A 279,463-nucleotide genomic window follows, 5' to 3' on the forward strand; every position below is an offset into this window, starting at 1 on the left:
GCTCCCAGAGTTTCTGCAATGACTGACTTCAGAGAACAATAGAGCATAAGTGCAGTCAGGCTGCAGGACCAAACATAGCATGATATTTGCCTCGTTGCTTATGAAATATCAGCGTGTGCTTGCAATGGAATGTGCTTGAATACTGGAAACATTATTCACAGAAATATATCTTCACTGCAGCTCCCTCATTGATGAGGACCTAATTAGCATCTGAATGACCAGGGCTGATGCTGCCCAATGGCTTCAAAATGCTATTGCAATTTTAATAAATTTGCAATTTAACCTTAAAGCTTCATTTCCGTTTCAAGAGGGATTAAAAGATAAAATAGCCTCTCATCTCCTCTTTCAAATCATCTCTTCTGCTCAGAATTGTCACTATCTTCAAAAGAGTGGTTTGTGGCTTTGAGATGAATATGCAGTGCTCTGTATTCCTGAATCAACATGCAGAATAAAGAGCATACTGATGCTTCAGTCAGTTACGGCTGAATGTTAAATGTAATTTCTTTCATTACTTTGGAGAACAATATTAATTAATTTAATTGATTAAATGTTGTTTAATATTATACAAAATTATAGAAATGCTGTTAATGCTTGATTATAGAAGGTCTGAAATATGTGAATATAGAAATGCTGTTGTTTGACAGGTATAGCCAACTGGGATCAGGACATTCTCCATACTGGGCAATGGAAGGTCACAAATAGCTATAGGAGGGACAAACACACTGGGAGTTTTGTGCACAAAATAAACAACCAATAAAGTATGGAGAACGTACTGATCCCACCCTGTTACATTATGAAATATATAGCTGTACTATCTACGTAACTATATACTGTCAAACAACACAGCATTGACAATTATGTGTAATATCAAAACAAATAGCCCAGTCCACTAAAGATGTCCTAAAACTAAAGAACCTTGTTATCACAGAACACATCTTTTCCTTGGCAAAAGTCTCAAAAGGAGTCAAATCAAATCAAATAGGCTTAACTTTGTTATCTTAGATCCAGTGTAGGGTTAGGAGGATTGTGGGCTGTAATGGCTTCTGGCCAAATATGTCAGTGTATTCGAAGCCCACATATTTCATTATATTGTCATGTAACTTTTCAGAGAGGTCATGTTAAAATCAAGGTCAGGGTTTTTTTTCCCCTTCAACAACAGACTGATGCTTGTAAGGCTGACTTACAACTGCAGCACCGTGCACTTGTCGGCTTCGCTAATTAGAAAATATACTGCAGGCAGGAGTTCGTTTTTGAGCAGAAGACATCAGCTAAGGCAGAAGGTCTAAATGTACAGTGTAAGTGTATTTATACCTTAACCTAATTGATGTAACATTGACGTTAAGGTAAAGTTCATGTTCCCGTACACATAACACAGACAGCCCTGTGACAGTCATCAGTTCTAAAACAAGATTGCCAACAGGGACTTTCACACTCGGTCAAAATGTCTAGAGAAACAGTCTATGATGATAGAACTGTATTCACTTAGCAGATTTTGTAAGCTTTATGAGGACAATTGAAAATGTTAGCACAAGATGATTAAACATGTTGACACACGGTGTCGAAGTTTAGTCTATAACAGACTGCGAGAGGCGAGGATCGTTCTCAAGGTCTTTATTTGATGAAAACAGGGAAAAACAGGCAAAACAGTAGCGTGTTGTTCGTCTTGCAGCTGAGATCCAACTCTCCACAAGATTTAGCTGTGTTTTATATAGCTGTTGCTTGGGTCTGATAAAATGGCCTGACGTTAGCTATGACGTCCGCTTTAAGATTGTTTTGACTAGTCCGGAGATAATCAGAAAATACACAGAAAGTTCATTGTGACCCATATGCAGTAAGATTGTCGTGGCGCATGCATGATAAATAGGACACAGACATGACAATAGTGTCCAGGGTGTACCCCGCCTAAGGCCCAAAGTCACTGGGATAGGCTCCAGTCACCCGCGACCCCGAAAGGGAACAAGCGGTAGAAAATGGATGGATGGACATGACAATAATTGATCATTATCCACAACGGTAAATGATGGAACTAAATCTTTGAGAAGGAAGACAACGTTACAAGACATAAGAAGTTTGGAGACCATCCATATCTTTAACCCCGGTGGAATACGGGGGAGAAACGACAAAGAGGACCAGGCTTCCAGTTCACACACTGGACAGCCCACCACTCTGAGCGCTCTGCCGGTCTCCCACGTCCACCTTCCTTTTATTAAGGACCATACGATAGTTACACATTAACCAGCTTCCCCTAAGTGGAAAAGGTCACTGGTACAGGTCAGCTGGCCCACACTTTTAATACATTCAGCACTTTACACTGTTGACATAGACAGTTGGTAGTGAAGCTAACAAGTTAGTTAGTTGTCGTTGCGAAGGTATTTCCATCTGTTTTGGTCTTTCATGAGAAACTGCTCCGGCTGCAAACAGCTCACACACTTAGAACCACTTCTTAGACTTTTAAGCAAACTAAATATTCAAGCATAATATACATGATACATTAGTAAGATAAAATACATAAATCCAACAGTAAACTTCATTTTCTAACCCGCACAGTCAATTTTTTCATTGTAAAAAATTACCATAGCGCCTATTACTCTGTTGGTGGGGTTGGTGTAAAGTAGAAGGAAGGAAAATGCAAAAAATGACATATCTGTCAAAATGACATTTCTGTCAACAAAGATTTGCATCATAGCCTGCGACACACATTTGAGCGTGGCGCACATGGGCGGAGCAGTGCCGGGCTGGTGGCTGTTGTAAACAAATTGGACCGAAAGAAAGCTGATGAGAACAGAGGATTCAAGGAAGAATGGACTGAATCATTGCTTTCATTGCCAATATGGAAGGGTTTCCTGCATGTTTGCTTTGTAATGAGAAGTTGTCAAACAAAAAAAGTTATTTGGAAAATCATTTCCAGGGAAGGCATGCTTAATTTGCAGCCGACCATCCAGTTGAGAGTGAGATTTCAGCACTTCTGGAAACATTAGAGATTTGAAAGATAGATTTGCAGTGGATTGCATCTCCAAACTCCGCTGCTAGTTTTGTTGCAACCCGAGAGATAATAAAGCGTGGAAAACTGTTCACAAATGGTGAGAACAAGAAGGATTCTCCACAAAGACAGGGCCATTAAAATGGCAGGCAACATCACCAATTGGCAAATCAAGGACGTTAATTCAGCTCAGCCTACTCAATTGCCTGTGATGAGTTGTGTGATCTAATCGATATCGAACAGGCAGCGCTGTTATGCAGGTATGTGAACTTTGATGGGCCGCAAGAAGAAATAATCAAATATATAATTGCAGGCTGCGTTCAATTCCACTGTTGCCCAGATATGGGGGGAAAGAGAAGAGGTTTGAGGAGGAATGCGTTTTTTTTATTTTTCCTCAAAATAAAAATGACCCCAAAAATCAGATTTTTTAATTGTATTTCTATATTTTCATGTATGCAACAAAACATAATGCATTAACATTGTAATGGAAGTTAAACTTAAGCACCAAACTCCTTAGCACCTTCTACGACTCTGTTGTATCATCAGCCCTCCTGTGTGGCCTGATGGAGCAGCAGCATCACAGAGAGGGAGAGGAAGAAGCTGGACAAAGTCATCAAGAAGTCCAGCTCCGTCCTGGGCTGTGCTCTGGACTCAGTGCAGGAGGTGGGAGACAGAAGTTGCTTGACCAGCCAGTCCCTCCTACATTCTGTTCAAATGTAGAAGGGTCTGGATTCGGACGACTGGGGGCGTCAAAAAAACTCTCCAAGCATGAACCGGTCCAACCACCGCCGTTAATTTGTGTCACGTGTCTCTCAAATGCGGAAGACTTTGTGTCACGTGTCTCTCAAATGCGGAAGACATCTCTGAAATATTTCCGGAACGATTAGAACAAAATATATAACTTAATTTACCTCAGATTTTCAGAGTTTAGCACGTCACTTGTTGACTCAGCAGAAGTCGGAAACGTTTCTCAGTCTGTGTTATTTTTATTTTTTCCTCATAAGCCTCCATGCTTGTTTAGACACGAACGGACAATGCGTTTGTCTGATTGGTTAATCCGCCTGTCAATCACTTCCTTTGGAAATTGAAGCGACTGGGTTGGATTCCAGACCAAAACGTCTTTGTAAATTGTGTTCAAAGTGTGTGGTCTTGGCTGGTCAGGCAAGGACAGAAGGGTCCTGGCTAAACTCACATCTATGCTGGACCATGAGTGCCACCCCCTGCAGGACACTCTGTCCGCTCTGGAGAGCAGCTTCAGTGAGAGACTGATCCACCCTCGCAGTGTGAAGGAGAGATTCGCAGATCTTTCCTTCTGCTGCTGTCATACTCTACAATGAACACTTCATACTCATGTGCAATACTGTGACATAATGTCAATCATCCTGGTGCAATATGTTCTGTCCATATAACAGCTGTAAATAAGAGTGTTATTTTTATTAAGAGTTTTTTTTAGTTATATATGTTTTTTATTACTATATTTCTGTGTGGAATTTCCTCATTGATGGACAAATAAAGGTGATCTTATCTTAAATATCGCATAGCAGAGTTGTCAAGTGGTGCGTCAATCTCTCCAGGGAAACTAAACATTTAATCAAGAATGCCCATTATGTATTTGTAACCTCGTCATTTTGATAGCAGGCTAAAATTGCTAATATACACTTACAGCCAGTGTTCCCTTCATATAAGGCTCATATAAGGCTCATATAAGGCATCTCATTTTTTGCTGCTCCAGACAGATTTTTTTTAATTTATTTTTTTGGTCCCATATCTCTCTTTGAACATTTTGGATTGCCGACCCCTGATCTAGATGCATGCCATAACAACGGATCCACTATATTATCCCGATAGTACAATAGCTCCACGATACAGTAACCACAGTAACCACAGTAACCCCAGTGACGCCTCGTGAGTGTGGGCGTGGCTTTGACGGCGCAACTTGCGATCATCAAAGTCGCGCCCACTCGTCCACATGAGCTCATACTGTGAAGCGGCATGCGGCCAGAACGTGCGGGACGGATTGATTTGGTTTTCCTCTTACAACACGGCTGCATTTGAGCAAAAGTAAGTAACTCTATGCTATGGGTTGTGCTATGAAATCTCCGCACGTCCGAGACACCACGTTTTGACACTTTGGCTCTGGCGCAAGCAAAAAGAAACTTGCGCTAAAGTTTGCAGCCGCTCTTCTTCTAGTGGGGTAAAGGTTGGAAATGGCGTTGTCCGGGTGACGGTTTGGCTGCTCGCGCTGAAGATCTGGTCCCAGCCCGTAGTGAGAAATACCAGAGCGCTTGCAGCTCATTAAACGTAACAAAGGGACAGTGTGCAGTAGAGGTGTGGCCCCGCAACTTCTAACGGACAATGATTTTTATATGTTTTGGATGTCCCAAATTTTTAAATAAACAAAGCTTAATCAAATATCGTTTTTACCTCTAATTGTACTGTTGGCGCAACTACCAAAACATTGCATGTAACATTAGCTACAAGTTTACGTTGTCTTGTAGTTGGCTGAATATTTCAATCAGAAAGCCGAATGAGCCTAAAATAACACTAATATAATTAATCTACAGCTCCTCTCTGTGATCTCGCTCTAATATAGCGGCACCCGTGTGGATGATGACAACATTTGAAGTGTCCAATGAGAGCGCAGAGGACAAAAGTCCCAGCTAAACCGAAAACACCAATTCCAAATGTGCGCTGGTCTTGCGTGTCCCACATGTGCCCAGTGCTAGTGCCGCCTCTGCAGCTCAGTGAGGGGATTCTGGGGGTTCTGAGTCAACTTTGAGGCATGCGTTGACCTTGATGCTAATTAGAAAACTATACTGCAGACAGGAGTTCATTCTTGAGATGTATATGAAATCACAACCGATGAAGAGACGTTCAGATGAGGCAGAAGTCCAAAAGCGTGCAGTACTCTTCAAGCGTATTTATACTGGGGATGTCAACGTTGCTGGTAATTTTTCGCTGTCTCTGCCTCACTGTCTCTGCCTCGCTGTCTCTGCCTCACTGTCTCTGCCTCGCTGTCTCTGCCTCACTGTCTCTGCCTCGCTGTCTCTGCCTCACTGTCTCTGCCTCACTGTCTCTGCCTCGCTGTCTCTCTGCCACTGTCTAAATATATTTGTTTTACAAATGTATGGAAAACAGTTATGCAATGCGCATGTATGTATGTGTGTATGTGTATGTGTATGTGTATATATATATATGTATATATATATATATATATATATATGTGTGTATATATATATATATATATGGACCATATGGTGTGTATATATATATATATATATATATATATATATATATATATATATATATATATATATATATATATGTGTGTATGGACCATATGGTCCATATATATATATATATATATATGTATATATATATATATATATATGTATATATATATATATATATATATATATATATATATATATATATATATATATATATATATATATATGTGTATGGACCATATGGTCCATATATATATATATATGTATATATATATATATATATATATGTGTATGGACCATATGGTCCATATATATATATATATATATGTATGGACCATATGGTCCATATATATATATATATGTATGGACCATATGGTCCATATATATATATATGTGTATGGACCATATGGTCCATATATATATATATATGTATGGACCATATGGTCCATATATATATATATATATATATGTATGGACCATATGGTCCATATATATATATATGTATGGACCATATGGTAATTGTTCTTTATTCATTCTTGCCTTTCTCTGACGCTGGTTGACACGGAATAGAAACAATACAAATTAATTTAACCATCAGTTAAAGGTTGAATGGACAATTTTTTTTGGCCCAAATCTGAGTCATTTCCTTGTGGCGTGGACTGCCGATTTGTCCTGCCACGTATCAATCATAAAACGCACCTACCGCTCACCTGCAGCCGCGTGCGGCTCGTCCCCACGAGTAGCACCGTTCCGCGTGTCTAAGCGCATCTATGATCTATCATAATATAGTTCCCTCAGTGTGGGACAAAATGAAGACGGAGAAAGACAGTTCGAGCTGACTCAGAAGAAGACGGAAATCTACGGGAGACGAGTGATGCGATGCGATCCGTCGCGCTAATAAACAAACGCACGTGTGTGTTGTATCAGTCCACACGTGGGAGTGCGCATGCGCACTTCCACCTGCGTTCTCAAATCGCCGAAAAATCGTCCATTGCGCCTTTAAGACATAAAATATTGAAACATAAATGCAGTAGTACGAGTCAGCTCTGTGCTGAAAGCATTCGAGTGTGCTCTTTCATTTTTGTTTCCTTTTTTTTTCTCTGTCTTTTTTGATATAGCGTAAGACACATACTTTGAAGACTTACAACTACAGAACACATACAACTACAGTATGTGGCGGTAAATGCACCTTTTCAGTTTGTTGCCAACCGTCATTTAAAGTAACACAACAACAACAACAACACCACGCACCAGTAGAAAGCAGTCTGTGTGTTACTGTTGTGGACCTGCAGTGGTAAAAGTGAACCACAGTGTAACAGAAGTAACGCAAGTGCATCTTCTCCTGCTTTATAGCAGTGACGCGCCAATTCTGCACTGTCCCAGAGGATGTGGGGGCGTGTGGATACTTTTTTTTTCTGGGAAAATCTTCCAAGGAAGCTTTACTTTAAAGGTCCCATAACATGCAAAATCGACTTTTCAGAGCTTTTAACCTTCTTACATTGCTATCTGTGCTTCATAGATGTACCCAGAGTGTTTTTTTGATTGATTCCCGCAGTGTTTAGCTATATTACAGACTATCTCCTTTCCTCGAATCTCCAAACTGACGGGCGGTGGCTACAAGACCGCATCATACCCACAGGCACGCGTCATCATCATTTTATTCTTCACAAATCTGTTTGTTGTTGTCCTGAGCCAAAGAAAAGTGACTTTCTCAAAGTTTCAAGCCCCTCCCCCGAGCATTACCATGGAGATCATCTCACTAATAAATTATATAATGCTTAAAAGAGCTACAATGAGGGGCCAATAAGCATACATTTATATTATTTAATCAATTTGTGGTAATTTCATTTTTAAATTAATATGCTGTATTAACCTGTTCACCAATCCATAGAAAAACAATATCCACTTGTATTTTTCCTGAAGTTATCCGATTTCGAGATATTGTCAAGTAAACAAAGTTTTCTTCTGTGAAAATATTCACAATGAACGCTCGGCGCATTTCTCCGTCCACAACAAATTGTTTGACTCGATCTTTTCTTCAGACTGTTAGCTACAGAATCAGACCATCCACAAATTTTTCTGTCCACGGGTTTGTTTTTTACAGCCTCCGCAAAAAAAACGATATAGCGCATGCTAAAGATGACGTAGAACACTTTGATATTATTCTAGCCTATGCTCATAGCTTTCGAACAATGGGTGGGATTTAGGGCTTCTTCACACAGAATCGTCTTTATTCAGATGCGTAAAGCCAGTCAAGAGCCAGATTTTTCGGCAGGAGGCGACTAGATTTTGCACATCACGTTTTTTGATTTTGTTAGCCTTTTGGACTCACATTTAGTTGGATATATGTATTATTATACCAACAAAAAATGTAATATTATTATTTTATTTGTTTTCACCTTCATATGGGAAATTCATGGGTAAACTCAAATTAACACATTTTCAAATACATTGTTTTTAGCATAGGTATTAGTGGTCTACAAAACATCAAAATGTATGTTTTATGATCATAGAGGAGCTAAAATTGTAATAAAACAGTTTGGCACAGTTGGCACATATTTGGATCACTTGTTCCGAATATACAAAAAGGTCAACGGCACCAAAATGCTTGTTCCCAGAGATCTGAAACTTTACACAGTTGTTGGCAAGAAGATAAACAGACTGTGCAGTGAACAGCATAAGCACACAATGAAGTATGTTGTGCTTAGGACCTTTACAAATTCACAATATTCAGGCGAGACTAAAAAAGGATGCATTTTGTATGTTTGGGCTTCTGTAGTGTAAGTTCTGAAGCCCTGACAGTGTTCATCTGCAGAAACTAGAAGGCCTAAGCTTTCTAATGATGCGTCACACTCTCATGTGGAACGTAAGATCCTCTTTTAATAAGCAATGCCATTTTGGTATATCCAACCATTGTGTACAGGGCGAAATAGGTGGATTGTAACAGGTTAAAGGCGTAATGGACAATTTTGTGGCCCAAATCTGAGTCTCATTTCCTCGTGGCGTGGACGGCTGATTAGTCCTGTTTGATACTGACAAAAAAATAATACTAAATTATACCATAATTTAGATCTATAGGTAGATCTTCGGGCTTTGTCAAATATAAAAGTAGCTCGTGAGCCAAAAATGTTTGGGCACCCCTGGTCTACGTCAACAGTTTAAAGTGCTGAAATGTATTAAAAGTGTGGGTCAGCCTACTTGTACGTGACCTGTACCATAACCCTTTCCTTTTAGCTTGGCTATTAAGGTCCTTAATAAAAGGAGGGAGCGAACAGAGAAACTCAGAGCATTCAGAGCGGTGAGCCAAGCGGTGCATATTGTGACTGAGGCTTCCTTCTCTATCTGCTCTCCTCCGGAGAAAATATTTAATCTCTCTTGTCTTCCTTCTCTCTCTTTATGAAAGTTGGGAAAGTTTGTGCAGATTCAGATCCATCAGGACTAAACATGTTCAAACCATCTTTGGTACCAGAACAGTATTTAAAGGCGTAATGGATGTTTTTTTGGCACCAAATCTGAGTCTCATTTCCTTGTGGCGTGGACAGCCGATTAGTCCTGCCACGTATCAATCATAGGATGTGATGCACCTACCGCTCACCTGCAGCCTCGTCGGCTCGTCCCCAGGAGAGCAGCACGTTTGCGTGTGTCTAAGCGCATGGATCATAATATAGTTCCCTCAGTGTGCGGGACAAAATTAAGACCGAGTAATACAGTTCGAGCTGACTCAGAAGAGACGGAAATCTACAGAGACGAGAGATGTGATCCGCCGCGCTAACAAACAAACGCACGAGTAGCCGCGAGGCTTTTCTCTGCTTCCGCACAGGGATGAGTGCGCATGCGCACTTCCGCCTGAGTTCTCAAATCGGCGAAAAATCGTCCATTACGCCTTTAACAGATTTTGTAAGCTTTATATGGACAACAGAAAATGCTAGCACAAATTGATTTTAAATATATTGAAACATGGCTTGTTCAGAGGTGGGAATAGTAGCCAAAGATTTTACTCAAGAGTAAAGTTACTTAAAATAATATTACCAGTACTAAAGGTAAAAAGTAGTGATCCAAGAAATGACTCAAATAAGTTATAAGTATTTGGGGAAACGATTACTCAAGTAAGAGTAACTGCGAATGCAATTTTAAGGACAAAACATAAAATAATGCACCACATCTGGTATTTCTAAATGATAAACACAAATATGATAAACAAAATCATGTCTGAAGGCCGTGCAAGACACACAAATGTTCAACTCATTATATATTTTCACAAACTCGGTGTGGAGAAGAACCAAAACTTTAGACAAGTGATAATACTGTTACTTCAATAAGGATTAAATCTAGTATGATATAGTATAGTATTAAAACCATAGTATAGTATTAAAACTTACTCCAAAATGTACAATTTCTGGAAAAGGTTTCTAGGGTAAATGTAACTCATTACTGCCCACCTCTGAGCCTGTCCATAGACTGAGAATGAGATCAAATATGTGTCTTGGCTCCAGGCGGATTAAAGCTAGTGTCTATTTGATTACCTTGGAAGTAAAACCTTTTCAAACTATTAAATTACATTATTAGAAAAACACAATGTTGCTGCTTCTTATCATTCTTCTATCATTCCTATTCTTATAATTTCCTACACCTTGAGTTCACTCACCAGTTTAATTATAATAAACCAATAAGTGGAACTATGAAAATGTGACAATTGTGACGTATACATGTTGATGTTTCTTTAATTGGGCCTATAGCTTGCTGAAACATCTGTGTGTAAAAAGTGCATGTGAGCAGTGATAATAGACTCTGATGATCTCCTCTTCTCTCATCTTTCAGGAAGTTGTATTGGAGGTAACAAAATGCAAGGAGCTACATGGGCTAATGGACAATGTCGACAATCAACACATCCTTCTCATCTAAGCCACAACACGAGCAGTAATCATGGGAGCAACACAGCGGCTTATTTTTTACCATCCTCAAACGATGGAGTGGGAGCAATGGTTGGCCACTTTTCCATGCAAGGCGTTGGGACAAAGCAGATGTCGACACAAAGACGGAACATTTTGACTGCAAACAATCAAATATCGGCAAGCGGTCACCAAGGTTATCCAAACGCCACACAGAATGCAACTTTCACTGCCACCCCGACCGCCAACATGAACGCAGCATTTAAGCAGCATGTAATGTATGCACAGAACACGTCAGCCCCACTATTGTCATCAATGCTCCTTAGTAATGTTAAATATTATGAACCACAGGTCATGCATCAAAATCTTAATTCACGGACTGAAAATGTTACGGCACATATGAAAAATCCTACCTCTGCATCAACGACGCAGGCAGTGTACAACATGCAACAGCAGACTCCTCTCCAGAGCTGCATGTACAGTCAGCCTTCCGCGCAAACAGCCGGCGGTCCTCAGACTTTGCCGTCTTATTCGCAGGCCGTTTCTGTCAAAAGATTATGTCTTGCTTCTTCGCATGTACCCGGCGCACAAATTGTTCAAGAGTACACGGCTATTCCTGTCACGCAATTCGCTACCTCTTTTGTCAACAACTCTACAACCAAACAGAGTGACCAAGCTAACTACGGTGTGCCTCAGAAAAATGCATTTAAAGTGTTGCGTGGATGTAACGGTGCTTTTTTTCTTCAGAATAATGCCACTAGTCTGGGCAATTCACTCACTGCTGTCCCTGTTCAAACGCATTGTCATTTCAATCAAAATCAGGAGCATGTGCAGCAACTTGCGGTCTCACGCAACGGAGCCGTGCAGACGACGCAGCCCGTTATACTTACCACAAATTGCAATGCATCTCCAATGGGGTTACCTTCTCCGACAGAAAACAAAAGTGAACGGTTCCAGTTAAAAAAAAGACTCGCTCCTCCACAGACAATTGCAACAACAAATGACTTCCCAAACACACCATTAGGCAACCTTGAGTCCATGTTTTTAAAAAAAATCAACGGTGTTCCGAGTGTGAATCTGAATGCTCCACTGTATCGAGCGTCTCAAATCAACAGGGGTGAAGCATTTGAACAGATCGAGACCGTCGTTTTGGCCGGCCAAGCGACCAATGGCGCAACGCTCATGTCACCAGGTCGTGCTCAGCGTGCGGTAGCTGTCGTTTTGCCGCTGTCGCAAGAAAACGCACCGGACGACCATCCGTCCCCTACAAGCAAACCATCTCCAAACGCTTCATCGAGTCCAAGTTTTTGCTCTAGTGACCAAACAAAGAATTTCCAAACTTCGGGTTTAAAAGAGAAGTCGCCGAAACTGACAAGCGATTGTGATGTTTCTTCAGAAAAGGCCAACGTCCAAAACCCCTCACTAAATCTGAAACGAATGTTAAGTACGGATGACCCTCCACCACCTAGACTCTCCAATCTCCCCTTAACTTTCGCTCAACTGGTTAAAGGACCCATCACACAAACCCCGCACATTTCTGGAAGGCAAAAGAATTCGGTGAATAGGAAGACTCCGACAGAGACGAAACCATGTCAAGAACCACTCTCCTCTGTTCCAACCACTGAATGGACACTAGAGAAGTTGCATTTAGAAATTAAACTTAGGGAGGCTTCTTTGAATGAGAAATCTGAAAATACAATTGAACCTGTTGACCAACAACAAGCAGTAAAGGAATTGATCAGACGATTTTGGAATGGTGGCTTGAAAAACATTCTAATTGCTGCAAGATCTGGTGGTTTCTTTCATCAAACTGAGGAGTTTAAGGAAGTGTGTAGAACGCTCACTGAAGACACTGTCATTTTATCACAACGAAAAAGCCAAAACGATCTTAACGCCAAATACCATGTACTACAACAAGATGAAGTTTATAAGGAGGAAATCCCCTATATATCGTCATGGTTAAACACTAACAGCCAGCTTGATGACATTGATAAGGAGTTTGGCCTGCCTTTTTTCTTTAAATGCAGTCAGGAGTACGGTGAACATGCAGACACCCAAGGAGGAGTACAGGACAATTCTGAAGCGGGGCTCAAGTCTGTCAACTCGGAAGAAGCTGTAACCCAAAGCGACAAGTTGGACCAGGGCATCAAATCTGTGGACAGTAAGAGCAACAATATCGATGTAGAAATCCAAAATGAATCAAAGCTTTCAGAAACGGATTCCCCAAAAGACGGTGACGAAAACCAGTGTGACTCGAATGTGGAGTCGAGTGACCCGAATGTGGAGTCGAGTGACCCAAGTTACTCATTTCAAATTGAGGTTTTATCTCCTGCAAAAGCTAAAGTTATCTTTGAACAACTGGACCCACAAATGGCGTGCCCTTCCAAATTAGAAGCAACTGAACCAAATGCCCAAAATGATGCCAAGAGGCCAACATGCAGTGCAACAACTTTAGAAACAGTTTGTTGTATTGAAAAATGGAAGGAGAAAGTTTTTGGTTTGGCTTCAGAGGGAACATGCAAGTGCAAAGTGATAAATGACGACGAAGAACCACAGTTACACAGTGCTGATGACAATAGTTGGACTATGGATTTTTTTGACTTGACAAATGATGACAGTCCTACTGTTCCTCCCAAAGCAACAGGGGACATGCAAGAAGGCAGGAGTCCTGACAACAAGTCTGCCATTTTAGTTTTAAGTGAAAGTGAAGATGAAGACCAAGTCTCGAAAGACGATCAAACGTCCCAGTCTAAAGATAATGAACAAAACTTTGCTAAATCTGCAGAAGAGCCCCATGTAGTAAGCTCAGACAAAAATGCATTAGACACTTTGATGCTCTTATTTCATATAAGTGAAAATGCTGTTAGTGAAACTACTTGTACAAAGGAGCAGAAAATGAAGGAACAGAATGAAGACTGTAGAATGAAGATGGAAAAACCTGCAATCTTACAACACAGTCCTAGTGATGATTTAAATAAACTTGGCAAAAAAGCTGACGAGGACATTCCGGATTTGTCATCATCACATCCCTCCAAAAAACTCAAACCTTCGTCTCATTTAAGATCACAGACTATTTTTGAGAGCTTCTCAAAATGCAGAAAAACTGCTTCCATCTCAAGTGTCGAATTGACACTATTTGGCTCAAGGCAAGAAAAATGTGCTTCTCAGAACACCCGGCGAAGCCACAGTTGGTATGACAAGTCTTTGCAGCCTCCTGAAAGGATTTATGTTAACATGAACCCTTCAACAAATGACCAAGAGAAAGAGCCATTGAGCAAAGTGTCTGTGAAAAGACGGATACATGAAAACTGGATGAAAAGCTTCCCACTTGCCACCATTAAGATTAGGAAAAAAAATAAGAATTTTGCCATAGTTGGTAAATTCACCTCCCCTTCTAAAATTAAGCTCAAAGGTTCAAAAAGAAAAGCCAAAGATTCTGATGATGGTCTTCATCGTAAAAGGAGAAGGACGCGTGGTGTAGAAAAATCTGTGGATTTAATCAAGAAACTGGATATTGAAGTAAAGCCTCTAGAAGAGAATATTTTGAAATTTAATGTGTTGCCCAGTACTTTCAGCTTTGAGGACGAGCCCCAGAACGTAGACTCAATGACTGATTCTACTGCAGGTACAGCTGAACTTCCAAATTTGAGAACATTTATTTTACAGAGCAATAATTAAAGCATGCATGCATTTTTTTTTTTTATCAGCAGATGAGAAAACCAGTCCTGGTAAAGCGGCGGTAAAGACACTAGTTTTAAAGACACAAGGTGAGACGGGTGACAAATTAACCAACTGTGGTGTGAGCAAACAAAACTAAGTAATTCTGCTTCACAGGAGCCTGGCGTCACGAGTCCAGGGATAAGTCTCCTGTGCAAAGCACGGCATCAAGCACAGAGTCACTTGGTCTGTTTCAGGAGTTTCAGAAGAAGCACAAAATGAGACGAAGGTCTTCAGATCAGTGACATCATCTTAAGACATTTTTGTGGGGGGCTGTAACTTGACATTGTGCTTAAACCGTCATTAAGGTATATTTGTCCATGTTTAAAGTTTTGGTGTATTTATGTACATTCCAAACATTTGTAGTTGAATTTCCAACTTTTTACAGCTTTAAATGTTTGATATTCAAACCTGTTACCTAATTTTGCATGGCTTTTTTTGTATACATTTTTATTTTTCTAAATAAATACCTGACATGCAACGATGTATAATTTTCTAACATTTTGATTGAAACATACACCCACAATTGGGAATAACCACCCTGCAAATTTCAGAAACGATAATCTAAACTTATTTCCTTGGGAGTACAACACCGGTTTTCAAGTAACAAACTGAAACATTATTTTGGCTGCGTGTGGGCTGTAGATTTAGAGCTCGGCATCAACTTTGACAAATTATCTATTGCATTCTTGTCTTATCAACAAAAACTCCTGCTGGGTCACATCATAAACTCCCGTTTTCAATGTGGAATAATTTGAAATGTGCCTTGAACACTTCAGATCCGTGTAAAGAGAAACTTGTTAATAAGTATCCCTAATATCTGTTTTACATGGAAAAACATTATTCGACCACTTGAATTAAAGAACTTCAGTATATTGCTGTACATGATAACTGGAGCTTGTGGGAAAGCATCTGTTGGACAGTTTCTGCAAGATGGCCCCCTACTGGACAGAGGCCATTAAAAGTATTCAGCGTGTTCTTTGGGAAACATGGCAGCTGGACTGAGGAAGAGAGACCTTGACACTCCCAGCAGCCAGCAAGAAGCAAGAAAGCGATAACATGAAATTGTTTATCAGAAGAACCTACTATGCCGAAATGGACTTCATATTGTTCTTGACTTATAAGGGACCATGAACAAATACATTGTACTTAAAAGAGCTGCACCAGAGTTAGCATGTGCTAAATTTCCCTTAAATGTCTCAGATTAATGCCTTCATATTTTTTATGTTTAGTCAGTCTCATTAATGCAGTGTTCCCTTTATTACAAAATTATCTGTACATGCAAATGTGTGATGAAACACTCTAAAAAACACAAGGGCAATACAAGAATTGAAGCCTAGACTTTGGAAGTTTAATACAGGTGAAATGTATTTATTATGGCAAGCAGAATTATAAACCCTCTGCAGTATTGTCCTTTCAAGTCCAAGATAACACAGGCCATAGATTGAGCTATCTGTATAGTATTGTCAACAGACACCGAGCTGGAGGCCTTGTCCTTGTGCGGCTGTACAATCGTATGTGATACAATTATTTACTTTAAAATCTAGGTCTGTAGCGCCAAACACTGCTGTAGCTTAACCCGTAGTTCTCTTCTCTCACTGACTGTGGAAGTTCATACTGGGCCACTTGATGCAGATGTTGATGAATGGCGTTCGCCTCAAACGCAGCTCTCCCTGGGTCCCCGATAAGCACCGCAGTTTTGTGAGTTCTGATGCAGAGATCCAACCACGCGTGAAGAGTTGTGGCCAGAGTCTCGTCATAAAACATGTCTCCCAGGAGAATCAGGTCAAAGGGCTCGGGCTCGGAACTGATCATGTTGTCGGCCACACAGACAGGAGGCTCCAGGTTGTTCAGTTCCGAGTTCATAATGGTCACGAGTCCTGCAACTTAAGACAATAGAACGGTAAACAATAAAACAGATGTCCATAACGACTAATGGAGTAAAACTTTGGAACAAGCTCAGTGCAGAAGTCAGGCAATGTCCAAACATGATACAATTCAAAAGAAAATAAAGTAATTCTCAAAAGGTATGAAGAATGTGAAAATTGCTAGTATAACCTTGTAAAGAACGTTACATAGGTGAGACGAAACAGCCTCTACACAAGAGGCTTTATCAGCACAGAAGAAATACAAGTTCAGGACCACAGAGCGCCGTGCATCTCCACCTTGAAGCCTCTAATCACTCGTTTGAAGACGGTGATGTGAAGGTTTTAAGCAGGGAGAAAAGATGGTTTGAAAGAGGAGTTAAGGAAGCTATTTTTGTTAAAAAAGTAAGACCTTCTTTAAACAGAAATGGAGGGCTAAGGTTTAATCTTCCTGTTATTTATAATGGGTTACTGAACCCCTGGAAAGGTAGAGGACATTCAGATGCTAATCAGGTACTCAGGGTGGTTGAGCCAGGGTCTCACAAAGACAAAGAGGTTTCTAATAGCCCATTAAAATTCTGAATAGGTTAGCTCGGTAGTTACAAGGGGGGAGTTTCTGTTGAAACAAACAACTCTTTCTACTTCAGGAAGGCTCCTCCCAATGGGCGGGTCTTACCACAGAACAGTATTAATATCGGAGTTCTCGACCTAAATTCTGTTATTGACAATGACTCTTGGATGAGAGTCGAAACGTCTATTTTTTCAAACTGAGTCCAGATGACTACAACTGAAGCTTTTTCTACTATAGTATAACCTTTATTACATCATTATTATAACTCATAACGAACGGGGGTAGGTTCATATAGGTTTTACATCTTCCTACTCCCTTTCGAACATGTGAGATGTATTTTAACTTAATTTCTATATGTATGACTAATTTTAAGTCTACGTGTTTGAAACAAATAAATACATTAGGGAAGCACAATAAATCACAATCTAATCAAAATCACTATTCAAGTTTTCAAATTGTTGCAATTATTTTGACAACAGAATCTCTTGCAAAGAGCAAAATATATCTTTTTATAGAAAAATCTACAAACATGTTCTGAAATCCATGGAATCTTTTAATGTTTTCGTCTTCATTCGACACGACAGTGCAGCACGAAATAGGGATGAAACTGGGGAATGACATGCAACAAATTGTCAATTGAGTTGGATTGGATGTTATCTCCTAGAGTTGATGTGCACAAAAGACTGTCAAAGTTGTGCTGCCAATACAAATATTTGTTAAGTCATCCGTTTTAGAGCGTTGCTTTATAAATATTAACTTGATGTTGCTGCGTTATTGTGACAACTCATAAAACCTCTCTTAGAAAAATGCATTTAATTTTCTTTGTATCCTCTTTTGAGACTTTGGTCCAAAACCTGATTATTCTACACATGAGTGAAGTGATTTACCAGTGTCAATATCGTTGGCAGTGACGTGTTTAGCGCCACACTTCTTGGCAACAATCGCTGAAGCTCCACATCCACTTCCCAGGTCCAACACAGCTTTGCCTCTGCATACCTCTGGATTATCCATCAAGTATCTGAAGAACAAGCAGAACACCATTAGCCTTTAAACAACAGAACACATTTGTGAAATATTTACGACTTACCTCGAAATAGCCTGACCCCCGGGCCAATAAATTGCCCAGTAAGGGTCATTAAAAGGCCACAATTCAGGCCTTTCGTTCCAGAATTTACATTTTGGAGTGAAAAGCCTCAGGCGGATCTCAGGGGTCAATGACTGGTCACCCACAACTTCCGTGTTTTCTAAAATAAATCTTCGGACATCAGAGTGACAACCACGTAATGTAATACTACCTTTTGTTGTTTTACAGGCACGTAAAAACAAACAGAAACTAGAGAGGTGCATGTCATTGTTTACTTATGTCAAAACGCAGTGCACAACGAGCCAAACAAAACGCAAACTGGCATCACAAAACTAGCCTCTGTGAGATTTGTTTACCAGAAAATATCTCTCCAATGATTTGTCTACTTAATCCAGAACAGATACGAGGGATTTTCGACAATATAATCCACATTCCCGAGGTAAAAAGCGTGCATGTATCTAAACTTTTATGGGTAAACTTCAAACCCGGAAACTTTTAAGCGTCGGACAATTTCCGGCACTTAAACGAGCCCCTCGATCATTATATGTGGTTCCTAGTTCCCACTGAAAATAAACTGTAATTAATAATAATGTAGGTTTATGTTGCCATTTTATGTTTTGGTAACAGCTTCTATTTTATTTTAATAAATTATTCAATTAACAATAACCAAAAACTAGTCATAGCTCAACCTGACAAGACTCAAATAATATGTAATCAACATTAAAAAGCCTGCCCCTGGCAAATACTCCATTTGATAATTCAAAACACTGATCTGAATCTACATTTAGTCAACCTGACAATCAACCCTGATGTATTTGTATTCTCTGAAACATGGCTAACCTCCAAAATCTCAAATGCTGACATTTCTTGGACAATTAAAATAGATTTTGTTGTGATAGACCCAGTAAAGGAGGTGGAGTAGCAACATTTTAAAGTCTTGTTTTACCGCATCTGTAAGCAACAAAGTCTCTAAATCAAAGAGTTTTGAATTTATAGCCCTTGAGGTGAGATTAGGGAAAAATAATACTGGACAAATTACAGCTGTATTTCTTATTGTCCCCCATCTGTAGGTGAGCATGAGAATATTCATTGGTTGCCCAAAATGTCTGACAATCTAAAAATCTATTGTAATGAGTTAAACCTCACATAACTTATTACTGCTCCCACGCGACTTGACCCTAAAGACCCACTTAAAGCAACATTGGACATTATCTCGAGCAACAAACATCTGAACTACCAAAGTACAAAATTAATTAACTCAAAATCAAGGGCCTTTTAATGAACAAACATATCTGTATCTGTATTAGAGTGACTTTGGTTTTACTACTTATATTACAGAGCTCAACACAGTGTTGACCTTTTTGATGAAAGCATTTAATGATATCACTGATAAACATGTCCCTCTTCAAAGGGTCAGGGTTAAAAATAAAAATAATCCCTGTTTTTTTACAGACATTGCAGCATTATCTCGAGAGCGGAACAAAGCCTGAGGAGTAGCCAAGGCAACCAAATCAGCAGCAGATTGGCAGCAGTTTTGTCATAAGCACAATAACTATGTTTCTACTCTACTACTCTATCAATAATTTCACTGAAATACAGGGTAATTCTGCCAAATTCTGGCAAAATTCTGCTCCCTCTTTACCAAATGATATTATTTTAAAATTCACTTAGTCCGACAACGAAAACAAAATATTTGCGATTCGTTTAACTAGCACTGTTAACATCATTGATGATACTGCTTCATTTATTGCTGTTACTCCGATACACAAGAATAGAGCAGAATCTCAAGTATTTTTCCTTAAACCCTTTACACAGTATGAATTATTAAATATTTTGCTCTCTATAGATAAAAAAAAAACACCCTTGAACCTAGGTTGCTATTGTTATCTGATCCAGTATAAATTTAACTCTCACAATTACACTGAAAGAATTCCATTACTATGGAAAACTGATTTTGTTCTCCCCTTGCATAAAGGATTCAGACATTTTTTTGCTGAAAAATAATTTGAATATTTCTGTCCAATCTCAAAACTCTTGGAGAAGCTAATAAGTAACCAGGTGTATACTCTCTTAACCAATTTGATTAAAACAATTATTAGATTGTATCGATTTATTGAAAGGACCTGTTTTGATTAGAAACGTAATGTTCTGCACCATTCCTCCTCCTCTCTCTTCATCATATCGGCCTAATTTTATAAAGCTACAAGTCATTTTCACAATAGATAAAGAATGAGCGTACCCTTTCTTGTGAGTTCATTGTGTTTTTCTCATGTGATATGCGTGTCAGTCCATGAGAGACACAGGAGCATTCACAAAGTTTTATTCAGTGCCACACTTCAAACAAACGCAAAATATGTCCGTTCACCATGACGCTGAGTGACCTGAGTTCGTCAGGCTGTTCTCGGGATTGAGGAGTGTTCTGGTCAAGCCCCCAGCGCCCAACATGGCGGTACATTCAATTCGGTGGCAGCTGCTGATTCCAGGGTTTCTTCACCCCTCAGCTTCAGCCACCTGCTCTCGCCAATGATCCAGGTGAAGATTTCAGCCGTTTAAACAAGCCTAGTTTGAACATTAACAAGGCCACACAGTTACACAGGTAAACAACAAGAAGAGCCATAAAACAGTTAAATGAACATGCAGAACAACGTTATGCAGTAAATTAATCTTGTGGATAAAGTCTGCAGCCAGATAATACTTTAATAAAACACCAGTCTTTCATGTTGAGTTTTAAGAGAGAGAAAATGTCTCCAGAAAGTTCATTTTAATCCCATTTACAAGAAGCCTCTCCTTGTCCCAAATACAAGGTTTGTGGACCTCTAAAAAAGGGGGTGGTGCTATAATAACAAATAGCGTAATAGCCGACATTCCTGTCACCATGGCAATGCTCACAGGTTATCTGCAGGTCGCTACATAGTTTTGAATCCCACAGGTCTCATGAAATCGGGAGCTTCTCTCATTTAGGTCTTCCCCTGTATAAATCAAATAAATTAAAATTCAATTTAGGCGGTCTACAATAAAAGTCCTATTTAGACTAGGAATCTTTGAAACTCAGACACATATCTATCTACGCTCTATCTTTGTAACTAAATAAGAAGATGTGGACAATAAAACAAGGTTTAATTAAAACAAAAGTAAGTAATTAGTTGTACATTTTTGTGTGTCATATTCTTGTGCTTGCTTGAGTTTCTTAATATGATGCAACAATGTCACAGTGACTGTCACAGAATTGGCTTTAGCAGCTACTGTGGGCCTAATTTAAGAAGTGGGTAAATGGGCATTCTTTTCAGGTGTTTGTCTTTTCAGAATAAGATAAAGCCTTAAGTGGTAGCCTAGAGGTCTATATTAGATGATATCTCTCAGCCTATTGAGTAAGACCCTAATTTTTACTTGGTTCAACAGACTCCTTGGCACTTGATTGGAGATTAAAGGCTACTCGTGCAGCTTTTCTTTTGTGTGAATAATAGCCCTGCAGTCTCTGTCTTTGTCCTCATTACCGTACAGTCTATAGTAAAGATGCACTCCTATGCAGCTCTGTAATGTGCTATATTGAACCAAGGTCTGTATAACATCTCCATAGGTATTATATGCCGAGTCCACCTGTGCAATTAAATAAAAACAAACAACAACAAACATACTAATTGCTGATTTTTTAAATTTTCTGTATTTGTTTTTTTTACTGAAAGCTGGTGGCATAACGTGTCATTCAAACAGTGGACTGTCCTGCAATGAAAAAGACAAGGGGCACCATAACATCGGAGACACTTTCCAATAAGAATGATCAAACACATGTGCAGTTTTTGTCGTCTATCAAACCCAAATACTGAACACAGATGCACAAGGAAAAGGCCAGACATTTGCAAATTTTACTGATAAGCTGCACACACTGTATGTAGAAATTAATACTAATGCATACACTTGTAATTATGTTATAGTTCAATGGCTTGTTACTGTTCTGATTCCACATATTTCCCCTGTGGTGTCCCATGTTTGAACTTTGTGCTTTTATACCCATAAGCCACATCCTACAACATAAAACCCTTTGTCCTTTCATGTTCTTCATACGTCTTGGTCCCGGTTGAATATACTGCAAACTGTGTGTTAATATATGTGGACTGTTGACATTGCTCTAAATACATATAGCAATGGTAATTTCTATATGTATTTAGGACAATGTCAACAGAACTGAAATCTACATTGTATGAGCAGAATAATGCCAACAGCTGTAGCATGAAATGAGAAGAGAGAAGGCAAATAATCGAGCCTGGGAATTGAACCAAAACCACACACGTGCATCACCTTAAACCACTGCACCACCGACGAGCATCAATTACATCATTTCAAACCCTTACATCACTCGAGAAGACAAGTCTCCTTCAATCTAATGAGATCCATATGACGAGATGGTGTGAGTGAAACATTGTTATTACTTGTTATAATCTTCTATATTTTTATTTGTATTTCACTTTACATTAAGATCAATCGCATGTCTGGTTCGACCATTGTACAAATACTTTAAGATGTCTATGTGTGTCAAGAAGAGGAACAAGGTCTTATTTTGAGTCCGTCTGTGACCCCTATGACCGTCTACAAATAATTTTTTCGCACTCTCACTTCTCATTTGCAACTGGACCTTGAATTGTTATCGTTTCCTCCCCGTCAGCAACAGGAAGGAACAAGAGCCAAGTGTCAAAATGTTACGGCAGTTACTCTTTGGCCTGACAAACACAACTCTCTCTGAGCAGACTTGTGCTGTCCTGGCAAGGATCGTTGATTAGCACCTTTATACTTTTATGCATTCATAAGAATTTGCAAAAAGACCCTTCATTGTCATCCTTTATTATTTTTTCAACCACAATGGAATGATGAAAACAAAAGAATATCAGTGGTTAATTTTTTTTTTTCAAGTACAGACTCAGGTTAAGGTTAAGGTCCAGTTTGGGAAACACTGGAAAAGGTGAATTAAAAGGAAATGCAGAGAATAAAATATGATTCTTCTTAACCTCTAAAAAACGAGAGAAATTATGCAAAATTTTCAGGAGGGACTGACACACATTTGCACAATGATAAATAATTGCTTTTGCTCCTATGTCAGCATGTTTTGTATTTTTAAAGTACTGTTTTGTCCCTTTAAAGCCTTCTCTGCTTGATTCATGCTGATGGCAGCATTTATGCACTTTACAAACCAAATTAATCCAGGCTTCACCGGAGATAATTGACGACACAAATCGCTTCCAAACAGTGAATGGGCAGACAGTTCTCACCCAGACGCTTAAATGAAGGCATCTGCAATATAATGAGTTTACTTAAGGCCCTTTCACACGTAACTTCATGCCATGTGGAAGAGTGCAGCTTTAGTGAGATAAAAAAAAAGAATTCTTTGATTTTGTGAAATACTATTCTGCCCACTAACCACACCGCATTTCTTTTGTACAGAATTTGAAAATAAGTAATGTCTCTCAACAGGTTCCCTGAACATATTTTACATTTAAACTGCCATCTGCTTTAGCTGGAGTCTCGGGGGAAGGAGCATGTGGTGAAGCTATTTTCAAAAACACACACGATAATGGAAAAACATGCAGTGGACAAAGGCGACTGTTCCGAGCCAGATCTACTGCAGATACAAGGAATGCAGACAAACATGAACCTTTCAGTGTTGAAAAATTAGAATAATAGACCTGCTCTTCTCCAGAGATTTCCATACCTGAATGTGTTGCAGCGGAACAGAACGTGAAAATGTGGGTGTCGGTCCCACTTGTGCACCACATTCAGGCCAGGCTCATCTCAAACACACACGTCTCTGTTTTCAGAACGGTTTAGCGCCTGCAGAAGCGGCCTGGGTTTACTGTAACATTGTTTCTATTGAGGGTGACTTGTGAGTTGGTGCAATGGGGAGTATTTTTCCGCCGTTCAAGGTTAGCGCAGAACCTTACTTTGTATTCTTTTCCTTTTTGAATTGTTATGCGGGTGTTTGAAGCTTGAGGAGTTAGTGAGTTGTTGCAATGCCATTTGTAGATTTCTCCTGAGGCAAATCACAGTTTCTTATTCTGAGACGCAAAGTTTATTTTGGGAGCAAACCTGCCCTATTGGGTCTCTATACTTACATATTATAGTAAAGCTTGGTTTAGATTGTAGACAAATATCCTGCTTTATAGTTGCTCTACAATATTTTTTTACATGCATACTTTCTTGATGTGCTCAACATCAAAACAGCTGTTAATTAAAGTCATCCTTCTTAAAGACTGAGGAATAAAGCAATACGAGACACTTGAATCTGAAGTTCTCGTGACCTTTGACATCATCTTGCTGGGCCTCATAATTTACGTTTGCGTGAGTAAATATTTGGAAGGTAGTTGAAGGTAAATCTGTCTGAGAGGCTAAAACAATGAGGTTAAACGAAAAAAGGAAGTTTGGATTAATCCTAACCCTTTATCTATGCATGCATTTACCTCTCATGTCTATGTTTTATTCAGAAAATGGTGAAACGAACATCACCATTTTCTAATTATTCACGATTATTGACACCACGGCCAAACAGTAATTTTCTTTCATTCATGTTTCTAATATATGACTATTGATTAAAAAAAAACACTATGGCTTGTTGTTTTTGATTATGCACAGAAAAGTTCAATTATTGCTTATTTTCTAACACTTAAAATTATGTTGTAAGTGTTATTGATAAACCAGATAATCTTGACGTTTATCTCAAAAGTAGACAAGTAAATTGTACCATGTAAATGGTTAACATTATTGCAATTGGATGATTTTTACAGCTCAGTGATTCTCTCTAATATACATTTTAACCAGGGTCAAAACATCCTGCACTCCCATTTATATTTCCGCTGATGATTCAAGGTCAGTCAGGCTTTTTGGTCTTTGTTTATTCTGCTGCGGATAATTAGCTTTGAGCTGTGCATGATAAAACATGATAAAATAGGATGTGGTCTATTTTCAAAACAGCAAACTGCAAATCGAACACTGGAAATGTCATGACCTCACAATTAACTTTACTTTGTTAACTCTGACCATGGCTCAAGTCACTAAACTGTAAATGGTTAGAAAAACAATATACTAAGATTTGTATTCTACAGATTGAGGGGTTTGTTGGCCATGTGTTCAGTAAAGTCTTATGAATTCAACCACATGATTTAGTTGGTTGGACATCACTGTCAATTTGTAGAAAACAACATTGGTACATATTATTTAAAGCCATTCTGTTGAAAACGAAGTACCTCAGTCATTAATTACCCGCTTCCCTCCTCATCCCAACTACTCGCAGCCTCAGACATAGAGCTTGGAAAATAAGCCTTGGATTAATTTACAAAAAGACCTTGAATTGAAGACTGTTGTGTTTTTTTTTTATTATTTATATACTTTTCTTATGTTCCTGTGACTTTTAATAGTTTCTTTTTTTCTTTTTTTTTTACAAGCAACATATGGTTGCTTGTAAAAAAAGAGATAAGGTGAGGAGCTCGGTCACACGGGGGGAGCTCGGAGTAGAGCCGCTGCTCCTCCACGTCGAGAGGAGCCAGCTGAGGTGGCTCGGGCATCTGTTTCGGATGCCTCCTGGGCGCCTCCCTCGGGAGGTGTTTCAGGCATGTCCCACCGGGAAGAGGCCCCGGGGAAGACCCAGGACACGCTGGAGAGACTATGTCTCTCGGCTGGCCTGGGAACGCCTCGGGATCCCCCCGGAGGAGTTAGAGGAAGTGTCTGGGGAGAAGGAAGTCTGGGAGTCCCTGCTCAGACTGCTGCCCCCGCGACCCGGCCCCGGATAAAGCGGCAGAAGATGGATGGATGGATGGAACATATGGTGCATCTGCTGTATGTGGCACTTTCTCCATTTGTCCTCCTTCTGGCAGCCATTAACAATACGCTTTGTAAGTATAAGCCCCAGTCAAATCTATTCACTTGTCTGTTTTCTGATTTATATTTCCCATTACATGTGTGGTGCCTCTCCAGAGGTGGTGTTTCGAAGGTGCGTTGGGTAGACAAAAGACAACGCGCTTGACACTGCTTCGTGATTTAGAAAATGGTTTTAATCATGAATAAGCAGCAGTCAAATACAGATGTCGACAAATCTGGGTCCCCTCTTAGCCGAATTGAGAAAGGACCCCGTTCCTCCGAATCGAGGCGCTTTTATACCTTTCCAAGACAAAGAAAAAACCCCTGGTGATCCTGGGCCCCCCATGAGTCCAGCTGTATGCAATTTTAAGGCTATCGTCTTACACTCAGGAGAGGTCAGAAAATTAACCTACACATTCTTCATCGCCCCGTCACTCAACCAAATTTCCTGTTTTTCTACCAGGAAGCCTCTCCTGTTTATCCTACACATTCCTATGCAGTTTTCAGATACTTCATATTCCTCCCTTTAATTAAGCAATTAATTAACTAACACGACCAGGCGAGCACGAGAGCGAAAAACCCCCACTATTTCTGTCTTACTTTTTTCTAGTCGGGAAAAATTCTCTCGCGGCACCAACCGTCAGTTGTTCTTAAACGGCTGGCTACCACCCATTTTGGTTCTCCTCGGTCATGTCTTTCTGATGACCTAAACAGCCTCACTCGTTTGAGAATGTTAACAATAAATTTAGAAATAAATTTTGCTTTCAATTATTTAGGTTATAATCCAATTGAATCTATCTTTAATTGTTACTGTGTGAGGATATTCATGTCACCGCACATTCTAAACATCAACACTGGATTATCAACAAAACATCAACCCCTGAATATCACTTATTTCAGCATTTCACAAATTTAAACTATTTATTTAAACCTCTGAAAATTCTCCCTTCATTTTTCACCACTCCTCAGCGAGGACATGTTGTCTTCAAAGGTGTTTGTTGTGATGTCCAGCTCAAGCGTTCTCCGCTGATATTCTCCATGTCCACTCCAGTTATTGTCCATGTCCATTGTCCCTTTTAACAGCATTTCAGCCGCGTCCTGGGAACAAAAATAACTGACCAGTATCTTGCTTCTTGCAACTTTTCATGTAAAAACATTCTCTAAACAGTTTTTATTTTTTATGTGCACAGAATATATATATAAATGTGATAATATAATGTCTTTAACAAATTGAATAAGTCAAACAATCATGAAATGTATAAAGACAAAAACAATAGAACATAAATGTAAAAATGTATGTAAGGTAATGTACTGTAATGTACTCCTCCCTTAAACCACAACACTCCCCCTATTTGAGTGATAGGCTAACCATCATTCATGATCATGTGCATGCATCCCCTTTAAGGAACCATCACCATGAACGATAACTCCTTTTGAGTTAATCTAATTTACTATTAACTAATTCTAAACCCCATTTCCATTTTAGCTGTTGATGTAATAGTCAATGTTCTTGCTGTTATAACAGACAACTTCATCTTTGCTGTTGTCCTAGTTAATGTTGATGTCAACGTTGACTTTCACTCACAGAGTCATCTTGTACTTAATCATTAATGTAATCATTGATGCAACCATTTCTAAACAGCACCAATCTATAATTTTGTCTTCCCCTTTAATTTTCTACTGCCCAATTTATTCTAATCTAAAGATTTCTCCCATTATTGTAGACAATAAACCTTCTCTGATCCTTCCGTATTAATTTGATCATCTCTCCCCAATTATTTCCTTTCAGTATAGAGATTTATTTCTGTTCCAATGTCACCACTATTTTCCCCACAGTTACTTCAATTTTAGTAACCTTCTCTCTTGTTTTCCCCTTTCAGACTGATTTGTCTGCAACGTCTGTAGATAATTTCTCTAATACTACTCTCATATATTTAACCTCTGCTTGCATCTGTTCTCTAATAGCTCTAAACTATGGTTCTTACCACTAGTGCAAACGCAGCGTTGACATAATATGTCAATGTGGACCCATCACCACTCATGTGGTTTCATTTGCAATCGTGAAACTCCCTTGAACGTTATCAATGTCAGTGGAAGCTCTCTCCCAGTTCAAACCTCTATTTTGCTAGATGATTTTCCCCAAAACACCATTTCTAATTTATTTCCTAAATTAATCTACTCTTCTATGTAGTTTAATCCAATTAAATCCCCTTAAATCCAATCGGATCTAAATTTATTCAGTTAAAATTCCCTTCAGTTTTTATTATTCACAAATTCTGTCTTTCTCCAGAAAGATTCTGTTTGACAGGCTCCACCTCCTTATGATTGTCTACACAAAACTTCACTACACACAAACTTGGCAACAGATTATGCATCTCTTCTGTTCAAGTTTTGAAAGTAGTTCAAAGTAAATATTGTCTCTGGTTGGTGTCTAATTGTCTCTTAACCTCCTCCCTTGCACCATGCGCTAAGCCATGTGCTTCATGGATAATTAGAACCAACAGTCTAAAAATCAAATCTTTAAGATTTTTAAATCAAAATCATCTTTAAATGTAATGTTTTCTTTCAAATTCACCTCCTGTGTGACTTAAATAACTTCTCCTCACTGCATTTTCTTCGGCTGTTCTGTTTACTTTGTGAGACTTTTAGCTCCTAATTTACGTAGTACATTTAGCTATTGCTATTTATCTATTATTTATTATTATATAATCCAATTCTTCTTGCAGTATGGTAACTTCTGAGATTTTTTCTTTTTCCCCAATAGTTTATGTAACACTTGATAGAGTCTTTATGGCACATTTCCTTATTCCATGAATAATTATCATGTCATCCATGTCTTGAATGATTGTCCTTTTCAGATTCTTGTTCAATTTCAGCCAATTTCTTCAGGAATTTTCTTCAAAAATGTTAGACTCTGTTTTAGTCCCATGGGAAGTTTTTCATCAATTGTAATCTTCATGAATCCTTGATCTTCCTCTCGGATCTTCAGGGCATCTGTTAAACCCCAGACCCCAGGCCCCTGTAAGGGTTTACCGGGCCTCTCTGTCGTATGGCTGGGCCGTTGAATCTTCCTACGAACCCGCTTCTGAAACCTCCTCTGCATTCTCCTCTGAAGCTTCCTCTTTCTTTCCTGCATTCACGAGCGTAATGACCAAGCTGTCCGCAATTGTAACATTCTGCTGAAGATCTCTTCGGGTTTCCTTTATTGAAATTACCTCTGTTGTAGTTTTCTCTGCCTCTATCTCCCCAGGTTTGTTGCTGGTTAAAGGCTGGTTTGGTGAAGACAGTCTGTGGTCCCCATGACCCTGTCTGTGGTCCCCATGACCCTGTCTGTGGTCCCCATGACCCTGTCTGTGGTCCCCATGACCCTGTCTGTGGTGGCAGATTCTGAACCTGGTTTGGTTGTGTTTGAGGCAATGGCTGGTTCACTTGAGGATGATTTTGTATCACCATCGCTTGTCTCTTTTCTTTCTTCTTAGTGTCAACCAAATGCACTTGATCTAGCTTTTCCATCACCTCTTGGTCTTGTACCTTTTTCCGATATAGCTCCACGTGATGAGCTATGTGGTCTGAATAAACACTATTTGTCATGCTTCCAAGGCCAACCACTTTTTCCAATTTCCTTCTTACTGGTATCGGCAAGCCTTTTTGAATTTTAGCTCGCAAAATTGATTTCTCCATTTGATTCAACTCTGGATTGTTGCCAGTGACATTTCTCCACACTTGATGAGCTCTTGATACGTATGCTCTTGGATTCTCCTCCAGTCCAAGCGGTTGGAGAATGATATTGTCTGGATGAACGTTTGTTGGAAACATCTCACACATCGCTCTCCACATTGCTCCTTTACAAGCAACGAACAGCTCTGCGTCGTACACTGCTGTATTCGCATATTGGTTCAGTCCTGCTTTTGTCAAGACTTCTTGCATCCCTGCCATGCCAAGAATAGTTGCTAGTAGTCTCTTCATATCTCCCATTGCAGCTTGTGTCCCCACTAGCATCTCCTCTAGTTTAGCTATCCAGGGGTGTGCCCCATCTTGGAGTATGGGCAACTTTTCCATCAAATCCGACATATCAACATTTTGCCATGGTTTGTATTCCAAACGTTGTCCTTTTATTATTATCGGACACATCTTCTGGCTTTTGCCCCTTGACAGTGCCCTGTTGTGCAGTTCATAATGCGAAGGCTCTGAGACCGCTGATGCTTTTGGTCTGTTCTCCGCCTTTCTCCAGGATGTTGAATCAGAATCATCACTCTGATCTTCAGTCTCTTCATTTGAATCCGTTCCATCTTCTGACTCTTCATCACTGTCTTCTGTTTCAGTGTCATTGTTCTCCTTTTGTACCTTGTATGTCACCTTTAATGATTTCTTTCCTTTCTTTTCCGCTGCAGCCAAAACTCTCTTCACAGCTGGATCGTATCCATTCACTGCTCCTTCTTCTTCATCACATTTGTCATCCTTGGTGAACAGTCTTCTGAGTTTTTGTTCAGAAGTTTTCAAACTTGACTTCTTCTTCTTCTTTTCGGTTTTCGGATACATCGTTACCATTGTTGTGGCTTTACCAGTCTCTATGACTTGCTCATTGTCATCTTCGATTTTGTATCTTCCATCTTGAGTCATCACTGGAAGCTGTGGATATTCTTTTGCAATATCCTTTAATTTCTCGTAAGGTGGAGGCATCTTCACTGTTGCCTGCATATATGAGGATGATCTATTGATCTCTTCCATCACCTTGCCCACTTTTGGCTTATCCTTCTCTATTTCCATCTTTATTTTCTCCCATTTCTCTTTGTTTTCGAGCCACTTGATCCCTTCGTTTTCGAACAACTGCATCACTTCCAATTCAATTCTTCTCTTCTCTTTGCGTTTCCGTCCAATTCTTCCTCTCTTTTGGTTGGCTTTGTATGTTTCGATCAACACCTGTAGTATTTTAATTACGTCCTTCACAAGATGATTGTTTATCTGCACCAAATCCACTGTAGTAATCAGTCTCCGTGTCGCCATTATTATATTTTCTTTCTTTATTTCTTTATTTAAATTACTTCTGTAGAAACTGTAGTTCTTCTCTAAAGCTACAAAACTATTCAATGTTCGGTAAATCTCCTCCAGGACTGTTTACCAATTTCAGATCAGGTGAAAGAAAATGTTTGCCAAATGCCAATCCAAATCAAAGTTATTTTTATCTAACTAAAGAGTAAAAATAAACAAAATCAAAATTATACCTTAATCCAATTAAATTTAAGATATGAGAAAATCAAAGTTATATTTTATTCAATTGAAGTAAAATTTAAGCAAAAATCTCAGGATACGCAGTGGACCAACTAAATTTAAAATTCTCAATTGTAGAAATATGTCTTATCGTATGGAAAACACCAACAATCAGTTATTGCCAAGTTTTTGCATAACAGAAGTATGTGATTATAAATGTGTAATTACACAGTGTTTTTTTATGCAAGAATTTGTGAATAGAAACACTGGCCTTTTTCCAAGGTCTTCTCCAGTCTCCAGTTGACTGCTTTGTTTCGCCAAGTCCTGTCTCACTCCAATCTCGTATGTTGCCCCAATAACAGAAAAAGAAAAACAGTGATTAATGTTCACGTTAATCCTTTGCCAATTCAGGTTATTTCCAACAATTATCATAACACCATTTTCATCACAAATAATTGTCTTTATTTATCGCATCCTTCACTTATCGTTTATTTATTAATTAATTCACCTTTTCTCTATATATCTATTTTCTAGTTAATTATTGTCCTATTATTTTCAATTTCGCCAAAGGAACTCCTCCCTTTTATTATTAGTTCTATAATAGCTGAGTTCAGCCTGTAATAAACAAAACGGTCGAGATTACCTCTAAATTCCGATTTCTCTAACAGATCTGCTTCTTCTCTCTCTCTTTTCATGCTACTTTTTCGCACCCTGCTCTGCCTCACACACACGTAGGAGGAGCCAATAGCTCCGCCCCCCAATAGCGTTAACCTGCTCAGTCTTTCTTCCTGTCCTCTGTCTGGGCACTTCGGCCGTGCCTTCACTCTTTCTCTGTCTTTCTTCACACCCTGTAGGAGGAGCTAAACTCCACCCCCAACTCTCTAAAACTTTCTCAAACCCAACCAAGTCGTCCCCATGGGAACATCTCTTAATGGACTCCACAAAACTGGAAAAAAAACTTCGGCCACTGACTCAAAAATGACCAACAAAAACGACTCAACACTCCGGATCAACACACACACAAAGACAAACAAAATCTGCTAGCCATACACACTTAACAAATAATGCATTTCTCCTCTCAACTGTTAAACTTCAACGTTTCCTCAAACTTGAAAAAACTATATCTGTTTTCTGTCATCTGAAAACACCTTTTTAACGAACTCCGCAAACAACAAAAAATACCCAAAAACAAACAAAACCCCATGTATCTTTGAGTACCTGCCTCAACGATAACCAACAAAAACCGACACACGCAAACTCCACATAAAGACAGACAAACAAACGACAAAACTCGAGCAACTCAGAAACCTATTCGCAAATCCCCTCTAAAGGGATGAAAATGCATGCTTTAATCTCAACTTTAAACTCAAACAGTAACGTTACGACTCAACCCAAAGACCCATTCCAATAGGTCAACTTCTCATTAACTTCTTTTTCTCATCTCAGCAAATAGCAAAGCATATTTTCTCCTCTCTCTCTCTCTCTCTCCTCTCCTGCTCACGCACAATTGTGAAAACCCCCTTGAACGCAGTTTTCAGATACTTCACATGCATTCTGCTCGAGTGTGCCTGTTTGATTAGGGCTCTGATTATCATTGGGCTGCATTCATACCATCACACATACACTCATTCATCACCTCCATTCAAACATAGATCTTGTACTTCTGTCCCATGAATCAGTGTGTCTCACAATATGGTCCAAGTTAAAGACACTGCTGTGCTTGTGGTTCATTTTGTAGAATTAAAGCCTCATTCATATTGTCAAAAGATTTAAGTCCTGGACCAATCTCCCCTATATTCTCTCAACAATCATGCACCTGGACAAACACACAAACAAGACTGCACAAAGAGCTCTGCCGTCTCGTTACCATCTCCAAAGTGCTTCTCTCCACTTTTTTTTTTTATTCAGTATGTGAATTACATGCAGGAGTGATAGATGGACACTACAAGGTGGAGTATTCACCGCTCTTTGACTTTAAACAAAAAAAAAAAAAATGACATCCCCGAAGTTCTATTCAGAACGCTTGATAAATGTTGACAGCACTTAAGCCGCTTTAATGGATAATAAAAGCTATGCAGACGTCCCTGTATGACTTTGGTATTTCTTAATATTGGCAGAAAATTCTCATTTGCTTTATTTTGTCTTGTCCCATAGAGACAAAAAAACTGTCCTAAAGTTACAGCAACATACAGCAAACAACAATTTTTAACTCATCAACATTTTAACTGATCAAATATACAAATATTTTTTCAGATCTAAATTAAAGTCTGAGACCAGATCTGAATTGTCAGTGAGACTCTCTTTACTCAGATACTAAATTAATAAATTCCCTCTGTACATTTTTTGTTTCTACTGTTGTTGTGGAAGACAGAGAAATAAGGCAGAATAGAACCAAGTGGATCTTTATTTTAGCTGTGCAGAACCAAAAATGCTTTCCCTAACAGTCTTCTCTCCCTCCCTGGTCTAACTGAATGACTTGAACAAAGGCGAGTCCAGCTTAAAAAGGCACAACAGTTAGAACATGATGTCAGAATGTAATGATTGGTAGAGGCCTGTGTTTCATCCTTGGGCCGTGGGTTATCAGGCCGCTCACCCAAGGATGTCCACAAGAGCCCCACCACAAAGGACCCCCCTAATCCTCCACATACATGGATAGCATCTTTATGGTGGGGGCCTCCATCCTTCACCTTAGAAAGTGTCAACTGACCAAGGCGCAGGACAAAGGTTACTAAGCTGATCACGTTGAAACAATCAATCATCTTATGTAGCACATGTACTTTATCATCACAACAACTAAATTAACTGACATTTTTCCATTACACTGTCAACATTAAAACAGTGCAGAGCCAAGAAAGAGATCATTGGTTTGTTTCCTGAGCAGAACCAACATCACATGGTCTTTCTGGGTGGAGTATGCATGTCCTCTCCATGTTGCTGTAGGTTCTCTCTGTGTACTCCAGCTTCCTCCCACCATGCAAAGACACGCATGTGTTAGGTCAATCGGCAACTGTAAATTGCGTGAATGAATGTGAGAGTGAATCATCGTCTGTGTGGCTCCCTCTCTGTGTGTTAACCCTGTGACGAGCTGCCCCCTGTCCAGGGTGTACCCCGCCTAAAGCCCAAAGTCACTGAGATAGGCTCCAGTCACCCACGACCCCTAACAGGAACAAGTGGTAGAAAATGAATGAACGTCAACAAAATGAAACAAGAAATGTACTTGGCTCTTACATTTATGTAACCTATTCACTTGCAGTGTCTCATCTGAGTCATGTTCTGTGTGGTTATTTTAAGGTAATGCAGTGAAATACTGTAATTTACACTTGAAATAAAGGCTTGGTGTTTTATTGCCTTATGAAACAGCTGAAATGATGAAAGCTTTTGATTTGGACCAATTTGAACTCCTAACATAACATGTTTTCCTCATGTTGGTGTTACTTACACAAGGTCCCTCAAAGCATCAAGGACAGTCTTTTTGAAGATGAAAATGGGTCAAAATAACGGCATGAATAACACAAAAGGCCTCCAAGGTCAATGAGGGAAGGATTGTGTGGGATTTTAATATGTTAGTGTTAAAGTAGTTATTCTATGTTCAAGTCATCATTGTTAAACATGTGATTATGTGAAGGTGTCTGTCAGTCTCAGTCATGAGGTGTTTCAGTTGAGCCTAAGAGCAAAATAGATTGTTCAGCTGTTTGATATTTGATATGTAATACCAATAAATTATGTTGAAAGTGACTGAGCTGGGGAACATAGTGCAAAAGGATTTGTATTTCAACAGATGTAACCGATAGTGACGGAACTGTGGTCAGATCTAGTTGTACCACCCTGTCTAAATTCTTGAAACTAGATGTTAGTTCCCTTGTAACCCTCTATATGTATGTAAAGCCAGGAACAAAGTTCCCAATATGTTATACTCACAATAGCTCTGTAGAGTTGGGCCGCCTACCCAAGGAAATGTTTGGAGTCCACGTACCAACACAAGTGACAGGATATAATTCCAGTACTTGCATAACACACACTCTCTTGGTAACTTGCCCATATGTGGATTGAACATATACTCACAAATCCTTTGTACCTGGAAAAAAATATGTAGTTGACAGATTGTACTGGTTATGAGTTCATAGTGTTTACCTCCAGTTGCTTGCTAACTGGGGTGGGGTGTGTGTCCCTTTAAGTGACCGACCATACTTTTGTCACTTAAAAAGATTCGTGATGCACAAGCAAATTATTATTATTATTATTATTATTATTATTATTATTATTATTATTATTATAGTGGGGTTTTATGGCAGTTGGCAAACATTTAATACGTACATTACTGCCACCATCTGGAACTTGTATCACTTCTTTTGCTTGGTATTCACAGTGATTTAAATGTACTTTTGCTTCCCCTTCATCAACTATTCTAAACAAATCCCTTCCGTACAATCCTCTCCAATTCCTCCCCGGTCATATTCCCTACACCTAAAAATCTTTTTTTGCACTATCCAATATCACCTTGAACCGTTCAGATGCATCTTGCAGCTCCACAGGAATGTCCACAATCACAACCATTATAAAAGCTAGGAAACTCTGCTTCTCAATCATTAGAAATTGGGAATCAATGTCCTCCTCCGATGTCCTCCAGAGAAAGGCAGACATTAGGGGCCCATGTCTTCACTCACACACTGTCCACTCTCACACTCAGATCCTCCACAGCTTCCACACTTTCACGCTCCCTTCCACACTGCAGCTACATGTCCATACTCCTGGCAGGAGAAGCACCTCAGGGGGCCTCTGGTGAAAGGTCTCACCCTGTAACAAACGTAATCTAGGAATACCTTTTTCTGGCAAATCCCCCTGAGCACAATGATGTACTCTCTTCTGATTTTCCTGCCACAAACAGAATCAGTCTCTGAGCACCACAAACCCCAGGAACAAACAGAAAATCCTCCTCATCAATATTCACTGGCAGACCACTAATTACACCTTTATTCTTTGGTTTTCCTGAAATCAAGACACACAAAAAGTTACCGAAAACATACATTTTCATAGCTTTATCTCGTTGTTTCTTAGAAACACAATCGATAACCACCATGCCACTTCTGGTAATTCGAACAGCTCTGACCCTGCCAAGCTTTTCCTCAACAAACCTTAAATATACCATCGTATATAGTCACGGCAACCATGCCAAATGTAAACATGACTGAGCTAACCCTACCAAACATGTCTAAAAGCTATTTTAAGCAAAATGATTGGAAATGCACTAACTACTGCCATGTATTCCGAAGAATACTGTGCATTGCTGACTGAAAGGAAAATGGACAACGACCAACCTAAAAGTTTAGTTGAAGACCATTTTAATTAAGACGACATAGAGTGTATATTGATGAAGGTGTTACAAATATGAAAGGTTTACAGAAAACTGCAAAGAGTGGTGATGAATTCTGGGAAAAGAGACATTCATCAATGTTAAACACAAGGGAAATGTTAAGTCTCACAGAGACTGGAGGAAGTTCTCTGAGCTGGAGAAGTTCATTGGAAGCTCGGCTGGTGCAAGTAAAACTAGATCTTATGTCTGACTGTTCTTGTGTTTTGATGTATTCAGGTTCCAGCGCTAAGTGGGCTTTTCCCCCCACAGTTAGCATAAGTCAAGTTGGAAGTGCACAACTGTTACAGTGTTTGTTTCCATGGTGTAAATCACAGCTTGAGAAGAAAAAAATATTTGAAAGTAAAGGCTACTACTGTTATTATTTCAATTAACTATAATTTCACATATATTATGTTCTACATTCAGTTTCCTGATTTTTATATAATTCTCAATGGTGAAAGGAGTACATTCAAAAACTTCACTCAAGTGCAAGTCTAAAAATCTATTCAAAAAAGAGTGATGAACAAAAAAATATCACGTGTGTTGCGTTCACATCACATGACTGTAGGATATCTATATTTCAAAATAAGTTGCGTTCACCTTCCAGAATGTCAGGATGCTACAGCCTCAGATGGAGGCAAGAGACACTTTCCCTTATTGATTGTTTGGTGCTTTGCCATGAAATATCTAAAAGGTGTTAATTCAAAGCTACATGTGTAAATGAGCTTAATTACTTACCACCCCTGCTACTTCTTTCATGTGCCCCCCTACCAGGCCCAAGAAGCTCCCCTCATCCTGACCCCGTTAGACAAGCCACACATAACAAAAGAATGTAACTCTTGGAACAATAGCACAACACAACAGGCAGATAACATGTCTCTCTTATCAACGTGCTGTTGTTTTGTCTCCCTGGTCCCTGGATTACACAGACCATAGAGGTCATGATGCTGTGAGACCCAGCAGGCGCCCTTTGGACTACAAGTGATCTTTTGTGGGGACAGCTTCAGGTAACAACTTTAGGGCACCACACAAAAACAAGTGAGCTGTGGATTCCTGCAAGGTAGTTGTTAACTTGGGCCTTTATTGTAATCAATTTATACAAATAATTACCATATGTGCTAATGGCAGCAAAAATGTCAATGTATGCAGATGCTTCCACAATATACATGTCTGCAAGAACGGCTGAAGATTAATATACAAAACTAGATGTTCAGTTAAAAGCATTTGTCCAGTGGATACATACAAACAAACAAGTTAGTGTTAAATATTAAAACTAACAGTATTGTATTTGGTTCAAGATATTAAAGCTGACAGTAGGTGGCACTGCTGTCGAGCAGGTTGAAGAAACAAAACTTGTGAATAACTTTAGATAATACATGATCATAGCCCAACCACATAAGCACCATCATCAATAGAATGGGTAAGAATACACTGACTATCGGCTCTGTGCACAACATCATTTGGGCTGTTTAAGTTGTTATACTTTAGCGTGTTGTGGATTTTCTATTGAAAGAATAAAAAACAAGAACTTGAGCAGAGTTATCTTTAGTCCTATCATAATGCTTTATTTAGTTTACAAGAGCGCACAAGTAAAAATAAATCTGTCCCTCGCAGAGTCCCATCTGTCCCTAACTGAAGCCAAAGCAAGAAACACACATTTTATACTAAAGCAGAATGCTATGTCTACAGTCATGTTAACACCAGTAAATGGGGACGAGGCCTTGATAGATTAGGTTCATATCAGATTAGTTGTTCTTTGTCCTTTCTAAACAACGCAACTCGGCTCACCCCACCGCGGTCACTGTAGATTGAAGAAGGTTCTAAAGTCTATGGAGCCTCTTAACTTTGGGATCCAACAAAACATTATTCAGGCATAAGCGGAGGAAGTGGTCATTTTGTTGGATTTATATATTGTATCTTACTAATGTATCATGTATATTATGCTTGAACATTTAGTTTGTTTAAAAGTCTAAGAAGTAATTCTAAGTGTGTGAGCTGTTTGCAGACGGAGCAGTTTCTCATGAAAGATGAAAATAGATTGTTGGGAGATTCTCCTTTGTCTCCAGAAGAGGCCTCGCTTGACCTTTTATCACCCAGTCTCTTGCTCTCCTCTCTTCCCGATTCTTTTGGTTCCTGTGGTGGCTGTTCTCAAATGAAGACTAAACTCAGATATTTTTCTGTATTTAATAAAGTTCAATAAATCAGGTAGTTTACAAGATGCAATCAAGGGAGAGATGGAATTGCGTCTGTGCTCTACCTCCGCAATCTCACCTCTGCCCTTTACATTACAAAAGTCACCTCTTATCCTTGGCCGAGCCCCCCAAGGGCCGGGTGTTCCCCCCTATGTGGATCAATCAGTCTATGTGAGTGTAATCCGACACTCGCCAGACCTATCTGTTTTACAACCATTTGTTTAAAGCCCTAAATGTCGGGTGTCCGCGTGCGTGTGTGTGTGTGTGTGTGTGTGTGTGGTGCAATACAAATACATCAAACAATATAATTATCTCAACAAGATGTAAACACCTTACTCGCTTCGCAACGACAGGACTAACTAACTTGTTAACTTCACTACCAACCGTCTATGTCAACAGTGTAAAGTGCTGAAATGTATTAAAAGTGTGGGCCAACTGACCTGTACCAGTGACCTTTTCCACTTAGGGGAAGCTGGTTAATGTGTAACTAGGGTATGGTCCTTAATAAAAGGAAGGTTGGACGGAGAAGACCGGCAGAGCGCTCAGAGCAAGTTGGGCTGTCCAGTCCACTGTGGACTGGAGGCTTGTTCCTCTCTGTCGTTTCTCCCCCGTATTCCACCGGGGTTAAAGATATGAATGGTCTAAATGTTCTTATTTCTTGTAACGTTGTCTTTCTTCTCTCTCTGAGTAAAATATTTAGTTCTATCACATTTACAAACATGCAGTTTTAAAGAGACAGGAGAGCTCCCTAAATGCAAATCAAACAAACAGGGCTTTGTTGAAACTGAAACATGAGAGCTGCATATTTCAAAAATAAAAAAGACAATTCTATTTTCGTATTGTCTTTTATTATTTTGAAATCTGTATTTCAGTTTCAACAAAGCCCCATTTGTTGAAAATTGCCTTTATTTAAGGTGTACACAAACAATACCTTTACTAAAGATATTAGGCCAATAAAATGCATAATTTAAATACATAAGTTCAATGTTCTTTTTTTCTTTTCTTTTTTTGAAGCGCTCATGGTCTTAAAAATCTTAAATTTCACACTAGAATTTGTGCAAGAACCTGCCTAAGAAAACCGCCACAACTCGCTCTTCACTGTTAGATAATTTTTAGTGAATACTTCATAGAAATGAATTAGACATGGACTACTCACACTAACCTTGAGCTAACCAACTGAGGCTCAGTGCACAGAGCCAATTTGAAGCAGTACAAGTATTCCTGCACCAAAAACAGTCAGGAGATTTCAAATTATACAAAATAGAGCTGCTTGTTCTGTGTTGAGATGTAACTACAAGAATTGCAAAATGTATTAACTGTTAAGATGGTTGTTTGTTAGAAAAAAAAAGGATTATTCAACAGCTGTGTTTATTAGAAATATAATTCATGCAAAATGACCAAACGTCCCAATTGTCCCTCAGCCAAAACAGACATTTCTTAAATGGTGAATTTACACAGCAACAGCCGAACAAACATGCAGAAAACAAATGCTTTGTATCGAGCCATGCAACTGTGGAATTATTCATTACCTAAAGAGGTTATTGAAGTAACAAATACAGTAATTTCTAAATGGTAATAAAACAATATTTTATTTAAGTTTTTTTTTTTTTTTTAAACCTTTATTTAACCAGGAGAGTCTCTTTGAGATTACAAACTTCCATGAAATACTGCATGCATTTGATGTATGAAAGTATGTTTATGTAAACCTCCTCATAACCCACATCTGGTTTAAGTCCCAGTTTAAGTCTTAAATAAACTCCAGTGTTCAGCCGAGCTTGACTTTAAGGTGAGTTATACCTCATCTGTCATGTCCTTGTACCTTAGGGGACCTCTTTACGGAAGATATTTTCTGTTTTTAGTTTTCTCACTCTTCTGCAAATTATATGTTCTTTACTTGGAGCCCATTTTGTTGTTTGTATAGAAATATATCAGGATTGTTCCCTTTGTCTGTATTCACTGCAAAGCCTCGACATGAAGTGGAGCATCCTGATCGATCAGTAAACACTTTCCCCATCTGCCTGGGTCCTGGTCTGTACAACACGCCACTTCATTTCAATGTAGGTTAGGTCAATGTTAATTGATACTTTGCTTTTTGACTATTCTTTATACCAAATAAGATGTTACACTCAGTTACATATATCTGCTTATTTTAAATAGTTTTTCAAGTAAAATATGATATTCTGCATTATTGATATGTAAATCATGTATGTTGTGGAGCACTGTAAGAATAGATGCATAGTGCACCTACATGTGGATCCAAAGAAACTGTTTCCCCTGAAACTAACCTCCTTTGTTCCCTTAACAGCCCTGTTATGGGCCATACAAATCCTATTGTTAACTACTCTTTCAAACCATCTCTTCTCCTGCTTTGAATCTTCACCTCACTATTGTTGTCATTAATAAACTTTTACTATTGTGATGCATTAATTAACCTTTCATATTGATATAACTTTACACGCACACTGCAAATATATATATGAACACTCTTGCTTCTTCCTGTGCCATGTCTGTTCATTGTCTTCTCTTACACTGCCTGTTGCACCTGTCATAGAGGATTAACTATAAAGTACACTTTTGTTTTTCTGTACCATTTTCTCCAAGGTCGTCTGCCTGTTTGGAAGAACAACACCTGTGGTCCTTCTGATAAAGCCTCTTGTGCATGTTTTGTCTCATATGTAACACTCCTCACTGCATTGGACAGAATACTTGCTCTGTTTTTGAGTGGGAAGAACCAGTTTTTATCTCAAGTTTTAATTTAGATTATATTCTTGACACAGTAGGATAAATATCCATCTGAGATCTCACACTATTGAGAATGACTTTTGGATGAAAGTTTAAACATTTCCAGTGTCCAGATGACTACAACTGAAACTTTTTCTATGATACACTTTAATTTTCCATAACAAAGCATGAACAAATGCTTATAACGAACGTATTGTTTATTATAACTACTTGATTACAGTTACGTTTATGGTTAGGAATTAAGAGTATTAGAGGCTAAATACTTTCTTCAGATATTATATAGTGTTACCCAATTAACAAGTGAACAAAGACATAATTCATAGTAAAGAAATTCATAAATAAAAGTCAATAAGAAAACTGAAGCTCTTTTTTATCTTGTCTCTGTATCTTCTGTGACGACTTTATGCTAAAATCATGCAGTCTTTTGAATTCTTTGAAACTATAGTAGACACCTAGGGCAGGAAGTCAGTTTGCCAACAGTTTCTCATCAAGGTGTGAATGTGATTATTAGCATTTGAGAAGAAAGGGCTTTATGATTGTAGCTGTAACTGGAGACGGTGCGACTGCTCAAGATAGAGGCTAAATTCAACATCTTTACCATTGTGAGTAGTGAAAGTATATGCAACAACAACAATAGGGCCAAGATTTTTAAATATATTTTTGTCTGATTAAAAAAAAATACAAAAATGATTTCAATATTAGTTTCTGAGCATTAACAACACAGACCATCTGCAGAAATATTGTAAAACGTCTTCCTGTACGACGCTCTAAAACACATGCTTTTACTTGAAAAGACCTGAGCTAATCAGTGACAAAAAGAAATAACAGAATTAAAATGTGGTTGTTTGCACATCCCTGATTGTGAGATAGCGCCACAGCCTCGGGGGAGGATTTTATATTTGTTTGTTTGTTTACTTGCGATAATGAGATAAACACAACTTAAGGTGCCCAAATAGAGGCTGGAGTTACATCAAAAACATGTATTTTACTGCAATCGTCATTTTGGAGATACGCAAAATTATACCAAGGACATAATCTAAAATAAAAACAAGTACTGTATTTTCTGGACTATAAGTCGCCCCGGTGTATAAGTCGCACCGGCCAAAAAATGCATAATAGAGAAGAAAAAAAACTATATAAGTTGCACTAGAGTATGAAATGCGGTTGCAAGTGTGAAAATAACAAATAATATCACATATAAGTCGCTCCAGAGTATAAGTTTAAACATAAGTATAAGTCGCACCACGGCCAAAACTATGAAAAAAGGTGCGACTTATGGTCCGGAAAATAAAAAGAGTAAAAATATATATCTAAAATTCCAGTGTCATTTTCCAAACAAGGGTAAAATGAGGTGAAACTACAACCCTTTTGTGTTTACTTTTACGATCCATTCACGTTTTGTGCACCAATGAATCTCAACGTAGACATTTACACATTTCTAATGGATTATCACAATATCGTACAATATCGTCATCGGTACAATCCATAAGATATCGATCGATACATCATTTTTTTTGTCCGTATCACCCACTCCAAATCACATGGTCTTATTAAAGCCCTCACGTCACATGACATTCAGATGGGCTGTTATAGGATCATTGATCGTGCGATGATTAATATTATTGCAGAGAAGTTTGTCTTGAACTGCTGCCATCTGCTTTAATGGACGAGTCTCATGCATTTTAAATCACGCTGATGGATTCGCAGCTGTCAGGCCGGTGATGTGTGGATTAGACGCTCTTATCCTGTACATTTCCTCAGTAGATCGCGCGTCGGGCCGTTTTTCTGACAGCGCGGCCCGTCGATAATGAGCGATTGCAGCGTTGCCCTCCTCGAATCGATGCCGGTTCTTTCACATTTCCCACAGACTGCGTGTGTAACTCTTTGGTGTTGCACATTAGACGGCTGTTAAATATGGCTGTCATGGCCGAGAGATGACGGTTGTGCTTTTGCATTTGCTTTCCTTCTTGGAGACTGACAGTGCGTGGAGGCGCCCCAGGGAAGAAATGCTGGATATCGTTTGTCAAAAAAAACTTTCTGTTTTGCCTTTTGCATCTTTTCATAAATATTATAAATCAATCATTTCCAAAGATTTTCGAGTACTGTTTTGATCATTAGTGCTTATTATGGCGGATTATTTGTCTGTATTTCTTTTTCTTTAAATGCAGGTGATTTTTTAAACCTTGAACCTAGAAATTGCTTGAACAGTCTGATTTTTTCGATGCTGAATTTTGCAGTAAACATGTCCAGTATGTTTAAAATGAAAAATATACCTTTTAAATATTCAGCACATATATTTTAAAGTCCACAAGTTCAACTATCTCAATTCGGAGTGTAAAATAATGCATGCAAACTCCACTGCACAGTCTGGGGAACACGTGACCTTCTTTATATTGAGGCCAGAATTCTTTCCACTGATTGTTTATTAGGTTGGATTGATTCACTTAAATTTACGATACACTTTTTTCATGTAATAAAGTCAAATCTGTCTAAAGCTATAGATGTATATTGTAAAAGCATCTATTTGGGTGAAAATGAGACAATTCTCTCTCTGCTTGTAATTGTGAGTTTTATTCTCCACAAAGCAGAAAATGTGCTGTTTGGTTGCTAATGTTTGGTAGCTTTGCCGTGACAGCAAAACTCGCTCTGGGCTCAGAAACTCATAAAAAGCACTCTCATTGCGGTGAATGGTTAGGATGCTCAGAAGGTGTTAAAGTAAGTGAGGGTTTTTTCACTGCGAATTTCACTCTGGATCTAGACTGTTGAATTTTAGCACCTGAAAACAATGACGTTGAATATTTAAGGTACATTTTTAAATATTTACACTGAGAAAAACACTGAAATTCAAACAACTTGAAACATGTTTTCAGGGTGACAAATGCATTTAAAATTCAATCTCTGATCTTCCTTACTAATTAGCATCAGATAAGCTTGGTGTGAAAGTGTGTGATGGTGGCAGCACTCAGAATATGTATTCAAGTGAAAGTGTCTGAAACCCCATCTGAGCCTATGTCTAGACACAGGGATGGGTAGAAATGTAAAGTCAGGAGGATGGCAGTGTGTTGTTGGTCAAGCCTCTCTCTTGGATGCTTTGACTTAAAGCTTAAGGTGAAAGGATGTTCCTGCTCATGAAACCTTTTTAGTTTCCAAAGCTCTGTTTTCTCAAGATTCTTTTAAAAATAAGTCAACCCCCGATATCATGGTCCCAATCTTAACTATGATCTCACTATCAGCCAAGCCTCACAGCACTGTGTCTAACCCTGTAAGTGAACAAAGGGCCCAAAAACTTTATCTTATAATAATGGACTGACCTTTAAACCTAAAACATGGCTAAACTATAAATGTGGGAAATTTGCTGACACTAGTTAAGGAAACTCTTTTGTTGTTGTGCAAATAACACACACAGTCAACAACTATGGGTTTGATGTAAAGGGTTAAAATCCAGTAAGTAGCGTTAGTTCCCAGTAGACACGAGCCTCAATCATTTTAATCACATTTCCACAAAAGCCGGAGCCGGGCCCCAAGCGTCTGGATACCAAATATTACATTGAGAAATGAGTCACACGCACTTTGGATTTGAGGCACTACTGTTTTGTTTCTCCCATTACAGCTCCATAAACATGATTTGTCCCAATAAACCAATGCCCCTCCATCTTTTCCAAATACATTATGGGACTCCTCTTCTTAAGCATTGCAGGGGAAAATGGCCCCAAGGCGGCCCTCATCGACTCAAGTGATCTAAGAAACTGCATCTGCAACTCAGAGTGTTCCTGAGACATTAATTTCCTTTGTCTCTCTCTCTGGAATGACTCATGTTAAGACTGGGCTCAGCTGGACTGCATCCAGTATGGTCTATTATAGCAGCTGAAGTAGCAATTAATATAAAGAGAAGTAATTTAGCAGCATCTCTATTGTACGATATTGGTTAGTTGGAAAAGAATTGGGTACTTTTCAAACACTTAAGCACAGTTAATGCCTTTTGTATTGAAATAGGCCATATAAATGTTTTTGCTTTCTCAAGATATGCAAAAAAGAACATTTACTTGAATTAATAAAGCTTCAAAGATAAATGAATGACTTTATTTGTGTCAATGTTACCAACCCCATACATTGAGTTATGCATAATAAGGACATATTTGTTTGGCATATACATTTAAGGGAAAATGACAGTATGTTTATGTAAACCTCCTCATAAGCCACATCTGGTTTAAGTCCCAGTTTAAGTCTTAAATAAACTCCAGTGTTCAGCCGAGCTTGACTTTAAAGTGAGTTATACCTCATCTGTCCTGTCCTTGTACCTAAGGGGGGCCTCTTTACGGAAGATGTTTTCTGTTCTTATTCTTCTGCGAAATATATATTCTTTACTTGGAACTATGTACGCTCATTTTGTACTAGTTTGGATAGAAGTATATCAGGATTGTTCCCTTTGTCTGTATTCACTGCAAAGCATCGACATGAAGCGGAGCATCCTGATCACTCAGTAAACACTGTTCATCATCTGCTTTGGTCCTGGTCTGTACAACATGCCACATAATTTCAGAAAATAAGTGAAAAAGTAACAGTCTTGCAATCTAGTGCTTTGGTTAGAGAAACAAGATTATAAATGTTGGCTTATCAATGGTTTTCTATCAATCTTCTCTCTTTCTCCAATCCCTATGGCAGACATCTGTAACTTAGGGTGACAACTCCCATGGATTTTTGGGCATTAGACATTTGATGAAGTAATACAATTTTTTAAAAAAATTGTATTTCAGAATGAAATTGTTAGAATTCCTGTTGATGTATATATGCATATCCTATGAGACTGTCAAGTGGTATGTTAAAAGATAATCAATGTATTAGTCAGTGCCTGCTATATTTGAATCACATATTTACTAAACTATATTTCACTTGTTGGGTAAATTCATTTGTGCTATTAAATGTGTTGTGGCTCTTTCCAGATTCAAATATTCCTGGCAACCATTGGCTCTTTCTAGTCAAAAGGTTGCAGACTCCAGCTATCAGCCTAAAGCCTGCCCTCTTGTGGTTTGAGTGAGTTTTAATCCACTCCTGGCGTCACCGTTGTCAAAGGAATCTTCAAAGCCTTTGCTACTCATTAGTCTCCATCTTTAGGGACTTTTACAAGGCCATATAAGTCGTACGTATGGGGAGATATTGAGGTGAGAGTGATTGGGAGGACTCAACGGGCGCTTTCGTCAATTGTGGCCAAGCTTGATGGATCGTGTGATCGATAAAGTGCATCAACAGGGATTAAGTACTCCTGTGAGGGAGCTTCTCTGGTCAGAGTGCGCCTCATTTAACAGCTAATTAGATGCTTTCTATTGAGCATATGGTCCTGGAGCAGCATCTGTTTCAGCACAACACTGTTATTTCTGATATTGCACACACTCGTCAGACAGAATATATGTAATTTTAGAATATCGTGAATGTGACAAGGTTTCATTTTGACCCTTGATAACAGATTTATTGTTGTTTTTAGTCATAGAAAAGAACTCAGAGTTCATACATTTGAAGAAGGCATATGCTTTTTTTTTTTTTTTTTTTTCCAACACCATCAGCCGCTGCTCCTGAGGGACAAACTGGAGACGGCTGGTGTGGAGTATGACTTGGCAGAGTGGATCCTGGACTACCTCACAGACCGACCCCAGTTTGTGAGATCCCGGACCTGCAGTGTGGGGGCGCCCCAGCGCACCGTCCTCGCGCCCTTTCTCTTCACCCTCTACACTGCAGACTTCAGACATGACACGGACAGCTGTGTCCTGCAGAAGTTCTTTGATGCCACTCTGCCATCATCGGACTCATCACGGACGACGATGACGCGGAGTACAGAGGACTGGCGCAGGACTTTGTGGACTGGTGTCAGCGGAACCACCTCCTCATCAATACGGGGAAGACAAAGGAAATGGTGGTGGATTTCCGCAGACGCCACTCCACTGCCCCCTCACCAGTGAACATCCAGGGAAGGGACATTGAGAGAGTGGACTCATACAAGTACCTGGGTGTTCATCTGAACCACAAACTGGACTCATTACACAGACAGAGTTGGCTCTACCTCCTGAGGAGTCAGTCAGGTCTTTTGGAGTGACAGGGCCACTCCTGAAGACCTTCTACGACTCTGTGCTGGCATCAGCCCTCCTGTATGGTGTGGCCTGCTGGAGCAGCAGCATCACAGAGAGGGAGAGGAAGAGGCTGGACAAAGTCATCAAGAAGTCCAGCTCCGTCCTGGGCTGTGCTCTGGACTCGGTGCAGGAGGTGGGGGACAGGAGGGTCCTGGCTAAATTCACATCTATGCTTGACCATGAGTGTCACCCCCTGCAGGACACTCTGTCCGCTCTGGAGAGCAGCTTCAGTGAGAGACTGATCCACCCTCGCTGTGTGAAGGAAAGGTTTCGCAGGTCTTTCCTTCCTGCTGCTGTCAGACTACAATAAACACTGTTAGCCCTGAACATGTGCAATACTGACTTAACCATGTGCAATACCGTCATATTCACGTGCAATTACTGTCATACTCACATGCAATAAAGTCACATTCATGTGCATATAACTGATGAAAATAGAGTCTTTATTTTACCATTATTATTAGTATTATCTTGTCTTACGCTAGCTGTTTTTATTTCATTTTATCTTTATTTTTCCTCTCCATTCCTTATTAGGAAATGAGAGGTTTTGTTTATAAGAGTTTTGTTTATAAGAATTTTGTTTATAAGAGTTCTTCTATTAATAGTGTTTTTTAAACTTCCTCTAAGTTATCTGTCCTTTTCCTCTGTATCTACCTGCGTTGCAACAATGAAATTGTTGCAACGATAAGATATTCCTTTATTGTGGACAATAAAGGAATATCTTATCTTTTGAGCCTCAGTTGCAGGACAATACAGGATTACTCAACTTTGCATCAAACATGTATCTAACAAGAATTAATCAATCAAAACACAACTTTAAGTAAACTAATGATGAAGTAATAGCATTGTAACAAGGCGAAGAGCTAATTGCTAGAGCGTTTGGACGTTTGCTGCTTGTAGCATAGAATCCTTCATGTTTATTTCTTGTAATTTGAATTCGGTCCTTTCTTCAATGCCTCGGTGACTTGTCAGAAACGGCCCAGGAACCAATCAGATCCACTTCTAGTTTCAGATAGATGGAGAAATCCCACCAGGAAGCTAAGACTGCTAACATCAATGCCACCACTCCACTTGTTTACTTCCCTTCTACTATTACGTGAATTAATCAAGTATTGCAATTATTATACCTACCATTGCACACACTTCAACTGAATACATGGCTGTGTTTCTGAATATAATGATAAATGAGACCTATCTTGCAAGTTCATTCCCCTTTAATAGCATGTTTTCCTTTGATCAATAGGAGCAAATTGCCTGCAGGGCGACCGTTCTCTTGAGTATTTGAAATCATCCAGTTGAGTTTATAAACATTTTCTTTTGGAAACAAGAACACATTATTTAGTAGCGCTGGAGTAGGGCATCAATTGTCCATCTACTACTTGATCAATCCCACCGACATGCCACAGGCGACTTCCTCACTATTAGATCTGGAGACAAATGGAGGCCTCCGCACACTCATCACTGTTCATTACTTGTTGGTGAGAGACTGTGCTGGGCCATAATCACGGCTCCTATTGTTATTACAATCACAGACTCCCAGCTAAAATCAAGACGTACAAATAAAGCGGCTGCTGATGGCACTGACACGATTAGGTGTGGGCGATATTGACAAACATTTATTGGATTTTTTTGGAGTTTCCTGACAATAATAGTCAGACAATGACGTCAATCCATTAGAAATGTGTAAAACTTGTTTAAGGTTTAATGATCAAACATAATTATTTTGTAGCATTTTGTAGTATTTTTATAAGTCATATATGTTATAAAGTCAATATACAAAAATGCCTAACTCAGTTTTGATCCCAAGAAAAAGGCTTGAAACTGCATTCAATACCAAGTGCCATACCTAATTTCCCCACAATACAACAGCATGACAACATTAATCTCAAAGAGATTCAGCTAAGAATCTATTTTCCACCTGTGGTCCTTGGGCAGGTTTAACAGAAAAGAAAATGTCAAATATCAAAATCAAACACTCTCGTTTAAACATCAGCAGGTCTTCTGCAGTGGTGTGAAAGAGTGTTTGCCCCTTCCTGATTTATATTATCTTTTTTTAGTGCAAGTTTCAAACTTAAATGTTTCAGATCATCAAACAGATTTGAATATTATTCAAAGACAACCCAATAAAACACAAAATGCAGTTTTAAATGAAGGTTTTTGAAACTAAGGGAAAACAAAATCCAAACCTTCAAAATACAGTATAAATAAACAACCAATAGAAATTCTACTGAAATTAAAATATTCCATAATTCAATTTGTTCATCATCATTAGTAGTAGGGCTACTTCCTATAATACAATTGTACATTTAATAAATCATCAGTAGCCAATTCTCCTAAAATACAACAAGCATTTAAATAATGATCCAATGAATTAATACATACATACACAATCATATAAAAAGACTAACGATACCAAATCCATCATTAACATGAAGTACTAAAATACACACACTTAAGTTCCTTAACCTCTAAAGGTCTAAGATCAATTATAATCATCTTGTCTAAATATATTCACAGAGCGTCACTAAATTAATTAACAATCTTCACAATTTCATTAGGGAAGACACAGTTCATCTACATCTTCAACTACTTCATCACTCAGAGAGTTTTCATCACATCAGAAGAGCTTGATGTTGACAAGCCTCTGCTCAAAAGCCATTGTCTGAGGTCATGGGAGAAAGTGAGGAAGTTTGAGCACATTTTTAGCTTGTCCCATCACAGTGTGTCATCACGGTGTGTCATCACGGTGTGTCATCACGGTGTGTCATCACAGTGTGTCATCACGGTGGAACGGTCTAATCAGAATTTACAGATGAACGTGATGTTCTGGTCATCTGCTCGGATCGTAGCTGAAAAAAGCCTCGCTGCATTGTGAAGATTCTTATAAAGCAGAAGCATTTCAGAATACAGAATCATATTTTCAAAGTTGTGTCTTTTCAATATATTGCAAAGATGAATAATGTCTCAGTCTCTTTTCTGTCACTAGAAAAAGTAATGGCCTGAAGAAAAGCCTTAGCGTATTTAACAATTTCCGAATATATCTAAAGTTTAGAATGATAGATTTGCTAACTTTGTTTAGATATTTAATAACTTTATCAAAGGTCAGCATTGAGTCCAAATACAAAACTAAATATTTGACTTCTTCTTCAACATTAATAGCTTGTCCTTGAACACTAAGTTGCCACAGATTTGCTTCCTGTTAAAATACATTGTTACAGTTTTAGAAGTAAAAGTGAGGCATGAATCTTACAGCCATTTGGCAATATTATCAAGTGTCAAAGCTAGCTTATCAGCCTCCTCTGTCACAGGTATATATTGACCGTATCATCAGCATTCATCTGTATTTCCACGTTTGCACAAGCAGCTGGTAAGTCACTGATATATAGGCAGAACAACAGTGGCCCAAAATTGAGCCCTGTGGGATTCCTCATTACTGGATTTGCATAACGATAATCTATTGCTAAATTGGACACACTGTGATCAATCAGCAGGATAGGACTGCATCCATTTGAACATTTTCAGACGGATTAAATTGTGTAAGCTTTCATCCGATCCGTCTCTCATCCTGAATGATTTGCCCTTTTTGCATTATCATTATAGTGATGTATATTTTTATCTCGTATTCAGTCCTCCCATTGTTAATGTGGCCACAGAATGCGCACCTCACCCCAAGTCGAGGTTCAGGTCCCTCCATAACCAAGTCCTCTGATTGTATTTATGAAATTCAATTAGGCTGACACAGACAGATGGACTCGCTGTCATTGGAGACGTGTGTCATTTGTTACCATCAGCCGACATGTCAACCCCGAGGTAGTGACAGGGCCGACCTAACAAAAGAAAGAGAAGGAAAAGAGAGGGAGAGATAAAGGAGGAGAGAGTGCAGTGGCCAAGATTAACAAGGGGCGTCTCCACAATGGCACAGGGAATCAGAGTAGTGCACACAGACCACCAAACGCCAGAGCAAATCCTTTACTCAATTAGCAAAATAGAAACACTGGCACAATCCAATTTGGCTCATTGAATCAAACCCAATGATTTACATTTGGTGATTACAACTCGCTACTCAATTTACGAACATGTTGATGATGTATTTGTGTATCTCGACAGCCAAAGCAAGTTCTATCATTGTTCTGGTTGAATGCATCAGTGACCTTTGCCAAAAAGTTTGTAAAGTGCTAATAAATTAATCATTAGCCTTATATTTGTTCATTAAATTTAGAAAGCTAAATTGGACTGTAAGTGTACTATTGCTTTGCCTGGAATATTGACAGTATTGCATTAAACTTGCACCATGAGGTTGACATATTGCCTCAAAAAAAAAAAAAAAATCCTTATTTGAATGACCCCCGCTCATTTTGTACATATTTAAATCTTGTTTATGTGTGGCCATACTGTAAATACTATGGTTGTTATATTTTTTTCCTTATGAGTTATTTAAAAAAAAAAGATTGTCTGCCTCTGTAGCCAAGCAATTTCCTTTGCAAATCAATAAATAATGGCGGTGCTATTTAAATGCATAGTGTTCATAACAAATATAATTACATAAGATGATCTACAATTGCAGTGTCCAGCCACATTGTCCAAAATCAATCATGGACAATGCGGCACAGTGGCTGAGACTCAAGACGGGTCGAGTCTAAGTCGCCGTCTCTTCATCTTTTTAACATGCTGCAATTGAATGTCGGAATACTATTCCAATAAATGTGAAATCTATTCAAATGACCACATGAGGAAACAGATACTGTACTGACCCTTTAATCCAGATCAAAACTCTTTGCACTGCCCTCTGTTGGTGAATTATGGATGAGTTTGGAAATTAAAGCTCTTTGGGAATCCATTTGGGAAGTGCTACAGTGGAGTGCACCTTAATCTGAATGTGAGCAGTCTGTGGTTGCCTTTGTGGAAATAACTTGAGATAAAAGGATAAAAGCAAGCGCTTCAATCCCAAGTACAGACAAACAAAACATGTTTTATGGTACAGATGACAGAAGGAGCACATAGTACAGAGGAGGAGCACATAGTACAGAGGAGGAGCACATAGTACAGAGGAGGAACACAGAGTACAGAGGAGGAGCACATAGTACAGAGGAGGAGCACATAGTACAGAGGAGGAGCACATAGTACAGAGGAGGAACACAGAGTACAGAGGAGGAGCACATAGTACAGAGGAGGAACACAGAGTACAGAGGAGGAGCACATAGTACAGAGGAGGAGCACATAGTACAGAGGAGGAGCACATAGTACAGAGGAGGAGCACATAGTACAGAGGAGGAGCACATAGTACAGAGGAGGAACACAGAGTACAGAGAAGGAGCACATAGTACAGTCTGTAGTCTACAGTCTGTAGTGTCTACAGTCTGTAGTGTACAGACAGTTCTGTGAGCCGGCCATGGTCCCTGCCACACTGAAACACAAACTAAACCAGAACCACAGCACTACAGTACTATATTAACATTTACATCAGGTCTGGAACTTGTGCTTTCTCCCCAGATTTAACGATGGGCGTAATTGGTAGGCGGATTGACCAATCAGAGAAAAACATGGTGTCACATCATGATGGAAAATGAAGAATATATATAACAGAGAGAGCGAATGGTCTGAAGAGTCTTTTGTAGAAAACAAGGGAAGCACTGAGCTCTGTTCTGAGGTAAAATAGCTATATTTTGTTCAGAATGATACAAGCATATTCAAAAGAAGTGCTACTGAGTTCTGTGATTGCAACCTCTCTAAATTGGACGGTTGTCTGATGCTCTGTATGGTCTGGTCCCAGACTTTACTGCATTCGAACTGAAAGTTGGAGGGATAACTGCTATTGCTGCGGCCTCTAACTCTGCCACTACAGGGAGTTCTTACTCACAACACAGTAAAATTGGGACTCAGCTGGAACAAGGACTAAACCAGAACTGCAGAACAAGTGGGACGGCACCATAAATATAGTACATCACTGTCATATTATTTTGGTTGAAACTACAGATAAAACTTCATTACTGTTAAAATAAGTAGAACTTTAAGTTGCCATTGAACTATTGCCTCAATACATAGCTTTGCTTTTTCTGTAAAACAGGAGTATTCATCCAAACATATATCTGTGTTATTCACAGAAAACGTCTAACTTTATAGAAAATGTGATTTCTTTTAAGTGAATTTAAAACATTTAACATTTTAAACTGTGTCCTGTGAACACCCCTTACAGGCTGTAATCACATGCACTGCCCCTGAGCGTGTGCCCTGTGGTACTCTAATACTACTACTATTACTGCAGCCTATGTATCTCACCAGTCCCCCTGCGCTTAAGGCTTTGCAGGAGAAGAATAAATCCTGTAGCCATCTGACTCCCACTGCTTTATGAAATACTGAGCTCCGGACTCAAAGCAACAGCCACAGACAGACCAAATGTGAAACAATAAATACAGTGGTGAACGAATCAGAAGTAGATCTACTCCACTGAAGTAAAGGTACAGATGCTGTAATAGTCAACACTGGGTTTTATCTTTGAACATCTGAAATATGAATACATTAACACATGAACTCAAGTGTTGATGAATGTAGTGTATATTATAGTTAGCAGATATTTATTCATTTAAAGGTGACAAACAGGCGATGCCACCAGCCTAAGTTACAGGTCTGATCTGTGGAGAGGCAACCCAGCTCACAAGAATCAAGGCATTATGTTGAAATAAAATCAATCATCATTAAAAAACCCTGTAAATGTAAAAATGCAAGATAGATGTTTATGTTCATGACAAAAAGCATGGTGATAAGCAGGTGTTGGATCTTCCCCTAGAGTGGTTTCACTAAAGGTCCGTATGGTCCTCCTTATGCTACTGTCTCCTCGTTGTCATAGAGATCGCGAGGGGACAGACCCTCCTTGTTTGTTTGTTCAGCAGACACATTGGTCCAAACTAAATAGAGTAACCTTGACCCACACAGTTCATCTTTCAGACAGTGTATTATATTTAATGTTTTGTAACTACAGCAGGTCTGAGATTGTACATGTCGTTATAAAAAATAAACGTCTATTTAACTTCAATAGCAGGTGAACTAAGACAACATTTGTAACCGTTTCTGTCTTTTTCTTTAATTATGAAAATACTGTCAAGCGGACGAGGCACATTTGTCAGACGACTCAAACTGGGGAATGACAACAACCTTTTCGCATTCAAAAGACATAATATTTTGATGTGTGTTGCTTAATTGCCATGGCGATGGAGGACCACGAATGGAAGTTAGCGTATCCTGTGAAAGGGGTCATTCTTGTCCAGAGCAAACAGCCAAGTCCAGAATTAATTGTCTTTCTTTGGAGGTAATATATTATCATTAAAATATTCTCTGTTTCATTCAAGTACTGCATCTGCTTAGTTATAAAGGTTTCCACAAGAGACATCAACATTGAATATTTAAAACAGGATTGTGATGCAAATGCACGAATGCAGATATGGACAATGCGAGGCCACATTTTGTGCCATTGCAGAATTAGTATTATGCAAATACGGCTCACGTAGCATTTCAAATTAGAAAAGGGGCATGTTTTAAAATGGTCAACTCATGCATTTTAAGTAGTTTAATGGAACTTTGCGGACACAAAAAAATAGAACCCCGATTTTTGACAGTTATTTTCTTTATTCACCTCTCCTTATTCCGTAATATACTGTATGTTGATTAAGCTTAATGGAAATGAGGAATGGTAAGAAACTTTTAACAATAGTTCACATGCAAATGAAGTATGGTTGGTAGTTTAGAATGAAATTTAAGGAAACTCCAGTGAACACGGTCGTCCTTGTAGTGAGGTTTGCTACAGTCTGGCACTTAACAAAACTGTGTGGACGGCATATTTGATCTTGGAATGAATAGCATGGTGGTTTTTTCTATTATTTTTTTTTATTTACATTGGGTCATGGAACTGGCTGATTTATTCAAAATGCAGAGTGTTAGCATACATTAGTCTAACAAGGACACTGGCTGTTTATCATAGGGCACTGCAGATGCTGTGGTTGTGGTTGTTACTCTGCATTTGAACAGGCAGGCTTTGATCATACAACAATGACATGTTTGATTCTGTCACACTGAGCCACAATAAGGAGCTTTTTCAGCGGCTGATTGTCTGTTCTGTCCAAAAGAGTGCGACGGGAGCTTCAGGAGCCTTGATACGTCAATTTTAAGATTAAAGTTGCTGCATTGTGTTTTGAGTGTTACAATGTCGGGATATAATATATATTCTCTGTGCACATCACATTTAGAGGGAGTCAGTTCATTGGAGTTGGCTGGGTGCTGGACAATTATGATAATACAATGGTAAAATAAAACTTTTAATTTTCTGATGGAGGATCTGCTGTTTTTGAGTCGTTACAGAACACAAACTGTAATGTACGGCCCATAGTTTTTATAATTTGCCGACTAGAATACAATAACTGGTCAGATCTGTAGAAACGTATTCCCACTCACAGTAAGATGTTTTTAAGATACATTTTTATTAATCTTCCTTTATTCCTTAATTTAATAAATGCAATATTTATACATATTTAAAATGCGGAACATTCCAGGCAAAACAACAGCATCTCCAAGGACACATGCCGGTGACAAAAAACTCACCAGAAAAGCTACATAATGCCAACATTAATACTGTAATAACCTACCAGTTATTTTTGCATTGTAATTATATCACAGTCGTTTTTAATTTCATTCCATTCATCATGCCGAGTTTTTAAGAAAACTGTGGCATAAATGAGTGGGAAAAATGCAGAGGACGTTTTCCTCATCCTGTTGGTGACTCAGAATAGTTAATAACATAACTTCTCATTTCATATGGATGCACAACACTTCCCTCTTCTCCAAAACTGTTTATGAAAGTAAGATTGAATACGTTTCAAATGAAATGCGGTGCACTACATTATTGAGCAGAGTGTTGTCGTCCATAATCTCATCAAAACTCTGGTGACTGCTTCATAGAAAAATACTTTGCATTTCAGTCGCACTATGGATTCGGAATACTAATATGCCTCATTACCCTCTGCTCTTATTACCTTATTACCTACAGCACTGTATTTTTTACTGTCCCCAAGTGGCCTCGGTTACGGCAGCTTCCCACCTGATAGAGCAATAAAGGACAAAATTAATTGAGCATTTTGCAAGTATGAAAGTGTATAATTTAGTGCCCGCTGACAGTCGGGAGACATCTCTGACCGCAGTAACACATATCTAAGTGTTATATGCTGTCCACTATATACCTCGATGTTTGAAAGCAGTGTTGCAGACTTAAGTGTGTGTGATTCTGCTGACACGGTGGGTTTGACGGGGCCGCTTCACTTTTAGCTTGAGGAGGTCTAACACTGAGCGCTCTTCCTCAGCTGGCCTTTTGATGTCTGCCATGAAAGCCCCTTATTAGGATCAGTAGGGAGCACAATAAATAATCCGACAGGAGCGAAAGATACAGGACAGTGAGGAAAAGTATTGCAAAGAAAGAGATGGCCCAGGGGTTTTTGATCATTCTTTCTTGTACGAGTACAACTTTTTCAAATCCTTAAAATGTTGGTGTATATGCATACTCAAATTCTCAAGACAATTTTGTTTGTAAGTGCATTTCATTCTTATATTCTTTCATCTTTCCCATTTATCATAACATCACAGTAGTATTAACAGTAGAGGCGGCAATAGAAGTAGTAACATGATCAGTGGCATTAGCACCAGTTGCAGGGTTGGTAATAGTAGTGCCACTTACCATTATAATAACTATACCTTAATCAGCATTAATAATACATGAACAAATATTGAATTAATAAAGAACACATTGTAATGAATGATTCAAGCTTAGTAACAATAATCGCGTTGTCAAATAGGTAGTTCATGGATGTTTATTTGTCTTTGATTTGTTATGTTTCTTATTTTAATAGGCATAATAAAAGTGTAGTTAACTGGGCAGCAGCAACAGCAGCAACAGCAGCAACAACACTATCTTTTGCTGTGGCTCCTTCCTGGACAACAGAGATCACACAGGCAGGACTAGTAGTAGTCGTAGTATATATACTGAAAGCATTAGCCTGGTATTAGTGTTGCCTAAAGTAGCCATTGACTTAACAGCAGATTAGTAGTACAAGTATAGCACCAGTAAAACGTAACAGAACGGTAATAAATACATTGTTATTGCTGTAATGATGATGATGATTATTATTAATATTAATGTAAGAACACAGACAGCAAACATAAGGTCCATAAATACAGTTTTCATTTAAGTGGTTTGAGTAATGACGCTTGGACCTATAGGAGTATCATCAACAATATCCTTTTGATGTCTACCATGAAAGCTCCTTAAGGATCAGAGAAAAGCACAATAAATGTCCGACCAACAAGGGACAAAACATTGAGTGCGTAGTTTGAGAAGACAACTAGAAAGATTTTTATAAGTGGAAAGTTGAAAGATACGGCGGAAAAGATGCCGATGAATGCCGCGGTGCATTCGGGGGCCTGTGCAGAGTGTGGGGAAATAACTGTATTTGAATAATAGCGGTGACACGAGCTGATGTTTGCTCTGGGCCTATGCGGCTATTCCAATAAAGACACAGCGGCTTCATTCCATCTTAAATGTATCTTAATCTTTCAGTAAATGACGGTCCTCGGCTCGGAGTAAGGGAAGTAAAAAATGCTAACTGTTCTCATTGTCGCTGTCGGGAGTCAGAATGTCAATAGGAATAAGTAATGCAATGCACAAAAATCTCCCATATGTCAAAGTACTTCATTTTGGAAAAGATTACAAGCTGTCAGCCAATGCTGCTGCGATATACAGTGAACTGCCTGCAGTAGCACTTAAAGTGAAGAGGATTTGTATGGCTGTTGTACGCCCTGTCAGAGGAGATTTCCATAAGCACCCGTGTGTACTATAGGAAGAGGCCTTATTTGCTGGTGACATTTTCCCAGTCAACAACAGCTTGTCACAAGCTATTTTAACTGCATTGTCAATATGATGTGCTTCCAAGCGTCACACCAGACCTGACCTTTTCTTTAAAATCAATGCTTCTCTAGAAGAGGTGGCAATTTGTGCTCCGTCAGAAAGAAACAGTTGTATGTAGGCCTATATGAAAAAGCACAGTATCTTTTATAATATGTATAACTGAAAAACCTTGATGTTGTTAAAAAAAAAAGTACTGTATCATGTTGATTTCAAAAGATGAAACATTTCAAGTGATATTTAAATTTGTTGGGTAGAATTTATGCTGTAATTAAGGTCAATGATTAAAAAACAAAACAAACAAACAAACAAACACGTAGACCAGACCTATCAGGGCCGTTATGTCGCCAGGTATGGCCCTGTGCCCAGTCCTGGAGCCAGAATGTCGAGAGTTCCTCCTTTGGGTTTTCCCAGAGAGTTTCATAGGGGTCGGGTGTACAGACTGTGTTGTGGTTTAAGGCAGGAGCTCAGAGTAGAGCCGCTCCTCCATCACCAGTCAGCCAGTCTTGGACTCCTTCCTGGGGATGTGTTTTGGGCTTGTCCCACAGGGGACGAGAGCGATTCATAGGCGTTTCTCTTTTGCAGGAATTTATTGCAATGAGTTGATCATAATTGTGCAAAAATGTCCGACGTTGGAACAACAAGGTTTACAAAGTTATTTTACAAAAGATTTTACAAAAATGACAAAATAATCCTGTTCTATGTTTGTAACATTAGCACCACATTGTTTGCATTAGCACAAGATGGTGGAGCGCAAGTTCACAAGCACAGAAAAATATGTTCTCAAAATAAATAAAAAGTTGCTTTAGCTTCATTAAATCATGCTTGATTAACTGCAAACCGTCTAAACAATGGAACATTTGGAGAAAGAATGACGAGAGTGACTTATAACGTAGTTGTTTCTCTTTGCAGGAGTTTAATGCATTCATTCATCCATTTTCTACCGCTTGTTCCCTTTCAGGGGTGACTGGAGTCTATCCCAGTGACTTTGGGCTTTAGGCGGGGTACACCCTGGACAGGGGCCTGCTGCAGGGTGAACAAGATTAATGAAATAAGGAGAAACAGCACAGAAAACCCCTAGTGGTGGGTGAAAGGCATTACAATGACACAATTTACCTCACACAAAATGACATTACTATTAGTGTAACATGACAAATAACGTCTTTAGCAAACTTTTAAATATGTTGATATTTGTTTGGCTACTGTAAATTTGCTGCAAACCTTTTACCTGTTTTTCATAATTGTCTTGTCATAACTGTCATAACTCACTTGATGAATCACATCACTGTATAAAGGCACATAGAATGGTTTTAGGGGTGAAGGAATTAATAAGCATTTAATATGTAATGCATCAATATACCTATCATTGTTATTGCAGACTGGACACACACACACACACACACACACACACTGCACATTCTTTGCTCTGTCTGGTTGTGTCTGTCTCTGCTCCCCCAACTTCTCTGTTTGGGTCAAGGGTCGCATCTCACGACCATATTAGGATGTCCTGGAAGGTACAGCCTGGTACAGCCTGGTACCAAGAGGTGCCAGAAAAGATCCACCTTCTTATGAATATTCATATTCTTTGTCCTGTGTGTGAGAAGCCCCCAGATGAGGAGCACAGATGTCTGATGGGAACTTGAGGGGCATGACATGCGTTTTAATCTGTCAATTTTGTAATCGTAGAGAATAAATACTAACGACCAGAATCTTGTCTTGTTATTCTCAGTAATTAGAATCAACAGGGGCATATATAACCCATCACAGAGGCACCCCCCCAAAAACATATCTAATTTTGGGTGGTCAAATATTTCTGGGCATGTAATACATCCACTTTTGCCAATTAAAAAACAAAACCATGACCTAAAATGCCCTTCCACCCCCTCCATTCGTATTCTTAATTTCAACATATTTGTCTCAAGCTCCGCAAATTAAGTCTTAGTTGATCCCATTGCATTCACAATCCTCATAACCTGCGCACCCAATTATGTTGCCTTCAGTGTTGCATTTATGGTCCTAATTTCAAGCTGTAACGTCAGATTAGCCGTATTGAGCAATGCATCGGCCTCGTCCTGCTCTTCTCATCACGACCTGGGAATGCTTAAGGTCGGCGATTACTCCGAGAAGGCCTGGATTTACGCAATGAAACGATTCCACTGACACCAGCACAAACACGAGCTCACCAGGTCAAAAATGGGCTGATGGGAACGCGAAAGGATCTGCCGCGCACAGTCAAAAAATGCACACCGAGCACTAAAGTTATGGAGTTGACTGTCTCTTGTATTTTGAATGATAAGCTGCAAGAATAGTTAACGTCAGGTGAAATCTTGAAAGGAGTTTGGCGGCAGTACATCACTGCTGCTGTGGCAACTCACTGAATAATGTCATTCAAGTACAGCTATAGAATCCCGGACCCTGATGTATTTCACTAAATGTAATGAAACCTTTGGCAGTTTGAATAAATATTAGATTGTCATTGTCAGCAGAAGATGATACACTTCAGAAATATGTTTATATATTTGTGTATGTCCGCAAGTAAGTCTGTAAGTAAAATGTTTGTAAAAAAGTATAATGCCTGTTAACTGGTCGTGTCTATGGAGATAGATATATTTAATGCCACACTGTGGAACATTCTAGGCAAAGCAACAACAACAACAAAACATTTCAATAGAGACAAGCTGGCAGACCCTCCATCAGAAAAGAGCACCAGAGTTCATAGACAAGGGAACCAACTACGTGTCAGGTTTGTGGCAAGGCAAGCCCACTTACAGTAAGAAATGTCAACAACCAAAAACAAGCAAACAATCTTTTTTTGCTAAATGTAACATTCTGGGGCTTTAAATTGATATGTTATTTTAGCACTTTTCGCTTATTTATTTAGTTTTTATTTGGTCGGGACAGAAATAAAGTAAAACAATAGAACAAAGTTGGCTTTTCTCAAAAGTGAATGTTTAATTCTGTTGTACAATCAGAATTAATCTCTCCCTCTGTGGATTTGTCGGTCACTCTGGTGCAGAACAAACTGGTGCCCCCAAAAGGACTGACGGTCATCTATTTGATTACAGGTCCAGCAGATGGTCACATGACCTACTTCAATAGGAACATGAACATTTCTTACAAGCAGGAAGGAAAATGGCACAGGTACAGTAACAAAGGAGGCAAAGGCCATAGGAAAAAGGTCAGTTGGAAACATGTCGGTGTAATCCCTCATTCGTCCAGGCGTGTTCCATAGTAGAAAAAGCTTCAGTTGTAGTCATCTGGACTCAGTTTGAAAAATAGACGTTTCGACTCTCATCCAAGAGTCATTGTCAATAAAAGAATTTAGGTCGAGAACTCCGATATTAATACTATTCTGTGGTAAGACCCGCCCATTGGGAGGAGCCTTCCTGAAGTAGAAAGAGTTGTTTGTTTCAACAGAAACTCCCCCCTTGTATCTACCGAGCTAGCCTATTCAGAATCTTAATGGGCTATTAGAAACCTCTTTGTCTTTGTGAGACCCTGGCTCAACCACCCTGAGTACCTGATTAGATTGAACCCCTGGAAAGGTAGAGGACATTCAGATGCTAATCAGGTACTCAGGGTGGTTGAGCCAGGGTCTCACAAAGACAAAGAGGTTTCTAATAGCCCATTAAGATTATGAATAGGCTCGGTAGATACAAGGGGGGAGTTTCTGTTGAAACAAACAACTCTTTCTACTTCAGGAAGGCTCCTCCCAATGGGCGGGTCTTACCACAGAACAGTATTAATATCGGAGTTCTCGATCTAAATTCTTTTATTGACAATGACTCTTGGATGAGAGTCGAAACGTCTATTTTTCAAACTGAGTCCAGATGACTACAACTGAAGCTTTTTCTACTACGACAGTTGGAAACATTTGCATCAAGTCAGTTCACATCTATTCAAATTTCAAGCTAAAAGCACTTTCAAATTAGGTTTAATTATATTTATTTTAGTACTTAATTGTGATATCCGACCCAATTTCACTAAATCATATTATTTTCAATTGTAAGAAAGATTCAACACTAATAATAGCTGTGATATTGTAATAGATGTAACATTACATCCAAAAATTATCTCGTAACTCCCAGCTCAAACTTCACAACCCCTGGGACGTCCCGACTGCCACTTTGGGAACCACTATGTTAATGAACATAAATGATAAACATGCTGCAGACACTTTGGATTGTTGCCATGGTCTCATTTACATCTGTTCTCCTGCATTCACTCTCCTTCATACACCAGCACACATGGACACTGGAGGCAAGACGAGTGAAGTGTCTTGCCCAAGGCCACAACGAGTGTGCACTAGCGCCCCCCTGTGGCATCTGTCATTCCAGTGGTCTCCCACCCGGATACATCCCTGCTCAGCCATCTGGATCTGATATAATGAATTTCCACTAAACTGAAAGCCCCCCCAAACAATCAGTGCTGCTGTGCATGAATCACTGTTTTCTCAACTAAAATTCCACATCTTTACCCATTAGTAACTGCCGCTGTGCAGTTCAAACTCTTTTTGGTAAAACTGTTATTTCCACAGACTTGACTAAACCATGAACATTTCCTGTTTTTTGCTTTTGAGTGCTTCTGTTCCTCACTGAGAACTCTGTTGTGTTTGTATTACATGCAGCTCTGTGATTACTATATCTATAGTATCTGTTTTTATTAGGGATGAGCAGAGTTGGGAAGTAATGGCATGTGTATGCATATTCAGAATACTAATTCTGTAGTTACTTTTTCATTTGGGTATATTCAGAATACAGTTATTTTCCTAAAACCAAAGGGATGGTGTTATACTATCACAAGATAGTCTTCACACTTCCTGCTATTAGAGTGTGTGCAATTTTTCCTTCTCTAATATGTGATAACTGCATAACAAATCGGATGTTGTTTTATTCCTTTGTTTCATTTTACACCATATTATAATCCAATTCTATGTGTGAGTGTACAGGGAATGCAGACATTCTTTTATTCTTAAAAAATGAGTGAGCTCTTCCATTTACAGACTTATAACAAGCAAAACTGTTCATCAAAGGCCATATTTCTGAATCTTTCATCGTGTCCATTTTGTTTGACCTGTATGCAAATCACATAAATGCAGCTGTATTTTGGAACAAAGTAATTTGTTGTTGTATAAATCCCAATTCCAACCACAGCTGACAGTATGAATGTGGACAGTGGATTTAAGTGTAATTATGTTAATGATTGTAAAGCACTGGTTAAAGATTACCCACCATAACAGTGCTCTTATTTTACATGATTTCATCCCATAGAGTATGTGTAAGTGTGTTTTTATTTATTTGTTGATTTTAAGTATAGTCTTTGGTAAAATGTGTTTCTTTTTTGGGGGGGCTTATTTTTTTTGTCGAAATTAACTTTATACAGCAAAATGGAAACTGAAAGTAATTTCTACTGCCGCACAACAATTACTTTCCAGACAAAACGGACTCAGAAACAATTAAGAACCGAAAGGTAAGGAGTTCCACGGTGTGTGTTCCTGCAGTGTTCCTGTTGTTTACCTGTTGTTATTGTCCACTACTGTTTACTTGTTTTTTCTTTTTTAGGAGTCAGATACAATCACAATATATATTTATTGAGTTTTAGACCTCTATATTAGACTTATACTTGACTGATCTATATTTATATTAGACTGTAGCAGCTCTTTCCATATTTTACTCGTGTTTTCTTTTGCTCCTACAGGATAAGTGTCATTACTCATCACAAGTAATCAGTGCTATGTATGTTCAGAGTATTCTTCCCATCACTGTTGATAAGAGTCAATCACCTGTGCTAAGAAGAGCTTCTGTATTGAGTGAAGAAAAAAGTGTGTAATTAGCTGATGGCTGACTCAGGCCACTGGCAGCTTTGTGTGGCAGAGCTGGGATGGAAAACCCGATGAAGCTCGTCTCCCTGGGTGTCATAAAGGCTGCTTTATGGCTGGTGTGTGTAGCGTGCGCAGATTAAGTTCAAAGAAAGACAACCCTCTTTTCTCCATGCATCTCAAATCTGGTTTCTTTTCGCTCTCCTGTGGATCAATTCTCCTGAATCCCCGCAGTCAGCAGCGATAGGGCAACTCTTAGAAACATGTGGAGGACATGGAGGTCTAAAAATACATTATTAAAAGGACAATTTCACCTCGAATTTTAAGGTCCACACAGAACAGCATGACCGTTCCATTCAAATTACTCTTTATTCACACTTGGAAATGGTATTTTAAAGCTTGACACACAGGAACTCAGTAGGTCACAGTGGTTGCCTGCACAGAATTTAACATTTGAAAGGCAAAAGAGAACCCCAGTGTCTTTTATGCATTGATCAAGGTTTAAATGTCTTATAATATGACCCTTTCAGGCTTCTTGAAATAAATCTAGAGCTTAAGTTATAGTATTACACATTGTTAAAAAACATAAGGTCATGGCTTTGTCTTTGGGCAGAAAATGCAAGGACAATCACGCATGACCCTTTAGGGTGTCTAATTTGGTTCCCGAAGGGGTACTGACATTTATTAGGACAAAGGAGTGTCTATTATGATTGAAGTATGCAATAAAAAGACTGTAAGTTGTGGCTAAACAAGTCTATTCTCCTAAAAAAACACAATAATGACATAATAAAATAGTAAATCTCTTTGCAGACAGACTTTTTAAATGCAAAACATAATAAGATTTGGCCCTTGCTCTGTATCACTTTTGGCCCATCGACAGAAACGTAATAGCACAAGAACTAAAGAAATTCTTGGCCGACTAAAGACATACTCTGTGCATTGATTAGTCGCCTGACGTGTTATGCCAGCAAATCTTACCATGTATACGTCCCAAAAGTGCAAGAACACAAAATCGTAGGAGTTCACAGAATTACTTAAATCCTCTTACTTACATTTTAATTCTCCAGGAAAGAATTCAGCACATTTTGAGGATTCAAGACAAACACCACCTTTTACCAACAGAGAATTTTCAAATGATGAAATCGGCCACAAACCTGCTGTGTCTAATCTCCCACAACTCTGGACTTAAAAGCACTTGTGAAACATGTGGTCATTTCTATTTTCTTTCCAGTTCCAACCTCTGTCACAAATGAAACGTTTGTATGCTTGAATCAGTGTGCTAGCAGAGAGAAGGGCTAAAGAGGCAGGAATTTGGCCCAGCGACAGACTAAATACCGTAAGATTACAAAATAAAAGAAAAATGTTTTTGAACAATTTCACACAAGCAATTATGTTCCCTCTCAGGATTCCAGTGAATTTCAACACAGCCTGATGAGTGCAGGAAAAGTTCAGCACTGCGGCGGATAATGCTGTGATCATTATTTATGAATAATTTATTTTATCAAATTAAAAAAGTTAAGTTGCACTGACAAAATGCCCACACATTCAAGACTTCATAACGTCGCGTGACTTGTATTGGAGAACGTACCTGTATATATACAATATCGAACAAAAAGTAAGAGGAATTGTATTGCAGAATGAAAACAACACCAATGGCTTCAAAATTCAAAATAAATGATGTGACACTTCCACCATCTCTTTCTTTGTTCTTTCTCAAGCCTCAAGCAGCATATTATTGCAAACACAAAAAAGCACAGCAAAGGTAACTTTTCAACCTGATTTATCAACTGCAACAACAACAACAAAAAGGAGCATAAATGCCAAATTGTGCAAGTTATCCAGTTCATGTCCAAGTCAATAGGCCTGTCACAATTATATCGACTTTATCGTTCAATAAATAATAGTTGTAACAATATTTTTGTGGTTAGATATTCATCATGTGTAGATTTTCTTAGCGTAAGTATTGATTTTTGAGTAGGATAATATTTTAGTTTGAAGCACTTAAGGGTTTTATTTGGCTTTGGATTTGTTTGTTTTGTTAGATTGAATATGTTTTTATGGTATTATACATTCAGAGAAGGATTTAAGGGATTATCCTGCTTTAGAGTTATTGTGTCAGTGTCATTTCAACATGACTGTTTTGTGATATTTTTAACGTAGAAATATGTTGTACCTCAAAATATGTAATCGTGACAGGCCTACGTATCAAATGAATAAATAAATAAATAACTAGATGAATAAATAATCAGCTCATAGTATTGGGTGGAAGGTCCTTAGCTCTACCAGGCTTTGGGACAGGTTGCGGAGCTGTGCGGCTGAGTGCACAGGTTTGTATCCCAGCAGGGACAGTGTGTGGTTACAAAGATTCTGTACGGTCCTCACTATGTCGAAGCTCAGACGTAGCCTCCAGCTCTCGGCCGTGGCCCTCGAGTGCCGGCTGGTGGAGTACTTGTAGTTCCAGTCTGACGGGGAGCCAGTGTTATTGTTGGTGTTTTTGCTAATCCAGGTCAGAACTCTTTCATCCACGTCCAAGCCCACAAAGCGGTAAATGTCCTCCGTCTTGTCTTTGGGGTTGACAGCCAGGTCCTCGTAGCGCACCAGGAGGTAGCGTCCCCGGAGCCACTGGGGTCTCTGCTGCGCTGTTATCAGAGAAGCGGATATGTCTTTGCAAGTGCTGGTGATCTGGGTCAAGTCCACGTAGCGGGGCTGCCGTCCAGTGGCGTTCCATATTTTCCAGGCTCTGAACTGGTCGGAGAAAGCTGTCATACGTGAGGCGAGGATGGCTCTGGGGTCCCGCACCAGGTGGATGATTCTCAAGTCCAAGCGAGGATCTTTGGTCAGGGTGCGTAAGTCGCCCACCTCTGGCACCCTCACAGTCTTTATGGCTATATGTCCTTTTGACAAACACGACACGGACGCTGAAGTAAAGTTGAGCGCGCCACACTTTTTGGGGCACCAGATTTCATCAGGACCCTCCGACACTACGTCCGGGTTTTCGGGGCACACGGGCGGAGAGCACAGGGCGTGACTGGAGCTTCTGCGGAACAGGGAGCTGGTCATGTGTTCCTGGGGCTCTGGGTGGATGTAGTTCTCCATGAAGTGAAGGTCACACGAGTAAAGATTGAGGAGGAGGTCGCGGTACGCCCCCAGGAGAGCTCTGCGGTCAAGCATGCGTCTCACCCGGCTGCTGGAGTTGGTGAAGGCCTGCTGGACGTGGTAGAGGGGCTCAAAGATGTAAAAGACCTCGGGGTGCTGGTTGAGGAGCTGCCCCGTAAAAGAGGAGCCGCTGCGCGTGGTGGCGAACAGCAGGATGTGTCGACGGGGCAGGTCACCGGACGACCAGCCGTCACACAACAGTCTGGAGTCTACGGAGAGAGAGTTATATCGGTTCAATCCATTTTCAAAGACGTTTTTAAAAGCAAAATCAACCTCTTAAATGAATATTTTTCCACAGGTCTAGTCCACAATTATCTTACTCTTAACATCATAGCCATCAAAACAAAGACATTTTATTTTAGAATACTCGCCTAAATAATTGGCAAAGGTTCAGCTCCACATTTGATACATTCATAACAGCACAAAAGAAAAGAAAATTGTTAGCTATGACAGGGGAAGAAATGAGTTGTTCAGCCATGGCATACAAATATAACTTTGAAAGCTTTGACCTTGTTTTTTAAGGCATGTTTTCAAGACATTTTCTTCCAACGTTTAAAAAGATATTCAAGTGGTATAAAACTTAGAGATATCACAACATAAAAATCAATGAGGCTTATGCAGTTGGAAACTTATTTTTAGATGAACTAAACTAATTTTACAAGTCGGTGTAATCCCTCATTTGTCCAGGAGTGTTCCAAAAAACAGTTGTATCAGCTGGAACATTTCGACTCTCATCCAAGAGTCTTTCTCAATCTGCGAATCGAGTCTGGGAGTTCAGGTTGTATATCCTACTCCAACAAAAACTCCCTTTATCAGGAGGTCCCGCCCGGTGGGAAGGGCTTAGAGTAGGATATAAAATCTGAGTTCCCAAACTTGATTCGCAAATTAAGAATGACTCCTGGATGAGAGTCAAAGATGATACAACTGAATCTTTTCTACAATAAACTAGTTTTAGTAAGTTTTTGTCATAGCATTGAACTTGCAAAAAGTAAACTAGCAAAGAGAGCCAATAAGGCGTTAATAATTTAGAGGGTAAACATGCATGAGTAAGTTGCTTGTCTGCCGGTGATTACCGAGGGGGTTTATGAAATGGCGGAACTCTAAATATAGCCGAAATAGCTAACGTGTAATTAGCGCTGATGAGGGGCTGATTGCAAAGGGGATGTAACTTTTGTACACAAGCGCGCCATGCCAGCAAGTTGCAGCTGTGCCACGCGGACAGAATTAATAGGGATAAATTGGAGCATAATTGTAAAACAGATCAGAGATATTTAATTTCTATATCCTCCTGCATCTTTTGGGGAATTCCCTGAGAAAGTGAAGTGCAGTGCTTTTGGTGAGCTTTCTTTTCAATGTGATGCCACAGTCTGCACCAGAGATTCTCAAGTCCTGGAATAGACCAAACTCTGCACATAATATTCCATAATTAATTATAATACTGGAGCTGAATTTCGCGCTGTGTGTCATCTCATTAAAAGTGTATATTCAGTTTCAGTACGAGTCAAACACCAGACTAAGTGCTGGCAGGCGATGTGGGACAGTCCTTAGAACTGGCTGTTACCTCGGTGGTGTCTGCCCTGGCAGCTGTATGCCCCGGGACAGGGCACAGACAGGGAGTCCCTCAGGGTGCGGATGGCTGTGTACTGCACCCCCAGAGAGGCGCACACCAGCAGCAGCACGGTTTTCCACGAGCACTCCATCTCTCCACGTCCTCTGGCTCTACATCCTTCACGCTGGGCCATCAGGGGAACACACAGACACAGATATAAAAAGTCAGATTTCATTATACTGTAATTGACAGAGTCTCGTGCATGTGCGTTGTTTTGAATGCTGCAGGCGTTTTTTCTGCTTGACATAGAGCAGCTGTTCCTAGGGAAATTACCAGACTTGCTTTAGGGCACGTCAACATTAGGTAAATACATAAAGCATTGTAAAACGAGTCATTACTTCTGCCCCTTTCCAAGCTGTGTCCTTCACATTGTGCAAATGCATATGGGATTTTCAGGAAAGGTGTTTCTAAAATGGGGCCAAAATGACAGCGCTCTTATTTAAGCAGATTATATGCTGTAAATAAACACTTTCAAGGTTTCAGAGGGGATCAGCAGGATAAAAAAATATTCAAATATAGGCTCAAAAGGTCATAAACGGTGAATGTAGCAGTGTCCCTATTGGCTGTCGTGCCAGTATCCAGCGTTGCATAATTGCATTTCCTTTTTCGCGTTCCCTCTCTTCTTCTGGGTAATTAAGCCTCAAAGCTCAAAAAGAGAGCTACACAGCCTGATAAATATAGCTGTCTTAGTGCAGACAAGTTGTGAAAAAATTCTCCTCTGCTCTTTTTTGCCACTGGGCATGAAAAAGCAAAGGTAGACGTCATTTTCAAAATGGATTTAGGAAAAGGCACTGCCATCCATTTGCACATAAGCACCCAAGTGATCATGGGTAATCAAAGCAGATCCTGGAGCACAGCTGTCTATCCATCACTCAAGGTGTATACACTGCCTCGAGGTAATAACAGTGTGAAAATACAAATAGGCATATTATCTGTCTTTACATGGACTTGTCTGTGTCACCTCGTCGACTTCATTAATGATGTTTATGAGCCTGGCAGTCTCATATCCTCAGGACCATGGCACACTGAGCTCACATGGGCTTTTGATGTTCCATTAATCACAAACAGCACCAAACTAAAGACATTTACTCTGCGGGTGAGAAGAACAGACGCACAGACGCTGATTTCATGAGCCATTCTGTTTGAATACGACCAAAAAACACTAATCACTGAATCACCTCCTCTAGTAAATGCCAAAAATAAGAGCAGGGGCAGAGTGCTGCTCGTGGCACCTGACAAACAGTAGTAGATCATGTTTTTTTTTTAATGCAGCAGTTTGATGGATGTGATCTCTGTTCCACAGGATTATGCCAATTAAAAAATACAATGGAATTAATTATTTTGCCAATGATTAGACCTGGATTTGATCGGAATTCATTTAATTGCCCAGCACTAAAGGCTTACAACCAGAAACTTGTCATGTAGAATCTCAGCAAATTCAGCATTGCATCTTCTGGATAAGAGTCGAAACATATCAAACTTCACTTCACCTCTTCAACCGATATTACAAGTGCAGTAATGAATTAATTAATGCAACAGTATATTAAAAATGCATGTATAAACTAGCAATACAACAATATGGTGGCATGTAGGAACACATGAAAAACTCCTAGTCAGGCCAATGAGTCATTCCTTATTTGAAGGGTTTTGTGAGGACTTTTCCCCATGCAAAAGATACATGTTTTGATTTGAATTTCTCTTGCTTTTACAAAGGTGGACCGTTGCCATGCCAAATTCTTCAAATCCGGAGGGAATCTTTGTGTCTGGAACCACTGACTAGGACACGTTTCTTAAAGAATTTAATTTTGGCTGTAGAACGAATGGATACAAGTTACCTTTAGACCTGGCATTTAAATGATAGCAGAATAATGTGATTTTATATGCTCATCTTGAAAATATTGAAGATTGATGGTATAAATGTATAAAGACAGTTATAATAACATCAAGGATATGTAGTTAGTCAGCTCAAGGTAGAAATCTACTGTTCTGTATTTATAAAGCGTTCTTGCTGGACATCATGGCATTGCACCACTTATGCACGCAGTCTATACGGTCTCCTTTATTTTCTGTGACACTTATTCATCATCACATGTGTTTCCTTGGGGCAATTGTGTAAAGCTCACAGCTCTGAGCTCAATTAAGCCTTTTATGGTGCTAAATTACAATAGTCTTTTCTATTTTTTGGGCCACGTCTTAATTTTATGTGGGGTGATTATATGTTAATTTGTATGCGCAACAGTCTGCAAAACACATAATAGCGTACATACTATTTTCCCAATTGGATAAGCAGATTTGATTATATAAAGTCAAAAACAGAAACCGTGACAGCCAATGGGCAATCTGCAGTTGATTGATAAGACGCACATGGATTCACACTTTCCCAGTTACCAAATCAACTGAAATAATGAATAGTTGCTAAAGGTCAAGGTACCCAAACACCAACTTTTCTGACACGGTCGCCATAGGGTTTGTAATTCAATTCCTGGACTAATAGTGACCCTATAGTGGAGGGTGACTAGCCACGACCACAGCAGGCGGCCATCCTCAATAATGATCACTCTTATATAATAGCAGCACTGAGAGGATACACGCTGCAGGCAAGTTATACCGGTATGTCATTCAGTGAACAGTCACCCACATGGCAGCCAGTATTGATTTGTTATTCAGCTCATACTTTTCAGCAGGGTCAAATAACATAGCCTTTCTCAGGGGACCAATAGAAAATGAGGTAGAAAACCTTTTAAGGTGTGTAAATACTTCACAATTCAATCTCGGTGCTAATCCCAGCCCGTATAAATGGTAAAATATATACTAAATGTAAATCACTTTTCAGCGCTCACTTCAGCTCAATGAATGCTTCTATGGGATTGTCAAAAAAATCAATATCCTAATCAATATGAAAATGAATAATGAAATTGGATACACATTTTGAACATGTTTTGATACAGGGAAAAAATTACGTATCAGCCAAATCTGGACCAAAAACTATCATTTTGAAGCATCTTTACACATCATGTCCATATTTAGAAATACAATGTATCATTAGATCATTATCTTTCTCTACAGACTGATAGATAATAAGAATTTAAAATGCTTTTTATGTGTTGATGCTGAACATTGATTTTATTTTTCTACAAAGTAAAAAAAAATTAACAAGTTAATTAGAATATAAATCGTGTAGTTTTAGCAGTTATGGTATCTAGCTTTTTCATTGCTATCGACATTTTTGTATCGTGACAACTTTAAATAATGCTGGTTTCTGATTCCAATAATATTAACATAATCACAATCAATCAGTAAACAGTAAAATATAGGATATACATTACAAAAATATTCTGTTCACATGGTTCAATACACTTTATCCTCAGGTTCATTAATATGTGCTAATTTGGCAAATTGTATTTGTAACCTTTCTAACAAATCCAATAATAATAATAATGTGATGAATTTCTTGTGTGGAACTGTGGAAACAACACTTATGAATAGACCTTTTGAAGCATTGTCAAAATCTTTGCATACGCTGTGAATAACAAAAAACATCAGCTAGAATGAGACAAAATCTCTGACTCAAAGTAAAAGGAAATGAACGTCTGTGCAGTCAGAAAACAGAACATGCTTCAGTGAGTGCTTATAATGAGAATCTATGGTCATGCTTCTTAGTACCTCTGACATTTGGTCACCAGTGCTACTCTTTTCCCCCTCTGCAGAAAACCTCCACAGCTGACTGACCAAGACACTTCCTCCATTCCACTGTGACACATTTTGTTTTTCTTTCTAGTCATGCTCCTCAGATCTGCTCCTCCTGCTGCTGCTGCTGCTGCTGCTTCTGCCCTCTGAGAACCAAAACAGATGCTCTAACGTATTAAACTAATTTGATTCACACGTTCTGGGCGGTTTAAAAACTAGCGGCATATTATCTCACCAGGAATGATGTGTTGTCAAGAACAGCTGGTAAAACGCAGGCAATCTGCACTTTATAACAATATAAGTGCTTATTGGGGATAAAGGCTGTGGGGAAGGGATCAACGAAGATTACGTTGTGCGGTGGATGCTCTTTTGGCAGGTCTGGGCAGTAAAAGTGGCTTTTTGGTGCAGTGATAACACTGGTGGAGATAATGGCATACGTCTGAGTGGAAGGTCCAAGATGTGGGAAAGGCTCTGCTGGAAATGAAGGTTACAAATGAGGTTATAGATTGTATTGTAGTCAAGAAGTGAACTGCCCCGGGCTACTATGAACAAGACATGACGAATCCAAGGCTCAAACAGCTTCAATAGATGCTGTTTTTAAACCCCACCACTAATATTAACTGTGGTGTCCAGATAAGAGGCGGGCAACGTAAGACGGCCCCTATCGAAATGTAGATAAAATTGTGACTGTTGTTTTGAAGATATGCTAAATTTAAATATCGAGAATATAAAATGCAACAAAAAAAGCAGATCAAAAGTGACATTTCTGCATTTTACAAATATTTCACAATGATAATTAAACCTCAAACTAATGTGTCTAAAGATGTGTTTCAATACTTTTCTGTTGACATTATATTGTCTGGTATTGTTATTGGGAAACTATACAAAAATATCAAGATAGAGGTGTAATTTGTTTGGTTAATGACAATAGTGATTAATCAGGTATTCACAGTATCAGCTGCAACTAATGATCATTTTGCTAAACAATTAGTCCAGCGATTATTCTTTCGATCAATTAATGTGTTGTTTAGAATGCAAAAGTCACATGATGAAAAGAGTTTTACTAAATTTGTAGTAGTAATAGTTACCTTTGTCTATTTGGAGTTTGAATTGTATTTATTCATTTTGTATTCTATTTAGATAAGATAAGATAAGATAAGATATTCCTTTATTGTCCCACATGGGGAAATTTCATTGGTGCAACGCAGGTAGATACAGAGGTAGATACAGAAGAACAGATCACTTATAGGAAGTCTGAAAAACACTTTCAGTAGAAGATCTCCTATAAATAAATAAAAACTCCCATAGACAAATAAATAAATAAATACATAAATACCATTGCATGTGATCACGACAGTAATTGCACATGAAAATGTGTCACGACAGCACATAGGTTGCACATGAATTGCACATGAATTCCAACAGCAATTGCACATATGACAGAATTGCACATGGTTAGGTCAGTATTGCGAGTGTTCAGTACTAACAGTTTTTGTTATAAAGTCTGACAGCAGCAGGAAGGAAAGACCTACGGAACCTTTCCTTCGCACATCGAGGGTGGATCAGTCTCTCACTGAAGCTGCTCTCCAGAGCGGAGAGAGTGTCCTGCAGGGGGTGACACTCATGGTCCAGCATAGATGTGAATCTAGCCAGGACCCTCCTGTCCCCCACCTCCTGCACCGAGTCCAGAGCACAGCCCAGGACGGAGCTGGACTTCTTGATGACTCTGTCCAGCTTCTTCCTCTCCCTCTCTGTGATGCTGCTGCTCCAGCAGGCCACACCGTACAGGAGGGCTGATGCCACCACAGAGTCGTAGAAGGTCTTCAGGAGTGGCCCTGTCACTCCAAAAGACCTGAGTCTCCTCAGGAGGTAGAGCCGACTCTGGCTCTTCCTGTACAGTGCGTCCGTGTTATGAGTCCAGTCCAGTTTGTGGTTCAGATGAACACCCAGGTACTTGTATGAGTCCACTCTCTCAATGTCCCGTCCCTGGATGTTCACTGGTGAGGGGGCAGTGGGGTGGCGTCTGCGGAAATCCACCACCATCTCCTTGGTCTTCCCCGCGTTGATGAGGAGGTGGTTCCGCTGACACCAGTCCACAAAGTCCTGCGCCAGTCCTCTGTACTCCGCGTCATCGTCGTCCGTGATGAGTCCAATGATGGCAGAGTCGTCAGAGAACTTCTGCAGGACACAGCTGTCCGTGTCATGTCTGAAGTCTGCAGTGTAAAGGGTGAAGAGAAAGGGCGCGAGGACAGTGCCCTGGGGCGCCCCCACACTGCAGGTCCGAGTGTCAGACACACAGTTCCGGGCTCTCACAAACTGGGGTCGGTCTGTGAGGTAGTCCAGGATCCACTCTGCCAGGTCATACTCCACACCAGCCGTCTCCAGCTTGTCCCTCAGGAGCAGCGGCTGGATGGTGTTGAAGGCGCTGGAAAGATCGAAGAACAGAATCCTCACAGAGCTGCCAGGCTTTTCCAGGTGAGAGAGAGAGCGGTGCAGCAGGGAGATGACGGCGTCCTCCACTCCGATGCCAGACCGATATGCAAACTGCAGCGGGTCCATGGCTGAGCTCACGGTGGAGCGGAGGTGGTCCAGGACTAGCCGCTCCAGTGTCTTCATCAGGTGGGACGTGAGAGCCACTGGCCTGAAGCTGTTGAGGTCTTTGGGGCGCGGTGTCTTAGGCACAGGTACCAGACAGGAGGTCTTCCAGACCTGTGGTACCACCCTCAGCTTCAGGCTCATGTTGAAGACATGCTCCACAACTCCACACAGTTCATCTGCGCAGGACTTAAGGAGCCTGGGGCTGATGCCATCAGGTCCTGCTGCCTTCCTCACTTTAATCCTCTTCAGCTCACTCCTCACCTGTGCTGCTGTGACAGTCAGTGGTTGGCAGGGGGACTGTGTCCTGGGGGGATGGGTGAGTCCAGGCGAAGTGGGGAGCCGATGGTCCGGGGCAGATAAGCGAAGAGGAACAGATGCAGGGCATTGTCCAGCTGTGGAAGAGGGAGCATGCAGCTGTGCAGGGGGAGGGGCGGGTGACCGATCAAACCTCAAGAAGTGAGCATTTAAATCATTCACCCACTGTAGATCCCCCTCTGTCTGGGCAGGGGGGATTTTGAAGCCCGAGATGGTTTTCAGGCTCCTCCACACTCCCTGAATGTTCTTTTGCTGCAGCTGCTCCTCCATCCTCCTCTTGTAGCCGGCCTCAGCCTGCCTGATCTTCCTCCTCAGCTCCTTCTGCACAGTCCTCAGCTCCTCCTTGTTCCCTGACCTGAAGGCTCTCTTCTTCTCCTTCAGCAGAGCCTTCAGTTCACGGTTAATCCATGGCTTGTTGTTTGGAAAACACCGCACCGTCCGGGTGCGTTATTAAGTTATTTAAACTTAACTTTTCTGTTTAAACACGCATTTAAATCTAAAGTGGTTCAGAAGACACGAAAAACTTCTCCTATAAGATTTTCATAAAACATTCCTTCATATGGCTCTTAAGTAGATACAAGCTCCCTTTAGACCTGGCATTTAAATTGCAGCATATCTTACTTGAATTCACGGTGTGCATTGACAAAAGCACTCAGAGCATCATATATTGAATTAATACCTACCCAACAAATCCTCTTACATTGGCCTTTATGTCAAACCACTTGTGGAATTGTGCTTGATTAACATAGGGTTCGTCCTTGAGGCTCGACAGAGTCTTTAGCTTATTGCTATGAGTGCAGTGATTATTCTCATACAAAAAAAAAAATGTTTTTCCCTTTATCTATGATCTATGATATTATTTGTCATGTTGTAATGTTTTCTCAACAAATCATACCTCTTTTTCTCTCACCACTTGTCGTCATCAGGCGGTAATCCTGAAGTTCTCTTCTGTTTAAGCCCATTCTAATTAATTTGGCCTTATATTTTCTTCTCTACTGAGCCAAATTTAGTCATTATCAGCTATTTTACCAAATTTTGCCCCGCCTTCTTTTGCCTCGTTTCGTTATGGATCGCACTTCCGGTTGAACGGGAACTCCGTTTACTTAAGTGAAGAATGAGGGAAAAGTATCGCCGCTAAAATATGCTATAAAGAAAAATTATTTGTGTAAAATGTTCATGTGACCAACAAGTCAACAATGCTCCGATTCCCTGGGCGGCATAAAAATGGGTTTTTAGTCTGTGTAGAACTTATTTTCTCTCAAGGTTGGCAGCTCTGTTTTAACTGGAAGGAGGATTACTGTGGATGGCGGCGCCCACACTTCTGGAATAAGGTGAATTTTAAGGAATTGGTTTGATACTTGATACTGATTTCAATACCATAACATTGACCACAAGTTTGAAGTTTTAAAATCATCATTCTAAAATCCTCATTCTTTTATAATCTTAACGTGATTTTTTTGGTATGAATACTTCAAATGAGGGTCTAGTTTCAATATTGATTTGTAATGTTTCATACAACCCCAGCTACTATTTTTACCTGATTCAAACTGCTTCACTCCTCTGCATCAGCAGAAATTGTGCCTTTTATCAGGATGTTATAGCCTACAGATACAAAAAAAAAAAATCTTACACAATTTATGCTATGGGAAAGGAGTTAAAAAAAAGCATCAATGAGCAACATCTGACATTTTGTAATCTCGCAAGAGAAATAGAGCAAAAGCAATAAACTGATCTTTTGATATTGATCATTCAAAGAAAAGCAGAAGCTTCTGATACATTTGACTTCGACTGCGTTTAGCTTGAGCTTGAGTGAAGCTGAAGTGCAACAGCTTTTTTGTCCGGTGTTCGGCTTGAGAGAAATAAGGGATTATCCAGTGTAGACTTCTACTAGGTTCACTATGTGCCTATTCTACACTTCCTGTTTGTTTCCATGGAGATATCATTGCTTTGCCAGGAATGTGACCCATTATGGCATTAAACATGTATCTCTATTTAAAAGGTTGAGCCAAGAAGGCATGTTTTTCAAGGTATTTTAAGAAATAAAAACATCTGTAACTGAATAAATGCAAGATAGATCATTTTAATCAAACCCAGTGAAAAGTAATGACATCCCCATGGAGACAAGTAGCATGTATTCCCCTAGAAATGTTACATAATCCAGCTTTAAAGCTGCATTAAAGGGGACATGTTATACAAAATAAACCAATGCACTATAACCTAGATTATAACTGTGTTTTCTCATCATTAGTTTACTCAAAGTTGTATTTTGATTGATTCATGCATGTTTCAGTTAATCCTGTATTGTCCTTTGTCTGAGGCTCAATTGTTCAGAAAATTCCTGTTTTCACCTACCCACTATCCCTGCTCACATCCCTGTTCTTATTTGTGTTTATTTAACAGATGAAGATTCCGAAGGACACAGGTTTGTAAAACGTAATGTAACCACTCTTCAACAACAAAAACATGTCAATGACAATCTGCTTTCTTATTAAATCTGCAGTTTTAAACAGATTTCAATAGACCCATTTCTATTATTGCCGTCTAAGATTAATATTGTGGTTTACAATGGACAAAATGTGAAATGGTAATCTATTTACTGTTAGTTCAATACTAAGCACATTAAAAAAAAGAACAACACGTCTGAGTTAAATGAAAGCTTGCGCACATGTAAAATCAAGTTAGTCTAGAGTCTTTAGGAGGATTGACTGTAGGCCTACTGTTTGCAAATATATTCAGTAAAGACACATAAAATCTATTGCATATTTTAACATTCATCCTTTTTCTTTTTTGAGAGGCTAAACACACCGGCAGATGCAGAAACAGACGCTATGGGCAGAGCAGATCCTGACCCCGGGCTCACTGAAGGAGGGAGCATGAATCTTGTCCTACACGAATCCCTCCAGCACTAATGTTCATATACATTAATTATACAGAACCTTATACCATACCTTTAAAAATGGCACGCCTAATGAGCATATCATTTACATCACATTTGCATTAGGAAAGACAGACGCTGGTACAGTCTGCATAATATTATGAACTGAAAAAAAAAAAAAAAAAAAAAAAGAGCATTCAATTTCAGTCAGTCAATGTTGTAAAAATAGTGGATGTTAATTGTAAAAAGTTTAGCAGAGGAAACGGAATTTAAAAAAAAGAAAAAGTCAACAGATAAAACGAGGAACAAGTGCTTTTAGATGTGAAGTTTTACCCTAACTTCCAGACACAACGATCAGCATTTGCACAGCTCACATCCAACTTAAAATGTCACCGCAATTATCTTCGTTGGCTGCAAAAAATACATACAAATAAACAAAAGAAAGCTAAAAAAAAAAAGAGAAGCTCCTCACATCTCCCGCGCGTCCCATCTCCCCCAGCATCCACTCAACCATCACTCAGCAGCACGGAACCGTCAAAGTCACGGATTTGACAAAAGGAAAACAAAAACGTCCCCTACCATCAGACATCCCGATCAGACGTGCACCGCGTCGCCCCGTCAGCCCGCCTTTGGTGAAGTGCATGCGTGTGTGCGTTTTGCAGCGGATGAGAGAGAAAGAGAGCGCAAGAGAAGGAGAGAAAGAGAAAGGGAGAGGGAGCTTTTCCTGCCGCCGGTGACAGGAGCCGGAGTGGATTCAAAGCAGATGCGCCTGGGCTGAAGAGCAGAGAGCGAGTGGAGAGGAGGCAGGCTTTTGCAAGGAGAGAAAGGGAGAGAAGAAGGGAGAAAGAGAGCCACACTGCCTGCAGATTGGTTGGGAGTTTGCTCCTTCGCGTACCGATGCTGTAGGCTGCGTTGGTTTTGCGTGTTTATGTGGCTTATTAGTGGAAGCCTGTGTGAGCTTAAAGGAGACACACATATTATATATTTTCCCAGCGCTTTAGTATTGAATTCTAACATAAGCAGATCTCGTTTTACATGTTGTTCATTGTAAACCGCAATATTGGTGTAATAGAAACTATTTATTGACTTCCTGTTCAAAACTGCAGAGCTGCTACGCCGGCCTCTTCATATTTCACCTGAACACGCAACGGATTTTCACTTGTATGTGTTTTTTTTTCTTTTTTTTTTCCGGCAAATTGTCCAAGTGACATTTTAAAACTCTCCATGTGTCACTCTGAGTCTGAGATTTTTTCAAATAATCAAGATTACGTACAGGGATGTGGAAGGGGACAGGGGGTAGGTGAAAATAGACTTTTCTGAGCATTTGCAGTACTTTTCAGAATTAATCAAATATTTAGGACCGAATCAAAATACAGTTTTATGTAAACTTCTGATGAGGAAACGCGGGTTTGACAAGCAAAAAAGCTCATTAAAATTGACAAAGAGAGAACAAAGTAAAGCACTAGTTGTATATAAATGTATTTGTCTTTGCAGATTAATTGTATACTTTTGTAATGTCTGATTATTTTCAAGTGTTTTCACATTTTAAGGTGACTTTTTTGACATCTGGCAAAAGTACTACCAATGCAAATTAGCTCATATCAGGCACATTTACATTGTTTGATGTTGATTAATGTCCAATATCCCTTTTCAAATAAAAACAAATAAATGAATAAAACAGTGACTGAGGTGTTAGGCCAGGGGTGGGCAAACTACGGCCCGCGGGCCGGATCCGGCCCGCAGGGCCTTTCAATCCGGCCCGCCAAGCTTGTACAAGCTCTCAGGCATCTGTCTGCACTTGTATCCTTGATACATATGACGTGAAATGAATTAAATAATAGATTCAATAGCCTATATTTTACAGAAAAGTTATATTTTATTTGATATTTAATTTTTGGGATTTTTTTTTTCCACATCAATGATGGCGGGCCGGCCCTCCGCTACTGGCCTGGATTCGAATATGGCCCTCAGAGGAAACTAATTGCCCACCCCTGCATTAGGCTAATACAAGAAGACTTCTGGGTAGAAGTGTGGTGCGACGATGGAGGTGTAGGCGTGGTCCTGCTCACGAACCTTAGTTAATATTTTAATGTGCCACTAAACACACTGTGAATGAGTAATAAAGCTCTTAATGTGACTATCTAGACCCACAATGCAGTAAATAAATGATATCTGTCCCAGTGGTGCTTCCATGTATGCAGATATCCACAGAAGTGGAGCAGTACAGTAGTAAAAAAATGAGGAAAACTCCAAGTCAAAGAGCGGCGCCCTTGCACCAGTTTGTCTGCATAGGGCCAATGGATCTGGTGTGCATAGATTTATTTTCAATGGAACCTGACACAAAGGGAATAAGCAACAGTGGTAACTGATCATTTTACAAGGAATGCACGAGCATTTCCCACCAAAAACTCTCTCACTGTCACAAAGATCCTTGTGGAGAAGTATTTCTTTCATTATGGCTTGCCCGCACGTATTCACTCAGATCAAGGCAGAGATTTCGAATACAGATTTGTTAAAGAGCTTCTGAAGATTCTGGGAATACGCAAATCTTTTACAACCCCATATCAGCCCCAGAGTGACCCGCAGCCTGAAAGGTTAATTGCGCACTACTGTCAATGCTAGGTACACTGAGTGACTCCACAGACTCCACTGGTTACTCCCTTTACTTAATGTTTGGTAGTGAAGCTGAGCTCCTGTTGATTTGTGCGTTGGCACTAATCCTGATTACAATAGAGAAACACAACACTTAGCCTATGTCACAAAGCTAAAGAATGACCTTCACAGTGCAGCTGAAGTGTAAAACAAGACTCACCTGAAAAACAAGAAGAGGCAATCATTCGATTATGTACAATTACAGTGGGTGGCGATAATGTAACACTTGGATACCAACCGCCATAAAACACCAAAGAAGAAGAAGAACAAGAAAGCCTCTGACAAGATATTGGGATATCAGAATCTTGAACTGGGAAACAGAGTTGAAACCCCAAAATGGAATTGGCAAAGTTAAGACACTTCAGGGACAATCGGATACCAATTGGATACCCTGATAGAATCCCCAAGATGACGAGGAGGAAGTGGAAAGATGCCGCGTACCCGAAACAACGTGCAAAGACAATTGGGACCAACAGCCAGCACTAACAGAGTGATCTGTCATCTGAGTCTTCAGATTTTGAGTATGTTCAACCTCAAAGATCCTACAGAACTTACCGTGAACAAATCCAAAGACAAATAAATGAAACAAATTGTGACACGCCTGGACAAACAGGAAAAGACAACTCTGTTCAAGAAGAATATCAGCCGGATACTGTCCTTGAGTCAGATTCAGAGCTTGAACTTGCCAATTGCTCAATTGATGGTCGAAGATGTATGACAAAAGTCCTAGCAACACAACACTGAAGACGAACGGTTAAACCTGTCGTCCGACTCACGTATGATCAACCAGGCAGCTCTAAAGATCAATATTACACAGAGTTGTTACAATACATATTGGTAAAAGTGAACCACACTCTGATAAATGTAGTCTGATGGGGGCATCAAACGTTTAGAAATGTAGCTGCAGTAATATAGGTTAATAATATAAGTTATACTTACAGTATAACCTGCTAATGACTGTGAGTGTTTATTTTAATCAATCATCATCAATAATTTATATCCATCCATTTATCTTTTTCCGCTTATCCGGGGCCAGGGCCAGCAGGGACTCCCAGACTTCCTTCTCCCCAGACACGTTCCCAGGCCAGCTAAGAGACATAGTCCTTGCTGCGTGTCCTGGGTCTTCCACGGGGCCTCTTCCTGGTGGGACATGCCCGAAACACCTCCCCAGGAAGGCGCCCAGGAGGCATTCGGAACAGATGCCCGAGCCAGCTCAGCTGGCTCCTCTCGACGTGGAGGAGCAACGGTTCTACTCCGAGTTCCTAACCCTATCTCTAAGGGAGCGACTGGCCACCCAGCGGAGGAAACTCATTTCGACCGCTTTTATCCGCGATCTTGTCCGGTCATTACAGAAAAGCTCATGACCATAGGTCAGGTAATTATTTTATAATTGCTTTATAAATACACATTTTAATTACACTGGCAAACTGTTTCATAGTCTTATTCCACGTAATTAAGCAAACAAGCGTTTCCTATTGTCCACAAGCTCATTGATTTAGAGTTCATTTTGTTTCTCAGATTATAAGCCCCTTCTCTCCCAACAAACCTTTTGAATATTTTCAGGTACAGATTTATTATTGGCCTTAAATACTGGCAGTGTGTAGTGTGTGTAAGGCCCATCACATCCAAACAGCCAATGCTCCGTTCTCATGATGCAAGTGATAAAAAATAAATACAACCAAAACAATTTGAATCAAGTGCACCGTATTTTCATACTCTCAGAGATTCAGATCAACCAACTAGCCATGAAACGAACATGCAAACAAACACCAGTGAGCGACGGCACTGACACATTTACATACATATTGAAACATCTATGCACTGACAGACCTTATAATTGTATAGTAATGGAAACACAAGACACCTCGCACGAGCAGTGAGCTGTGGTGGGTTTGAAATGTAATATGAAGGTATATGCTTTATTACAGGTTTTATTGTGTCCATCCAGGCATCAACAATTATATCACAGCGCATCACCAGAACCATACCAAGCCTGGCGTCAGTGAGCGTGCGCGGCTGTCATCTCTCCACAGGGATCTGCTCAAAAAGAGATAGAGGAACAACAATGGCACAGGCACGTAAGCCTTCCATCAGATCACAATGAGACCACCACCCCTATTTTCTCCTCTGTGCTCCCAGGAAGACTGCCATCATCATATCCGTATGGGGTCCACCATCTTGGACGAATGGGGAGCCATATCATAGCGCCCCATGGGGTTACCGCAGGGTCAGATTTAGCCACTGACAGCTCCATTACTCCTGTGAATGGGGCCAATTCTGTTGGTCTCTCAGATTTATCTCAAAGACTGTAGCACAATCCTACGTGTTTTAAATGGTCTTTCAAGGTTTACAGAGAAACAAGGCAGCACTAGTCATGCTTTTAATGGTTCATGTTTCTTAATAATGGCAGAATTTGACAGTTTGGTTGTTTGACGAAAAAGAAACCATGTATTTTTGCACACATTTTATACATTTTAGTATTGCAATAAGCGGTTTCAAAGAAGCAGAATTCTACAAATTGCCTTGAAATGACAAATAAAGCTTTGCTGTCAGGTGTTCATCTGTTAACTTTGCAAGGCTAAAAATTAAAAGTAGCAAAATGTCTCTTTCAGCCGGTTGGTGTGCTATTTGACATTATCTGAAATATTTGATTCTCCAAAATTGTGTGTGTTCTGAAGGAACAGTATCCTGAGACTTCCAGTCATTAACTACCCGACCAAATTGTTCACACAATTTGACAGTTTGGGATGTTTTTACAGTATGTTATATTGCTGCCGCAGTGCATCTTGCAGTTTGCATGAGACTTTATTCTGCCTTACATCTGCATTTACACTTTTCCATTAAGACAAGGCCAGCTTCTACATTGAAACCTCAAGTGGCTGCTTATATAACCGCAGATACCCACTTTTATTTAGCCCTGCAGCCACTTGCTTAGAAGGCAGCCAGAACTTTCAGCTGAAAGGGAGTTGAAACAGGAGCATACCTACAACATTACCCATGTCTTCAGATGTATTTCCAAAACTCCAAAAGTCATCTTACTTTGCAACTACACAAAGGATGACAAACTGCCAAACACACCCACTACATGCGACCGGAGTGGCCTGTCCTTGGCGGCTCCCAGCACTGACCCTTTGCTTCTCCAGCCTACAGCATTGATTCCAGCCTCAGAGCTGCCACACGCCCCCACACCTCCTTGACGAGATCTAAAACCGGCAACATGAAAAAGTAGAAAATCAGAAAAACTCAATTCTCCACGGACCTGTTTAGCAGTACACATTCACTCCTCTCTTACACGGCCACAAATCCAGCATTAGAGATTCAAGGGGCTTTCATTTTTCTTTCTATAACTATACCAAGCCTTTTAACAAATGGCTTATCCATTTGCTGTCTTTTCGTTCTCCTATCTCTGTGATCTGCTGCATATCTGATCTCAACATGACAGTGGTCTTTCATCATAGACTGAATCCGCGCAGCTCAAATGTCTCCAGTGTTGGGGTAACCTCGTCTCCTCAGTTTACCCACTGTCTTTTCTATATCTGTAACTTCCACACCTTCCTGGTTCCTTTATAGACGCGATCCATCAGTCAGATTACCTGTCAGTCAGCTCGGCACATGGAGAAAGCGGCATAAAAAAAAGTGATCTAAAGTAGAGTTTAGCCTGTGGAGGAAAAGCTACACTTCATCTGATTTGAGGGAGCTCTTTATTCCGTCCCTCCCTCGCTGTAAGTGCAATAAGCGGCTGGAAAAGAAATCTCATTTCACCCACTTGTATGCCAACAGAGAGAGTTAAATTTAATTCAGCACCAAAAGCCCACATTCTCTCTTTCTCACTTGTACTGCAACATTTAAGAGATTCCCTCAAAGATATTACAGCCTGGAGAGAACTTACACTGGGCAGACAGACATACAATTATTTAGTTAATGAAATCATGAAATGTTGATAATGTCTCTGATAGAAATTATATTTCTAACTTTTAACTTGAATTATTTCTTGAGTCTTGTGTGCCACCCAAAACCCCACCCACAATCTAAAAGCCTCTTTATCTTTTGATGGAACTTTGAATATTTCTCAGCAAATGCTCATTGTAAATGTTTTATACCATAAAGATCCAGAACCTTTTTCATTACTATTGTGAGGTAAAAGGCACAAGACCACACCGAACACAACCAATTAGTTTAAATAAATTAATTCCACTGTTGGAAGATTATGTAGTTCAGTTGGTAATGAAATTTGAAAACGCTAAAACCCAGTGGTTGGCGGATTGACTTTCATCACACACACAGCTATTGTGTGGTTGGTAAATGGTCTCTACTTACTACTACGTGCACATGGGCATGCACACATCCGTCAGTGATGACAGTGTAGATGTGCCTGTGTCCTCAAGATGGCATTGGTCTATAAAGCGTTACACAACATGCCTTTTAAGCCAACTATGACTACCACATATTTGCAATGTTTTCCAATTTCCTCCAGCACTTTTCAAGTTCCTGACCTACTTTTTTCAGAGGTCACGAGTGAATCCAACTGTCCTGACCCCAATCAGGCTTAGTGTCTCAGCGCACTTGATTTCTTGCCATCCTAAAAGCCCGCAGATCTTGTGACCTGGCACGACCTTGCTGTTTCAGCCCGGGTGCTCAGTCATGCATTCGACAAGATGGCTATCCGCATTTGTCTACAGGAGAGACATATCCCACCCTTATATGTAGGCGTCACACTGTGAAAGGGGCCTTCACAAACCCAAGGCGTTCAGCTAACATTTACCCAGCCGTGATGCTTCTGGCTGGCTCGCCAATTTTAAGACTTCATTTAATAAATTTAGGCAGGACTGGCTGAGAGACCGGGTGCTTGGATGCTTGCAGAATGAGAGAAATCCTCTGAGTGACACATGGGATGAAGAGAAGGAAAAGAATGTGGGTCGCAGAAAACCAGAAGGGAGGGGGAATCGAAAAGTTTACCATCTGTGCATCAAAGGTGTGACTGTGTGATTGTTTCTGAACAGCTTGCTTGAATATAAATGTTCTTATTTCCATCCCCTTGTCTGGGGAAATTTGGCTTCTTTTTTTTTTAATTTTTGGCACTTTAATCTAACAGAATGGGCGCCAGCGAACAAGTTGTCGATGCTATTGTACTGCTGAACCCAGCAATCTGCTCCTGAGCAAAGCATGGTAATTATGTCCCAGAATTATGCGAGTAGCTTGACAGTATTTAGCTAAATTAAAAACGTTTACGTCTTTAAAGTAGCCTCTTGGCACCCATCAAATCTGTGCTGAAGGAATCCATCGCTTCTCAAGAGTTCAATCAACAAGGCTTTAGCGGTTGGCAGAGCTTCTCTTCATAAGCGGTTTCTTCTTGATGCCTGAGAGCTCTAGTTTTAGCTGTTGCTATCTTGTAAACATCAAGGACTGAGCACATTAAAACAGTAATCACTTGTCTCGTCTTCTCTCTGCTTTTGAACAGTTGCATCTCGCTGGGGAGCCGGGGCTTTACCATCTGACACTGTGTTGCCGTGTGTTGCCGCATCTTCCGCCTCACGCCCACTAACTTCCAGGTTATAGACTTCAAATCAAATCTACTGAAAGCCTTTGGAGACTTCCATGGGGGAAAGTCTGTTTTATTGAGAACGCTTTGATTGGCCTTGGTCTCACTTGGATTGGCCTATACTCCAAATAACAGACATAAATTCCTATGTGGCTCTAATCCAGCCAGACACTTCCTCATGTCTGGGTTCTGCCGGCATAAAGTTAGGACAGAAAAAGAGCTTCATCTTTCTTCTGTAGCTAACATACTTTTTCATTTTTTTTAAAGCTCCAGTTCTACAGTTTTCCCCCCTTTTAGTACGTGGTGTGAAAATGAACCATCATCAGGGCTCTCAGAGGCATAATTGGTGCCATTAGCGTGAAGCATTGCTCTGTCTATGGTATGGGAACAACAGAGAAAGGACAAACAGAGCTCTCTCCTTCTCACTCTTTTACCTCGCTCTTTCTCCCACCAACTGTTGCACACACACAGGGCTCACAGCCGTCACATTTGTGCGAGTAATGGGCCTAGTAAATTACAGGAGGCACAGGAACCAGGGAGCACCACAGGGCGACAATGGAAAGGATTCTGAACAAACTCCACATGAAATACTAAAAGGTGCACTGAGCTGGAGCACAGAGGCTGTGATGTAATCTGTAAGATGCAGGAGCATTTTATCTTAGAGATAATGAGCGGTCCCAGTACCTTGCAACTCTTTTTTGGGGGGGTTTACAATAACAACTTATCTAAAGAGACGGTATTAACGCTTGAACTCCAGAGCTTTACTTTGCTGTTATGTACACATGTTTCCTACTTACTACTGTTATGCAGATGAATGAATGATTTACACTGACCACTGTGGACTTCAGTTGAACAGTCCCATAGTAATGGCCCGGTGAGAGCCCCTTGAGGGTGTAACTTTAGGTTTGTCTAAACACAATTTCCTGGATGATTTCATTGATTATTTTACATTTTAGCCCTGTCTGTTCTCTCAAGCACAGCATGCAGCACACACCGTGACAGTGACAGCTGCACACACAGAGCTTTATGCTTTGTGCACACTGTACATCTATACACAGATGGCGACAGTGGCACGATGCTCTTCAGTCTTCACTGTAACAAGCGCTGAGCCTGCTGCAGCTCGCTGAGCCATGTTCAGTCCTCCCCACACTGCAGGGCCTCCCGGGGCCTTTCTGTGTGACCGAGCCCTCCTTAATTACACCTGAGAGCTCCCGGCAGCTGCTCCTCTTCCACCTCCATGTCTGCAACAATCAGGGTGGTGGGCCGCGAGTGAGAGCCAACATGCTCATGCTTGATACCTGCTTTCCTCTGCACACTCCTAACATGCAACATGTGACATTCACATAACATTCTGTTCACACGTTTCCCTCTGCTCTGCCTACAGAGTTTTCACAGCTTGTGTGGAGAGCACTTGATGTTATTTTTAAAAACAAATGCAAACTTTGTGGGTGCTCACACCCACAGACCGCTAAAACCAACTTGACTTTGGATGGAAGCGTTTCATCTTGTCCTTTTCAAAAAAGAGAAGCCATTGTTTTTGATGGACGGCAATGCCTACACTTTCCATTAGTTATAAAAGAGAAAATGCTGCTCCAAACAAGCAAACAATCTTATGTTTTTCACTCCAATAAATTGCAGCTGGCCTCTGCTGTGCCTTCAGGATCTGATATTGGACCAGCTTTAAATTAGGTACAAAGACGGAATAAAATTTTGTGTGTTTTATACACGCCAGCTGAGCAAATATATCAACAAGCCATATTTCTGTTTTGGATGTATTGGCAGCGCTGTGAAACATAAATATTTATCAGGACTCCAAAAGGTTAAGAGTGTGGGAGTACTAGAATCTGGCAGCTAAAAATATTGTTGAAGCATAACTTCTTCAGGTGCGTTTTGCGTTTTGCAGGATGGAAATCTCAGAGATGTGAGAGGCAAACAGACAAGGAGATCTGCTCAATGGCCAGTGTGCCGGCTCTAAACGTTTGCAATATAAAGTGGATAGAGTAATGAAAGAATGAAAGCCCTACTGCTCTCTAAGCAAATTATGTATTCTGATAAAAAAAAAAAAAGTGCGGCTTTTCAGCAAAAATCCTTTCAGGGAGGTAATGCAGTTTATGTCTCCTGGAAGTATTTATTCATTGTAGTATTCCAGTCCTAGATAAAAGTCAGTCCGGCTGACTTTAGGAGAATTTAAAGACCATAAAACTAACACTGTACAAATCGTTTCTTTTTATGGGACTGCCTGATAGAAGAAGGAAAGTCAAGGGTTATAAAATAAATATTATATCCTGGGACACCCTTGAAGACAATATTAAATATTAAGGGACACAGTAAAAACATGCTTGCAAAGTTTACAATTACACAAGTTTAGCATTTTAAACATGAAATCAAAAGCATTTTATTAAGTTTGTGAAATGCTTGTTCATTGATTAATTTTACTGTGATATGTTTTTCATATATTCATACCTCTATAATACGATACACCCGCTTGTATGTTTTTCTGTAAGGACTGCAAATCAATATATATATATATATATAGCCACAACTATTTATAGCTTTGATCATTTTCAGCATGGGGTCTACACTGCTGTGCTATGCGTTACAAAGCTAATTATTCATACATAGAGTAGTACAGAGCAATCTAAAATAAGACTGAAGATTTACTTCTTAGCGGTACATTTGACATTTGAGGTGAAAACAACTTCAAACCTGGTCGAATGAAAACAAATGAAAACAGCGCAGAGATTTAGTATTTCACAAATCTGGTTTGGTCAGAGATTGAATATGTTGTGCAAACAGCAGGTGTCACACGTCAGGCGTGTGAGCTTATGAAGATCAAATATGATCAAAGTAGTTCCAGCTCTACCACCTGCCCTCAGTCCTGTCAGAGCTACGTTAATGCCAAAAGCACTGACAGCACTGAAACAATACTGTGCACTGTCAGAACGCTGGCCTGTTGGTGTGGCCCAACCAGAATCTGCAATGATGCAACAAGGAAACATTTCACTTGTGACTTGATTTTCACGTATTCCATAGGAACTTTCTACTGCTTTTGTTTTTCTGCTTTTACTTTGGACATTTTAGAGGTCAGACCTGACACCTCAAGTATGTCAGCAGGTTTCTTTTCTTTTGCCATTTTTAGTAGGATTACACCATAAGCCATAGGGTCTTGTCCACAATGTTACACCTGTTAAACTGTCATTTTCAGCTTTTATGAGAAGATATAAGGCAGTTTCATCACCAAAATCACACTTTGTGTTGCGTTAAAGGTGCATAATATTGAACTTTTCTGGTGGCGGCTGGCTTCCCCCATATATGGGGATGTATTTCTTTGAAGAAACAGTTCCAAAGTATCTATCTCCTTGGAATCAGCAATAATGGTACTAGGTCAAGTTACAGGTCTGATCTGTAGCTTCTCACACAAAGAATGATTTTTTTTTAAAAAGCTATTAAATACCTAAATACCTAATTAAAGTCATGCTTGTAATTTAAATAAAATCTTAATTCCATCCTGTGAAATAATCCAGGCAAAGCAATAATCTCCATAGATGATTTGAAACTACTTTTTTTTTTTTTTTTTTTTTAGCAATTTATTCACTAGCAAGGACCACGCCACAACAATGAAATACGAAAGAATGTTTATTGATAAGTCATGATGGGTCGATGAGAGATCGATGAGAGAGAGATCGATATGAGAGAGATCGATATGAGAGAGATCGATATGAGAGAGATCGATATGAGGGAGGTCGATATGAGAGAGCTCGACATGAGAGAGCTCGATGAGAGAGCTCGATGAGAGAGCTCGATGAGATGAGAGAGAGATCGATGAGATGAGAGAGAGATCGATGAGATGAGAGAGAGATTGATGAGATGAGAGAGAGATCGATGAGATGAGAGAGAGATCGATATGAGAGAGATCGATATGAGGGAGGTCGATATGAGAGAGCTCGACATGAGAGAGCTCGATGAGAGAGCTCGATGAGAGAGCTCGATGAGATGAGAGAGAGATCGATGAGATGAGAGAGAGCTCGATGAGATGAGAGAGAGATCGATGAGATGAGAGAGAGATCGATGAGATGAGAGAGAGATTGATGAGATGAGAGAGAGATCGATGAGATGAGAGAGAGATCGATGAGATGAGAGAGATCGATGAGATGGCTGGGTAGAGACTCAGGATGGGGGCTCTGTCTCGGGTAATCAGCCCAGCCGATTCAGAACCCCCCCTCCATGGATGGTTATGTGTTAAGGTGACGATGATAGAGACATGGGGTGGGAGGGTGGGGTCGAGAGAGCAGAGACAACAAGAGATGCTGGGATTGGCCTTTGCATATATAGGCCTTCTGGGTAATAAGAGGCGTGGTTGAAGAGTGGAGGTGTGGTTGCTGGGGAGGTAAGAGGTTGAGGCGTGGTCCTGCTCCCGAATCTAAGTTAGCGATTACATCTCCAACTACACTTATTTTTAGCTTTATTAAATTAAGTGTTTCTAAAAGTTTCTTGAAAAAAAAAAAAAACTGGTATTTTGCAATACAAATGCATGCATTGAATGCAAGGTAGATACCGTACATTTAAAGCCATACTGTGGAACATTCAACAACACAAGCTGGTGCTGATCCTCCACCAGAAAAGTTTGATTAAAAGTTAAAGTTAAAATTTTGTTTGGAAAAAAAAACATGCTCTATAGTATTCACCGCAGACCGGTTAATTTGCTTTGGTTATCTTGGGCTTAGAGGAGTCTGTATATTTCCCCAGAGGTGCAGCAGTGAGATGAGGATCTGATGTTAGTGACTTTGAGTGTCACCTTACCTGCCTCCTCTGCTCTTATCGTTTCATATCATCTCATATCACTCTGTTTGCTAATTGATTTATTCAAACTTTTGTATGTGTAAGTATTTAAATGTGACAAAACTGAATATGTTTCATTGTCGAGTTGTTTGGTTTGTATATTAATATACAAACCACATATTTACCATTTTATCAGTTCAAGACACTATTTTGGCTGACGGATTTTTTTTTTAAATTTTGTTGACAAAAGAGGTTGCGAGAGTCAGTCATCTGCCCTGATGTGCAGAGTTTTGAATTATGGCATGATGAGGGCAATGTTCACCTTAAGCTTGGAAATGTTAACACTAGGTTTCTCACATCTCACGTGTTATCTTAACCACCGAGTGACACACAGCTTTGAAGAATGTTTACCTAGGAAAGTATACATTTCAAGAAGACACACATTTAACCCTTCTCCAAGTATAAAGAAATAGTTTATTCTGTCACGTAGCCACATTTATCAATTCATAAGTCAGTTATAGCTAGTTCAGTTTCATCAGTTAGTCACATGTAACTACATGTTCCAGTGCAACATGCAAAATGCCTTGAAAGGAAAAAACAAGCAGCTCCACAGCTCCGGGCAATTGCGTCCATGGAAAGGTACAAATGACAATAGCCTGATTAATAGCCCAAACCAATGTCAGCAGGAGTCTTTCAACACACTCATTTAACATGCAGGTTCCTCTCCCTTTTTTCTCACAGCCATACCCCAACATTCGACTTCCACCTGACAAACTACTTTATTAATATAGTAAAGGTATCAAAGAACAAAAGAATCATCATCAATTTAAATACTATCCCTTCATTACATCTAGCCATTTAGGTTGAACCTTTTTTAAGCTCTGGTGACCCGTTGTGAGGTTTTGGAGTCACCTGTAAGTGTCCTAAACATATGTATGCTATGTCGGTGTAATCCCTCATTCGTCCAGGCGTGTTCCATAGTAGAAAAAGCTTCAGTTGTAGTCATCTGGACTCAGTTTGAAAAAATAGACGTTTCGACTCTCATCCAAGAGTCATTGTCAATAAAAGAATTTAGGTCGAGAACTCCGATATTAATGCTGTTCTGTGGTAAGACCCGCCCATTGGGAGGAGCCTTCCTGAAGTAGAAAGAGTTGTTTGTTTCAACAGAAACTCCCCCTTGTATCTACCGAGCTAGCCTATTCAGAATCTTAATGGGCTATTAGAAACCTCTTTGTCTTTGTGAGACCCTGGCTCAACCACCCTGAGTACCTGATTAGCATCTGAATGTCCTTTACCTTTCCAGGGGTTCAGAATCCCATTATAAATAACAGGAAGATGAAACCTAAGCCCTCCATTTCTGTTTAAAGAAGGTCTTTCTTTTTTAACAAAAATAGCTTCCTTGACTCCTCTTTCAAACCATCTTTTCTCCCTGCTTAAAACCTTCACCTCACCGTCTTCAAACGAGTGATTAGAGGCTTCAAGATGGAGATGCACGGCACTCTGAGGTCCTGAACTTGTATTTCTTCTGTGCTGATAAAGCCTCTTGTGTAGAGGCTGTTTCGTCTCACCTATGTAACGTTCTTTACAACTTTCTTCACTGCATTGGATCGAATAAACTACATTGCTCTGTTTTTGAGTCGGCAACTTGTCCTTTGGGTGAACCAGTTTTTGTCTTAAAGTGTTTCCTGGTTTAAAATAAACAGGGACTTCGTGTTGGAGAATTTACAACACGAAGTCCCTGTTTATTTTAAACCAGGAAACACTTTAAGACAAAAACTGGTTCACCCAAAGGACAAGTTGCCGACTCAAAAACAGAGCAATGTAGTTTATTCGATCCAATGCAGTGAAGAAAGTTGTACAGCCTCTACACAAGAGGCTCTATCAGCACAGAAGAAATACTAGTTCAGGACCTCAGAGTGCCGTGCATCTCCATCTTGCCAGGGTCTCACAAAGACAAAGAGGTTTCTAATAGCCCATTAAGATTCTGAATAGGCTAGCTCGGTAGATACAAGGGGGAGTTTCTGTTGAAACAAACAACTCTTTCTACTTCAGGAAGGCTCCGCCCAATGGGCGGGTCTTACCACAGAACAGCATTAATATCGGAGTTCTCGACCTAAATTCTGTTATTGACAATGACTCTTGGATGAGAGTCGAAACGTCTATTTTTTCAAACTGAGTCCAGATGACTACAACTGAAGCTTTTTCTACTATGTATGCTATATGTCATTTACTGCATTAGTGTTACCACAGCCACAGTGTAAACATGCTCAGTCATGGTGTGGCAAGATATACTAACTACGGTGACAAGGGGCAGTAAAATTTCCGATTAAGGTATAACATATTATTCATTATGAGTCCATTGTGCCTTATGCTATTTGGCAGTACACAAAGAGTCTGTCACATGCAGAAGTCTGGTTGCATGCACAATCCTCTGTTTGTTCATGTACAATAAATTGTACCCTTGAATCAATACATACACAGGCAGAGACTCACCAGCAGACATAATCACGTCGTATAGAGTATCTCATTCTGTGTGTCGCAGACATAAATGGGCCGGTCGATACTGAGGTTCTCCTCGAGTATCTCTGTGCCCGTTTGCCCCAGCTCCTATTGATCCAATATGTGGTTTTATGTGCGAAGTTCAGTACAGTGCCTGCGCTGAATTTGGATTGAAGGAGAAGTTCCTGTAAAGACATGAGACACTTAAACATGTCAAGTGTGGAGTACAGGGTCTCGCTGGTTCCATATGATAGAAAATTGCCCAAGTTGGCGAGTGAATGTCGAATAAACCGTTTTCCACTGATGTGAAGTTATGTTACCTGGGTGTGACTTGTCAAGCAATCTGTCACAGTACAGTTGGCTTACACTTTTGCTTCAGTCACGGCCACAGTGCACTTGAGCATGTTATCGCCTCCACCAGAGTTATTGATTCATAGACTTAGGAATAGGCTGTTTACCTTTGAAGTCAGAAAGGTGCAATAGCTGTAGATTGCTCATCACCACGCTGTAGCATAAATCCATCTGTTTTGACTCAATTAATGCTACATTTTTTGTGAAGTACCACTTAAGTTTTAGGGATTTTTTAAAGCTCTGATGTCATTGCAAGTTGAGGGAAAATGTAACTCTAATGGCCAGAAGATGTCAATAAATACAAATAAATATTCACTTATTCTACTTCGCCATGGTAAAAAGAGCTTATTTGTTTTCTGTTTTCTGTTATCTAGCTTATCTTAGGTATTTTGTCTGTTATGTACTCAACCAGTGAAACTCAACTGCTGACTGATAAGTGGATCAACTGGTTTTAAGTGATGTACAACAACAATAAAGACACAAGAGCTGAGACACCTTGTTAACGCCCTAGTTGTGCAGCAGGGATTTGTAAATGCATTAAGTAAATAATGGCATGAAATGGATCGATAACAATGATACAGCCACAAAAATGCATATAAACATAATGGTAATGCAAATGTAGTTTTTGCAAGATTTGTTTGTATGCAATAAAACATTAGCAAGAGTTAGTGATGGAATGAAATGAGTCCACAGAGCAAACAGAATGTAAAAAATATTTGTATTTGGCAGTACAACAGAGCTATGCTGCATATACATCTACAAAAATGCATAATAAAATATAATCTCTATTCATCTCTTATATTCCATAACAGAAAAGTACAGTGCTGAATGATAATTAAGAAGACAGTAAAAATCCATATCATTGCACCATAAACATATGCCAAGGCCTTGGTATTTAGTGCATAAGCAAAGATACAGATACTTGTTTAGCTCTTGTCAGTTTCTCGTTCTTTCCTCCTTTTTCAACATTCACACATTGCATAGTGTTTACATTTACATTTCAGCGCACATCACTAAAATATTTGAGAATGTTATGCATCAGTAAATTTGATATTTAATTCCAGAGCCAGGTAGTCAACATTCAAATCGACGACACATAGTTTGCATTCTTTACAATCAGGGACCACATGGAGGACATCTCATAGCACCTTGGTAACTATTGCGGTTGCATTGTTAGTTTCAACTCCCCGTAGGATGCTATCATTTTGTACTCATCTATCCTTTACCAAAACAAACATTGTAAGTACACTTATTACCATCAGCATGACCCCTGCTCTTGTCCCTGCTTGCCCATTTGATCTTGGTTTGGGTTGGCGCGGTCTATGCGTAGGTGGTGTTGTGCTAACGATTGTCTTTTTATTCACACTCAGATATGTTTCCTGTTTAAAAACGCACTTGTTCTCACTACCCCAATCTAAACTCATTTCGCCATCATCCTCCACGCCTTCCTCCTCCTCCTCCTCACTAAAGTCATCTTCATAGTCGCCCTCAAACTCAGCGCCCTTTAGCACCACACACCAGTACGACCCTTCGTCCGCCCTCTTCACGTCTAATATTTTTAGCTTAGCATTGTTGTCCATTACGTTTATTCTCCCTCTCAGCTCCTCTGGGATGGGAACACTGTCGTCCCCCGAGTCGTACACAAGCTCCTCCAGGCCTGATTTCTGTCTGCGATACCACTGGACAATGTACAGATCCACCTCTGCAACGTCGCACTGTAATGTTACTTCCTGGTTTTCAAAAGTGAATGTTTCCGAACCTGTCTTTTTAGGGCAATACAACAAGGAATACTGCATCTCATACATGGGGGAGATGCAGGAGTAGTCGCCATAGTGTTCCTCGGATGCGGAATGGATGACAAGAGAGAAGTGTATGGACTCTTCCCCGGTGGATATGTACATGTGATCGCTTCGTTCATCCACGTTGTCCACCTTTCCAAGAGGAGTATCCCAGTACTGGTTATCTCCATCTGCTTCACAATACAACACCACTTTGTCGCCATGTGTGGCAAAAATGTCCTTGTTGTCAAGGCTTTCAGGCATGTACAGGCTTTGGAAGCTGAGGCACTGTACGTCTTTGTGTACAACGCAGTAAAAATGTTGGTTGTTACTCAACATGGTTTCATCCAGCACAAGTGTAGCGCCATTGTTTTTAACTTCTAAAATGCCATCCACGGGAACGAGTGAAATGTTACTGTCCAGCAATTGTACAATCCTGTATGATGGGTAAACGTCATGGTACCATTGTACAGTGACGCTGTCTTCTCCAATAGCAGTGCTGTTACATGTAATTTCTATTCCCCCTCCTTCTGAATCAGCAGTGATTTCCTCAGATTTTGCTTCAGAATCACACACAACGAGCTGCTGCATGTGCTGACTCTCTCGGGTGTTGTTCTTCCAGCACTCCCTTCGGTAAATCCCAGAGTCTTGATAGATAAGGTTCTTGATCTGCATGCCGAGGATGTGCTGGTGGTTGCTGGAGTCAATACGACCCTGGAAGTCTGAGGGAGGTGTAACTGGTGGACTTACATCTGAGGAGTTGCAAATCAGCTGGTCCCCATCTCGAAGAACTCGGTAAACAACAATATAATCCATGCTGAGGCAGTAGCCCAGCTCCACCACACTGCCTACCGGTCTGAAGATTGGCTCGGGCTCCTCGCCGCTGGCCTGCTGGAGGAGGAGGAGGACAAGTAGGGTGAGCCAGAGGCCGATCATGTTGCCTGCGTCGCGTGTAACTGCTGAGCTCGGGGCCAAACTGTTGAGTTTTACTGTGTCACGTTCCACCTCCAGCAAAACTCTTGGTTTCCTCCTCTTTCTCTTTCTTTCACCCTGCGCTTTGAGTGACAGATGCTGCAATATAAGCTCTATTAAATATGCTTGGCTTATGTACGTATACAATAAGCACAAAGCTGTTAAAGAAAATAATCTTGTCTTTTATAAACATTAACAGACATTGAGCAAGAGTCATTCATTACCTGTAGGTGTGGCCACAGTTCCATTCTCATATTTCAGCGAATGTGTGAGGAAAGTTATGGGCACTTTAAGAAAGACAATCAAAGAATACAGGTTTAAGCACCATCACAACTTTCTGAATAGAGTCAAATTTTGATACTTGATACTTTCGGACATCATTTGCTTTAGTAATGCTTTAGTTGAAATAACAGAATTTAGAATTTGGCTTAGTGTTTTGTCTGTCTCATCATATCAACTTATATAAATCATAATTCAGATATAATAACGCACATTTTGGAAAACTTACTTGAGTAATTACACGGGCCACTAGTTGTTATCTTAATTGAGTATAGTATTTGTCTGTTCTACCCCCCACTGGATTTAATTTGCTCATAGGTTGCCGTGTATTACAGCTATTCAAACTTGATCAACAACCTTATGATTCATGATAAAACATGTGTTCCACAGTTGAGAGACAGTGACCACTATAACATTGGCTGCATGGGGGAAATCCCTTCTTCTTTTTTTGAATTGGACTTTCCACAGAATGACACAGAATGCCAGCAGTGTACTTTCGTTATGTGGGTAAGAACGGTGCTTTCACAGGACAACAATAGCTCTTTGTACTGGTTAGGGAAACAATGACCAAAATTCATGGGTATTGCATTATGAGCTGCACTCGTTTGGACTTCATTGCATAAAGGCTGACACATTAAACCAAACTGATCCTATCTCTTCAAGTCTGAGCTGGTGAGACATGCTAAACCCTTCATACGTGACAGAATGACACAACAACAAAACAAGTCTACTGGAACAAGTCATTCATCATTTCGGTCCAAATAGTCTGTTTTAGTTTTGCTCCAGTTCCTTTTAGCTCGTGTTTTAACGACTGGCATTGAATTCACCAAACCAACCCAAAAAACAACAAACTTTTTAGAGACAAAACAGCATGAGTGGCAAGAAATGCTCAAGCTGCCAACACACTGTTTTCAGCAGACTGATTTCAAGTAACTAAAGCAGACTCAGATGAAGTAGAATGGGCTTTGAAAAAAAAAAATACAAAATTGAAAGTTAAATATTATATATATTTTGAATGAGAAAAAGTCCTCACAATGTTTTCTATAACTGGAAGCTGAACCCATGAAGAGAAAGGGAATACTGACTGCTAAATACACTGGTGTGAAGTTAATTAAGGCAGAGCTTAATTTGATCTCCATTCCCACACATTCTGTTTTGTGGATTTATGGGGGTAATAGATTAGTGTATAAGGTTTTACAGCTTGATTAATTACAGGCGCTTTAAGTTGTCAAAAGTACCTGTGCTACCTGGTGGTCAAGGGGTTAAGGCGTCAGCAAATATGCCAGGCTTCATGTGCTTCATGTGAGTTAAAATTGTGGCTTTGACAATTTGCTGCATGTCCTCCCTTCTCATCCCCATATCATACTAAAACACTCTAATAAAGCCATCGGGCGAAAAAGTCAAAAAACAACAGACTTGCCACCCTAGTTACACATTAAACTTTGAACACTGGATAAAAAACGCTCATTATTATAGTATTCTATTACAATGGTATTAACATATTGCATTTGAGACGTGCACATGGTCTACTGCTGGTATATAAAATATAATGAGGCAGTATCGTGTGTGTAGTGGCGGGGAACAGCTTGCAGTGCTGGTGATCAAGCATCATGATTAAGCACCAACTGTGAGAAAACTCTCCTTGTGTTGAGCCTAATTCAGCCCAGCACTGATTGCACTCATCAGGGTCCGTATGCTGCGGGGTCTGGAACCTCCCCAGCTGCTGTGAAGAAGAGACCCAATTCTGCCAATGTTTTTACTTTAAAATTATTATTATTATCAATAAAACACAGCTCATAGCACATATCCCATATTTCTAAGATATATCAAACAAGGCTGACGTCATCATAATCTTTCCCAAACAGTGTGTATTTGGAATTACTAAGGCACAAGTTAATAGCGTTTGAAAATAAATGCATTTTGAAGGATAATAACACACTTGAAGGAGCACTTTGTAACATTTGTTCAACACAAAATGTGGTGATCATGATATAGTATTGTTCTGGACCAGAGTACTATTTTTGCCAGGATGACGTTCTCACCACAAGCCTGAAAGTCCAGGTCAAGTGGTGTCCAGCAACCAATTTGCCCTGGAACCATATTACACACTTCTCCAGTGTCTCCATGTCCAGTCTGGTTAGTCCCTCCATCATGCCTCGAGCAAAACTCCAACAGTATTGTGCAATAAGTTTTGTTTATTTCCTTGACACATTCCTCCTTCTTTTTTCCTTGTAAGCAGCCATATTTGTTTTTATACAGACTGGCAATAATTGGCTTTTCCACCTGGGATGTGATTGCCCCTGTGAACTCGGGTAGAGGAAACCGGTGACCATACTGATATCGATGTATAAAAAACACAAGAGAGATATCATTCTGGACTCTCCAAGTCAATGACATGGAAATGTATGCTCCGGATCAATTGCACCCATACCACATGAGGTCCTTCTGAAGTCATTCCACCTCCATATGAACTGTACAAGCAGCCTGTGTGGTGGCAGGAGAATCCGTTTCAAAGGAAATTAGAACAGTGGCCCCTCATGGTGATGTTGAAAAAGGCACAAAAAGGGGTGGCAGTAGCTCTCTCTCTCTCTCTCTCTCTCTCTCTCTCTCTCTCTCTCTCTCTCTCTCTCTCTCTCTCTCTCTCTCTCTCTCTCTCTCTCTCTCTCTCTCTCTCTCTCTCTCTCTCTTTCTCTCGCTCCTTTTATTATTATTATTTTAACAGTATAGTATAAAACGCATACTTTGAAAACGTACAACTACAATAGGTGCAACCTTTTCAGTTGACTGCCACCTGCCATTAAAAGTAACAACAAAATCAGAATCAGAAAAGGTTTATTGCCATTGTCAATGAACAGAATTCACAAACATAGAAACTTGCTTTGGCGATTCGGTGCAACATAAGACAATGAACAAAGATAAAACGACCTATATAAGTCAAAAAGTAAAACAATTAAAGTCTGCTATAGGATAAGAATAAAAATAGGCTAAAAAAATAAAAAATAGGCTCACTATGTTGGTATTTTTTCTGTCACTTGATTTGAAGGTTCGAATGCCACTATCAACATAAAATCCTTGTTGGTGAGATCCACTGGCCCACGTGTTGGGGGGTAACCGGGGGTAACTCGGAGTGTTTGGGAACATCGCTGTAATGACAGTGATCGTTGCAGTCTCCTTTATTCACTCAAGATGGCGCTATGTACACGAGATGACACACGTCAGTCGGAGAAGAAGACCGTTTCATAACAAATCTTCCCTGACCGTGTTTGAAGGTAACTGTAGCTTACACCTCTCACTAGAATTATGCCTTGTGCGTGAAATCATTATATTTTAAACACCACTGCGGCACTTAATAGGTTTCGCTAGCTGTCAGTGCCTGCATAGCGTATTTCGCCAATTAAAATTGAGATGTTTCAGAAAGGCTAGCATGCTAACAGCTAACACTGCCCTCGGCATTTTACATAAGATTGGGCTTTTATTTTGAAATAAGGATGCGAGTGGCGCAACATCTGTACACATTGAATTCGTTGGAAGCATTTATTTGACAATTAACACCAGCAATTATTTGTTTATAAATGGCATATTGGCATCATATTACGACTTTCAATGAATGACATGATCTGAGCAAGAACAGAGCGTAAGAGAGCGTAAGCAGCAGCTGCACTGTCTGGAGACTGCTTCCTGAAGAAACAGTATTACACGATTTGAAAATTGGTTTAATGCACTGTAATTTTTTCTCTTTTTTTCTTCGACCTGTAAAACATTTCATTTAGCTTTTTAAATTTAGCATTGGGTAGTAGAAGCCTACTCAGTCACATTTACTTAAGTAGCTTTTTGGAGTACATAATTTTACTTGTATTATACATTCACAGACTAACAGTACTTTTACTTGAGTAAAGGTGTCTTTTTTAGTAGGTCTATTTGTGACAAAAGCTTAATGTTAACAATATCAAATGATTTTAACACATTTTTTTTTGCCTAGCATCTGGTTTAAAAACAACAACACAATTTAGTTTTCCTAATTGATGTAGTCAATTCTTTGAAAATACCAAACTTAAGGCATTATCTAATGTTTTGCCTTCCCAATTATATTAATTTCAAATGAAAAATCTGATGTTGCGTCTTGCCAGTTACTCTTATAACTAGAAGCCGTGCAATGGCCTAAACACAGTGGTACGAGTCAGCACCTTGAGCAGAACTTTCCCCAAATACTTTCTTACTCTTACTTGAGTATTCTCTTGGCCCACTACTTTTTGCTTTAATTTTAACAAAATTATTTTGTTAAAGTGTTACTTTTACTTCAGTACAATGAATGGTGGCTCTGCCCTGCTCTGTTTAAAATATTATCATAAATTAACAAAATGTAGCCAGAACGAGGCTGCAGGTGAGCAGTAGGTGCATCCTATGATTGATACGTGGCAGGACTAATTGGCAGTCCACGCCACGAGGAAATAAGACTCAGATTTGGTGCCAAAAAATCGTCCATTCAACCTTTAAGAAAATAAGTGCACTTTATAATCTACTGTGACCGTTCATGCTAGAACCAATAGTAACTAGTTTTATTTACAGTAGAATATATTACCCATTCTTGTCCCTTGCTTATCAGTCTCTCTTCTTCAGGTATTCACTTCCTTGTTGCATAAATGTTGCGCTTGGTCGCAACTTCCTTGTGTCTCCGGTGCCTGCGCGTCCCAGTCCTGCCTCTTCACGTCAGGCAATGTAGCACAGCGAGACCGGCCGAGAACCAGCAGACCGTGGACACGTTCTATGATCTGTCAGTGGACATCCAAAAGGTCAGAAAACTTAAGGCCTGGGTTCTGCATCAGCATCCAGCATATGCTAAAGAGGTAGCTCACCTCCTGCGGGACATGGGGGCTTCGGGTCCTGTCATCGCCAACGTTTTAGTGGTGCACCCTGAGGCGGTCCTCTGCAACCCGGAGGAGATGGCAACTCAGCGAGAACTCTGGACGTCTGTGTGTTCGAACAAGAAGGACCTAGTCAACATTATCGAGAAGTTCCCTGCTTCGTTCTTCACATCAGCCAGCCACCACGAGAACCAGCGGAACAACATTTCTTACTTTCATAGCTTGAATCTCACCAAACGAATCATTACTAAACTCATGGCCAGTGCTCCACAGAGCTTCAGCCGCCCAGTGGAGCAAAACCAGGCGATGGTGAGCACTTTGCAGCAGTCCTACATAGAACTGGGCGGAGAGAAAGCCAATATGAAGATCTGGTTACAGAAACTGCTCAGCCAAAACCCATTTGTCCTGATAAAATCTCCTGAAGTGCTACGGCAGAACTTACTCTTCCTCAAAGACAGAGGTTTCACCACAGCAGAGCTCCTCCACCTGCTCTCTAAACTCCGAGGCTTTGTCATTGAACTCAACCCGGACAGCATGAATCAAACTCTGCTCTACTCCCAGGAAATGATGGGCTGTTCCGAGGGCCTGCTCCGGGAAATAGTCCTGAAATGCCCTGCCCTTTTGTACTACCCCAAACACATCCTGGCTGACCGCTTCGAAGGCCTGCTGAGTGCTGGGATCACTATGTCCCAGATCATGGACACGCCCACCGTCCTTGAGCTGACCACACAGATCGTCAACTATCGCCTACAGAAACTGAGGGCAGATGGTTATGAGGCAAGGACAGGATCTTTGGAGGTTCTCAATGGCACAAAAAAGGACTTTGAGCAGAGCTATGGCAAACTAAAGCTACGTGTACAGAGACCGCTTTTTAACCCCGTTGCCCCTTTGAAAATATCTGATTGAAAATACTGTTATCCGGGGCTATTTATTGTAATTTATTATGCATTAACTTCTGCACACATTGGCAGTGTGCATTCGGTTTGATCCTAAAATCAAACTGCCAATCCCTTCATTTAGCAGGCAGCCCATTTCACTGTCTGCCCTTTAATCTTAATAAACAAAAACAAAATCTTGCAACTTGTAATGTTTTTTTTAATTATTACTGTATTGTTTTTGTGAGTGGCATTAATCATATTCTTACTGCATCCATATACCTCTAATGTTTGTTTATGTCATTTTACTGCACCTTTTAACAGTCATTGCTGTAATATAAAATTCACAGATTTCTTAGTTGAATACAAATAGACTTTTACTCCGTATTTGCAAGTTACCTTGGCTAAGTGGGCACATAAAAGTAAAATATGAGGTGCAGACTAGTCTATCAAGAGCATTAAGCCTCATGACTGTGGACTAATAGGATTTTACAACCTTTTTATTAACAGCCTTGTAAGTGTCTCATTTTCACACTGTTCCTGGCAGCATAAACGCTCCCCTCAGGGATGGGCCTAACAGCGCCTCATTTTTACTGTTACTTTACAGAGTGAAACACTTGGTTATGAGCAATTCACTGCTGAAACGTACCTTCATTATCATTTCAAATGAATTCTAATGCACTCACACAATGACATAAAAGGGGGAGACAAAAACAAGTACCTTCTCTTTGATTTAGTTGTGGCTTGTTTTAACATATTCTGCAGTCTGCGTCTGACTTATGCAAAATTGATTTTCCATTATGTTTGAGCTCTTCCATTATTAAGCTCTTCAAGTCAGGCTTCATTATAGGAAAATAAGTAAAAGGACTTTAGGGTCGGTGCTCTTATTTTACTAGACAAAAAAGGGGAAAAGCTAAATCAATATGCAATCATACTGCACATTGTCTGAGAGGACATTACGAGATGTTCTTGCATCTCATTTGATGTACTAACGCTGACAGAAACCCTGGAAGCTGCAAGTGAGTGGCTTTTAATGGCCAAAACTTCCTCTGCTAATGAAGCTCTGACTTTATGCCTCAAGGTGTCATCCTCGCTCCTAATGCGACAACAGGGGTCAGTGCAAAGACACAGGCAGAAGTTGAGCATCCTGCGGGATCTTCATGTGCACTAACAACTTCTCCATCCCATCTGCCTCGGTCCGCATCCCCCGGCCTCGTCGTCATGGAGATGGCCACTGGGCAGATGATGCGAAAGTGAGTGCGTCTTGGTAATGAATTGGCGCCACACAGAAGGATGCTTGACTAGACATCATTTTCCAAACCACAACACAATATTCCCCTAAAGGGTTACTGCAGGAACTCAAGCACAACATGGTATAGGTTAGTTATCTTATTAAATTCATCACGCAAGGTTACGAGGTCCTTTTTCCTCACTGGTGCTTAGTAATAAATAAGAAGAGTTAATCAGGATGTAGTGAGGCAGACAAGACCTCGAGTGGATTGTACAAGTCACCTCTATTTTTCTTGTCATCTGCGGACTGCCCTGTCATCTTGCCTTGAATTAGACTCGCGAGCTGCAGAGGTTAATAACGGGTGGTGTAAATTGTCTTGTTTCATTTCACACGGTTGATATTCACATACTCTGTGTGTAATTGAAGCAATGGAATCGAGTTAAATTATGACCCCAAAGTGCTACCGTCAAGCATGGTACAACACTGCTTCTGTTTTGAGAGTTCAGCTGTATTGTACTGTAGGTATTTTTGGCCAGCATATTATTGTTCCACTATGCGTAATATGTACCTTCTTTTTGGGGTAGTTTTGCACATATTTAGAGTTGGGAAATATATTGCTATTTAGATTGTAAATATTGTTTGAAGATATGCAAAATGTTAATAATAGCCTATAGCTTAATGGTAAAATAATTCTAGTAGTGTTTTAAACTTTCAAAAAATATTGTAAATCGTTTGTAATTCATTTTACAGGCATGTCTTGTTTGTCTGATAATTAACTAATACGTTTGAAGACACGTTTAAACACATTTCAGCTGGATTAACATAGTCTGCTCTGAATGCTGTTATTGGGACACTGAGATATTCATTTTAATCAGAATTGCCCACTTCTACACTATTATATGTACAAATATTACAAATACAATATGTGTACTTCACAATGGAGGACCACAATGTTTGGAAGGAATTGTTTTGGAAGAAGGTGAACCGTTGTTTATAACACCATGTCAAAATGCTCATTATTCGCAGGGAGTGGCTGAATATTGGAGGAACTGTGGTTTCCAGGAGGCACATCATTATCAGGTGTTCTGGGACTGTCCTGTTGCACAAAAATACTGGTCAGAAATAAACAAAGCATTGCAGACTCTTTTTGACACCGCCATCCCACTCAATTTCTGAACTATGTATTTGGGCCTCAAAACCCCTGCCATGGACAATAAAAATTGATATATTTGGAATATACTGCCCCAACAATTAAAGGCTGGACCGACACTATGAAGGGACAGAGCGAAAAATGAAAAAAATAATCATATATGGACAAATTTGACAGAAAATTGATTAAATGGGACTTATTTTGGACCTTTCCCTTTCTTTTCCATTGGATGCTTTACTCTCCTAAATTCATATTAAAAATGTTAACCCATTAGTCTTTTTTTAAAATAATGCATTTGATTTTGAAAAATTATATATTTATTTGAATGTGCATGAGCAGTGTAACTACCACAACCATCTATGCCAGTTAGCCCACACGTGGGCCTAACATTTACTATGGGGATATGTTTGAACCATATTCCAACAGTAAAACAAGAGAAAGATACATAAAGTGAAGTAACAAAAAACAAATAAACCTCCATAAATAGTCCATACAACATTACCAAAAAAATCTTGTTTTCAAAACTAGCAGAAGAGCAAAGCGGTTGAAGCATATCAGAGACAATCTCTTCCACTGAAAGCTGAAGACTCACAACTGTATCTTGACGGATGATCTGAGTAAGCTGTAAAACATATTCCACACGAATGCTTCCCATGACATTTTCCTGTGTTTAATGGTATTTAAGAATAGGTTCAGATGGCTGGAGCCTTATGTTGGGTCTACAGCCCCTTGAATAATAGACCTAATGTTTACGGGTTTGCATGATCTTATTATTGACCTTTACTTGCAGGTGGAGAATATCTTAGATGTTTGTAACCTCTGCTGTCCTACATTTTAATGTAACTGGCAAGAATTTAAGCTACAATGGGTTTGGCTCCATCTAGTGGGAAAATGACATAATGCAGCTACAAAAAGAAAGTTATCTCTTCACAGAAACTACATATTTTACATTTAATGAACACAGTACAGTACAAGTTATTTCTTTGCTAAATGACTTCCTGCTCATTCATCTTCACAACAGCTTTATTACAACACAAGTTTTCACAGTGTAAGTTACAGTACATCATCATAATAATATCACACGGCATTGTGCGTTCACCATCTGTGTGCTTGGCCCTGACACAGACCTGGTGCAGTACCAGACACGGGCGGGCTCTGTCGTGGGCTGTTGACTGATTCATAGTGAAACATATTTTCACTGCAGCTGTGATGAGCCGTGGTGGACGAGGTGACACAGACTAGTAACAAACATAATCAGACATCAGAAGTACCATATAAGTGGAGATGTAGAGAAAATGTTAGGGCAATATTAAGATTTGGAATAAATATATAATCTTAAATTAAATTAACAAAGTTAGATAAGAACGTCGAGCTTTATACCATTTAGGATTTAGATTTACCCCTGACATTCAACCATGGTTCTTTATACATCAGTCCTTTTCTTGAAAACTTCAAATTTGAACTGTATTCCATTTTCTTCTTGAATTTCAGACGGGATACCAGGGAACCTTGTTTTGAAAGTATGATAATATATATGTAGTTATTACAGTTTTAAAGTAGAAAAGTAATCATAAAACAGTGTGGTTGATTCTTACTTGTCTTGGAGTTGAAATTTGTTTTTGTCAAACTCTGGGAAGAAAACATCACAGTCGAACGTGGCCATGACATTAGTCAGGTAGATGAGGTCACACCAGGGGTGCATCAAACCCGCCTGAGAAGACAACGGAGTGCTTTTGTATGCGCTCAATCCACAGTAATATACAGCACTTCTATATATCTATCTATGTATCTATATATGTTCTGCTTTGTCAGAACGTTCGTCTTTCCTCTAGAAACTAGATTTAAAGTCAGCTGAGGATGGCTGCTGCTCTTATGACCTGATAAGGTCAAAGAAAGATTATACTCAATTATTCTCCATTGTTTGAAGCCTCTACTTTCTTTCGGCTGAATATAGACCATGTCTAATTCATCTGCTCTTTAATACAGATAAGGATTACTGGAAGGTAATTCATCATCATCAGCATCATTTGCCAAAATAAGTTAAATTGGTTGTTCTACAATTCTAGAATCTGCCGTTGACACACCCATAGATGTGTAGCATTTTTTTTTCTGTATTTTCATATTAGAATAATAATAATTGAAAACTATGATCAGCATTATTTTTTTATCCAACACAAAAACATCAAGTGGAATTTAGCCCTTGAGCTACAACCTGGTCCTATGCCCCTCTCCTGTTCAGGTTAATGTACTGTGTACATTGTCCCTGTCTCAAAGATGAGGCTCATGTTGAAATCACGTGATTATTTGTATATAATACTGGCCGTGGCTACAGAGCCGCGGCGCGGTCAAATAGCCCAGTGGTTTCAGGAGCCGCGGCACGGCCATTTAGCCTCATGGCTAACCCTAACCCTAACACTGACCCTAACCTTTACCCTAACCTTTACCCTAACCTTAACCCTAACCCTGACCCTGACCCTGACCCTAACCTTAACCCTAACCCTAACACTGACCCTAACCTTAACTCTAACCCTAACCTTAACCCTGACTCTGACCCTAACCCTAACACTGACCCTAACCTTAACTCTAACCCTAACCTTAACTCTAACCCTGACCCTGACCCTAACCCTAACACTGACCCTAACCTTAACCCTAACCCTAACACTGACCCTAACACTGACCCTAACACTGACCCTAACCTTAACCTTAACCTTAACCCTAACCCTAAACCTTTCAGGAGCTGCGGCTCTGTAGACACTCCCTATAATATTATAGAATGAACTGACATGATTGTACTCAGAACTTGTTATTTCTTTTGTCAGTTGACGTGTCATTGTAAATGACTCATCACTGATTCCCAACAGGTTCGACATGTATGTGTGATACTGGATCCTATTGATGAGTGCACATGGAACATACTTTTATTTGGTTCTATTTCATTTCATAAACACATTAAGAAGTTTTCTTTGCCTGTCCAAGATCTTCTCAATTTGTTTTCTGCTTTTGACAGTATCTTCAATCAAACAGTCAGGAGCAGTGGATAAGTGCAGTGTCTTGGCCCCTTGCCCAGACCCTGGTCAGGACCTTACTGTAGGATAAGCCCACTGTGCATCCGTCTCACTGTCAATATGTATGAATATGTCTGTGTTTTTCCAATGTATATTAAATAAAATGTGTCTTTCCCTCTGCCCCAGGTCACCCTTGGTCTCAATGTCAAAGTGTTTTTACCGGGTTAAATAAAGGTTAATAAATAAATAAAGATGGTTCCAAACAATGAGGTTACACAAATTGTATATAGATGTGTGCCAAATCAACAGTATCAACAGATACTGTGATAGACCTTCTACAGAAGGAGAAACCTAGAGTTTGTACCTCATAAACCCGAGTGCCTCCAACATCCCAGATGGTCTCTACGATGTCACTGAGCGGTGGCTGTGAGGCCAAGAGCACCGCGCTCTCAAAGTCCTTACACAGAAAGTGGGCATGCTTTGGAACTGTTCTGTACAGGTACAGAACATATGAAATCAGTTATTTAATTAAGATAACAGCAGAGCAAATGTCAAACATGGCACTGTTACTTACTCCAGTGTGTTACTCAAAACCACATGGAGAGTATTGGCCAGAGGGAATATTTCCTCTGGGTTGGAATACCAACATAGTTTCCCCCAAATCAACATGTTAATTTTTCCTGCAAGAGATGAATGAAGAAACATTTTTACAGAAATCTAACATTTCTTTACTTCAACCTTCAAAATTCTGGTGGCCGACCTGGTTTAGCCACAGCAGTGACGTTGTTGAGGAAGTACTGGAATTCAGACCTGCAAACAGACCAGGTTCACATTAAAGGGAATTGCTCATTTCTACTTCTATTAAACAACCTGTTCTGTTGATTATACTATTAGACAATACTCTTTATGTATCTCTTTTCCTGCCTTTGATGTCCTACATTTACACGGTCAGAGAAAACTAGAGTAGTCAGACAACCTAATAATTAGATCTGATTTTGGCTTGAGAAATCTGTGCATCAAAAACACTTGGCGACATGTGTCAGTTAATTAGTGGATATTTAGAATAACTTATAATTTGAAGACAAAGTACAATGAATTTTAACACTTTTCCGCTTTCATTTTTGTCTTTGTCACATTAGTTTACATATTTATTTATTTTTTTAACATCTTCCATCCACACCTTTTCAAACACACTGTTTTCTTTTATTCTTCTCTTATATTCTGCATCGTTTTAGATTGCTGTTTCACAACTGTTATTTTATTATGTGTTCTGTCATGTCTGAAATAAAGGTAATTGATAAATCAATGTTTAGTAATGTTTTTCAACCTCACATACTAGTTGAAAATGAACACTACCAACACAAACAGTGGCAAATCAGAAATGTAGCAAACTGATTATTATCTGTTTTGGGGTGGAATTTGACATTTTATCAAGGCAATACTTAGAGTCACACTGTTTGAAACATTTTACTATCTATTTATCCATCTATCCATCTATCCATCTATCCATCTATCCATCTATCCATCCATCTATCTATCTATCTATCTATCTAGTACAAGGGTGGGCAATTATTTTCCTCCGAGGGCCATATTCGAATCCAGGCAAGTAGCGGAGGGCCGGCCCGCGATCATTGGTGTTCATTTTTTTTTTTTTTTTAAATATATAGGCTATTGAACCTATGATTTAATTCATTACACGTCATCTCTATTAAGGATACAAGGGCAGACAAATGCCTAAGGGCATTATTACTTGCCATGTTTGGCGGGCCGGATTATTAAGACGAACGGGCCATATGTGGCCCGCGGGCCGTAGTTTTCCCACCCCTGAAGATATGTTACATAGTTTGTAATTGTGCTTCCAGGTTCATAAGTTTATCATTATTCACAACTTCACCTCGGAATTCTCACCAATTCCTTGGCAAAGTTTCTAAACAAGAGCTCTATTGTCTCACACACACACACACACACACACACACACACACACCAGCCGTCAGTCACGTGTCTCTCTGACTCACGGTAGACGCCAGGGGAGACTCCCGTCCTTCCCGATGCCCAGACCTTGACACGCAGCTGCGATCAGACGCAGTGGTTTCCTCTGCGCTCTTCCCGTCTCCATCTTCAGAGCAGGTCGATGTCAGCCACAGGATTTGCCTCCGCGTCCGCCGCAGACTCGGTTTTTAAAACTTTGGGCTCAACTGACCCCGCCCACGAAACAACAGCGGTCATTGATTGGTCACGCGTAAAACGCCACATTTCAGGAACGCGCGAACGTGTCTGGATCTATAATATAATAGATCTATGCGCGGTCTGCTGACAAGGCCTCTCGAGGACAGCGATTTTACGCATTTTAGTTTCACTTTATTTTTACACTGGTTGTGAAAGCGCAGTAGATCTCTTTGGTTTAATAATTGCTGAGAAAACATTGGGTTTTACAACATTATGCACAACTTTTAGGCAAATTCATAGGCTTGCTGGGAAACTCTTAAAGCAACCTGGACCAAAGTTACACATTAACCTTTTCTGGTGGTGTTCAGGTTAGTCCCGTAAAATCCTCCACAGTGTCATGGATCATGTCAAATTTAAAACACAGCATGAGTTTTGATCTCACGTGTTCAGTTCAATGGCTTGAACTAAAGGGTTTGAATCAAGGGTCCCGATTGTTAAACGGCCAGAAAATCAACATAGTCTAAATTTTTTTTATACTTTAAAAACTCAAAACTGTATGAATATGTAAACGTTATATGATGCTTAATGTTTGTATTACAGAACAACATGCCGTATACCAGAAACATTCAAATAAAATAGTGAATAGTTTTTTTGGACAGCAGTGTTTTTCACCCCCTTCCTGCTGGACCCCCTGCAGTTCACCAACAGGTCTGTAGATGCAATTAACCTGGCCCTCCACTTCATCTTGCAGCATCTGGACTCACCAGAAACCTACGCCAGTATTCAGTTTGTGGACTTCAGCTCTGCATTCAACACCATCCTCCCTGCTCTGCTCCAGGAGAAGCTATCCCAGCTCAGCGTGCCTGACTCCACCTGCAGGTGATCACTGACTTCCTGTCAGATCGGAGGCAGTGTGTGCAGCTGGGGAAGAATGTCTCAGACTCTCAGACTATCAGCACAGGAGCTCCACTTGGCTGTGTGCTTTCCCTTCTGTTCTTCTCCCTGTACTCAAACTGCTGCGCCTTCAGCCATGACTCCATAAAAATAATGCGTTAAGTACTTCTCCAGGACTCTGGGACGAGTAGGTTTGATCACAGATGACCCTTCTCACCCTGGTCATGGTTTATTTGAGCTACTCCCCTCAGGCAGGAGGCTACAGTCCATCCGGACCAAAACCTCCCGCCATGAGAACAGCTTATTTTCCCATTGGACTTATGATCCCCCTATTCTAACCCTAACCCCATAGTCTATTTTCCTTTTGTCATTACATTTTAAATGTGATGCATGCCTTAACGTTGCTAGTATTGAAACTAGTATTGGTCTCTTTCAGACTAGTATTGTTAAGACCAGAAGTCCAAATGTTATGTTTGGAGTTTGGAGGGTTGTCACAACTTTCAAAGTTCTCAATGTTTCAAAGTTTTCAAGATTTACAAAGTTTCAGTTATTTTACTGTTTTCAAAGTTTAAACCATAAAGTTGTCTCAGTCAAAAGCAGCACCCTCACTCAGCCCCTCTCTTTTCTCCCATTGGTGAGTGCGAGTATCAAGGCAACGCAGTGTGAAAGAGCGCGAGGTTTAGCTCTCAGACAAAGTCCTTACCAGGGTCCAGGTCTGGACCAGGTCTTAACATAGTCCAGACCTAGGATAAAATATAGACCTAGTCTGAACCAGGTCCAAACAGAGTCCAGACCAGTTAGTCCAGAACCAGGTCTGAACCAGGTCCAGACAAGGTCCAAACAGAGTCCAGACCAGTTAGTCCAGAACCAGGTCTGAACCAACCAGGTCCAGACAAGGTCCAGAGTCCAGACCAGTTAGTCCAGAACCAGGTCTGAACCAACCAGGTCCAGACAAGGTCCAGAGTCCAGACCAGTTAGTCCAGAACCAGGTCTGAACCAGGTCCAGACAATGTCCAAACAGAGTCCTGACCAGTTAGTCCAGAACCAGGTCTGAACCAACCAGGTCCAGACAAGGTCCAGAGTCCAGACCAGTTAGTCCAGAACCAGGTCTGAACCAGGTCCAGACAATGTCCAAACAGAGTCCTGACCAGTTAGTCCAGAACCAGGTCTGAACCAACCAGGTCCAGACAAGGTCCAGAGTCCAGACCAGTTAGTCCAGAACCAGGTCTGAACCAGGTCCAGACAATGTCCAAACAGAGTCCTGACCAGGGACTGAGTACAAACCAGGTCCAAACAGAGTCCAGATCAATTTAAAAGCCCAGGCCAGATCTGAACCAGGTTTACTGCAAACTATTGCAGTAATACAGTAGAAGTACATAGACTACTACCATCACAATAAAATCACTGTAAAACAACAAATTTGGATTTTACACAATAAAACCACTTTCAAACAATGTTTTTCTGTTTTTATTTTATTTTACCTATTATTTTGTAGACTTTGCACAAAATATGTTTCCAAACATTACACAGTCACTGGCTTCTGCCATTGCAAAGTTTCTATTTATTGTTGTATGTTGCACCTTTATGTCTAAGCAAGTTCCTATTTTTTTTTACTTTTGTTCATTGACCATGGTAATAAAAGCTTTTCTGATTCTAATAGTGCCGTACTCTTTCCATTTCTGAATAATGGATTGATGATCTATGTTTCACTCTGAATTGAGTTCTAGATTTTGTGAATTCAACAAAAATCTCGATAATTCATCTTGCTGGCAAGGTTAGGATTGAACAATGCTCCGTGAGACGTTCAAAGGTTGAGAAATATTTTTATAACCTAACCCTGCTTTATCCCTGACCTGTCTGGTGTGTTCCTTGGACTTCCTGATGCTGTTATACTCTTAACAAACTTCTGTGGCCACAGAACAGATGTATTTCTACTGATATTAGATTACACACATGGGCTTTATTGAATCATTAGGTCAGCATCAATCTATCAGCAATCATCAGGAAACGTCTGACAGCAATTGGTTGCACTGAGGGAAAAGTGGCTGAATACTTTTGCTGCACTTTTAAATTTTATATAAAAAATATGGAAATCATGTATTTTTTTCCACAGAAATGTCAGCCGCTTTGTGATGCTTTCACAAAAAAATGGCTAATACAATTTATTTCCAAAATGTAGAAATGCAAACCACTGTATGTGCATATCATATTTATTAGTCATTTATTGCCATTCAAGCACATCAATCATGGTCCTTTTTGTAAAAAAAAATAATTTAAAACCACAAGACAAAATGGCGCTGTTGAAAATATTTACAGGTGTCCCATGACAAAATGTACAAAAGTTTTTAAATGAAACAAATATTTACAAAAAGGTACATTATTATTATTATCCTCAACATTGTCACCTCTCAATAGGCCCACATTACACAACTCGTGACGACTGTGCGATTCCTGTTCATGCCTTTGTCTATAGGCAGCAAGTAAATTGTAAGTACATTGCTGTGACATTGTCTATTCCATGGCTGTGATGTGTTAGAAGTGCAAACCATATTTTATATATGAAGTCTGTGCTTGTTTTACAGAATATAATAAGGATTTCAATGACACAGCGGTTGGGTAAGTAGTAGATGAAAGTTCATGGTCTATCTTAGATGAACATGTAGGTAAATGTATATACTATTTTGAGTTAATACAATATGGCAAATATCCAATGTAGCCACTCTCACTTCTGGAGTCACATATAATAGTCAATAGTGATTATACAAAATAAATACTTTTTTGGAATGGAATCACACATATGCAATTTTGTGATCAGTATTACCGATAGATTTAAAGATTTACTGGACAGATATGTTATGCTTGTCCTGTGTGACCTGGGACTGGTTTATTATCAATTATTCAATGAAATACACTTACTTTTAGGAACCATTACATTTCTGTGCAAGTTTGATTACACATGTGTGTGAACATATTGTATATGTTTCTTTTAGATCAGTCAGAGCTTCTCTCTCTTATTGCTAACTCAGATTGCATGTGGAGAAACTGCAGTGCAGAGGCCGCAACAATTAGAAATAATTAAAAGTAATGAGCGTAGATAAGAGCGCTGTGGTGCTCCGGATTAAAAGTCGGAAGTCTTTCTTCACCAGTTCAACAGTTGTGTTTGCTCCGCAGGCCGTCTGAGAGGCGCTAGCTGTAACGGTCGGTAAATGATTTGGACTGGACCTCTTTGTTATTGCTCAAGTAATGAATGGCTTTGCATTCAAAGTCCTTGTGATAGTTCTTTGTTCTAAAGATGCAGTTTGCTTTGCCTCCAGGACTTGGCGCTTCCTTCATACTGGGAGTCTTCATGGCGTCGTTTCTGTGTTGATTGTGTTCTTTCTGCATTGCGACACATAAATATTTTCACTTACAAATTGGCAAAAGCTTTTATTAAACTATACTTAAATGTCTATATTTTTGGCCGATATCTCATTAACATTGGTTGCAGATACACTACCTGTCCTGGCTGGTCCCCCCTGCGCTGAAGTATCAGAACCCGCTGGGACTTGACTACTTCCGGTCGTGAAATTGTTGAAATTTACAGGAACTGTTGCCAACAGGCCTGTAAAATAATCCAAACAGAATAGAGCATACCTCAATAATACAGATTGTAGGAATGGGACTGAGAACCATGATAAAGATTTGATAATGGGCATACCCAGTCCTCTGTAGCAAGAAAGCTGCTGATAAATTTGCTTCATTCGCTCTATGTTGATGCGGCTGGCTTCTGCATGGTTCACCATCGGTTTTGGATAATGGAGTCCAATAATACACTTGGCGGCCTTTTGTACATCTTCTGGAGCGTTCCAAGGATCATAGATGTACTTGGCGGGATAAGCTTGCAGAATGGGCAAGTAGCGCCTGCAAAAGCAAAAAAAAAGGTAAAAACAGGCAATACATTAGCTATGTCAGTAAATAAAGATTGCTGAGGACTAACCTTATGTAGTCTCCATTGGGATCTGTGCGACGGCCAAATCCTACAGGACAATAGCAGTGAAAGAACTGCTGGAAAAAAGAGCTGCACGAAAGCCACATCCAGCTGCCAGCGTTGACACTCCAGTCTGCATCGAGGAGCAACTCTTCGAAAACCTGGTCAATACGCACAGGCGGACACAGTTAATGGACTTTTGTATATCACGAGACTAAAACACTGTTGCGATATGTAAAATGCTCCATATTACCTTCAGGCCCTCTTCCCAGCGGATCCAAAGGTCTCCCCTGGTCAAGAAGCAGGCCACAGCGTGCCGAGCCAAGTGGTGGATCCAGCCCTCCTGCCTTAGCTGGGTCATAATGGCGTCAATCCAGGGGAAACCTGTCCTTCCCTCGGCCCACTTGGCTAAAGCCTCTGGATTTCTGTCCCATGGTATTTGGACACACACAGGGTTGCCATCCATCTTGTCAAAGCAAGGATTGTTGGTTGCAGTTGTGTAGAAAAACTCCCTCCATAATAACTGGCCGTATAACGAAAGTGGCGGCGAGCTATTCTTTTTGACCTATGACATCACACAATTACATTATAATATTACATCACATCATGAAAAAAAATGTCAAAAATATCTCACTGTCAAGTATTACCTTTTTATAAAGGTCTGTGAGTTTGAAGTAAAAGAGGCGACAGGACAGACAACCAAAGCGCAGGTAAGGGCTGAGACCCGTGGGACTGGCCAGTAAAGAGTTTGCGTTCATACGTGGACGCTCAAAGTTTGCTACCCAGGCCTACAGATGAAAAGAATATTAGAACAACAACGGGTTTTGAATCGCTCACAACAGAACACTGCGTACCTTTCTCTCCAAATGCCGCTCCAGCCGCATGAGTGCTTCCGTCTCTCCACCCGGCCACACTGCTCTCGCCAGCCCCTCGGTCTCAAAGCCTGAAAACGCACAAACACACAAACGTTCTCATTTTATGCACACAATAGGACCTTAGTTTTGTTAATGAGGCAATTCATTTTGATCAAGTTTACCAAGTTCCTCGAGCGTTGGCACCCCGTACTTGTCGTCGTGGTCGTCGCCGATGGGTCTGACACAGGTTCTGATCACCTCGGCAGTGATCGTCTCTGCTGGCAGCTCCACAGCCTCCATGTGGTTGATGAGGGCCTGGAAGCGCTTGTAAGTTAGCGGGGGCTGACCACCATTCAGCTCTATGATCCTAAAAATGAAGGGAAATTTTACTTAATGAAAACATCTATTGTAAAGGTCAATTTGACACATTTATGTTGTATGGTAAGGTTTTGCTTTTATTTTGGTAACTTCCTGTGTAACCGGAAGTGGTTTGTGAAACGGAAGTCTACTTGACACTCAGAAAAGACGCAGTAAAGTAAATTGACAAGTAAATTGAACAACGAAAAACAGACAAACACGGACAAAACACGGACAAACTCAAGGATCTAGCTACAGTCGACAGGGGAACAAGGTCTGTAGTTAAAACGACTGTATTATTGAGAGATTTGAAATGTTTAATTGACGAATATGTTGGGAAATATTGTACTAATGTAATGAGCTAGAAATACGGTGATTTACGGCCAAAATGTAATTGTTTTTTTTATTTTGTTCTGTCTAGCTCTTACGTTGGTTGAATGACAAAGAAAAGGAACCATTAAAAGACATTCAACCATCAGTTCTGGCCTTCTCAATTCAACTGGACGCTACACATCTATTGTAAAAAGGTTATAACTGTAATAACTACAGCGAAAAAAGCAAATGAATATCAGTAAAAAGGTACTCACTTGTCCAAATTGTAGAGTGTGTGAGAGATCCGCACCATGAGCTCCACTCCTGCCTCACTGGCAAGCTTCTGGATGGCAGCATCACGTTCTTTGCCAAATGGTTCGGAGTCATATTCGTATGACAAACGATTGATCTGCCATTCCTGTGATATATGGGTTTAATAACGAAGACACAATTAGCAGAGCCAGAGGAAATTGCGTATGACTTTAGCAGCAATCTAAAAAGCAAACGTGACAAAATGTGCGCTGGTCAGACCTTGAACAGGCGAGGGAAGACGTCTGTCGGTTGACCTCTGATGACAAACAAGCGGGAGTTGAGTTTACGGAGACTGGCATCCAAATCCTCTAAGCACTGGAGAAGAAACCTGGAGGCGAGACAAAACGTGATTAGAGTAGTTCTCTTGTTTCCGAAATATGACATACATTCAAACAAAGGACACTATTTACACATTAAGGAGATGAAATAAATGAAAATAATGGCGATCACATGAATGTAAGGCAAGGCAAGGCAAGGCAAGTTTATTTGTAGAGCACATTTCATACACAAGGCAATTCAAAGTGCTTCACAGCAGGAAAAATGCATTCAAATCACAAAGAAATTACAGAAACAGAAATACAATAAAATTAACTAAATTAAAAATTATCAATCCAACTGATTTTCTAAACTAATAAAATCACAAACAAAAGAGAAGAGTGCAAAGAAAAAATCCTTTCAGTCATATGCGCAGCTAAACAAAACTGTTTTTAGCTTAGATTTGAACATTGTCAGAGTAGAAGCCTGTCTCACATCTTCAGGAAGACTGTTCCAGATTTTAGCTGCATAAAACTGAAACGCAGATTCCCCATGTTTTGTCCTGACTCTGGGCACCAGCAAGAGGCCGGTCCCTGAGGTCCTCAGAGTCCGAGATGGTTCATATGGCATTAACATATCCAAGATGTACTTTGGTGCTAGGCCATGGAGAGACTTGTACACAAGCAGAGCTGCTTTAAAGTCTATTCTCTGAGCCACAGGGAGCCAGTGCAGAGACCTGAGAACAGGACTAATGTGATCATACTTCCTGGTTCTAGTCAGGACCCGAGCAGCAGCGTTCTGGATGTACTGCAGCTGTTTTACAACTCGTTTGGAGAGACCAGTGAGCAGGCCGTTACAGTAGTCTAATCTACTGGAGACAAACGCATGGATAAGTCTCTCTAAATCTGGTTTTGACACTATATTTTTGATTTTGGCAATGTTTTTTAGATGGTAAAAAGCTGCTGATGTTATTGATTTGACCTGGCTATTAAAGTTCAAGTCTGAGTCCATTATTACCCCCAGATTTCTAATTTGGTTTGTAGGTTTTAGAGCGAGACTCTGGAGGTGACCGCTAACACTTTCTCTTTGTTTCTGTGGGCCAAAAACGATTATTTCAGTCTTGCATCCACAAACTGATCTGTTGGATGCAGTGACAGAGTGAATCTACTGGTCCATAGTCACCTGCCGATAGTGAAACATAGATCTGAGTGTCGTCTGCATAATTGTGATAGGACACATTTTCACTGCGTATCAACTGACCCAACGGCAGCATGTAGAGGTTGAACAGAAGGGGACCCAGGACTGACCCTTGGGGCACTCCACAGGTCAGGGTCATGTGGTCTGAGACACAGCTACCAATTTCAACAAAGTACTTCCTGTCTTCCAGATAGGACCTTAACCAGTTTAGGGCAGTGCCAGTGATGCCCACCCAGTCCTCTAGTCTCTGTAAGAGGATCCCATGATCGACAGTGTCAAAAGCAGCACTCAGATCTAACAGAATTAAGACTGAGGCTTTGCCCGTGTCAGTGTTCAGGCGGATGTCATTTGTCACCTTGACAAGAGCAGTCTCAGTGCTGTGATGAGGTCTAAAACCTGACTGAAAAACATCAAATGAGTTGTTTATTAAGAGGAAATCTGTGAGCTGTTGGTAAACAACCTTTTCAAGGACTTTGCCCAAAAATGGCAGATTAGAGATGGGCCGGTAATGACTCAGTACTGCGGCATCAAGACTTTTCTTCTTTAGGAGAGGCTTTATGACCGCAGTTTTCAAAGACATTGGGAATGTTCCAGATTGAAGCGACATGTTAAATATGTGAGTGAGTGGTGTTCAGCACAGACTTTAGAAATTTGGTGGGTAACACATCAAGGCAGCATGTAGATGAACTCAGACTGGTGATGATCTCATGGACAGTTTTGTCAGTTACTGGTGCAAAGTGAGTTAGCTCTAAGTGTCTTGGTGGTTTTAGGGTAATTTTTTGCATTGTGGGATTTATAGCATTTTTAATGCCCTGAACTTTGTCATTAAAGAATAATGCAAACTCATTACACTTGGATGTGGAAATGAGTTCTAACGGCAGCTGAGCTGGAGGGTTTGTTAATCTGTTTACTGTGGCAAACAGGACACGCGAGTTGTTACTGCAGCTTCCAATTATTTCAGAAAAATATCTTTCCCTAGTTCTACATAAGATTAGGTTGTACATGTTCAGCTTTTCTTTGTAAATCTCTTTTTGAACCTGGAGCTTTGACTTGCGCCATTTCCGTTCGGCCCTGCGGCACTCCCTTTTCTGTGCCCTGACCGAATCATCATTTCTCCACGGCGCCTTCTGCTTATTTTTAACCATTTTAGCCTTTATAGGGGCGATGGTGTCCAGAACATTCAAAACACTAGATGTAACAGAGTTCAACAAATCATTTACATTAGAACATGAGACATTTTCAAAGTTTATCATTTCCATAAACAGTGCACCTGTGCCATCACTTATGTGTCTCCGCTGAACAACTGCAGGACCAACCGGAGGTTTGGGAGAAACAGACAGGTCAAAGAAGACACAGAAATGATCAGACAGAGCAACATCGATCACATTAACATTTGAAATATTTACCCCCTTTGTAATTATGAGATCTAGAGTGTGTCCTTTGCTGTGGGTGGGGCCTCTCACATGCTGAGTAAGACTGAAGGTTTCAAGGACAGCATCAAGCTCTGTATGTAGACTGATAAGACTGATGTGTAAATGCATTGCTTTGTTAAGGAGGGTTTGATCTTTGTTTGGGTCAAAACTGTGAAATCTGTGCTGTGAGGAAAGTCCCAACGCACTGATCCGTTATCTCCAACCACTGTTCAAGGATGAGTGAACGCCGGAGTGAAAGAGTGTGTGAATGTGGTCCTCAGAGAAAAGACTACATGATCGTAAAAGTAACAGAAATGTCATGTTCAGGGGAATTTGAGTCATTAAGATGCAAAAATGTAAAATATGGAGTGAAATATCTAGGATAAGGAACAGGTAAAATGCGAAATACAGGAACAAAGAAATGTAGAGAGAAGGTTTAAGATAGACAATGTATTTTTACAGTATTTTTGTTAAACTTCAAAAACATAAACTAGTGGGTAGCCTGCTACAATGGGATGGGACGAATATGCCTCACAGTCCTGAAATATTCTAAATTATAATTAAAGCCATGGTTTCCACGCATTTTTTGAAATGATCAACCAAGAAATGTCCAGGATATTTTAGACAATGTAAACTCTGTGGAGTCCAGAAAATACATGACTCGCTTATTCCAATGTTTTATCAATTAAGATCCACAACAAATACAACTCTCACTGATATTTCTCAAACTCAATAAAACATTAGCCTAAAACATTAAAAGATATTTTTATCTTTACTTTTCTCCTTCTTCCTGTACTTTCACAATAATTATTATTGCATTTGTATCAAGACAAAACAAATATTTTCATCTTTATTAAATGTATATATTTTGCATTAAAACTGAAGTATTTGTTTTTTACGATCTTCTACACACAAAACAGGTGTAATTTCTGTATTTTGAAGGTTTTTTGATACATTCAGTTGATCTGATTGATAAAAACAAATAATATGTGTATTTAGGATGTAAATAATTGTTTAAAAGACCAGGATTTGGCTGAGAGGACACCAAAAAGTATGTCTCTGATTATTATAACTTTCTGGACTCCAAACATCCATTTACATTCAGAGCAGCAAAGCTCTGGGTAGTTAAATCATTTTCTAAATATCTTTTTGTCCAGGACATTTGGCATTTTTTACAAAGTATTTACAAAGTTGGCACATTATTTTCCAGGTGTCCCAGTAATGTGTGAAACAGACTGTATTACAGGTTCTATATGGTCCATGGTGGGACCCTTAGGTGCGGCTTTCCACGCCCCCTGAACTCCATGTAAACACAGTTTCATTTCTAACAGCTGACTGAGCTACACCTCTGTGGTCAGTCTTACCTCCACCTGTTGATGCCCACGTTGGAGGAGCCTGCGAACCAGGGGTCCAGGATGTAGATGCAGCGGAGGCTGTCAGACCCCCGGATGGAGTCCCTCAAAGCCGCGTTGTCGTGCAGTCTCAGGCCTTTCCTGAACCAGTGGATGGTGTTGACCACCATCTTTGTGCTTTTCTTGTGTAGAATAAGGTCGTGAGGAGGTAAAAGATCCAGCAAAGATGCTCCAATGATGCAAATAACCCTAAACTAAAGGGTCCACTTATGTCCAAAATAGGATTCAAGATGAGAAGGCGCTGCGTAAACCTTGCTCCATTAATCCATCACCCAAATAATGTCACATGAATAGTGGCATGTGTAATCAGAGGGTAAATTGCCTATATGAATGCCACAAACTATGCTTATATTTGTAATCAAATAAAGCCAGCAATAAGGAGAACATGCGTTTTAGCAGGGTCCAACGACGTTTTTAAGCCCGAGATACGGCCGGAATAGCAAGTTAAACTACAACACGCAGGTATTTAGTTACTTTCTCGTGCAACTCCAACTACGTTACAATACATCTAAACTCACGGTCCCCTGGAATAACAAGTTGAGGCGCTCGGGATGGTGAACACATCGGCCACACTCCGCGTCTCTTCTGCAACAACATCCACTCCCACTCCCACGCGCACGCAGAACGGACGCCGCTGATTGGTCGAGAGCAGCTGTTATGAAACCCTTTCTGTGTCACGTTTCCAGAGCGTGCTTTCCTCTCGCTGTTTACAGGTCAACTCAGCTGCTATAAAACAACGTCATGAGAAAATATTTGAACATTGAATTTCACTTTTTATCCAAGGGTTCATCATTCAGTCAGAAAACCCCTATAGCAGTGTTAAAATTACGTATTTAGTAGCAAAAAAAATTAGTTATGCTGGAGATTCAAAGTAACCCGGATGAGCACATGTAAGGCGGCGAGGCTTGAGGATGGGCGGGGTGCGTTTGATTTACTCAAAGAGCCACAGCGGTCTCTGTTTCAGGCCCTTTTTATCTATGTTTTCAACACCGCCAAAACGTGATGAACTGTGATGAATGAAAGCTGCGTAACATTACATAAATGAAACAAACATTTTGATAGGCTGAGCATAGAAAAGTATATATATATATATTTCCAAGATCTTGTTTTAAGAGGAGCCATTACCATTAGAGCACAATTTCCGAAAAAGTCTTCTAAATGTGTTGTATACCAGGGAAGCTGCATAAATACCACATACTGTGGCACACTTATTTATTTATTTAGTTAGTTAGTTAGATATTGTGAAGTCAACTAAATTGGGCGATCAGGAAAAACAGGCCAAGGTATCATCAGGTATCATTAGGCGGGTTCGGGTTAAGAGAAGATAGATAGTGGTCTTCTCCGGTGAGGTTCACTGCTAGTGAGGCACGACTCTTTCAGAGTCAGATTTACAAACGCAAATGAACATATTTTGACAGGCTCTGCAGTTTTGTGTCATCAAAATGTTGGGACATTTCACAAAATGTTGTGCAATCCACTAAAGTTTAAACCAAGGAAAGAGAGCTCACCAAAATGATCAAACCTGACTTTAATCTGATCACCGATGTTATCAAAAATGATAAAGAACCATTGCCTCCGTTCATCTCTGACTGACATAACTCAACAAACAAACTAGACTGAGCAATCTATAAGTTTAAAAAGTTTGAACACAAAAATAAATTTCAGGGCAAGCGGAAGTCGATCCCATGCTCACATGAACTCCAGGCCGAGCCGCTTATCACTAGACTAAGTGCAGTGTGATTGTAGCCAGCAATTTTAAACATATCAGTCCGTCTGAAGCAACCCGTTCAACTCCGGTGTAGGTCTTCCTTTAGTTATAACCTCTTGCTTTGATTGAAAATCCAGATTTGCAAAACGTTGTAACTTGGAAACGTAATCGTCCATATTGTCCAGATTCTACATACACAATAATAATGATAGAGCACCTGTCCACACAGGAGCCTAAAACATGTTTCAGAAATACATTTCATACATTATCTAGAATATGGAAGCACAGAGCACATCGTCAGGGTGTTTTATTTGTTACAAACAGAGGGAGAGAGTGACACATCATTTGCATTGCACCAGCTCAGTTTGTGAGGAGTGTGTGTGTGTGTGTGTGTGTGTGTGTGTGTGTGTGTGTGTGTGTGTGCTCCGAGAGGCAGAGCAGGAGCTGCCTCCTCCCTGTATCTGAACGGCATTTTGACAGGTGAGGCACTGCATCCCCTGCCTCCCCTGAATGCACGTCACTGGTCGCGCGTGGGTTCACGTATCATGTGACCGCTCTGATCAATCAGAACGAGAGTTGCTAGAGCGGAGCTGTAAGAGCAGAAGCTAATTTTAAAAAAAAAATGTTTTAAAGAAAACTGAAGGATTTTCAACAGAGAAAATGTTCATGATCTGAAAAAAGCTAAAAAGACCACAAAATCCGACCTTTTGTTAAAGCTGTAGGCAGCCTGTCAGCTGAATACGAGCAGTTTGTTTTTACACTGCGCGCTATGGGAAAATGCTTTCTGGATTGTGTGGGATTTCTTTGGCTGCAGTTCCCATGGACTGGCCACTGGGGCCATGGGGCCCACTCAAGACAGGTTTAAGTTAGGGATACCCTATCCAGTTATTTTGATAGATTCATGGATCAGACAAACAGATCTGTGTCGATCGATAATGCAGTTTCCGTTTTAATCCTATTGGTCTGCACTCTGCTCATGGGCGTTTTTTCTAAACTCTCAAGTTAGACACTTTTGTGTCTCTCAACCATGAACCAATGAACAAATTACAAACAAAACAGTTACCGTACAAATATACAATGTAAAAAAAATCACAATAAAACAAAAATGCACAGTAAAAAATTAAAAACAGGATATATGTCATCTTAATAAATGTACAGGACAATATTTTAGACATCTAAATTATCCAGAAGTCCAGTTTGGAAGCACTTTTGGATTTGGCCAAGGAGAGGAAAAAAATAGCATTTATGTATATCATGTTTTGCTAATCAAATAATATTATTAATACCATTTTCAATCAGTCATTGATAAAACTGCCAAACAAAATATAGTTAATGGATACATTTGTAAAATTAATGCCTTTAAATTGAATCCAGTGTTGAAGGTCAAGCCAAAAAACTTGAACACATTTGAAAAAAAATAAAAATCTCCTTTTCAAAATCTTTGAGTATATAATCCCTTTTAAGGGAGTTGGTGACACTATAATTCAGTAAACAACTTTGTGTATTTTTTGTTATTACATTTGTAATTTGATAACTCAACACCATCCACATAAATATTTCTCATTACAGGGGTCACCTTAGAAAGTTTAATATCTTGTTTAACCGGGTTAATAAGCGATTGTGGGAGAGTCTTCATCATTTGTTTATATTCTTTGGGTTCAGCAGGTCTGATATTTCGCACAGAATTCACCGCATCACAAATTGTTTCCTTCTTTATCCATGAAGTGGGCAATTGCCCAAATACCTTTAATACTCATTAAGAAAGATCGATTTCCTATTTATAAGTAAAAATCTATTATTCCATATTGGAGTATTACGTGGTGTGAAATTGTGTTTGAAGGTAAGTTTCCAATATTTTTGTAAATAATAACCATCGATTCAAAAAGGATTTACAAAGAGTTTTGTCTCTAGTCACAACTATGTCTAAATATTTCATCTCTTTTTTAACATTAATGTTGAATATTGATTGCAGCGGGCAATCCCTAAGTGCAAATAATCTACATTTGTTGACATTTAATTGTAACCCAGAGGCCATTAAGTAGTTTGTAATGCCAAAGTACAATGAAACAATCTGTTTCAGTTGTTTTGCTTGTCTGCTGATGATACATTTGCAGGTCAATAATTTGTTTGGACAGTGGTTCCAAAACACGTACAATGTTTGCAATGGCAAGACAAGTATGAACCGCATTATGAACAAGTTCATATCATTTTCTGTGTGAATGGGTGTATTAAGTATAAGCTCTGCGTATATAGTTATGAACATTGTTCTTACTAATATAAGAGAACCACAGTTTTACAGCATTTTACCTAAAAAACTCAATTTACACCCCTGTAAATGACCTCAAAGTAATTTGAACTGGGGATGCTACAACCCTAGCCCACTTTAAAATGGGCCACATTTTAAGCAAAAATTTGCCACTGTTTTTTCATTCATTTCATACAATATCTGTACAATAGCAGGACAATTTCTAGGGCTCAGGGAAAATACTTAATTTAAACATGTTTGTTATAAATCATCAATATTGCAATAGTTTGATTTTATCCTCCTGCAGCATTTTACCTGATCCCATTTTGGTGCACAAGAGCTCACGCCCTTTACAGAAAAATAAATGTACAGATTTCAAATGCACATTTAATGTCAACCAAATAAAACATCACAGACCCTTTGCTGCAGTAAAGTTCAGTGCTGAGAGATTTGGGATTGGACATGCACCAAGCCAGTGAGCAGGTTAGGTTCTGTTACAGTGGACTTTCAGTGTTGCTTTAGAGATGCTCCAAACAAGACTGAAAAGTGGATTTGAGCCGGGACAGTCTAGAGTTTGAAATACAACCGTTTACTTTATGTTTATTTAATTCAGCATCATATTAAATCACTGGCTCATTTTACCACTTCATGTGACTCAGTTTTGTTGATAAAGGTAAAATTGACCACAAAGTAAGACTTGAAATGGAAATAACTCTTACAAAATGATTTAATTGTAAATTATCTTTTTACTGAATAATGGAAGGAAACTCGTGGCTCATTAAGGACAAAACTGATGTGGAGGTTTATGAGGTGTAAATAAATGACCTCTAAAATTAGGATATCTTTCAGAAAAATGAAGCCATGATTTAAACGGGGTACTAAAGAGACCAACAACATAGGACTGTTGTAGGACTGTCTTGGTTGACACGTCTCTGCAACATCGCGTGGCGGTCGGGGACCGTGCCTCTGGACTGGCAGACCGGGGTGGTGGTCCCTCTGTTCAAGAAGGGGGACCGGAGGGTGTGTTCCAACTACAGAGGGATCACACTCCTCAGCCTCCCAGGTAAGGTCTACTCCAGGGTACTGGAGAGGAGAATCCGACCGATAGTCGAACCTCGGATTCAGGAGGAGCAGAGTGGTTTTCGTCCCGGTCGTGGAACACTGGACCAGCTCTATACCCTCCACCGGGTGCTCGAGGGTTCATGGGAGTTTGCCCAACCAGTCCACATGTGCTTTGTGGATCTGGAGAAGGCTTTCGACCGTGTCCCTCGGGGTGTCCTTTGGGGGGTGCTTCGGGAGTACGGGGTCCGGGGCCCTTTGCTCAGGGCTGTCCGGTCCCTGTATGACCGGAGCAGGAGCTGTGTTCGTATTGCCGGCAGTAAGTCAGACCTGTTCCCAGTGCATGTTGGACTCCGCCAGGGCTGCCCTTTGTCACCGGTTCTGTTCATTGTTTTTATGGACAGAATTTCTAGGCGCAGTCAGGGGTCGGAGGGTGTCCGGTTTGGGGACCACAGGATTCCATCTCTGCTGTTTGCAGACGATGCTGTCCTGATGGCTCTATCAAACCCGGACCTGCAACATGCACTGGGACGGTTTGCAGCCGAGTGTGAAGCGGCTGGGATGAGAATCAGCACCTCCAAATCCGAGGCCATGGTTCTCGACCGGAAAAAGGTGGCTTGCCCTCTTCAGGTGGCTGGGGAGTCCTTGCCCCAAGTGGTGGAGTTCAAGTATCTCGGGGTCTTGTTCACGAGTGAGGGAAGGATGGAGCGTGAGATCGACAGGCGGATTGGTGCAGCGGCTGCAGTGATGCAGTCGCTGCATCGGACCGTTGTGGTGAAGAGGGAGCTGAGCCGAAAGGCAAAGCTCTCTATTTACCGGTCGGTCTACGTTCCTACCCTCACCTATGGTCATGAGCTTTGGGTAGTGACCGAAAGAACAAGATCGCGGATACAAGCGGTCGAAATGAGTTTCCTCCGCCGTGTGGCTGGGCGCTCCCTTAGAGATAAGGTGAGGAGCTCGGCCACACGGGGGAAGCTCGGAGTAGAACCGCTGCTCCTCCACGTCGAGAGGAGCCAGCTGAGGTGGCTCGGGCATCTGTTTCGGATGCCTCCTGGGCGCCTCCCTCGGGAGGTGTTTCAGGCATGTCCCACGGGAAGAGGCCCCGGGGAAGACCCAGGACACGCTGGAGAGACTGTGTCTCTCGGCTGGCCTGGGAACGCCTCTGGATCCCCCCGGAGGAGTTGGAGGAAGTGTCTGGGGAGAAGGAAGTCTGGGAGTCCCTGCTCAGACTGCTGCCCCCGCGACCCGGCCCCGGATAAAGCGGCAGAAGATGGATGGATGGATGGACTAAAGAGACCACACAATTTGAGTCGAACAAGCTTCATAGGACACATCTAAAAATGTACCCCATTTACACTTTAATCAATGATGATAAAACATCTTATCCATTAAGATTAATATAGATCCCCAAACTCAGGCTTTACCTATTTTCTCCGTGAACGTGCAGAAAACCAGCCTCTTTTTTTTTTTTAAATTTGTTTGGTCATAATAAGCATCTTTTTTCATTGATCACCTAAAGGTTTTTGCTCCTTTATAACATATAAAACACTGTTAAAAACAAAAAAAACAAAAGCTCAACAGGAAGGCTATGAGATTGCAGTTTAATCTATGTCAATTTTGTATTTTTTACTTAAACATTCCAAAATAAACACTTAAATATAAAGAAAATATGAAATTACTTTTATAAAGATATTTTCAAATTACAGTTGAGTCTTGGCAACATGAAACCAATGTTTTCATTGTTGGTGGTAAATGCAAGTTAGTATCCAGGGTTTAAAAAAACAATGTTTATTTTAATTTTAAGAAGTTACAACATCCAAATGGCTCTGATTCAGTAGAATAATATAGAGTTATAAAATATATTTTGTAATTGCCTGGGACAAAAAGAAGGAAAGAAAAAAAAGACTGATATCTTCTAACAGCTTATAGACAGGAGCTATAAAAGTGAAGGTGACACAGACAAACACAAGGGGTCGCTGTTGTCTCAGAAAAGGTGCTGTTAATCAATTACACCCCATGATCGATGTGCGCGTTCGAGTTTATCTGCGCCTCGTCTGGATAGTTGAAGTATCCAATGAGAACGTAGAAAACACGCCCCGCAGCCTCGTGCAGACCAATTGGATTTGTGCAGGTCTGGCTTATCCTTAACGCGCCTGGTGAAATACAAAGTTCTTTCCTGAGCAATTCAATTAAGTTGCTGAATATTTTGTTGTACACGTGGACAATGTGTTATTCATATTGTGTTTTCCCCCCTTGGAAATGGCATCAGATGATTTTGTGAAGAAGAATATCAATATTTGTTGTTTTTTTGTTGACATAATGCTAGGGGAGGACAACAGCATCCTATATCCTTCAACCTGCAGAGCGAGCCCACCCCAGTGACCTTGAACGCAATGCAGGTTTCTTCAACGAGTTGCCCCTTTGAGGGACAGAGCAGGATACATTATGCATGCAATCTATTATTAATGCTCTTGAGTCATGTTACGATCAGACATGAGCCCAGAGAAAATACGTAGAAAGCTTCATTCCCACGAGAAACTACAAACACGCAAATGCACTGCAATGTTTGTCCTTCATTTGAACGCATTGCCATCTTAAGTGGAACATTTTTGAGATTTCTCTTTATTGCCTTTAATTGCCCAACATATGTGGAAAAGTTAGAGTTGATTATTCCCCATGAGATGCAAAATAAAAACAAAAGCCTAAGTTGATTAATGATATTGAAACTAGTCTAATTAGCTTCTAATCCTAAAACAGCATTCAAATAAATGAATAATAATGTCCAATATTTGTCCCCCTCAACCCCATGTAATAACCACTTTAACAGCCAATGACCCATCACATACATAGGCCATCTAAACATCGTTTACATCTTTTACTATTAATAAGCTCAGTTAAGGGCTAAATTATTATCTTTCTATCGATTCTACCAAGGGATCCAATTAGATCTTCTTACTGCTTCATTCTTAAAGTTGATTGGCTGGCAGCTGTTCACAGGTTTACATAGCCCCGCCCCATCTGTCAGGGACTGCGCTGCAGCCGCACGTATTCTGTAGTGACACTACTGCCTAACTTTCCCAAACAGCCCTATGAGGACTTATTCACGCTGCTGTTCCCACGCGCACCGCGAGCCATCTCATTTCCACCTTTCTCAATATTTATCCGCACTTTCCCCCAAGCCCGCCGTTACAGAATGAAGTGCAGTTATGGCAAGAAGTAGCAAGTCAGTAGCGAGGACCCTGGAAGATTTGACGCTCGACTCTGGTTATGGTGGAGCCGCGGACTCCTTCAGATCTTCCAGTGCGTCGCTGTGTTGCTCCGAGGCGCATGGGGGGAACTACTGGCATTTAACCGACTCGATGCACAGTCGACACAACAGTCTGGACACTGTTAACACAGTCCTGGTCGAAGACACCGAGATCCTGGAGTGCAGCGGGCAGTGCGCTAATCTACCCGAGCTTGAGGATGTGCCGTGGAGCCTCGGGGAAGTGGCGAGCGCACTGAACAAGGACGAGGAGATGAGCTTGCCGACCCCTCCGCAGGACGTCCTGCTTCGGCTGTCACTGCTGATCAGCCGCGTCTTGGTGAGGGTCGCTAAAGAAGCGCAGCGCTTAAGTTTGCGTTATGCCAAATGCACCAAATACGAGATCCAAAGTGCCATAAAGATGGTTCTGTCGTGTAGCGTGTCAATGAGCTGCATCAGTGCGGCCCTCAGTGCCTTGTCCCTGTACAATATGAGCACAGATGAGGAAAAGTTCAGCCGGGGAAAGTCTGGGCGCTGTGGCCTCATCTTCAACGTGGGCAAGTTCTTCAGGTGGATGGTGGAGAGCAGAGCCGCGGTGAGGATCCACGAGCACGCAGCCATCTACCTGGCCGCGTGCATGGAGAGCCTGTTCCGCGAGGTGTACGCGCGGGTGCTGCGCAGTGCGCTTTTGGAGAGGGACAACGGGATCCCCAAGTTTACAGTGGAAGTCCTGGAGCAAGCCATCAACGGTGACGCGGAGATCTGGGGCTCCCTGCAGCCGTGGCAACACCTGATCTGTGGCAAAAGTGCAAACGGTGAGTCACATCATGCACTTTCAGTCCTGACATTACAACAACTCACGGTCCATTCACTTTATCGACCTTTTTTATTCTATTTCTACCACAAGTGTGTGCACCAAAACATAACTATGCCCAAACATGTATATCTGTATTTCCCCTGCTCTTGAGGGGAAACAGTGTAATCTTCAGGTTTGCATTAGGCTTTATGTATTACATGCTCATGCACTTTATGCCAAATAAATCAAATCAAAATAGGCTAATTCATGACCTGCCATTCATAAATATAGGCTTTTCTAATCTTCGTGAAACTCGTCCGGCTCACATACTTTCTGAGACCTTACTGTGCAGTATTCAACCCAATATTAAGCCAACATATTTGCACTTTGAAAGCAGCAATCATGAAACAGTGCTTTGACAGAGACTCCATTCAGCTGATGACGGCCTTCACTTTTCCCTCTTTTATGCTGCTGTACCAGACTTCATTCTCTACTACTACTAATGACTCTATTTTACCCTGATTGATGATGATGATGGTGGTGATGCAGCAACAGCGGGGCCCATATCCTCTGGCGTCCTGCTGTGCTGCCCTCACTCAGAAAGGTCTCTCCCTGTCTGCCTCTGCACTGATGCCCTGCAGAAGTCTCTTGTGTTCAGCTCTTTTCACCGAAACGGAACACTTAATACCACCCCGCCTGGCTTCCTGCCTATTTAGAAATAGCTGTTCTGTTTTCTACAGCGCACACCTTCAAAGTATAGGGCTGCCTTAGTGTAATTGCATTCGGTCTTCGCCGCCGCGTATCCGGCAATACATCACAGTGCTTTCCAAAATGCACTTGGCTCTGTTTTGATGGATGCTGTAAAAGTGCTACTGTGGCTCTTCTTTGCAACAGGTTTACGTAATGAGAGGCCTTGGGGGACCTGCGTGCCATCATGCATTATGCAGTCTGATGTGTATAAAAGTGAGTTAGAGCAGTGAGGAGGAGGAGATGGACAGACGGACAAGCAGACTGAGATGTTTGAAACTCAGAGACACTCTAGCCCTTTTTGATGATAAATCACCCGACACGCGGCGCACAATTGGTTTCCCGTGCGCAGCGTTTGTCCGTGAGCTATAGAGAAACAGCTGCACACCTGTTTGTCACATCCAACCGTGTTCAAGGCGGGTGCGTCCGGATGAGACTGAAGGCGATGTCAGGAACGTCACGAGCTCACAAATGACTCTGCTAGTTTTAGGATCCGTTCACATTTTTACCTGTTTTTGTTTAAGTTGGTGATGAGTTATAGATGTGTTATAAATGTGTTGTAGATGAGTTATAGATGAGTTATGGATGTGTTATAGATGAGCTATAGATGTGTTATAGATGTGTTTTAGATGAATTATAGATGAGTTAAAGATGAGTTATGGATGTGTTATAGATGAGTTATGGATTTGTTATAGATGAGTTATAGATGTGTTATAGATGTGTTATAGATGTGTTATAGATGTGTTATAGATGTGTTATAGATGAGTTATAGATGTGTTATAGATGAGTTATAGATGAGTTATGGATGAGTTATAGATGAGCTAGAGATGAGTTGTAGATGTGTTGTAGATGTGTTGTAGATGAGTTATAGATGAGTTATAGATGAGTTGTAGATGTGTTATAGATGTGTTGTAGATGTGTTATAGATGAGTTATAGATGAGTTGTAGATGTGTTATAGATGTGTTGTAGATGTGTTATAGATGAGTTATAGATGAGTTGTAGATGTGTTATTGATGTGTTGTAGATGTGTTATAGATTAGTTATAGATGAGTTATAGAGTTGTAGATGTGTTGTAGATGAGTTATAGATGAGTTATAGATGACTTATAGATGAGATGTAGATGTGTTATAGATGGGTTATAGATGTGTTATAGATGAGTTATAGATGAGTTATAGATGAGTTATAGATGTGTTATAGATGAGTTATAGATGTTATAGATGTGTTAGATTAGTTGTAGATAAGTTATAGATGTGTTATAGATGAGTTATAGATGAGTTATAATGAGTTATAGATGAGCTATAATCAAATGGTTGGTGGTTTGATGCACGTTCAAGTCAATTTTGAACCCTCAGTAGTTGTGTGTAATTTATTTATTTGGTATTTTATTTATTTTATTTGGTATTTTATTTATTTGTATTTTATTTATTTTATTTATTTATTTATTTTTTGTAGTTTATTTATTTGGTGTATTTATTTGGTGTATTTATATGTATTTATTTGGTGTATTTATACCTGCTGTACATATACATTATAGTTTTACACCAATCGAGTAGGTATTTGTGGAGCAAACGTAGAAAAATCTGTAGAAAATGATAGGAAGTAACGTCACACTAGGGACACTCATTCCAGTAAAAAAACTATTCATACATTACAAAAAGAAACAACTTTTTTGACTCTCTAAACATTATTCAACAAATAAAAGGTGCTCTCGTATAATTAGATGTTTTTTGGGGTAATTTCCTAGTGTGATGTCATCAATCACAAACAGGAAGTGAAATCATAACGTAATGTAAAACGTGTGCTATTCTGTGATCACATTTTCATAATTTTTAGCTAAATTCTAAATATTTTTATCTTGCATTTTAGTTCAATGAGTCGTCCAACCTGTCAGATGCACTTTAATATCTATAATTTATCATATCACTTATTTGATATTGTACTACATTTAAAAAAAAAAGGTAACACTTTATTTTAGGGTACACATATTAACATATAACTAGATGCTTACATACTAGTGAGTGGTAAATTAGTTCCTTATTAGTACTTAATCTGCCCTTATTAATGTCTTATTCTACATAACCTTATTCTGCTGTATGATAAATACTGAGCTCTCAAAAATATACATGTGTGAGCAATATTGGGCTCGTTTTATCTTGTGGCTCGAGCTCTGTTTTAGATACTTAACATTCGGTCTAAATGAAATGCATGGTGACAAAGAGCCGGACTACACGCTGAAATTGCTTGTGAGTGTGCATATTTAAAACGCCAATTGCTATTCATCCACAGTGGGGCTTTGCCTGGTCATCTCGGGATAAGTTGCGAAGAACTTTTTTTTGTTTGTCCTTCGGCTGACGTCTTTGAGTTGAGAAAGTGGAGCCCTGAATCCCCTCTGGAGTGACCGATAAGGCCAAGATGGTTCTCAAACGGCCAGTCAATCTGAGCGTGGCGTGACCTTAACCAGGGCCTGCCAAACAGACCTCCCGTAACTCTATTCTCTCTGCCAAGTGGGAGTAATTGAGGTAATCTTTCCATAATATGCTAACGCCAGCTCTTACGAAGACGGACATGAATGCCGCATATTCTCAAAAGGCAATTCCCTGCTTCCCTTTGAGCGTCAGTGGTTAAAAATAATGAGAGTGCTTTGCCTCTTCTCCGTGACAGACGAGTCAATTAGGACACACTTTAGGGCAACGTATTGTATGTTAGATGCGCCGGACTTTATTTATGGGCTTTCAAAAGTTAGCTTGTAGTTATTAAAAGATGACAAGCGGTAGTTTGCAATTTATAAACACTTAAGCACATTGCGCTGTTGAAAAATGTGCTGTTTTTTGGTCACAATTCAAGCCCCACAAACCTATCAAGCCACTCCAATGACCAAAAGCTGAAAAGGTTTTTGAAATAGATTGTTGTGAGAAAAAAAACAACAGGATTTAAAGATTGTTAAACGAGACCCCAACCAAATAACAGTGAAATCTTCATTTATTTTTTTAATTATTATTGTCTAACACAGTGGTTCCTGAATAAATATTTCAAACAGTATGACAGTGTATTTACTTTTCTTTTTTTTATTCAACCGTGAAAAAAAAATAGGGCCAATAACACATTAAGCTATTCAAATAAACAACATTAAACCTTATTCAACACCTTTTGACCCTTCAAACTGCAGTGGGGATCACGAGTTGGTTGCATGGTCATGTTGATGGTCCGGCCTGAAAAATAAACGCTGGTTTAACATTATTTATTCCAAGTTTGTGACCAGCTTTATGAAACCTAACTCGCAAGGTCAGTTAAGTTCATGTGACAAAACCAGCCAGACAAAAAACACATTACATTTAGGTGTATTTTTGTACTACGGATGGAAGTAAAATTACTTTATTTAGCTTTATCTATTTTTTCTAATTCCTACAATTATCAATTCACCAAATAATCGTGACATTTCTACTTCCTGTACATCCGCTTGTTACTGTACGCAACCACCTGCTTTCAAAAACATGATTTTTCTCCCCACCAAATAGATTTTTGGCCATAATTGCTGAAGTAAATTGTTCAATCACATAGTCTACATCCTCAGAGTCTCTTTCTGTCAGTGACTCTGGATCGGTGATTGTTCTGTGCTGTAATGCTGTTGTTCTCACCTACCGCTGCTCACAGATCCGCTTAGGTACAAGTAGCATATGGCAGGCCTCCCACTCACTCAGCCGCAGTCCACAAGGCCGTCAGGGCTCTTCTCCAGCCTGACTCACTCTCATGCTCTCAGTCTATGCATGTGCACGGGTACGCTGGGTGTTGTGTTTCCCGTCTCCTCCGAGCTGGGATCCTGCCCGAACAGGAAACTGCTGCTTTGGGATATTTCTCCTGCTGCTGCTGCTGCTGCTGCTCCCACCAGTTGGAGAAAAACACACAAGCACCTCTTTGATTTCCCTAATGTGACACAGAAAACGTTGGAAGTAGATGTCAGGGGATCCGTACCGCCCCGAGGACAAGTTTGCGATCTCACTCTAGGTGTGAGATGTCTTGTGTGAGAGCTCTTTCAAGTCCGGGCATATAGACGAGCGGCTGCAAAGGCTTAACTCGGTTTGACAAGGCAACATGGACATTTCTCATCATTATTTTTTCCACTGTTTTGTAGACTTGTACCTTGACTGTACCTCAACAAGGAGCCCGATGATTCAATAACCTCCTTCTAGTTTTGGTTGTTGTAATAAATGTTTTTCTAACCGTCTGTAGTGTACTTTACATCTAAAATGGTCCATGGTGTAAATGACCCATGGCTCAAAGTAGCTGGGACAATCTGCTGACTAAACCTTATTGCAAAATAGTTATATTATTGTCTCATGTGCCATGCATCATGTATCGTATCATATCGTATCGTATCGTGAGGGACCCTGTGCTCTAGTGGCGATGCCTCTCATCGAGGAGGTAGTAGGAGGTAGTTGCAGGTAGGATTATTTTGATACATTTTAGAGAAGCTCTGATAGGCCCTTTGTGATCCAACGCAAACAGGATTTAGAAGATGAATGAAGGTCATGGTTTTACAGTCCAAGAATGGCCTTGGTGATTTTTAAGGCAATTAAAAAAGTTCTTGCCTTGGATCAATGATCCCATAAATTAAGCTCAGCCAAGATCGCATTTGCACTGTCAATGTCATCTTTGTCAAGGTAAAACGAGGACTTCAGTGTGTTAAGAAAGAGGACGGCTACTACGCACTAATGCTTGTCATATATTGTCATCATATTACTTTAATGATTATAATTATAGTTGTCTTTTAGATGTACATCTAGTCTTAAATATGCAGTGAAATGAGGGGGGTGTTACGTTCTGCAGCTGCAGATAATTCACCACAAAGTGGCCTTCTCCATCTGTACTTTACTTTTTCTGTTTTTAATGCGACTAACATGTTTTCAGATTCCTCCCTGCAAATGCTTGCTTTGGAAATATGGTTCATTATTCACGCAAGGATTACAGAGCCGGCGACGCTTCTGCCCTGATAATAACCTCAAATGAAATTCAACACTGGCTCAAAGTGAGTCTCTTTGCAGTTGTTGCCAGTAGCATGTGAAATTTAACGCTGGATAATTTGAGCTACTTTGAATGACAAGTTGGACTGTGTTATTGTGCTCTTCTGAATTCAAGTCTTTTATGTGCTGCTCTTTGACACTCGCATCAACAGATTCTCTGGGTTTTCCGAGAGATTTTGCAGAGAACTCCTACTGAAACTGCTCGCTGAAATAAAGTGCTGCAAAATCTCAGTGTAATTGAGAATGGGGCATGCATCCTTCACTTCTATCACTGCGTCAGAAGCTTAAGTATGAGTGTTGCTGACCCAGTGGACTGAAAGCCTTGGTGTTACAGCCAGTCACGGATATACGTATACACAAGAGGCATAGAAGCTGATTGCACAAAACTCAACAGACGAACTGGTGAATGGGCAGGTATTTACATCACATTGTGGGGGCAAAAATCGGGTCCCCATGAAGTAAATCCTTTATAAGTAGATCAACAACATGGTTAAGAGTAAAGTTGAAGTAGGTTGAGTTAAGGGTTTAAGTTAGGCAATTAATGATTAAGGATCGGTTAAGTAACTGTAATCAAACGTGTATGTTCTCTAGTCAAGAGTATATATTTATTTATTTACCGTATTTTACAGACTATAAGTCGCACCGGAGTATAAGTCGCACCAGCCAAAAAATGCATAATAGAGAAGAAAAAACATATTTAAGTTGCACTAGAGTATGAAATAAGGTTGCAAGTGTGAAAACAACAAATAATATCACATATAAGTTGCTCCGGAGTCTAAGTATAAGTATATAAGTATAAATATACGTATAAGTCGCACCCCGGCCAAAACTATGAAAAAAGGTGCGACTTATAGTCCGGAAAATACAGTATTTATTTTTTCAAATGGAAATATGTTGTCCATTCACAATTGCACACTCTTTGCACGCTTTTTAATGCGCATGTGTATTTTTAATCATTCTTTTAATGTTTTCATTTTAAGCAATTCAGAGAGCCTTTCTAAATTTACTGTACATATTCCGTAGTCTAAAACAAGTTTTCTTTTCAGTTCAATTACCTAACTAAGTCACTCACATTAACAGTTTCCATGCACTGACCCATCACCGCTCTGCAGCTTTGTGGGCACTTTAAGCAGGTCAAGAACATTTAAATGAATGCAATGTGCTTTATGTTGACCTATGTTGACTCCACTCTTTTGTGTCCTGGCTGATGATGATGGGGGAGTCTGGTGTACACGCTCAGAGGAAAAGCACACGAGTGACTTCTGTACCACTCTGTACCACTCTGTGCCAGTGCAGTCCCCGTGCTGATAAAATATCAGCGCCAAGCAGTTGGTAACGCTCCTTTATCCTTACGTTTAAGTTCAATTTAAATTTATAATGCCACGAAAAACATGTCTGAACACCTGTTTCGACTCTAAAAACCTACTGTAACCATGGAAACTGCCAGTGTTGAATGTAGCGCTGAAGATAATTTAAATATTTAGCTGAGGCCAAAGCGTTCTAGGATAATTATGAAGTTGTAATGGCTTCTGCAGTCACCAGATTTACTGTTGAACGGCCTTGGGTTTTTATCGCAGCACATTCATGACACAAGATTGCTGGTTACAATCTGAATTATGAATACATTTTATTTTCAGTTAGTTAGTTTTTGAGTAACTGTCTGAACATTGCATAAGTAGGAAAAGGACTGCAGTCAAGTAAGAGGAACAGGAGTCAGAAAAGTTGGGAAAAGATAATTTAAGTTGAACAGGAAGTATCATTAGTGCAAGACTGTCATGTTCAAATATGTGGAAATAAATGGTGTTTCTTCTACAGTTGTAATATGTTGTAATGTGGCAGTTTGAGTCCACTGTTTCGCAATCGATTGTTGGTACTGAATCATAAGTACACAACAAGGAAATTAGGTCATTGGGAGTACTGACTTATACTGTGATGTATTTGGTTTGATCCTCTTCTGGTCCTGGTTTGTCCTGGTTCTATTTTGTGTTTAGTCTCAGACAGTGGTAGAAGAAGTACTCGGCTGTGTTATGTAAGTAAAAGTACAGATACAGGAGCGAAAAAAATAAAAATATAAGTCAAATTAGCCCATGTACTAAACTAGACTATATTCTACTTAAGTAAAAATCGAAAGGTTTTGAAGTACCTGTTATCTATCTACCAAAAATGTACTTCACGATTAAAAGTAAAAGTATTTCCCACAGATGAGGATTGTTAATGTGTTAAATGTCAATAGTACCAATTCAAATCTATTTCCCAAATGTTCTAGTGAATATTATGCATATGAAAAGAAAACACATATCAGCTCTCAATCTATTGAAATAAGTTAAACTGCAGATACCTAAACATTTAACTGTACTTTTACTTACTTTCACTAGCCCCAGACAGTTTATTCTTAGCTTTGATGCATGTATAAGCTGCAATAAATCAATACATTCTGATTGTTTGCGCTCTGTTTCCACGTGGATCATGTTAATTATAATAAGTTGTTCAATGTTACTTTAGCAAACTCCCCAAATAGCTGACGACTGCCTCCACTATTGTATTTTGGTGCAAATGAAGCCCTCTCGCACATTCTCAGTCAAAAGGCGGCTATAGTGGAAGCAGCGGGAGCAGAGTTTGGATTAATTGTGGAGGAAGAGGAGAGTGAGAAATGCTGATGTGACAGAGCGGCGCGAGGAGAGCCCCAGCCGAGGTTTGTGTTCTCTTAAACTAAACCAGAACGACAGGTGATGGAGCACAGTTAGTTCTGCATGCAGCGCCAGCCACCGTTATAGATCCGATGCGGTTTTTTTCACTGCTATTCCCCCCCCCAAGTCTCATCGGTTATGCAGTGTTGTTGATTCACGGCAATGAGCCCGGGACCACTCAGCTGTGGCGCTGTATTGACTGTGGTCAGTGTACAAAACGCAGTAAAAACAGCCATTTGCGCTGCAGATAAGGGGAAACTATTACTAGCCACGCTTAAAGTAATGGTTCGCTTAAATTCTCATCAACATTTGCGCTGGCAGACAGTTATTCTACTTCGGTGATTTCACAAATGAAAGTGGTGGATGAGTCGTCTCGTGCGTCCATCTAATTTTAATGCTTGACCTTTGCATAGAGATTCACAGCATTAGTGTTTCGACTGTTTCTAGCATAAAAAAACAGTGTTCTGTTTCTATTACATGTTAAAATCATACTGTTCTTGATCATTTCCAAAAAAATACCCAGATTAGAACTTCTGATCGCCAACCGACACGCAATTGTGTTTAATCTGATAAACTGATGATTTTGGCTCACAAACACCAGGAATGTACTTTGTAATGAAGAGTTCATTTGCAAAAACGTTTTCAGTTTTCAAAAGCCAAATTTATTTTACCGCAATCAAAATATTGTTCCCTCCCTTCTTAATCCGACATCCAACATTATTTTAATTGATCATATCTGTAGAAGATAGTCACGAAAAAGGGGACAATTTTTCAAAATAGCGATGTACGTTTCTTGTAATGTAGTAAATGTATGCATTCATTCAGACAATTATGAGATTTTAGTGTCTTTTTTTGGATCTCGAGCTCCTGTCACTGTCCAAAAACATGTAAATGAGGCGGTGTTTACACTCAGCTTTCTCCTGGTTTCCTCCAGTTACTGTCAGGTTTGAATTTTGATGTGGTGTGCTCCCTGTGCAAGTGTGAAGCCTTTCTACTGCCTTTATTACACTGCATGAATGTGTGTCCTGGCCATGTGAATAAGCATAATACAAATGACTGCTATTGCACATTTTTACGTAAGCACAAAAGAACACTGCCCTATTCCATATGACATGCTTTCTACACAAGATGCTGCTGTTGGCATTATAGTGATGCATTGGACCATTAGTAATGTGACCCAGTTGTACCACTGCAATGTTTTAGGTTTCAGACTTTTGTTTCAAAGCTTTAGCACGCACAGATGTTCAAGTACGTTACATGTTTTACACTAAGTGCCAGTTAGTTTTAGCTACATTTGTGTATTTGTTGTTGTTGTTGTTGTTGTTACAGAAATCTTACCTTTCTTGCTTTATTGGTCAATATCAGATGTGGTGGTCAACAGTCTTTTCGCACCTACTGTTTAGTCTCGAGAGTTTGCTTGCGTAAGGCCGTATAGCAAAGCTGCCACAGAAACGCTCGCACAATAGATCGCACTGCTGCAGAATGAATTGTGCATGATGTTGACTCGGGGAAGTAACTGAGATGAAGAGAAGGAGACACAGATGGCAAGGATCAAAGCAGAAAATCCATAAGAGAAGCCAAGAATGACAGATAAGACTTTGAATTCTTATTATAGCGAGGCGACTGGGAACAAACATGTACCAGCAAGTGGATTAGTCGCTGGGGTACATTTGCTGCTGGGAAATTCTGGAGAATGCAAATTAAGCTGATATTTTGACCACATGATTGAGAGGAAAAGTGATATATTTCATTCAAACTTAACTCCGAGACATTTGCACGACAGAGCGGAAAGAAAAAGTGCTGATTTCAAGACTGCAGAGGAAACCAAGATGGATGCTTAATACCACTCCGGGACAAGAAGTAGTTATCTCACCTGCCTGGCAACGATCCCTTAGGAAACAAAGATGGCGGCCCTGTCAGCAGTTGAACTAACAGAGTATGAAATCTGGAGTGGCAGTTGGTATGTGCTGTGGACTTAAGTCGGCGCACATTAGAATCATATGCGAACTTTAGGCGACAGCAGTTTGCCTTCAGGCGGTCGAACCAGTCACCAATTTAGCTTAAGTGCAAGTATTTTGGTATTTGACACAACAGTTAATAACTTCGGACATATACTTTTCGTTTACCCGTGAAAAAAATTAGTCATGTTTTGAGTCACACTTTTGAAATCGACCAACAACAAAAACAAACATTTTCAACTTAATCAAGGAAAACATCAAACTTGAACCATGCAGGTCTAATCTGAGCCTAAATCAGGACAAAGCAGGGCCGCCACCTTCTGGTCTCCATGGAGATGTTTTTGCATTGACTGGAATGTTCCGCAGTGTGGCATTACACCTAATCTACCGAGCGTTCATTGAACTAATTGCCTAAAACTACATTAAAAACCATGTATTCTTACTGTGAGTAGGATTATCTCTCCACAGATTTGATCTTAACTTGGCCTGGTGGCATTATCTGCTTGTCGCCATGGAGATAAGTACATTTAATGCTATCTTGTGGCACATTCCAGGCAAAGCATCAACATCTCCGTGGAGTAGGGATGTCAATATGATTAGGTTAATGGATAACACGGCCGCAACTAACAATTATTGTAGTAATTGATTAGTCAGAAAAAGCTGAAGTGAAGCCGTTTGTGTTTTCATCCAAAATAAAAATGTAGACAATTCCCGTGTGATTTTTGTGTGATTCCTGCGTAAAACGTCTTCTCTCAGCTCGTGGCATGTTTTGGAGTCAGTGTATGGTCCAGATAACGATCATTTGATTAGTTAATTAGCTGACAATGATTTCTATAATTGGTTAGTTGGAAATAACTTGTTTCAGCCCTTATCGGTAATCGTGAATATATAAATCACCATTTTAGAAGAAAAATGTGTTTATTAAACTTCAATTTTCCACCCCAAAGAAATAAACCAAAGTGTCAGATTTTTGGGGATTTTTTTCTTCTTCTGGCTGTTAATGTCAAATTAATCAGTACGTAAAAAATCGCTTTTTTTTTTAGCTAACCAAGTGCATATTTCACCCAAATTTCACCTTAAGTTTGAATTCAATTTAGAGTCATCAGTGTTGTAACTGTGGTATAATTTGGAATAGTGTTCACTGTATCACATGGTTCCCAAATGTAAGGTGCTAGGTGCAAGTAAAGGTGTCTAGAACTTACAAAAGATGCATATTTCTTTTCTTTCTTTTCTTTTCTTTTCTTTTCAATCCTCTCTCTGACTCTTTTGGTTCATTCTTTTCTGAATTTCGAAGAGCACTGAGCTTAAACATTAAACAGATGTTATACTGGGTTGCTGGGCCAACTGAGATGATAAACCTTGTCTGGAGAAATTCCCTTAAGTGCCTGAATCACCTGGAATATGTGCTTGATTCAGACGGTAAAAGCAAAGTGAACAGCTTTAATTTAATCTTTAAACAGGAAAAAAGCATTTTTGTGCAATGTCAAAATTGGATTTCAGTGGTTTTGTGAAGAGATGTGTCCAGGATGGTGAGGAGAGAGCTTTAAAAGATTCATGTCTGATGTAAGTTATTTACCTGATACTGAAAGACTGACTGTGTCCTTCAACAGCAGAAAGAATGTGTAGAAGAGTATATAGTATAAAGTATATAGTTGGCTCTATTTCAACGTAATACACTTTACATGGCTGCAACGTTGTCTGTTTTTTTTTCTTTTAATCTTTTACTTTGCATGCCTTATTCTTTGCATTAGGTTAAAAAATACACTTTTTGAAAGGTTGATGATATCCTGTATATAGCTTTTAAATATTGTTTTAGTTTGAACCCTTTTATCATTAAGGATACAACAGACTTTAATCTGAAGGTCTGAATAATTCGTATTTACCTTTACACGATCAATGTCTATGCATGGGTAGTCCAAACTATGGCTCTGGGGCCAAATTTGGCCCTCAGACCTATTTTTTTTACCTTCCTGCTGTTTTGGCCCAAACTACCAAAAGTACTACTTTCAACTGCTCAGTAAAAAACAATCTGCCATCATAACTCAAATACAATACAAATATGTTGATGGGATATAGACCAAACATTAATGTTCATAGCTTTATTAAAGGTGTGGTGGCTGAGTCTGACGTCAATTACAATATTTAGAATGATTCACTTCATTGTCCTGTGGTTTGTGGCCCTCTGTCCTTACATATATATTTATGCTCTTGCCTCACCCCTCCATTACAGAAAGTCTGCCACAACTCCCCTACAATATTCCCCTGAATCATCAGAGCTTTTCGCCTCGTACGTCTCCTGCCATTTTCACTAATCTGTTTCTGTAGACGCTGAGCCACCGGCGGCGAACATGTCTGGAATTCCCCCAACAATTCAGAACCCAAAATGTTCTATTCTTTGAGTTTTCCGAGAAGCGTGTTTCCCCCCAAACGTAATGATCGTGCCTCCATCAGCTGTGCAAACACTGGGTCAATATTGTGGCACGAGTATACATCAACCGCCTGCCAAATCCTCCATGAAGTAAACATATACTTTCACTGCAGTGCATAATTACAGTTTGAAGTATTGATATATACACTGGTTAACCGTAATCACTGTTGCTACACACAGCAATATGTTGCAAAGTGCCACGGTTTTGTGCCAAAGTGCCGTTTTGACCTTCAGCGTCTGGACTACATTTGCAGAGCATTTTTATTTAGTGATATATTTGTCACCCACATTACTGCGCTCCCACAAGTCCCAGAATTCCCTTTGGCTGCCTCAGATGTGCTCAAACATGCCACAGCAACAACAGGACAGTTACACCAACGAGCAGGTTTTTCTTCTTGGCGCAATACGTGTAATTCTGAGAACTTTTTCAAACTGGCTCAAGGACTCTTAAAGCTTAGGTTGGCTAATTGCTCTGAAATTAACCGTCGCTGCAGCAGCAAATGTTTTTGTTTCAGTTTGCCAGAAGGTTCAAGCTATTATGTTTGCTTTTTTTTGGACCTACTGAATATTTTCATTGCAGATGTTTTTAAAAGTGTTGTAAATATTTAGTAAATGTATGGTAATGTATGCCGCGACCTGGCAACTTACAGATGTAACTCATGGCAAGAATGTCCTGGGTTTCCCTTTTCAAAGATTTCAACTTCCTGTTATGGGAGACATTTTGAAGACCTTTGCTCATTCAAAAGATAGAATGTTGTGTTTTAAAATGCTGTTTGCGATGGCAGACATTATTCTGTATAAAGACAAAACAAGGAATCACACAGTTTTGGGGAAATTGCTGTATCTTTCTCTTTCTATTTCTACTGGAATGGTTTAATACTAGGTCTTTGGTCAAATCAAGCAGCATTATTAAATCAAAATGTCAACACTACACTTTATGTACAAGATATTCTCTATCTGGAATCCTTCAGTCATCATGTTTCAACATTATGTGTTCGTAAAATGTGTCTAAAAAAACCTCAATATATGTAATATGATAAATAATTGTCAACTAATCAACTGACTCAACTACTAAACTAATTGTAAGTTGGAGCACTACTGAGCCTATCTTTCGATCAATTAACAGTCTTAAAAAATTAGACATTAGACAAATTAGACATTATTAATCCCTTTGGGGCCAAATATGTTTCTGACAAATTGTACACATACTGATAATCTATAAATACACACTCCATCCATCAAAACCTGCCACATTTGAGTAATTACACCTCACTAAAAGACAAACTCCAGCCGTATCTCTGTCTTCAGACACGCTCAGTAAAAGCCAGAGAAATGGCCTGATCCTGAGGTTTGTGTTAGCGACAGGCGGCTGTGAATCTGCTGATCACTTCTGCTGCTGTTCCACTGGACTGCGATCCTATTACCTCCCCTGAGAGCCCCGAGCGCTGACCTCCGGACTGCCTGTGCCTGCGCATTTCCTCAGCGCGCACCGCCCCTCAATCCCCAACACCTTCCGCCGACCACGAGTTGTTGTAGCAGTGATTGATATTGATTGATCATAATAATCCTTAGTAATTAGTGCAGAGAAGCTGTAATGAGTGCGCTCCGTCAGTGGCGCGGTGGAGGTAACCTTGTTGCGTCCTACATGCCTGGCAGCCGTCTAATAGTTCTGTCAATCCCCACACGGCAGCTCGCTCGACAGGGATTCGGCCTGGTGCCACACGGGGACGGGCACATGTGCAAACCAGGATACACTGCCTCCGCGTTCATTTGGCCTTTCTGACGGAAACATTTTGTGAGAAGAGTTTGTTTTTTTTCTATTCTGCTTGTGTACAAGTCTCTCCATGGCCTAGCTCCAAAGTACATCTCTGACATGTTTGTGCCATATGAACCATCTCAGACTCTGAGGACCTCAGGGACCTGCTGGTGCCAGAGTCAGGACTAAACATGGACCGGCCTCCTGCTGGTGCCAGAGTCAGGACTAAACATGGACCGGCCTCCTGCTGGTGCCAGAGTCAGGACTAAACATGGACCGGCCTCCTGCTGGTGCCAGAGTCAGGACTAAACATGGACCGGCCTCCTGCTGGTGCCAGAGTCAGGACTAAACATGGACCGGCCTCCTGCTGGTGCCAGAGTCAGGACTAAACATGGACCGGCCTCCTGCTGGTGCCAGAGTCAGGACTAAACATGGGATATGTGCTGTCGTGACACATATTCATGTGCAATTACTGTCGGGATCACATGCAATGGTATTTATTTATTTGTCTATGGGAGTTTTTATTTATTTATAGGAGATCTTCTACTGAAAGTGTTTTTCAGACTTCCTATAAGTGATCTGTTCTTCTGTATCTACCTCTGTATCTACCTGCGTTGCACCAATGAAATTTCCCCATGTTGGACAATAAAGGAATATCTTATCTTATCTTATCTTATATCTGCGTTTCAGTTTTATGCAGCTAAAATCTGGAACAGTCCTCCTGAAGATGTGAGACAGGCTTCTACTCTGACAATGTTCAAAAGCTCGTAAGCTAAAAACTGTTTTGTTTAGCTGTGCATTTGACTGAAAGGATTTTTCTTTGCACTCTTCTCTTTTATGTCTTAAATATTTTTTTTTATTTTTGACATTTTAAATACTAAAAGATGTATCTGGGACTATTTTGAGGTAGTACCCTAAACCTTTAAATTTTTGCATAAAAATAGCACCTTTTAAATTTATTCAAATTAAAAGGTCTTTCTTTAGAGAAATTCTCTACAATTCTAAACAAATAAATATGGGAAAGAGTGTCTGGAATGCCTGCCAATGTGGTCCGACAAATTTGGATTTGGCTAGGTGTTTATTATGTTTATTTTTTACTTAGTTAATTTTATTGTATTTCTGTAATTTATTTGTGATTTTAATGCATATTTCCTGCTGTGTGAAGCACTTTGAATTGCCTTGTTTATGAAATGTGCTCTACAAATAGACTTACCTTGCCTTTGGTTTGCCATTGATCATGTTGACTGCTTGGATTGGTACTTTATTGTGATGGGAGTAGGTAATGCATGTAAGGTTTCTCGCTCACTGGATAACAGTTTGGGTTTGAATATGTTCGGAACCCTCTAGTCCAGGCAAGACAAAACTACATCAAAAGCTCTCAGACCATTTTTGTTGGCCCTCAGACTCCCAAAGTTACCACACGCAGTGCTTTTTTCCTGCAAGTTCACAAACCCTTCACCATCATAACCTCAGACTCAAACTTTTGGTGTAAGATAGAAACATCCTACGATATTTAAGCTCCAAGATGAAAGGTTTCGTGACTTGTACAAACCTCTGCTAAAAACACATGAATGTTTTACAGCATTGACCGACCACGACCAGTCTGTGGCCTTCTGCTTTGTCTATGTTTTAATATTGATCTTTCCTTGAAAACAAGTTTGGACACTGCTGTAGTTTGGGGTCAACTGTTAACTCTTAAAAATGTAATATTTGTCCAGCCATAAAACTGCTCTTAAGAAGACGAGCTGCATTTTCTTTCATATCATATAGTTAACTCAGGCTAACAAATTAAAACATCTGCTTATATATGTACCAACGTCTTCTGAGTAAATCCATAGCTCCAGGGTTGGTGCCTTGTTCAAATCTGCAGTTCAATAATTGGACTGCGTGGGTTTGCTCAGCTCTCTGCACCACTCACACATGGTACACATTACCAATCGAGAAGGTAGATGTCCATTTAGGCCGTGACATATTTTATTGCTAACATATGCAGCTTTGTGCGTTTTCCCTTTTTTCGTTCGTGAGTGCATCGGGCCCGGGCAGAATAACAAGCAGACTGTGAAAAATCTAGATGCCAGCAGCAACTTTACTGCAGTCACGCGCTCATTCACTCTCCAGTTTGTCCAAGCAAACTTTGACTATGCAGTCTCTCACCCAACGGCAACTACAGTTCTGCAGAACGGGAATGACAGATTTCTAAACAACTCTGGCTTTTGGCTTGGCAATGTGATATACAGAAAGTGAAAGAGACTTGTGGTTTTGATTTTTTGTTATTTATGTTTGAATTGTGAGCCTTTGTGAGGTTAAGAAAGATCATAAGTCTTTTGTTAGAGGTTTTTATTGTCTTTTTACAGCTCTGAGGCCAGTGCAAGTTTTGTAGTCACAGTAAAGCTAGCAAACATTAGCATGCTAACAGGACACTTCCTGTTCTGCGGAGCATAAAACCCTATATAATTAGATGTCTTATTTTGATCCGAATATATTATTTTATAATATATTGGTACTGGGACATTTACAGTTGCATCACCAACTTTCTTTTGTACATTAGTCAAATTTGTTATTCCCCCTATTGTAAAAATAGTACTATGTGGCGAAATTAGACCATGATATGCTGTCTATCTAATTGAGAAGCCATTTATTGATCACAAACTTTGCACAAGCTGTGTGGATTGCTATAAAATGTTTTAGGATGAGAGCATTTTGGCTGAGCATTGGTGGTCCACCCTGCTTGACATTGCCGTAAGGATAAAGCTGTGACCATGCTTGCAAACTCATGCATGTGAGTATTAGCGATGTGCAAAAGGGTTTGTTAGAGTTGGAAAGTACTGTAGTTAGACAGATTTAAATGCCAACTTCCTCCACTAGCTTTAATTAGCTAGCTTTAATTACCGATGTTGTTTATACTTTGTAGCATTGGCAACCCTGAAATATGCACACCAAGGTACTTCCTCAAGAAGAGATATGGGTCCTTAGCTGTGGCTGAGCACTGCGTCTGCACACAAAGCCTGTATGTACACTACCAAGAACTCACAGACTATGTTATATGATCTTTTTAATGTTTCATTGCAGGATTGGAACTCACACTTATAACAACTTTATAGTCTAATTTAGCTTAAACACATAAGGAATACAAAATGGCATTACGGAAAACATATCAATTTGCTTTTGTTTGAACAGCTAACATTCAAACTCCTTAGATTTTGCACCAAAAACAATTGTCATCTCATTCCATTTCCATTTTGTAATGCCTGTTTCTAGTCCTTTTGTGGTGATGTAGAGGGAACCACATCACAGCGTTCTTTCCAGCCCCAACCCTTTGAGGAAACATGCAAGAAAGAGAGAGGTTTTTGGTTCTTTTCATCTGAAAGGCATTATACAATGTGCATTTGAGTGTCATTCAGGGTTGAACATGAGAGGTTCCTCTCAGGACTTTTCCTGAGTTAACCTATCTAAGAGGAAAAATCTCATGTGAACCCAGGTGGGAGTAGTAACCATTTCCGCTGGATGTCCCGGGTTAATTTGTGTGGGGGGCCCGCACCATAATACAATGATGAAAGGTTAGTGATGTGACTCAGCCTTGTCATTCCTCTTGTTCCACCGCTGCTTTGACAAACAGAGGTGGAGATGCTCTCTGACTAAGGCAGGAAAACAAAGAGATGTGTTTTTGTTGTTGATTGGAAAAGGTAAAAAGTGATGTTTGCATCTGACCCCAAATTACTTACAAAATATTTTCAAAGAGATTAGATGATTAGACATTGCGTTTTAACTGGATTGTGCACTGGGTTAAAGTACTCAAACAAGTTACTTTGACTTCATGCAAACTTTATACAGAAAGGCCTCACACAATCTGTATCTGAGTTGAGACCTTTTTGCAGCGCTGATTCAAATATTCTAGTCTCTGTGTCATCAAGATTTTGATCTCTGTGACACTGACATGAAAAATAGAACTTTATCTGGCGCTATGCACTGAAATATTCCCCCAAACAAAGTTTTATCAGTCAAATAAAGCAATGTGATGATTCATGCAACCCTTAAAGTGAACTATACAGTATGTAACATTTCTGCTGCAGAGTCCGACCATCTGCTTGTCTCCATAGAGATGTTGTCAGAGGCTGTCAAAGTACTGCATTTCATTACTTCAATAATAATTTGATTGAGCGTCTCTCAGTTAGTGTACTGAAAAATACTGAAAAATAATAAAACGTATAGAATTTTCATGTTAATTACTTTTTTTGTAGACTGTCATCGTTTTTTCAACCTGGAGAGACTCAAACGAATATGCTAGAAGATGATGAACAATAATTAACAACATCATAACATCAACAATATCACAACAATATCATATCAGGATGAGGTCAGAAGATCTGTCAAGTTAAAGTTTGTCAAGAAAAATTGAATAACAAAAGTTGAAAATGACAAGAAGTTAAGTTCTGAAACAGAATGATCAATAAGTGACATTCAATCCAAAAGGCAGAGACAAGTTACCACAACAGACACATGTATCTGACAATTTCACCAAATAAAGGTATAATCAATAAATGTGTAATTTATATGCATTTAAGTACATTTACTTTGTTACTGACTGCCTCAGGATGCTATTACTTTGCCTGGAATGTTTCACTTTAAGGCATTATATCAAAGGTTATCTTATCTTATCTTAAACTTGTCTATCTCCATGGAAACAAGCAGGCGATGCCTCGAGGCCAAGTTACAGGTCAGATCTGTGGAAAGACAACTATGCTCACTGTCAAAATGCACGTTGTCAAAGATATTTTAGAGCAATAAAAAAGGCAAAGCAAAAACAACTCAATGGAGACAATCAGAAAACAGACAATCAGAAAACAGAGTGCACCTTCAAAGATTTATGCTTTAGAGCAGGAGAAATGCAGTTTAATACTACTTGTATGTTTGAATGTAAGTAGATTTCTTTGAAGAAAACAGACCGTTCCCAGATTCACTCAAGCATCCCGCCAATTTCATTAACCCAGAAAACATATGTACTGGAACAGAAGCTTCTACCTCTCCAAATGTCAAATTTCATTCTCTCCCCGTGTCTTCCATAATTGATGCTCTTGCGACAAAGATGACGGATTGTGAATCTGATTCATGCTGTTGTAACCTTTCCCACACCTGTCGAACTTACACTGTCAATAATATGATGAATTCAACCTCCAGTGCACTCCCTGGCGGGGCCGATGACTCCGTTTGGCGCAGTGCATGAAAGAGTCACAGGCAATTGAGGAAAATCCGGGCTCAAAAGAAATGGAAAGAAGGTGGAAATATTGAGACTGGGAGGATTCGTGTGTGTGTTTTTGAGATGAGAAAGGACGCTCTCTTAGATCTAAAGTAAACCGTATTAAGCTTGTCCACGCTGGCAGGAGGAGCGGAATCCGTCCGACGTGAGGTATCTGCGGGGCTCTCAAGGGCACTAACCAGGCGGGCGCAGAGGCATCGAAGAGTGGATTGGCCACGGCAGAGGAACAGAGAGATGGATGATAGGAGCGCAGAGTGAGGCGGGAGGTATACAGGACTGCACTGAACCTTAAAGTAGGTTCAGATAAACAACAGTGCAGAGCCAAAAAGGAGTCACTTCACTGTTCAGTCAAAGTTTTGGGCGTGGTTACTGGGTCTGTATACAGTGATGGTTTGGTCAGAATGTGGAAAATCCAGGTAAGATATGGGATAGAGTCTTTTCTTATTCAGAAATTGCCCGTCTTTCAGGAATATAATAACTGAAATGATACAATTTCTGAATAGTACAATTTATCTTATTCTATTACTACAGACATTTTCTTGCAAAATGTTGTAGCACAGAAATGACTTATTTTGTGTGGGCGTTTCCCTCGTTGCCATAGTAAATCAACTGCCTCCCACGACCACACTCTTAATGATTAGTTTATTTTTCTAATGGAATTGCTGCTGTCTGCGTCCCTTGACTGGAATGACCATCGCAGCTATTGAATACCCAAGCCTATGACCTCCCCTACCCCTAGCCTCCTCTACCCCATTACCTACTCTTCTACCCCCTGTTACATCCCCATCTTTTTCTCTCTACTTCTTCTGTCTTGTTCATTTTATCTGTATATTAATGTGTATTGTACGTGTTGTCCCCCCCTGTCTGTAAATACCCCCCCCTTTTTTATTATGTTCAGCGTCTTTGGGTCACTGAAAAGCGCTATATAAATAAAAGTTATTATCATTATTATTATTATTATTATTATTATTATTATTATTATTATTATTATTATTATTATTATTATTATTATTATATTAATACAGTAAAGTAGCTTTTATTGACCAAATCCTTGTATTGGATTGCTTCTGAATGCAGTTTGTAGATCTTATGCACCAGTAAAGCACATCCCATAGTTGTTGAGGTAAACCAACACTATTAAACACAACTGGATTTGTTCATGTATATATAACAGTACTAAAAGTGTTGGTTTCTCCTTCCACTGTAAGGAAGCCTATTACATTGGTGGGAAGTAATGAAGTACTGTTTTGAACTATACATTTTAGGTATTTTATTAAAGTTACATTAAATACTTTTACTTCAATACATTTGAGAGCCGGCATCTGTACTTTCTACTCCATTAAAAATGTGAACAGGACAGAAAAAAATATTATTTTTTCATGTTTGAGTTTTTTTTTTTTTTTTTAAAAGCACTTTTGTGATTATATTTTGCTTAAAGATTTAGAGTTTTGAGCAAACAAAAATACACAGAGAGAAGTAATCAAATGACCAGACAGTGAGGCTTTCACACGAGTAATATTTTTTTACGTTTATTTGAATCATTTCTTGGACACTCCTACTTTGGTAGTATTATTTTGAAGTAACAGTACTCTTTTTGCTGCTCTACCCACCTTTGTATATTTCATTGGCTTATTTCAAGACAACTTTGATAGTTTGATAAAACCTTATTTCCATTGCATAAACATGAAATCCCGTTGACAGCTGTTATTCACAAATACCTGACATGTTGATGGACACCGCATCCTTGCAGCTCATATTGTAGTGTGAATGTAAAAAAAAACTGGGTTAGAAGAGACAGTCTCCTCCATCGTCGACACAGTTGATGCTGGAAAACTGCCTTATGTCTTGAGTTTGATTGGTGGCTCAGACTGACATTGACGATGCTGGTGGAGTGGAACTATTTTCAACCAAGCAACATGAGCTCAGCAGAACGAAGACGGGCACGCAGGGGAATGTTGATGCCTGACTTGAAAAGACGTGATAAAAAAAGAAAAACAGTCACTCACTGTCTTGGTGTACGAGATGTAGCAAGACCAGCTTATCAATGAGTGCACACAATGGATATTTTTGACCTATTATGACTTATTGTCTGTGGGCGACATTTTACCACCAATCTTTTAGACTTTAATCATTTGCAAATTGTAATATTGACAGCTATTGACACCAAATAACACTGAAATACATGATTTTCTTCTATTTCAGTTGTCTAACCTTGACATAAAGTGAATGCATACTTCTATAAATATCACTTTTATATATTTAGTTAGTTCTTATGATTATATTGTGACCTGAATGATCACATCCATCAACTAATTAAAAAATCTGGACGTTCATGATTTAAAAATAACGGTTTTACAGTGACTTGCTGTTTATTTGATTACAAACAAACACTCTCTAGACTTGTTGACTTAATGCACGTCTGTGTTAATTGCTGTTGCATCAACTGTATCAGCATCACAGCCACTGCTTGTGCAAAACACATGTGGGCCAGCAGGAGACAGAGAGCTGGAATCAAATAAGAGCCAGAAGTGTTTTTTTTAACCTTTATGAGAAGTCAGTGGTTCAACTCTTTGAAAAACCAAACGGTGTGTCAAGGAGTTCTTTGATATTAGCGGTTTTGTTCTTCTTGATTTTATGCCTGGGTTTGAAGCGAAACAGAACACAATAAAGTTATGTTTCTTTGGTCATTGTTGTATGCCAAATGGATTATTCATGCAAATAATGAAAATGTTGAGTTTTTTTTTATTTTTTATAATAAAACAAAACAGAACAATGCAGAGAACATGACTCAGAAGATAAAGATAGGAAGCACAAGACATAGAGACATGGTCCTAAACATGTAGTCCAGCATATTTGTATCATTTCATCCAAAATCTCAAGCTCAAGATCATTCTAAAACTGTATCAAAATTTAGTATTGATTCATGTCTGATTTTTGATACTTGACAACGCTAGCATAGACGCCCAAACCTATTCTAATTATGGTCCTATTATGAGCTGATAATAATTAACTTCATCCTATTTGCATAGTAATTTGGAAACATTCAAAACAGTAAGTTAATTTGGCAGTACCCTTTCAAAAATCAAATGTCCCTACAATCTGGTGAGCGTAGTTAAATAGTGCACTTGTTTTTTTCAGAAAATAAAATCCATTATAGCTTTGTAAGAACCCGACATGAAAGCAGCGTGTGCAGACGTTTTCATCAGGGCCTATAGTGTCGTATGTTGGAGGTGCTGACTGATGATGCCACTATCTCTTCTCCTATCTCCTAATCTCTAAAGCAGGGGTTTCCAATAGGCGGCCCGCGGGCCAAACCCGGACCCTGAAGCAATGATTAAAAATATGTACAATTATTGTTTTTGCACCGCTTCTGTAATGCACCGAGGCGCAACCGCATCACTCTGTGCAACCGCATCACTCTGTGCAACCACATCACTCTGTGCAACCGCATCACTCTGTGCAACCACATCACTCTGTGCAACCGCATCACTCTGTGCTGCTTTGCGGCAGCTCCACCGCCAGAGAGCCCTGGTTCATCTGAAACACTCCAAACGTGTGATGCTGCAGAAACAGTAAATAACAGCTTCATTGAAAATGTAACTTGTAACGGCTCCACGTGTTTGTAAGTCTGCTTATTAACGAGGAACTGTACGCGCCGTGGCACTGGAAACAGCGTGTTTTCCGGGTTTCTTGTTGGATTGAAAGGCCCGGTAGGTCAGACATCTGATGTGCGGATTTTCCTACAGGTCCAGTTTTGAAAGGTGGACCGGGGTCAATTCCATAAGATAATTTCTCTGTGAAAATGCATTGTTTTAGTCCTGATTTAGACCTGCTTTAGACTTGCTTTGGACCTGCTTTAGTCCTGCTTTAGTCCTGTTTTAGTCCTGCTTTAGTCCTGTTTTAGACCTACTTTAGACCTGCTTTAGTCCCGCTTTAGACCTGCTTTAGACCTGTTTTAGGCCTACTTTAGACCTGCTTTAGTCCTGCTTTAGGCCTATTTTAGGCCTACTTTAGTCCTGCTTTAGTCCTTTTTTAGTCCTGTTTTAGACTGTCATGGAATTAGACATACACCGATGCTATTCCTTAACACATAGAGAACACCATTCAACTTAGAATATGAAACGACACAGAAATATCAGACATTTGTGTGGCATGCATGGGAGAAAACGCGGGGACTGATCACGCAAGCTGTGGTAAGCAGCCTGCGTGATCCTCCTGCGTCTCACCCTGTTTTTTCCCATGCTGGTTGGTTTTATTAGATATTCTGGAATAGGCGGGTCACATTTCTCATTGGTCAGCCTCACATCAAGGCACTTGGTGTTTTTCCGTAGAGATAAAGCCTGCAAGGAGGGGTGCAACTCCCCCCTGGGGCAACATTCTTTGGCCCATCTTTATGATACCTTCACAAACAAATGCAGTTTGTCACACACTCGTTCTTCTCTTAGACTAATGATGCAGATAAAATACCACTATTATGCAGATAAAATACATCACAGAAATATAATAATATATTCACATTTTATCACATTTCCCTCCTGTTTATCAAAGCATTAGTCACTGTCTCATATGCCAAACACATTACTCTTTTCAGTTTTCAACATGTCTTTCATATTGGTGTTAAAATGACACTTTTACACACAAAAAGTGATTCACAGTTCTCAACATTGAACACACTTCTTTTCTCTCGGCCCACAACATGTCTACAGCATTACTGTCCTAAATTTTGAGTCAGATTGGTCAATCTCTGTAATTTGACAAACAGACAATTTATCTTGTCTATAATTTGTGCGGTGTGATGGGAAATATAGAAGTACAAGCGGAAAGCCCTTAAACCCGCTGCTCTCTGGTCAGTCACTTTGACTCATCAGGGACCTCTCTGGACACCCCAATATAATCAAATTCGTAGTATCAGGTGCTACTGGAACCAGACTGTCCACTAACCTCTCGACCTTGACCCTGCGGTATGGTTCTGGGTGATGCTGATCTTTGTTCTGACCATAGCTGGCCACAAAAGGGATACATAGGCACAACGTCCCACAAGTGTCCCCACACCACCATACGTCCTCGCTTGGTTTCTTAAGAGACCTTCTTCCGCTGCTCGCTTCGGTCACACCTATGACACATATGAACTGGTACATTTCCCATCTCAATTCATAATCTCATTAACATTACATGTAGTTATGTTGTAGCAGATAAAAAAAACTCTCTTAGTTAGTGCAAACAACTCTGGCTGTGGTGTAATATGCCATCGTGTTTCTTCAGCTACTGTCATGTCAATTATATATTGTACATTTCACATTTCATAACTTTTCAAGTTGATCACTTATTTTCTTCCCTCTATTTTCCATGTCTGTGTATGTTGATCGATTGTCCCGATTGTCCCGTGCATAATACAGGTGTTCAGCACCCATATTATCGTCATCGCTGTGATGATGATAACTGTTGATTCTTTTTCCACAGAGTATGGTACTCTGCGCACCGTAGCCTCTTGCTCTCGTTCATCGTAGCAGAGTATAGTACTTTGCGTACTGTAGAATCTGTTTGTTGTCTCTGCATACAAAAACGAAGAATACAAACGAAGTCCTGCGTCTGCGATGTTATGGATCTGGTGCTGTGTTGTCCAGACATTTCTCTCACTTTCCCATGAGAGCACCCATGGTCGGTGTGTGGCTCCGTCCACCTTGCTCGTCTCTGTAAACACGACATCTCCAACACGTTCTGCTGTGGTGATAAACAAAGTCGTTTTCTTGTTTACAATTTTTTTTTTTTTTTTTTGTAATTATTGATTCGGAATATTTGTTTACTAGTACATATCCCTCCTTTTTGAGATATGGCTTTGCCCATTTCTCAAACTACTACATTTAAACAAAATTAAATAATCCAGATAGTTTACAACGTTCACTAATCCAGGATGTAATCAAGGGAGAGATGGAATTGCGTCTGTCTTCCACTCCGCAATGTCACCTCTTGACCTTTCACAGTTCAGTGATCACAATCCTGGCTGAGCCCCCCCCCCCTTCCACGGCGCTGCCCCCCCCCCCTGTGTGTCTGTAACCCGACACTGCCTCTGCGATCTGTAACTTGTAAATCTGTTTTATCACCATTTGTTTCAAACTCCAAATGTTTCAAACTCCAAATGTTTCAAACTCCAAATGTTTCAACCTCTAAACACGCGTATGTGTGTGTGTGTGTGTGTATGTATGTATGTATGTATGTGTGTGTGTGGGTGTGTGATTCAAATACATCAAACACTAATAATTATCCCAATAATTCCCCCTTTGAGCTGGCCATAAGGGTCAGTTCACAACTTAGAATTCTTCACATAATTAACATAACGTTTCACATCTCCTCTTGTGGTGTGGCCTGCATAAGGTCACACATCTAATGTAATATGTGCTAATCTTCTATATGTGCTTCAGGTGAGTTTCAAACTCAATCTCTCACACCTGCTCATGTGGTGCTTTACAAACATTGTGTATTAGTTTGTTCTAACAAGTCTATATGTGTATAACAATCTAAATGATTCTAAACCTTCCCCTTGTACATAAGGCACATCATTTTTCATCAACCTGTTTTTTCCCTTGTTGCCTACATTCTTTGTCTTTTCCCTGTAACGCATGCATCTTCCTCTCTGTCTTCCCCTCTGTCTCCTTCTCTGTCTTCCTCTCGCAACGGAGGAAACACCCATTTCCAAATTTCTAAACCTGCTTTTTCTCTCTCTCTTTCCCTTACTCTTACCCTCACTTGTAACCTGCTTTTCCTTTCTCATTTCTTCTGATATAACTATCAGACGCTGCATCCCCTGGGATTCCCCTGTTATCCTTTATAATATCCCTGTCATTCTGCCTCTAAACTCATGTATTGATTACCCATCCCCCTGTTTAGTTTTCACTATCTTCAGGTAATCTGCGGGTCTCATAAAATGTATTCTTCTCCTGCATTACGCTGCTCTACACTCCTACAGAGTCTTTGCCAGTCAATAGCCCCTTATCTCTGACTATCTTTATGACTTGGTGTCCTGTGCCTTTAGTTAATGACCCATTCATGTCTTTCCAAGGAGGACATCGGACGTCACTATTTAACTTATTCCCTCACTCACGTCTACATGCAATACGAGATTTCCTCATGATAATACAAATAAATAAGTTACTGATATAACTTTTACTATCACTTTACTTACTGCCCGTTCTACTCCTATGTCCAAAACATCAGTAGTCACTAATTTACCCATATTATCACTTCCAGGCCTGTGCCTGCATTTGATTCTAAATTTAAAAACACTTCTGTCTTTTCGTCCTGTACTTACATCTAGTCATGCATTAAGTCCAAAACGATAATTTTTGTCAAGTCCAAAAATAAAACATAACAAAACGTAGCTTTGTTCTGTGCACACAAAAAACACGATACCGTAAAAACACAACTTTTGTCTTCTATGTCGGGGACAGGAAGTGTCCTGTCTGTGATCACATTCCCCAAAATATTGGCAGTCTATAAAAATCTGAATTCATCTTCATCTCTTATCAAGTTTAATAAAATCTTTATAATTGATTGTTGTCAATCAAAACAAAAACCCTAAATTTGTTGAAATACTAAAATTTAAAACCAGCTGGGTTTAGTTCCTAATTCATTAACCTTACTTCAGAGCGTCCTCTGAGTTGCTTTCTCTTCTCCCTTCTCCTGCCTTGTTGACCCCCCTTATCTCCCCCTCTCTGCCACGTCATCTGAGCATACTGGAAGTCTCCCTCCAAAATCCTCTTATGACTTTTCCTTTGTCTTTTTACAGTTTAGGGTGATAATTCTGGCATTATGTGGTCACGGTCGTCTGGGAGAAATGCTACTTGCTTTACAGTCACGGTCAATGTCAAGCTTCTAGAGAAAATTCCATATTAGATTCCTCCGGACATAAACGTGGTGTTTAATGATTCACCCGTGACTGCAAATTTTAGATCTCTCAGAATAACGCCTTGTGACCCTTGTATGATTAATTGTGATTCACACTTGTTAGTTAATCACTTATTAATCCTCATTCACATATTCACACTTCTCTCTTACTTACTTCGCTCGTGCACAGCGCTTACATTCACTCATCTTTATGTCAGTAACAACTCGTACATAAGGCCTCATTACTTTCTTTCGGTGAGAAACTTAACTCGTGGTGAGCAATTTAACTCCTTTATGTGAGAAACTTATCTACACAAAGCCAACCAATATTTTTCCAGCAATAATCAAACTCCTTGCTTATGTGAGAAACTTATCTCGTCCATAAGCTTACAATATTTCCTCAGTAATATGAAACTGGGTATTTCCTCAGTAATACCTAAACTGGGCATAAGAGCCTAAAATATTTCCTCAGTAATATTAAACTGGGTATTTCCTCAGTAATACCTAAACTGGGCATAAGCCTATAATATTTTTCCAGTAAATATCAAACAGATGCATAAAAACGTTTTATGGCTAACTCTTTCACACACAAAGTTTTGTCTGACCTTCTTTGTTGCCTGTGTTCTCCTGCTGCTTCGAAACGACGCGCTCTCCTCGCGGAGAATGAGGTGCGATGGGCGGCCACGGGAAAAGTGGACTTCCTTTCTGCTGTGCACACAGACTTTCACTGATTCACCCGTCAATCTCCGCGAAGGGGCTGCTTGTCGTCCGGCTCGAAGTACCAGAAAATGTCATGGAATTAGACATACACCGATGCTATTCCTTAACACATAGAGAACACCATTCAACTTAGAATATGAAACGACACAGAAATATCAGACATTTGTGTGGCATGCATGGGAGAAAACGCGGGGACTGATCACGCAAGCTGTGGTAAGCAGTCTGCGTGATCCTCCTGCGTCTCACCCTGTTTTTTCCCATGCTGGTTGGTTTTATTAGATATTCTGGAATAGGCGGGTCACATTTCTCATTTGTCAGCCTCACATCAAGGCACTTGGTGTTTTTCTGTAGAGATAAAGCCTGCAAGGGGGGGTGGAACTCCCCCCCTGGGGCAACATTCTTTGGCCCATCTTTATGATACCTTCACAAACAAATGCAGTTTGTCACACACCCGTTCTTCTCTTAGACTAATGATGCAGATAAAATACCACTATTATGCAGATAAAATACATCACAGAAATTTAATCATATATTCACATTCTATCACATAGACCTACTTTAGACCTGCTTTAGTCCTGCTTTAGACCTGCTTTAGTCCTGCTTTAGACCTGCTTTAGACCTGTTTTAGGCCTACTTTAGACCTGCTTTAGACCTGCTTTTGTCCTGTTTTAGTCCTGCTTTAGTCCTGCTTTAGTCCTGTTTTAGACTTACTTTAGACCTGCTTTAGTCCTGCTTTAGACCTGCTTTAGACCTGCTTTTGTCCTGTTTCAGATCTACTTTAGACCTGCTTTAGACCTGCTTTAGTCCTGCTTTAGTCCTGTTTTAGACCTACTTTAGTCCTGCTTTAGTCCTGCTTTTGTCCTGTTTCAGATCTACTGTAGACCTGCTTTAGTCCTGCTTTAGTCCTGCTTTAGTCCTGCTTTAGACCTGCTTTTGTCCTGTTTCAGACCTGCTTTTGTCCTGTTTCAGATCTACTTTAGACCTGCTTTAGACCTGCTTTAGTCCTGCTTTAGTCCTGTTTTAGACCTACTTTAGACCTGCTTTAGTCCTGTTTTAGTCCTGCTTTAGACCTGCTTTAGACCTGCTTTTGTCCTGTTTCAGATCTACTTTAGACCTGCTTTAGACCTGCTTTAGTCCTGCTTTAGTCCTGTTTTAGACCTACTTTAGTCCTGCTTTAGTCCTGCTTTAGACCTGCTTTAGACCTGCTTTTGTCCTGTTTCAGATCTACTGTAGACCTGCTTTAGTCCTGCTTTAGTCCTGCTTTAGACCTGCTTTTGTCCTGTTTCAGACCTGCTTTTGTCCTGTTTCAGATCTACTTTAGACCTGCTTTAGACCTGCTTTAGTCCTGCTTTAGTCCTGCTTTAGACCTGCTTTAGACCTGCTTTTGTCCTGTTTCAGACCTACTTTAGACCTGCTTTAGACCTGCTTTAGTCCTGCTTTAGTCCTGCTTTAGACCTGCTTTAGACCTGCTTTTGTCCTGTTTCAGATCTACTGTAGACCTGCTTTAGTCCTGCTTTAGTCCTGCTTTAGTCCTGCTTTAGACCTGCTTTTGTCCTGTTTCAGACCTGCTTTTGTCCTGTTTCAGATCTACTTTAGACCTGCTTTAGACCTGCTTTAGTCCTGCTTTAGTCCTGTTTAGACCTACTTTAGACCTGCTTTAGTCCTGTTTTAGTCCTGCTTTAGACCTGCTTTAGTCCTTTTGTCCTGTTTCAGATCTACTTTAGACCTGCTTTAGACCTGCTTTAGACCTGCTTTAGACCTGCTTTAGTCCTGCTTTAGTCCTGTTTTAGACCTACTTTAGTCCTGCTTTAGTCCTGCTTTAGACCTGCTTTAGACCTGCTTTTGTCCTGTTTCAGATCTACTGTAGACCTGCTTTAGACCTGCTTTAGTCCTGCTTTAGTCCTGCTTTAGTCCTGCTTTAATCCTGCTTTAGTCCTGTTTTAGACCTACTTTAGACCTGCTTTAGTCCTGCTTTAGACTTGCTTTAGACCTGCTTTAGACCTGTTTTAGTCCTATTTTAGTCCTGTTTTAGTCATGCTTTAGTCCTGCTTTATAGTTTATCTATGTCAGTGGTTCTTAACCTTTTTGGAGGTACTGAATCCCACCAGTTTCATAAGCGCATTAACCGAACCCTTCTTAATTGGAAAAATAAAATATGATTTTTTTCAAAATTCAAAACATAGGTATATATTTAACTGGTGCGCAAAATGAACCGTGCATCAACATCACTGTGTTCAAAAAACAAAATCATCAAAACATGATTTTCACAGGAAAAAAAAAACATGATAATGAATATTTACTGCAAATAAGTGTGACTTCTGCTGTTGCCTTTCAGAGACCAGTTCAGAAATGCAAGTGCCACTCTCATGTCATTTTTGCAACAAAGTCTGTTCCTTTTCTTCATTTTTATGTCCAGCGTCCTCGAAAAGGATTGCTCGCAAAGATATTATATTAGTTATAGAAAAGGACAAGGGAAATGGCCCCAGAGACTGTCCTTTGGCCCTTTTGGGGCCCGGCCGGTACCAAGACTTTGCCCAGAAATGTGGGGTTTTATACAGTGTAAAATATTAAGAAAGAAATCACAAGACGTACCATCACGACAGTCACTAGTCGACTACTGAGCGCACCAAATTCCTTGCAGGACAGATCGGCCAAGCGAGGCGTGTCATCACAAATCATATGAGTCGGATGTGTGACCTTCGCCGAACCCCTGAGATGGACTCACCGAACCCCTGGGGTTCGATCGAACACCAGGTTAAGAACCAGTGATCTATGTTTTTCTGGTAGATTTTTTTTTTTTAGTCTTGGTTTGAACCTGGTCTTGTCCTAGGTCTGCTTTGCACTAGTCGAGTCAGGTTTCTGGTAAACACTGGCTTTGCGTTGCCTGGGTTTTAGTGCTTGTGTCCTGTCTTTAGTAATGTAACATTGTTAGGAGTTTATTTTCAGAGAAGTAAAAATATCATAATATGATATTTTTGTTGATTTCTGTTGTTGAATTGTGCCACTGTGGGTTGTCTGTGGATCTTATAGACAGAAAACATAAAATTGTAGGGTGATTTTGTAGTCCGGACCCCGGACCTTAGCCCTCCAAAAAAATCTGGCCCTTGCAAAATATAAATAGAGACCCCTACTCTAAAGGATGTCTCTCTGGAAATGTATTAAAGCTGAGTTCAGGCCTTGTCGTTCGCTTTGGCCTATGCAATGCTCTCTGTTTCATATTTATAAGAGAAGCACTAGCGATGTCGACTTTACTTTTAAAAACGCTGTGAGATAATCACGCAGTCTGTTTGAGTGTGGAGCTGAATCAAAAGAGCTGAGAGGGTCTAAAGGGGCGCACAGTAACAGATGCAGCTCAAGGAAATTTAAAGAGACATGGCAAAATGGTGCCCCTTTCTTTGCTGAGCAGAGTCGACAATCTTAAAGCCTCATAGATTTTCAGACCGATTTAGCCTTTTAATGGATGGAATGATTAGATCAGATTCGGCTTTCAAGGAATACAACTTGTGTCATCCCACACAACCCCGAGAGAGGGAGAGAACAACTTTAGCACATGGAGAAATTTAAATGTCATTACTCAACCATGAAATCAGTTCATGTACAGCTGTGGATTCTATAACCATTTATCTCTTCGGCTTATTGTCTCCATTAACGTGACCAGCCAGGCTTGATTTGCAACTAAGAAGAAAAACTACGCGGCGAGACATAATTGTAGTTTTTCACATCACTGCAAAGCCTGCAGAACCACGTACATTGTAATAAATTGACAAGGTATTGAACACACACTATGTATTTCACTAACATATGCAGAACAGATACGCTGGCCAGATTTCTGAGCTTTGCCATAATGCTTCTCTTGCCTCAGGGACTCTCTTTTCAGTAAAACATCTTTCAGTAATTGGCATGGTTTTCCTACGCTTGCCATTCTATGTCCCTTGAGCCACACATTACACTGATTCAGACTCTATTACTTGATGAGGTCATGCACCCAATGGAATGGTTATGTGTGGCATTTCATTGCACTTTATTTTCATGCAGGGAAAGTTGAATAAATAAATACATCTTAATCATCTAACTCAGCTGGAACTGTATTTGAGCAGATTCCTGTTCTGCGGCAAAGGATAGAAAACATGCGCTTAAAGCAGAACGGTGCAGACGGCCACAAAAACACCACAATAGCCACACACTCAACAGTTCAGTCAGTGGCTTCAAGTGTAGCCTAAAAAATAAATAAATCAGTACCGGTGTGTCTTTAAAATGGGCAGCAGAGCAGCTCGAGCTCAAATAAAGGTCGGCATAAGGTATAAGAACTTGGTGCAGGTGTAAAAGAAAGTCTTTTGTCCAAGGTATTTCTAAAGGTGGCACTGGGAGCTGCTCCTGTGCACAATCTAGTGTTCAAATGTGTGCTCACTGATGGTATTTAGGCTGCCAGTGCAGTCTATTTTCTATCTGGAAATAACATCTGATGGACATGCTCTTTATATAGTTTTTTCATATATATATGTCAGTGCATTACATCTGGACAGTTTGGCAGCAGGGAATTTGAATTGCTCTGCTGTAAAATCTGTGGCTCCAGCACATCAATGGTGGTAAGTGACCGGACAAAAGATGGTGGAGACGACAACAGCGTGCGGGTATATAATATGTGTCTGATGATGATGATTGTGTTTTGTTACGGCCAAACGCTTTTGCTTTAGTTTTGTTGGTCAGAGTGTGCTCGCTCATCATCAGCTTGTTTGGGTCGAATTGTTCTACGTTATGCAGACACAAACAGCAGACAAAGGGACTTTGTCTGAACTTCCTGATGAATTGGACAGAAAAGGTTCACGCCAAATTACCAAATCAGTGGGTGTACTTATTTACTTATCATACATTATGTAACTTTTGAAGGGAAACTAGACTATTTTGTGTTAGATTTTAAATCGACATTGAACAAAACCCTGGAGCAAGTTAAAATGGCATAACTAGAACATCTTTTGCCTAGTAACAAACAGAGGATTAATCTTTGCGCCCAGAGGCGAAACACAAAATGACACAAAATGATCTGTCTTTGTTAGTTGCGGTCTAAACATGTTCCCTTTGGTGATGTCGTAGTCACAGATAGGAGATGAGCTGTTATCAGGTTTGACACTCAAAGGCCATTTTATCCCTTCCTCTGAGCCGCTGATGTGGCAGATAATGTCGTATGTTGTCCCAAAGAAACTGCGCTCTTCCTTCTATACCTCAGTTGAGGAGGTAGAATTCTCCAGGACGCTTTAGGATTGGATTCCCCTATAGATTATAGATTACCACTCACAACAGCCATTTGCATATTCATTCTGGCGGGATGAGAGCGGGCCTGCCCCATCCAATCTATTCTCATCAAAGGGGATATTGGATTTTTGATTTGAAGGATAAGTGAATTGCTTGTACCCAGTTTTTTTTTTTTTTTATTTAGGCCAGGCATTGTGAAGGTTAAGAGTGAATACTTTGCCCGCATCGATCATGTTACGCCGAGGGGAAGCACAAAGCTGTGAAATTTGTGTATGCAGATTTAAAATGTCTGATCGTTGTAATGCGGGCACCGAGCAATGAAATCTTGTCAGACTCACGACTCTCGAGACCTTACTGCCAGTAGAAGATAAATGGGAGCCGATGTGATGCAGACGATAAATCATTCAGTTACCTCCAGCTGACAAAATAATGCTATTCTGTAACTGTTGTCTTTTGAAATACAATCTCAGAAAGTGGGGTTGATAAGAGCTGATGGTCGCCAGGTTTCCCAGTATTATATCAACCTCGGGTTTAAAATCATAAGATCATGAGCTGGAAAAGGTCACACATCCATATCTCTGGCATTTGCACATTCTAACCAAGAGTTATTTCTGTAAGTTTACACTGTATTCTAATCATGAAAATTGAGATCAATCAATATGAGGAATAAAAATCTTGATATTTATTTTTTCCCACATTCCCCGGCCCTAACTGTCATTAGGCCGATGTAAAGTATGACAGATATTTACCACAAGTACTTCTATCGCACAAGGTAATCACTAGAATAACATGATCACTCAGTGCCCTTTCAAAAATAAATGATGAGCTCCATATCATGTTTGTCTTTCATTTTTTTCTACAGCCCTTTATAAAAGCAAGTATTTCTTTGATCACTCTGTACTGTGAATGTCTTTAAGAACATCCTTGGAAGCATCTTGTTTTAATTTCAAGCATTATAAGTCCAGAGATCAAAACTTGCTGTACAAATGGAAGCCAATTAATGTTGTTATTGTTCTTACTTGTCTTGTCTTCCTTCTTAACAGGAGGCACATGTAGTTCTCAGAGAATTGACTGTGTTTACTGAGTGTTGATGAAAAGGATTCTGCAGGTGCATTACTTTATTCCAAAACTTGGTGTTGGAAAATATAAGAAAAATGTATTGTCCACCTTAGACTTATGATGTTGCATTAACAGTTAATGAACTTTGGGCAATTTATGCAGTGAGTTTAGCCTTTCTTGTTTTAGACACCTTGTGCCATCATCACTTCTGTTTTCTATTTAATTTTAAACATTTAAAATCGAAAAAAAAAAAAAAAAATGATGAAAAATAGGGCTGGGCAATATAGCGATAATAATCAAATTGTGAGAATCGTTTCCCCATAAACTCCTCCAATTTAAATGCAATTTGAGTATTATCTTTGGGATGTTCTATTCCCGTATGCTATTAATATATTGCATCCAGACATATTATAATACCACTGGTAGTAATCCATTTTGATTAACGTAATAGTGTATCATAACCCTCTTCAGAACAACATTTCCAAGTGTCGACTTTAATTTGAAAGGAAAAAGATTTGCGCATCCCTTTTAGTTTTACCCAGAAGTCTCACATGTTATTTTCTGTTCAATGTGCATATCATCTTTTTAATTAGGCATTTTTGTCCTCGTGCACCCAGCCACACACTGCGTCGCTGGTTCACACTCTGCCCGCTGGCCGGGGGTGACGGCGCTCATTTATTATCACTAATTGCTTGTCTCTTCTCGAACATACAGGAATTGAATGTAGTCATAGGAAGTCTACTTGGTAATGAAAACTATGCTGTGACATCCCAGCACACACATGAGAGACTGCATTTGAGTTGAGTTCAGAAAAGAGAAGAGACCCACATGCTTGGACTGCGGTCGCACTGGTTTCGATGTTGTAATGAAAGGAAAGCTGGCAAAGGGTGCAGCAAGCGTCTGTTCTGTTATGAGAACAGCATTCCCTGATCCTCTCACAAGTCTGTACTTCAGAATGACAACATCCACTTTGCTCTGGGCAAGTAAATACTGATTTAGTCTTTTATGTGAGTGCTCTGAGGAATAGACAGAGATAAATAGACTGTGGAAAATGTATTGTCATGTCAACCTCTTCTGTTTTGACACAGTGGTACAGACAAAGGTCTAAATAGTTTATCTTGGACATTCTTCTGTGCCAGTCTTACTTTACAAGTATAGGAGGATTACAACGATATGTAAAAAGAGGTTTTATCACAAAAACAGCAACAGCAAAGAATGAACAGTTTGTGATTTTTATCAATAATACACTTTATTCTTAAATATTCTCAATCTACAAGACTTCAGTCAAAACTTTTTTTTTACCTTTATCTGATTTGAGAAGTATTGTAATACTCAAAATGTATCTGACTAATAGACAACTAAGTTTAGAATAGGTTTGTCAAATGTATCAAAAATCACAACAATCAAAGCTATACAAATGTGTGTTGGTATCGATACTAAAAAAAAATCACATAAACGGAACAAAATTTGACCTTTCTGGATTAAAATATATACATCTGAAATTGGTATCGAGCCTATTCCTTAATATCAAAATTTAGCTTTGAATTTTAATATTGTGACAACAGTTTATAAATAAGTTATTTTTTTAAAAGTAGTTCAATCTGTGATCCTGCGCCAGTTGTGGATGATGAATGCTTATCCCATCATTGATCTCATGCCTGATACTGTATGCATGAGTTTCAACTGTACATAGTTGGAAAGATAACAAATGAAACATAAAAAGTAAGGTGTAAACATTGTTTAAAAGTACAATCGATTAAAATGCCTTCAGTAGACAAATGTATGGCTGTGGTGCAATGGAAGTGACATTTTCTTCTGAACCAAACCACTGTTTGATTCAAGATCTGGCACAGAATCTTTGGGGACAACAGTGGCTCAGGAGGTAGAGAAGTCATCTTAACACCCGAGGATTTGCAGTTGTTGCCTTGAAAAGATACTTCTCCCACCATGCTTTTTAAATCCTTAATGTGACTGAAGGTGCTGCAGTGAGGTTGGATTTACGATGATTGTAGTCAATTTATTCCGGAAGTTGCTTTGGGCGCTGCCATCTGTGGTAATCCTTCTTCCTATTGCCAATCTTAATGCCAGATAAAGTCCATAGAGACACAAAGCCGGGGAATCGAAGCATTGTTTCACCACTTAAACAAACGGAATTCCTGCTCAACCTGAAGTGCCATAACAACGGAAGTGCCGATCTGTAGCAGAAAGAGGTAAAAGTAAGGTGAATATATAGCAAAGGGTCAGTTCACTATGAGCTGTTCTGTAAAAATATCTTAATAGTATTGAATACCCAGATTGTAATCGATACTTTTAATATTAGATACTAATTCAAACAATTATCTATACTGAAAAAAATGCATGAATATGACAGAATCAGGCCTTTCCTCGTGAATGGAGCTGATAGATCAAACATATATCTATGCATCCCTTGTGTATGTGGTGAATGTCACAGTAAGATCTATGCACTCTTTAAAAGGTGAAATCTATGATAAAAATTACACTGACTTGTAAGAAACCCCAAATGTGCACCAAATTACTGAAAATGTGATTTATTTTATTAAAATGTTCTTCAAGCCACATCTTGGCCACCCCTGTTTCAAAATCCTTGAGGCACCACTGAGCACAGCCACATCTCACACTTGCCGATTTCTGGAAACAGTTTTTACAAGTGGAGGTTTGCAAGCTTCAATCTGACAAATAGTCATAACAGAGTCCCATTGACCCCACGACAAATAGAGACACATCAGACATAAATCAAGCAAGAAATCCTCTAGTGTGCAGAAGGCTTAATGTGAATATCACTATAAGACAAATAAGACCAATATTAAAGAAATCACATGTTCTTGAAAATGTGTTTTTAAATACATTGTAATATCACATTTGGTATAAAATATTGAGCATTTCCTTAATATCAAAATCAATTTCTAATTTGCTTGTTTCCTAATGGAGAATCATATTTAATTACGGTTATATTTTGGCTTGCGAGTGTGGCAAGCAGCAGTACAAAAGTAGTGGCATGAAGGCCGGCTGTAATCAGATCTTGGACACCGTGCTGACAGATGCAAACTGGATTTCCTCTCTTACCTGTTGTTGTGTCCTGCTGGTGTCAGGTTCCCCCGGGGGAAGCAGATTAATTTGTCTCTCATCTTTAGCCTTGTAGCCTTGTATGCACTCAGTACTTTGTCTTTGCTGACAAAGCCTTGGTCTGTGACTGCAGCCAATGACTAATGACCCCAAAGCAGCTGCGTCACTTTTTCCATGTATCGTTGTTCTGCCATTTTTAGTCAATCACATGGGCCATCTTCTTCTCTCTGCGGCATGAGGGAGCAATTAGGGCTAAGCATCAAGGAGCAGTTTAACATAAGTGAATTAGAGAAGAAAGAAAGCAATTTTTTGCGAGAATCCATTGCTCTGGGGCCTACGGGAACAACACATATCAATATTCGTGTGCATCTTTGCGTGCTGTGGCCTCTTTACACCTTCCAGATGGCTAATGGGCTGTTGAATTTGTGAGCTGTCACCTGTGAGAACCTCTGACACAGCTGGCGGACGTCCAGAACACTCATGTATGCATAAAGCGCTACATCAATGGGAGATCAATGGACACAAACATCAGCCATTAAAAGCGGCGTTTGATTAGCATGCATCAGGCTGATTCTGATCTGCATGGCAACGGACGGGTCAGGTGACTCTCGAAGCAACTTCTGTTTTTACGATTTTCTAATTTGGACTTTATTTGGTGTGTTTATATCTGTTGTACATATGAATGATGTTTTTCACCAATCAAGTAGGAATATAAAATAAATGGAGTACCTAGGTGTTTTTGCTATATATTTAGTTTGTTGCTATTGCGTCAGCCTATAATTTGAGACGATATATTGTGCTGCTAACAGGCATCTTTACAGTTAAAGACTTTATGTTTGTTTTTTAACAATGGGTGGAGATAAAACAGGCCTTTAAGGTGCACTATATATGCCATAAATATAAGACTACAGCATAACATAATCACATACATAGTAGAAAAAGCTTCAGTTGTAGTCATCTGGACTCAGTTAGAAAAAATAGACGTTTCGACAGTACCTGCTCTTTGGTTCCAACCACCCACTACAGCACAAGCTGGGTGTGATCAGAACCTTACAACAAAGAGCTCAAGGTGTGCCCACCAGCTCAGAGGGCAAGAAGAAAGAGGAAAAACATGTCCGAAATGCCCTCTCAGCCTGTGGTTACCCCGCTTGGGCCCTCAACAGAGTGAAGAGAACCAAAAAGCAGGACAAAAGGGAAACTGAACAGAGAAGGAAGGGTGTTTCGATCCCTTATGTCTCTGGACTGTCGGAAAAACTGCAGAGAATTTTAGACAACATGAAGTCCCTGTTTATTTTAAACCAGGAAACACTTTAAGACAAAAACTGGTTCATCCTAAGGACAAGTTGCCGACTCAAAAACAGAGCAATGTAGTTTATTCGATCCAATGCAGTGAAGAAAGTTGTAAAGAACGGTACATAGGTGAGACAATACAGCCTCTACACAAGAGACTTTATCAGCACAGAAGGTATACAAGTTCAGGACCTTAGAGTGCCGTGCATCTCCATCTTGAAGCCTCTAATCACTCGTTTGAAGACGGTGAGGTGAAGGTTTTAAGCAGGGAGAAAAGATGGTTTGAAAGAGGAGTCAAGGAAGCTATTTTTGTTAAAAAAGAAAGACCTTCTTTAAACAGAAACGGAGGGCTAAGGTTCAATCTTCCTGTACAATGGGATCCTGAACCCCTGGAGAGGTAGAGGACCAGTACCATGATATTTAGATGCTTATCAGGTACTCAGGGTGGGTGAGCCAGGGTCTCACAAAGACAAAGGGGAGACTAATAGCCCATTAAAGGGTTGAATGGGCTCGGTAGATACCAAGAGGGTAAGTTTCTGTTGAAACAAACAACTCTTTCCTCTTCAGGAAGGCTCCTCCCAATGGGCTGGACTTACCACAGAATAGAGTCCAGATGACTACAACTGAAGCTTTTTCTACTATGGAACACGCCTGGACGAATGAGGGTTTACACCGACATAATCACATACAGAACACTGTGCAGGAGCTCTTCTCACCATGTTCCATAAGTGCAGTTCCTGATATCAGCCTTTCACTTGTGTGCTACTAAGCTGCTAATCGCATTTTGCTCTCGGCTACCGCATGCTCAGGTTTGCTCAGAAGGCACCACTTTATGTTCAGGACATTGTCGGGGTTCTCTACCTGTACTCAGGGAGTCCACTTTCAATCACACTACCAACCTTACATAACGTCTTTAAAAGCATTTCAAACAGTACCCACTCTGCCATGGCAATGACCTTATCACCACACTGGACTGTATAATATTAAAGCAATGATTGGGGCCAAAAGCGATCATAAATTTGAGCATCTTCTTTCCTTGTTCCGGTAACTTTAACAAAAATATTCCTATATTGCTTTGTTTTATACAGCTGTTCGATAAGTGGGCTGTTGACTCCCCGTGGAGGCTGTTTACTTGTTCCAGTGTCATTAGGACAAAAAAGGTGGGAGTACAATAAACACTTTCTGATTTTCTTTTGATTCTGTTGAGATTTTTTCCACCAGTTCTTCAGCATCCTTTATAATTGTAATGTTCAAATTCTAGCATAGTCATGTGACCGGGTCTGAGATAAGTGGGAGTGGCTTTCTCACCATGTTAGTCTAATAGCATTCGCAGTAAACCAATCCCTTCAACAGAAAACATGCACAATATGTAAAATCCTCCAGTTAAGGAAGACCTTGAGCTCAAGGTCTGGGGAGGGGTCTCCATGCCCCATGAGGCTCTGAAGGACAAGGAATTAGAAAAGTATACCTTAACAATAAATCTTTATAAATATACCGCCGAACAGACATACTATGAAAAGAGGAGGTCAGGAGAGTCATTCAAGGAATTTACAAATGTTTTGTTCCTTATTATTACTACAATAACATCAATAATTCTTCCAGTTTATTTCACAGATACTAGTTCATTTGAAATCCCCTTCACTGCGACACTGCAACCTTGAGAAATCGGTTGAACTCCCCTAACACTCTTGAACAACTCTGAAATTATCCACATTGTGCCATAGTCTTCCTATTCCTGCAGAGACAGGAGCATGGACATTTTAGCCCTGTCCATGCTCCTGTCCTCTTTTCCACAGACCGACTGCCTGGAGGCCATTTCCCTTTTAAGTTTGATTAAGGGCAAGCGGTGCTTTTTATGGCTCTGGACACCTGCAGGGTCAGCAACCACACGCACCTAAAGAGAGCCCTGTGAGTCACACTACCTAGCCCTTTGAACTGGTTTATGCCCCCTGGCCCTGTCCTGAGCCCCCCCCCCTCACCCTCACCACTGGTCACATTATTGCCTTCAGTCTGTAAACTGTCTAGCAGGTGTAATGGCAGCTATAAGGTGTCATTCTCCCTCCTGGCAGTTTAGACAAAGCACTCAATTAATTTCCTGGCTGAAACATGGGGAGGGGTCGCGAGTGTTTATTCTCTGCAGTAGCTTTTAAGTCCACATTTGCATTTGGTTGTTCTCCTGGCACACAGTGGTATTAACAGGTGTGATCGGTAACAACGCGGATCACTGTGAGTTGATGAAGTGACAGCGCCGTCCTCTGTATTCAATATTTTTTTTCCCAAAGTTCTTTTCAGTGGAAGAGAAGAAGAGACAGTCTCTTTGCAGCAGTGGCGAGCCTGCATGCTGAAGTCATTAGTTTATGTGGTGCAGGGAGTTTTATTGCTTCCTACCCATGTTAAGTCAATCCAACAATTTACTGGTCTGCCCTCTGCTTGCTCTCTCCTGTCATTCCCGCGCGCCGCTGCTATGGCTGTGGACGTTTGTGGTCAATCAGTGCGATGTCGTTATGGACGGGCTGGCCGGCGGGGAAGGGGGACATATCGGTGGGTGGAGCTACATCATGTCTTGGCCAGTGGCTAAAGCAAAACCTGTACTCAGCAATGTGCGTTTCTCAACAACATGGACACGTTCCAATGACAACCAAAAAAGCAATACGATTTAAGACATTCTGGGATTTTTTTTAATCTGCCATCAGCCTGTCGATTCAGAATGTTTATGGTTTATGATTTAGTCTTCTCTTATTCCAATTTGCCATGTTTGAGTTTACACAAATCTTATGACAGATTCGTGCAGTAATTGGCGAGTATTTATCAACCAAATGTGTACAATAAGGAAGAAGCAAGTTGTGTGATCTATTGTCCTCACATAGATCATGTATTGCGTTTCCTTTTGTGGTTTATGTGAAGACAGATCTTTTTGGACAGCAAAATTCTCGCATGGAATAAAACAGTGCTTCACAGACGAGACGCCGTGTGTACTTCTAAAACAACCTCACACGCAAAATACATATCCAGAGGTGAGAAGTATACACATGTAAATAATCTTGTTAATCTTGTTTTGAAGATATAGAACATTGTAATGTTGCGTATATCTTTTATAGAAAAAATAAAAATGTGACGTTGTAATCTTCAAAAACTTTCAAGGGTTTAAGAAGAGTTGTTTGCACTTTTGCAATTACTTTACAGACATTTCACATTTGTCTGATAAAAACACTTGAACTAATACCTTTTAAAGACGGTATAGTTGAGTGGATTTTAGTGGAGGAATGGAATAATGTTTTTTATAGAGTTGAGTTTTGAAAATGCTAAATTACTGTAAATTGCACATCTCCAACCATTAATATTATATTGTAAGAAAAAAATGACCCTCTTAAAAGCTCAAGACAGAAAAGACCTCTGAACAATGTATATGTGAATGATTATAGCGTGCAAGTATTAGCACAATAAATAAAGAGCCTGAGGTCACCTAATGCTTTAAGCACAAAACCTGAAAAAATGATTATTGAAAAACCTTAGTATTCTTGTTTTATGACACACAACATTAAAACGCTCTATTTTCTGTGCAAAACATCCAAGACCAAGAATATAAGCAATAACCTTCAAATTATACAGCGCCAACCTTATCAAGTCTTCATTATCGTTGTCATCTATAGAAATCACCTTATCTCAGTATCACTTCATTTCATGTTGTTTTGGAGTACCTTAGTTATATTGGATGAGATATATTGCTATATTGGTGTGCTGTAAAATGTACTGTAAAGAAATTCTTTAGTTGACTTTACTGATAGCCATTTTATAAAGTTATTGTTGACAAACAGACTTTTAAATTAGTTTATTTTTATTTTTAGAAGCACTACTGCCCACCTGAATGCAAATGAACCGTGCCAGTGGACAGCAATTTAGCTGTCTGTTCCTTCTAATTGGAATAAGTGAGGCATTATGCTGAACGGTTTAGCATTTCTTTCACTAGCATTGATTTAATTCAAACAGTAACATGGATGCTAACAAAAATGCATATTCAGTTCATATGAAGAAAGAGTATTTCATCGAAGTCCATTTTGGTGCTGTTATTGGATGGCTGTAGCTCCTTTAGTGGATGTTCGGTTGCATGCTTTAGTTTATTTGTGCTGCTTTTTCATTTTTTGTTTTTGAACTGTTGAGAGCTTGAAAATCCGTATAAAAAGCTCCATCTCCCACTGTCCAAGCCCCAAGCCAATATCTTTTTCCTCCACACTGAGCACATTTTACTCACCTTTTATGAGTCCGGGCTCACGCTTGGCAAGGTCACAGTGGGAGGCGGCTCTGGCCATTTCGCCGTTGATTGATGGGCACGTTTTGGCAGCTTGTGTCTTAATGTGTAATATTTGATGACAGCGGAAATGACTGTCACTTTTCGGCCATGTTGTCTCTAAATTTGCGCTGGCTTATTGACCACCCATCACTGTCCCTGCTCCAGCCATTGATTTTGATCTTATTTTCGCCTTCTTGTGCTCTTATGCTCTTAACTCATCACTCACTGTCAGACACATTGGCACACAAAGGTCATTTTTAGTTGTTTTTTTTAGAAAGGATGTTGCTCTTCTGGATCCACCACTTGTCGTCCCCAAGGAGGTGTTACTTTTAGTATGTCATTAACTTTTCTATCTCCATGGAGACAAGGTGACCGGATTTGAGGAGAGTAGGGATGTCAAGATTATTCAGTTTATCAATAAACGTGATTATTCAGGTCACGATATAATCATAAGAACTAAAAAATAAGAATCGTAAGAATCGTTGGCAGCAACAATGAATCATTTCAGTTCAGTCTACACTCCAAAAAAGCCAAACTGAGTGTAAAGTAACCTTTATTAATCTTGGTTTATGTGAAAATATCATTACTTTTTCATTCTCAAAGTGTGATTTCATAAAGCCAGTGACGAACGTCGATCTATCATGAATGAAGGCACACTGTTGTTCGGCCAAATCAAAAAATGGTGATGTTTATTTTTGCAATAATTGTAACCGTAACTTTGTGACATCCCTAGGCGCACCACAGACTGAGTTACAAGTCAGATCTGTTGAGAGACCTGACCCCGCTCACAGCAAGAATTCATATTTCTCCGGGTATACTTTTAAAACAAGAAACATATGTGATATTAACCTGTAACCTGATAATAAAACCTGTTGGCATTCGCTCTATTGTTCTGCCAAGCTCACAAACAGAAAACTACTGTTCCAAATAGTGGACAAAATCTTTGATATTCTACTCATGGGTGCGGGGCCCTTCTTAATTGCAAAGGGAATTCTATATTGGCGGTAGGAAAAGCAAACACAGCACTATTTACGCAACAGCACGCAATGGCTGCTCTAATGTACAGGGCGCATGGAGCCCCTTTGATCTTGTGCAGCTGAATTATTCACCAGTTTGCTCAGGCCAGCAGGAAAGATGAAGTGAAACCCCTTACACTATGCCTACCGTCTGGCTCTTTTTGTGTGGGGTCCGATTACCTGCTTGGCATTCAGCAGGTTGCCAGGTACATGATGCAAAGGATACAATCACAAGCCTGCTATTCTGGACCTGCTGCTTGTGGATCACAATATAGAAAAATATAGAAAACATAATAGTAAAGCGTACACCTGTACACTTTACCTGAGACCTGCTGTAAATGTGTTCTAGAGCTCTCAGCGTCCGCCCCACACGGAGGATATGAATGGTTTGGCATATAAACATTCCCTGGCAAATGTGATGTCACTGCAGGGCCTCAGCGCGACTGTAGTGACACCAGCTGCTCCTGTCACACTTCCTGTTCCGTCGTATTAAGGCACACTCAAGCTATTCTTCTACACTTTGGACGAAATGGGACATTCATGTTGGACAGTATGTGCCGTAGTTTCCTTTGAATGTCTTCCCCCCCCTTTTACTTCTTTCGCTCTGTGTGTCGTGTTCTCTGTTCAGCGTTTTTTGTTTTGCTTTTACCTTGAATAACATGTATGACAAGCACAGATTACGACGCTAGCGATTTGACTTGGACGAACTTTATCAAACCAAGAGGGAAATTACTTGGACACAGTATCTCTCATATTTCGATTTATTACAATATAATACAAGAGCAAACAAAACAAAATAATGCAAACAATTCATTTCAATCCAGTCATCCTCCGAAGTCAGATCTCAGACATCGGAGAGACGTTTTTTCTCTGTGTTCCAGTCATCAAGTGTGGAAAACTACGAGCAGTGTATTATAGTAATCGTGAGGTAAAACTAGGAAAGTGATCAAATAATCCAAAATGAAAACACTCTTGAGCTAATTTGGTTTCCCAAGTTGGAATTCCGATATGGACAACCCTAACCCTATGACCTCTGAGGACGACTGGGACAAAGGTTACCAATGGCAGACTCAGACAATGCTTCCATATTGTCTTTTTGTCTGTCCAAATTACACAGATCGAAAAAGTCACATGAAAAGTTACATGAAGTCAAATAATTATTAGAAATGTGGAAACTTTTGCATTATTGCTTGCAGATTCTTTCCAGTATATGTTTTTCTGGCTATTGCCCATTTTATTGGATTCTTTTGAGCACTAAAATCCCTAAAAGTCCCTTGAAGATCAAACTTGGCCTCTCGCTCTGGCTAATTCCAGATACAAATGAGGAGCAAGTGCAGCTTCAACTAAATTAACTTTATTGATCATCTAAGCCGCTCATCAATCAAACACTTATTATTGCCGTATCCTTTCACATCACCACTGTCCTTGATGCTGTTTCTCCACCAAAAACACGACAAGTTAGCTATTCGTTTTCATTTGCTGTGTGTTCATACAGAAATTAGCCACGTAAAGGTGTCATTTTGTAGATAGCTCTCATGCACCTTTCTCCATAATCGAAACCTAATTAAAAGCACACTCACAGTTTAAGTTTAGCTCCTCTTAAAGTGTTTAGAAGGCTTAGAAGGGCCTTTATAGACTGGATAAATAAAGAAGACGTCTTTTCTTTTCCACAGCCACCTGGTATAAGAGGAGATACGTTTACATTCACAGTACACTGCTGATATGGACAGAAAACTCTGCAGCGTGTATGATACATGAGATGAACTTGCTGATGCATAATTATGATGTTTATGTTACCTATTTTTATATATGCAATGTAAGTAACACAAGGAAAGTACAGTGCTGTAAGACTGGTGTCTCTGCTGTACACATTTGTATAATCGAGGAACAGATCCAAACAAACAAAGCATTCTGAGCATAAACCTCTGACAAATGGCCCTAGGGGGACAGTAAAGTGTACCTTAACCTTAAAGAACTGGTTCTATAGTTGGCTGTTGTTGTGTCTTTGAGAACCTAATATACTAAACAATATAGCATATGGTTTTGGTTCTCAATTTAGCATAGAAGAATACCTATGAAAGGAGTAGGCGAGTTTGTTACAGCAAAAGATATGCAGCTAATAATAACACATTATTTTACATCAACCTGCAGTGTAATAAAACATATGCTGCTTCAAGATTATGACAGTTTTAACTAATAGCAGTTGTAGTTATGGATATCAAATTTTAGTGTTAATATTATTGTGTGGAGAAACATAAACATTTTACAATTACTCACGATCACTGACGCAACATCAAAGTCCTTAATTTGCTCTCTTACGGTCACATAAATAGCCAGCATAAAAAGTACTTTTATAGTATATATTGAACTTAAATGACTCATTGCTCATTGCTCAAATATCTGAATAATCATTTATAACTTTTCTAATGTGGGGTCTGCACGATCATTCAATCCAACAATCAAATAGAAATCACAAATCCATTTGGCACAATCATCAAATTGCAAAGGCAGCAAGTATTTAGATGTAATTATGCAATTATTGCTGTAAAGAACAAATTGTCTTTAATGTAAAATGTCTTGCAGTCCCAGTTTAGACCTCTACAGGCATGTTATGAATGCGTGTTCGTTATCTGTCCATTTTTCAATCTTCCCTCAAATGTTAATGCTCCTGGAGTTGTTAACAATGTGCACTCTGAACAGAATACTACGTGTTACACATAATATATCACACATCCAATTGCAGTCACAATACTTGACTCTCAAAATCTCCATCCCAGAAATGATCCACAGTATGCTTTTAAACGTATTCATCCTCATAGAGACAAGCAAATACACCAAGCGAATTGAATAAATGCAAGAAAGATAAGTTGAATACCTAACATCTCCATGGAGACAAGCCACCAGAAAAGTTGCATGCACCTTTAAATAATATTTAGCACCTGTACTTTCTTTCTGTGTCTTTCCTCTTCTACCAGTTTATTGCATATTTCCTCTAACAATCCTCTTCCGCCTCCAACTTTCGCACACAGCGACAGCCACTGATGAGTAACTACTGCGTCGAGTCTGGCTTTGGATGTGATTTTCTCCAGAAAACATATTTCACTTTGCCACGACCTGCTCTGAAACTCACCAATTAATGCCCTTTTTGTTGTCCAAAGCAATGTAGCCGGATGATTCAAGATTGGAGCGGTGCACTTTTAACCAACATTAAAAGTACATAATTCACAACGCCATATTTTACTTGAAGAGGCAAGTTAACAGTAACCAAAATATATCAATGTGTACCTGCTACCCAGTATTTTTAGTGCTGTGTAGAAGGAGCACCAAAAACTTAAAATTGGTTGTGACCCACTTGTTCTCCAACGTTCTATAATTAGAACACATGTATCAAACCCAAGGAAACAAGATTACCGATAATATATGGCTAGTCATTACTCACCTCACAGACAAAGTGTGTGCCCTCAAACCATTAGAGTAGTCTCCTAATTAATCTTCATGTTTTTCGGCTCAGTTTTTCACCACTGCCTTTTTTGCTTTGAAAAGAGATAACATGCTCAATGCAGCAGAGGAATGCTCTTTTTCAAACTGTTGCATATGTATATATCCATCCATCCATCCATCTTCTGCCGCTTTATCCGGGGCCGGGTCGCGGGGGCAGCAGTCTGAGCAGGGACTCCCAGACTTCCTCCTCCCCAGACACTTCCTCTAACTCCTCCGGGGGGATCCCGAGGCGTTCCCAGGCCAGCCGAGAGACATAGTCTCTCCAGCGTGTCCTGGGTCTTCCCCGGGGCCTCTTCCCGGTGGGACATGCCTGAAACACCTCTCGAGGGAGGCGCCCAGGAGGCATCCGAAACAGATGCCCGAGCCACCTCAGCTGGCTCCTCTCGACGTGGAGGAGCAGCGGCTCTACTCCGAGCTCCCCCCGTGTGACCGAGCTCCTCACCTTATCTCTAAGGGAGCGCCCAGCCACACGGCGGAGGAAACTCATTTCGACCGCTTGTATCCGCGATCTTGTTCTTTCGGTCACTACCCAAAGCTCATGACCATAGGTGAGGGTAGGAACGTAGACCGACCGGTAAATAGAGAGCTTTGCCTTTCGGCTCAGCTCCCTCTTCACCACAACAGTCCGATGCAGCGACTGCATCACTGCAGCCGCTGCACCGATCCGCCTGTCGATCTCACGCTCCATCCTTCCATCACTCGTGAACAAGACCCCGAGATACTTGAACTCCTCCACTTGGGGCAAGGACACCCCACCCACCTGGAGAGGGCAAGCCACCTTTTTCCGGTCGAGAACCATGGCCTCGGATTTGGAGCTGATTCTCATCCCAGCCGCTTCACACTCGGCTGCAAACCGTCCCAGTGCATGTTGCAGGACCGGGTTTGATGGAGCCATCAGGACAACATCGTCTGCAAACAGCAGAGATGAGATCCTGTGGTCCCCAAACCGGACACCCTCCGACCCCCGACTGCGCCTAGAAATTCTGTCCATAAAAATTATGAACAGAACCGGTGACAAAGGGCAGCCCTGGCGGAGTCCAACATGCACTGGGAACAGGTCTGACTTACTGCCGGCAATGCGAACACAGCTCCTGCTCCGGTCATACAGGGACCGGACAGCCCTGAGCAAAGGGCCCCGGACCCCATACTCCCAAAGCACCCCCCAAAGGACACCCCGAGGGACACGGTCGAAAGCCTTCTCCAGATCCACAAAGCACATGTGGACTGGTTGGGCAAACTCCCATGAACCCTCGAGCACCCGGTGGAGGGTATAGAGCTGGTCCAGTGTTCCACGACCGGGACGAAAACCACTCTGCTCCTCCTGAATCCGAGGTTCGACTATCGGTCGGATTCTCCTCTCCAGTACCTTGGAATAGACCTTACCTGGGAGGCTGAGGAGTGTGATCCCTCTGTAGTTGGAACACACCCTCCGGTCCCCCTTCTTGAACAGAGGGACCACCACCCCGGTCTGCCAGTCCAGAGGCACGGTCCCCGAACGCCACGCGATGTTGCAGAAACGTGTCAACCAAGACAGTCCTACAACATCCAGATACTTTAGGTACTCAGGGCGGATCTCATCCACCCCCGGAGCCCTGCCACCGAGGAGTTTGCGAACAACCTCAGTGACTTCAGCTTGGATGATGGATGAGCCAGCCTCCGAGTCCTCAGTCTCTGCTTCCTCTTCGGAAGACGTGACTGAGGGATTAAGGAGATCCTCAAAGTATTCCTTCCACCGTCCGACGACATCCCCAGTCGAGGTCAGCAGGCCTCCACCCGCACCGTAAACAGTGTTGGTGAGACACTGCTTCCCCCTCCTGAGGCGCCGGACGGTTTGCCAGAATTTCTTTGGTGCCGACCGATAGTCCTCCTCCATGGCCTCCCCGAACTCCTCCCAGGCCTGGGTTTTTGCCTCTGCGACAGCACGAGCCGCGGCTCGCTTGGCCTGCCGATACCCCTCGATGACCTCCGGAGACCTACAAGCCAGAGTGGCCTGATAGGCCTCCTTCTTCAGTCTGACGGCATCCCTTACTTCCGGTGTCCACCACCGGGTTCGGGGGTTGCCGCCACGACAGGCACCGGAGACCTTGCGACCACAGCTCCGAGCAGCCGCATCAACAATGGAGGCGGAGAACATGGTCCACTCGGACTCAATGTCCCCAGCCTCCCCCGGGACATGGGAGAAGCTCTCCCGGAGGTGCGAGTTGAATACCCTACTGACAGAGGGCTCCACTAGACGTTCCCAACAGACCCTCACAATGCGCTTGGGTCTGCCAAGTCTGTCCGGCTTCCTCCTCCGCCAGCGGATCCAACTCACCACCAGGTGGTGATCGGTTGACAACTCTGCCCCTCTCTTCACCCGAGTGTCCAAGACACGCGGCCGGAGGTCTGATGACACGACAACAAAGTCAATCATTGACCTCCGGCCTAGGGTGTCCTGGTGCCATGTGCACTGATGAACACCCTTGTGCTTGAACATGGTGTTCGTTATGGACAATCCGTGGCTAGCACAGAAGTCCAATAACTGAACACCGCTCGGGTTCAGATCGGGGAAGCCGTTCTTCCCGATCACCCCTCTCCAGGTGTCACTGTCATTGCCCACGTGGGCGTTGAAGTCCCCCAGTAGAACAACGGAGTCCCCGGTCGGTGCACTGTCCAGTACCCCTCCCAAGGACTCCAAGAAGGCCGGGTACTCTGCACTGCTGTTCGGCCCGTAGGCCGCCACAACAGCGAGAGACCTGTCCCCCACCCGAAGGCGGAGGGACGCGACCCTCTCGTTCACCGGGGTAAACTCCAACACGTGGCGGCTGAGCTGAGGGGCTATCAGCAAGCCCACACCAGCCCGCCGCTTCTCCCCGCGGGCAACACCAGAGAAGTGGAGCGTCCAGCCCCTCTCGAGGAGATGGGTTCCAGAGCCCAAACTGTGCGTGGAGGTGAGGCTGACTATATCTAGTCGGTATCGCTCAACCTCCCGCACAAGCTCAGGCTCTTTCCCCCCCAGCGAGGTGACATTCCATGTCCCCAGAGTTAGTCTCTGTGTCTGGAGATCTGGTCGCCGAGGCCCCTGCCGTCGACTGCCGCCCAGATCTCTCTGCACCGGCCCCTTATGGATCCTCCTGCGGGTGGTGGGCCCACGGGAGGGCGGCCCCACGTCGCTCTTTCGGGCTGTGCCCGGCCGGGCCCCGTGGGGTAAGACCCGGCCACCAGGCGCTCGCCATGGAGCACCCATCCCAGGCCTGGCTCCAGGATGGGGCCCCGGTGACGCCGATCCGGGCGACGTAAACTGCCTTGTTCGTGTTGTCATCATAGGGGGCTTCATATATATATATATATATATATATATATATATATATATATATATATATATATATTATATATTGCTGTTGGGTTATTTTGAAGGTTAAGTGTATAGATATTAGAAAGGACCTGGATGGATTTTTGATGATATTTCAATAAGAAGCTTTCTCACATTGTCCCACCGATTTTAATGCCACAATGTTGATAAAAAGGCAATTTCCACAGGCAATATATTTTAATTTTAACAAAATATAATAGTAGTTTCTTTAATGTTACCACATGGTATTAAACTAGTTCTTGTATAAATTAAGACCTTTCTATCTCGTTTCCATTTATTAGGCAATAAAACTAAATCCATAAAACTGAAGTGCAGATTCCCCATGTTTAGTCCTGACTCTGGCACCAGCAGGAGGCCGGTCCATGTTTAGTCCTGACTCTGGCACCAACAGGAGGCCGGTCCATGTTTAGTCCTGATTCTGGCACCAGCAGGAGGCCGGTCCATGTTTAGTCCTGACTCTGGCACCAGCAGGAGGCCGGTCCATGTTTAGTCCTGATTCTGGCACCAGCAGGAGGCCGGTCCATGTTTAGTCCTGACTCTGGCACCAGCAGGAGGCCGGTCCATGTTTAGTCCTGACTCTGGGCACCAGCAGGAGGCCGGTCCATGTTTAGTCCTGACTCTGGCACCAGCAAGAGTCCGGTCCATGTTTAGTCCTGACTCTGGCACCAGCAGGAGGCCGGTCCATGTTTAGTCCTGACTCTGGCACCAGCAGGAGGCAGGTCCATGTTTAGTCCTGACTCTGGCACCAGCAGGAGGCCGGTCCATGTTTAGTCCTGACTCTGGACACCAGCAGGAGGCCGGTCCATGTTTAGTCCTGACTCTGGCACCAGCAGGAGTCCGGTCCATGTTTAGTCCTGACTCTGGCACCAACAGGAGGCCGGTCCATGTTTAGTCCTGACTCTGGCACCAGCAGGAGGCCGGTCCATGTTTAGTCCTGACTCTGGCACCAGCAGGAGGCCGGTCCATGTTTAGTCCTGACTCTGGCACCAGCAGGAGTCCGGTCCATGTTTAGTCCTGACTCTGGCACCAGCAGGAGGCCGGTCCATGTTTAGTCCTGACTCTGGCACCAGCAGGAGGCCGGTCCATGTTTAGTCCTGACTCTGGCACCAGCAGGAGGCCGGTCCATGTTTAGTCCTGACTCTGGCACCAGCAGGAGTCCGGTCCCTGAGGTCCTCAGAGTCCGTATTAGTATTTGTCTGCTCAGTATATATACTTCAACTAATTTCCTGAAAATAAACATGACAATTAACATAACAAATATAAAATGTCTCCCTCCAAACCACATGCTTTTATTGGTTTGGATCCGGAAGCACCGGATTGGCTGTAAACCTCCTGATTAAAAGACCCAAGCTGATCATTGACAATAATCACGATTAGAAATGACTGGTTCTCGATTAGAATTTGATGAACTGCCCAGGCCTTTACGGTGCCGTGTGAAACGCAGCGACATTCGGCTCAAACTCAGGCTGATGGCAACTGACATATTTAAAGGCTGTGTCACTGTCATTCATCCATCACTTTGACATGGCTGTAGGACGGCGCTGCGTGGATAACATACAGAATCTGACGTGGAGCCTCGGAACCGACTGAGAGGTCCGCCTTTCGTGAAAGGAGTCAAAGGACGATTAGCGACCTTGTGTGCTGAGCAGCGGAGTAATCACCAGTTGGGCTCAAAAAACACACACATGTCGATGGAGGCATGACTGGGAGGCATTATTATAATCGGGAACAAAATAGTAGGAAAAACAAACATCATAACATTGAAAATAATGATAAAAGTTTGATTTATGCACCTTTTTGAACGCTCAAAGACGCTATTTTCATGTTTTTGTGTGAGACAAATTTGAAATGTTTGTTTTTTCCTGCGGTGGTTTAGTCAAATTTCTTCTAAATATCAATATTTGAAGAGTTAACAGTATTTACCGCCAATCTAAACGTGGCCCTCTGCTTTATACGTGTTTTGATATGCAGGCATTGGTGAAAATTGTTTGGACGGCCTTGGGTTAAACTAAACAGAAGCGACGCTGCCAATCTCCCAATCCAACCACCTTTAACTCAGCACTCACACACTACACAACGTGGGTGAAGTGTTTAATCAGGCAATGATGGATACGGACACCTTTGTACCTGTGCATGCCACTGGACTGCATATGGACCACATCAGAAAAGAGAATGTAGTGTGTTTTGGGGGTGACAGGGCAGTTTAATCTTCCTTTTCACTTATGAAGATGCTGTTTTCAAGTACTTCTCTTTGTACATAGTTATGAAAGAGAGGCTAATCTTCCCACTTCACGCTGTGCTTTCCTTAGAGGGCCATTTCCTTTGTCGACTGAAGCCAAACAGACACTGCAGCTCTACTACGGCACCTAGTATCCCCAGCGGTCTTCCAAGTACTAACCAGGCCTACCTCTGCTTATTTTCCTAGATCTGACAAGACAAGGCATTCTCAAATTTCCACTTCATGCACTATAATAATAACAAATATTTTAACTAAGGCTAATAAAAAAAAAAGTCAAGGCAGTGTAATCCTCCAATTAAGGGTACAAAGTGATATTTCTGCACTTTTGTTGTTAACTGCAGCTTTGTGTAATTTAAAGACATAGATGTGAGCCTCTCTTAAGTGTATGGAACATCTAAGGGGCTCAGAAAAACAGTCCGATCCAAAAATTAAAAGTACGTTATTGAGCAAAGTGCAACATTTGAACTTCGACCAAGCCATGCGTTTGGAAATCCACATTGTAAAGGGAATAATCCAAAATGATTATATACATTTTTGTCAGTATTTTTCAATGCCCATCAGGAACTTTCCTTAACTGTTCACAACCAGGAAACTTCAACAAGTCTAAACTCGTCTTTTGGGTCATTCATCAGTCTGAGAGAAAGAAAACGAGTGCAGAGGTGTAACTTTGATGTGTCTGTGTGTTTGAGAGGACCTTGGATCCAACACCGCTGGCGTCAAGTCCGAGTTATGTAATGTTTAGAAGAGCGTTGACTGGCTGCTTTTAATAGCTTTATGGTAAATAAGAAGACAGAACATCAGTTATTCACATCATTATGTTGACAGAAGGTAAAAACAGGGATGTAACGGTAAAACAGTATATGAGATAGATTTGTAGCAGCTGAAATTAGGACTGCGTTTGAACATGTTGCCACAGTTGCACAATCCTTGCAACCAGTGATATCAATACTCGCAATTTGTCACAATTAAAATGTGATTACTTGCACAGTCCTAGCTGAATACCCAATAAAACAGACTACTTTCACAACTGTACACTGAGTGAATAAATGAGAATGGAGACCGTTCGAGCCAAAATCCCAACCTATTTATACCAGAGCTCTGCAGACTTAGTTTGTGTTGACAGTGCTGTATTAAATAGTGACAGGCCTCTGGGTGCTGCTCTCATTTTGCTCAACAACACTCAGGACTCATAAGCTCGGCACAAGACTTCTTGCCTGAATTCTCAGAGCATTTGTCAGCTCAGGCTCTAATAACTGCCTCAAATTATCTTCTGGTCGTGGAGCAATCAAGTACTCAAGCAGCAAATAATACAGGTCATTGTACTTTTATCGAACTGACATGCAAATTACAGCCCGGGGACACTTTTTTTTAGAAAGAAAGTACGATTTGTCAAGTTCAGAATATAATCTTTTTTAAATATTATAATTCAATTGTGCTATCTTTCTCTTTGTAGTAAAACTAACACCAAATAGCTGCATTGCACTTCAAAGCGCTCCTCACGTTATGCACCATGTTTTTCTTCATCATTGCTTGATTCATGCGATACTGATGCATGTGGATACAACTCGCAGCTTCCCATGGAGATGTCAGCACTTCTGAAGCTGAAAACGCAACATAACCAGCTAAAAAGAACCACCAAAGTAGAAAATTATTTGACTACACTTTTGAAAAGGTCGTGGATTTTTTTTAGATTGAGATTTTTGGCGATGGTCCATTTTACAGCATATTCTGAGGAAGAACCATCTCTATAACACCACATGTCCAAGCTTCTTCACCTGATGTACTCACAGTTTTATAGACGTTTCAAAACACTAAAGCGTTAACATTTTTTAATGATGATAATGCACCAAGAAGGTATTTCTTGGTCAAATCTTACACACAAAAAAAGAGAAACAACCAAATTAACTCAAGGGTTCGACTAAATGTTTGGTGCAACTAAAACTATGTAAATCTGAACAGTTTCTAAAATATTCTGCAACAAATGTAACACTAATACTTATTCCCCTTTTTGTGTAATTGTAACTGAGGGGGCACAGTTTATAAAGATAGATATACAGTGATGTCAAGATGATCAGGTTAGTCAATCATCATGCTTATTTAGGTCACAGTATAATCGATAATTAATAAAAATTAAGCATTTTCAATTAAATCTATACTTAAATTTATCTAAATATAAAGTGCTTTTTATCTGGATGTTTCTGTCACATTTACATTTTGTGAAAAAAATGGATGGATGGATATTCAGTTACATTTCATAAAGCTGGTCACAGACTTAGGGAATCGTGAATATTGGTAATCATGAATATTGCTTAAAGTGTGATATTTTTTCTGCCAATAACTGTAAAAACTAAATTTTACATTGCGACATCCCTAATAGTAATTATACAAAAGTCTTGGATATCCATGTGTTACTCTTTTCAACTTTCAAACATAAACTCCGCCTCAATTTCCTCTATACTGAGCACTGGAGTTGGCTCTTAAAACAATGACTCTTATGTCTTTCCTTGGCCTGTAGGAAGTCACATTAGGATAGAGGGAGAGGAATATTACTGATGTGTGTTAGAACTTGGAAGTAACTCTGCAGGCTCCCGACAGCAGCTTGTGTGTCTGAAGGAGGGCCAACATGTAAACACAAATATCCATGGGTTTCAGGCTGTTGGAAATTAGGATCAGCATCGGAAACGGTTTATTGCCAACATAGGAACTTGCTTTGGTGATTCGGTGCAATATAGAACAATGAACAATAATAAAACAACATATATAAAATCAAAAAGCGCATGCCTATAGCTTAAACATAAAAATAGGCTTACTTTGTACACAAAAATTACAGTTAAATGTACAGATGTAAGATAAGATAAGATAATTCTTTATTGTCCACACATGGGGAAATTTCGTTGTTACAACGCAGGAGATACAGGGGGAAAGGACAGATAATAGAAGAACTCTTATAAACAAAACAAAAAAACTCTTATTAACAAAACTCCTCTCATATCTTAATAGGGAATGGAGGGAGAAGAAAATAAAATAAAGTAAAGCAAAAAATAGCTAGCATAAGACTAAATAATACTAATAGTAAGTAAGTAAACAAAATAAAACACTCTTATTTACATCAGTAGTGCATCAGTATACTTTTATCGCATTTAACCATTCAAAACCAATTATAAAATCTTTTGAATGGTGAAAAATGACTGCAAACAGAAAGCTGAAAGCCATGAATAGGTTCTGTAAACTGGTGGTGCAAAAGACGAGCACGCTATAGTAATATTGGCTTTGGCTGGCGGCTGGTTCGAGGATGTGCTGTGGTTATGAGCCGTGACCATAATGACCTGCAGTAACAGTCCTGCTTTGTGAGCGTTTGCCCATTTCAACATTTCAGCGCCACAGAACTCTCTAAAGGAAATGTCACATACTTTATTATATAGACGATGACTTTATTTTCCACCAGCTCATCATAAAAGAAGAAAATGTATTCCTAGAATGTATTTACTTTAATAGCCTTTGTGATTTATGCCAACCTTAATATGTGTGTCACAGAACTGTATTAATAAACATATACTGTGTGTAGATTTGAAATAACGGGTCAAGTTCACGTGTCTCCATACCGCTGCAGAAATTAAATCTATGCGAGTCAATGAAATAGAACTGAATATAAACGATCATCTTCAAATTTCCAAAGCTTGTCATATACTCTATACTGTCCTTTGCCTTGACTATGGGGACTTAGTTGGATCCTGGTTACATAAACCTTATATAAATCATTATCATGGGGAAAAGGTTTCAAAGATAGTCATCTGGACACTGTTTTTCATACAGTAGTAATTTTCAATCTAAATGTACTGTCCTGAGAAGCTAGAATTTATACTGCCTCGAGGTTTGAGAAATTGTTGTAAAGGGAAAGGTAGATTATACGTTAAACCACAATTTCTTCCTCCTTCTACCCTTATTCCAACTATCCCGTCTCCCCTGCTTAAAATATGCACCTAACTGTTTTCAAATGTGTGGTTTAAGATGAAAGTTATTGTGCACTTTTACGCACAACAGAAATATTAGTCGTTTTTGTTTGCCAAAAGGTTACCATGGACACTAAATACAAGTACCAGTGCAGAGGTCATACTGTAATAACATGGTGTCTTACATAGCACTCTGTACCTTGAACCAGTTACCGTCATTTTAAAGCTTCACACTATTTAAGATTGCGCAACCAATCTGGTACAAAATTGCCCAATTATAAAAGAGCTTCGCTTCCCCCCTGAGATTTAGCGCCATCATTATCTGGCGAGAATTCACAGCGCTGCCATTGTTTATCAGCCCGACTGTCCGTGAGAATCCATGATACAGTGTAGGTCAGTTATTCCTCTTCCCCTGAGTCATTCCGCATCGTTCACACTGAATGATCACATTTCCGATACTACTACTCTCACATTATGGAAGTGACAGAGATATTTGCTAACACTGCCCCCGGACAGCATGGGTCACTCCTGGGAGAGGAGGCTTTCGAACCGGGACGGGGTGTGGAGGGAGCACCCCGTCGCCCCGGGCCTCATCACTCATGTCAGGTGTGGCCCACTTCCAGCCCAGTGTCTGCACACCTCTACACGCGGCCACTTTGCACAGTCACAATGATAGATGACGCAAGGCGAGTTGAACAATTACGGCGCAATTTGAAGCTCCGCGCCTCATAAATTGCAATCAATCCTGAAAAAAACTGGGGAAAGACATCCAAAACAGAGGCTTGCATAAATTGCCTAAGTGGTCTTCTGAAGGTATAACAATGATGTGAAGTTAGACTTTTTTGTATTTATCGCGGGTTATTTTCACACTGTACCTGGACTGTTCTTACATTCTTACATTTTATTCTGCTTATGGCTGTCAGTGACTTATTACTTACTTGTGACCGCACTAAATCACATTCAAATGAGGACTGTGGCTAGTTTTATTGGGGTCTTTGATGATGCACGAACAGCAGGGGTCTGTTGGTGTGTCTGCCGGGATGCCGCATTTATCAGATTATTTGCGCCATTTTGCAGACATGAGATTAAAGGAAGGAGAGCACACAGAATGAAGCATTTTGGTGACGGCTTCTGTTTTTTTTTAAGACATTACGACATGTGTGGATACGAGATAAAGGGGTCATGGTAAGAAACAGCTGTAGATATGGATGAGAAAATTGTTATTGGAAAAATATGGAATTTGATTATTCTTAGGCAAACAAGAGAAAATTGCAATCTAGAAATAAGAACCAAGCACTCATTATCATTCAATGTCTGTAAGGTAAAATACTAAATTACAAATTGGGGGGTTCACAATATAATTCATGGACATGTTTTCGTCTAAATCTGGAATCAGTGGCACTTTTCTCATTTGCCAAATAGGGATGCTGTGAACCGTGACGATTATGCAATGGGTCTAATAGCTATGTAAATGTCGGATTTGCTCAAATAGCAGAGACTATTTAAACTGTAGCACACAAACTTAATGTGTAGCTTCATCAAGATGGTTATTTTTCCAGTTTTTGCATTGTTTGATTGCTTGTTGTTTATTCTTTAATTAAAGATCAACAACTAATTGAAATAAACCAGAGCTTTCATCATTTTATCGCGTTGTTTGTGATCCGCCGTCTCTGTTGGCCCCCCACAAATGACGGGGACAGGGACGCATATGGGAGAAGGAGGATCGCGGAAACGGGTGCGCTCTGGTCGTGAAGGGTGACAGGGGGAGACGAGGGTGCTCTGGTCGTGGGGGGTGACAGGGGGAGACGAGGGTGCTCTGGTCGTGAAGAGTGACAGGGGGAGACGAGGGTGCTCTGGTCGTGAAGCGTGACAGGGGGAGACGAGGGTGCTCTTGTCATGGGGTGTGACAGGAGGAGACGAGGGTGTGACAGGGGGGGACGAGGGTGCTCTGGTCATGGGGTGTGACAGGGGGAGACGAGGGTGCTCTGGTCATAGGGTGTGACAGGGGGGGACGAGGGTGCTCTGGTCATGGGGGGTGACAGGGGGAGACGAGGGTGCTCTGGTCGTGAAGAGTGACAAGGGGAGACCAGGGTGCTCTGGTCGTGAAGAGTGACAAGGGGAGACGAGGGTGCTCTGGTCGTGAAGAGTGACAAGGGGAGACGAGGGTGCTCTGGTCGTGAAGAGTGACAAGGGGAGACGAGGGTGCTCTGGTCGTGAAGGGTGACAGGGGGAGACGAGGGTGTGACAGGGGGGGACGAGGGTGCTCTGGTCGTGAAGAGTGACAGGGGGAGACGAGGGTGCTCTGGTCGTGAAGAGTGACAAGGGGAGACGAGGGTGCTCTGGTCGTGAAGGGTGACAGGGGGAGACGAGGGTGCTCTTGTCATGGGGTGTGACAGGGGGAGACGAGGGTGTGACAGGGGGGGACGAGGGTGCTCTGGTCATGGGGTGTGACAGGGGGAGACGAGGGTGCTCTGGTCATGGGGTGTGACAGGGGAAGACGAGGGTGCTCTGGTCATGGGGTGTGACAGGGGGGGACGAGGGTGCTCTGGTCATGGGGTGTGACAGGGGGAGACGAGGGTGTGACAGGGGGGGACGAGGGTGCTCTGGTCATGGGGTGTGACAGGGGGAGACGAGGGTGCTCTGGTCATGGGGTGTGACAGGGGGAGACGAGGGTGCTCTGGTCATGGGGTGTGACAGGGGAAGACGAGGGTGCTCTGGTCATGGGGTGTGACAGGGGGGGACGAGGGTGCTCTGGTCATGGGGTGTGACAGGGGGAGACGAGGGTGCTCTGGTCCTGGGGTATGACAGGGGGAGACGAGGGTGCTCGTGCTCTGGTCCTGGGGTGTGACAGGGGGAGACAAGGGTGCTCTGGTCATGGGGTGTGACAGGGGGAGACGAGGGTGCTCTGGTCATGGGGTGTGACAGGGGGAGACGAGGGTTCTCTGGTCATGGGGTGTGACAGGGGGAGACGAGGGTGCTCTGGTCATGGGGTGTGACAGGGGGAGACGAGGGTGCTCTGGTCATGGGGTGTGACAGGGGGAGACGAGGGTGCTCTGGTCATGGGGTGTGACAGGGGGAGACGAGGGTGCTCGTGCTCTGGTCATGGGGTGTGACAGGGGGATGTTGAGTCTTGTGGAGTTATTTCTTATTTGTATAAATACACACCAGTTTTTATATTTACATATATTATATATAAATATAAAAACAGTTGTGTGAGAGTTATACTGTACAGTACAGTTCAGTACAGTACAGTACAGTTACAGTTGTAACATACAGCATCTTATTCCTGTCTTATTAAAATGAATTGTCTCAATGTATAGTGTTGTATTGTATGTTTTTACTTGCTGTACCTTGATATTTTCTTCCTGGTTGCCCTTTGTCTCTAACCTGGCTCACACCAGAGGAATTCTCACAGTATTTGTCTCGAAAACGTTTGAGAATCCATCATGGCAGATGGGCTGTTTGAGCCCGGTCGCTGTGGGCCTGAACAATCACAGTAGTTTGGGCGAAGTCAAAAGGATGAACCTAAACAAACATGGCGAAGCTGAAAGACGTACTTTGACCTACATAGCAAATTTACAAACTATATTGTTTTTACAAATGTGCACATAGAAGCACTTTGTGTGTTTGAGGACGGGGAAGAAGTCAGCTTTTCTCTGATTGTTGGCTTGTTCCTGTTCGTTTCAACCAATCAGATTCAAATATTTGACATGACGTTATGCTTTTTCCCGACTATTTTCAACAAGCGCCTGTTCAGTTTGATTTTGTGTAGAGCTCAATTCAGAATGATGCACTTTGCAAGGCCAGCTTACATTGTCCCTGGGGCGGCTCAAAACAAGGTTAACCGTTCACAATTTAAGTATAATTACACAGGGCTCTTTATAGTGAAGATGTCTATCCAAAATGACACTCTAAAATGACAATATTGATCTAAAACTACTTAATAAAAGACACAGGTAACTTTATGCTGCATCACCGTAAACTTCATCACAAGAAAACAGTGCATTTAGAGACATGAAAGCCTTCTCTATGACAAGCTGCAGATCACGGTAGTGAGCAGGGATTTATATTCATTTGTGAAGCTCATGAATACATGTTTCTCCCATGGCTCTATAATATGAACTAAGACACACCCTCTCTGTCCATGGGAGTTTGATTAGTGGCCTTATCACAGTACTGCTGCTGCTGCTGCTGCTGCTGCTGCTGGGCACAGAAAGATTAATTTTTTTGTGACTTCAAACTGCCCTGCAGCTTTCAGAATGATCGGATTTTGAAGGGTTTCATCTCTATATTCATAGCATGATTTAAAAAAAATAATTAATGCTCAAAACACGGCAGTTATAGTCTCGCTTCACATTGAGCTCAAGCTAGTTCCATTCATGCTTCGCTCTAGCCGCTATCGCGCTGATTGGTCAGAGCTGATCATGTGGTGCATGTAAACTCAGGCCATTGAAATCACCGTCTTTTATATATCTTATTAGACTTCTATGAAATTATCTCTGTTAAAGACAACAACAAAAAGAGACAACAAAGTAATTAAAGAGCAGTGGGCTTGTATCTGGGTTGGAGAAGACAGACATTTTCAGAACAATAGTGTCTTGATTGAAGGAGAATAAAGATTACCTAAACATACATACATCTCTTTACATAAAGGGAAAATGAGGAGGGAAAACAATTATAACATGTATAAAGCTCTCTTAAAGGTCGACTTTGGATAACGCATCGCCTTTAAAAGTATAGTCTGTTTGCATAAATGGTTGAAAAAGCGCATTAACTGGTGAAAACACTGTCTTGAGTATGTGGACTCATATTAGGCCTATAAATTCTAAAACGACGCAGTCATGAAAGCAAACACTCAAATGCTGCATTCTCCTGCCTTAAGCCTTTCTCTGTCTTATCCATAATTCCATTTGCTCCACATATTTTTATTTATTTCTTCTGTCTGAATGCATTTTAAAATCTGCAGTGTTTACTTTCCTGGTTGTCTCGTGATGTCACCGCCTTAAATTGAGCCAGAGGGGATTTATGCTAGCAGCAAATCCTCATTTGAAGACATTACTCATATTCTTTAATTACTCCAGTGCCTTCAGTGCTAAATGAGCAATTACTCCGAATCATTGTTGCATTTCACGGCTTGTTTTGCCCCACACTTCATATTATTTTGTGTCTTGTGATTCTGAAGGCGTGATGATTCATCGTGGATATTGCAGTTTTGCTTTGGGTGCAGTCAGTGTCCCGGACAAACTTCGCCGTCCCATATCAGATTATGAGCTAATTTTAAAACAGGAGAATCCTCAGTGCGGCAGCGTTATAAAGGCACTTTGCAAAAGCACATAGAAAGAAGGTTGGTGGGATTATGGATCAGTGGCTTTGGCTTTTTCATTGCGTTTATTGCACCTTATTGTCTGGAAAGTAACCTTGCCTGAAATGAGATTTAAACAATAAGTAGGATATAAAAACACAGTGGCCATCTTGTGCACAGAGAGGCCATTGAATAACAATTGGGCAATGCAGTTGTTAGACTCAATTGTGGCTTTATTGTCGTTTCCCAGCAAACTTTGCTTTAGCTTTGTTTCAATTACTTCACTCTGCAGCGCCTTGCAAAGTTCTGAGGTGATCTGAAACTTTCTGGTGGGCGGTCCATTATCTGCTTGTCTCTGTGGAGAAGTTATTTAGTACTGCCTGGAATGTTCCACAATGGATATCAAGACTATTGTGTTAATCGATGATTCAGGTCACAATTTACTTGTGACAAAATTAAGTATTTTTATTCCATCTATAGTCCAAAAGAAAAAAAAAAACATCAAAATGGCTGTTTCTGTCACAATAACTTAATTTTCTCATTCAGAAAGTTTGATTTCATGAGGCCAGTCTCTTATTTGAGGAACAGTAATGCGTGAGACAATGGAAATTAAAGACAACTAAAATAATTCACTGTTAGTTGGTCTTAGTGCCAACAACCGTGTATCATTGTTTAATCATGTTGTTAATAATCATAACACAGTAATTTGATATTGTGTCGTCCAGCAGCGGCTGGTCCATTAAGGGCGCTGGGGCGCCGCCCCCCTGTCAATCTGCCAACCACATCAATTTCTTTTGTGTCTAAAACAATATAATTTATTCAAAAATATCTTATATTCTCATTAGTGTAAATGTGTAAAATAATAATATATATCCATATATTTATATCTATAAATAAATAGATATAGATGTATACTTTGGTTGCGCGGCGCGCAGCCTGCGTCACTTTTCTACGTACCCGTGGGGCGGTTTGAATAGCGCCCCAGAGTCCCATAGAAAATCAATGGGGATTTTTAGCCAATCAAATCACAATCAAAAGTGACTACGTCACTATGACTTTCTCTAGAGGAAAATAGCGACTTTGGGGCGCTCCAGAAAGCGCCTTTTTGAACGTAGTAGTTACGCCATGGAGCTACACTTTTTACGCTAGAGACAGAGGCATGTGCGCGCGCGCTGCGCGCGGAAGTGCCACACACGCCGTGTTTTCTGTGTTTACGTCTTAAAACTGCATCTACAGACGTCTGTGACAAAAGGTACGTCCAAAACGACTCAGAATGAGCTGCTCGACTGTTTGCTGCTTTATTCGTGTTGAAAGCGGCTGATTTCGTATCAATCCAAGACATGTGATCTGTCAAACCCGTGCTGCGTTACCATGACAACAAACACGCAGTTTTTTTTTAGTTTATTACTTGCATAAGGCTAACGCTAAGCATTAAGTATCGCTTAACTTCTAACTCATTAACAAAAGTGGAAATAAAGTGTGTTTACTTGTGTGTACTTAATTAATTCAGTTGTAAATGTGTATTTAAAATATGTATCCATACAGTCAATGTTCAAAATGTATATTTTGGACATTTAAAAAAAAAAAAAAAAACACGGTCACGTCAAATAGCCCCCCTATAATTTGTACCACCAGCCGCCATTGGTGTCATCCCTATTCCACAATGACATTACCGTACATTTCTTGCAAAATTTATCTTGGGAGATTTTTTGCTCAGGTTGCTCAGAGGAAGAACAAGCCCATGTCGTATATTACAGTTGAAGCATACACATTAAATCGACGTTCCCACTGAATAAATCTACTTACATTTACAGTCATGATTTGGTGATCATAACGGCAAAATCCGTGGTTAGATTTTCTTTTTTCACTTAAGTCACACTCCTGCACTTATCCTCGAAGAATGCCATTTTGATGCCAATGAGAAGGAGGGAAATGGTGTGATTGAAGCCTATAATATGGAGCAGGCCTCTGTGGCAGGCCACTCTTTAATTACACAAGTGTTCCCAGAGCTACGGTACATGCTTCGGCTTAATTACTTTTTAGCCTGGCAATAAATACATTTCCCTTCATACTTGTTAGCGTAGAAGTAAGCAGAAGTATAAGAGCTGTAATGGTATGCATAAGTGTTCTGGTGCGTATTAGTGTCACTGCTAGCGTATTTGTGTTTTTAATAGCTGTAAATGTATTTGACACACTTTACTTCACTGGTCGAAAGTAACTAACCAACTAAAGTAAAATGCTGCACTTAAGAATGTTTTAGGTTATCTGAACTTTAATTAAGTACATATAAAGGTGGATACTTTTTACTTTTACATTTTTTACATTTGAGAGCTTTTGAGGTATTTGTACATTTTTAACTGATCTGAAATGTAGCACCTTCATATGTGGTACCTTTCATAAGTAGTACCATGTAGTACCTTTCATATGTAGTACCTTTCATTTGTAGTACCTTTCATATGTAGTACCTTTCATTTGTAGTACCTTCATTTGTAGTACCTTCATGTGTAGTACCTTTCATTTGTAGTACCTTCATTTGTAGTACCTTTCATATGTATTACCTTTCATTTGTAGTATATTTCATTTGTAGTACCTTTCATATGTAGTACCTTTCATTTGTAGTACCTTTCATTTGTAGTACCTTTCATTTGTAGTACCTTCATTTGTAGTACCTTTCATATGTATTACCTTTCATTTGTAGTATATTTCATTTGTAGTACCTTTCATATGTAGTACCTTTCATTTGTAGTACCTTTCATTTGTAGTACCTTCATTTGTAGTACCTTTCATATGTATTACCTTTCATTTGTAGTATATTTCATTTGTAGTACCTTTCATATGTAGTACCTTTCATTTGTAGTACCTTTCATATGTAGTACCTTTCATTTGTATACCTTTCATATGTAGTACCTTTCATTTGTAGTACCTTTCATATGTAGTACCTTTCATTTGTATACTTTTCATATGTAGTACCTTTCATTTGTAGTACCTTTTCATTTGTAGTACCTTTCATTTGTAGTACCTTTCATATGTAATACGTTTCATTTGTAGTACCTTTCATATGTAGTACCTTTCATATGTAGTACCTTTCATTTGTATACCTTTCATATGTAGTACCTTTCATTTGTATACCTTTCATATGTAATACGTTTCATTTGTATACCTTTCATATGTAATACGTTTCATTTGTAGTACCTTTCATATGTAGTACCTTTCATTTGTATACCTTTCATATGTAATACCTTTCATTTGTAGTACCTTTCATATGTAGTACCTCTTTCATATGTAGTACCTTTCATTTGTTGTACCTTTCATTTGTAGTACCTTTCATATGTAATACCCTTCATTTGTAGTACCTTTCATTTGTAATACCTTTCATTTGTAGTACCTTTCATATGTAGTACCTTTCATTTGTAGTACCTTTCATATGTATTACCTTTCATTTGTATACCTTTCATATATAGTACCTTTCATTTGTAGTACCTTTAATTTGTAGTACCTTTCATTTGTAGTACCTTTCATTTGTAGTACCTTTCATTTGTAGTACCTTTCATATGTAGTACCTTTCATTTGTATACTTTTCATATGTAGTACCTTTCATTTGTAGTACCTTTCATTTGTAGTACCTTTCATATGTAGTACCTTTCATTTGTAGTACCTTTCATTTGTAGTACCTTTCATATGTAGTACCTTTCATTTGTAGTACCTTTCATTTCTAGTATATTTCATTTGTAGTATATTTCATTTGTAGTACCTTTCATTTGTAGTACCTTTCATATGTAGTACCTTTCATTTGTAGTACCTTTCATTTGTAGTACCTTTCATTTGTAGTATATTTCATTTGTAGTATATTTCATTTGTAGTACCTTTCATATGTAGTACCTTTCATTTGTAGTACCTTTCATTTGTAGTACCTTTCATATGTAGTACCTTTCATTTGTAGTACCTTTCATTTGTAGTACCTTTCATATGTAGTACCTTTCATGTTCATGGTGACATCCTGCGTAAAGGTTTTGAGTTTAAATCCCAGCCTCAAGTAAACAATTTTTACGCATAAAATTTCCTGTATTGCTTTGTATCTTGTATGTGTTCTTTTATTTAAGTAACAAGACTACCTTTTCCATCAGTAATTGTATGATAAGAGGATATAAATAACAGGAAAACAGGAAAAATGCAGCCCTGTTTACATATTATTACAAAGAAAATACTACCCATGTTCCTAGTCATCTTCTCATGTTACCAAGAAGAACTTACTACTATTAAAAAAATAGAGGAAGATATGTAAAATTCAAAAAAAGAAAAAGTTTTAAGGCCACGTGTGGCCAAAAAAATAAAACCCAGTAGAGAATTGTACCCACATTTGTACTTGTTCTGAAAGAGACGACTACATCTGTCTAATTTAAAAATTGTAATAAAACCCAGTCCCGTAGATTTCCTTTGGTGTTTCCCTCCTCGGCAAAAACACACAAGGAAATGTTTTTAATCAGACAATATGAAACCTTGATGCCATTTTTAGCCTTGCTGTAAGGGCTGAACAGGGCACTCTATATCAGGATGGTAAAAAGGAGAAATATTCAGTTTTCTCAGTACACATCATGCTTTATGGAGGACTCTTCACTGCCACACACAAAGTACTTGGGATAAGACGTTTTTAATTACTAATAATTATCTCTGTGTACGTCAGTGTTTATTGCCGGATTTGCTCATTTGCAGATATAAACACTTCTATAGGTTCTTTGTGTGCTGTTTGTTTGCTGTAGGCATCCTGCGGTGTGGACTAAACCAGAGTCTTACACACAGAGTTCATTCTTGGATTCAGGCGTTCACAGCTCCAGTTCAAGAAGGCACACTGTAAAATGAATTTAATGATCTGTTTGGGTGCTCAGTAGAGCTCTTAGTCCGCTAAATGGAAGGTTGGTTTATCAATTCTCATTATCAGAATGACATAATTTTGCTTGCCCCATTGAGCTTAATGCCTAATGTATCATATGGAGATGTAAACGTGCCGAGAGATGCCATAATGAGAAGGAAAAACGACTTTAAACTAGCAATGATGTATTTTCCACATTAGTAGATCATTACTCAGTTATTACTTTTATTTCCTGTATCAAACCAGTGTGTGTTTATTGTCCTTGACGTTTTGACTGCATGTCATCCTCAGAAGAGTCACATGATGTTGTTGTGACGTGTCTCGCTGGCTGATTTACACAATCTTTGACACAGTCTTCCTTCTGGGAGAGAAAGAACGACAGCGCTCTCTGCAGTCTGGCTTTCTTAAAGAAGTATCCCAAGTATGCAAAAGCAAAAATGCCCCCTCATCTCAGTTTAGTGTGCTACAGTCACATTTCTGGAATTCTATGGCCTCTTTATCCAGATTACTCAGTTGTATGAATAATTTGTGCAGGTTTGAGTAATTCTGTGTTTTGCATTCGAGGCATCAGTGCTCGGAATATTTCATCTGCACCTACTGCATATCTCAAATCCCCACCCACGGCCCTGTAATTGCTACACTTCTTCAAAATATTCAAACTCTAAGCGCTGCCATTTCTGCAAATAAAAACACAGTGCAATGCTATATCAGCCCTGTGTTGGAATGACATTCAGAGAATGTAAAAGAACTAATTCAAATCCAAACGAAATTATTGAAATGCAGAGAATTGGGTTTGAAATAATATAATTCAACCAATTTTGTTGCAGTGGGTCTGCTTTCTTTTAACTTTTATTTGTTGGACTGGCACACGACAAAGCCATTACTGACATGTGGGCGCTTGAAACCATGCTGTGGTCACCTGCTGAGCCACCACAGTTTTACAGCTCACATACCAACAGCCCAAGTCAAAACACTTTGTTACCACCTCTGTATGACTCAAGTCTCTGATATATTGTAGAGTGAATACAGCAGCCTTTAGGAGCAGGAAGGCGCCCTAACACTTCTTAACTCACGTCACTACCCTGTTCCCCGCTTTCCATTTCGCTCCGTCTCCTCCCATGATACTCGCGCCAATACATATGGTAGCCATCTGGCCAGGAAAATCAGAGCCAGGGCCACTCCAATTCAGGCAATGCATTATGGTTAACCCTTCAGAACCACTTTGCTATTAAGACATGAGCCTAGGCCTTTCAGATGGAAATAACAAGGACATTGGGTGCATTCATTTGGATGGATTATAAAAGTGGACTCTTGTAGGTAAAAAATTAACTTGTTTTTTTTGTCTACTTTTGCTGTTACAAAGAGTTCATGGTAAAACTACTATTACCTCATGCATACTCAAAAGTACATATTCCCTCATTGAAAAAGATAAACGTGATGCTTTTTTGTGGTTGTTTAGTTCCATACACACATGTACAAAAATGTGGCAAATAGATTTGTCCCCTCGACATCCATATATCACTCACACACCACATTCATACTGGGCAAAGTTAGTGTCTTGCTTGAAGACACAACTCTAGTAATCTCCTTCTTTAGTGCTCTTAATTGATCTGTTCCACCAACTTATGACACTATAATGTCTTCGTCTTCACTTGATCATTTCATCACTCAAATAATCTCTTACATATAACAAGTTATGAAACATACCATTTCAAAAAGCATATGCACCTTTAAGACAATGGAAATATTCATGATGGACTGAAAGTTTTTAAATCATGTATAGGAGCTACATGATCCACTGCAGCAATGTAATAATGACCCCTTATGTATGTTTGATTTAACATACATTATCTACCAACCTCCTTCAGGAATCACCTAATTCCTTCTTTACCTGTTCTTGTCAAAGTCAGAGCTGCGTCCCACTGAGCAGGCAGCCTCTTAGGGAAGTGCAGTTCACCAAAAATCCACCTAAAATAGATTTAAGTGCAGGATACGAGCCACAGGGAGGTCATGTCGGCTCTTGTACCCCACTGCTCTAGTCTGCACAGAGGGGTCCACCTGCCTCTGAACTACAGCTCTATGACCTCCGCAAGCAAGACAGGACCGCAAAACATGTGAATATTAACAAAATATATGGTTCAAGTTGTCAGAGTACTAACATTTCCAACTTGATAATGATTCTAATGGGAAATGTGTTACTCTATACCAATTTGGATATCACAATGATGAAGTAAGATTCACAAAGTTTATAATGCAATACATTTTTAATTCAATACATTTTCTGTAAGAATGGTTCGTTGGCATTTGTGACCCTCAAACATAAATAGTGATAATGGAGCCTCAGGTCTATGTCATGTTGAGGATATATCTACTTTTCTTTGGTTGAACAACAAATAATAACCTACATATGCCCCTGCATTTGAAGTGGTATCAAGCCTTGTTTAAGACTATAGTGTCAATTTCCATTTTTCCCTCATATCAGCTGGGGATCCTCTCGAATCATGGAGAAGCACTGCTCTTCAATATCAACAAGACGATCGTCTGCACCTGCACCTGCTGGTCCCAGAGGGCTGAAGTCTGTGCACATTTCCCCTCTGATTATCACCATATCTTGGTCCCGTTTGGGTTTATGCACTGCTTTGTTACTCTGATGTTTGCCTATTTTTAAAATTGTGTTGGTGGTATGCAAATGAATTGAATCTGTGTCCATTTGTTCTGCTCCTTGCAAATCAAATGCGGTTCATCAGATAACAGACTCCTTCTCTGCACAGAAAAGACTGCGTAATCATTTATGGAAACATTGGCTTGCTTTATGAGGTCTTTTTGAAATTAGTACGTCAAAAATGTTTCTCTCCAATAAATAGTGAAAGACTCGATTGCAGTGTTGCACCTAACCTTTATAATATATGGTTTTCTTGTGATAGGTCCATCCATTGACATCATAATGCCTACTGCTGTTTTCATTGCCTCTTCAGGGAGAGTGCTCTGCCCCAGGCCTCTCCTCCCTCCACTTTAAAAGCTGACATATGGCATATACCGGACTGGTCCATTTACAGAAAAGTAGTGCTTTTTAAATCCGCCCTCCATATCAAGCACCAAATGATTCAATCCAAGAATATTGAGTCAATTTTCTAGCACATTTAGGAAAAGAGTTACCATGCCGATGCCCTGCACACGATGACCGCACTCACTGTAGTTGGCATGCAGTCTCCATCAGGGCGTCCCTCAGGGTGGACTCTGCCTTGCATTAGGAGGCCATTGAGTCACCTTGCCCCGGTCCATCCTGGAAGCTTTCTGCACTTGACGGTCAGATGCTACACGCCGCATGCTGCTTTTGCCTCCAGCTAGGGTTAAGGAGCAGGATACTTAAGAGCTTATGTGGCCAAGAGAGAGAAGCTGCTTTTTACGGTAAAAATGACTGGTAAGATTGATAGGTTGATGTTATTAGCTACATGAGATTTTTGTCAGTTTCTGGTAATTACTTTGGCTTAAAACACATGGATTTTCAAACAAATGTGGTTAGAAAAGCTCGTAGTGGGTTGAAGATTTGTGGGCTTTAAGTTGAAAAGCATATAAGTGTAACTCCATACTGTGAAACCTTTCAGGAAAAGCAATCACCGAGACGAGTGCACTCCACCAGAACAGAACCAACATAACCCATTACACAATAGAATGCATTTTATGTGATTTTAAAATTGAGGTGAAAACATCAGTCGAGTGTCAAAATCACAAGCACATTATTATTTTCACTGTGTTTGTTTTTGGTTGTGTGCCCACGAAGAACAAACTGTTCACTGCTAAATGAAGTACAGCTTTTGAGCACACATTCTGAACATTTTGACGGGAAGTGAATTAAATTGATTATTTATTATAATTTGAGGGTCTCGTCTCTGCAGAAATGTGATGTGAAATTGCATTGTGTGGTTACAAAACTCCCAGTTCCTCCCAGCTGTAGAGTTGAGAGTCTTCACTGTCAGGATTACATAATGTGGCCCCTTGTGTTTACTGCCTGCCATGTAAGTACCATGTTGATTGTCTGATGATTCTGAGTCTGATCTGCTGATACCTCTACCAGTGAACTGAATGGATTGTAAACACTATTTGTATTTATTTTATTTATTTATTTAAGTTTATTTAATAAGCTTGAACACAACATTTTAGCCGAGGTCCCTATTGGGTATAATACATATAAAAACTGGTCAAAGATTAAAAAGTCTTTAAGTTCTCGTTTTGGAACTCAAAGAATTCACAACAAGCATTGTAATTCTAAATCTTGCAAGATAAAATTGATTATGCACACGTGTTTAAGATAAAGGGATGTCATGATTTCAGATTTTGGTGTAATGATTATTGTGAGAATTACCACCATGTTGTGATTATTAACATCATGACCAAAACGACAATACAATCCTGAATTTTCTTTCCTCTTTGTTTTCTTAACACATTGCCGCTCCTCAATGTATTCTGCTTTGTGAAATTAAAATTTCTGAATGAACAGCAAGATAAGAAAGCACTTTACGTCTAGGTTTACTTTTTTGAGGATAGGCTGAGCAGAAAGCACTTCATTTTGCTTCTAAAATTGTCACATTTCTTTAAATCAAACTTAAAATGTCCAAATTTAGTTCAGAAATCGTCACTTTTCAAAAAAAATTATTGATGTTTCATATGTGTTTGCATTCGGCTCAAACTAAATAAAAGTGATGGTTATTTACACCTCCTGAGAAGCTCTAGTTAAAAAAATATAAATATAAATACATTTAATAAAAAATATAACTTAACCCCACTATTTAGGTAAGTATGTTCATCTCATTTTGTCTTCTTCCTGTCGACCCCACTTTATGTCCTTTGTAAGAACAAAATATATATTATTAGCTATGATATACAGAAAAGTGTCCTAGTCATTCATTCCCTGTGCACATGGCCCGGTTGCAAAGACCTGCACTACAATTTGAATCAATTGTCATAGCATCTGAAGCTATTAGGATAATTATGTGTCAGTGTTGGCGTTTTGTGTTGAATCACACCTGGAGGCCTGTCGCTATGCACTCGGGATGGAGGTGGTTGGTGATCCCTGTGGCTCTGTGCTGAGTGGGCTGTTTACTTTGGACCATGCTGTAGTGAGTGTGGGTGAGGGAAGGTAGACTGCCTGCTGCTCTAAAGGCTTTACGCTTCCTACAGTTTTGCACTACGGAACGCAAAGGCTATTTTACCGCAATAATAGACATTTTAAAGGTGTTTTGAGATCCCTTTGGAGGCAGAGAGGATTGTAGTTGTTGTAAAACTGATCCGTGGCGATTTGAACTGGACAAAGTGCAGGTATGGACACTGCAGCAGATGGTACACGCTTCAGTAGTGGGAGTGTTTCTCTGGACTAACCATAGCAACATACACATGAGAGCAGGCTTCAGTGCATCTCTGCCGGCAGCTTTACGAGATAAATAAAATCTCATAACAAATCCAACACTTCCAGATGTTGTGTTGGATTTGTTGCACTTGATTTAATGATAAACAGAAAAAAGAGGAATGACCAGTTTATGTAACCCTCAAAAAATGTGAAACAACCATGAAATTAACAATAATTAAGTTTATACTCTTGTTTGGGAGGGTTCACTATGCGTTTCTGTCTCCTTTTGAGGTAATTTTTAATAGTTTTAATTATAGACAGTATACTTGATATTCTAATTTTACAGATCTCCAAACAACAATAGTAATATTATTTTTTTATGTATCTCCCACCATCCATATTATAATATGTACATTTTTGCAGATGACATATTTTTTAGATGCCACACAGGATTAAAACGCTGACAAAAAAACTGTCTGTCATGTGGCGATGACATAATATTTTTATCTGTTCATTAAAGCATTTCAAAAACAAAGCAGAATTCTTGACCAGTAATGACCTTTTATATAAAGAAATCACCTTGATTTCAGGGACATGACATTGCTGCCTGGCCAAAGTACAGAGAGGCCTATTTTTGGAGCTTTGCTGTTTGACTAGGATCTCAAAACACCTCCATTCTTCAAAATGTGTGCCGCTTATCTGAGAGAATAGAGCATTCTTATTCATAGAGACTGCGCTGCACCCACTTGAATGGGCGAGCAATGCTTTACCCAAAACATTTGCTCTCAGGCAAAGTTTAAGAGGTCAATTTTGTCCAGGAAAAACTTTTCTGCCAACACTTGGCCAGAACTGCCTCTAGCTTCCAAAGTTTGTGCCACAGAAGTGATGCTCCAGGCGCTGTCTTCAATAAATCTGCCAAAATGTTCAGAAAACCGACACAAAATTAAGCCACTGTTCCCTCTAGTGACTTTAAACTACTTCTGAAAGACACTGCATTCCACCAGGCTATACTTTTCAGAGATGACACCCTAGAAACAAGGGATGGGTGCTGCACGATTGTGAACCACAGAGAGGCAAACTGTCAGCAGAGTGAGATGAGAGAAGAGCAGTGCGCTTCATCACTCCTCTGTAGTCACTGGCACAGAGTTGCAAGCAGCAGAAACACATTTGTAATACTGTATTAAGCAAGGCCTAAGGGGGGACCACTGTGACTGGTGCAACAAGAAAACGTAATTACTACTTCTCATAAGCTCCAGTGTTTTCTCAGTCACGCTTAAATGATTACACGCTTTCGAAACACCCACCCTTTGGATTGTTCTAATGTCAAGTGATAATGAATAATGAACGATTACAGTGATGCAGTAGCTACGTTTCTGCCTTAAAGGGAGAGTATGTAGCCGGCACTCTTATGGAACAGGACTACTTTGAAACAGGATCAACTTAGACTTAGACAGACTTTATTGATCCACAAGGGACATTGAACAATCACACAATCAACTGAACCGGTCTTAACTTACCCTGCAGAAGGAGTTAGTGGACAGGTCTTGCTTTATGTGAAAGCTCACAACTTCTAGAATCCACTCACTGGGCTGCTGGGATTTGGATAGTGAGGATTCAGATCAGAGAGCGGCCTTGTTTACGTAATATGATATACAAATCTGCATGCCCTCTAACTATTCCATTTCGGGAAAGTGATGGTGCCAGAATAAAGTATGTTAATGTTTTTTTCCGGCCAAACTGTTGACTTCTGGCTCTGACATTATTTCACTGGATGTCTCTCCTCACTCTTCACCCCAAAACAGGACTGTCTCTGCGTCACGATGATGTAACAATAGATGCCAACATTATATCTTTGTGAAATGACTACAATGTGAACACCTATCTTTGTGATTGATGAGAAAATTCACATAATTAATAATATATAGCTAGAGGTGAGTTGTACTAGCTTAATGTATTTGGTTCCTCTTCCCACTGTGAGTAATTACTGGTATATAATGACTAAAACTTTATATACAGTTTGAACAACATTAAATGCTTCAAACTCTTACATCTTACCTTCAGATATATTTTAAATGCATCTTATGTCCAAACATTTACTCTGTACTCGAGTATTAGTTTCTCCAAATACTTTTGAGTCACTACTTTTTACTTATACTTGAGTAATATTATTAATTAACATTATTCTCACTCATCATACTCACATTATGAATTCACCTGTCGCACTCATGATACCTTTGTATGAGTCACTAACTGTCATCTAACTGTATTTGCTTCTGTGTTTTGTCTGTTGTCCTCAGGCGTGCTGAGTTTACCGGAGGGTCTGCAGCTTCACAGAGATCAGCCGGTGAGGGTTGGGAAGAGCACAGAGGCCAGCGCCCACAGTCAGGCCGAACTGCGCGCCATTGAACAGTGTTTACTGGCCACCAGAGTGGGCAGCATCTCTGAACTCAGTAAGTGATCTCTGCCTGTCCCAATATATATTCTGTACCACTTGACCGCAGACAGACCACTGCGCTCCGAACAAACTGAACTGAAACTAAACTTTTACACAAATCTAAAACACAAACTTTGCGTCAAAGTAGACATAGTACATCAAAACTTTAAGTGTCAATAATTTGCTTGTTTCTCACTTATTACTGGCCTGAGCATGTAATACAGGTGTCAACACATTTTTTATCCCATGAACATCGACGAAAAGTCCCACATGGTGGCATAGGATCAATCGGCCCGATGAAATATTTCATTAAATGGAGCTTAGAGCCGCCTAGAACAAAACAATAGGAAATGAAACGTGATTTCCATGAGACAATTCAAACATTATATTGGAGAATCGCCCTATGACGAACACAGGCCATATTGTACACGGTGCATATCCTCCAATTACGTGCATAATTACACGCGGCACGCCACCGTGAAGTGCCATCATAAAGACAGCGCCGGGGAGGATTCTGTGCTGTTTGTCTGCTGCATCCATTGTAAAGTGAAGACAACGTGAGGCACTGGTCAAGCATCAGCACCAAACATTTGTGGTACGAGGACAGCGACAGTCAGTCGGTGCAAATAACAGTAAAAAAGTCATTACTCCCACGATAGATTTTTGAACCAGGAATAAACCCAGATGCTTGTCCACCTCAATATTCTATTTACAAGCCCCGAACAGAGGTGTGATACCGGTGTTGACTTCCTCATTAGACTAATTACTGATTGTAATAAAATACAGAGAACATGACGTGTCCTCTATACAGAGACCTCTGTCCACTGACGTCTTCTTCTACAGTGTCTCAATCGCTTGCGCCTCCTGCTAGAGTGGCCGTTAGCCAATAAAGATCTATAAATTAGACGCATCGTTATATGGGTTGCAGGGTTCAAAGCCTGGGAAAAAAGTAGCGGTAAAATATTGTCTGTCTTCAGAATATGTCGTTAGATTACGTTCATTCTGACTGTGAAATGTCTGCACTTTCTGTTAAATATAACCTAAAGGTACTTTAATCAAAGGGAGATTATCTCAATAAATACTTTTGTCATAAGATTCTCCCCTGTTGATATTAATTGGCTTGACAAGCCTGTGAGAGCGTAACATACATTCCGTCTTTCGTAACAGATCTCTAAATGAATTATATTTTATAAGCTGGTTTTACAGTCAAGAGGGGGCATAACTAGACGCTGGCAATTGCTTGTCAAAGTATGCTAATAATCATAAAGTTGGAATTCTTCAGATTAATAACATAAACATTCTCATCCATGTCGATGCAAATGACCCTGTTCACATGTTCAAGTGCTATTAATTCAGTTTTAGCATCGCTGGAACATCAAAAAGTGAGAAAAAGGCAAAATGATGTCGATCCTCATGTGTCTGTTTATGCTGCATGAATCTGTGAAGCTGCTGCATGTTTGCTACAGTAAACACGTCACTACTTTACATCAAACGTTTCTGTACAAAATACTTTACTGATCCACATTTACTGAGTGAACAATAAACATTTTTTGATTTGCATTAAAACTAGAAGTGCAATGACCTGAACATTTTGAAGATTTTATTGTCTCAAAGCGACACTCTGAACAGGAAACAGCTTTCAATTCAATGTCGAAGGTCAGCCTCCAGCTCTCGGCTGTGGCCCTTGAGTCCCGGCTGGTGGAGTACTTGTAGTTCCATTCTGACGAGGAGCAAGTGTCACTGAAGCATAGTAAACAATGTTCAAATTTGTAAATGGATAAATGTTCCAGCATCCCCTGTCCTTAGACCCTCCTTCTCGGCAAGGAAAAACTACAAAACCCTTTTGAAAAAAGTCGAAGCCTCGGGGAGAACCACAGTGATCCTACTCCCACAGACGGACAGGCTACAGATGTTCCTGACGCACTTCCATTTGCAGATGTACTGTGGAGAGGAGGAGAGAGGGTGGTTCCTCTAGCAAAACTGTTCATCCAAGCAGATTCATCTAGAGTAGAAATCATTCTTCCAGGCAGTTGAGGAGCATCCGGATCTACAGGTCAGAACAGAGCATCTGGTGCAGTCCCCACTGGAGCAGCATCAGTAGTGTCAGAAACAGTACTACTCCTAAACTAAACTATTAAATATGGTTTATATGGAAAGTAGGTAAAAGCAGAGGATAGAGCTCAAGCTGTCATACTTCCCCAGCATAGTTGCTCATAGGGCAGTGTAGCTGGGAAACTGTAGGTTTTTATTTCTGTTCCTAACTGGCCTGACCATAAGCCATTTCAAAGAGGAACATTTAAGCCTGGTCTTAGATGAAGAGACTTTGTCGGCCTCTTTAACATGGACAGGAGCTGATTCCATAACACAGGAGCGTGGTAGCTGAACACTCTACCTCCTGCTGTGCTTTTAGAGACTCTTGGTGAAGAGTGAAGTGCTCTGTTGGATGATATGGCACTATAGCATCTTCGAGGTAGGATGGGGCCATGTCATGTACGGCTTTGTAAGTCAGGAGGGTTATTTCTAATTTGATTCTAATCTCAACAGGGAGCCAGTGAAGAGACTCGAGCACCGGCGTAATGTGCTGTCTTATTTTTAGTTCCAGTTAGTAATCTTGCTGCTGCATTTGGAACCAGCTTTTTACAGAGCTTTTAATACACGTAGTAGCGTACAGGCAGTTAGTCATCTAAACTAGCATCAGCATCACTTTACTTGGAACTTGGGACCTCAACCAGGACATTTATTGACCGTTTTTAACACATGTCTGATGGATAGCAAAAAAACATGCTCTGATTATCCTCGTCAGAAGAATCCCAACAATATCGCACATCCTTTTCCTACAGTAAATCGATGAGAAATAGTCAAAAGACAGTTTACCTCGCGTTTTCTTTGCTTTCAATTTCCCCTGGCAGCACAGTGTGAGTCTTGTAAGTTTAATTTGCTCACTGTGTGTGTGTGTCATAACTGACAGTATTTGACCACTGTGACCATTAACAGATGCAGTCCACAGAACCGTCCAGCCTCGGTCATCGTCAGTCTTGCACATTTACCTCGCAGCGTGAAAGCCCTGTAGGAGCAGAGCTTGCAGACGGCACAGTAACAAATGCACACAGGTACTATACACTGTAGCTGTGCTGAGGCTGCTCCATTGATTTGTGGAGAATGTTTAATTCCCCCCCAATAAGATCTAGGAGCAAATTGTGGATAAATACAATCCCAAGTGCGCCAAGGAGCTGTAGCTGAAATTGCTGACATCTGGAGTTTTGGGCTTACATTCAAACACTTTAAATTGGACTATTTTCCTCCCCAGAAAATCTCCCTGTTCAATACTTGGTGTTTCCAGAATCATGTTCTTGGAATGAGAATCCACCGAAGCAGCATTTATTAAATCAGATCATGTGAGGATTGCACTATGTGAGAGATGTGACAACCTTATCTCATTATGTTTTCAACTTTTGTGAAATGCTGTTCAGGGAATGTAAAACTTTTTCATTGGCCCTTGTACTCAACGGATCGTACAATATCAAATAAATGTAGTACATTTCTGACAAACTTTTGAATACCTACTCGGCGACTTTCAATCATTTCTTCCCAGACGGTCCTAGAAGGCGCTGTACCTGATGTACCTCGTCTTAAAACGTGAAAAACAGATAGTTCCTTTTAATCTCTTTGCAGAAGTCCACGTGAATAGCTCACTTTGCATTCCGAGCACCCCAAATATTCACCATGTATTCACCATTCACCATACTTTTCACAACTTTCTGAGTCTAAATTTTGCTGACAAACCGTAACATGATAAGATAAATTAAGAAAAGATAATCCTTTATTGTCCGATAACGGCACACTTCCTGCTTCACGGAGAATAATACGCTTTTAATGATATGCAGAGAAAGTGCTGTGGTCTCATTTCGACCCAAATAGATGCTTTTGAATATATATGCACTGGAGCTCAACCAATTATACTTGATTACATTAAAAAAGTGGGTGCAGCGCCTTTAAAACATTCTTAGTAGTACTAGATCAAATTATTGTCGCAAATGTCTTCAAAATCCACCTGAAAAGCAAAACATCATTAGTGAAGTTAACTATTTTTGATTTGATTCTCGTTCCCATGGTGTCAAACTGTTTTTGCTACTTTATTTCACTGCTCTGTTGAAAATGTCATCCTTATCCTCAAAATATTAACTGAGCAAATGTTAGGTGTAATCTAACAAATGCGGATGTGCTAGAGATGAATCCTTTGAGTCATATATTATAGCCTGTATTTAACTATTTGACTCTCAACAGCTCAAATGTCAATGTAAAACAAACTATAAAAAAAAAGTTCCCCACTGGTGCGAAGAAAAAGCACACACCGTAAATGATAATTCCCCCCAAAATATTGCTCATCCGTCATTTATTGAACAATCAGTCGATATAGTAATTATGGTGACAGGCAGTACCGCGAGAAATAGCTGACAAAGTAGGTACTTTCGCCTTCACATCCTGCACAAACATTCAATATTCATCAAGCATTTATCATATTTTCCTTCCGTTCTGAGTTAGAATGGGCTAAACTAGGCGCTAATGGCCTTTCCTCTGTCTACATAGTCCTGATGAGGTTAATCCAGGTCCTGTAATGTTGTTTACACACACAATGGCTCCAGGATAATTCCAAAAGCACTAATATTATCTGTAGGGGAGCGAAAGTCTCTAAATAAGTAGGATTTGCAAGTCATTTCAAGAAGCATTGCGGCTTATTACACCTCAACATATTTGGCCGAGTTGTGTGAAATACAATAGACTGTATAGAAACGGTCTCGGCTCATTTGCATTGTAGCCTACGTAGGAAGTCTTGGGCTGGCATTTAATCTCACTTTATGTGCTTTGCTGCTGATTTACGTCTTTGTATTATCTAATTCTCCCCGCCATCAAAATGCCAAATTAGCATTTTCGGAATTGACGGAAAGAAAAGGCTGCGATTATTAAGAGTATTTGTGTCTGGTTCATTGTTATCACACAAAAGCCTTCTTGACATGTGCACGTGACGGTAATAGAGTAATTTAATATGTTCAATGTGTCGGTCGAGTGTATTTTTTGTCTGGAGTGTTCATACAAGAGGTAAATCTATACATGGCGGAAAGGTTTCTGTGGAGCAAAGTGAAAAGGCCAAATGACATTAGTAAGAGCTAATGGGAGCGGATCACACTGCTCCATTGTATGAGCACAGACAAGATTTTGTTATTCTTTTTGCAAATTTAAATGTGAATGTTAACGGTAATAAGATAAGATAAGATATTCCTTTATTGTACCACACATGGGGAAATTTCATTGTTGCAACGCAGGTAGCTACAGAGGAAAAGGACAGATCACTTATAGGAAGTTTAAAAAACACTCTTAATAGAAGAACTCTTATAAACAAAACTCTTATAAACAAAAACTCCTATAGACAAAACCTCTAATTTCCTAATAAGGAATGGAGGGGAAAAATAAAGATAAAATAAAATAATACACAGCACATGAATATGACGGTAACGACAGTAATTGCACATGAATATGACGGTAACGACAGTAATTGCACATGAATATGACGGTAACGACAGTAATTGCACATGAAAATGACGGTAACGACAGTAATTGCACATGAAAATGACGGTAACGACAGTAATTGCACATGAATATGACGGTAACGACAGTAATTGCACATGAATATGACGGTAACGACAGTAATTGCACATGAATATGACGTAACGACAGTAATTGCACATGAATATGACGTAACGACAGTAATTGCACATGAAAATGACGGTAACGACAGTAATTGCACATGAATATGACGGTAACGACAGTAATTGCACATGAATATGACGGTAACGACAGTAATTGCACATGAATATGACGGTAACGACAGTAATTGCACATGAATATGACGGTAACGACAGTAATTGCACATGAATATGACGGTAACGACAGTAATTGCACATGAATATGACGGTAACGACAGTAATTGCACATGAATATGACGGTAACGACAGTAATTGCACATGAATATGACGTAACGACAGTAATTGCACATGAATATGACGGTAACGACAGTAATTGCACATGAATATGACGGTAACGACAGTAATTGCGCATGAATATGACGGTAACGACAGTAATTGCGCATGAAAATGACGGTAACGACAGTAATTGCGCATGAATATGACGTAACGACAGTAATTGCACATGAATATGACGGTAACGACAGTAATTGCACATGAATATGACTGTAACGACAGTAATTGCACATGAAAATGACGGTAACGACAGTAATTGCACATGAAAATGACGGTAACGACAGTAATTGCACATGAATATGACGGTAACGACAGTAATTGCACATGAAAATGACGGTAACGACAGTAATTGCACATGAATATGACGGTAACGACAGTAATTGCATATGAATATGACGGTAACGACAGTAATTGCACATGAAAATGACGGTAACGACAGTAATTGCACATGAATATGACGGTAACGACAGTAATTGCACATGAATATGACGGTAACGACAGTAATTGCACATGAATATGACGGTAACGACAGTAATTGCACATGAAAATGACGGTAACGACAGTAATTGCACATGAAAATGACGGTAACGACAGTAATTGCACATGAATATGACGGTAACGACAGTAATTGCACATGAATATGACGGTAACGACAGTAATTGCACATGAATATGACGGTAACGACAGTAATTGCACATGAATATGACGGTAACGACAGTAATTGCACATGAAAATGACGGTAACGACAGTAATTGCACATGAAAATGACGGTAACGACAGTAATTGCACATGAATATGAAGGTAACGACAGTAATTGCACATGAATATGACGGTAACGACAGTAATTGCACATGAATATGACGGTAACGACAGTAATTGCACATGAAAATGACGGTAACGACAGTAATTGCACATGAATATGACGGTAACGACAGTAATTGCACATGAATATGACGGTAACGACAGTAATTGCACATGAATATGACGGTAACGACAGTAATTGCACATGAATATGACGGTAACGACAGTAATTGCACATGAATATGACGGTAACGACAGTAATTGCACATGAAAATGACGGTAACGACAGTAATTGCACATGAATATGACGGTAACGACAGTAATTGCACATGAAAATGACGGTAACGACAGTAATTGCACATGAAAATGACGGTAACGACAGTAATTGCACATGAAAATGACGGTAACGACAGTAATTGCACATGAATATGACGGTAACGACAGTAATTGCACATGAATATGACGGTAACGACAGTAATTGCACATGAATATGACGGTAACGACAGTAATTGCACATGAATATGACGGTAACGACAGTAATTGCACATGAAAATGACGGTAACGACAGTAATTGCACATGAATATGACGGTAACGACAGTAATTGCACATGAATATGACGGTAACGACAGTAATTGCACATGAATATGACGGTAACGACAGTAATTGCACATGAATATGACGGTAACGACAGTAATTGCACATGAATATGACGGTAACGACAGTAATTGCACATGAAAATGACGGTAACGACAGTAATTGCACATGAATATGACGGTAACGACAGTAATTGCACATGAAAATGACGGTAACGACAGTAATTGCACATGAAAATGACGGTAACGACAGTAATTGCACATGAAAATGACGGTAACGACAGTAATTGCACATGAATATGACGGTAACGACAGTAATTGCACATGAATATGACGGTAACGACAGTAATTGCACATGAATATGACGGTAACGACAGTAATTGCACATGAATATGACGGTAACGACAGTAATTGCACATGAATATGACGGTAACGACAGTAATTGCACATGAATATGACGGTAACGACAGTAATTGCACATGAAAATGACGGTAACGACAGTAATTGCACATGAAAATGACGGTAACGACAGTAATTGCACATGAATATGACGGTAACGACAGTAATTGCACATGAATATGACGTAACGACAGTAATTGCACATGAAAATGACGGTAACGACAGTAATTGCACATGAAAATGACGGTAACGACAGTAATTGCACATGAATATGACGTAACGACAGTAATTGCACATGAATATGACGGTAACGACAGTAATTGCACATGAATATGACGTAACGACAGTAATTGCACATGAATATGACGGTAACGACAGTAATTGCACATGAATATGACGTAACGACAGTAATTGCACATGAATATGACGGTAACGACAGTAATTGCACATGAATATGATGATAGGTCATATTAGCTGTAAGGTTTAACGTACTGAATGGCAATACAGCCTGGGATGTCATCAGCCGTCATATCATGAGAACACCTTGTCCTTTTGGGTTGATTGTAAGATGGAAACCCAACGTTGGAGCTTCGTCTGCTTTCTGATTGGACAATTGTCTTGAGAACAATCATCATAATGTCAAATTTTGATTTATTTTTTACTATGAATAATTCAATATCATAAGGAAACAAATAACCTATATGTTTCTTATTTTTTTATGAATAATTATGTTTGTGAGTAAATAATGAGTTCAGTATTTAGGAAATTCAGGACATTGTAAAAGCAAAAATAAATCTCTTGGTGAAAACGAGTCCATTGTTTGCGTCTAATTGTAGAGTTTGACCCTCTGCTTGTGGTTGGCAGCTTTACCGTGATTTGGCTTCTCATCGTGGTGAATATTTAAGACGCTCAGAAGGCATTTGGACTGCAGTAAAGTGTTTAAAATGAATTAGTTCCATGTTTTAAGAAGGTAAAAATCTGGCACAGCACCATTAATGGAGACATTTTCCTGAAAACCCAAATGTTGTTGTTTTTGTTTCCTTGGGTAGGACACCTGTTTAGTTAATGATACTTGGAATGTAATTTCCTCTGTATCTAATCAGTCACCATCTGTTACGGCCTCAACATTAGAGCTTTAAAATATTGCAGCTTCTATGAGTCACATTTATAACTTTTTAAACTATGTTCACTGTGACTATGTGAAATGTCTCCTGCATTTCACATTTGTGGGTTTGCACTAAAGCTAGGATTGACATGCTCCAAATGTTATGGTTTTGTTACTTTCCATATGGATTTAATTTCACGGCGTAATTACAAAATAGCTTCTTTAATTTCACAGTGGGCTCCTATTTAAACCAGACCTATTGCAATAGGCTTTGGGCCGAAACAGATGCGTTGTAAACACTTTGGCATATCATTAAAGCCTTAACAATAAACAAGATTATGTGCATTGACATTTGGAATTTGAAAGTGCTTTTGTTAATAATTCATGTTTGGCCATATACCCAGAGAATACTTTTCTAAATTAGGATTTGAAGCCAGGTTTTATAAACAATCAGGGACATCCAGATTTATAGCCGCTGGCCAGGTACAGATCTGCGTTAATGGATCAGACCACAGCCGTCTCTTCTACACACAGTATTTAAAGCCTGCTTGAGAGATGCTTCTTCTTCCTCTTCCCTTTGACTTTTGCTATATTTTACACGTTTAATTTAATTGAAAGTGTACTTCATGATATGGAATGGAAATCGTCTCAGTGGGATTTGTTACACTGATAACACGCATGATGCTGTCATGTTTCAGTGGGCTCTAATTGGTTAACGCTGTCATAGAACCAACATATATTATGTGAGCAGCAACACATATGTGAACATGAATATTTATGTTTGGCCGATAGTGCACGTCATCATGTATAGGCTTTAGCTAAATTGAGAGTTAACCGCTTCAAATATGTGTCAACTTGTAGATTTTAATGACTCTATTGTGCAATATTGAGGTTTTTTACCTCTGGACATCTTAACCTTGGTATTTTATAGGGTGTATAGAATAATATGTGAATGAAAAACAACTACAGGCAGTTCAACACTTCTGCTGTTCGCCCACAACATTAGATGGAGGACTCAGGGACTCAACTTCCTGGTACTGAGGTGTGAAGCTATTTAAATGACACTTAAAACAATAGCTGCTGTCATTGTGTGGTGAAAACAATCTGAATATTGAAGTGACATTGAGTCTGGTGAAGAAAGAGAATCAGCTCAAGCGGGAGCATAATTACAATGACTAAAACGTTTAAAAGGAATAAAATGTTCAGTTTTGATGAGGATTCCACATACAAAGGGGCAGTATAAAGCCTTATACTTTACAATACCACCAACTTTAACTGTATATGTGTGATTTTTGTTAAAGAAGACTCATGCTTTTTCTCCCTAGTCTTAAACTTTAACATGTGTAGTTTGTTGTTTTATATTTTGTTCATTGTAAACGACAATATTGATCAAAATAGCTTAAAAATATGAACAGGTCTTTGGACAAGTTTCTGATTTTAATTGCACGTTTTTATTGTTGCAAAATGGTGACGATTTTGAATCCTACATGTATGACCTGAAGTCTGATTTTTAAAAATAATTGCAAGTCAGTACGGAGCAGTGGTCAGAAAAAGGGCTTAGTTTAAAACAGGAATTTTCAGAGGACTCAAACCTGAGCTTCAGGACAATATGGATTATTCGGACATGCAAGAATCGATCAAAATAGACCTCCGAGTAAACTAATAATGAGGGAGCATAACACCTTGTTGAAAGCTAATTATTAACACCTCCTTTGACCGCTTCACGCTGAATCAAGTCCAGATTAATCCCTGATACACCTGAAATAATTATTCTCTCCTCACTTTTGCATTGTAATAGAGTCCCTAGAAACCTGACATCGCCATGATTCACATAGTTTGTCTTATCTTCACAGTTCCACTCAAGATTTGTTTCCGCTCCACGCTTTGTTATCCCAAATGCATGGCCGCGAGACGTTAAAAGGAGCGAGAAAAAGCGGCACTTAGCATTCTGTGGAGTCAGCATTGCCACGGGCGACCATTAAACGTAATCACAACCGCATAGCGACGCATAATTGCAAGACATAGGCGGCGACGGTGGCATCGGTTGCGCCACAGCTAGAGACGAAGCTCATATATCATGCTAAATATAATCAGTCATGGCAGAATAAAGATCTTTTTTTTAGAACAGCCACTTTGAAGAATTGGTGTAATCAGAAGTTGTGTCTACAGCACCGTGCTGGCTGGTTTAACGTAATGAAATATTATGCTTGGATACAGATGTGTAATCTAGATAGATCTCACCACAGAGCTAACAACCTTGAAACTAAAGCCTACCTTAAGGCTACTACTTCAAAACACGCATGTCCTCCACCTCTTCTTGTTCCTCTTGGCATCCAATGAATTACCTGGATGAGCTATTGATTAAGGACTCGTGCACAGAAAGAACTCGTGCACTGAAAGAACACAAGTTTGACTCATTCATTACCAGGATTTCCTCTTCACTATGTCCACTAGATGGCCTAAAGACAAATGTCCACAAAATGGTAGTTATCTTCTCTTATGTCCATGGAGACAGGCAGGTGACCCCACAAGGCCAAATTACAGAATGCGTGTTTTTCAGCGTCATTTTGAACAATAATGTGTAATTGAACAAGTGCGAAATAGATATGTTTAAAGAAGATATATTGTGTTGTATCTGCTACATACTGGACAGTAGTTATTAATGACATCTGTAGAACATTTTTTATATACTTTGGACATTTTAAATTTTAATTCTGATCTCAAATGACTTAATTAAAGAAGCACGTGCGGCCTTTGGATGGTTACAGTTTTTACAGTAACAAGCAGAAGATTTTTCTTTCGTTCTTTCCAAAATAACTTAGGTGAATCCTGCGGAGAAACGTAATCGTGAGTGTTAGGGGAAGATGGGAATTTTATGAGCAATGATGTCTTGAATGCGGTAAACTAAAGATGACACAAACGTGCATTGATCATTTTAATTGACTTTGAGAGTGTAAATGTGAATGGAAAACAATTGGTCAAAACCTCTTCAAAGTCGATGTAGCATAATATTGCTCCTTTAAAACAAGAAAATCTCCATTGTGACAAGCAGGTAGCGACACACTCCACTAAAAATGTTACACGGTGAAACTTTAATTAAGAAAAATATGTCTCTTCAGAACTTAGACCTCCTTGTGTTTAATCATTGCGGTTTCTTTAAAGCAATGACTGGACAGTGCAACGTACATTTGAAATAAATCAATGTGGGCAGTTTAATGAACGCTTTATTACTTTCTATTAAGTACTAAATTATAACAGCTACTGAGGCTACTTCTAAAAGTCATTTGTATGTGGAATGATAATTAAACCTAGTGAAGTAAGTCCCTTTTAGAACTACACTTTTTCTTGTCTTATCCTGTTCATACTAGCCACTGGTGAAAGAAGTACTACTGTAAGTAAAAGTACAGATACATGAGGGAAAAACAAATAAAACACAATTAAAATTGAAATAGCACATAAAAAATCGACTTAAAGGTGAAATGGACGATTTTTTTGGCTCAAATCTGAGTCTCATTTCCTCGTGGCGTGGACTGCCGATTAGTCCTGCCACGTATCAATCATAGGACGCACCTACCGCTCACCTGCAGCCTCGTCGGCTTGTCCCCAGGAGAGCAGCATGTTTCCCTGTGTCTAAGTGCATGGATCTATCATAATATAGTTCCCTCAGTGTACAGGACAAAATTAAGACAGAGAAAGACAGTTCGAGCTGACTCAGAAGAGACGTAAATCTACGGGAGACGAGAGATGCGATGCGATCCGTCGGGATAAACAATGCACGTGTGGCCGCGAGGCTGTTGTGTGCCTCCGCATGGCTCTCAAATTGGCAAGTTCTCAAATCGGCGAAAAATCGTCCATTACGCCTTTAAGAAAAAGTTTTGCAGTACGTGTTTAAAAAGTACATTCACACAGATTTCCAGCTTTAAATGTAGTGATTTTGATTGTGGGTTGTGAATTGGGCTGATCTTTGGTCAACATGGGTCAATTCAATTCAAATGTATTTTATTTTCTGGTGAAATTTATGCATAGATTTGTGTTTGCCCAAAGCTGAACCTTGAACTCAAATCCTTTTGTCAAAACGTCACGAAATTGCTAAAAATAAACCCTCAAACCATATGAAAAGTACTGTCTACTTTTCAGTCCAGTACTTTTACTTTTGCACTTTACTTGCACCACTGATGCAAACTGGATGATTTATGCACATTATTACATTATGTCTAATATGAGTTTAGCATTAACCACTTGTGTTGTGTTTGGGATTGTTGGGTTATTTTGGCTCTTGCTAGCATTTCTCCCTCAGATTTTCTGCTACCATCTGGGAAAGTATTTATGTTTACATCAATCATGCATTAAGCGGCTCACTTCTTTAGCTGTGCCGGCTGCAAACATAATCTTCTCCCTGTACCTGCCGTCAACAGAGGCAGCCACTTCTAACTGCCATCTCACTTCTCCTCCTCAGAACAAAATGTCACCCAGTGCCATAAATAAGACATGAGCAGTGGCTGTGTTTGACCAGCTCGACTCTTTCTCTCTCTGCTCACTTTAGAGGCCCATCTAAGGCTTATCACCAATGACAAATAACCTGAAAGGGAAAACAAAGTGTGAGGGACTTCTTCCATTCATTGCTGTCTTTTCCTTCTCCTTGCATCCTGCATAAATGTCCACTGTTTGTCTTTATCATTTCCATTGTGGAGTTCCCAAAGGACTGGGCTTAGACTGAATGCGCTTCTTTCAGTCGGTTGTCCTTTTCACACGCAGCTAGCACATTGTTAAAGCTAAATGGAATCTTGGCAGCTTCCAAACAGCACGATTCGGATGCTAAACGACGTCTTTGTCCAACGGAATGACCATGTTTCTATCCGCTTGTATGGGATAAATAACACTGTACTTCATTAAGCTTCCCTGTCATGACTGTCTCTTTGTTCCTCTTGCATCAGCTGCAGTGGAGAAAACACCATGACACCCTGTTTTTATCAATAAACCCGGCATGAGAATCTTATTACATTTTCTAAGAGTAGCAGTGGTGGTGGTGGTGGTGGTGGTGGTGGTGGTGGTGGTGGAAGCATCTGGAAAAGGAAGGAGAAGCCGAGCTGACAGCACTCAGCGAAATGGGATTTCAGGCTTGTGTGCTGTAATAAAGTAAGGTTGTTTTTCAAGTAAGAAGCCACAGCCACTCAGTAACTGCAGTGAGATGCCACAGTAATAACTCCTGTGAGTGTCTGGACATTGGGCCATCCATCCCCAAAAGAAGCATTTAAGCTGCTCTTAAAAGGCATTCTGTCTAATCTGTTCAAGAAAGAATATGTGTTATCAACAAATGGCAGTTGTTTTTTTATCTAGCAAATGGCCTTAATATTGAGAGAAAAACAAGTTTTATGTGAAGTTAAATTTCTGCACAAATAATACTTACGGTACTCAGAGTCGTTCCCATTATTGTGTATATCGTCTTCACTGGTGCAGTGCTTTTCTGACTGTGTTTGGTGATGGACACAGGGCCACTTTCTGCAGAACAGCCATCATGCTTCACTCAGCAGTGAATGAACAATTGTGGGGAAATTTAGATTTTGTGCCTTTCATTAACGGTTATTCACAATAACTGAGATCATAATCATTTTCTTTGTTATGGGAAATCAAACTTTGTGAAAGACAAAATAAAGTTTATGTGACGGATACATTTTTTATTTATGTTTACTTTTTTTAAACTATATTGAATTAAAAAGACACAATTTTGCTTCTCAAATCGTCAATTATATTCCAATTATAATGTGACTTAAATCATCACAATTATCGATCAATAATAACCTAATAATCCTGACATCCCTGCTATGAATGTATATTTTATCTCTTCATCTTTCATCAGATTTCATAAGCTCATACGGTATCTTAAGGCTTTCCAGTCAAGAGATTAATGTGTTCTTCAGGAGGCATCCAAACAGATGTGTAAACAACTGTTTCAGAATTATGAGCGAGAGTTTAAATCACAAAATCTGTCTTTTTGCAATAGTATATTTTCCATTCTTTGAAATCCCAATGTGTTATGTTGAAGGTGAAGTGAGTCTTCACAATGCAAACCTCAGCGGTGTGTTTTCCATCTCCTTTCGTGTGCACAACAAAACATGCTGGAGATAAACCGTTCTATTTTCTTCTTGTGTCTGCTGTAACACTGCGCTCCTACAGCTACTGAGGATCCTTCTATTCTTACCTTATCTCATCCCACATGTGAGCTTTTCTTCTTCCTTGTGTTGTTGTGCTCGTAGGTGACCTGGTGTCGCGGGCCGTGCACCACCTCCAGCCCCTGTACACCAAAAGCCACAACAATGGCACGCCTATTCACCAGAAGAGCAGCCTAATGCACTGGGCGCCCGAGGCCATCTACACTCTCTGTTACTTCATGCACTGCCCCGAGATGGAGTGGGAGAACCCCAACGTGGAGCCCTCCAAGGTCACGCTACAGACAGAGCGGTGAGGCCATAACACAAGCAGACTGTGTGGAAATGCACCACTTTTACAACAGAGAATAAGCGTGTAACTCTGTGTCTGTGTAAGATGTTGGCTGGAATGTCGCAACATCGTTAGCAACTGAACAACTATAAAAAACAAACTAAACCTATTGTGTGTCCGAACCTGGTATTTTTGTTGTAACAGTATTGGAGTCAAATACATTCAAAAATGATCATCATAAGCATCATAATAATTCGTGTTTAAAATGTTTACTAAAAAGAATGCTCTACTATACTATTTGTATTTGAACAGACATTTTGGTAAAACATAGATGAATATGAAAGGATATTAAAGGAACGTCATAATTAGTGATGCATGGTTTGTGATACCGATATTATAACAATATGTAATTATACTGCAGTATGATAACGTCAAATATGTCTCTATAATACAGGAACTATATGCATATACCAAAATATGTATTCAGACTTTATGAATAACTGTATTCTGGTACAGTTATCTTTCATCTAGCGGTACACAGAATACAGTTACTTTACTAGAATAAATGGAATACACACTACTTGATCATGCAATTTAAGCTTGAAACTGCACAGTGTTAGTGAGGGAAGAAAAACACTGCTGTTGTGGAGAGTCCTTGTGTGAGATTTTCCTTCTCTAATTGGTAATACATAAACATAGAGCTATGATATATTGCAAATTCTGAATGCAGTTCTCTGATTGGACCATCTGACTCAATACGTTACAACATTAATGCATTTTCAAAGTGTTCTTCCTACTGAAAATATAAAACAAACATAAAACCACCACTTGAACAATCAGAAACACAGTTAATAGTTCAAATGTATTACATAAACCTTTCTCCAAAAAAGATAACAACAAACAACTCAATTTATTGTATATTTGGATTATGTTAAAAGATATTGTTTGGTTCACATTTTGTTCAAATAACATGTTGTTCTTATTTAGTCGGGCCAGTCCCACATGTGCAGTATTTATTGTGGCCACAGGTTTTTCTCACCACCTCCTCTCCAGCTGCTGCTTTGGTCGCTTCTAATCTCGCCTAATAGCAGCTTAAGTTTGCTGTGTTCACTATAGAAAGTCAAATTGTCGCATTCAGTATGCACATTAAAAGCCACACAACTCTAATGTTTTCCCAACAGATCCTCTTCTATGTCAACTCAGGCTTACAGTTTTTCTATATCTGTAACAAAAGGTAGTCAGCCTGGAAAGCCTTGAAATGAAATTACCTTATTCAGATGATACCCTGTGATAAAAAACATAGATGGATGTAATAACCCATCTCATAATATGTCTTCTTTAAGGAACTGCACTGACAATGAAGTAGGAACTATCTATAGATATGCTCAATTTACGCCATTCACATCTGTCTGCTCATTATAGCTGTATACTTTCTCCTCCTTTAGCGAGTCCCTTGTGTATGACACTGCTGCGCACCTTGACACTCTATTCTCTTTTATTACCCTTTGGCTTTGTGCCCTGTAATACCACACCAGATGTTTCTTCAGAGTGGAGACTGCAGTTATAAGTAATGTCCAGGTTTATAGCACCAAGTCAAGGCCCTCTGGACGACCCGAGCGGAGACAGTTAGAACAGGTCAGAACAGAAGAACTCACAATTAACTCACAACTACGAAGGTTTTATGGTTATGTAAGCAAGATGTGAGTGAAAAAATAGCCACTTTTGCTTTTGACATTTAAAGGTTCACTGTGTAACCGCTTGTCTCCATGGATACGGTAATGCTTTGCCAAGAATGTTCAACAATATGGTGTTAAACTTGTCTTTCTCAATCTGTTAAAGCTATCAAGACCAGATACAGTCGGCGACGTGTTGTAGTAGGGCTGGCAAGGCTTCACTTCTTCTAAGACAATTCCTTGTGTATTTTAAGCACAAGTAATTCAAGTCGAGTCACAGTTGAGTCTCAACGGATGTTGTTGACAAGGCGTTGCTCCAGAACTGATTTTTTTATGTAGATGGTAAAATACAGCAGTAGAAATAAACCGTCAGCTGCCATTAGTATTCTTAGATTTTTATACAATTTCCCATTATTCTTGTCTTCCACGTGGTTTGTTATTTGCTACCGTATATATCCTAAAGTCAACATTTGCTCTTGCAGTTGTGGAATATTTGGTGATAAAGCAGCTCTTCTATATTGAAATTAATTTTTGCTAATTTATAAAAATCTAGTAGTATTTGATCACTTAATTTAGGCTTCAAATTACACAATGTCAGTAAGGAAAAAATAAAGAGTGCACGTGTTAGATTTAAATAAGCATAGAGCTGTATTAATGCTATGTCACATTTGTATACTATAATATAATGCAACTAAATGTGAACTTATTCAGCACTATTCTGATTGGAATATTGGACCATCATATTATTCTCCAGTCTTCATATCTGTATTTGGTACAGCATATATCTTAAAGACTTGCTGAAAAAAAAAGCTGATAGAGCAGCTCTTAACATTAGAATGAATGGTTTGTATTCCCACACGGAAGTCTTGCGACCCTATGTTAGTGGGCGTTCCCGCAGATGCCGGCTGTATCTATTTTTGAGCATGTTGCCCGTTGTATTATATAAAACATATGAAAGTAAACTGGATCAAAATAACTGCTGCTTAACCCATGAGAACCAGGACCCCTAAATCCTCGACGGAAAATGATGAGGGGCATAAACATGTGTTATGTAATTTGCAAAATGACTTTAGAGCAGTTCCAGACAAAGGTGTACATTCTGCATTTAGTGAAAAGCAGGTATAGCAGACCCCCCACCAGGGAGTGAAATGGCACCTTATATTTTGTACTTTTCGTGCGGTTGTTACTTTAGTCTATTATTCATTTTCTCCTCAGTCACACAGATGGTTAAGCCACTACTGCTCTGGTGCTGATTTCTGGAAAAGTGGCAGGTATATTGTGTCTATGGCCTTTCCTTAGCATAATCCACATTTCACTTTAAATCCCTCGAGGTACAAAAAAAACACTCTGAATAAGTCTTCTCACTTTTACCATTTTATTATCCCATAATAGTTTCCATAGTGTAACTTATGTGTGGTGGCTCTGTATTCCTTGTACAGACTTTGTCAGCTCTGAGTGGAAGTGGAAACACTGTCGACAGTTGATCTTAAGCAGAATCCTACAGTACATTACGGGGGACTACGTATCTTCTAAGCATGTCCCAAGAGACCATCGTGGTTCTGCTCTAGCGCTTGTTTTCCCAACTATTGCCAAATACATATTGTAAGAACTTGAGCACTGTAAGGCCGTGTACTGCTATGTATCACCTTGAACTTCATGTGTACTTGCATTTGAGAATAGACCTCTTATAGACCTGATTTAATGAAGCCTATGGAACTGACAGCGTTGCATGTCAGTGAAGACTTTGAAGATCGCAGGAATCCCAACAGATCAAGCAGAATATCCTCCACGGAACACTGACGAGCGGTGTGAAACGTGAGTGACAGATGATGGTTGGGCCCAAGTCAAGGACGGTACAGGCGTTATGAGGCTGCATCCTTGGTGATGTATGGAAGAATCCAGGTGGAGCAGGCCTAGATTTCATCATTGAGACCTAATGTTGCACCACGTCAATCAATCAACAGTTTGTTGTGTATTGCATCACTTTGTAGGGAAAGGTGAAAATATGGACAGGCCAGAAGATGGTTCTACTGAATCCTTTCCATTTATATTGCTGAGATGTTCTTGTTTTGCCTAAAATGTTCCACAAAAATGGCATTAAGAGTATTAACTCTGTGGAAACAAGACGATGACTCCACCAAATCAAGACAAGTTCATCCCATTCTGTGGAAAGAAATAACGTTTTCATGAGACAAGCAGGTGACCAACCCTTTACCAGAAAACTCACATAATGCCCCTTGGAAATGTCTCAGGACTGACTGCATTGGGTTGCCTGATTATTTGCTTCTATTGCTGAGCAGGAGAGTCTAATATGAGGCTAAAGAAGTGTGGACAAAAAGAAGGGCCATCGTCGTCATATATTCATAATCTCAGCAGGAATATGATGGCTCAGTAGCTCATACAAAAAGTGACGCTCCTCATCTGTGCTTCTTTTAATAGCCACTATTAGCCCTCATGTGATGTCATCAATCCAACACCCATAAGACATAAGTCACATGGCGTGACATCTCCTCTATGTCTTTTCTTATAAATATGAAATGAATATGGATATATTTAACATAATCTATTCATGAGAGCTTGTTGAATTCGCAAGCTTTTGCAGCACTGTCAGTCGACTACAGTAACAGAGGTCAAAATGTAGCATCATACATATGTATTTGAATGCACACGGGTTATCTTTGAGAGTCAGCAGTGACTCCATGTGCATGTGCAACGCCATGTGCATCGATAGGGATGCTCTCTGTCATAAATCATGCAGAAATGATTGACACAAAAATAAGAGATTCGGCTAGTTTAAACACTAGCTATTTTTACCATCTAACATGCTACAGGGCATTTAGAAAATGCATGTAAAATCATAATGATACAATGCCTCGCCTCTTGAAGTTATTCAAATTCTGCTCTTGACCTTGTGCGTAAGCAGCTCCATGACACTAATATACTCAAGGTTTTTTATGCCCATAAGCTTTGTATAGCAAAAAGATGAATTTCATTTTATAGAATGCATGAAATTGATGTAAAAATGCTAAGATTATACAGAGATGATAAAAGACAAAGCTGGTTTTAGTTTACTGCTTTTACTAACTTTTAAGTGCTCTTTTGCAGAGTTGACATATCCACAAACAGATGCAGTTTCCCAGAGCTCATCATCAATCCCAGGCACCCTTTCCATAATGACAAGTCAAGTCAAGCAAATTCAAGTCTTGGTTGGATTCTCCTTCCTGGACTTGAAAGCTGCTTGTGGAGTGTGCTGAGCCTGCGTGTGTCGTTCTCTCCCCCTGCAGGCCGTTCATGATGCTGCCTCCGCTGATGGAGTGGGTGCGTGTGGCTGTGGTCCACACTGAGCACCGACGCAGCTTCTCAGTGGACAGTGATGATGTGCGCCAGGCCGCCCGAATGCTGCTGCCCGGAGTGGACTGTGAGCCGCGCCAGCTCCGGTAAACAACCTCTGCAGCCAAGCACAACAACAAGTCAGGAATATATTGTATTGCACAACTAAAATCAAACAAGATCTTGATAAATCGCGTCCACGTTTGTTCATTTTGATTAATCGCGTTTGTAGTTAATTCAATGATGAATTGTATTAGATATTCAGAGCTGTCTTCATTGCAGTATCTTTCTTATTTACAATTAGTGGTTGGCTTCTTCAATGGATAGAGACAAATGTGGCTGCCATTCTGCATCAATTACCACCAAAGTAATAATTACAACGGAAATTAGGCTTATGTGTCTCGACCAACAAAACAGTGACAACAGGTCAGTGTTTTATCAAAAGAAAGACGCAATAAGATTTAATTTTGTACAGAGATAGGTTACATCATTGAGGGTTGGAATGGCAAAGTCATTGGATTAATCAATAACCATAATTATTCAGGTCACAGAATGAACTAAAATATAATACTGATGACAATTTTGGGTGCGAAATTAAACCAGACATTTGAGAAGTCAAGCTTAACCGTGTTATGAAAATGTTCCTTCATCCATCAGACTCAAAGTTGTAATTTGATTGATTCCTGCATGTTTGACTAATCTTGCGTTTGCAGCTTGAGTGATATTTTCAGTTTTAACCAACCCCCTTTCCACAACCACATCCTTAGTTGCAATTATTTGAAAAATGTGTCATACACGTCGGGTTAAAAATTTTTAGGATCTGTTTTTAGTTGATAAAGCTGGTCACGTATTGGAGGAATGTTAATCTATGAAAGAAAATTAAGGGTTTCATGGGTATTTCAGGGTATTATTGTTGAAGTCGAATGCATAATCGAATCTTTCATGGTTTTATTTGGTTTGGACAGCAAGATGATCTCCTAATAATGCTTCACAGCTTCACCGAGCAGCCCTCTCTTTTTACTGTGCGGTCAGAACTCAGAAGCGGTATTATTTGTTCTACTGAGAAATAATCTGCATTAGAGACAAGCCCAGACTGCGGCGTGGATCACTTTGCATGCTTTGTCCTTCAGAACGGATGACTTCTTCTGCGCCTCGAGGAAACTGGATGCGGCGTCCACAGAAGCCAAGTTCCTGCAAGACCTGGGCTTCCGCATGCTTAACTGCGGACGCACTGATCTGGTGAAGCAAGCTGTCAACCTGCTCGGCCCCGATGGCATCAACAGCACGAATGAGCAGGTAACGCATTCCACTATTCCTTTTTATTTGACTGTTCCTACTAATAAGATAAGATAAGATAATCCTTTATTGTCCACACATGGGGAAATTTCGGTGTTACAACGCAGTAGATACAGGGGGAAAGGACAGATAACTTATAAGAAGTTTAAAAATAAACACTCTTAATAGAAGAACTCTTATAAACAAAACAAAAAAAACTCTTATTAACAAAACTCCTCTCATATCTTAATAGGGAATGGAGGGGGGGGAAAAGAATAAAAAGATAAAGATAAAAATAAAAATAAAAATAAAAATAAAATAAAATAATAATAAAAAAATAAAATAAAGTAAAGTAAAGTAAAGTAAAGTAACATGAGACAAAAATACTAATACTAATAGTAAGTAAGTAAACAAAACACTCTTATTTACATCAGTTGTGTGCACATAAATATGGCCTTAATTGCTTGTGAGTACGACAGTAATTGCACATGAATATGACGGTATTGCACATGGTTAAGTCAGTATTGCACATGTTCAGGACTAGCAGTGTTTGTTATAAAGTCTGACAGCAGCAGGAAGGAAAGACCTGCGAAACCTTTCCTTCACACAGCGAGGGTGGATTAATCAACGCGTCTTTGACTTTAGTATATTATTGATTCTTTCAATAGTCCACTTTCAGCAATATTGAAGTCAATTGAGTTACTTCCCATTAGTGATGTCAAGATTATTTGGTTAATTGTTTATCTTGTTTATACAGGTCAAAATATAAATATAAGAACCTTCCTTTTTTCTCTCGATCTCCATTAGTTATCATCACAGTAATAACTAGTCTTCCTGAGTTCAACAAAAAAGTTTGAACTAAAAAAAGAATGATGATTGTGAGAAGCGAAGATCGATTCAGTCTATGCTCCCAAAAAGTATAACCCCACAAGGTGCTTTTTATCTGGCTGTTTATGTCACAATGTCGTCATTTTTTCATTCAGAAAGTTCTATTAGACCAGGGGCCATCAACCTTTCCCCCCCGAGTGCTACTTTTACAAAACCAAAATGTCACAGAGCTTCTCCAGTAAGAAATCGAGTTGAAATAACAGTGAAGACTTTGATGGGCTACAGTTATAAACCTATAAAACATAACCCATTATTCATTTTTAGTGCACAGAGTGAAGCATTTCAATGATTATAGGCATGTGATGAATCAAATTTGAATTATTCAGCGTCACATGTATAATTCATGATTTGGGGAGTTACTCGGAAGGCAGAACTGCAAGTTTGAGACCCCTGCGTTAGACGTTCTTTCACCGTTTGGTCATGGGGTCAATAATCATGAATAATTGCAAAATGGTGCTTCTCCGCACAACAATCGTGACTCCAGACTTTGATATTGTGCCATCGCTACCGTCAGTGTAGGTCTGATGAGTTCACGATTCAACTGTGCGGGAAATCGAGTCGACAAACAATCTATCTGTATCCGTGTGTGAAATCGAGACATGCGCAGCTCCAAAACCGTATTCGGCTGCAGTCTGCCTGGGATACATTGAAGAGCTTATTCTAGCGTAGTGCCTCTTTGCAGCAGAATTGTCAAGCAGTTCAGTCTCATATCATACCACGCTACCGTAACTACAAGTGTAACTAAAAGAAGATTCATCACAAACACAGCTTTGTTTTTTTTGTATCTCAGACAGCCCAGTTAATACCTTAGGGAAGATATTGATTTGAATCTGTTAAAAAATGAATTCGTCGAGTCAAAGTTGCATAAAACATCAGCACTTTGACAGAGCTGAGGGTCGATAAGACTCTTTTTTTTTTTATCTCGCATCAGCATTGAATGTTCTCACGACTTTTCTCTAACTTGTATCCGCACAGGGCATGACTCCTCTAATGTATGCGTGTGTCCGTGGAGACGAGGCCATGGTGCAGATGCTACTCGACGCTGGAGCTGATATTAACAGTGAGGTTAGTGCTCGTAAACTTTGTACTGCAAGGTTATTTTTGACACATTTTAAAAGCACACAGAACTCAAAAGGTCAAAAAATAAGCAGTGCCGATTAAGTATTTGAACAGTGATGTGTCCCAAAATGTCTTCCTTATTGTGTTCTATGCTATCGCTATTTTATAAACAGTAGAAAGACAAGGAGAAAACATCATTCATCTACATTCATTTCACTGTCAAAGCAAGGATCATGAGACTCTAGAAGTATTTCTGCGCGGCCCGTACTCATGACTTTGCAGAGTTGATGTAGGCAGAAGCTTCCTCCTGTGGCATGCTGGGTCATTCTGGGAGGTTCTCATGATCCTTAACTTCATGAGTCACACAAGTGTCATTGTTGTGTTGTGTCACTCCTCATCAAATACGCAGGCCAAAGCAGCAAGCAGACTTAATTGTGCCATGGTGGTTTTATGTGCCCACTCTAATTTGGCACATTTTGATTGATTTTAAGGCTTGGGAAAATATATAATATGCATATCGATTATTATTATGTATTGATTTTTATCTTAAAGGAGACATAGATCATCATTTTACATTCAGTTCAATGTAAAAAGCAGCAGATTGTCATTTACTTGTTTTTATTATTGAAAAGTGGCTATGTGGTATATTAGAACTCTGTATTTGTCACTCTGAGTCTAGGTAAAGGTATGTGGGTGGGGACAGGGGGTCGGTGTAAACAGAATATACTGAGCACTCACGCCTCAGTTGTGGGACATTACTCAAACATGCATGAATCAAAAATACAACTTTGAGTAACTAATGATTAGAAAACACTGTTGTAACAAGGTTGCATAGGTCAAATAAAGTTGATTTTGAATGATATGTCTCTTTTAACTTGGAATTATATTCATATATCTATCTATATCTATCTATCTATGCTCAAATATCAAACAAAACTGGAATGGACTGTAAAATGCATTAAAATCACTTCATATTCTTGTTTGGAAGATTACACTTTTATATGTTTCAGTTTTGTTTAGTATTGCGTATTATCAATCTTTCAAATAGATATGGCACTGTGCATAATAACACACATGGTCTGAAAGAAGCTCCTTTGTTATTCATATGTTGTGTATGTATTCTAAATACAAGTACAACAGGCCTGAGCTTTGGAAACCTCAGCCCACACAGCTGTCCCATGTCACGCTCACATTTGGCTCAAAGGTATTCATGGCGTTCCCCTGAGTCAGAGCGCGCAGAAGACGCTCAGTACAGAGGTCAGAGCAGAGCAGCCTCAGAGGAGTTTGTCCAGAATAGAGCATTTGGAATAAGGCCTAACTAGACACATCAATCCATTGTATTCATTAGGGAGCGAGATAGTGACAGGATGTCCTCTACAGCCCCGGGGTTCCAAGTTAATTACTCTCCTGTAGAAAGTCCTAGTCCACCTCGTCTCCGTGCAGCTGCTTGTGTCATAGTTTTAACCGCTTCATATCTCTTTCTTCCCATTTGTCCCCTCACCCCTCTCGCTGTCTCTTATCCCTTCCTTACCTTGTGTCCCCTCCCCAGGTGCCAAACTCAGTGCACAAGCATCCCTCAGTCTTCCCTGAAACGCGGCAGGCCACGCCCCTCACATTCGCTGTGTTGCACGGACATGTGCCTGTGGTGCAGGTAGTGAAGCCTTCTGCACCTGTGATTCTGTCATCGCTTCATTGTGCTCCATTGTCATCGTATTATCCTTTCTCAAGGAACTATATATAGTTTTCTCCAAACTAGATAAATACTTGGGTGGCTGATACAATTATGTGGTCAGTGCAAAGCTATTAGGGGAAATTAACTCTTCCTGTCAGTGTGAACTTTTGGCCAAATAGACCAGAGCCCATTTTAGGAAGTGGGCAGTGGAAAATACTCTAATTGTTATTGAACTCACTTCCTAAATGAGTTTGCCCTTTAACTGATCTATTCATTGAATTTTTAATCATTACGTTCAACTTGAAAATAGCTTGGCACCTCAATTTAATCTGACCACTTGAAGCTGTTCTGCTTATCCTGTTATATTTAAATAACATAAATCATGCACAAGATTGTATATTATATATGACATTTATTGTAGATTTATCCTTGAGTGAAACGTGAACAGGACAAAAACGTTCAAGTTCAGGTGATTTACACTCTAATAGTACTAGATTAAATGTCTTCTACCATAACAACATATTCAGAGTTAATTATTACACTGATTACTAAACTCTCACCTCTTCTGTGTGTGTGTGTGTGTCTGCGCGCGTGTGTCTGTGTGTCTGTGTGTCTGTGTGTCTGTGTGTCTGTGTGTCTGTGTGTCTGTGTGTCTGTGTGTCTGTGTGTCTGTGTGTCTGTGTCTGTGTCTGTGTGTGTGTGTCTGTGTGTCTGTGTGTCTGTGTCTGTGTCTGTGTGTGTGTCTGTGTGTCTGTGTGTCTGTGTGTCTGTGTGTCTGTGTCTGTGTCTGTGTGTGTGTCTGTGTGTCTGTGTGTGTGTCTGTGTGTCTGTGTGTCTGTGTGTCTGTGTGTCTGTGTGTCTGTGTGTCTGTGTGTCTGTGTGTCTGTGTGTCTGTGTGTCTGTGTCTGTGTCTGTGTGTCTGTGTGTCTGTGTGTCTGTGTGTCTGTGTGTCTGTGTCTGTGTCTGTGTCTGTGTGTCTGTGTGTCTGTCTGTGTGTCTGTGTGTCTGTGTGTCTGTGTGTCTGTGTGTCTGTGTCTGTGTCTCTGTGTCTGTGTGTCTGTGTGTCTGTGTGTCTGTGTGTCTGTGTGTCTGTGTGTCTGTGTCTGTGTCTGTGTCTGTGTCTGTGTCTGTGTCTGTGTCTGTGTGTCTGTGTGTCTGTGTGTCTGTGTGTCTGTGTGTGTGTGTGTGTGTGTGCCCTGTCATATTGTTTGTGCTGTGCAGCTGCTGCTTGATGCCAAAGCCAACGTGGAGGGCTCCCTGCAGGACGGGATGGAGAACTACACAGAGACCCCTCTGCAGCTGGCAGCCGCTGCAGGTACACTAACCTCCCTGTGTCTAACTGTACAACTGCACAACTGCACACCCCCTGCACCAGCTGGCTGTCTATAAGCGGCAACACCTGATATCCAACATGATTATATCCAACATGATTATTGTCAGAGCTGAGTCATTTCTCTTTGGAGCTGAAATAAAGACAAATAGGAACATGCAAACAAATGATGGAGCTTCTCAGAATTGTTGTTCACCTAATCTAATTCACTTTCATATTGTGGGTGTATAATGGATCATTTTCATGCAGGCAACTTTGAGCTGGTGAGTTTGCTGTTAGAGCGGGGGGCCGACCCCATGGTGGGCACCATGTATCGTAATGGCATCTCCACAGCGCCACAGGGAGACATGAACTCCTACAGCCTGGCAGCCGCACATGGACACAGGTGAGCACTGTGGTTATGTAAGCACAATCACAAGGGGATACACAGAAGTAGCTGACTGAACTTTTACTGCACATTTAGCATAACCGTATTTCTTGTTTATCCACCAACACAAATTCTGCAGTGCATGTCAATAAAGTCCACACAGCTGCTGAATCACTGTGAGCCATTAGCTGTTTAGTATGCTGTGACCAACTCTTCTTTCTTATTTTTCACTGTGGACATATGGGTTTCTATTTTATCATGTCAGCATTTTTAGAAAAACTCACACTTAAAAAATGTAAATTAGATAATAAGTTACTTAATCCAGTTAAAGAAAAGTTATTGCGAATGTGGACACTTGTGTTTATGTCCCTGTGTAGATTTTCACAAAGCTCCAGTGCTTTGCCTCTGAGTAGAATATTTGAAAGTCCCCTCACATATCATAAACAACAATAACTCATTGACACTGGGTTATGAGCCTCCAGAGAAAATGAATCACATTCACCGCCAAAACAAACCCAGATATTGCCCACATGGGGCAATGCACAATTGCTTATTTTCTGCGATATACTTTGTTTTCACTCTTGTACTATACCATAAATCTCTTTTGTTTTGAATATGACCATTTAATCTGATTTTGTACGTTTTAGAAATATCTTTCGGAAGTTGCTGTCTCACACAGAGAAGGAGAAAGGAGATGTCTTGTCATTGGAAGAAATTCTTGCAGAAGGGTCCGACCTGGAGGAAAGAAGTCCCTCTCAGATCGATCTCATCAGGAGTGGAAAAGCCAGACTCAAAGCCTTGAAAGAAGCCATGTACCACAGCTCAGAGCATGGTCATGTAGACATCACCATTGACATACGGAGCCTGGGTTAGTCTCTGTCTACATTCTGTCACACTCTCTAAGGGCTGCTGATGCTTATGAAGGATGTGTGCACAGGTGTCCCGTGGACGTTGCACACTTGGCTGGAGTCTCTGCGCACATGTTTCCTTCAGCACCGACGACCTCTGATCCAGGGCCTTCTGAAGGAGTTCAGCTGCATCGAGGAGGACGAGTACACTGAGGAGCTCATTACACATGGCCTGCCACTCATGTTCCAAATCCTCAGAGCCAGCAAGGTACATCACCCCCCCCCCCCCCCCCCCCCCCGAAGGTATGCTCTATACAAATATTCTTAAAGTATAGTGATTTATAATAACCCCTCGCTCCAGTATGTCCATCACTTAATCCCATCATCCCCTTGGTGGTCTATAAATCACATTTTAAACAGTTTCTGTCTGATTTGTCTTGCATTATAATATCCCTCAAGCTTTTACTGTCATTTCGATTGATGGAAGTAAAATATTGAAGTGTGTGGAGCTACACACATTCTCAAATGCACCACATATATTTGAGAATGCTCGTGGGCCTCAATCTGAAGTCTCTTTTGGAGTCCACACTTACAGTATGTACTATTTGCCTTCAGTGGCTCATGCTCTGTCAGTCCTTGTCTGTGTCTTGGCTGATGTATGGTGGGGCCACTGACCCTCATCTCTCTGAAGAGCCCCGGGAGGCGCTGGTACTGTTTGTCCCGCCTTGAGGACATCAAAGAAGGAACTGTTCATCTTTCTTTACAGTGGGCTCTGCTGACTAAACACAACAAACAACCCATTCTTCTCGCTTTGTGTGGCCTGGAGCCAGTGAATGTGGAGAAATGCAGAAAAGCATATTTGTTGTTATGAAATAGGTATTGAATAGCTTGATAATACCTATTTGTTAGTGTCACGCTCATGGCCACGCTTCAGTGCCAGCCGCAAACTGGGTTGTGCCTCAGCGATGCAGCGCTGTTCTGCTCCAATTTAAAAAACACAGACAAATATTGACATACTGTATAATTAAAATTAATCTTGGAGCTAAAATATTTTTTGATTGAGCTTGCCATTTGCACAAAAACTCTGATATTAATTTGCATTCTTTCCCTGGTCATTAAAAAAACAGCCATTCATTTTAATGTTTTCCACTTCCCTGCTCTTTTTGTGTTTCCCTTTGTAAGAATGAGGTGATCAGCCAGCAACTAGCTGCCATTTTCACCCAGTGTTACGGCCCCTATCCCATCCCCAAACTGGTCGAGATCAAAAGGAAGCAGTCATCGCGCTTGGGTAAGGGCTTTGCTTCAAATTTAAATACGTTTTATGCATAACATTTTTGGAAAACATTTTAAAAGGACACTTTTTAAGAGTCACTTTATGGTTGAAAGACGCCCCCTGGTGGTTATTGTGCCTAAAAGACACTGCAGTAGAATTGTCTGTTTAAAAACGGTACATCATTTTTGTTTCTGAATTTTCCAGATCCTCACTTCCTGAATAACAAAGACATGTCTGACGTGACCTTTTTGGTGGAGGGAAAGCCTTTCTATGCCCACAAGGTGCTGCTTTTTACAGCCTCTAACAGGTAATTCACTCAATAAGGCCATGGTTAATGTGCTGTGTAAGGTTATGTGCTACCCAAGAACAGGAGAGGTAACACTTCATATGTCTCAGAAGCATTGTTTCTACAAAGGTTCTACAAAGAGCAAAAAAATACATATCAAAATATAAACTAAAGAAATATCTGTATTATTATACTATTATGGGACAAACAACAGGTACATATCCTTGATGCCTTCACTGATCCATAAAGTGATTTCCACAGTCCTTGAGACGTTGACAGCATGTCGATTGTATTCCCATATCATTTTTCCATCGACTATGTGCAGTCAATGGCTTCATAAAATGACAGTGAGAAAATAGCTCACTCATATGTGATATGTGATCATATTGTTCTACTTTAATCCTGTCTGTGACTAATATTCATGGTATCTTTTCTAAAATATAAATGAGAAATAATTCCACGTTCTTTAATTTTATTTCCCAAGGTTCAAGACTCTTTTAGCAAACCGGCCGTGTGGGGAAAATACCTGCATTGAAATCAGCAATGTGAAATATCATATTTTTCAGGTAACACTGACCAGTCCAATGCGCTTTACGGTTAATCTGACCTTAAAATTGTCATTTGAATCTTCTATTTTCAGATGGTAATGCAGTATCTTTACTACGGAGGCGCTGATGCTTTGCACATTAGAGGTACTGACATTATGGAGGTATGAACAAATATCTACTCTTAAACAGACAAAGTTCAAGAAAGAAATCCAATATAGCAGCTTTCAAAGACATTGATATGGCTGAATATTGTTTTTTCAGCTCCTGTCCGCTTCCAAGTTCTTCCAGTTGGAGGCGTTACAGAGACACTGTGAGATCATCTGCTCCAAGAACATCAACACAGAGACTTGCGTTGAGCTCTACAACCACACCAAGGTTTGGAATAATATGGAGCAACAAGCATTTGATTCTTACTTATTAAACACCATATCGTTTTCTTTCTCGCGATAGTTCCTCGATGCTCCAGACTTGGCGTCCTACATCGAAGGCTTTTTCTTGAAAAACATGGTGATCCTCATCGAGTTGGAGCCATTCAAACAGCTCCTCTACGACTCGCTCCCTGACAGTCCCAGCTGCGACATTCTGCAAGATCTGGAGAAGACTCTGGGCATCCGAATCCAGTCCATCCACCTGTCCTCCTCCAAAGGGTCCGTTGTCTGAGCTACTGTGGGGAAAAAAACATTAAGATTTAGCTCCACAGATGATATATTTTGACCTATAAGAGACATTTAGTGACTGAACTGTTCTGGAACAAATCTTGTATCTGTGAATCTCTCATCATTTACTAACATGCGAAGGGCCACGTCAATATCCATCTCAGTTAAAGACTATCGTAAAAGTATAATAAACCACTAACTCTATTAAAAACACATTTGTAAAGTATACATGTTTAATACAAATATAGTTGGACTAGAAAGAAGATGCAGAAAAAAACTAAATGTGATAAGCCATGAGTGTCAGTTTTCTAAGTCAACTGCTCATTTGCTTGAAATCTTTTTTGTAGATAGAACTATATCGGTCAGTTAGCCTTTCTTTGTGAAGCCAAACATGAACATAGCTAACCTAACTTGTATATAGACAAAAGAAAGACTTTAATGATTTTTATTTGAACAAATCAAATTGCAAATATTATTTTTATTTCCTCATCACTGTGTAAATATTGTTGATAAAAAAAGAGTTATTGATGATGTAAGTTAATGTACATACACACAGATGTTTTCTCATGTGTCCTATTGTTGAATATGGCTTTTAAATATGAATGTTTTAGTGTTGCATGTCCATGGGAGGATCGTCTTATGGGGTTTTCTGCCAGAGCTACTTATCAAAGGTTTATTGCTAGGAAGAACACCTTTATCATCAGCATGAGGGATCAGTCTGTGCAGCAACTACACGATGTCTTCATCATTTTGTGTCGAAGCTCGTTTAAGTCTTGTATTGAGCACATTATGCTTTGGGCCTTTTTTGGTTGGGATTGTGAAAACACATGAATTGTATATGTGTGACTTTCCTCTATAAAGAACAACGTTAAAAACTGCTGTGGAACTGTTTTTTAAAAGATACACTTTTTGCTATCAACTTATTCTTTATTGGTCAAAGTAACATTTCCGACAAAGACGAGTTTTATATTCAGTTTGATCTCAACAACTCGTCTATTCTCAAAAGTTCGATCTCAGTTGGATAGAAGCTTAAAGTGGCCCCCAACTGCACCCCGGCCCATCCAAAGTCCAATCAGGCCGCGTGAAGAAGTGTCTTTGTTTTGTTGAAATATTAAGAATATTGTAGTGCATTATGTATGGTTTGAAGCTAACGTTGTCGGCCAGCAGATTTGAAAAAAGGAGGCATGTCACTGCCAGAAAAGGGGACACACAAACCGAAAGGCGTAAATCAAAGACAAGAGCAGCGCTACATGAGGCGGCTCCTGCAAAGAACAAGAACAAAGCCAAAAGAACAACCTTCCTTTGTTCTTTATGTCTTCACCCCAGAGTAGCACCCACAAAAGAGACAGGCTGAACTTTAGATAGTAGCAGGGAAATAATAACTCAGGTGGCTAGTAATGTCATACTATATGCAAATGAGTGTATTTAAATTGTTCACAAAATAAAAAGGGGGAAAAAGGGAACTATTCACACATTAGTATCTTTTAAGGAAAGGTCAGGTGAACACAAAAGCTCTAAATATTTGAAAGTATAACACTCTTATTTGCTGGTGTGTGAAAATAGTATCACAATTACTGCACAGAGGGTCTGCCACTTTCGTATCTCTATGGGGGATGTTATTGATCTGCCTGGAATGTTGTGCAGTATATCATTAAATATATCATGCATTTATTTAATTACATTTTTATATTCCTACAACATAGCTTGAAAGACAAGTTGCCATATTGTTGCCATATAAATGCCATATTGTGGCACAATAACATCTCCATGGAGACAAGTTGGTGGCGGAGACTCCACCAGAAAAGTTATATTATCCACCTTTAAATATAGGAAGATAAATGCAGTGCAATGGAAAGATTTCATGAAGCCATTCTTTCTTTCTAACCCAGAATTAGTTGCGGGTTTTGTTCCACTTGTGTGTGATGAGAAAAGATAAACTTTATTTGTTGCACGATGGGTCAATTCTATCGTTGCAACGCACATTACAACAACAGCCAGAGAATAGAGATTGGTGATCAAAAATCATTTAAAAATCAATTAAAAAGTGAAAGTGTGAACTTAGCTATATGTAAAATGTAAGTTTACATCACTATTTGTAGTACTATAGAAGTATTCAAGGGTTTCAGTTTGACTTTTGCCCATTCAAAAGATACAATATTTCGTTTTGAATAGTTGAATTGATTGCTATTGGCAACTCTACTACTTTTCCATCACTCTGAAACCCACAAATATAGCTAATACACACGGCAACAATATTCAGAAGGTCATTGGGTCATGCTCCGGCCTGTGGTCCAGCAGTTCTCCGTTATTGGGCTGTGTCCTTTTCGATCAGCCTTCTTCTAATCCTTTTAAATCTCTCTGGGGGAAACTGTTGCAATGTCAGGCCTCCAGCTCCTGTGTCTTTGAGGTTGTATACTATTAGTAATGTGGGTGTGTGTTTGCGTGTGTTTGCGTGTGTGTGTGTGTGTGTGTGTGTGTGTGTGTGCGTGTGTGTGTGAGGCAGAGACATCAGCTTGGCGAGGGATGGGGTGACAGCAGTTGTTAAGGAGTTGCCATGGATACCGCCGCCCATGAACAATGTTGAGCGGGGAATGCGGCGCTGCGACTGAAAGGATTCCTGTGGTGTGGATATGTGTTAAATGCTTATACAGCGTATGCTCATAAACACAATGTTTGTCATACTTCAAGCTTGAACTATCATTGAACTGTTTGAGTAAATGGGCAATTCTCGATTCAAACAAATAAATATTATGCATAATGGGATTAGTTGCATCCGAGGGGATCATTTGATTTAAGCGTGTTAAAGTTGAAAAGCATCGCGGGGCATCTTTATTTGCTCTGAGCTAATAGGAGCCGTACAAGCAAATCTGCAGAACGGGCAAAGTAACGATACATCACTAACATTATTATAACTTTGTGCAGTATGATTTTGTTGATTGATGTTGTCCGGACATACAGTTCTGAAAGTCCATTGTCCGCTTTGACGAGTAGGCTGATATGCATGCCTGCGTCATGGCATGCACAAGCAATCAGGAGGGTAAAGGGGAGTTTGCCCTACTAACTCTGCCCCCAGTGTGAGCCCCCTTGTTGTCATGCACAGGCAGTTCCTCTCCAGCACAAAGCAGGCTGGCAACACAGGAGCCATGTGTTTGAGCTCCACGCTTTGAAGGACTCCAGAACGTTTTTTAGTTTTTTTTCCCCCCCTGAACAATTCTCGGGGGAAAAAAGAGATGTCGCAAAAGGGAGGGGAGCAAGAAAGAGTAAAAGAGTGAGGTTGAAAAAGAGTTAAGAGTGTAAGACAGAGACATGGGACAGAAGGAGCAACAGGCAAAAACAAGTTGGGCTAAGTCTGATCTTCTCGTCTCACTTTGAGAACACGGATATATCCTTGTTCCTTTTACTTTTTGGGAGAGCTCACTGCAGACCAAAAGAAACAGGTATGTTTGAACAAATTCTGGGCTAGAACATTGAGAGTAGCAAGTGGTGCCTTGTTTGCGCTGGTATTTAGAAAGGAGGGGCTGCTGTGTTCCAAAACTAATTAGTCGACTAATAGGTTGTTGTGCTGCAGATTGTTGTTCTGTTTATAATTTACTTTGAGAACAATGTTACTCAACTTCCTGTGAACTAATTTCTTTTCCGTATATCTTCTATGCTTCTGGTTGTCCTTAAACACTCTACCACAGACAACTGCATGTACCATGATGCCACGAGAGGACTTGTCACTCAGAGAGGAGTTCACATACAGCCACATGTCTCTGGAAAGAGGAGGGGGGAGCCTGGGACGCCGAGGAGACAGAACATTGGAGAGGAGGCAGGACAGAGGGGAGCGGGACAGGCTGGACCATGACAGTTACACCGTGGAGGTGAGGGCCAGCGACCTGCAGCTGTCCCAGCCACAGCATCTGAAGCACCCCTGCCTCACCTGCAGGGCTTGGCTCTACAGCGTTGTGATCGGGGTGAGAACCAGCACGCAGCACAGATGGCCTGGGATTGTCGCGTACAAACACCTGAAGGATCCATGTTTTAGCCTTGAGGTGGAACTATCATTAAATGTACTAATGTTGAGGTAGGATTATGAAAGAAATTTGAAACATTTGCAGTTGCTGTTGTAAGAAAATGGGCATAAATCCAAATTGAGACAACAGCAGTTTAACATGGTAACTTGCACTTCTCATCTCCAGTTCCAGCTGGCAGCTTATTAAACCAGACTTTGTCTGTGTCCTGCCCACGTCAGTATTATTGTTTCAGTAACTAAAATGCAACAGGAGAATTTGAGATTAATTTGATGCAACACATGCCATAAGTAACCAATCAATGGGACAAACAAAAACACAAGACATTTTTTTCCTTTTTTATTTTGAAATGTCCCAATTTTTTCAAAATGGAACTATAGTTTAAAAGTATAATTTCAAAACACACAAGCACTGATTTGCGTTGTTGAACATTTTACCTGTGTATGTACCTAGGGCAGTTTGCTCATCTCCTCTGGCTTCTCTCTGTACCTTGGAAATGTCTTTCCCGTTGCTATGGACTACCTTCGCTGTGCTGCTGGCTCTGTAAGTTACAACAACAAAAAGCATGTTGTATTTGATTTATTTATATGGCAATGCATATTAATGAACATCTGTAACAGTCAAAGTGTAAATATATCAGAGCATAAATGTTAGAATCCATCTGTTGTCCCTCGGCAGGTAACACACAAAAGAAAAAAAATAATAAACAGTAGAACTTTAAGGCAGAATTAAAAGTATGATTTAAAAGTGGTGACAGACATTGTTTTATTGTCAGTGGAAGACTATTCCAATAGTTAGTCCCTTTGTCAGAGCGCCAGGCTGTCCAAATGTGGTGGGCCTGTGAGGTGCCTCCTTTGAGCCGTGGCCCTCGTGCCCATCTCATTCTTTAGTTTAATAAAGCCAATGGATGAGGAGCAAGTCAATGCACCACTTTAAAAATAAAACATGCTTAAAATGTATTTAGTGAATGTAAGTGGTTTCTGTCCTTCACAGGGTCTGCCGGCTGCAATTGCTAGTTTTGCCATAGCAAAGAACAGATATGTTGCAGTGAGTAAAGTTAATGTATACTAAAATGTAGGGGGGAAAAGTTAATTAAAATTGTTTTTAATTGCTCTAGGTTTCAGATTTCCAAGTGCTCTATGTTTCAACTTTTGCAGTGACGACCACATGTCTGGTGTGGTTTGGATGTAAACTAGTCCTCAACCCTTCGGCTGTCAATGTAAACATAAAACCTTGAATCTTCTTCCCTAACATAGTCACCTCATATTCCCCTTTTTGACAATATCTATAGATACCCTCTTAGGCTCTTCTCTAGGTCTCATCTCAATTTGATCTGAAAAAGATAACCTTAACCACATTTTGCTCTCCTGTTCTGTTCTTTACCTAGATCAACTTTAACCTAATCCTGATGATCGTGCTGGAGGTGTTGATGGCCAGCACGGTGATTCTGTCTGCTCGCTCTGCAGAGGACTGTTGCTGTCACAGGAAGGTGCGGACAACTGTGACTGATGCTTTTTGTTCATGAGGTTCATGAGAGGACTGTCCGCTCTAAATTCAGCCAAATTTCTTTTTGTTCTCCTTCTAGTCTGGGGCTTATGATAGATCACTGGATAAACCTGCAAGATTTCCCACAAGACTCCTCAAAGCATATTCTGTAAGTACAATGTTCAAGCTGTTCAAGCACAATCCAGTTAGTTAATCCGATTGAATTTTGGAAAATGTACATTCCAAAGTTTAACATAATAAACTTGTCTCTTTTTTATTGCTCTATAACACATTAAGTGGTTGTATCATGGCAAATTATTAACAAAGGACAAATATTTGATCTCTAAACACATATGCAACAGGTAATTGAAGTGATCGTGGGAATCTCTGCCGTTTTTGGAGGAATTATTGCTCTGAATATGGACGCCTTGTTGCCTGGGCCCTACCTGTCTGTCACATTCTTTTGGATTCTAGTGGCTGTAAGTAAAAACCAAGATATCACGCACCCAAGACTGTTGATTCTTGAGTGATCGGTTGCTTTGACATGCATTTGACAGTGCTTTCCCAGTGCCATCGCCAGCCACGTCGTCTCTGAATACCCCAACAAATGTCTGGTAATTGCACTCCATATCCAATTTAAGCAGACCAAATTTTAAATCCAACTTCTTTGAACATTGAATACATCTTATTTGAACTGGTGTACCATAGGTGGAGGTGCTAATTGCCATCAGCAGTGTCACATCGCCCCTGCTGTTCTCCGCCTCTGGCTTCCTGTCATGCAGTGTGATCAGCTTTATTGAGATTTTCTTGTATGATGTGCCCACGGCCAAGGTGATTTTAATGAGCAAACCGGGCATTTTGTTGTTATATGTTAAGACTTGACCTTTGCTGTGATGAGATTCTAACGCTTTTCAATGTAACGCCTCTCACGGATGATCACACGCAAGCTCATTCTGCTTTTTTGGGGGGTTTTCAGCAATCCTATGACATCCTGCTGCTCATTTTGATGGTGTTATTGCTGGTGCAGGCAGTTTTAACTTCAGCCACGGTGGTGCACTGTGCCACGTATAAGAGTCAGCTACGCAGGCAGCCAGTGGGGTATGAGGACGGGCATGATCCTACGCAATTCTGTGAGGTACTTACTAGGAAACTAACTGTGGTAGGTGAATGAAAGAGAGCTGGGCAATGACAACAATAATGACCTGTGTGTTTTTATCTCTATTTCAGAATCGTATTGTTAATATTGTGACAAAATACACTACTATGATAAGTTCCGTCAGATTTGTACCAGTGATATTTATTTATTCTTTTATATCCAAAACATGTCCTAAATTATAAACAACCAAATTATTTAAGCTGGGACCAAAAAGTAGTTAATGTTGATATTCGAAGTTTAGTTCCTAATCATATTGTGAGAGTTAAATTCTATAAATATATGTTAATGCTTGGATTCTCCACATGGAAACTGGGGACTAAGAGTGTAGTCACACTTGTCCTAGTTTGGTCCTAGTTTGAGTCCAGTTTGAGTTCTGATGTAGACGTGGTTTGGTCCTCTTCTAGTCCTGGTTTAGTCCTGGTTTAAGTTCCAGTTTAGTCCCAATTTTGATGTGGTCTATTTACAAATGTAAACACAGTCTAAATCTGGAACTAAACCTGTTATTTACCTATGTCTGGGCCATATCATATTGTTGGTGATATATCGTGATATAATCTATATGGGGATGATGTGATCATTTTGTGATACTGTATAATTGTGTGTGTACTGCAGCAGATTTTCCTCTCAGTTTTGAGGGAAGGCAGACAGAGACCATGACTAATTGCGTAAGGCTAGCGACTGACTGCAGCTAAAACTGCAGAGGCTAAAAACTGTAATAATGAAAGAGATAAGATGTAAAGAGTGAAAAAAATAACTTATAACAGCTTGAAAAAAGTAAGTGCAAATTATGTTTTTCCTGGCCAAGTTGTTATGTTATAAAAGCAACCTTCATCTGCATTTTTCTCACGGCCTTATTGCACTGCCCTGGCTGGATTAATAATAAACCAGTACTAAAACAGGACTACGCTGGGCTCAAACAGGACCAAACCAGGACAAAGTGCAAAGTGGCTGCACCCTAAATTGTAAATTGACCTAGCTGTTCATTCTCCACACCTCATTTACCTTTATTTTGTCACTTTTTGGCCGGTTCTTTACGCTCTTCCCGTCTTGTCTTTTGTTTCTCTCCACCCTGGCTCCTTATCTGGTTTGGCTCCCTCCCTCAGCAGCCAGCATCCAACGGTCCACTGCATGATTTTGACAAAGACAGAGCCTGGAAGGCGGTCGTGGTCCAAATGGCCCACTGAGCCCTGTGTGGCACACTGGGCGCTCCTATGGCACACGATAAGAGGAAGAACTCTACAACAAAAAGTCACATTCATCTTAATATTCACCTGGAGAAGACAAATGAATACAGAGCACAAACTTGCACATGCATTAAGCCAGAAATTTGAATCTAGGTTGTAATGTAATTTCAAAGTTTAGACATTAATTGTATAGAAATGTATTCTAATATTGATTATTTATAGGACTCGTCTGAATAATTATGTATATTCTCTTAAATCTAGACTATTGTTTTAATGAAATAAACGTCAAGTTAAAAACAACTGCACACCGTTATTCATGACAGGACGAATCTGGTTTTATCCAGTGGGGGTAAATTGAGAATTGATTATTGCATTATGTTGCACACAACCAGCAAAGGCGCCCTCTGCCTCTTCACGTGTTCAGGTCACAACCGTTTGCCTGATTCGCAGCTGACCACAGTCGCCTGTCCTGCTCTGGATTCCACGGCAGGTCGAGAGTTTCCCCAGCATGTTTCTGCAGATGTGAAGGAAGTGAAGCCTGCATTAGCTCATAATGTTTCCGATGAGGGAGCTGCAGAGAGGGTGAGGCGGGCGGGAGGAGCAGGGAGAAAGGCGGAACAAACCGGTCCCAAACATGTTCGCCCGCACTGCAGATTAACTCTTGACGTGCCGGGGGATGCTGCTGGAGATACGGTGAGTGCAGTTTCACTTATTTTACCGCCGCATGCACGTGTTTTGGCACCGCAGACAGACGGTAGACACGGGCTCCCTCTCTCTCTGACGCGCGGAGATGGACAGCTCGTTGAGGACTGACCACAGCCTCCGCACAGGCAGATCTGGAGGAGCTTCCACGCCGGACGCACTCGGTCAATCCTCATCCTCACACACTGAAACAGCCACTCAAACACTGAAACAATGAAACAATGAAACAGTCAAATACTCAGATCAGATCCCGTCTGTGAGCTTCTCGGGAGCTGTCCACTGCTGTGGTTCTGAAAGACTCGGGCGCTCGCGTGTTGCAAGAGAATGCGTTCAAGGTTCCGCTTGAATGCAGTGTCATGAGCTCACGCAGACTGACTACCTGTTAGTTCACACCAGAATAAACGCAATCATCAGTCCATGTGTACGTTTTCTATTAGTCTTTAGTTCACTTTTAGCGTAACTATGCTAATATGAAGAAGCTCCACGTGCAGTTTAACTTGTTATAACAGAATGTATTAAAATGTGTGTCCATGACAAGTGAGCGGATGGATCTGTTCAGCCATTCTCTAATTAAAAATGAATGAGGGAATCTGTATTTTTGGAGGTGTCTTCTGCCTTCATGATTCAGTGTGTAGGAGTCAAAGAATTTTGGCTCCAGTAAGGCTTTTTCTGCATGTAGGCTATAGTTGTTAACCTAGAACCCTGTCAGATGGGGCTTCTTTACATTTAAATAATTTAAAGCTTGTTTTTTTAATTGTCTATGTTCAGTGTCAAATGTGTATTTGTATAAATCCCATGTCCCCAAGCATTCATTGTCAAATAGGCACTATATTGTGAGAAGCTTGATAACAGAGGCAAGCACAGGCACATTGGATAATAATAGATATAACAAAAGATAATGAATTAAGGTTATTATAAAGGATACAAAATAGCATCACACTTTCCTTTTTCCCTATGCAGTTGAGACATCTTACTTTATTTAAGATGCATGCTCTGTACGCATCCATAAAACCCACTGACAGTTTCATGTGAGCTTTGAATACCTAATTAATCTTTATGGAAGATTTTCAAAGATACAGGTTTAAAAGGAGTTACCAGCAGTTCATGTAATTAATCAAGCCTTTTTATTCAATGAATGTTTATTTTACAGATAACGCATGTATTGTTTACCAACTGGATTACGTGAACCGAATTTTAATAAAGTAATTTGTTAACATGTGTTGGCAAGGCCAGCTACACATATTTGATTTGATCTCAACCAAACTTATATTGACATCACATTCTGGCAGCCTTTCGTGGTTCAATCGGCCTGAATGTACAATTTAAGTTGGGAATAAAATTGTTTTTCTTTTCCAGAGAAGGACGGCCCAGAGCAGTGCTCAAATGAGGCCTGTGTTGCCACTCATCAGCTGGCAATCACTTCCCTGGGGACCACGAGGACTCCTCCCAAACTCCCTGCATTCTTCAGTCTGCTAGCCCAAACATAAATTATTCTAATGTTTTGGGAACACACCCTCTACGTGTTTCTTTGAGTGCTGGCATTTTGGATCTCTGAGGATGGCTTCCTTGGTGTACATATGAATAGAGGTGCTGAGTGTGGCCTGTGTGAGACGGACTGATGCAGAACCTCCTTGATCAGAACTTAGACATGGCTGCAGCTCTACTTGCTGGAGAGAAGCTGAAGGAACTGATCATGCCTGGCTCCTCTCAGGATGAGAAAGGAGGGGCCCTGGCAGGGCTCATGGTGCAGCTCAAACTGGAGCTGCCTTTTGATCGGGTTGTTACCATAGGCACAGTTATCATCCCCATCCTGCTGGTCACTCTGGTCTTCACAAGGAATTTTGCAGGTGAGTAGGTCCTCCACTTGAGAGGGCTCAGGTCTGATCAACAGCACAACAGTGTATATACTTTAAACTGTAACACAACACAATAATATAGTTTATACTTAAAACATAAAACATAAAAAGTTAAAGGAAAACAGAATTCAAAATAATATGGTTGGATGGAAGTGATGACTGGGAAGGTTACATTGCAGAGTCAGGCTCCCCATAGCAGCTGTAGCAACCGACTGTGACTAGGTTTCACAGCAGTAAGATGTGGGAGTGATGGGAACAGTTGTATTACTATGTAAAATGAAAACCATCAAAACACAAACAAATTCTTTCTCTTTGTTAGAGGAGTCCATCTATTGTTACACACCACACAACTTCACCAGAGACCAAGCACTGTACGCGAGAGGCTACTGCTGGACGGAGCTGCGCGATGCTGTGCCTGGAGTGGAGCCTCACCTGTGGCCTTCACTGTTCGAGCACAAATTCCTGCCCTATGCGCTTCTGGCTTTTGCAGGGATTATGTATATTCCTGTCTTGAGCTGGGAGTTTCTAGCCTCCACACGACTCACATCAGAGCTCAATTTCCTGCTTCAAGAGATTGATAACTGCTATCACCGAGCTGCTGAGGGCAGAGCACCAAAGATCGAGAAGCAGATCCAATCCAAAGGACCTGGTATAACAGAAAAAGAGAGGCGAGAGATCATTGAGAATGCAGAGAAAGAAAAGAGTCCTGAGCAGAACCTCTTTGAAAAGTATTTGGAAAGACGGGGTCAAAGTAACTTTCTGGCTAAGCTTTATTTTGCACGGCATCTGGCAATTATCTGTCTCAGCTCCATCCCCATCTCCTACCTGAGCGCCTATTATTCCAGGCAGAGACAAAATGAGTTCACGTGTGCTCTTGGTGAACCACCAGACATAAGTAGTTATCTTGAGCTTAAGCTCAAGGTAAATTGTAAGCTTCCTGCTGTGCAGTTGCAGCGTATCATGGCAGCTGTAGACATAGCTTTGCTCTGCTCTGTCAACTTCATTATTCTGTTAAATCTGTTGAATTTATTTGTAGTTCGCAAATCTAACTTTGTGTTTGACAAATTGCATAAAGTAGGTATCAAGACTCGCAAGAGCTGGCAGAAATCTCAGTTTTGTGATATTAATATTTTGGCCATGTTTTGCAATGAGAACAGGGACCACATCAAGTCACTGAACCGGCTGGACTTCATTACTAATGAGAGTGACCTCATGTATGACAATGTGGTTAGGCAGTTGTTGGCAGCACTTGCACAGTCAAACCATGATTCTACTCCCACTGTGAGGGAATCTGGAATACAAACTCTTGATCCTAATTTGGACCTTGGCGTGGGAGAGCTAGGTGGAGAGCCACTGGTTATCAAAAGGCCTCGCAAAAAAATAAAGTGGATTACATCGTCAAACCCACTGCCTCAGCCATTCAAGGTAACTTATTTTTACACAATTGAATACATTTCAAACTTTGTAATAACATTTGTAGGCCATGTCATTACAATAATCCAGAAGTTCGGACACTTACTTTTGCTTATACTTTGTACAGGAACCCATTGCTCTGACACGTTTGGAGAATGCAAAGCCTGAGAAACAGAAGCCCCTGAGACGAAAAACTGTTGCAGACAGCTTCATTGCACCACTTCTAGATAACAAGAGCACACACAACCCTCCAACAAAAGGTTGGGACTGAACACAATAGGTGAAAATTATGACTTAGAGGTTGTGGTTGATGGTAGTAAATCAATATATTCTGTTTTACAGACCTAAGTGGAATCGAGAAGAAACACAGTCGCAACTTCTCTCTGGATGTCCATCCGTATATGCTGACGATTCGTAAGCCAAAGGTTGAAATCACAGCTACAGTACCTCTTCCTTCAGAGCACAGCATTGACGAAGTATTTCTCGAAGGCACACACACAATTGTGCATGTTTCCAGCGGAATGATCGGTATAGTTTTTGCTTTGACATTCCAAATGGATCAAACGATTATACTTTTTCAAATGGTGATTTCTAAACATATTTCTGTTTTCACTATTGCCTACTCAGAGACAAAGAGTTGCTCTCCAGAATCTACCACCACCGCCTTTTCTACAATGACCCTCCCCACCAACACTTACGTCAATGGTTTGAGTCCAAACCCACCATCCAGTGAGGATGCCCTCAGCCCTAAATCCTCTCCTTCTCAAAGGGATCCTCTTCCTCAGGCAGAAACCATCGAGTGTCGGTCTCCATCTCTGACCATTGCTCCTGCACACCAGCTATTAAGTATTCATCATAATCTGTTTGAGGAAGATGAGGATGAAGAAAACCGCAGAAGGAGACTTGCAGAGACACCAGGAGAATTTATTGCAGCAGGAGAATGTTAAAAGATTGAAGTCTACTTTTACGCAAACACTGTCCTAGCACACTTGACGACCTTGGTCACCTTCTTTCACCTCTACCTTTTCATTCACACTTTGTGACGGGACAGACAGGAAGTTGTGAATAATTTAAGACATACTGCTGTGTTTTGCTACATAATGAACATCATCTATTTGCATTATTGGCAGAGATCTGTGTAGTGTTTACTAGGAGATGCTGTCACACGTCTCAGGATGATTGCACCGCTCATCACTTTTCTATAATACCAGCAGTCCTCACAAAACAGGGTGCTAACACGCAGGGTCAGGCACCCACATTTCACAACTATGTTGTCTAACAATGCACTTAGCACACATAACAGTGATTGTTCCTAGTGAATCCCTTTATCCCACTAAATAGATGAAGCTGAATGCAATACACTTGAAATCTGCACAAGCATTTATGCAAAAGATCACAATATATTTGTGGCAATAATGTATGCGCTTACAAAGCATCTTATTTCACAAAATGCTATGTAAACAATAGTGTTTTAGGTTATTATGTATAGGCTCTTGGAGCTTAACAATATGTGATTACTATGTGATATCAGAATATATATATATATATATATATATATATATGTATATATATATATATATTTTTTACACATTCTTATTTAGACTGTGGCAGTAAAGCACTGGTTTATTGAATGTCTAGTCAGTTAGCAGTTTTAACCTGGATTCTGTAGGTTTTAGGTCAATGGGCTTTGAAGGTGATAAAAATAAATGGGGAGAAAAAATAAAAACTTAAGGTACACTTTATTATTACATTATTTAGGATAATTATCTTGTGTTAACAGTAAAAAAGGCTAGGGGGTTGTATCATTACCTCGGATTATTACTGAAGCACACACAAAATGCATTTCAGTGCACTTGAGCATTTGCAGCACAGTGTGGAAGTGCCACTAGAATAATCGTTTTAATCTGTTTTATCTGTATTTTCCATCACTGCCTGTAAAACAACAGCCCTATAAACAGATATGGCAAAATGAGAGCTGATAGATACAATTGTAATAGCAGAAAAGGTTTCAAAGGTGTTAAATCAAGATGTTTTAACTTCCATCTGAAAGTAATTTTCTAGAGAACTAACGAATCTGCTATGAACTGACTAAGCCCTGCCTTCTGTAATAGGTTATTTCAAATTTATTCACAAATAAAGAAAGCATCAAATTAACTGTGTGGCCATATCTTCTTCCCAATGCCTAATCTTGTCAGATTTTTTAAGCTAAGTATGTCGGGGCCTGGTTGGTACCTGGATGAGACACAGCTGGAACACCGTGGGGAGCAAACTACCGTTGTGTCTTTGGACAAGACACTGCACCCACATTTCCTCATGTGAATCTGGTGTGTGGTGGAGGGATGATGACGCAGATTGGTAGCCTCTCTCTCGTAACTCTGTCCCAAGGCAGCTTTGGCAAAGGCGGTTAGCGCTCTTGCCTCCCAAAAAGGAGATGATGGGTTCAATTCCCGGACCAGACCAACATCACATGATCTCTCTGGGTGGAGTCTGCATGTCCTTCCCGTATTACTCTGGCTCCGGCTGTTCTAACTCTAAATTATATAGACAGACAATTATATATGCCCTATAGACAGGGGTTGAGAATTTGCATATTCTGCTATAACACTTAAAACATTGTCCAATGTCCATATTAGAATAAATAAATAAAATACTGCAGGCCTAGTAATAGCTGTCCACCACTAGTTGTGGAGTAAATTCTTCTTCTATGGTGTTTTATGGCGGCTTTATCCAAGTGTTACATTACCGCCAGACTTATCCTTTAGACTCCATTCACCAGTTCTGTAAAGTCCTTTGGGTGTCATAAAAGTCGATGAAAAGCCAATGGTAAAAAAAAAAAAAAAAAAAAAAAAGGAATATGCAATGACTACATTTCCCAGACTGCACTGCGGTTCTGTAATTGCTGCCGTTTGGTTGCAGACGCTCACGGACACACGAGCTGAGGCGCAGTAAGTAACACACGTATCTGGACAGCTGTTGGAGTTTTTCTGTACGTTTTACTCTAGATCAGTAACTACTTGGTATCGTTTGGTGAATTTCTATGGTATGTCTATAGTTATGCCACAAAAGCTAGTCCATGTTAGCCCTAGTTAGCCGACAAGATTGCTAGCTAAACAAATATCGGGAAAGTAGCACAACCCAGACTGGCAATCGCTTACTTCATATTAGCCCTGTTCAAAACGCCTCGAATCGGAAGGTTTACTTTTTCTGTAATAATTATAACATTTTACTGACTGTCAATGAGCCATTCTTTCAAATCTGAGTTAAGCAACGTCAGCATTGTCTTGAACGCCTCACTGTAGACATGTGTTTGGTTTTCTCTTTATGTCTCCAGGTTTCGATCATGGACCCGGGCAATAATTCAGAGGTACGTGGGGGATACTATCACTCTTTAAAAGCCAACGCAATTCGACGTTGTTGTAAAGCAGTATTTGAATTGTTTGCACTGTTTTCTGTGCTGTTACAGGATGAGTCATTTGGCCCTTCAGAGGATGCTTCAGAAGAGGATCTGCCTGGTATCCCCCCAGGCCTCTGTAAGTTAAGTTTATATAATGCTCACGCAGTCCTTTTTGTGTGTTTTTTTCCCCCCCTGATAACTATTTTACAGATAAACTTGTTGTTGTGACCTTCTTTTTCTTCATACTTTGGTAGTTGTTTTGCAATGTTGCTTATGTCAAGATCATCCTCTGATAATCTTTCAGGTCTTATGAAAGATTTAACAGTGTCACAATGAGTGAGCACATAATTCTGAGCACACTTTTTGTATTATTATTCTAGTCTAGACTCTAGTCCAGTGAGTCTCAGAATCAGAGAATCAGAAAAGGTCTGAATTCACAAACTTGGAAAAAAGGGCATGCATTAAAGGAAAACAATTTAAGTTTACTATAGGATAAAAATAAAAATGTACACAACATTTACAGTTAATGTGAAAGAGTCTCAAACCTTTCTCATCAAATAATACCAGAGAAGAGATTTGTCTTTCCGAGTACCACCAGATCCAAGACGGGTCTTAAATGTATCCCAATATTTATCCCAAAGTTAGGGATAAACTGAGTCCAAAGGATGAAAATGGGGATCAAAGTGGCACAATTAAGAAAATACTTGGAATTAGGAGTACCACCAGTGGGAACTCGTTCCGCAGTTTCAGAAACACATTATGACCTTTGTGGTAGTTCCTGGCATCTTACATTTTGAATATGTTGCAGCTGATGGAGAATCCATGGAGCTCCTTTGGCAGTTGCGTTCGCGTCGGCGCCAGCCATCCCCAGATCTTCCCGAGACCGTCTCCTGTCTTACCGCCCCTGATGGTAGCACGTTGTACTTGGTGGGCACTGCCCATTTCAGTGACAGCAGTAAAAAGGATGTGGCCACAGTAAGTACAATGTGCATTGTAGTACTTAAAACAAAATGAGGTGAATTAGAAATGAGTTTTGGTATCGGATCAAAATGTGTAATCCTCTGGAATTAACAACCTGCAATCCTCAACACCAAATAGACAAAACATACACTGCAGATTAGTCGGCAACCAGATTTAGGGCCCTATTTCAATCAATCCAACACAAACAAACTATACATTACAAACACCCTTTATGACTAGTTGGTATATAATTTATGTCTCACTCTTTATTTTCCATCTCAGACAATCAGAGCTGTTCAGCCAGACGTTGTGGTGGTGGAATTGTGCCAGTACAGAGTGTCTATGCTTAAGATGGATGAGAGCACGCTGCTGAAGGAAGCAAAAGACATCAACCTAGAAAAGGTCCAACAGGCCATTAAACAGGTACCAGTATAAGAGACACCTTTTTACCATCTGTCCTATAGCAAAACATTATAAGCAAAGTGTACATTTTAGTATTTTATTGATTAGTTTTGTATTAACCTACTGTGTGCAATTTCTTTTCTTTTTTTTAATATTTACTTATTATCCTGCATTTAAAAGACATTCATTCTTTTGACAGAATGGGCTGATGTCTGGTCTGATGCAGATACTTCTCCTCAAAGTTTCAGCGCACATCACAGAACAGTTAGGCATGGCTCCTGGAGGAGAGTTTCGGGAAGCTTTTAAAGAGGTAAATAAAATACAAAAAACGTAGGGAAAAAAAAAGTAAATATACGTTTTGATTGTTTTTACTCAACACAGGCCGGGCGGATTCCTTTCTGCAAATTTCACCTTGGAGACAGACCCATACCTGTGACTTTCAAAAGAGCGATTGCTGCTCTTAGTTTTTGGCAGAAGGCAAGGCTGGCGTGGGGCCTTTGTTTTCTTTCTGACCCAATTAGGTAGAGATCATTTTGTGTCTTTTTGTCAAATTCCGAAAGAATCAACCGTTTCTAACACTGACCTACTTTATTTTAGTAAAGAAGATGTTGAGAAATGCAAACAGAAAGATCTGCTTGAACAGACCATGTCAGAGATGATCGGTGAGTTTCCAGCTCTCCACCAGACCATTGTGGCTGAAAGGGACATCTACCTCACTCACACACTCAGGCAGGCTGCACGCTGTGTGGAGGCGCCCCCTAATGGCCAGAGTATGTATGCATTTTATAACTTCAGATTTACTACAATAATTATGTATTTGCTTTTTTGAATTATATTTTGTACCAATACAGTACTGTGTTTGTTATTTAGAAGTCCCTAGTGTTGTTGTGGGAGTCGTGGGGATGGGCCATGTCCCTGGAATAGAAAAGAATTGGGAGAAGGAACTCAACATTAGTGAAATCATGAGGTATGACATGTAACTGTTTGAGCACATATATGCTTGATGACAATGACTGATTTGCCCTGTATCTTTTTCTCAGTGTTGCACCACCCTCTCGCTTTGGCTGGGTGTTGCGGACCGTCGTTAAAGGTGTCCTGATGGGCATTGTGGGGTACGCCTGCTATCGAGCTGGAGGGACTTTAGGCAGAACAATGTTGTCATTACCTGCTGTCACATCAATAGCGGAAAAACTGAGATTATCCCGCGCTTGATCGCAAAGGTCTTTTTCTGGCCATCAATGACAAATCTATATTAAAATGCATCTTATCACCAGTAGCCTTATGGGACGTGTGGCTGGAGGATTTGACCAGTTGCCACTCTGGACCTCAATGGACCTCAGGAGGTTAGATATCTCCTACCTCTTATGGTCTTGTAAACAGGGCAGTGCCACCAAATAAACAGTGGCCGTACCTTGAGCATTTTGCCAAAATATATATTTTTATTAACCGATACTTTCGGTTTTCATATTGGGAGCCTCTTAAACATTACGCTTAATATTTGTGAGCCATAGCTAAGGTCTGTCATCTTGGTGCCTGTAAAACATGGTTGCTGTTTCAGTCCATTTGCAGCACTTTATAGAAAACATAATTTGTATTTAACAAATTATTAATTTTGTATATTTTAAATATAAAAAAGGTGCAACAATTACTGTTGGTGTTGACCCATTGTTGATTACAGGTCAACAACAAGTGCCTCATTTAGCTGTAAGGGCTGTACAATGAAAGTGTTTATACTGTACAATGCCCGTTTCTACAAATGTTTGGTAATCTTTTTTTTTTTTTTAATGGGTCTTTAGCAATTTTGTGAGTTTATATTCGGTCATTGTCAAATCAAATGTTCATGCAAGACCTACAGTAAATATGCCTCAGGTTAAAATGTATGTATCTGTTAACATTTTTGTTCTGCACCGAATAAGTTGGGAATTTGACTGTTGAAACCTTGTTATATGCATTGGCTATGTCCTAAAAGCCATGTTAATTGAAATGCAATGAGATAATATTTTTTCTAAAATATGCAATAAACCACAGAGCTGTTTTATTGAAGTAAACTTCACCGGAGTTTATTTTTTTGTTGGAATTTGTTGGGATTGTGGGTTTAAATTTACTTTTGAACTGAATGTGCCAAATGATGGTATTGTTGGTTTTGGGTTGTGGGCACAGACTGTTAGTATTTACGTAGTATTTGTTCAAATCAAATCAATTTATTTTTGTAAGGCCCAAAATCACAACAACAGTTGCCTCTGAGGGCCACAGGGAGAAATGAATCAACAATGTCTGTGGTGGCGATGGAGTCAGACAATGTCTGTGGTGGCGAGGGACGATGTCCCAGGGTCCTCTGTCCTTAGACTCTCCTCGGCCAGGAAAAACTACAAAAAAAACCTCTTTGGGAAAAAGCGTAGAAACCTGGAGGAGTTCCAGTGAAGGAGAGATCCGACTCTCACAGACGGACAGACGGACACGAGGGAGACTGGAGCTGGACCCACTCTTCAAGCAGATGAGGGACCGACTGAGTCGAGCTGGACCCACTCTCAGGCAGATGAGGGACCGTCGGAGGCGAGCTGGACCCACTCTTCAGGCAGAAGAGGGACCGTCTGAGTCGAGCTGGACCCACTCTCAGGCAGATGAGGGACCGTCGGAGGCGAGCTGGGCCCACTCTTCAGGCAGATGAGGGACCGTCGGGGGCGAGCTGGACCCACTCCTCAGGCAGATGAGGGACCGTCCACACAGGGCAGGGACCACTTCACCAGGGGAGGGGCATCTGGGTCCACAGGTCCTCTGGAGTGAGAGAAAGAAAAGAAGGCGGTGAACAGTTTGCAAGTGGAATCAAAAAATAAATATTGTTTGATAGCATAAGTAGTCAGAAGAAGAAGAGGATAGTGCTCAAGCTGTCATACTTCCCCCAGCATAGTTACTCCTAGGGCAGCGAAGCTAAAGCTGTGGGTTTATATTTCTGTTCCTAACTACTCTGACCATAAGCGATTTCGAAGAGGAACGTTTTAAGCCTGGACTTAAATGAAGAGACTGTGTCAGCATATTTAACATGGGTCGGGAGCTGATTCCATAACACAGGAGCTTGGTAGCTAAACGCTCTACCTCCTACTGTACTTTTAGAGACTCTTGGCACCACCAGAAGGCCGGCATCTGAGAGCGAAGAGCTCTGTTTGGATGATATGGTTCTATAGCATCTTTGAGGTAGGATGGGGCCATGTCATTTATGGCTTTGTAGGTCAAGAGTAGAATTTTGAATTTGATTCTAGACTCGACGGGGAGCCAGTGAAGAGACTTCAGCACCGGCGTAATGTGCTCTCTTCTTTTTGTTCCTGTTAGTAATCTTGCTGCTGCATTTTGAACCAGTTGAAAGCTTTTTATGGAGCTTTTAGGACACGCTGCAAGCAGGGAGTTACAGTAGTCTAATCTGTTGTCCATATTGTGTTCAAAGCTTTTTTTTCTTTGAACAATTTGCAACATTGGACAAATTATTTAATAATACATTTCACCAAACAATAGAATAGTGATAAGAATAAACAACAGATCTATTGTTTGAGATCATTATTTATCAGCTTTTGAATTGGTGAATAGCATTATAAACAATGACACCTAAACCTAAATGAATACATTTTGTTTGTATCTTTTTTCTGTGCTGTTAAGAAATATATATGTCAGCACAGGTTGCCTAAAAGTCTATTTAGTACCTCAAAATACTGTTTTAATAACAATGAAAAACACGGTGGATGAAGGGAACTAGCGTTGAATCGTCGGAAAGCCGTTGTTTCCGGTACGGCATATTATAATGTAACAACTGCGTTGTCAGAAAACATCCGGATTATAAAACCATGACTTGACTTTTCTGTGACGTGACGTTGAATATAATCGATGGCAGTGGTTGAATGGCTCATTTAGGACCCTGGCTGGGCTTTCCACGCAGTTTTGTCCCGGGTTTGTCCGTGATCAGACGCATGTGTGCGGTCGGGATGGAAGACATGGGACTTGTGTTGAGTCAGTCCCCGCTGGAGCGACTGCCCTTCGACAACCAGGCTCTGAAAAAGCTCCCCCTGGACCCGTCTGAAGAGCCGGGGGTGCGGCAGGTGAAAGGGGCATGTTTCTCACGAGTGAACCCGCAGCCGCTGACCAAACCCCGCTTTGTGGCAGTGTCGCCCCAGGCCCTGACTCTTCTGGGGGTCAGCGGTGACGAGGTGCTGAACGACCCCCGAGGACCAGAGTACCTGAGCGGCTCTAAAGTGATGCCCGGCTCGGAGCCTGCTGCCCACTGTTACTGCGGGCATCAGTTTGGGCAGTTCGCCGGACAGCTGGGCGACGGGGCGGCGTGTTACCTGGGGGAAGTTGAAGTACCACCAGGACAAAACCCTGAACATTTAGTGGAAAATCCGAGTGGCAGATGGGAGATTCAGGTGAAGGGATCTGGACTGACCCCTTACTCCAGGTCAGGTTTTTTTGTGTTGAAGTGTTAAAACATTTAGTTCAGGTTTAGTTATCAGACGTTTGTGAAATGTCTGCAAATGAATCACAAAAGGGCAGAATCTTTTCATTTGTATTTTTGATTAGCTCGATTTGTAGCATTTTTAAAACTAAATGATATACTCAATATTCTCCTTTTTCATATCATAAAATCAACATTTGCAAAATTGTCTAATATTTGAAGTACTGCCCCTCTTCGAACCAAAGCAAATTCCTTGTTTCTATTTCTTTTTTCTCTCTTACAATGGAAATACATTTGGTCCGATTGCTCTGATAGACAAGCTGATGGTCGTAAGGTTCTCCGCTCCAGTATAAGAGAGTTCTTGTGCAGTGAGGCCATGTTCTTCCTGGGAGTGCCCACCACCAGAGCCGGGTCTGTAGTGACCTCTGACAGTATGGTCCTGCGAGATATTTATTACAACGGTCGCCCTCGCCACGAGAGATGTTCTGTGGTGCTTCGCATTGCTCCCACGTTCCTCAGGTAAATTTACAAACTATTCCTGTCATTACTGTTGAAACCAAACTAATATCGTTATATTTTCAGGTTTGGATCTTTTGAGATCTTTAAGCAGGCAGATGAGTTCACGGGCCGACAGGGACCAAGCTATGGGCGCGATGAGATCAGAGGACAGATGATGGATTACGTCATTGAGATGTTTTATCCTGAAATCCAAAAGAATTTCCCGGACCGCGTGGAGAGAAATGTGGCTTTCTTTAGAGAGGTACTTCTTTCATTATAGCCAAAAAAAACACAGATCTTATTTTCATCTGGGCCACCAAACAAGCAATATATAGAGATTTTATCATTTAAAAAAAAAAGAAAAATGAAAATGTTGATTGGCCTGAATTAAACCTACTTAAGTTTGGCCACCTAAGTTATTGTAAGAAAAACACAATCTTATTTGCCATATCAGTACAAACCATAAAACTCTGTGTTCCCTTCTGTAGGTGGTGCTCCGTACTGCTCGACTCGCGGCCCATTGGCAGTGTGTAGGATTCTGCCATGGAGTTTTAAACACAGACAACATGAGTATCCTGGGACTCACCCTCGACTATGGCCCGTATGGGTTCATGGACAGGTAAAGTGTTTCAGTCGAACAGTTTTATGGGTTTTGTGGGTTGCTAAAGCTTCACTATGAGTCACAATAAGCTCTTTATAAACGCCATTAAGGATTCAATCATATTTCTCCAAATCAATTCAAGGAAGACTTGTTGATTAATTTCAGTAGTTACAATTATTTGTTTCAGAACTACAAAAAGAAACAATAATATGTGAAATGCCTGCTCCAACCAAGTAAAAAATAATCCAAATATTGTTTAAACAGCAAATCCTTATTTTTACATTATTTTTTATAAATGTGTTTGAATGTGTTAATGAAAACAATAAAATTACATTTAATTTTCTGCTTAGGTTTGACCCAGATTATATTTGCAATGCCTCAGACAACTCCGGTCGCTACTCGTATCAAGCTCAGCCGGCCATCTGCAGGTGGAACCTGGTGAAGCTGGCAGAGGCGCTTGCTCCAGAGCTGCCTCCTGAAAGAGCAGAGGGGATCATTGATGAATATATGGATCTGTATAACCGCTTCTACCTGGAGAACATGAGAAAAAAGATTGGCTTGCTCAAGAAAGAGGAGCCCGAAGATGAGTTACTGATAACTGAGTTCCTGCAGACCATGCATAACACAGGTATGGTGGCATTTGACAAGTCCTGCCTCAAGAATGATTGGTTTAAAATGCTTTTTTTTCATGCAATACTTTCTGACAACTCTTTTAGGTGCCGACTTTACCAACACATTTCGCTGTTTGAGCCAAATCCTCTATCCCACTAAGGGTGAAAATGAAGAGGATGTTATAAGGCAGGCCGCACAGCTTCTGTTAGAGCAGTGTGCTTCTTTAGAGGAACTAAAGGCTGCCAGCAAACCCACAATGGAGACACGGTATGGTTCTGAGTCCAATCCAACTGAGTACATATACTGTAGATTGGTGATTCTCTGATGACCTTTTTTGTTAACCCTATTACACCATTGTAACTTGATAAGTACTGGTATATTATGACTCAGATGCTGAACTGCATTTCACTTACTTAACTTATTTCACTCCATAATACACAAAGAACCTACCCATATTTAGACCTTAACACAGATAATGATCTATGACGCAATCATAGTTTCACCTAATCTTTATTGTCTTGTAAATGTATTGAGTCAAACCAGAGGCCATATTCATTAGCTTAGCTCATATCCTCCCTCTGACGTCACTCGATTTATCTGTTACATTGAAGGCTTTGCTTTTGTGTCTGCCCTTGACAGGGAGCTGGCAATGCTGCTGTCGCTGGCCCAGACCAATCCAGCTCTGTTCCAGATGATATCAGACCGAGCGACCATAGCCAAACAGTTAGATAAACTCAGCAAACTTAAAGACTTAATGGAGTCCAGCGAAGAAGAGCTAAAAAGCAAGCAGGCGGATGACTGGACTGCCTGGATCACACGCTACAGGTGAAGCACAACATAACTTTATTAACAGGTTCAAACAAGTGAGAGGGTGGTGCTGGATGAACAAAATGTGAAAGCAGGAAATGGGAGGTAGTTCCATCACATGAACAGTGACAGAATGATGCATGTTATCACTGCTGCAGGAAGCGTCTGGGAAGGGAACTGGAAGGCCAGAGTGATGCTGTGCAAGCTGTCCAGGATGAGAGGGTGAAGGTGATGGATAGCACCAACCCACGTGTGGTGCTTAGGAACTATATTGCCCAAAATGCCATTGAGGCTGCAGAGAATGGAGATTTTTCTGAGGTACAAAAATGCTTTGAATGTTATGAATTATTATGTCATCATCAATAGATCTTTATCGTCATCACAACAGCAAAGTCCGTTCTGCTATTGTACATATAAACCCTTACAATTATAATAAAATAATTAGTCAATGAATAAAAAAAAAAAAGCTTGATTAAAGCATTTTTGAACGATTATTCACTTGCTGTCATATACATTTTTCCTGTAAGTAAGTAAACACAAAAAAATACTAGAATCTATAGGGAAATGCATGGTAAATACACAAATCCATCAAAATAAACATTGACTATGTCTATTTAGACTTTTTTGGCACAGTATTCCACACATTACAATATAATAACAAAGAAAGCACACACACAAAACAGGCAATACAATTAAATAGAATTGTAGTAATGCTTGCCCTGACTTCCTCTCTATGTCTATTGCAGGTCCAGAGAGTTCTTAAGGTTCTGGAAAAGCCCTTCTCTTCACAGCCAGGCCTAGAACTTCCAACATGGGTGGGCAAACGCGGGGGCACTGAGGAGAGGGAGAGGGAAGAAGCTGAAGAAGAGCCGTCAGCTTCAACATCCACCGTCAGAAGTGCTCTTCCCTATGACAGCAAGCCCCCTGCATGGGCACAGGAAATATGTGTCACATGATCTTCATAGTCACTTTTTTGATGCCGGCCTGCTGAGAGAGGTGGCACTGATGCTACACTCTTTGGCAGCTCGTTTCAAGAAAGTTACATTGATTCACAACAGCTCAGACAAAGCCTAATACAAAGCAGTCAAGGAAGAGATTGGTGGTGCGTAGAAATAAAACAAAATTTAAAATGATTAAAGATGATTATCTATCACCTCATCCATGTCTGCTTGGTATGGACAAGCTATAAATGATGAGTCAGACACAAAGTCGTAAATGAACCCGTCTGATTCTGATCGTGTGGGTTGTTGGTGTCACATAAGAGCTGGTTTCCAATAGAAAGATGGATACTAGCTGCAGTCCTTAACACTTTAAAATGCTTTCTGTATGGGCCCACATACACACACGCACAATATATTTTCCTCTGGTAATCCTTTTTTACCACTTCAAATGATTTGTATATGTAGCAAATTATTTTAATAAATCAAACTGTGGTGTTTACTCAGTTTTTAGCTTTTACAATATATTGCTATACATGTGTAAATGTATACGGAATAAACAAATCAACTGCCAAACTGGACTGGCTTATTGCTTTGGGTGTCAGTGTATTTAACACGGGCTTGTTCTGTCATCTGGTGCCTTCAGCCTGCATAACTCTGTGTCTTTATGCTCTTGAAGCCTGGAGCTGACTCGTGTCTCTACAGGTTCCACATATTTTGAAGACGAGGTGCACTGCCACGAGTCCAAGTCAATTTAACGACGAATTATGCAATGTGCTGTTCTTCAATGGCTTTACAATAACTTCAGTTTAGCGCATGTTCTTGTCATTCCACGTGGCTTTCTACCTTGAATCGCACGCACCAGGATCCGGGAGTGGCTTTGGTGACCTCTGGGTGCGCCCAGTGGCAGAGCGGAGCTGCGCAGAAGAAGGGTGAACTCAGAGGTGGGATCCGGGACAATGGGGGTGTAACAACGGAAGCGACAAAAGCCGCATAAACCGTCTCTAGTCATCTTTCATTCGTTTATTTTCATAGAATGTCTAAGCGCATCAGACCTGGATACTGTCGCCAGGAAGTAAACAAGACCACTTGGGAAGTCCCTGATCGGTACCGGGACTTGCGGCAGGTGGGGACCGGAGCGTACGGGACAGTATGGTGAGTCCTAGAATATATATATTTATTAGTCTGGAAATCAACAATCACTGCGTGGGGCTGTAACAAAGAGCGGCGTGACATCTGGTGCCACGGATCAGGCGCTTTGTGTCACAGACGAACAAAAGGAGCTCTGCGTGCGCGTTACGTGCGCTTTACTGGGAAGAAACACACTGCTGTTTCACTTCCTGGTGTAATTGTGACAAACTTTTTTTGTCTTTACAAGTCACATGGATGTGTCACATTAAAAACTGTATTCAGACGTGTGCGCCTCGCGGCCCCTGTGAGACCCCCGCCCCGCGGGGTCCTCTCCCCCGCGCCTCAAATACTCACGTATTCAATGACCTTAAACCGACCTGAAAATTACCTGACGTTGGAATTGCTCATGCTCACAAAGTAAACAGCACCCTGCTCTATCTCCCTGTCAGGAATGTGTGTTTCCTTGTTTCCTTGTGGTTAAAATGATTTTGGAGCGTTGCCCCTTTCAAAACATCTTCAATACAGACAGTGTCTGTGTGAGAATGTGCAAACCTTACACCACATCAGTGAACTCTGTGCCATTAAAATGCCAATCTAACTAACACAGGGAAGCTGAAGAAAGGCAGTGTGCCAGTGAGCTGCCTTTAGCTGAATAGAGCAGAAACACTTTACTGGTGGTGTCAGTATCAACCAGGCACATGCAGTGTGTTTCATTTACCTTGTGATTTATGTTTTTCCCCAGCTCGGCAGTGGACGCCAGGACAGGAGCTAAAGTGGCCATAAAGAAGTTGTACAGGCCTTTCCAGTCAGAACTATTTGCCAAACGTGCCTATAGAGAGCTGAGGCTTCTCAAACACATGAAACACGAAAATGTATGTCAAGAGGTCAGACAATGCCACACCAATGTGCCTGCTCTCTCTAAGTCTTGTTGTCTCTCAGGTGATTGGTCTTCTAAACGTGTTCACTGCAGACCTCTCTCTGGACAGATTCACTGATTTGTAAGTCTGAGTCATTGTCCTTTTCACACAGAAAGAGAAAGCATTGGACATGACCTAAAACCATCATTTTGCATTCTTCTGCTAAAGCTACCTGGTGATGCCGTTCATGGGCACAGACCTGGGTAAAGTGATGAAGTTACAGAAGCTCTCTGAAGAGAAGATCCAGTACATTGTTTATCAGATGATAAAAGGACTCAAGGTGGGTACATTTACGAGGCATTATTGTGACTACACACTTCGACTCACTGAATTTATGTTATCTTTTTCTGTTTTAGTATATTCATTCTGCTGGTATAATACACAGGGTGAGTGAAAACTGTTTATATCATCTTAATTTAACTTACATATGCATTTGATATATTTTGGGTTGTTTCCCCACATTTTTCAGGATCTTAAACCGGGTAATCTCGCCATTAATCAAGACTGTGAACTCAAGGTAGATATTTAGAGATATTATTATGTTTTGTTCAAATTAAAGTGATTATTTACTTTCCAAATGGTGTGTCAAAAAGATGCACTGTCTTCTATCCTACCGTGCTGTCTGGTTTGTCATATTAAGGCGATGTGCATTTGGGTCAGATCATAGACTTTGGCTTGGCGAGGCAGGCGGACAGTGAGATGACCGGGTATGTGGTGACCCGCTGGTACAGAGCCCCAGAGGTCATCCTCAACTGGATGCACTACACTCAGACTGGTAAGAGACACTAACAACGTAATACATACACACCACCAGAGCGCTTTCCTTACGACAATTGTACCTAAAACTTTGTCAAACATGAAGAAACAGAATGTTCAGTTAAAGTCTATTGGTCATGTTTTTCTAATTATGACTTAGTTTGGTGGGATAGGACCTGAGGTGAATATTTATCATAGTTTTACTTCAATTAAGTTGCTGTCTGTGAGGAAAGTTGGAAAAATCTAAGTTTAAATTTACAGGAAGTCCATCTATGATGTCATCAAAAGGCGCCATGACCTTAAAAACACAGACAATTTACACTTAACTGATACACTTTCCTGACAGTTTAAACAGTCATTCAACTAAATAAAATATGGTATTATTGTATGTCAAGGGTTAGGTAATTTTTCTTTGTAATTTATATGGAACATGGCCCTTTTTTACAGTATGGTTGCTAGGTAACAGTTGTGGAATTACCTCTTCATAATGTCATATTTGCTGCCCATGTCCAAACAGGAAGTACAATTATAAACTTTACCAAAATTGTCAAACTGTGGGACAAATAGGCAAAATGTTGAGTCAAATCTGAAATATAACTGTGTTCACTATGTTTTAATGAAATGTGTCAAACTTGTCACATAGACTTTAGTTTGAACCCCTCATGACAATCCTATCTAAGTTATTATTACATCTATGTGGTCTTGGTATCTCTAACACGGATTATTGGCCACATGGGTTTGGAAATAGGGGGAAAAAAGAAAGGAAATATGTAGATAAACGGAGAACATGCTACTCCAAACAGAAAGGCCTGTCTTAATTCATTTATTAGTTTTCAGCAAATAAGAGGCCTAACTGTAGGACAATAATATTCATCTGCATGACCTCTAGATGGAGCTGTTTGCACGTAAACCAATACACATATTCATATCGGAGTTCTCGACATTAATATCGGAGTTCTCGACCTAAATTCTGAGTTCTCGACCTAAATTCTGTTATTGACAATGACTCTTGGATGAGAGTCGAAACGTCTACTTTTTCAAACTGAGTCCAGATGACTACAACTGAAGCTTTTTTCTACTATGGAACACGCCTGGACGAATGAGGGATTACACCGACATATTCATGTCTATGTTCTTTTCTTAGTGGACATTTGGTCCGTGGGCTGCATCATGGCTGAGATGCTCCTGGGCAAACCTTTATTCAAAGGCAGTGACCGTATCCTTCTTCTACACTTTTTTTTCACAAAATTACAAGATTATTATTTTCTGATTTCGCTGAAACCTTAACACACATCTTCAGACTTGGACCAGCTGACTGAGATCATGAAGATCACTGGGACTCCGGCTGAAGAATTTGTGTCAAAACTTGAATCAGAAGATGTGAGTTCAACTGCCACAGCATTTTCTCATAAATAATATTCATTTTACATAATTCTATTTTGTTTTTTAAGGCCAAAACGTACATCAAAGGTCTTGATAGAATAGAAAAGAAAGATCTAACTAAGGTTCTTCCTGAAAGCAATCCACAAGGTAAGACGGCCCTATTAACTTCATGTGTCTTTGTACCAAACTGGTTACGTTTCAGATGGAGCGTAGTGACCTATGACTCTATCGCAATACATAGTCTGTGATAGAAATGCATGTTTATGACCGCAGATTTACCATATTAATCTCGTGCATAAAGGTCCCTTCAACCATCAACAATCACACCAATATTTGCCGACTTGCCATTTTCCCCCTGAAATTATAAAATGATAAACTATAAAACAGGACACATCTGTATTAGGACAGTCTATGCCGCAGGGGTGTCCAAACTTTTTTCACCGAGGGCCACATTTTGAATCTTATACGGAGCAGAGGGCCACAAACAACCCGGCAATGTTGAATTTGAAGGAAGTGAATCATTTGAATTTGGCATTTGACATTGTTTCGATGCCTTTACACCATTAATAAGACTTGGAACATTACTATTAAGTTTGTATAACATCACAATGCTTGAATTTGTCCAATTTTACAGCTACTTTTTGTTGTTTGGACCAACTTAGCAGGAAGCTGGTGGGCCAACAAATATTGGTCTGAGGGCCGTTTTGACATGGTCTATGGGATGATTATAAATTATAGATTTCTGCGCTCACCTCCACATCTATTAAGAATGTGGTAAATACAACATTTTTGTCTCCCGTGTTGTCCCTTCAGCTGTTTGTGTGCTGGAGTGCATGTTACTGCTTGACCCGGAGAACCGAGTGACCGCGGCCGAAGCCCTCTCGTTGCCATATTTCTCCATTTTCCGAGAACCAGACGAGGAGACCGAAGCCCTGCCTTACGACCACTCTCTGGACAATGCCGACCTCACTGTGGACCAATGGAAGCGTAAGCACGGATTATTCTGACCGTTTGGAATTGTGGTGACGTGGAAAAATGGCTTGAAGTCTAAATGCTTCTGTGTTTTTAGGTCACACGTTCACAGAGATCCTGACTTTCAAACCGGTTTTGTTGGAATCGAAAGAGACATCACTTTGAGGGGAAAAAAGACACAAATCTACTCCGATCAACTGTGGTACTATGGCTAAGAGAACACTAAAAGGACTGTTGCCTTTTTCAAGCCAAAACATTATCAAAGCAAATCTCTGATCAAGCAAAATAACACATTGTACTGTTGTAATGCTGCAAATACTATAAAGGGTAGTGGGGTAATTATTATTATTATTATTACTGTACTGTATTTTGTCTTTGTTATAGAAGCCACGTGATTCTTTCCGATGCCTTAATAATAACAGTTTTACAGCTTAGGCTGAAATGTTGAATGTTTTTCCACCACTCAGGCTTTTTCTATGTAATTATGTTTTTAGTAGATTTTAGATGTGTCAAAACTTTTTCAACTAATAAAACTTGACTCATTTTGCAGTTATAGCGTTTTTTTAAGGTTGTATTTACCCTCACAAACAGCAGGTGGCAGCACATGCCAACTTGGTTAATGCAGCTGTCCTGGTCAGAGAGTTCACACAGCAAATGGGCAGAAGAAAAATAGATGGATTTCTATGAATTCTGCTGTTATTATTCCACAGTTTGTTATTCTTAGTCTAGGGGAGTAATGTTAAAGATTTGTGGAATTTCCTGATTTGGCCTCATCAAACGTGTCTTATGTAAGAGGTTTTTTAGACTTGGTTTATATTCTAGCTCAACACCAGGCAGAGTGGATTTACTGTTCTCATATCAACAGCTGTGACTCATACTTTGATTCTGATTATTTGCCATCGGTCCCCTGCTGTGTCACATAGTGAAGACTTATCATTTTGGCAAGACACTTTCCAATCCTGTTCACGGCCAATTAAAACACTGAGCGCACTTTGATTGTCCTGTTGAGAGTCATTTATGATCTTAAGGACTACAAGGACAACATAAGCAGTGATGCATTGTATTGTTTTGACAAATTTATATCAGAAGCATGTCAGCCTGTGTCGAATCTAAACCAGCACCATAACTGGACTGTTCCAGGTCTAAATTAGGGCCCAACCCTTTTAAGCAGGGTCAGCATTGCCATAGTAGTACTAACCAAAAACATATCCAGCAGAGAATAAAAATGTGGAAATAATTGAATCGTTGGTATCTAATCAATTTTGCTTCAGGGTGAGTGAGATTTGGAGTAATTATTAAACTAATTATTGCTCTTTTCCTCTGAATTTGGCGGGATGTTATGCAATGGCAAGTTCTCTGAAACATCACTGCCACTGCCAGCTGTTTAACTGACGTATCTGCACAGTCATTAGCCCCATCAGTCCTCCTCATTCTAATATCTCTACACATTTTTGTACATTCTTGCCTTTAGATGCTGCTCATTCCTTGGCATGTACTTGTTGAGTTTAACAGGCTTGTTTGACTGTCCTCCAGGTCTTTGACTTCTTGTGTGTTACTCCCCAGAGGTCCAGCTTCCTTCCTGGGTCAGACCAAGAAGCACAGGACGCAGGCCTGGGTACTGCTGCTCGGACGGTTCACTCAGGAGTCATCAAGTTCTCTCTGCTGACAGGAAAACGAAGAGAAAAGCACATTTTTGAGCCCTGGCCCTCCCTCCTCATGCACAACACACAGCAGCACATGGACAAACTGTCTCTCCTCTGACTTGTTTGTTGACCCTGTGGTTTATTTTCAGAGCGCCTTGGATTCAAACAACATTTTTCCCCAAGCTCACACAAACACACCGGCCTCGAATGCACACGCTTCACACACCAACACACACTTAGATTGACACTGGAGGGAGTTTGGTGCAATACCACAACACCACTCTGACCTGGGTAAACCACTTCTGTAACTGGGGAGGTCCATATTTCCGTGGGATACGTCTTCATGTTCTGCAAAACTAATAGGAGCTTTTAGAAACCAACATTGAACTTTCTTGTTGGATCTTGCATCGCGGTCGGCAGCTGACTAATGGCTTATCGGCTGACAATTTTGAATGAATGGTCGTGACGTAAGAGCAATTCCCAGCCTTTATTTCTCATCAGTTTAACCACGACCGACCACAGAGACGGAGCATAATTACTGATTGTTTATTCCACAAATAATTTAGCGTGTCATGTCCTTACTGGAGATCAAATAAACAAATTCCAGGGCACAGTCAGAGGAGATAAATTGATTGGAGATTTACCAGAAGGGAGGGAAAACTGTGTTCTTGTCTGTGATTGCTGTTTTTTTTTTTTTTATTATAAAGATTTATACAGTATATGAACTAGCAGTGTTTTTGGGGATGGGATTGTTGTCAAGTAGCTTCGAGCTTCCCTTCAAATGTTAAAATGCATCTGCGTTTCTTCTGCAGCTCCTGGTTCACCGCTGGTACCGTCAGGGTTTGAGAGATGTATTTTAAGAGGATTAAAATGTCCTGCTATGATAAAAGACACAAAGGCATTGCCAGGCATTTTATCTTTGTCAACATGTTTTAGTGAAGATGGGTCTGATTCATTGTGACAGTCCTATCATTAATTGTACTGTTAAGACATCTTATATGATAAATGGTGCTGAAGAGACCACAAAATCAGACATTAACACACATTTAAAAAGACATCTGCTACAAACAATATTCACCTGTAGAGGTTGTGCAGTGATGTAAGCTGTACTCATGTCTGTTACTTATGTAAAAGTTCAGATACAGGAGGATAAATTACTCAAGTAGAAATAAACGTATCATGTTAAAATCAGTTTAAGTACTGAAGTAAAGGTTGAAAAATGCGCTTTTGCAGCTTTTCACAGATTTTGAGAACTATTACAGCGTCAAATGTAGTTATTTTTCTTTTTTTATAAACCCAGTCTTTAACTCTAAATCTTTAGGCAGAATGTCACTCAAACCCTATAGAATTACTTTACTTTTCAGTTCTGTTAAAAAATTGTACAGGTACAGATACAGATACCTACTCTCAAATGTAGTGAAGTAAAAATAAAAGGTATCCACTGAAAGATTAAAGAAAAGAAGTAAAGTACAAATGCCAAAAACTGTACTTTTACTTTTGTACTTTGTTACTTTCCCCTGATGAAGTCCCCAGCGCTACACTGCAGCAACTACATGTACCTTGTGATGTACCTTGAACCTTGAAAATGTGATGTTTTTATATTGTTTTGAAACAGAATTGGTGAAAATAAATGTCTTCAAATTGATTACAGACAACTAATTTTCAAAACCAATTATGAAGTAATGGTAATAACTATATTTATATAACTAGTTGTTATACAAGTTTTACTGCTTTGTGGAAGCATTTTATTGTCATTGTACTAGTGGAATGGGACCTGTGTGTGTTTGTATTGCCGCACAAACTGTTAAAACAATGCAAGTAAACAAAAAGTCACGATTCGGGGAAATCTGAAGATTGTTCTGTTCCTACCCATTTTACTTTCTCCTCCACGTGTCTCTATCTCAAACCCAAATCTGTGCGGTCCGTTTCCAGGGTGCACGTGTCCGAGGGATGCTGTAGGCAAAGGAAATTCCACTGGCTCACATGGTTTACTCCTGGGATTCTCCACGCCTTTAAACTCCAGGGAGATTCAGACAGGACTTGGGTGGTTCTGTACAAGTCAAAAGAAGTAATGATAAGGTAGAACGGTCAGATAGGGCACTGAGAGGAGGGTTCAACAGACACAGGGGTGGATGAAAGCCTCTGGGAGAGTCCGTCCATGCTAAGACGAGGGGTGGGTGATAGTGGTGGAAAAAAAGAAAGATAATATTTTAACAACACTATAGCAAACCACCTTTAAAGTGAATGGACTGTAAAATTCAACACAAAAGTGCAGACAGTCAACTTGATACCTTTGTTTCAACATTTTGCAGCCTTTAACATAGTGTTTTAATACAGACGCTATTTTCTTGCGTTGATCAATCACAAAATAAGCTTCAATTATTATTACAAACAATTAAAAATGTAAGTAACTGCCATTTAATATCTAAAATACAGTCAAAATTCCTCATCCAAAGTCTGAACTCTGCTCCAAACCACATACTTTTACTGACAGAGGATTGGCAGAAGACTTCTCGATTAAAAATAGCTAAACATAAAACTGGATTGCTTGCCCTGCCTTACTTCTAATGTTGCATAGCTCCAAAACAACAATCATGATATCAATTTCTGGCTACGACTGTTTACATGATCTCATTCATTAGGCAGCCAGACTATGTTTTGAAGGCCCTTCGTGGCAGAGGTAATGTAAACTTTTCCAAGTCCGTTTATGATGTGTTGACTGGCTGAGTGTCTGGATTAGAGCAGAAGTATAGCGGACATACAGAGAACATTCAAACTTAAATGTCCCATAGTGAGATACAAGTGGGAGCCAGCTGTAAGGGCCAACACGTTTAAGCACTTTAATCTGTGGAGCTTAAGGAAAGAATAGTTTCATTTAACACAGTTTCTTTTTAATTGAGCTGGAAAGTGGAACTGAAAGCTTTGAAAGATTACACATCAAGGCTTCATTACTTGTTCAAACGCAAGATAGAACTTTTGTGGCAGCTTTGCTTTTACTCTACTGCTGTGTCTCCTAAAAATATAGATTTATGGCTTAAATGTGGCAAATTTGTCAATTCTGTATTTTTATTATTTTTTAAATGTCTCTTCATTGTGTAAATGTTTTTATTTGTGTTCTGTGATATTTTTCACTTTGCCCCAGGTCAAAAAGAGTTGACCTGTGCTGTCAATCCTAGCATTCTTCTGGTGTAATCCCTCATTCGTCCAGGAGTGATCCATTGTAGTTTTTTTCTTAAGCAGCGTCCAGATTACTACAACTGACTCTTTTTCTAGAATTCTATTGACTAGGCTGTAAATTGTAAATAAGACTTACTTTGTGCCATTTAATCAACTTCACTTGCTAAAAGCTAGGTTTATGTACTGTTTTGGCACTAGACACATGCCGGGCCACTAGGGGGCGATGCATCAAAGGAGCTGCATATGTGCAATGTAAAAGAATAAGTGCAAACAAGAATTGGAAGAAGCCTTGTCTGTTTGTAAAAATTGTACTTTTGATAACATCTATTCTTTGGTTGTTCTTTCTTTATAGGTGGTGTAAACATGCTGTTCTGAAAGCACTACTGAGATACATCCTTTATCTACGCTCACGTTCAAATTGTTGACCATAAACATAGTAAAGTTACATTGCAATGAACAATGAGAATTGTCCTTATGATTTTTACAGTAAATGCCAAACAACTAATGTCCAAGGAAAACCCAGAACCTCAAGACTCACGCAGTGGCAGGTCACAGTGGAGCAGAGCGCCAAGCCACAAGCATTTACCCCAACCCAGCTCAGGCCTCAAGAAAGAGGCGCAGATACACTCAAGCATGTACCTCATTATAATGATGTACATAAAAGGGTTCTTAGGCTTAGTGTATCACTTACGTTTTGCAGTATAACACCCTTTAATGTGTTATCATGACAATCCTAGCCACATTTACATTTAGAAACATGATGATGTGTCTCCCTGTTGTCTCCCAGTGTATTTAAGACCCATGTTTCACCTTGTCCTTCACCTGGTTCATTGTCATTGTCTTTTCCTATTAACTGTAAGTTCCTGACATTTTGTTTCATTAAAAATACAAAATACTCACTATAGATAAGTAAGCTATTTACTTAGTTTACTGAAGTCCTGCTGATGTATATTTTACTTGTTCAAGTTTACAGTGTGGTTAATAAAGGGATATTAAATCAATAAACAAAAGCATTTGTTAATTTAAATTAATGCAATTATAGGGGGTATATTTAAGGAATTGTGTAAAATATTCTATACTATCTGTGTTATTACATTTTCAAATACTGATTTTTATTACCGGTAATAACACTATCAAGCTTTATTTTTATTTTTTTAGGTTAAAATATATTATATCACTTTATTAATACCGTAGGAAATTCCTGTGCCAGACAAGCCAATAAAAGACATACAACTTATAATAAGAAAATCCTACTGTATAGTATAGAAATAAAGATGACATCAGCTTGTATGAGGAAATGCACAACTTCAAGCTGTAATTGTATTTTTAAAACCAGCATGCGGCATAATAACACCTCTAGATATAAAAGGTTTAAAAAAACATCAACAATAATACAGTCTGCGAATTTACTAAACTGTTTTTTTTTTATGTTTAATGCACAGTGGGTTTGTCTATCCATTTTCTGTCACTTAAATGTTACCCCACTAAACATCAAAGCTCTTGCAAAACCATAGGATATCTGTTTAAATACCTTTTACTCCCTGTTAAAAATACAAGGCACACGCTCTAAACTACTGACTGCGCTCCCAGCCGGTGGGTTAAAAGCATATGTTTAAAAGGCGCCCATTAAGAGTGGCTACTTCCGTCATACAAAGTTCAAACAAGTTTCAACATTTCTATTAGAATGGACTCCACTGCCAGAAGTAAATTAAAGTGTGCCTGTTACTTCATTTCCATAGGGGCAATAAAAGTACTAATAAAATAATAATAATAAAAGGAACGCTTTGGCACATATTCAGAAATGTTTTATGAATCATATTATGCTATATTTTACTATCTATACTATACACTCTTTGTGTAACATCCCCTTAAACAAAAGAGTTCCCAATGTCTGAAGAATCTAACTGTGTGAATAAAACCTTTACACTTTGTAGTTAAAATATAGACAGAATCCGATTTATAAACTTATCTCATGAAGACACAGCCCAGAGAATCCTTCAACATTTTAAGATGTGTTAGGAGTTAGAGACCTTTAGGACCAGTATCCCAATATCAGCCTGTTTCTGTTGGTTTCAAACTGAGGTAATGCAAATAAGTATAAAATATTGCAGAACAACATACATTGTGCTTTCTACGCCTTCAATAATCTGACACTAAATGGCTTCTTATTGTGAGTCTTGTGTGTTATGGTGTGTTCTGGTGTGTCTTTGGTCAAAGGGTCTGGATACAGACTGTAGAACATGCAAAGAGAGTGTTACATTAGTAATCATGTGCTATCATAACCTTATTACCAAATATTTGATCATCAAAACTACGCCACAGGCTACATTTTGAAGTATTCCCTTTATTGCCATGTCGTTTGTGGCCCTCCATGTTTCAAAATGCAGTTCTCGGTGAAAAAAGTGTTATGGATTGGAAATAGATAAGATTGTGTCCAGTGGGGGATGAAGTCCTCAAATTAGTTGCTGTAAACGCGTATAGATACAGTAATAAAAAATATGCATGTCAAATTTTCACCACCTAAGTAGAAAATTGATTTTTGGAGTAAAAGGTCAAAGTAATTAACACAGATTTCAAGAACAATTAAAGCGTTAAATTGTGATTTTGAAGAATCTTAATTATTGGTTATCAGAGGCAGTTTCCTTGGTCATTTATTTTTGTTGGCTCAAAGCCAGGACTTGGAAATCTAAAAAAAAATAGGTTAAGTGAAGCAAAAAGTATCCACAGAAAAATGTACTTGACAGATACAGTACTTTTACTTTAGTACTTAATTTCTTTGCCCCACTGATTTGGACACTAAAAGCTGAGTGTTTGCTTTCTAAGTGGCACATTAGTGTCAGAGCAAAATAAAAATAAAAAGTTGTTTTCACTCAGCTGAATGATTTTCTAAACACACACAACATTCTTAAGGGATGTCAGTCTGGTTTTAGGCTAAACCACTGTACAGAAAAAGACTTGATAAAGATTTGCAATTAATTTAGATTCAATGATGATTTAAAACATGTGACAGTGTTGGTTCTACTCGATCTAAGTGCTGCCTTCGATACATTCCACCACATTATTCTTTTAAACTGACTGAAACACCTAGTTGGCCTGTTTGGTACAGTACACAAATGGTGTACTTCCTACCTCACATACAGAACATTTATGGTAAGTTTAGATAGTGGCACCACTCAGGTGCATAAAATCACATGTGGTGTACCCCAGGGTTAAATTTTAGGTCCTATGCTTTTTAACTTTTACATGCGCCATCTTGGCGTTGTCATCAGTAGACGTGGAATCATCTTCCACAGCTGAGCTGATGATACACAGCTTTACATCTCTGTGTCTCCTGGTGATACCAGGCCAATGGATGCTCTTTTTTAGACATCAAATCCTGGATCGCAGAAAACTTTCTCCATCTTAACCAGGACACTACACTACTACAAAATTCAGCAGCACATGTCCTGACTCAGATCAGGGAGCAGGATCACACCGGTTTTAAAATCTCTGCAGTGGCTTCCCGTGTATTTTAGGATCAATTTTGAGTTTCTTTTGCTGGTTTTGTCTTAATGATCTCGGGCACTCTCATCTTTTAGAACTGTTTTTACCATATGAGCCCTCTCTGCCCCTGCGCTCCTCCGGCTGCAGCCTCCTAAAGTCAGGACACACTCACAGAAAGGCGTCGTTCCAGTTCTCTGGCCCTCGCCTGTGAGACAGCCTGCATGAGGACCTCAGGGCTGCAGAGAACATTCAAGTTTTTATAGAACCCACCTTTGTATGTATTTATTTATTTTTATACATCTATTTATTCAATCCACTTATTTTAAATCATTTTATCTGTATTTATATCATAGTGTTTTTGTTTGGTTGTCGAGGGAAGTTGTGTGGGATGTGGACATGTGGGAATGTTTTTTTGGTGCGCCTGTAATGAACTTTCTGTTACATTCTATATATGAAAACAAAGCACTCAATGAATGAAGTTTGATTGATTGATTAAAAGCAATGGAAAAAAGCTGAACCATTTTGTCGAGCTTAAGTTTTTAAAACCTTCTTGTAATAAGCTACAGGTGAGCTTCCCGAGGGGCACTGGATTTGCTTGCGTAACAGTCTGTCCAAACTTAGGCGTAGGTGATAAATCCTGGCTGGTTTTATGGTCACTAGGCACAGACCTACTGACCCCGGCAGTGAGAGCAGTCGGGTGCCACAGCTTGACCCAATGTTCTTTACTATGGACGATAAAGCCAGCAGCGAAGGGAGCTCCAGCTGAATCATGGGAGCACGCTGGCAAAGAGGTCAGAGGTCACAGTATATCAACAGACCCGTGTTTTGTGTATTGGAGAGGTGCGCTTGGCATTTGGGTCAAGGTTAATAGTGACGTTTCAAGGGAGAAATACATTGTGAGAGGTGGAAGTGAAACAATTTTATAAGGTCTCAATTGAAGATATGTGAATGTTTTTGGTCTATAAAAATATTTGTAAAAAGGCAACAAAATTAGCCAATAAAAAAGAACAGAAAAGCTGTGTTGTCCACCATTTAAAGTTGAGATAAAGTTCTCCACAACACGGGACACTGACCTTTCTTTATTTTTATTTTTATGGTACATCCGTTATGATGAATCGTGCTGTAGGCATTGATGGTAGCATATGCTAATGAAAACATCAGGTCGAAAATCATCTTCTTATTTGTCCTCCGGAGATTTAAATCATAAAGCATTTCAGGGTGGAACAATCCTATAGCTCTGGAACCTGATTGAAAAGCTTGTTAAAAAAAAGAAAAAGGGAAAGGTTAGCAGTCTAATGTTCTGCTGGTAGGATGCATTATGCTGGGCTGAATGAGACTTTTGTTCCTTGTTTCAATAGTGGTAGGTTTGGTTGTTGGTCTAAATGAGAGAAGAGCTCGGAGCAGTAAAGCACACAGCAGCTTGTATCATTAGGGCAAAATGTTGAATGCGGCGCAAACAGGTGATGCACACTCAAAGTGGGACAAAGTAGAGCTGTACATGTTCTGCAGAATCCTCTTTGGAAAGTCATATACAGCCACTTGTACATGGACATGGACCGGTAAATAGGTACATTTTACACAAGTAAATTGAAATGTTTTACCAAGGGTTTAGCTGATAAAAAATAGTTTTATTGTGATACTGATATTTAATTTTGAATCCTTCATTTTTGATAGCTGTATTCCTTCTGCTGGTCGGTTGTAACGAAAGGAATTTCTCCTTGGCGATGAATTAAATAACTCTATTTTTGATACAGACATGTTTTAACACAGCTCTGATAGATTGCCATAAAACTGTTGACATTTTTGTCTTTATCGCTCACTCACCTAGGTTGCCTGCAAAGCTCAGAATGATATTTTTCTGTATTTTTCATACAAAGTAATGGAAAAATGTGTATTCTGGATCCCAGGACAATTGTCAGGTTATTCGGTTAATCGAAAATTGGGACAATTAAGGCCACAGTATAATTGTAAGCACTAAATAATAATAAGCCCGACAATTTTAGAAGGAACATTAAACATGTCCAATTCACTTCTATAGACTGTCCTTGACAAAAAAGGATCTAAATGTAAAGTGCTTGTTCGTCTAGTTGTTTAATGCCACAATAATATCATTATGATCGTGAATGTTAAATTCTGACTTTTCTTCTCAGAATAATAGTTTGATATTATGACACCCCTACCTACAACTTAATGTGTTTACTTTATTATTATTTTTTAAGTAATAGAAATATGTGACTGTCGGGGTCATATCAGTCCTTACCCATTAACTGGGAGCTTTTTTTAATTTTCATTTAATACTATTTCGACACATTGCTTGGCTATATGGTCATTTAATTCACTGGTTGTCACATTATTAAATTGTGTTCCAAGTAGACTCAAAACTTACTTTAAATCTGGTTTTCATAGCACCAGGTCAAGCTTCATGGATTTTAACCGCAAAAAATATAACCCTTTTTCTGAGTTAGTCCTTTTGTTTTAATTGTTAGTGAAGTGACGAGCTGTTTCCTTTGCCTTCTAAAATGGCAAATCTTGGAAACAAACAACTTTGCACAAACGTTAATACACTTAGTCCAAAGTCAAAGTCCTTAAATTCTGTTATATATGTCTCCAGGGTTGACATCTTGATTTGTTTAGGCCTGATTGCTTTCAGTTGTAACAGCTTCACAGGGATAGTACTCTGAAATGCAAAATGTCTCAGTTTTCCTTTTCTAAACCCTATTTTGCTGAATTAAGGAAAGTCTGCCAGACACACACGCGTCAGTGGTGAGGCATTGGACGGGATAAACCATTTTTCCACACGGGGGGTTTATCACAGCGGTGAAAAATCCAAGTGTTTGAGTTAATGTTTTCTAACTGCTTTCCACTAAGCTCCTTCATGGGCCTTTGCCCAGGGGTTGGCAGACTATAACCAAATATTTTACTCACGTAACAGTAACATTACAACAAAATTATTTCACAAGTAGAAGTACAAAAGTTGTGGTTCAAGAAATGACACGACATAAAGGTATTTGGGGAAACTTGTACTCATACTCAAATGAGAGTAGTTGTAACTGGCCATATCTGATTTGTAATTTATGGTTAATGTAGTTGGAACACCAAAAATGACAAAAAGTGAATCATACTCATTTACAGACTTTTATAGAATTCACACTTTCACTTTCAACACATGAAAGTAGGGACTAAACCAGGAGCTAAATCTGGACTAAAGTGTGAACTCACCATAACACACTGTGGGAAGAGTAACAGGAACTTTTACTCATGTAAGAGTACTGTTATGCTGTATAATGTATTCTGGAAATACATGTTAAGGTATCATGTCCAAAAACTATTCTGAGCAGTAATTTAATTAAAATGACTCAAATGAATGTAACCTACTGTAGAGTAAATGTTACTAAATACTAACTATTTGCTTATTTCTGCCTATTTTGCTATGTGTCATCAAAGTAAGAGTTTGTTTCTTCAAAATGAAAAGTACTCAAATATTTTCAGGAATTGTGCTAAAAACAGATAGATACTCTGTACTCTAAAAATAGCAACAGCAAAAACATCTATGAGATATCATGATCCTATAATCACACAAGCAAACTTACCGAAACTGCCCAGAGGGCCTGAAATGTATTGTGCATGCTGGGAACAATAAAAATAGCAGAAAGAACTGCTCTATGACCCTCAGAGTGTTCTTCTTTTGATACTCACAAACCTGTTTGATGATTTGAACTGCATTTTGAAGTTGCTGCATGGTTCAGCGCAGGTTTGCCTGTCACATGAGAAAATGCAACAGATGAGAGGAAAAGGTGTGTGTGGCAGATGTGCCGGGTTTGACAGGATGTTTATCAGGAACGCAGTGTTGACCTCCATAACACTGGACTGTTGATGTGCTTAACATATGGGCCCACACACACATAAAGAGTGGCACGTGAAAATATGACATGGCAAGTACACTGAACAATACATACATCATGAAAATAACAAGCAAACAGATCTATTTATTTTAAATAAAGTACTGCTTCTACTGGGTATACTAATTGAGAAAAAAATGATTAAAAGTGCGCTACACCTGCTTTTCTCTGTGGAGAAAGATGATCAGAGAAAGACAAGTTAATTTGTTGAGTACAATTAATGCACAAAGTGCCTTACAGAACAGGAAAAGTTAAGAATAATATAAACAGAACTATTCATTAAAACGTTTACTGTAAAAGAGATAAGCAGGCAATAGATAACATTCTATGTACAACATCTTCATGGAGACGAGCAGGTGACGGACCGTCCAACAAAAAGTGACATTGTGCACATTTATGTCAATGCATCATGCATTAAAGCAAGAGGCCACACGAGTTTCGTTTCATTAAAACAAACCCGCTGTGTGCTAATGGCCATTAGCTGACGCGTGTGTGGTAAATACGCATTTGGAACAGAGGAAATCCTTTTTGTTTGTCAGTGAATTGTTGAGCCAAAGCGGGGCTCCATGGGCTCCACTTTTGTTTGCAGCGCGAGTGGGAGGGGCCCGGGGATGGGGTGTTCCACAGTGTCCCCGCCCACTCAGCCTCCATGTGTTTGTGTGTGTGCGAAGAAAGAGGAGCACCACCAGCATCAC

General features: G+C 40.1%; 12 protein-coding genes across 17 annotated transcripts; 8 read left to right on the top strand and 4 right to left on the bottom strand.

Annotated features, from left to right (window-relative positions):
* Nucleotides 1-12,137: 12,137 nt before the first annotated feature.
* Nucleotides 12,138-15,153, top strand: LOC140349344 (uncharacterized). The gene is made up of 3 exons (XM_072435641.1): nt 12,138-14,724; nt 14,810-14,866; nt 14,934-15,153. The coding sequence occupies exons 1-3, from the start codon at nt 12,138-12,140 to the stop codon at nt 15,059-15,061; spliced, it is 2,772 nt and encodes a 923-aa protein (XP_072291742.1). The 3' UTR covers nt 15,062-15,153.
* A 1,015-nt stretch (nt 15,154-16,168) lies between these two features.
* Nucleotides 16,169-18,846, bottom strand: etfbkmt (electron transfer flavoprotein subunit beta lysine methyltransferase). The gene is made up of 3 exons (XM_072434967.1): nt 18,340-18,846; nt 18,140-18,270; nt 16,169-16,702 (listed from the first exon to the last, which is right to left on the bottom strand). The coding sequence occupies exons 1-3, from the start codon at nt 18,597-18,599 to the stop codon at nt 16,353-16,355; spliced, it is 741 nt and encodes a 246-aa protein (XP_072291068.1). The 5' UTR covers nt 18,600-18,846; the 3' UTR covers nt 16,169-16,352.
* A 47,749-nt stretch (nt 18,847-66,595) lies between these two features.
* LOC140349420 (carbohydrate sulfotransferase 1) lies at nt 66,596-79,575 on the bottom strand. Its single transcript, XM_072435737.1, has 3 exons — nt 79,363-79,575; nt 69,261-69,432; nt 66,596-67,908 (listed from the first exon to the last, which is right to left on the bottom strand). Exons 1-3 carry the CDS (start codon nt 79,363-79,365, stop codon nt 66,794-66,796), a joined length of 1,290 nt encoding a protein of 429 aa, XP_072291838.1. The 5' UTR covers nt 79,366-79,575; the 3' UTR covers nt 66,596-66,793.
* Nucleotides 79,576-100,809: 21,234 nt separating this feature from the next.
* mterf2 (mitochondrial transcription termination factor 2) lies at nt 100,810-103,570 on the top strand. The gene is made up of 2 exons (XM_072435459.1): nt 100,810-100,901; nt 102,250-103,570. Exon 2 carries the CDS (start codon nt 102,273-102,275, stop codon nt 103,398-103,400), a length of 1,128 nt encoding a protein of 375 aa, XP_072291560.1. The 5' UTR covers nt 100,810-100,901; nt 102,250-102,272; the 3' UTR covers nt 103,401-103,570.
* A 3,512-nt stretch (nt 103,571-107,082) lies between these two features.
* Nucleotides 107,083-110,901, bottom strand: LOC140348977 (dihydrofolate reductase). The gene is made up of 6 exons (XM_072435158.1): nt 110,771-110,901; nt 109,516-109,565; nt 109,330-109,435; nt 109,120-109,246; nt 107,346-107,461; nt 107,083-107,258 (listed from the first exon to the last, which is right to left on the bottom strand). The coding sequence occupies exons 1-6, from the start codon at nt 110,869-110,871 to the stop codon at nt 107,174-107,176; spliced, it is 585 nt and encodes a 194-aa protein (XP_072291259.1). The 5' UTR covers nt 110,872-110,901; the 3' UTR covers nt 107,083-107,173.
* A 4,075-nt stretch (nt 110,902-114,976) lies between these two features.
* Nucleotides 114,977-122,073, bottom strand: cry1b (cryptochrome circadian regulator 1b). Its single transcript, XM_072434785.1, has 11 exons — nt 121,846-122,073; nt 117,837-117,945; nt 117,581-117,723; nt 116,819-117,003; nt 116,637-116,725; nt 116,430-116,570; nt 116,036-116,347; nt 115,792-115,943; nt 115,513-115,715; nt 115,312-115,416; nt 114,977-115,193 (listed from the first exon to the last, which is right to left on the bottom strand). Exons 1-11 carry the CDS (start codon nt 122,001-122,003, stop codon nt 115,102-115,104), a joined length of 1,689 nt encoding a protein of 562 aa, XP_072290886.1. The 5' UTR covers nt 122,004-122,073; the 3' UTR covers nt 114,977-115,101.
* A 7,875-nt stretch (nt 122,074-129,948) lies between these two features.
* On the top strand, nt 129,949-237,823 carry btbd11b (BTB (POZ) domain containing 11b). 2 transcript variants are annotated; one of them, XM_072435130.1, is made up of 17 exons: nt 129,949-130,964; nt 206,235-206,387; nt 221,560-221,764; nt 226,701-226,853; nt 227,877-228,042; nt 229,885-229,974; nt 231,518-231,619; nt 232,862-232,955; nt 233,220-233,355; nt 233,985-234,205; nt 234,275-234,453; nt 235,368-235,473; nt 235,663-235,765; nt 236,229-236,310; nt 236,385-236,453; nt 236,554-236,667; nt 236,743-237,823. In XM_072435130.1, the coding sequence occupies exons 1-17, from the start codon at nt 130,112-130,114 to the stop codon at nt 236,950-236,952; spliced, it is 3,036 nt and encodes a 1,011-aa protein (XP_072291231.1). In that variant the 5' UTR covers nt 129,949-130,111; the 3' UTR covers nt 236,953-237,823. The 2 variants fall into 2 exon arrangements, with proteins under 2 accessions (XP_072291231.1, XP_072291232.1); XM_072435131.1 differs by lacking the exon at nt 231,518-231,619.
* Nucleotides 237,824-240,049: 2,226 nt separating this feature from the next.
* Nucleotides 240,050-245,086, top strand: mlc1 (modulator of VRAC current 1). Of its 4 annotated transcripts, none has more exons than XM_072434813.1 (12): nt 240,050-240,385; nt 240,632-240,904; nt 241,415-241,504; nt 241,955-242,008; nt 242,079-242,180; nt 242,349-242,450; nt 242,547-242,615; nt 242,809-242,925; nt 243,004-243,060; nt 243,155-243,277; nt 243,423-243,581; nt 244,709-245,086. In XM_072434813.1, the coding sequence occupies exons 2-12, from the start codon at nt 240,647-240,649 to the stop codon at nt 244,784-244,786; spliced, it is 1,209 nt and encodes a 402-aa protein (XP_072290914.1). In that variant the 5' UTR covers nt 240,050-240,385; nt 240,632-240,646; the 3' UTR covers nt 244,787-245,086. The 4 variants fall into 4 exon arrangements, with proteins under 4 accessions (XP_072290914.1, XP_072290915.1, XP_072290916.1 ...); XM_072434814.1 differs by having other exon boundaries at nt 243,423-243,576; nt 244,706-245,086; XM_072434815.1 differs by having other exon boundaries at nt 243,423-243,576.
* A 1,889-nt stretch (nt 245,087-246,975) lies between these two features.
* panx2 (pannexin 2) lies at nt 246,976-250,139 on the top strand. The gene is made up of 5 exons (XM_072434810.1): nt 246,976-247,335; nt 247,664-248,769; nt 248,885-249,017; nt 249,100-249,285; nt 249,385-250,139. Exons 1-5 carry the CDS (start codon nt 247,107-247,109, stop codon nt 249,702-249,704), a joined length of 1,974 nt encoding a protein of 657 aa, XP_072290911.1. The 5' UTR covers nt 246,976-247,106; the 3' UTR covers nt 249,705-250,139.
* Nucleotides 250,140-251,653: 1,514 nt separating this feature from the next.
* Nucleotides 251,654-255,378, top strand: trabd (TraB domain containing). The gene is made up of 9 exons (XM_072434464.1): nt 251,654-252,121; nt 252,221-252,287; nt 252,960-253,126; nt 253,394-253,534; nt 253,713-253,823; nt 253,895-254,034; nt 254,111-254,283; nt 254,384-254,480; nt 254,554-255,378. Exons 1-9 carry the CDS (start codon nt 252,059-252,061, stop codon nt 254,723-254,725), a joined length of 1,131 nt encoding a protein of 376 aa, XP_072290565.1. The 5' UTR covers nt 251,654-252,058; the 3' UTR covers nt 254,726-255,378.
* A 1,958-nt stretch (nt 255,379-257,336) lies between these two features.
* On the top strand, nt 257,337-261,797 carry selenoo1 (selenoprotein O1). 2 transcript variants are annotated; one of them, XM_072434463.1, is made up of 9 exons: nt 257,337-257,954; nt 258,267-258,470; nt 258,534-258,711; nt 258,938-259,068; nt 259,401-259,678; nt 259,767-259,929; nt 260,302-260,487; nt 260,628-260,787; nt 261,216-261,425. In XM_072434463.1, the coding sequence occupies exons 1-9, from the start codon at nt 257,401-257,403 to the stop codon at nt 261,423-261,425; spliced, it is 2,064 nt and encodes a 687-aa protein (XP_072290564.1). In that variant the 5' UTR covers nt 257,337-257,400. The 2 variants fall into 2 exon arrangements, with proteins under 2 accessions (XP_072290564.1, XP_072290563.1); XM_072434462.1 differs by having other exon boundaries at nt 257,338-257,954; nt 261,216-261,797.
* Nucleotides 261,798-262,320: 523 nt separating this feature from the next.
* Nucleotides 262,321-267,037, top strand: mapk12a (mitogen-activated protein kinase 12a). The gene is made up of 12 exons (XM_072435105.1): nt 262,321-262,562; nt 263,281-263,410; nt 263,478-263,536; nt 263,624-263,735; nt 263,812-263,841; nt 263,925-263,972; nt 264,116-264,230; nt 265,356-265,427; nt 265,512-265,591; nt 265,663-265,741; nt 266,408-266,581; nt 266,664-267,037. The coding sequence occupies exons 1-12, from the start codon at nt 262,444-262,446 to the stop codon at nt 266,729-266,731; spliced, it is 1,086 nt and encodes a 361-aa protein (XP_072291206.1). The 5' UTR covers nt 262,321-262,443; the 3' UTR covers nt 266,732-267,037.
* The last annotated feature ends 12,426 nt before the right edge of the window (nt 267,038-279,463 follow it).

Source organism: Eucyclogobius newberryi, unplaced genomic scaffold (genome assembly GCF_026437365.1).
Source record: "Eucyclogobius newberryi isolate DKJ021-1_F unplaced genomic scaffold, fEucNew1.0.hap1 SCAF_7, whole genome shotgun sequence".
Classification (NCBI taxonomy): Eukaryota; Metazoa; Chordata; class Actinopteri; order Gobiiformes; family Gobiidae; genus Eucyclogobius; species Eucyclogobius newberryi.

Excerpts from the sequence above, each read along its gene's own strand:
- trabd (XM_072434464.1), top strand. The coding sequence starts at position 252,059 with ATGTGTTTGGTTTTCTCTTTATGTCTCCAGGTTTCGATCATGGACCCG. Across the intron at positions 253,535-253,712 it reads TCCAACAGGCCATTAAACAG|AATGGGCTGATGTCTGGTCT; the intron begins GTACCAGTATAA and ends TTCTTTTGACAG. Across the intron at positions 254,284-254,383 it reads GGCGCCCCCTAATGGCCAGA|AAGTCCCTAGTGTTGTTGTG; the intron begins GTATGTATGCAT and ends TTTGTTATTTAG.
- etfbkmt (XM_072434967.1), bottom strand. The coding sequence starts at position 18,599 with ATGCACCTCTCTAGTTTCTGTTTGTTTTTACGTGCCTGTAAAACAACA. Across the intron at positions 18,271-18,339 it reads GGGGGTCAGGCTATTTCGAG|ATACTTGATGGATAATCCAG; the intron begins GTAAGTCGTAAA and ends CTTGTTCTTCAG. Across the intron at positions 16,703-18,139 it reads TGCCAACGATATTGACACTG|TTGCAGGACTCGTGACCATT; the intron begins GTAAATCACTTC and ends TATTGTCTTAAG.
- panx2 (XM_072434810.1), top strand. The coding sequence starts at position 247,107 with ATGCAGAACCTCCTTGATCAGAACTTAGACATGGCTGCAGCTCTACTT. Across the intron at positions 248,770-248,884 it reads CACTGCCTCAGCCATTCAAG|GAACCCATTGCTCTGACACG; the intron begins GTAACTTATTTT and ends TACTTTGTACAG. Across the intron at positions 249,286-249,384 it reads TGTTTCCAGCGGAATGATCG|AGACAAAGAGTTGCTCTCCA; the intron begins GTATAGTTTTTG and ends TTGCCTACTCAG.
- btbd11b (XM_072435130.1), top strand. The coding sequence starts at position 130,112 with ATGGCAAGAAGTAGCAAGTCAGTAGCGAGGACCCTGGAAGATTTGACG. Across the intron at positions 206,388-221,559 it reads GGGCAGCATCTCTGAACTCA|GTGACCTGGTGTCGCGGGCC; the intron begins GTAAGTGATCTC and ends TTGTGCTCGTAG. Across the intron at positions 236,668-236,742 it reads AGCTCTACAACCACACCAAG|TTCCTCGATGCTCCAGACTT; the intron begins GTTTGGAATAAT and ends TTCTCGCGATAG.
- LOC140349344 (XM_072435641.1), top strand. The coding sequence starts at position 12,138 with ATGTTTTTAAAAAAAATCAACGGTGTTCCGAGTGTGAATCTGAATGCT. Across the intron at positions 14,725-14,809 it reads AATGACTGATTCTACTGCAG|ATGAGAAAACCAGTCCTGGT; the intron begins GTACAGCTGAAC and ends TTTTATCAGCAG. Across the intron at positions 14,867-14,933 it reads ACTAGTTTTAAAGACACAAG|GAGCCTGGCGTCACGAGTCC; the intron begins GTGAGACGGGTG and ends TCTGCTTCACAG.
- LOC140349420 (XM_072435737.1), bottom strand. Across the intron at positions 67,909-69,260 it reads CCAGGGCAGACACCACCGAG|ACTCCAGACTGTTGTGTGAC; the intron begins GTAACAGCCAGT and ends CTCTCTCCGTAG.
- cry1b (XM_072434785.1), bottom strand. The coding sequence starts at position 122,003 with ATGGTGGTCAACACCATCCACTGGTTCAGGAAAGGCCTGAGACTGCAC. Across the intron at positions 116,348-116,429 it reads TCACAGACCTTTATAAAAAG|GTCAAAAAGAATAGCTCGCC; the intron begins GTAATACTTGAC and ends GTGATGTCATAG. Across the intron at positions 115,716-115,791 it reads CCCAATGGAGACTACATAAG|GCGCTACTTGCCCATTCTGC; the intron begins GTTAGTCCTCAG and ends TTGCTTTTGCAG.
- LOC140348977 (XM_072435158.1), bottom strand. The coding sequence starts at position 110,871 with ATGGAGACGGGAAGAGCGCAGAGGAAACCACTGCGTCTGATCGCAGCT. Across the intron at positions 109,247-109,329 it reads GTTTTGAGTAACACACTGGA|AACAGTTCCAAAGCATGCCC; the intron begins GTAAGTAACAGT and ends GTACCTGTACAG. Across the intron at positions 107,259-107,345 it reads AAATTTCAACTCCAAGACAA|GTTCCCTGGTATCCCGTCTG; the intron begins GTAAGAATCAAC and ends TTTCAAAACAAG.
- mterf2 (XM_072435459.1), top strand. The coding sequence starts at position 102,273 with ATGTTGCGCTTGGTCGCAACTTCCTTGTGTCTCCGGTGCCTGCGCGTC.
- selenoo1 (XM_072434463.1), top strand. The coding sequence starts at position 257,401 with ATGGCTCATTTAGGACCCTGGCTGGGCTTTCCACGCAGTTTTGTCCCG. Across the intron at positions 257,955-258,266 it reads GGACTGACCCCTTACTCCAG|ACAAGCTGATGGTCGTAAGG; the intron begins GTCAGGTTTTTT and ends TTGCTCTGATAG. Across the intron at positions 259,930-260,301 it reads AAACCCACAATGGAGACACG|GGAGCTGGCAATGCTGCTGT; the intron begins GTATGGTTCTGA and ends TGCCCTTGACAG.
- mlc1 (XM_072434812.1), top strand. The coding sequence starts at position 240,647 with ATGATGCCACGAGAGGACTTGTCACTCAGAGAGGAGTTCACATACAGC. Across the intron at positions 240,905-241,414 it reads TCTACAGCGTTGTGATCGGG|GGCAGTTTGCTCATCTCCTC; the intron begins GTGAGAACCAGC and ends GTATGTACCTAG. Across the intron at positions 243,061-243,154 it reads AATACCCCAACAAATGTCTG|GTGGAGGTGCTAATTGCCAT; the intron begins GTAATTGCACTC and ends GGTGTACCATAG.
- mapk12a (XM_072435105.1), top strand. The coding sequence starts at position 262,444 with ATGTCTAAGCGCATCAGACCTGGATACTGTCGCCAGGAAGTAAACAAG. Across the intron at positions 262,563-263,280 it reads GGAGCGTACGGGACAGTATG|CTCGGCAGTGGACGCCAGGA; the intron begins GTGAGTCCTAGA and ends GTTTTTCCCCAG. Across the intron at positions 266,582-266,663 it reads CACTGTGGACCAATGGAAGC|GTCACACGTTCACAGAGATC; the intron begins GTAAGCACGGAT and ends CTGTGTTTTTAG.